Here is a 228,628-nt window from a genome sequence, read left to right as displayed (position 1 = left end):
AAGCAGCTGGTCAGCCTCAATAACCAATTGGTACTATACAGAATAAAATTGGCAGGGAAGTTGACGACCCTTGAAAGAGTTTTCATTGAACAATTTGCATCAGCTTTAGGAAACACTTTTGCAAGATCAAGGAAAAGTTAAGTCTGGGTAAAGGAACAATTTCAAAACAATGATCTTTAAATGGGCCTAGCAGTTCAGTTTTGAGTAAAGGTGGATGCTGGAGAGCCCAATTTTGGCCTGGGGGAACAAGCGTCGAATAGCTCATAATAAAATAATAATCCCATTATTGTCCATGTGTATAATAGGAGGGATCAGCAATGATGGAATCAGGAGAATCACATGTAAATTTTAGATTTTCCTGAATTTTTGGAAGCAGATCTCTCCAATCTGTCGAGATCCAAACAATTCAAGTATTATGATTCTCCCCAAATGGATATACCTGCAAGCCTGGTTTGCAGATTAATTCAATAATTACTGCAGAGGATTATGGGAAAGTTTTCCAAGCAGCAGTCTCAGTGGTTTAGATCTTCTAATTCCAACATGTCAGCAACATCCCTTTACTTGAGAAATTGTCCTAAATTCTATGACATGTTGGTTTATGAGACTATGACATTAAAGGGGTTGTAAATGTTCATTATTTATTTTCTAAATAGGTTCCTTTAAGCTAGTGCATTGTTGGTTCACTTACCTTTTCCTTCGATTTCCCTTCTAAATGTTTTTTTTCTTTGTCTGAATTTCTCACTTCCTGTTCCTCCTCAGTAAGCTTGCCCCCATCATCTGAGCTGTTCTGGCTGGGGGTTAGTCAGCCAGAACAGCTTACTGAGAAAAACAGGTAAGTGAAGGGAAATCGAAGGAAAAGGTACGTGAACCAACAATGCACTAGCTTAAAGGAAAAAAAAAAGAAAATAAAAAACAAACCTTTACAACCCCTTTAAGCAGGGCTGGACTGGGACAAAAATTTGTCCCTGGACTTCATCCAGACTGGCCCACTTTGACAGGTCTCTCCCATGGTGGCCAGACAATTCCCGCACCCCCCGGCCACCCAACCCCCTCTCCCCCTTCACTAGCCACTAACCGTTCTACTTTATTAGAGTAGAACGGCTGGTACTGGTACTCTTATAGCCAGTACCAGTGGGGAAGCTAGACATTATTTCACCCGGGGCAAAGAATCAGTTTGGTGCCTCCCCTTATGGGACAAGATTAGGCAGAAATGAGAAACTCCCAGGCCATAGCTGTTGAGTCAGCTGTCTGTCCCCCTCCCCCCATGCTCCTCTGTCGTCCCCCCTGCTCCTCTGTTCCTCCCCCTGCTTCTTTGTTCCCCCCAGGTGAGCGCTGCGGGGAGAGAGAGGAGGTGAGCACTGCAGGAAGGGAGAGACAGAGGAGCGGAGGGGGGCGGCGGTCGGCTGTCACTGAAGCTGGCCCACTGAGCCATCGGCCCACCGGGAAACTCCCTGTAGTCCCAATGGCCAGTCCATCCCTGCCTTTAAGTTACCAGCAATATAAGGCCTGCTATTGTATCGACTCTGACGGGCCATTAGCCGTCTGGTGTCTCCTGATCCGTACCAGGCCACATGCCCTCAACATGGGCATGAGGACAAGGGCCTCTTCCAAACAACCCTGGCTGTTGGTTGTCGGGGTCTACGGGCGGGGGTATTGGAATCTGGAAGCCCCCTTTAACAATGGGTCCTCCATGTCTCAAACCCCCACCCAATGTGAATGAATATGGGGTACATTGAACACCTACCCGTTCACCTAAATAAGTGTCAAAAATAAAACTCAGTAGGAAGTAAGTAACTCCTTTTAGGCCCCGTACACACGAGAGGATCGATCCGCTGAAATTGATCTGCGGATCGGTTTCAGCGGATAGATCCGCTGGTGTGTACAATCCAGCGGATATTTATCCGCGGATATATTTCGGGCCGACCGATTTCCAGCGGATACAAATTTCCTAACATGCTAAGAAATCTATCCGCTGTAATCGGCTCCAGCGGATCGATCCGGTGGTCTGTACAGACTCACCGGATCGATCCGTCCGAACCCATCCCTCGCATGCGTCGTAATGATTCGACGCATGCGTGGAATTGCTTATATGACAGCGTCGCGCACGTCGCCGCGTCATCATCGCGGCGACGGCGCGACACATCACCGCGGTGTGAATTCGGCGCGGATTTCGATCCGATGGTGAGTACAATCCATCGGATCAAAATCCTCAGAGGATTTATCCGCGGAAACGGTCTGGAGGACCGTATCCGCGGATCAATCCTCTCGTGTGTACCCAGCATTAGAGTTTTTTGCCTGTAGACACAAAAGGAAGTGAGATGGAATCACTTCAATGGGAACAAGTGTCCCCATTGGCATATTTCCTCTATATTCCTGTTTTTGTAACAACTCAAAGTTTGGATTTTGCCATACTTTCAGTCTCAATGGCAAACGGTCATCCAAAAAGAGAGAGTGAATTTCCCAATCGGGGACACAGACAATAATTAAGGCTTGACAGGGTTTCTATATCTTACCTGCTTTACACAAACTTTAAAAAAAGGTTTTGCTTTAGATATACTTTAATGACACTGTAATGTCTTCTGCTGCCTTTGCAGTGACCGTATCAGAAGATTTCTCTAGTATGACGGGATTATAATTCTTCTGACATTGTCTATGCATTTTCCGGTGGAGGTTCAGGTCATGGGAACAAGTAGCACAGAACTGGAGACATGTTATACTTTCACGTCTTTTTCATCCACCTCTGGTAAAAATAACATTTTAATACCCCATATACACGATTGGAATTTCCGATGGAAAAAGTCAGATGGACTTTTTCCATCGGAAATTACGACCGTGTGTATGCCCAATCGGATTATTTCCATCGGAAATTCAGATGAATTCAGTCGAAGTTTAGATAGAGAACATGTTCTCTTTTACTCAGATGGAAATCCTGTCGGAATTCCGATGTGATTTTGGTCGGACAAAGGTCCGACCATGTGTACGGGGCTTAAGAGTTCATGTCCGGTATTCAAAAGTATTGATAAGACATCGTACCCTGTCTATCAATGGTCCAAAGTTCCAGGTTCTGTAGTAAAGTGAGTCTAAACCCAAGTGAGCCTTATCATTAATTTATTTTATTAGTATTAGTTAGGTGGGATGCCTCTTGAAATAGATACAACTTTTCCAGAGCATTGAGGGAATTTTGCTCCTTGTTGTTTTATTACTTAGGCCCCGTACACACGAGGAGACATGTCCGATGAAAACGGTCCGCGGACCGTGTTTCATCGGACATGTCTCCTGGGAGCTTTTGGTCTGATGTGTGTACACACCATCAGACCAAAATCCCCGCGGACAGAGAACGCGGTGACGTAGAAGACACCGACGTTCTCAAACACGGAAGTGCAATGCTTCCACGCATGCGTCAAATCAATTCGACGCATGCGCGGGATTTCGAGACGCTGGTTACACGTCATAACCAGCGGACATGTCCGATTAGGTGTACTAACCATCGGACATGTCCGACGGACATGTTTCCAGCGGACAAGTTTCTTTGCTTGCTAAGAAACTTTTGTCCGCTGGAAACCTGTCCGCTAGACCGTACACACGGTCGGACATGTCCACGGAAACTGGTCCGCGGACCAGTTTCAGCGGACATGTTCGATCGTGTGTACGCGGCCTGACTGTCTCAGTTTGCAGGCAGCCGAGAAGCCAACCACAAGGCAGCAGCAAGGAGAGGAGTTCTTTCATTTGCTTCCTACAAAATGTTAGGATACAGTATATCTTGCACCTTTTTCCAGACACACAGCTCTAACGTATGCGATACAGTGAGACTGTTTTAAAGCACTTATAAAACGTTGGTTATAACTTATTCTTTTTTCATATATATAAAAAAAAAAAATTTCCCTACATTCAGTCATAAAAATGATTTCATCCGCAGTGTAGCTCACCTGTTCATTGCCTGCTAACTGTTATTATGAATAACTTGTACAACTCAACCACACAATAAAATATTTTTTTCAGTAAAACCGGTTATGAAGCTTGTTTTAAGGCTTGTTTTTCGGTTGTGTCATGTCCCTGTGTCATGCTAGCAATCTATAGATATACATATATTGGGAAATAGGACATTGAGTTGCTCACTTTTTTCACTGGGACTCATCAGCATGTGATACAAGTAGGGCAACCTATTTGTTGCAGCGATTTCAACACACCATTAGCACAAGTATTTCAAATATGTATGCTTGTTGGTTTATTGTTTGAATTTTCACATCTATTGCGCAGCTTGTTTTTTTCTATACATATATGCAGGGCTTTTTTTTCACAGAAAATAGGTACAGGAACCACAACCCCCCAACCCCCCCCACCCATTTTACATACACACACACACACACCCTCCAAAGCGCATCAAATTATGGGTGTGCGTCAAATTCCACTAACAGTGGGAGCATAGGTGTGCATAAGGGGTGTACCTGGGCACACCCTAATCCTGGGGTTGGCAACCTGTGACCCTCAGAAACCGGACAGGAAAAGCAGCGGGGGTTGAAATTTGGTGGAACCAATCTGTATTTTTCTCCTGCAGCAGCTGAAAGTAGGCTTCTCCTCCTCTTCCTCTCATCGACATACAGCTTCCACAGGAGGAAAATACAGGGGATCAGTACCAATATATGCCACCCCTCATTTCCCTGTTCCTCTTCTTTCTACTTCATTGATCCCCCTATGTGCTCCCTGGCTCCCCCTTCCTCCCATTGTTTCAGAATGGAGAGTGGAAAAGAGGCCGGTAAATATGTCAACAGCATATGTGTTGGAGCTTTGGGGTGCACACCTTAATGCAATAGGCTGCACACACCTATGAGTGGGAGGGTCTTAAAGAGGCAGGATGCGGGGAGATCATCCAGTGGGGGTGTCAGCATCTGCACTGTACCCTGGGCACCTGCATCTCCCTTGCCCCCATCTTGCACTCAGTGGGAGCCATTGGGAGACAAACTGTCACTTGTAAACACAGAAGCCAGACTTCTGTGTTTAAAAGTGATAGAGGTGAACAGGAAGCAGAGGGCATGAGCAAGAGGTGGTGGAACTGGGTTCCAGCTGAAAAAAAGCCCTGCATATATGTATCTGTATATTAAAGATAAACAAAGACGAGAGTTATAATTTCCCTGAAATATCAATGCCAAATTCTGCTTTTTTGGTGTAATGGAGGAAACAGGAAAGGCAAAATGAAGATGGTTTATGGTGTTTTTTGCTTTTTTTAAATCAGGTTTTGTATACAGGGCCGCCATCAGGCATGGGCCATGAGATGGGCCATGAGAAGCGGGGGGGCATATATATATATATAAAAAAAGGGGGTTGCCATCCGGGCCCCTTACATGTGTACTGCCTGTACCCCCCTGATGGCGGCCCTGTTTGTATAGTAAAACATTTTATAGAACAGAGAGGGGGAGGTGTACTAAAACTGGAGCACTCAGAATCTGGTGCAACTGTGCATGGTAGCCAATCAGCTCGTTCAATTAAGCTTTTGACAATCAGGCCAAGTTCACACTGGTAAGTCAAACGCATTTCCCTATGGTAGATGTCTTAAAGGGTTAGTAAAGGAAAAAATGTTTTTACTTTAAAATAACAAACATGTTATACTTACCTCCACTGTGCAGTTCGTTTTGCACAGAGTGGCCCTGATCCACGAGTTCTGAGGTCCCTCGGCGGCTGTCTCTGGTCCTCCCCGCAAATACTGACCACAGTCATGCGAGAGAGCTCGCATGGTGGTGAGTAATTGCGGGTGCGCTCCTGTGATACAGCGAGCGGCCATAGCCGATCGCTGCATCACTCGGCCCTGCCCCTCGGCGCGCCACGTCACTGGATGTGATTGACAGCAGCGCCAGCCAATGGCTGGGCTGCTCTCAATCCATCTGCCCTAGCCAATCAGCAGCCAGGCTGAGCGGCGAAGAGGATCTCGGGACCGCGCGTGGGACTTTCAACGGGTCAGGTAAGTAAACCGGGGGCTGGGGGGGGGGGGCGGTATACACTGAAGTTTTTTCACCCTAATGCATAGATTGCATTAAGGTGAAAAAACATTTTCCTTTACAACTCCTTTAACTGGTCTGACACAAGTTGGTCCAACTTTGAAAATGCTCCCTGCACTACTTTGGTCCGACTTTGATTCAACTTCAGCCCATTGAATACCACTGAAGTTGCATCAAAGTCGGATCGCCGGTCGTCTTGACTGATCCGACTTCGGCATGCGACTTGTGCTCTGATGATCTTAAAGGGAAACTCCATGCCAAATAAAAAAAAATGGCATTGGTTCCCCCTCCAGGAGCATACCAGGCCCTTTGGTCAGGTATGGATTTTAAGGGGAACCCCATGTCTATTTTTCACAGTTTTTCTGCTATCGTCTCACTCTTTTGCTGAGTCTTCTCCACTGTCTTTCCCCTCTGTTCTTCTTCCAATATTCACTCAACGCTCTCCCGCTCTAATGCCGGGTGCGCGGTATGCCACAAATTATATTGGCATGGGCGGGGTCAACAGAGATCAGCCCCTTATGATGTCACCATCCATCATGCCCGGGTGACAATGTCATAAGAGGTGGGGACTCCGGATGGCATCACACAGTGACTCCGCCCCATGCCAATATAAGTAGTGGCACACCGCGCACCCGGCATTAGAGCAGGAGAGAGCGAGAAGATAGCGGACAGAGGCAGAAGAACCGGAGAAGGCTAGAAGACATCAGTGGAGAGCGGAGAAGAACCGGAGATAGGAGAAGAACCAGCAGAGGCAGAAGACGTCAGTGGAGGAGGCAGAAGAGCCGGAGAGGGGAGAAGAGATCGGAAGAGACGACGGAGCTGCTTAATAAATTACTTTAAAAACCTGTGTAATGTGTTTTATTTTTGACACTTTTTTTTAGGTGAATACAATGTACCCCATACTCATTCACATAGGGTGAGGGGCCAAGATCTGTGGGCCTCCTTGTTAAAGGGGGTTTCCAGATTACGATAAGCCCCCCACCCGCAGACCCCGACAACAACGGCCAGGGTTGTTTCAGGAAGAGGCCCTTGTCCTCATCAACATGGCAACAAGGAGCTTTGGGGAGGGGACCCCCCTGCCCCAAAGAACCCACTCCCCCATGTTGAGGGCATGTGGCCTGATACGGATCAGGAGGGGGCGTTCACTCATCCCCACCCTCTTTCTTGACCTGCCAGGCTGTGTGCTCAGATAAGTGTCTGGTATGGATTTTGGGGGGACGGCGTGGGAGTTCCCCTTAAAATCTATACCAGACCAAAGGGCCTGGTATGCTCCTGGAGGGGGAACCCATGCCGTTTTTTTTTTTTATTTGGCGTGGAGTTCCCCCTAAAGATTCATACCAGACACAGTGCCTGGTATTGTGGAGGATCAAAGTTGGATCCCCATTCATTGAAGTCGAACGCATGTCGGACTTCAAGTCGCAGGGGAAAGTCGGATCCAAAGTGGTACGACTGTCATGTCGTACCAGTGTGAACCCAGCCTTAAACATGGAAGCCGATTGGTTTCTATGCAGAGCTGCACCAGAGTTTTCACTCTTTAGTTTTAGTAAGTCAACCCCAAAGAGACAACCTGTTACACAGGACAGGGAAATAGAGGAAAAGACAACATACAGCTCTTAACTCTGGGATCTTTCATTAGTAAATACAGAATACAATATAGTAGAACATAATATCGTCGGTCAGGCATCTAGTTTTTTTATCCTAGGGAACACATAAGCTCTTAATTTGAGTTCAATTTACGCATTGCTTAAAAGAGTAATCCACTTTTGTTGAGAAAAAAATATTCCCCTCTGGGTGATCTATGTACATTGCAAAGATTTTAACAAACTTTGATGCAGAGAAATAGCTGTTTGTTTGTAGGTGTCCATGTGCCCAGTGAGTCTGTATGGGAGTGGTTTTGTAATTATGTTGCAGGGGATGCACAAAATCAATTTTGTATCTTAGTGCAGACATCTGGTAAAATCAGTGAGCCAATCACACAAGCAGGAAACAACATATCTGTTGGGGGGTTCTGTACACCATCTGTGTACAAATCGCCTCCAGGTAGCCATATTGCATTGCGTTTTACACAGAATTACAGTGCTGCAGTTTAAAAAGGAAAGGTAATTTTTAAAAACAATTGAATAAAAATATGACTCAATTGTATACTCTGTATTATTATTTTTTCTATTTGAAAATGTATTTCCCCAGAAATTTGCATGTTTTTTTTTCTTACATATGTAGCACTACCCCTGGAGGAGCTGCTGGTTTGTTTTGGGTCTACGCTCTGTGATTAACCCCTTAAAGTGGCTCAAAACCCTCCCTTGACACACCTGGTAATATGGGAGTTGTGGACCACAGTAACTTGTGGGAAACAATATCCTGTTACACTACGACAGATTATGCAAATAAAAGGGGTTACCTTAATGGAAGGGATCTTGCAGTAAAGGATAGGCTGCACACAAACTTCAAGATAATCAAATTAATGCTTTACTTAAAGTGGAAACAAAAGAACATGAATAAAACAGTGATAATCTATTTGCAAGCTAGACTACAATGTCATGTAGACCTGTGTAAGCACACAGCAAGAGGGACCCCTTCAACAAAACATACACATTGAAACGCCCTCTTGCCAAGCCTCACCCAGCTCTCTGTCTCTCTACAATACGGTATAAAGTAATAGAATTAATTACTCGATCAACAAGCAGTAAAATTAATATCATCAATATACAACACTAAATAGATAACCCTTGAGTACTATAACTATAGCTAATCAGTATGACCTGGTGTCCCAGGCCAAACTTCAACTCAGTATCCTGCTAATAGTTTGCGCACACTTGTGCGTTGGCATGCGGTGGCGCGCAAAAAAAAACGCAATTTATAATCCAAAGGGGTAATAGTAAACTGTTGAAAGTTTCCTGAATAGTCAAACCGCAAAGATGGGTATCAACAATCCACCCTCCCGCAAGACAAAAAGTACTTTCAGGCAAGTGCCCGTCTCACCCAACTGGTTCGGGCCTTGTCCTTCCATGGCACACCGTCTCCGATCACAGTCCGGTTAGCCAGCAGTCTCCGGTCCTCAGACAGGTCGCAGGGTTACTGGGAACTCCAGCAGAGGCTCCGTCTCTTCTTCTCAAAGCTGTTCCGCCCGGGCGTATGTAGGCCTCAACTGCGGCCTACTCCCCGTGGAGACACTCCTGGCAGTGTCCTCCTGGGTTGAAGAGGCGGTCCGGAGAGAGCGCCAAAAACACGTCCTCTCCCTTAAATGACCTCCCCTCACAGGTGGCGCGGAAGGCTAAGCATCTTGGGGTTGTCCAGCTGCTCTCTGGGTAATGTAGTTTATTACAAGCCAGGGCAAATGGAGTCTTACCTCCTCAACACAATTCCCCAACATTCTCCAGAATGAACCAGAATTTAATCTAAACAGGTGGCTCTAACCCAAATCGGCCACAGGAGGGAGCTGAGATGCTTTGCGATCAGCAATGGTAGTCTTTTATATCACATCAAAAGGGCGATACCCAGCTACACATACATCTATTTCATTCAGATCTCCATTCCTTCCCAAAGGGAGGGATTACTGCTATTAATTTTAATGCTAGCATCCTGTGAGCTACCGTCAGGTTAATACCCAAAGGTCATAAGGAGTTTTACTCATTCCTTCCTCTTTAGTTTGGGGCAAAGAATGTGTATGAAATTGCCTACATCTGCTTCAGGGGATTAGCTCACAAACCAGACCTGAGTAGGAATTTGAGGGTACGATAATACTCTGTGGAGAATGAATAGCTCTGTTCATTTATGTGGAGGTGATAGTGATGTCATCTGTGCAGATTGCAAAATCATATCCCATATATCACCTGAGATTGGCCACAAGTCTACCTCCCAGCTTCTTCTACTATGCAGTGGTACCATATATCATCTTAGATGGGCCCCAAGTCTACCACCCAGCTTCTTCTACTAAGCAGTGGTCTCAAATATCATCTCAGATGGTCCCCAAGTCTACCAGATTTTTCCATTAAGCAATGATCCCATATATATTTGTGGGATGGCCCCCAAGTTTACCTCCCATCTTTTTCTATTACGAAATGACCCCATATATATTTGAGATGGTCCCCAAATCTACCTTGCACCCTCTTCTACAAAGCAATGGTCCCATATATCATCTGAGATAGTCACCAAGTCTGTCACCCATCTTCTTCTACTAAGCAATGGTTCCATTTATCATATGAGAATGTCCCCAAGTCTACCTCCCAGCTTTTACTACTAAGCAATGGTCTCAAATATCATCTGAGATGGCCCCCAAGTCTACATCCCATATTTTTCTATTAAGCATTGATCCTGTATATATATCTAAGATGGTCCCTAGGTCGACCTCCCATCTTCTTCTACTAAGCAATGATCCCATATATCATCTGAGATAGTCCCCGAGTCTGTCATCCATCTTCTTCTACTCAGCAATGATCCCATATATCATCTGAGATAGTCCCTGAGTCTGTCACCCATCTACTTCTACTAAGCAATGGTTCCATTTATCATCTAAAAAGGTCCCCCAGTCTACCTACCAGCTTTTTCTACTAAACAATGGTCCCAAATATCATCTGAGATGGCTCCCAAATCTATCTCCCATTTTTTTCTACTAAGCAATGGTCCCATATATCATCCGAGATGACCCTCAAGTCTACCTCCCATATTTTTCTATTAACCGCTTGCCGACCAGCCGCCGTCATTATACTGGGCAGGTTGGCACGGCTGCGCGAATCGCTGTAGATGTACGTCAGCTGCATTAAGAGTGATAGGGAGAGCGCACGTGATCCCGGAGCGGATACTCATGGCCGGCAGCCCCGATGTCTGCCAGCCAACCGTGATCACTCCACAGAGAGCCAGAACAGTGATCTTTGTATGTAAACAAACAGATCCTCGTTTTGACACTGGAGTAGAGAGAGATCTGCTGTTCCTAGTAATCAGAAACAGCGATCTCTCTCCTCCTCCAGTCAGTACAGTGCCCCCACAGTTAGAAACACATCCCTAGGGAACACTTAACCCCTGCCAGTGACATTTATACAGTAATGGGTGGCTATTTTTAGCTCTGATCGTTATATAAATGTCACTGGTCCCAAACATGTGTCAAAGGTGTCTGATATGTCCACCGCAGTGTCATAGTCGCAGATTTCCGCCATTACTAGTAAAAAAAATTATAATAATAAAAAATAAATAAATCTATCCCCTATTTTTAAGACGCTATTACTTTTGCGCAAACCAATCAATATGTGCTTATTGCATTTTTTTTTTTACCAAAAATATGTAGAAGAATACATATGGGCCTAAACTGATGAAGAAATTTTTTTTCATTTTTTGGGATAATTTTTATAGCAAAAAGGAAAATATTGTCGCCGTTTTTTTCTTTATAGTGCAAAAAAAAAAAAAAAAAATGCAGATGTGATCAAATACCACCAAAAGAAAGCTCTATTTGTGGGGAAAAAAGTTTGGGTACAACATCGCACGACCGCAACATTTTCAGTTAAAGAAACGCAGTGCTGTATCGCAAAAAATGGCCTGTTCATTAAGGGGATAAATCCTTCCAGTCCTTAAGTGGTTAAACAATGCTCCCATATATATCTGAGATGGTCCCCAAGTCTACCTCTCATCCTTATTCTACTAAGCAATGGTCCTATATATATCTGAGATGGTGCCCAAGTCTACCTCTCATCCTTATATATAGGACCATTGCTTAGTAGAATAAGGATGAGAGGTAGACTTGGGGACCATCTCAGATATATATAGGACCATTGCTTAGTAAAATAAGGATGAGAGGTAGACTTGGGGGCCATCTCAAATGATACATGGGACTATTGCCTAGTAGAAAAGATAGGAGGTAAATCTGGGAACCATCTTAGATATATATACAGGTTCATTGCTTAATAGAAAAAGCTGGAAGGTAGACTTGGGGACCTTCTCAGATGATACATGAAAGCATTGCTTAATAGAAGAAGGTGGGTGACAGACTCAAAGACCATATCAGATGATATATAGGACCATTGCTTAGTAGAATAAGGATGAGAGGTAGACTTGGGGACCATCTCAGATATATATAGGACCATTGCTTAGTAGAATATCTGAGATGGTCCCCAAGTCTACCTCTCATCCTTATTCTACTAAGCAATGGTCCTATATATCATCTGATATGGTCTTTGAGTCTGTCACCCACCTTCTTCTATTAAGCAATGCTTTCATGTATCATCTGAGAAGGTCCCCAAGTCTACCTTCCAGCTTTTTCTATTAAGCAATGAACCTGTATATATATCTAAGATGGTTCCCAGATTTACCTCCTATCTTTTCTACTAGGCAATAGTCCCATGTATCATTTGAGATGGCCCCCAAGTCTACCTCCCATCTTTTTCTACAAAGCAATGGTCCCCTATATCATCTGAGATGGCCCCCAAGTCTACCTCCCTTCTTTTTCTATCAAGCAATGGTCCCCTATATCATCTGAGATGGCCCTCAAGTCTACCTCCCTTCTTTTTCTACCAAGCAATGGTCCCATATATCATCTGAGATTACCCCCAAGTCTACTAAGCAATGGATCCATATCTCATCTGAGATGGCCCCCAAGTCTACTAAGCAATGGATCCATATCTCATCTGAGATGGCCCCCAAGTCTACTAAGCAATGGATCCATATATCATCTGAGATGGCCCCCAAGTCTACTAAGTAATGGATCCATATATCATCTGAGATGGCCCCCAAGTCTACTAAGCAATGGATCCATATATCATCTGAGATGGCCCCCAAGTCTACTAAGCAATGGATCCATATCTCATCTGAGATGGGCCCCAAGTCTACTAAGCAATGGATCCATATATCATCTGAGATGGCCCCCAAGTCTACTAAGCAATGGATCCATATATCATCTGAGATGGCCCCCAAGTCTACTAAGCAATGGATCCATATATCATCTGAGATGGCCCCCAAGTCTACTAAGCAATGGATCCATATATCATCTGAGATGGCCCCCAAGTCTACTAAGCAATGGATCCATATATCATCTGAGATGGCCCCCAAGTTTACTAAGCAATGGATCCATATATCATCTGAGATGGCCCCCAGGTCTACTAAGCAATGGATCCATATCTCATCTGAGATGGCCCCCAAGTCTACTAAGCAATGGATCCATATATCATCTGAGATGGGCCCCAAGTCGACCTTCCATAAAGTAAGTGAGTTTTGTAATTGTAGCTGCAAGTATTAATAAAACAATTTCTGATCTGGATCAAATTTTTTGCACAGTTGCTGAAAAGATTTATCAACCATTGACAAGGACTTTGGTAGTTTTAGGGTGCAATGGGCTTGGCCTGGGTGTCAACAAAATTCTTTCAACTGCCCTACACCTATTTGTGTGCAAAAAATGTGCAGTCATCAGCCTCATTATTTTACATTTTACTGCACAGAAGATAAAAAAACAGTGGAAAAAGTTAAATTAAAAACTGATAGTACATAAATAACAATCTAATAAACAAAAATGGGGGACTAGTTAACACAAATACAACTACCTTAAAAAAAAGCCCTCTACACAAAGTAAAAAATAGTTTTTTTTCCTAAGCAGCTCAATTGGGGACAGTCGTTAAAATAACTTCCCCCATTCATAATATATAAAAGGATTATACCTGTACATGAAGTACAAAAATCTTTTTTTCACATTTAAAAGCCTATATGATTTAGCATGTCCAAAAATATTGATTAATTGCCCATTTGCTGTTAGATAACACTGACCATAAAAAGACAGCAAATGTTTCTGAGGCCCAGATTTCCCACTAGAGCAGCCATTCTCAACCAGGGTTCTGCAGAGCTCTAGGGTTCCTCCAAAGGTTGCTAGGGGTTCCTTGAGCTGTGGCTTCCTGTTTAATGGTGCTTACTGTATATTTTTCTGAGGACAGCGCCCCACTGGTGTCAGTAGCATGACACCAATGATCTTTTTTCTACAGTGGTACTTGGGATTACGAGCATAATCCGTTCCAGGAGAATGCTCGTAATCCAAAGCACTTGCATATCAAAGCGAGTTTCCCCATATAAGTCAATGGAAACAAAACTAATTTGTTCCGCTCTGATTTCTATGGAATGCAATACAGCATGTGGCCAGAGTTGGGGGGTATCGGAAAGCCTCGGAAAGGCTCGGGGACAGCTCGGATGAACTTGGAAAACCTCGTAAAGGCTTTTCCGAGTATTTCCGAACGGCTCTGGCGCCCCCGCACCTCTGGACAAATGCAGTTTTACACACCGCTGTGGCTTGAATCCTGCTCGTTTCGCAAGACAACACTCGCAAACCGAGTCAGGATTTTCCCCAAAAAATGCTCGTATTGCGAAACACTCGTTAACCGCGTTACTCGCAATCCGAGATTTCACTGTATTTATAAGAGAGGCATTCGCACCACTACTGTAAGAGGGGCGTTCTTCTCACTGACCAGTGACCATCAATGTAAAGGGCATTTTTTCCCACTGACCTCTATAATAGTTTATTGGTTTTAGCACCTAAAAAATGATTCCAAGGCTAACTCAGGGGTAAAAAGGCTGCAGTAAATAATAGAATAAATGTAACATCTTCTGACAGCAAAAACCTGGCCAATGATCGTAAAATATTTGCTGCTTTGTGCGAGGTCTGGTTGCTTGCTATGCGCACCTCTGCTCTCTGCATTCCCTTGTTAGATCCATTGTGCCCCCTGCTGGCTGAATACTACATAACTTTGCCATCAGGTTCATCAAAACCTGTAAAACTAGTTCTCTGTGTTTATTTATAGCACTAAAGAAGGAAAACCAGCACTGATTTCATCAAAAGACGATGGAACTCCTAATACGCAGGAAATTTGCAGTAACAGAGTAAACTGGTTTAGCAAATCATTGGAAGTCACCATAGGGTGTGCCAGGTGTGCCCAGGCACACCCTAATCACTAAACACCCTAATCACCCTGAGCAGCACAGATTCCCCCATACTGCCCTGCCCCACATCCCCCCCCCCCCCCCCGCAGCGCTGAAAGCTTCCCTCCTCACCTATTGGCTGTTGCTCCTGGGATATTTTAGGAGTGGGGAGGGGGCCAGTAAATATGTAATTTACCGGCCCCTTCTCTTTCTGAATGAATATTGTGAGTGATCGATAGGGTGTGTTTGGGCTTTGGGGTGCACACCCTAATGAATTAGGCTGCGCACACCTATGGAAGTCACTGGGTTGTGTCCTGGGAGGAGGATTTAGCATGCTGTAGAGACCAAGAAGGCTCATCCATTAATGATGATTAATGATAATGATTGTTATGCAATTTTTTTTGCAGGATAAGCATTTTATATTTAATTTGAATGAATTATGACCCATCCCGAGGCACAAAGTGCAATGCTTGTATAAAAGTAGCTCCAATCATTTCTTTAAGACAAAGACACCACCAACCCCATTCTAATTCACTAATGGAAGACATCAGAATATGACAACGCAGTCACAGTGATTTACAAATTCAGAAATAACCCATATTTGAGAAATCATTTCTTAACTGGTTTCCAAATAGGTCCCAGTGCAGAGACTAAAGTGACACTAATACAGTGATCAGTGCTTAAAAATATGCACTGGCAGGGAAGGGGTTAACATTAGGGGCAAAGGGTTAAATGTGTTCCCTGGAAGTGATTACTAACTGTGCGGGATGTGCTTTGACTGGGGGGAAGGTAAAGATCTGTGTTCCTGATTAGCAGGAACACAGGATCAGGGATTTCCCCTCTCACAGAACGAAGATCTGCCTTGTTTACATAGGCAGACCACCGTTCTGCCTTTCTCCTGAATAATCAGCAGGTCCCGGAAGACATCGCTCCCGCTGTGGTCCAATCAGTGGGTCACCAGCGGCGTGCACCCCAGACCCGGACGTGTCAGATCACGTACCAGGTACATGATCTGGCGCAAAGCGGCCGCCCTGCCAAAGTATATGTATGGTGGGCGGTCGCTAAGTGGTTAATCAGTCCCATTCATATCAATCTGAGCAGATTATTTATTTTTTATTAACCACTTGGAGCCCCAGTCATAGACAAAAGACGGCTACAAGGTGGCTCTAAAATCCCGGGAGGATGTCTATTGATGTCCTCTGCTCCTTCGGCCACTGGGGGGCGGGCGAGCGCCGCCGGTGGCGCACGCGTGTGCCCGCCGCGTCACTGAGGTGCCGATGCGTGTGCCTGGCGACTGCGATGTCCGCCAGGTACCCACAATCGCCCGTTACACAGACAAGGACGTGGATCTGTGTGTGTAAACACACAGATCCACGTCCTGTCAGGGAGAGGAGACTGATGCTCTGTCCCTTGTACATAGAGACACAGATTGGTCACCTCCCCCAGTCAGTCCCCTTCCCTCACATTTAACCCCTTCCTCGCACCCTAGTGTTAACCCCTTACCTGCCAGTCACATTTATACAGTAATCAGTGCATATTTATAGCACTAATCGCTGTATAAATGTGAATGGTCCCAAAAATGTGTCAAAAGTGTCCGATGTGTCCGCCATAATGTCGCAGCCCCAATAAAAATCACAGATCGCCGCCATTACTAGTAAAAAAAAAATAATAAAAAAAAAATGACATAATTCTGTCTCCTATTTTGTAGGCGCTATAACTTATGCGCAAAATAGCGATTTTTTTTTTACCAAAAATATGTAGAAGAATATGTATCGGCCTAAAATGAGAAAAAAATTGGGATATTATAGCAAAAAGTAAAAAATATTGTGTTTTTTTTTTTAAATTGTCGCTCTTTTTTTTGTTTATAGCGCAAAAAATAAAAATCGCAGAGGTGATCAAATACCACCAAAAGAAAGCTCTATTTGTGGGGAAAAAGGGACGTCATTTTTGTTTGGGAGCCACGTTGTACGACCGCGCAATTGTCAGTTAAAGCGACGCAGTGCCGAAAGCTGGAAGGGGGTATATGTGCCCAGTAAGCAAGTGGTGTGATCATGAATGACAGATTACCAAAAACACAAGGGGGTAGATCCACGTACAACGGCGCATTATTGCGCCGGGCGTAGCTAAGATACACTATGCCGCTGTAACTTACTTTTTGTTGCTTTGAATCCTCAACGAATTTGCGTCGTAAGTTACGGCGGCGTAGTGTATCTCTTGCGGCGTAAGGGCGCAGAATTCAAATGGATGTAATGGGGGTGTGTTTTATGTAAATACGTTGTGACCCAACGTAAACAACGTTTTTTTTTTAACTGCGCATGCGCCGTCCCTGGGGGTATCCCAGTGCGCATGCTCGAAATTTGACCGGAAGAAGCCAATGCTTACGACGGTGACGTCATTCTACGCAAATTCCTATTCGCGAACGACTTACGCAAACGACGTAAAAAATTCTAAATTGTACGCAGGAACGACGGCCATACTTAACATTGAGTATGCCTCAGAACAGTAGCTTTAACTATACGCCGGAAAAAGCCGAACGAAAACGATGTAAAAAAATGCGCCGGGCCGACGTACGTTCGTGGATCGCCGTAACTAGCTAATTTGCATACTCGACGCGGATTTCGACGGGAACGCCACCTAGTGGCCGCCGAAAAATTGCAGCTCAGATCCGACGGCGTACTAAGACGTACGCCTGTCGGATCGATCCCAGATGCCGTTGTATCTTGTTTTGTGGATACAAAACAAAGATACGACGCGGGAAATTTAAAATTACGCCGGCGTATCAGTAGATACGCCGGCGTAATCCTTTTGTGGATCTGCCCCAAGTTGTATACGTTTTTCTAATTTTTCATAGTACAAGGTAAGTTTCATCTTGTCTTTAATATCTCCAGCCGAGCCGGTCTAGAACAAGCACACTTTTCCTGGTAAAAGAAATACAAAAAAAAAAAAAACAAGAAACACAGAGAACAGGAAATAAAGTCTACATATTATTATTGTGTATGTGAATGCGTAGACTTCCTATCATACACCCCTTTAGTTACACAAAGAGTCTTTTCGTTTAAGAGACTTGACAGGCTGTGAGGCGGGCTGCGGTGGCGATGGGCATTGAGTCGCTAATTGCCGCCATTACTAGTAAAAAATATGTCCCCGGTTTTCATTTTAAAAATCTGGTCACCTTACTAAAGTGGCCTCTCACTAGTGTACACAGCAGCCAGTTAGTCTACATCTGAATGTCCCTCTGTGTTGGTGGAGGTCAGTGATTGGCAATCATTGGATGCAAACCAATGCATGTTTGTCATTTAAAGCGGATCTCAACTTACCATCAATGCAACAGTCCCGTCCCTAGCCGGCATCTTCTCCTGTGTGCCCTCTTTGGCCATCTTCATTGGAAGGCTCGGGGTGACAACATCACTACTATATACACAGGAATCAGTCAACAGAGATAAAACCACGGCACAACCACCTGATTTTACCACCTCCCTGGTCACATGTATAAATCAAACCTTTGTATTCAAAAGTGGTGCCGCGCTCCCAAGTGCTAATGTGCAAGTATCCCTTTAAATCTTGGCATATATTCCCCCCACACGCACACATCTTCATCCCTATGACTAAGCTCCGGTGTGAAACGCGTTGGAAGCGTGGCCTGGCTGAGGTCGTCTCTCTCACACCACCATAGGATTCCGAGGATGTGTGGCACCAGGGATCTTTTCTCTCTTTATCCCTTTAAATCTTATTCTATCTGCATAGTAATTTTCAAAATCAGCATATCATATCAAATCATATATAACATTAACAAAACAAACAAAACAGTGCTTTAGTCCATAAAGTGTCCTTTAACTGACAATTGCGAGGCCGTGCAACGTGTCTCCCAAACAAAGTTGACGTCCTTTTTTTCCCCACAAATAGAGCCTTCTTTTGGTGGTATTTGATCACCTCTGCGATTTTTATTTTTTGCGCTATAAACAAAAATAGAGCGACAATTTTGAAAAAAAGCAATATTTTTTTACTTTTTACTATAATAAATATCCCCAATTTTTTATTTAAAAAAAGCAAATTTTTTTCTCAGTTTAGGTCGGTAAGTATTATTCTACATATTTTGGGAAAAAAAAAAACGCAATAAGCGTTTATTGATTGGTTTGCGCAAAAGTTATAGCGTCTAAAAATAGGGGGTAGTTTTATGTCATTTTTATTATTATTATTTTTCTACTAGTAATGGCGGTGATCTGCGATTTTTATCGTTACTGCGACTTTATGGCGGACACATCGGACACTTCTGACACATTTTTGGGACCATTGTAATTTTTTACAGCGATCAGTGCTATAAAAATGTACTGGCAGTGAAGGGGTTAACCACTAGAGGGGGCACTGAAGGGGTTAAGTGTGTCCTAGGGATGTGTTCTAACTGTAAGGGAGAGGAGCTACCAGAGACACGTCAGCGATCACTGTTCCCGATCACAGGGAACAGTTGATCCCTGACATGTCTGTCACTAGGTAGAACAGGGAAATGCCTTGTTTAAAAAGGGATCTCCCTGTTCTGCCTTTGCCGACCGCAATCGCGGGCCGCCCGGGAACATCGAGTTCCTGGGACCCACTGGCGCACTCAAGAGGCATGCGGCATGGGTGCCCGCTGGCCTGCAAATTTAAAGGGACGTACAAGTACGCCCATTTACCTGCCCGTGCCATTCTGCTGACGTATATTGGCGTGCGGCAGTCTGCAAGTGGTTAATTGGTGTTCACCACTATGTGCTCCAATCATCGGAATACATTAGTGATAATCCCCTCATCTGATGTGCCCTCACCTGGGGGATAACACCAACCAATGGTCTTTATGCGCTTTTGTCCCTCTCTGGGGATCTGTTTTGTGCGATTTCAGGAAAATGTGCTTATAGGCCATTGGGATTGTTTAAGGCTGGTACACAAGGGCCGAATACCGTCCGGTATCTAACGACTGGCTTCTATTGCACGTGCATCCTGGAAAACCAGCATCCGATCAGTGCTGGCAAGCAATGACTGCCAATGCTATGGTTGCCAGCGCTGATCAGTGTGTTCTGGTGGGTGGGCAGACCCCCTGTCAGAACACAAAGGCATAGCAGAGGAGATTGCCGAACTAATATCACTTGTGTTTGTATGTTTTTTTTTATTCAGCCCGCTGGGTTGAACTAAAATAACTTACTGTATAGTGTGTTTGCCACTGTGTTTTTACTGCCCCCCATTAAGCTTCAATAGCAGCAGGCGGGGATGTTCTCCCATGCCATGGTCACAATACTTCCCAGCTGCGGCAAATATCATCCGACACGTTGCACTTGGCAGGCAACAAACCTGCTGAATGTGAACCATTCAAACGAATGAGGAAGCGCCGCAAATGCGGTGCATTTGTGCGTCAATTATTATATTAAAAAGCGGTGGTGAGGAGGCATCGCCGCCTCCACCGCTTGTCAAATTCAAATGTGATGGCTTTTCAGAGGAGCAGCAATTTAGACACAGATCTGAACCTAGCCTAATGCCGCGTACATGCGACCGTTTTTCATGCCATGGAAAAAAACGAAGTTTTTCTCGACGTGATTCCTCTCAAGTCTGCCTTGCATACACACGATCGTGATAAAAAATGCTGTAGCAAAGCGCGGTGACGTACAACGCGTACGACAGCACTATAAAGGGGAAGTTCCAATCGAATGGCGCCACCCTTTGGGCTTGATTATGCAAATTTCCGTTCTCATAACTTGCTTCTGATCCCGGTCGTTAAAGCCTACACACGACCATTTTTCACGACGTGAAAAACGATGAAGTGAGAAACGTCAATCACCGCTGACATCTGTCCATAGAGGTGAATGGAACATGAAAAACGGACAGGCGGACCTGATCGGAAAGCCTGTGTGAAAGGGGCCTAAAAATTCCTCCAGGCTATGTAGCTGAAGCAGGAATGGACTGGCCATTGGGACTACAGGGAGTTTCCCGGTGGGCCGATGGCTCAGTGGGCCGGCTTCAGTGACAGCGGACCGCTGCCCCCCTCCGCTCCTCTGTCTCTCCCTCCCCACAGCGCTCACCTGGGGGGGAACAGAGAAGCAGGGGAAGGACCAGAGGAGCAGGGGGGACGACAGAGGAGCACGGAGGGGACCAGAGGAGCGGGGGGGACAGAGGAGCATGGGGGAGGGGACAGACAGCTGCCTAATCTTGTCCCCTGGGGGGGGGGGGGCACCGAACTGATTATTTTCCTCGGGTGAAATAATGTCTAGCTTCCCCACTGGTACTGCCTATAAGAGGACCAGTACCAGTCGTTCTACTCTAATAAAGTAGAATGGCTAGCGAAGGGGGAGAGGGGGATTGGGTGGCCGGGGGGGTGAGTGAGTTGTCCGGCCGCCATGGGAGAGACCTGTCAAAGTGGGCCTGTCTGGATGAAGTCCAGGGCCAAATTTTTGTCCCAGTCCAGCCTGAGCTGAAGGCTTTACCTTGGTATTGACCTGAGCCAGAGGAATAGTCTACAGGAGCATTAGCATTGCACAAGCGATCCGCTATTGTGGTAAGATATAATTACAGTGCTTGCAAAAAAATTATCAAATTGTGAAATAACCCAAAAGTGTATGATACTGCTAATGAAGTCCCAAAAAAAGTCCTCTTGTGCTCCAATCTTTATAAAAGCGCTCAAGCGCTCGAAATCTTCATTCTGTGATGTGGCACACACCCCTCGTGTCCCAACTCACCAGAAATCATGGACTCCCAGCTCCTCAGTCTGGGGGTCAAGCAGACTTCACTCTGACGTGGCACACACCCCTCGTGTCCCAACTCACCAGAAATCATGGACTCCCAGCTCTTCAGTCTGGGGGTCAAGCAGACTTCACTCTGTGACGTGGCACACACCCCTCGTGTCCCAACTCACCAGAAATCATGGTCTCCCAGCTCTTCAGTCTGGGGGTCAAGCAGACTTCACTCTGTGACGTGGCACACACCCCTCGTGTCCCAACTCACCAGAAATCATGGTCTCCCAGCTCTTCAGTCTGGGGGTCAAGCAGACTTCACTCTGTGACGTGGCACACACCCCTCGTGTCCCAACTCACCAGAAATCATGGTCTCCCAGCTCTTCAGTCTGGGGGTCAAGCAGACTTCACTCTGTGACGTGGCACACACCCCTCGTGTCCCAACTCACCAGAAATCATGGACTCCCAGCTCTTCAGTCTGGGGGTCAAGCAGACTTTAATCTGGTGATGGGCAATAGATGACACAGTCCAGAAGGGATCTCCACCCCAACATGATTCAACAGGACTCAACGTGTTCACCAAAATCAGAACAAGGAAGGGGACCAATAGTGAAGTATTGCAAAAACTGGAAGGCTTATTGCACATAAAAATTGTACTTTCGGGACATCCGGAAAAGAGAGCCATGTAGAGAACAAAATCTCTAATCTGGGAACGCCGTTATTCAACGTACGTTCCACCGCAACCGAAAGTGACACGTTTGGACCGGAAATTACGTCAACACGTTTCGTCCTCCCACAGGGCGTCATCTAGGACATAAGAGTGAAGTTTTTGAGCACTTTTATGAAGATTGGAGTACAAGAGCACTTTATTTGGGACTTTATTTGGGACTTCATTGGCAGTAGCACACACTTTTGGATTATTTCACAATTTGCCAAATTTTTTGTGCTGTAATTATATCTTACTGTTATTTAGGCGATTAGCACTTTGTGTACAGCAGCTGCAATGCACATTTTTTATGTCATTGTATTATATATTCTAGCGCAAGTTATTTATCATTGTTTAACCACTTACGGACCACCTGCCGCAGGAATACGTTGGCTGTTTGAAGAGGAATACCGTTGTTATGGTAGCAGCTAGCTTCTATAATCCCGGCATCCTCTTCCTCAGCGGGCGGTCTGCTACAAGATAAAAGTGGTCTCTGCGGCGGATACGCAGCAAGATCACTTTTATCGGCGGTGGGAGAGGGCCCCTCTCCCGTCGCTTACCGGAGCAGGCGGCAGAGGCAGAGGCGATCACGTATGTTCCCTAGCTGGGTATGGAGATGAGTGAGGGGAAGATGGCCCCCACCCATCTCCATATCACTGAAGGGCGGAAGCGAAGTCAAAACGTCAATTCCTCCCAATGCTCTTAAAGCGGAGCTCCACCCTGAAAAAAAAAAATCCAAAATGCTGCAAAAAAATACATACCTGAAGTGCCTGTTGCTAGGCAGATTGTCCTAATCTGCCACTTTCTGATCCACGGTCCGTCTTCTTTCTTCTCCTCCTCGCGCTGCCTCCTGGGGAATGGGGGAGCGGTGTCTTCTGGGACATTGTGTGTCCCAGGAGACATTGCCCATTCACATAGCGCCGCGCAGCTTGTGCATGCGCAGTAGGGAATCGGGAGGTGAAGCCGCAACGCTTCACTTCCTGATTCCCTCACCGAGGATGGTGGCGGGGCAGCCGAGACCCGAGCAATTGCGCAGCATAGGCTGCCGTAATCGCGGGGCATCCTGGACAGGTAAGTGTCTATATTAAAAGTCAGCAGCTGCAGTGTTAGTAGCTGCTGACTTTAATTTTTTTTTTTAACCGTATACCTCCGCTTAAAAGGGGCATTTTTATTTTATACACTTTTTTTGGATGACAGAAATATTTTTTTATTGCATTTTAGTGTGAATATGAGATCTGAGGTCTTTTTGACCCCAGATCTCATATTTAAGAGGACCTGTCATGCTTTTTTCCTATTACAAAGGATGTTTACATTCCTTGTAATAGAAATAAAAGTGACCCAATTTTTTTTTTTTTAAACAGTGTAAAAATAAAGAAAATAAAGTAAAATAAATAAGAAAAAAAAAGCATTTTTTTTTTAAAGTGCCCCGTCCCGACGAGCTCACGCGCAGAAGTACGCATACGTGAGCAGCGCTCGCATATGAAAACGGTGTTCAAACCACACATGTGAGGTATCGCCGCAATAGTTAGAGCGAGAGAAAAAATTCGAACCCTAGACCTCCTCTGTAACTCAAAACATGCAACCTATAGATTTTTTTAAACATCGCCTATGGAGATTTTTAAGGGTAAAAGTTTGCCGCAATTCCACCAACGGGCGCAACTTTGAAACGTGAAACATGTTGGGTATCAATTTAATTGGCGTACCATTACCTTTCACAATTGAAAAAAAAATTGGGTTAACTTTACTGTTGTCATATTTTTTAATTCGAAAACCGCTGCGCAAATGCGGTGTGACAAAAAAACGACCTCCATTTTATTCTCTAGGGTGTTAGGAAAAAATATAAATAATGTTTGTGGTTCTAAGTAATTTTCTAGCAAAAAAAATGTTTTTAACAACTCTCATGCCGCGTACACATGACGTTTTTAAGGGTCTAGAAAAAACAACGTTTTTTTCAACTCGATCATTAAAACGGCCTTGCCTACACAGGATCGTGAAAAAAAAAATGCTCTAGCAAAGCGCGGTGACGTACAACACGTACGACGCCACTATAAAGGGGAAGTTCCATTCGGATGGCGCCACCCTTTGGGCTGTTTAAGCTGATTTTGTGTTAGTAAAAGACGATTTGCGCTTTTCTGTCTGTTACAGCGTGATGAATGTGCTATCTCCATTACGAACGGTAGTTTTACCAGAACGAGCGCTCCCGTCTCATAACTGGCTTTTGAGCATGCGCATTTGTTTCACGTCGTTAAAGCCCACACACGACCATTTTTTACAACCTTAAAAACAACAACAACGAACAGCATGTTCGAAAAAAATGTTGCCCATTTTTTAGATCGTGAAAAATGCTCTGAAGCCCACACACAATCATTTTTAATGACATTAAAAAAAAACATAATTTTTTAGAACCCGAAAAACGGTCATGTGTACACGGCATGAGAAAAGGCTTGGACCTTAAAGGGGTTGTAAAGGTAAAAAAAAAAATCCTAAATAGCTTCCTTTACCTTAGTGCAGTCCTCCTTCACTTACCTCATCCTTCCATTTTGCTTTTAAATGTCCTTATTTCTTCTGAGAAATCCTCACTTCCTGTTCTTCTGTCTGTAACTCCACACAGTAATGCAAGGCTTTCTCCCTGGTGTGGAGAGTCGTGCTCGCCCCCTAACTTGGACTACAGGAGAGTCAGGACGCCCACTAACACACAGCTCCTTTCTCTATCTGCAACGTAGAGAGCGTCCTGACTCTCCTGTGGTCCAAGGTAGGGGGCGAGCACGACTCTCCACACCAGGGAGAAAGCCTTGCATTACTGTGTGGAGTTACAGACAGAAGAACAGGAAGTGAGAATTTCTCAGAAGAAATAAGGACATTTTAAAGCAAAATGGAAGGATGAGGTAAGTGAAGGAGGACTGCACTAAGGTAAAGGAAGCTATTTAGGAAAAAATAATCATACCTTTACAACCCTTTTAAGTGGTTAATGATCCGCTATTGCAACTCTTTGCCGGCTCAAATGCAAAACAAAAAAAATAAAAATAAATGCACAATTTTTGTTTTTTGCTTATTGCATTTATTAACCGCTTGCCGAACGCTGCACGCCGATGTACGTTGGCAGAATGGCACAGCTGCGCATTTTGGTGTACAGGTGCGTTCCCTTTAATATGTGCAGCCGTGGGTCACGCGCGCGACCCGGTCGGGTACTCTGTGACCGCGATCGGGTCACAGAGCTGAAGAACGGGGAGAAGTAAGTGTAAACAAGCCTCTCCCCGTGCTTCCTAGTGAGACTGTCACTGATCGTCTGTTCCCTGTCATAGGGAATGACGATCAGTGACATCACATGCCAAGCCACGCCCCCACACAGTAAGAATCACTCCCTAGGGCACACTTAACCCCTTCAGCGCCCCCTACAGGTTAACCCCTTCACTGCCAGTGTCATTTTCACAGTAATCAGTGTATTTTTATAGCACTGATCGCTGTAAAAATGACAATGGTCAAAAAATAGTGTCAAAAGTGTCCGATGTGTCCACCATAATGTCACAGTTACGATAAAAATCGCTGATCGCCGCCATTACTAGTAAAAAAAAATAATAATAAAAATGCCATAAAACTATCCCCTATTTTGTAGAAGCTATGGGGCAGATTCAGATAGAGATACGCCGTCGTATCTCTGAGATCCGACGGTCGGATCTATGCGACTGATTCATAGGGCCAGATTCACGTAGCTCAGCGGATCTATAGATCCGCTCGATCTACGTGAATTAAGATCCGCTCCCGCAAGTTTAGGAGGAAGTGGCTAATTCACAAACCACTTACCTCCAAACTTGCGACGGCGGATCCTAAATCCCCCAGCGGAATTCAAATTCCGCGGCTAGGGGAGTGTCATATTTAAATCAGGCGCGTTCCCGCGCCGATTTAAATGCGCATGCGTCGTCCGGGGAATTTCCCGGCGTGCATTGCTCCCACTGACGTCACTAGGACGTCAGTGGTTGCGACGTGAGCGGGACTTGCGACGCGCGTGTTCGTGAATCGGCGTACGCAAACGACGTAGGAAATTTCAAATTCGACGCGGGAACGCCGGGTATACTTAACATTGGCTGCGCCTGATAAAAGAAGGGGTAAGTATACGACGGAAAACCGCTACGGAAACGACGTAAGAACACTGCGACGGGTCCGCGTACGTTCGTGATTTACATATTATTTATCGTAAATCAGCGGGAACGCCCCCGGCGCCATTTTTAAATTTAAAAAAAGATCCGACAGTGTAACACAGTGTAACACTGTCAGATCTTAGTCCTATCTATGCGTATCTGATTCTATGAATCAGGCGCATAGATAGGACCAGTTTACGTCTGAGATACGATGGTGTATCTGTAGATACACCGTCGTATCTCTTTGTGAATCTGGCCCATAGAATCAGTTACGCATAGATCTCCCTAAGATCCGCCAGGTGTAAGTGACTTACACCTTCAGATCTTAGGCTGCAATCTTCCGCTGGCCGCTAGGTGGCGTTTCGTGTTTTACTCGCGACAAATATGCAAATGAGGAGATCCGCCGATTCAGAAACGAACGCCCGCCCGTCGCTTTTTTTTTACGTCGTTTGCGTTCGGCTTTTTCCGGCGGATAGTTACCCCTGCTATATGCGGCGTATCCAATGTTAAGTATGGCCGTCGTTCCCGCGCCGAGTTTTGGATTTTTACGTCGTTTGTGTAAGTTGTTTGCGAATACGGATGGACGTAATTTACGTTCACGCCGAAACAATGACGTCCTAGCGATGTCATTTGGAGCATGCGCACTGGGAAATTTAGCCGGCGGCGCATGCGCAGTTAAATCGGCGCAGGGACGCGCCTGATTTAAATAGTACACTCCCCCTAGCCGCGGAATTTGAATTCTGCCGGGGGGTTTACGATACGCCGCCGCAAGTTTTGAGGTAAGTGCTTTCTGAATACAGCACTAGCCTCTCAAACTTGCGCCGGCGGATCCTAAATCAGATAGATTACGCGGATCTAAAGATCCGCTAATCTATCTGAATCTGCCCCTATAACTTTTGCGCAAACCAATCAATAAACGCTGATTTATTAGTTATTGGTACCATTAACAATTGGTCGTATCCATACAGTGTGCATGTTGCGTTGTGATATACAGCATCATTATTATTATTATTTACATTCACTTCCAGTTATCGCAGAATAAACTGCGGAAATGTAAAAATCGATTTGTCTATTCGGGGTATAGTGTTTCCAGAGCTGAACTGGTTAAGTGAAGTTTTTTGTTATTATACTTCTTGGGGTAGATTCAGAGAGAAGTTACGCTGGCGTATCTATTGATACGCCGCGTAACTTCTAGGGTGCTCCGGCGTATCTTTTTTCTGTATTCAGAAAACAAGATACGCCGGAATTTGGCTAAGATCCGACTGGCGTAAGTCTCTTACGCCGTCGTATCTTAGTTGCATATTTACGCTGGCCGCTAGGTGGCGCTTCCGTCGATTTACGCAAGGAATATGCAAATTAGGTAGATACGCCGATTCAGAAACGTACGTCCACCCGGCGCATTTTTTTACGTTGTTTACGTTAGGCTTTTTCCGGCGTAAAGTTACCCCTGAGGTGTATCCTATGTTAAGTATGGACGTCGGGCCAGCGTTGAATTTTCCGTTGATTACGTCATTTGCGTAAGTCGTTGGCGAATAGGGCTTTTCGTAATTTACGTTCACGTCGAAAGCATTGGCTTTTTGCGGGTTAATTTGGAGCATGCGCACTGGGTTACGTTCACGGACGGCGCATGCGCCGTTAGTCAAAAACTTCATTTACGTGGGGTCATGTTTTATTTCCATTAAAACACGCCCACCTCTTCACAATTTGAATTAGACGCGCTTACGCCGGCAGATTTACGCTACGCCGCCATAACTTAGGGCGCAGGTTCTTAGTGAATACAGAACCTGCCTCACTAAGTTACGGCGGCGTAGCGTATCTGAGATACACTACGCCCGCACAAAGTTACGGCGGGCTATCTGAATCTAGCCCCTTGTCTTTTTTGTGTGCATATCAGCAAAAACAAGAAACACGTGAGTCAGCCTTGTTGGGTGGTAATGAAGTGGTTAAGGATTGCGGTGGAGGAAATACATCATTACATCCTGTATAGAGGATAACATGAAGCATTCTCAGCTGTCCGTCAGCACCAGGGGGCGTGTCCGGCCAGTCTGTTTACTGTTCCCATGGAGACCAGAGTCTGGATGCTGCTTGGAGACACAGCAAGCTGGAGAGTAACTGTGTAAGAGAGTCACCCAGAGACCATGTCCTCCCACCCTGTCCATGGGCTGCCATTCCTGCCTGGGAACACCTACCGAGACCCAACGGTAAGTCACCCCTTTGCCTGTGCCATATGCAGAGGGTCTGCCACACACGGCTCCCTCTTATATACAGCTTGTATATCTCTTCTTATACCACATCTCAATGTCACCCTCTTTCCCGACTATCTCCTATACATTAGATGAGGGTCATATGTAACAAAACTAAAATCAAATATTCCACGCCCTACAAATAGGATCTGTACTAATTATAGACCCAATGATACATTTGTATATAAGTACTTTGCTGTCGCTCGTCTCTTGTACCCGAATTCCTCCGTCTCCGGCTGTCCCTCTTTTCCCATCTGATGGGTCTGTATAAATACCGGTACTCTTTAGCTCTTGGATTGCAGCCGGCACATTGTGCTATTGCCTATTTGTACCCCAAAACATGAAGGAGAGGCGTCTGTGTCACCCACAGTCATGTGTTTCCCTATTGCTCCAGAAGGTGATGGAGTTTGGTCACTATGGGCAACTATAAAAAAAGTTTTTTCTTTTTGTCTTTTTTTTCTTTATTTTTTAATAATGAATTGTTTCTTTTTTTTTTTTTGCTGTTGTTGAAGAATGTAAGTAACTTAATACCTGAAAATCTGCCTTGTACATGAAAATTAGACACTACGTTCATTTTTAGGCCCTATTCACACTTGGTGATTCCAAATTGCATGGCCATCGTGGCACTCCAAACACGGTGCGACTTTTCTGCAACTGCCGCACACAACAGAATCGTGCTGAAATCACGCAAAATGCGCCTTTAAAAAACAGCGTGAAGCTTGTCGCCCAGAGATGAGCAGGGGCTTCTTTTGGGCAACAAATAGGGCAGCCCATTGAAGTGAATCGTACTTAGAATCGCCCACACAAAATAACAAGGGGAAACCTTCACACTAACCCTTCCTATGACCACAACACTTACCCTCTCTAAATCCCCAACACAAATCCTCCTTATATCCCTAACACTAACCCTTCCTTTAACCAGTGGCGTCATCACTAGGGGTGGTGTCACCTGGTGCGGTAAAATATGGTGTCACCCCCCCCCCCCCCCCAATAAAAAAATTCAAATATTTTTTACCCTACTGTTTGCCGTCTGTTCTCCTTTCTTCCCCTTTTCTCTCTCTCCCTATCCATCTTTCTTGTGCATTCTATCCCTTCTTCTTTCTCTCCATTTGTCTTTGTCCCCTCCCCCCACCTCTCTTTCTCCAGGACCGGAATTCACATCTCAGGAGCCTATAGGCCAGGGGCGTACCTAGAGCATTTGGCACCCGGGGCGGATCCAATATCTGGCACCCCCCCACGTTAAAATGTAAAAACACCCCACTGTGCATACCTCTGCATCCTTCAATATCTTTTTGTTACTACTGTGTACCCCCTCTCCACAACTGCACCTCTGGACCCCTTTACATTACACAGCCCCCTACATCAATGGACCCCTTTACATTACACAGCCCCCTGCATCACTGGACCCCTTTACATTACACAGCCCCCTGCATCACTGGACCCCTTTCAAATTACACAGCACCCTGTATCACTGGACCCCTTTACATCTCACAGCCCCCTTCACCTCTGGACCCTTTTACATTACACAGCACCCTGCACCTCTGGACCTCTTTATATTACACAGCCCCCTGCATCACTGGACCCCTTTAAAATTACACAGTACCCTGCATCACTGGACCCCTTTAGAATTACACAGCACCCTGTATCACTGGACCCCTTTACATTACACAGTACCCTGCACCTCTGGACCCCTTTACATTACACAGCACCCTGCATCACTGGACCCCTTTCAAATTACACAGCACCCTGTATCACTGGACCCCTTTACATCTCACAGCCCCCTTCACCTCTGGACCCTTTTACATTACACAGCACCCTGCACCTCTGGACCTCTTTACATTACACAGCCCCCTGCATCACTGGACCCCTTTAAAATTACACAGTACCCTGCATCACTGGACCCCTTTAGAATTACACAGCACCCTGTATCACTGGACCCCTTTACATTACACAGTACCCTGCACCTCTGGACCCCTTTACATTACACAGCACCCTGCATCACTGGACCCCTTTACATTACACAGCACCCTGCCACTCTGGACCTCTTTACATTACACAGCCCCCTGCATCACTGGACCCCTTTAAAATTACACAGTACCCTGCATCACTGGACCCCTTTAGAATTACACAGCACCCTGTATCACTGGACCCCTTTACATTACACAGTACCCTGCACCTCTGGAACCCTTTACATTACACAGCACCCTGCATCACTGGACCCCTTTACATTACACAGCACCCTGCCACTCTGGACCTCTTTACATTACACAGCCCCCTGCATCACTGGACCCCTTTACATTACACAGCCCCCTGCATCACTGGACCCCTTTACATTAAACAGCCCCCTTGCATCACTGGACCCCTTTCAAATTACACAGCACCCTGTATCACTGGACCCCTTTACATCTCACAGCCCCCTTCACCTCTGGACCCTTTTACATTACACAGCACCCTGCACCTCTGGACCTCTTTACATTACACAGCCCCCTGCATCACTGGACCCCTTTAAAATTACACAGTACCCTGCATCACTGGACCCCTTTAGAATTACACAGCACCCTGTATCACTGGACCCCTTTACATTACACAGTACCCTGCACCTCTGGACCCCTTTACATTACACAGCACCCTGCATCACTGGACCCCTTTACATTACACAGCACCCTGCCACTCTGGACCTCTTTACATTACACAGCCCCCTGCATCACTGGACCCCTTTAAAATTACACAGTACCCTGCATCACTGGACCCCTTTAAAATTACACAGGACACTGTATCACTGGACCCCTTTACATCTCACAGCCCCCTTCACCTCTGGACCCTTTTACATTACACAGTACCCTGCATCACTGGACCCCTTTAAAATTACACAGCACCCTGTATCACTGGACCCCTTTACATCTCACAGCCCCCTTCACCTCTGGACCCTTTTACATTACACAGCACCCTGCACCTCTGCACCCCTTTACATTACACAGCACCCTGCATCACAGGACCCCTTTACATTTCATAGCCCCCTGCATCACTGGACCCCTTTACACTTCACAGCCCTCTGCACCCCTTTACATTACACAGCACCCTGCATCACTGCACCCCTTTTACATTACACAGCCACCTGCACCTCTGGACCCCTGCATGTTACACAGACCCCCCTTCAGTGCAGACACCCCCCCCTCAGTGCAACCCCCCCTCAGTGCAAATCCCCCCCTCAGTGCAACCCACCCGGGGCAAACACCCCCCCTTAGTACAAACCCCCCTCAGTGCAAACCCCCCTTAGTGAAAACCCCCTCAGTGCAAACACCCCCTTAGTACATCCCCCCACCCCTTCAGTGAAATCCCTCCAAGTGCAAACACCTCAGATCATCGCAGGCAGCGCCACGGCACATGGACAGAAGGTCCCCTCGGCCCCTCCCCCTCTGTACACACAAACAGAGAGGAGGGGGCTGTGCCTGTGTGCCGACCACCGCTAACAGCCCGTGGCTGTGAGAGGAGGGGATGGATGGTGCTGCGGTGTCACCCCGCAACCCCCCTCCTATTGTACCGCGGCGCTCGGCGCTCCAATTCCGCGGCGCTCATCGCCGATTTTTAAATCGGGATGGTGTCACCCCTCTAGTGGGTGTCACCCGGGGCGGCCCGCACCCCCCTAGCAACGCCTCTGCCTATAACCCCAACACTAACCCTCCTTATATCCCCAACACTAACCCTCCCTATATCCCCAACACTAACCCTCCCTAAATCCCCAACACAAATCCTCCTTATATCCCTAACACTAACCCTTCCTATAACCCCAACACTAACCCTCCCTATAACCCCAACACTAACCCTTCCTATATCCCCAACACAAATCCTCCTTATATCCCTAACACTAACCCTCCCTAAATCCCCAACACAAATCCTCCCTATATCCCCAACACTAACCCTTCCTATAACCCCAACACTAACCCTTCCTATATCCCCAACACTAACCCTCCCTAAATCCCCAACACAAATCCTCCTTATATCCCTAACACTAACCCTTCCTATAACCCCAACACTAACCCTCCCTATATCCCCAACACTAACCCTTCCTATATCCCCAACACTAACCCTCCCTAAATCCCCAACACAAGTCCTCCTTATATCCCTAACACTAACCCTCCCTATATCCCCAACACTAACCCTCCCTAAATCCCCAACACAAATCCTCCTTATATCCCTAACACTAACCCTTCCTACAACCCCAACACTAACCCTCCCTATATCCCTAACACTAACCCTCCCTATATCCCCAACACTAACCCTCCCTAAATCCCCAACACAAATCCTCCTTATATCCCTAACACTAACCCTTCCTACAACCCCAACACTAACCCTCCCTATATCCCCAACACTAACCCTCCCTATATCCCCAACACTAACCCTCCCTATAACACTAACACTAACCCTCCCTATAACACTAACACTAACCCTCCCTATAACACTAACACTAACCCTCCCTATAACCCTAACACTAACCCTTCCTATAACCCTAACACTAACCCTCCCTATAACCCTAACACTAACCCTTCCTATAACCCAAACACTAACCCTCCCTATAACCCTAACACTAACCCTCCCTATAACCCTAACACTAACCCTCCCTATAACCCTAACACTAACCCTCCCTATAACCCTAACACTAACCCTTCCTATAACCCAAACACTAACCCTCCCTATAACCCTAACACTAACCCTCCCTATAACCCTAACACTAACTCTCCCTATAACACTAACACCAACTTTACCTATATCCCAAACACTAGCCCTTCCTATTTCCCAAACACTAGCCCTTCCTATATCCCAAACACTAGCCCTTCCTATATCCCTAACATTAACTCTTCCTATAACACTAACCCTCCCTATATCCCAAACACTAGCCCTTCCTATAACCCTAACACTAACCCTCCCTATAACACTAACACTAACCCTTCCTATAACCCAAACACTAACCCTCCCTATAACCCTAACACTAACCCTCCCTATAACCCTAAAACTAACCTTCCCTATACGCCTCCATGTTAAGCCTTTTTGGAACTGTAACCCTAAGGCTTGGCTCACAGCTACAGGTTCGACCAAGGGCAGGGGCATTTGGAATGGGCTGCTCTATTCACAAGAAATTCCAGAATTGTGGCAAAACACGCTATTTCTTAATGGAACCCCAAATGCAGTGCGATTTTTCTGCAATTGTAGAGTGACACATTGCGCTAAAATCACAGCAAAAATTGCACTGCCAAACGCTGGACTGGAAAGAGAGAGTCTTTGTACTCCTCACCTGGTTGTCCCCACACACGTTTGTCTCCATCTGAAACAAATAAGTTCATCTTGGGCCCCATACTCACGAGCAAACATGTCTGCTGAAACTGGCCCGCAGGCCAGTTTCAGCAGACATGTTTGGTCGTGTGTGGGCGCGAGCGGGCCGAATTCCAGCAAACATTTGCCCGCCGGGCCTTTTCCCAGCAGACAAATATTCCTGGACTTGTTTTAAAACAGTCCGCTGGAATTCTGCCCGCTCGGACATGTACGGTCGTCAGTACAGACCTACCGTACATGTCCAGGCGCCCGCCGTCCCTCGCATGCGTCGAATGACTTCGACGCATGCGTGGAAGCATTTTAAAGGCGGGCCGCCCACGTCGCCGCGTCATTGTCGCGGCGACACCGCGTCATCGACGCGGCGACACCGCGGACACGCCCCGCGTATTGTTTACGCGCGGACTTCTGTACGATGGTGTGTACAACCATCGTACAGAAGCCCTCTGGCAGACATGTATGGTGAAAACGGTCCGACGGACCGCTTTCACCATACATGTTTGGTCGTGAGTACCCGGCCTTGGTCTCATCAGACCACAGGACGTAGTTCCAGTAATCCATGTCCTTAGTCTGCTTGTCTTCAGCAAACTGTTTGCGGGCTTTTCTTGTGCATCATCTTTAGAAGAGGCTTCCTTCTGGGATGACAGCCATGCAGACCAATTTGATGCAGTGTGCGGCGTATGGTCTCGCACTGACAGGCTGACCCCCCTCCCCTTCAACCTCTACAGCTATGCTGGCAGCACTCATACGTCTATTTCCCAAAGACAACCTCTGGATATATGATGCTGAGGACGTGCACTCAACTTCTTTGGTTGACCATGGCGAGGCCTGTTCTGAGTGGAACCTGTCCTGTTAAACCGCTGTATGGTCTTGGTCACCATTCTGCAGCTCAGTTTTAGGGTCTTGGCAATCTTCTTATAGCACAGGCCACCTTCATGTAGAGCAACAATTATTTTTTCAGATTCTCAGAGAGTTCTTTGCCATGAGGTGCCGTGTTAAACTTCCAGTGACCAGTATGAGAGATTGAGAGCGCTAACACCAAATTTAACACACCTGCTCCCAATTCACACCTGAGACTTTGTAACACTAACAAGTCACATGACACCGGGGACGCAAAATGGCTAATTGGACCCAATTTGGACATTTTCACTTAGGGATGTACTCACTTTTGTTGCTAGCGGTTTAGACATTAATGGCTGTATGTTGAGTTATTTTGAGGGGATAGCAAATTTACACTGTTATACAAGCTGTACACTCACTACTTTACATTGTAGCAAAGTGTCATTTCTTCAGTGTTGTCACATGAAAAGATAGAATAAAATATTTACAAAAATGTGAGGGGTGTACTTACTTTTGTGAGATACTGTATATATACTGTATACTTGGCCGTATATTATTTCAGAGTGACAGTCTTTTGTGTATGTTATCTCAAAAAATCTAATATATGTTATTCTTTTGAGTATTTCAGAAATCGGCTTTCCAACGCTCTCAGACGCTGACCTATCGGGATGGATTTAGTCGACCGGTGCTTCCAACAGTGGGGATCGGGCGAGACCCAATCACAGTGAACCAGCTGTCACAGGCTGAACTGGATGAGCTGGCTAATAAGAGACCAACACTGACCTATGGCCAAGCAAAGCAAGCCCCATCGTCTACCTTCATTCCGGCACACGTGGCATTTGACAAGAAGGTAGATATTGGTCTGCTACTATATCATTGACATTCTTTACAGATTTTATGCTCGTAATTATTTATATAATCATTTCCCTACCTGGACAGAACCAGTATTCTTAGGGTTTGCATATATTATAAATGTACAAGTCAGTCTGTATAAACCAGAGCATGACATTGAATATTGAACAGCAAGTACCAAACCATTCTCCATATAAAGACATGGATGAGCGAGTTTGGGGTGGAGGAATTTGACTGGCCTGTACAAAGTCCTGACCTCAACCCGTTAGAACACATTTGAAATGAATTAGAGTGGAGAATGTGAGCCAGGCCTTCTCATTCAACATCAGTGCCTGACCTCACCAATGCGCTTCTGGAAGAATGGTCAAACATTCTCATAGACACACTCCTAAACCTTTTGGACAGCCTTCCCAGAAGAGTTGAAGCAGTTATAGCTGCAAAGAGTGGGCCAAGTCAATATTGAGCGGGAGACGCGGCAGCAGTATAGTGCCGCTAAAAAAAGCGGCGATATACCGTCAGAATTGCTGCGGGATTCGGCCGCTAGTGGTGTGGTATTAACCCCCACTAGCGGCCGATAAAGAGTTAATACCGCCCGCAATGCGCCTCTGCAGAGGTGCATTGCGGGCAGTATTACAGCGGTTTCCCATTGTTTTAAATGGGAAGGAGCGGTATACATACCGCTCCTCTCACCGCTCCAAAGATGCTACTGACAGGAGATTTTTTTCTCTCCCACCAGCGCATCGCCTCAGTGTGAAAGCCCTAGGGCTTTCCCATTGAGAAGGCTGGGCAGGGGTTTTTCAGGCGGTATAGCAGCGCTATTTTTACCGCTGTACCGCCTGAGAAATGCCTCAGTGTGAAAGGGGTCTTAGACTGTGATGCCATTAAAGTTCTTGTGCGTGTAAAGGCAGGTGTCCCAATACTTTTGACAATATAGTGTAGGGAACAGTATAGGGGAGCCAGAAGGGAACAGTATAGAGGAGCCAGGAGGGAACAGTATAGAGGAGCCAGGAGGGAACAGTATAGAGGAGCCAAGAGGGAACAGTATAGAGGAGCCAGGAGGGAACAGTATATTGGAGCCAGGAGGGAACAGTATAGCGGAGCCAGGAGGAAACAGTATAGGGGAGCCAAGAGGGAACAGTATAGGGGAGCCAGGAGGGAACAGTATAGGGGAGCCAGGAGGGAACAGTATAAGGGAGCCAGGAGGGAACAGTATACAGGAGCCAGGAGGGAACAGTATAGGGGAGCCAGGAGGGAACAGTATAGCGGAGCCAGGAGGGAACAGTATAGGGGAGCCAGGCAGGAACAGTATAGAGGAGCCAGGAGGGAACAGTATAGCGGAGCCAGGAGGAAACAGTATAAGGGAGGCAGGAGGGAACAGTATACAGGAGCCAGGAGGGAACAGTATACGGGAGCCAGGAGGGAACAGTATAGGGGAGCCAGGAGGGAACAGTATAGGGGAGCCAGGAGGGAACAGTATAGGGGAGCCAGGAGGGAACAGTATAGGGGAGCCAGGAGGGAACAGTATAGGGGAGCCAGGAGGGAACAGTATAGAGGAGACAGGAGGGAACAGTATAAAGGAGCCAGGAGGGAACAGTATAGCGGAGCTAGGAGGAAACAGTATAGGGGAGCCAGGAGGGAACAGTATAAAGGAGCCAGGAGGGAACAGTATAGCAGAGCCAGGAGGAAACAGTATAAGGGAGCCAGGAGGAAACAGTATAAGGGAGCCATGAGGGAACAGTATAGGGGAGCAAGGAGGGAACAGTATAAAGGAGCCAGGAGGGAACAGTATAAGGGAGCCAGGAGGGAACAGTATAGGGGAGCCAGGAGGGAACAGTATAGGGGAGCCAGGAGGGAACAGTATAGGGGAGCACGGAGGGAACAGTATAGAGGAGCAGGAGGGAACAGTATAAGGGAGCCAGGAGGGAACAGTATAGAGGAGCCAGGAGGGAACAGTATAGGTTAGCCAGGAGGGAACAGTATAAGGGAGCCAGGAGGGAACAGTATACAGGAGCCAGGAGGGAACAGTATAGGGGAGCCAGGAGGGAACAGTATAGCGGAGCCAGGAGGGAACAGTATAGGGGAGCCAGGCAGGAACAGTATAGAGGAGCCAGGAGGGAACAGTATAGCGGAGCCAGGAGGAAACAGTATAAGGGAGGCAGGAGGGAACAGTATACAGGAGCCAGGAGGGAACAGTATACGGGAGCCAGGAGGGAACAGTATAGGGGAGCCAGGAGGGAACAGTATAGGGGAGCCAGGAGGGAACAGTATAGGGGAGCCAGGAGGGAACAGTATAGGGGAGCCAGGAGGGAACAGTATAGAGGAGACAGGAGGGAACAGTATAAAGGAGCCAGGAGGGAACAGTATAGCGGAGCTAGGAGGAAACAGTATAGGGGAGCCAGGAGGGAACAGTATAAAGGAGCCAGGAGGGAACAGTATAGCAGAGCCAGGAGGAAACAGTATAAGGGAGCCAGGAGGAAACAGTATAAGGGAGCCATGAGGGAACAGTATAGGGGAGCAAGGAGGGAACAGTATAAAGGAGCCAGGAGGGAACAGTATAAGGGAGCCAGGAGGGAACAGTATAGGGGAGCCAGGAGGGAACAGTATAGGGGAGCCAGGAGGGAACAGTATAGGGGAGCACGGAGGGAACAGTATAGAGGAGCAGGAGGGAACAGTATAAGGGAGCCAGGAGGGAACAGTATAGAGGAGCCAGGAGGGAACAGTATAGGTTAGCCAGGAGGGAACAGTATAGGGGAGCAGGAGGGAACAGTATAGGGGAGCCAGGAGGAAACAGTATAGGGGAGCCAGGAGGGAACAGTATAGGGGAGCGAGGAGGGAACAGTATAGGGGAGCGAGGAGGGAACAGTATAGAGGAGCCAGGAGGAAACAGTATAGGGGAGCCAGGAGGGAACAGTATAGGGGAGCCAGGAGGTAACAGTATAGGGGAGCCAGGAGGGAACAGTATAGTGGAGTCAGGATGGAACAGTAAAGAGGAGCCAGGAGGGAACAGTATAGGGGAGCCAGGAGGAAACAGTATAGGGGAGCCAGGAGGGAACAGTATAGGGGAGCCAGGAGGGAACAGTATAGGGGAGCCAGGAGGGAACAGTATAGCGGAGCCAGGAGGGAACAGTATAGAGGAGCCAGGAGGGAACAGTATAGTGGAGCCAGGAGGGAACAGTATAGGGGAGCCAGGAGGGAACAGTATAGGGGAGCCAGGAGGGAACAGTATAGGGGAGCCAGGAGGGAACAGTATAGAGGAGCCAGGAGGGAACAGTATAGGGGAGCCAGGAGGGAACAGTATAGAGGAGCCAGGAGGGAACAGTATAGTGGAGCCAGGAGGGAACAGTATAGGGGAGCCAGGAGGGAACAGTATAGGGGAGCAGGAGGGAACAGTATAGGGGAGCCAGGAGGGAACAGTATAGGGGAGCCAGGAGGGAACAGTATAGGGGAGCCAGGAGGGAACAGTATAGGGGAGCCAGGAGGGAACAGTATAGGGGAGCAGGAGGGAACAGTATAGGGGAGCCAGGAGGGAACAGTATAGGGGAGCCAGGAGGGAACAGTATAGAGGAGCCAGGAGGGAACAGTATAGGGGAGCCAGGAGGGAACAGTATAGAGGAGCCAGGAGGGAACAGTATAGTGGAGCCAGGAGGGAACAGTATAGGGGAGCCAGGAGGGAACAGTATAGGGGAGCAGGAGGGAACAGTATAGGGGAGCCAGGAGGGAACAGTATAGGGGAGCCAGGAGGGAACAGTATAGGGGAGCCAGGAGGGAACAGTATAGGGAAGCCAGGAGGGAACAGTATAGGGGAGCAGGAGGGAACAGTATAGGGGAGCCAGGAGGGAACAGTATAGGGGAGCCAGGAGGGAACAGTATAGGGGAGCCAGGAGGGAACAGTATAGGGGAGCCAGGAGGGAACAGTATAGAGGAGCCAGGAGGGAACAGTATAGAGGAGCCAGGAGGGAACAGTATAGGGGAGCCAGGAGGGAACAGTATAGAGGAGCCAGGAGGGAACAGTATAGGGGAGCCAGGAGGGAACAGTATAGGGGAGCAGGAGGGAACAGTATAGGGGAGCCAGAAGGAAACAGTATAGGGGAGCCAGGAGGAAACAGTATAGGGGAGCCAGGAGGGAACAGTATAGTTCAGGGGGGCCAATAGGAAACAGTATAGGGGGGCCAGGAGGAAACTGGTGGGCACAATACTGGCATCTTTAGTAATTTTCCTCATGCAGAGTAGCTCAAGGAAGCTGCTGGAATGTCACTGCAATGCCCGCAATGCCCACAATGCCGCTGGAATGTCTGGAATGCCGCTGGAATGTCACTACAATGCCGATGGAATGTCCGGAATGCCCGATTCCTGCCCGCTCTCCTCTCTCTCCTCCCTCCTGAGTGATGTCACACATTCACATGCAGGTGTTCTGACAAATTGTCAACGCTTGAGAAACGCTGCACTAAGTGGTTGGATACATTTATTATCACAGCATTGTTTGTTTTTTATCTTATAATACTGTTTACATTAAACTAAGAACATTATTCTTTTTTTTTTCTAATTGCAGGTGTTAAAATTTGAGGGCTACTTCCAGGAGACTGTCCCCGTCTCCCAGGATGAGCACTACAGGGTGCGCAGAGTATGTATGTACTACTACCTAGAAGATGACAGCATATCAGTGGTGGAACCCCCAGTTGAGAACTCCGGAATACCTCAGGGAACGTTCATCAAGCGCCAGAGACACCCCAAGAATGACAACGGTGACCCCTATCACTGGAGGGACCTTAACGTGGCCATCAACATCATGTTGTATGGAAGGACCTTTCGTATCATCAGCTGTGACCAATTTACAAAGGTACCCTACAGACCATGCAGAGGAGCGTAAAACATAATGGCACCCAGATCTGGGAAAAGGCCCCATGGGGTACAGGCTAGGATAGCAAAACTCCAGACAGAGATGGGAAAAAATTTTGAAAAAATTATGTAAATGTCCATTTATTATTGTAGGGGACTCCTTGTAGCTCTCCCTGTGGTCCAGACACCCTTCCCACACAACGTAGGCAGGCTGGTGACCTCACTTTATAAGTCAGGCAATATAACCTGGTCACCAACTCCCATTGTGATTGGACGATTAAGAAAAAGCAGCTCACTGATGAGCAGGACCGCCATCAGGGGGGTACAGGCATTACACCTGTAAGGGTGTATTTCATCATTTTATCCCTCCCTTCCCCACCCAGTTTTTTTTCTTTTATTATTTTTTCTTTTGTCTGACCCCCCTCCCACCTTTAGCATCTCGCCACAGGGGCAACCGCCCCCCTCCCCCACGCTTTTTTGTTTTGTTTGTTACCACAATCGCCCCCCCCGCGCTTATCTCCCAGCAGGAGAGAGGAGGGCCTCCCCCGGTTCTCTGCTCCAGGGGGGCCCTGCCTAAAGCTGTGTATGGGGCCCCAACATTTGTGATGGCTGCCCTGCTGATGAGGTCACTGGTCTGCTCTCTCCTCCTGTAAGCACATTTACTGTAAATTGTAGATTGACAACACAGTGCAATGTAATAGAGCTCCAAATTTACTCAGATTGTTGCCTCTGTGCAGGAGTTTATCACAAGAGATTTATAGTACAGTATTTATGCTGGTTCTATATTCACATATATATACACACACACACACATATATACACACACACACACATATATATATATACACACACACACATATATATACACACACACACACACACATATATATACACACACATATATACACACACACACACACACACACATATATACACACACATATATACACACACACACACACACACACACATATATACACACACACACACACACACATATATACACACACACACACACACACACACATATATATATATATATATTACACACACACACACATATATACACAAACACACACACATATATATACACACACACACACATCAGCTGATTCTCTTCTTATACAAATTAATCTTCATACACAGGATTTCTTGGAAAGTGAAGGCATTGAACTGAACCCTATAGAAGGGATCCCTACTGATCCTTACACCGAGCTACGCAAACAGCCTCAACGCACCTACAATACCCCGTCTGATTTTGACAGACTCAAGCAGTTCCTAACAATGGATCGCAAGGTATTTATCTATCTATGTGTTATTTTATCTGTCTGTCTGTCTGTCTATTATACTGTCTGTCTGTCTGTCTGTCTATCTGTCTATCTTTTATACTCTCTCTCTCTCTCTCTATCTATCTTTTATACTCTATCTATCTATCTTTTATACTCTATCTATCTATCTATCTATCTATCTATCTATCTATCTATCTATCTATCTATCTATCTATCTATCTATCGATCTATCTATCTATCTTTTATACTCTCTCTCGCTCTATCTTTTATACTATCTATCTATCTATCTATCTATCTTTTATACTCTCTATCTATCTATCTATGGGCCAGATCCACGTAGCCTGGCGCATTGTTCCGTCCGGCGTTGCATATATCTGATACACTACGCCGCCGTAACTTACAGCGTATTTTCCTTATCCTGAAAGAATTTCCGCCGTAAGTTACAGCGGCGTAAGGGCGCGCAATTCAAATGGATGAGATGGGGGCGTGTTTTATGTCAATACGTCTTGACCCGACGTAAATGACGTTTTTTTTTAACGGCGCATGCGCCGTCCGTGGAGGTATCCCAGTGCGCATGCTCGAAATTAACCCGCAACAAGCCAATGCTTACGACGTGAACGTCATTCTACGCAAAGCCCTAAAAGCGAACGACTTACGCAAACGACGTAAAATTTAAAAAATTCGACGCGGGAACGACGGCCATACTTAACATCGAGTATGCCTCATATAGCAGGGGTAACTATACGCTGAAGAAAGCCTTACGGAAATGACGTAAAAAAATGCGCCAGCCGGACGTACGTTCGTGGATCGCCGTATCTAGCTAATTTGCATACTCGACGCGGAAATCTACGGAAACGCCACCTAGCGGCCAGCGTAAATATGCACCTTAGATCCGACGGCGTACTAGACGTACGCCAGTCGGATCTAGCCCAGCTTCAGGCGTATCTTGTTTTGTGGATACAAAACAAAGATACGCCGGAGCAAACTAGAAGTTACGCGGCGTATCAATAGATACGCCACAGTGTAACTGCTTCGTGGATCTGGCCCTATCTATCTATCTTTTATACTCTCTATCTATCTATCTATCTGCGCTTCCCCTAACTTCCGGAAGTGCAGGAACTACTTTAATGTCACTGTAAATTGAATTTGATAAGTCAGTGTAAAGAAAAAGTATGGATGATAAAAGCACTTGTGGGTTTCGCCAAGTAATTGTGTATTCATTCTTTGTGGTCCGGGATCATGGCAGGGTTGTATCCTTTGCCTACATACTGTGTGTCCCTCCATCGTGTCTCACATTTGGCGATTGGCTGCTACAAGTAACATCCTGCACTCTCAGGCTCTTGACTGTTGTTTACCTTGAAAGGTGCTGCGTTTCTTCTCTCTGTGGGATGACTCGGACAGCATGTTTGGGGAGGCACGCCCGGTCATTATACATTACTACCTGGGGGATGACACGGTGGAGGTCCGAGAGGTCCATGAAAAGAATGATGGAAGAGATCCCTTCCCTGTGCTGATGAAGAGGCAGCACCTACCCAAATCCATTAAAGATTTAAAAGGTGAGAAGGTGCTCAGAAAATAGGATTTTTGTACTCACCGTAAAATCCATTTCTCTGAGTTCATAGACGGACACAGCATCCTTTGACAGTAGGGAAGCGGATATAACCCTACTGTCAAAGGATGCTGTGTCCGTCTATGAACTCAGAGAAATGGATTTTACGGTGAGTACAAAAATCCTATTTTTTCCTGTTCAATGCATGCAAAGTTATACTATATTACGAAAAAGTGTGAAAGGGGCCTTACCAAGGTCACAGTGCTTCCCTGGACAATGCTCGGATTGGCTTTGTTCTCCAGAAGGACAGTTACATTTTTGTTTAGGCATCATCCAAGGTCGCTCGCTACTTCCTTGACTGGTAATGGCCGAGAGATGACACAGATCAGCTTTCTCACCTTGTGACTTGCGACAATGTTACAGTCTTTTCACCTGGGGAGAGGAGACTGAGAATTCTTCCTCCAGCCTGCAGCTGACTGGTGACATCATCTCAACCTAGACAAAGTCAAAAATCTGGAGCTCAAAGATGGCATTTTAATTATAAAAGATTTTGGAGCAGATCCACAAAAGAATTACGCCGGCGTATCTATTGATACGCCACGTAATTTCAAACTTCCCGCGTCGTATCTTTGTTTTGTATCCACAAAACAAGATACGACGGCATCTGGGATCGATCCGACAGGCGTACGTGTTAGTACGCCGTCGGATCATAGGTGCATTTTTTCGGTGGCGTTTCCGTCTAATTCCGCGTCGAGTATGCAAATTAGCTAGTTACGGCGATCCACGAACGTACGTCCGGCGCATTTTTTTTACGTCGTTTGCGTTCGGCTTTTTCTGGCGTATAGTTACCCCTGCTATATGGTGGCGTACTCAATGTTAAGTATGGCCGTCGTTCCCGCCTCGCATTTTGAATTTTTTACGTCGTTTGCGTAAGTCGTTCGCAAATAGGGATTTGCGTAGAATGACGTCACCGTCGTAAGCATTGACTTGTTCCGGTTTAATTTCGAGCATGCGCACTGGGATACTCCCACAGACGGCGCATGCGCCGTTCAAAAAAAACGTTGTTTACGTCGGGTCACAACGTATTTACATAAAACACGCCCCATCACATCGAATTGAATTCCGCGCCCTTACGCCGCCAAAGATACACTACACCGCCATAACTTACGGCGCAAATTCTCTGAGGATTAAAAAAAAAAGTAAGTTACGGCGGCATAGTGTATCCTAGATACGCTACGCCCGGCGGTAATATGTGCCGCTGTACGTGGATCTGCCCCTTTGTTTCTCTGAAAATTGACACTGTGGCCTCATGCACACTAAACGTTTTCACAGCTGGTCTTAGGCTACCTTCACACTGAAGAGCTGGGTGCGCTGGCGGTAAAACACACATTTTGTTTACGATTTTCTGCCACTAGCGTTGCGGTTTTAACCCCCGCTAGCGGCCTGAAAAAAAAAACGCCCGCAAAACGCCTATTTGCGGGCGGGTTGGAGACACTACCCCATTGTTTTTAATGGGGAGGGGCACTATAGGAGCAGTATTTTTACCGCTCCTACCGCGCCTCAAAGATACGGCTGGCAGGACTTTTTTTTAGCGTCCCGCCAGCGCGATGCTCCAGTGTGACATCCCTGTCTCTAAAATCCCCTGCATGTTAGTCCATGCACACATAGGCATTTATAGGAGCTTAGAGGCAGGGGTGTTTGGAGGCAGAAAAAAACCCACTCAATCAAATCTGTAAAAGACTCTATAAAGTGGGAGGGCCATATGAAATGGCCTGGAGGGCCTTGTGTTTGACACATGTGGTGTACACAGTCACCTTACATCCATGTACAATAAATTTATGCTAAAGCGTTGGAGCCTGGGCTTTTTTTCAGGGGGAACTTCGTGGAACCGAGTTCCACCACCTCTGGCTCAGACCCCTTGGTGCCCGCTCTTCACAATCACTTGTAAACACAGAAGTCTGGTTTCTGTGTTTATAAGTGACAGCTCTGCACTCTGTATGTAATGCAATCCTGGTATTTAATGCCCCTTTAAGACCCTCCTACTGTTTTCGTGAAACTTGACTAAACACACCCAATATTTTGTGTGATTTGGGGTTTTGTGGGGCCGTGGTTAAGTTCCAGCACCTATTGTTGGAGAAAAAAGGCCCTGGTTGGAGCTCATGTTTATGGGCAAAACTAGGGTGACCACATTTCCAAACTACACCCCTCTTCCCAAAAACCAGCTTGTGCTGTAACAAATCACAAATTCCCGGCCAGGACAAGTACTGTCATTGAGTAAAGCGGTGATGTGGCGGCCTTTTTTGGGGGGGCATAAGATTGGTCCAGGGGGTGGCTGTGTCAGTTTCATCCCGGGACACTGTATTGTGCTGGAATGAAGGTGCCCGGGACAGACCTGCAAAATGCCACGGGCAATCCAGGACACGTGGTCACCCTAGGCCAAACACAACCGCCTGTAATTATTCCTGAGCCAGGTCTGGTACCCCTTATTGTGAGGTTGGGTCAGGTTTATTTATTTAGGTCTCTTTAGTAATGTCTCTTTTCCCCCGTACAGACACCTTCCCTCAATGTGTCCTGGAGATGTCAGACCAGGAGGTGAGGGAGTGGTACTCGCCCCGAGATTTCATGGTGGGGAGTCACATCACAATCCTGGGCCGGAAGTTCTTCCTGTATGACTGCGATGCTTACACGCGAGACTTCTACCAGAAGAACTTGGCGGTCGCGGACCTGACGCCTGTTAGTGTGGAGAAGAAGGTGAATGAAGAAGTGAAACAGGTAAGGATATAGTAGGAGCTTTGTGTTATGGCATACAGTTTTATTGTACGGAAGTGTCTGGAATTCCCTTACATTATGGACAAGGTGCTCTAATGTCTCACTATGTGTAGGCACTTGTGAAGGCCCTTTTTTCAAGTCAAAAAAATCGTTGGACGTTTTTTCACCTTAATGCATACAATGCAATGCAATGCAAAACATGTACCTTTACAACCCCTTTAACATGGTAGTAAAGCTATTTTTTGGACTTGTACCTACAGGTAAGCCTATAATAGGACTTGCCTGTAGGCACATTGAATATCTTCTAAACTTGAGCTATTCCCACTGGATGCAGGCAGCGACGTTACCGACCCATGTGCTCTGAAGGTCTGGCATACCGTGCCAAACCTTCAGAACTCCATGCCACAGCTGATGGCCCCCACGTGCATGTGCAGGAGTGACTTCATTGAGGCCCCGGCCACTTATACAGCCATAGCCCGCTAACCTGGAAAGAAGACCGAGTGAAGATATAAGCCCTGTCAGTAGTAACAGTGCGCTGCTGGAGGGCTTTGTTTTAAGGTAAGTATTTCATAATGTGCTAGTATGCAATGCAATACATGATCCTGACCTCCCTGGGGCCCTAAGCAAAATTCCATGTCACATTAAAGTAGGAGAAGCGGGGGGGGGGGGGGGGGGGGGGGGCGCTGCCGACAGTGACATATCACATTAAAGTTGAGAAGCGGGGGGAGGGGTTGTTCTGCTGTCGGAAATTACATCTTAAATTACAGTGAGAAGCGGGGAGTGCTGACTTCTTACCTCTTCTCCCATGCAGCCAGCGAGTTGAGAAGCGGGGTGAGGGGCCAAAAATCACTTCTCACCAGGTGGGGCCTCTAGTAATTTGGGGGGCCCTATGCAGCTTTGCGGGGCCCTAAGTGGCTTGCATAGTGAGCCTATAGCAGTGATGGCGAACCTTGGCACCCCAGGTGTTTTGGAACTACATTTCCCATGATGCTCATGCACTCTGCAGTGTAGCTGAGCACCATGGGAAATGTAGTTGCAAAACATCTGGGGTGCCAAGGTTCACCATCACTGGCCTATAGGGTGGATCAGCCCTGATAGGCAAGAAAAGAAAGATAAAGAAGCTGCACACTCAGTAAGTGGTTAAATCAGCCTTCAAAAATGTAATGTTATACACAGATCTTCATGGGATATGATCCCTGTCATAACATAACGAAGAGAAATTGCGCCAGATCCAGAGGGGAGGTGACAGCTTTCACCCGTTCCAATGACAAATATCAGAGCTTGGATTTCTCCTCACTTTAGAAAGACTTTCTCTCACTTCCTGTTGTATCTCCAAGACAAGAGGTGAGGGGAAAAGTCTAACAAAATGGGGATACACCCAACCGAAGTTCTACTGTTTTATGCCCACTGTGTGAAACGCCAATAAACATTTGGGCCAACTGCCAGTATTTTTACTGGCAGATAGTAAAAAATGGGCACTTTTCGTCTGCCAGTAAATTATATGGCTGTGACAGCTCGGAACTGTGCATATGCAGTTATCAATCCATCCAATCAGAACCCAAGACACTGGCTTTTGCTGGTGTTCTCATCCCCGGCGTGAGATAGAGGGGGTAAAGGCAGTGGCGTATCTAGGGTCTGGCAGCCCTGCCAAGTGCCATGGGTGCCATATGAAGGGGGCGCTGTTGAGTGGCTGGGCAGCAAGGCACTTACCAGGGCCTGAGGGTCTCTTCTTCCCTCCTCCCGAGCATAGGCAGGATCTCCTTTTCAGCACCTTTGCTAATTAACAATGGCAGCGCTATCCCTGCTGCGTTCAGCGACAGCCCTCCCTGTTCTCCCAGGCTCTCCTATTCCATCTGGTCGGATTGGCAGCGCACAAAGAAGAAGGAGGAATATCAGTTTCTTCCTCTCCTCTGTGAAAACTGAGGCCTTAAGTGATGAAGATTTCATCACTTCCAGTATTGGTTCTGCATTTACCTGGCCTTGGAGGGCAGAGGAGGGATCAGGGGTCTAATAAACCCCAGATTTCTCCATAAAGAGGATATGTCACTACCCAAGGTATCTCAAGGGATGATAAATATCACTAGTTTTGTTAGCTGTTTTTTTGTTAAGGTTATCTGAAAGATGGGTTTCAAATGTTTCGACAGGGGCACCGTTTCAGTGCTTGCCATAGGCGCTATTTTCACTAGATACGCCTCTATAAATATAATTGAGGTGAAAACCCCTTTAATATCTACCTTAAATAAGATTTCTAATTGCACATTCTACTTTTTTGAAGCCTAAATAATGGAATTCAAACGTATAACTGTAATTTTATAACTTTTGAAACTTCCAGTAAAATTTGTCAGTAAATTTCAATCTGGTAGGTTGGCAACACTGCATTTGGGTTGTTACTAGTCACCTTCCCTAACGTATAAATGAGCAATAGAGGGACCCTTGACAGCCTTTATGTTAGAATAATGACCCAGAATACATCCTTCCAGGAAATACACCATTGTTTTCCTGTAGTATAAATGGTGGTGGTTATACAGGGCGATGGTTCCTCCTGCTATCCTGATATTGTGTGATCTGTATCTCTCTTCCTTTGTGTCACCAGGAGATCCCTCCTTATAATGGTTTCGGCCTGCTGGAAGACTCTCTTCAGAACTGTCTGACTCTGGTTCCCAAGCCGCCCAAGAAAGACGTGATTAAAATGTTAGAGAACGACCACAAAGTCCTGAGATATGCAGCTAGTCTGGTAAGAAGGAATTATCAGTCGAGGTTAACAGACACCAAACCCCACGTGCTGAGTTCATATTCACATTATATTGCCTGACCAGCCGGGCTGCATGCTCGGATAAGGGTCTGGAATGGATTTTGGGGGGGCTCCCCTCAGAATCCATACTAGACCCGAAGGGCCTTGCATGGACCTGGAATAGAACCCCACGCAGTTTTGTCCGCAATTTTCTTTTACATTTAGCTGTCAGCGGGGGACAGCCGACGACTCATGTTAAGGATACTGCAGGCAGCTTCCCCACCACCTCCTTAGCAACCAGCTAAATACAGAGTTTGAAGTTCTGTTCACTCACTTTTGTTTGTGAAAAACAGATGTCAGCGGACATGAAAACAAATGTAAAAATGTACATGCGTATCCGTTTTTGATCCATTTTTTTACAACAAAAAAAGGTGACTGAATTGAACTAAGAAACTGAACACACTGCACATCACCTTGAACACACCATCCCCACTGTGAAACATGGTGGTGGCAGCATTATGTTGTGGGGATGCTTTTTTTCAGCAGAGACAGGGAAGCTGGTCAGAGTTGATGGGAAGATAGATGGAGCCAAATACAGGGCGATCTTAGAAGAAAACCTGTTAGAGTCTGCAAAAGACTTGAGACTGGGGTGGAGGTTCACCTTCCAGCAGGACAACAATTCTAAACATACAGCCAGAGCTACAATGAAATGGTTTAGATCAAAACATATTCATGTGTTATAATGGCCCAGTCAAAGTCCAGACCTAAATCCAATTGAGAATCTGTGGCAGGACTTGAAAATTGCTGTTCACAGACGTTCTCCATCCAATCTGAAAGAGCTTGAGCTATTTTGCAAAGAAGAATGGGCAAAAATTTCACTCTCTAGATGTGCAAAGCTGGTAGAGACATCCCCAAAAAGACTTGCAGCTGTAATTGCAGCGAAAGGTTGTTTTACAAAGTATTGACTCAGGGCGGCGCCATACAAATGCACGCCACACTTTTCATATATTTATTTGTAAAAAAAAAAAAAAAAAAATTTAAAAACATTTTAAATTTTCCTTCAACTTCACAATTATGTGCCACTTTGTGTTGGTCTATCACATAAAATCCCAATAAAATACATTTACGTTTTTGGTTGCAACGTGACAAAAGGTGGAAAATTTAAAGGGGTATGAATACTTTTTCAATGAACTGTATGTGTGAATCGCTTGAGCTGCCAAAATTCATTTTTTTAAATTATGCAATATACAAGTCCAAATTAAAAACTTTACAAATAGCGGGCAGTGAAATATTACTTCCCAAAATACATTTAATAAAAGTAAGTATGGTAATTTTTATTATATATTTAGTTTTTATTATTATTTTAGATCATTTTTTATACTGTTTTTTTTTTTTTTATGGAAGGGGGCCCCAGGGTAGTTTCCCCTTTTGCCCCCTTATAAATCCAGCACTGCCTCCAGCAGCTAAGTGCCGAGAACCCTTGTTGGGGTTCAGGCATGTAATCTGTGTTGGTTCCATTTCTATATGTGAGTGGGGGTCAAAGAGCAGTTGCATTCAACTTACTTGATATAGATAAGTGTAGCCCCTGACATAGCCAAAGGGCCACATACAATATTTAGAGAATGTAAGCTGTTAAAGCCCCAAAACATGCAACAGGAGATGGTCAAAGGCTGTAGACAAGAGATATTAATGGCCAGATTCAGAGAGAGTTACGCCGGCGTATCAGTAGATACGCCGACGTAACTCTGAATCTGCGCCATCGTAAGTTTAAGTGTATGCTCAAACTGAGATACATTTAAACCTAGCTAAGATACGACAGCCTGCGCCGTCGTATCTTAGGGTGCAATATTTAGGCTGGCCGCTAGGTGGCGCTTCTGTTGAGTTCGGCGTAGAATATGTAAATGACTAGATACGCCTATTCATGAACGTACGTGCGCCCGTCGCAGTAAAGATACGTCGTTTACGTAAGGCGTTTTCAGGCATAAAGTTATTCCATCAAATAGTTAGACTAGTCAATGTTAAGTATGGCCGTCGTTCCCGCGTCGAAATTTGAAAATTTTACGTCGTTTACATAAGTCGTCCGTGAATGGGGCTGGACGTAATTTACGTTCACGTCGAAACCAATACGTCCTTGCGGCGTACTTTGGAGCAATGCACACTGGGATATGTACACGAACGGCGCATGCGCCATTCGTAAAAAACGTCAATCACGTCGGGTCACCCTCCATTAACATAAAGCACACCCCCTCATCCTAATTTGAATTAGGCGCGATTACGCCAGCTCCATTTACGCTACGCCGCAAGTTAGGAGGCAAGTACTTTGTGAATACAGTACTTGCCTCTCTGACTTAAGGCGGCGTAGCATAAATACGATACGCTACGCCACCTTAAAGTTGCAGCGCTCTCTCTGAATCCAGCTATAAGTAACTAGGGACAGCGGTAAAACGGCTCATATTGTTTTTCAACATTTTTGTTGGAAATTCACAAAATAACTGTAATTTAATGTTAGCACCCACCTACATTCTTAACAACTAGGAAATAGCTGGTTGTCAAGGAGCCAGCACCCATCGCATCCTTAACAACCAAGACTTGTGTGCTGTCAGCGGGATTTCTGCTGACCGCAGAATGCAAACAAAAATATAGCTTTTTTTTTTTTTTTTTTTAAGGATAGATTTTTTTTAAATGCCATTGGTGTCCACCCCCAATTCATTCCAGACCCGAAGAGCTTGGTGTGGATTGCCGTTCCCCCATACTTTTTCTTTTATTTTTATGCCAACTCCTGTTTTGTGTACATTCTGCTGTCAGCGGGCAATCCTACCGACTGCAGATGAGTCATGGTTGTTAAGGATACAGCAGGTGCCGGCTACTTGACAACAAACTGAAATAAAAATAAAAAATATGTCATGCATTAAAGCGGGGGTTCACCCTAAAACATCTACATACCGTTACATCCAGCATACTGCTGACATCAACAGTATGCTGGATTTTTTTTTTTTTTCGCTGTACTTACGTTTTTTCGTTGTTTTCACCCGGCTTCCGTGTTCTCGCTCCCCCGGGGAGTAGGCGTTCCTAAGACGACGCATAGATGATTGACGTGCGGGTAAAGCGCGACATCGCCTTCTGAAAATATCCAAGGGGGACTCGGCACTTTACGGCGCATGCGCAGTCAGCTCTACACGGCAGGCGCCGTATAGCGCTGTAAAGAGCCGAGTCCCCGTCGGATATTTTTTCGGAAGGCGATGACGCACTTTACCCGCACGTCAATCGTCTCCTGGGAGGATCAACACTCACTCCCAGGAGACATTGCGCAGAGCTCCCCGTCGGGGAAAAGGAGCGACACGCCCACTCCACGCAAGGAAGAAGACCCGGGAAAGTGAGGCTGAAGACAGGTAAGTGTACATATTTTAAAAAAAATGACAACGCTGCAAGCCTTTATTAAGGCTGCAGATAGGTTATCTAAAAAGTTAATTTTGAGGGTGAACCTCCGCTTTAATTTCCTTTACTGAATTGACTTTTTGCAGTATTTTAAATACCATTTTCAGTAAATTTGAGAAAAATGTGTCACACGACCCAAATACCACATGCAATATCCCTTAGTGAATTGAGCACACTGTTACTGGCAGGATCACTAGGTAAAAATAAAAAAGGTAAAAGAACAACTAATGCAGCCACCACATTAAAGGACTGGTATGCTGCAATAAATAGATGCACTTGAATTGTCTGCTTTTTTTTATTTTTTCTAAAAAAAAAATTTCACATCAGAGTTGCTTATAATATATGTATCTAGCCTTCTTCAAGCTTCCCCTGAGCCGTTTTAACTTGCTTGAGCATTCCCATTGACTTGCACAAGGGTGACAAGCCGTTTGGATCTAAACAAATGCCCATGTACTATACACATAAGCCTTTTTCTCCTTAGGACTCAATGAACCCTGAAGATAAAGGAAGACGTTTTATCCTCTCTTACTACCTCTCTCACGACATGATCAGCATCTATGAGCCTCAGATGCGAAATTCCGGGATTATTGGAGGAAAATTTCTAGAAAGGACCAAAGTCCCGAAACCAGGTTCTTCCATCGATAATCCCAGCTACTATGGTCCGTCAGACTTCAAAATTGGCTCCGTGGTGGAAGGTTTGTCACTTACCTTGGGATGCAATGGGTCCCACCTTAATAGGGTTTTCAACCTTATAGGGTTGAATTAGTAGTACTGTGGGCTTTAATAAGCCTTCCTCCCGTGTTGCACTGCAATATAAGGTAGCAGGATGGGTGGATGGGAAGTGGGCAAAGGAATTGGTAGTAGGAATATAGACATTGGGCCGGATTCAGATACATTGCAGTATCTGCCAGCACGGCGTAACATATGTCAGATACGGTACGCCGCCGTAACTTAGGGCGCAAGTTCCGTAAGCAGAAAGAACTTGCGCCCTTAATTACGGCGGCGTAACGTATGTGTGGCGGCGTAAGCCCGCCTAATTCAAATGGGGATGAGGTGGGCGTGTTTTATGGAAATCCACTGTGACCCCGACGTATTTGATGTATTTTATGAACGGCGCATGCGCCGTTCGTGAAAAAAATCCCAGTGCGCATGCTCGAAATTACGCCGCAAGTCGTCATTGCTTTAGACGTGAACGTAACTTACGTACAGCCCTATTCGCGAACGACTTACACAAAATTTTTAAAACTCGGCGTGGGCACGACGTCCATACTTAACATTAGCTACGCCTGATAGCAGGGGTAACTTTACGCGGGAAAAAGCCTAACGTAAATGACGTAAAAAAATGGGGCGGCCAGACATACGTTTCTGAATCGGCGTAAATACCTAATTAGCATATTCCTCGCGTAAATATACGGAAGCGCCACCTAGCGGCCAGCGTAAATATGCAGCCTAAGGTACGACGGTGTAAGACACTTACGCCGGTCGGATCTTAGGGAAATCTATGCGCAACTGATTCTATGAATCAGGCGCATAGATACGACGGCCCGCACTCAGAGATACGCCGTCGTATCTCCGTTCTGAATCCGGGCCATTATGTCACAAAGTTAAACAGTCCATGCATACTTTCTTTTTTTAAATTGCCTTTGATGCGTCTTAGTTTACTCTTGTGTACAAAAAAAAAAGGCTTTGATGAATTAAAAGTGATAGATATCCTCTTCCATCAATTCACCCTGCATTTCCTCTGTATTTTCCAGTGTTCAGGCACAGATTCATCATCACAAATGCAGACGAGTATGTCCTAAATTACATAAAGGCTCACAAAGACCAGTTTCCTAGTGAAGTGCTGAATTCACTGGAGAGTCACTTACATTATCGCCCACTAGAGGGAGACAGAGTACAAAGGTAAGAGAAATGTTTGCAGGAATTCGAATTCTAACTGCATTTAAAGGACATCATTGTCCCATTACAAGATCGTAGCCAACTACTAAACATATATAAAAATGCATCCAAACGTAACTTGCAAGTATTACAGAAAGGGTTAAATAATCCTAAAGCTTTAGTAACCACTTAATTTTCAATATGGAGATTATAAAAAACGGACAATTATTCATCCAATATTCTCATGTATACCAGGCTTTAGATAAACATCGGTCACTCTAAACAACTAAATTTTTGCAAGCTTTTGGGACAAACTGCCTCCTCCCAGGCCTTCAGTTGCTCACCCCCCGACCTCCCATAGTGGCCTACAGTGCCCTTTAAACTCTCATAGTGCCACCAAGCTCTTTGAGAACCCTTAGCCTCCTACAGTGCTCCCAAGCCTGTTATAGAGCCTAGCATACTAGCTCATTATGCAATACTCACCTCCGATCGAAGCCCCCACAGCCGTCCTCGTACAACGCTCGGGCGGCCCGACATCTTGCCCGGGGGTTACTTCCAAGTATTGCAGTTCTGGCGCTGTGATTGGCCGAAGCCGCGATGACATCACTCCCGCACATGTGCGCGGGAGCCACCGTTCACAGCACAGCCTCCATTAGGAACAGCACGCTCGCCGCTGCTAAAGTGAGCCCACGCCGTTGTCTATGGCGCATGCGCTGCAGACATCGGTGCCCGTGATTTTAGTAAACATGAGCTATTTCAAGCACAAATAGGAGATATTTCAATAGGAGATATTTCAATAGGAGATATTTCAAGCACCTACAGGTCAGCCCTAATCTAGGCTTACCTATAGGTTAAAGTGGTTGTAAAGGGTTTACAACCACTTTAATCATACCTGGAATTATAAGCCAACACACAGCTATAGATAAAAAACAGGGCTCAAAATGTCAAGTCCTGAGCTACTAGCCAGGCCTCAAGGGTTACTCGCCACCAGTTGCCCTACCTGACCGCGCCCCTAATCACGCCCTCATAAATTATCTCATGAAATGACACTTAAATGTTATATGCAGAATTACATTACAAAAATAAATATTAGCAACAACTTCATCAGTTCCCACCATTGCAGCGTGACCTGTGCCCACCATTGCAGCGTGACCTGTGCCCACCATTGCAGCGTGACCTGTGCCCATCATTGCAGCGTGACCTGTGCCCATCATTGCAGCGTGACCTGTGCCCCAAGTTGCAGCCTTAACGTGCCCCAAAATCCAGCCTCACCATGCCCCAAGTTGCAGCCTCCCCGTGCCCCAAAATCCAGCCTCACCGTGCCCCCAAAATCCAGCCTCACCGTGCCCCCAAAATCCAGCCTCACCGTGGCCCCCAAAATCCAGCCTCACCGTGCCCCCAAAATCCAGCCTCACCGTGCCCCCAAAATCCAGCCTCACCGTGCCCCCAAAATCCAGCCTCACCGTGCCCCCAAAATCCAGCCTCACCGTGCCCCCAAAATCCAGCCTCACCGTGCCCCCAAAATCCAGCCTCACTGTGCCTTGCCAGGGTGGAGGAAGTGAGAGGGCGGCCAGGACATGACTGGAGAAAGATTAGAGCCACGGGAGACGTTTTCCCAGTGCGATCGCTCCTGTGGAAGAGAGGGTATAGGAAGAGGAAAGCTGCGGGATCACAGAGCGGTAAAACACACTATAACAGCTGACATTGTCTCCGCTCTGCTCACTCTCACACAGCCCGCCTCCTCCTGACCACACATCGAGCTGAAAGAACGTCTCCTGATCAACCCCTTCTCCCTGGCAGCTCAGCTCCTCGCCAGCCCTCATTTTCCACTCGCGAGTAGGCGAGTGGAAAATTTGAGGGCTGTATAAACATACATACATGTTATACTGGCCTTGATCTATCCAACCTTCAATCCAAAATAACCACGTGTAGCTAATGAGGCACAGATGTAAGTGATTAAAGTGGTTGTACAACCATTTTTACCTACAGGTACGACTTGATTAAGGCTTACCTGTAGGTGCTAGAAATATCTCCTAAACCTACACGGTTTAGGAGATATTTACAATAGAGACTTGCGCCAATGTCTATGGCGTGTGCACACTTTAGAAACCGCGATCCAGCCATTTCTAAAGGGGGTCATGCCGTGACTAGCTGCTCCCGAGCACATGACGTCATCGCAGCTCCAGTCAATCACAGTGCCGGACCTGCGATACCCAGGAGTAACTCTGGGACGACATGTCGCCGCTGTGTCGGGCACCACAGCGGGGAGGGTCGATCTCAGGTGAGTGTTACATAATGGGCTAGTATGCTATGCTCATTATGCCTTTGTCTTGCAGGTGTTAGATTATTTTTTTTGTGGGTTTACAACCACTTTAACCATCTTGTTGCACCTCACAGACGCCTCATTTAAATAATCATTTATAAAATAAACTGAAAAACAGGAACAAATGTTACATACCGTATTTATCTGCCTATAGCGTGCACCGGCGTATAGCGCGCACCCCTAATGTAGAAGGAAAATTTCTGGGAAAAAAAAAATGAATTACTTACAGTTTTGGTGTCTTGTCCGGCGTCCATCGGCGGCCTTCTCCGGTCTGCGGCCCTAGTGGTGTCCTCCCCGCTTCTCCCGCGCTGTTGTTGAGCCGATCCCCGCGCTGTGTTTGAACGCCGCCGCCGACATATACCAAGCGCAGTACATTCGGGCACGCTGGGCCACCCTCGGCTCCTCTCGCATAAAGGCTAGGAGGCGGCACAGGGCGTGACCGCGAGCGGACCTGAGCCTGGCCGAGTGTACTGCGCTCGGTATATGTCGGCGGCCGGTTCAAACACAGGGCGGGAAGCGGGTATCGGCGTATATCGCGCACCCACGATTTTCCCCTGATTTTAAGGGGAAAAAAGTGCGCGGCATACGCCGATAAATACGGTATATAAAAACAAAGGGCAAAAAACCTAAGGATTGTTGGTGCTTTTTTTCAGAAAGGCACCACAGTTCATTTAACATGGTTTCCTATGGGACATGTTCACAGCTTTGCTTTTTTCAGCCGCTGCATTCTTGGAAAGGATCAGTGACTTTAAAAAAAAAAAAAAAATGCAAATGCTTTTTTTTGCTTTTTTGGTTCAATAGACTTTAATGGAAAAGCTGCAGAAAAGCAAAAAAGAATGCACATGACAGCAAAACACAAAGCAAAAATGGGAGCCACTGTTCTAAACATAATACTAGCCATTACAAACAATGTAGTTCTAACCAGTAGGAATGTGACATTTCAGGCTAAAGAAAAAGAAAAAAAAAAATTACAAACAAGTATTTGAAACAAAGGTTGTTTCTAGGGCCTGTAACATATCCAAGGACAAGCCTGTAAACGTTGGGGTCGTCACTTGGAGGAAAGGACAGTAGGCATGTATGTCAGGACTGAGGAGGGCGTGCAGCGATACACTTTGGGCCCGCAAGATTTCACTCAATCTACTCCTCCCAGGATTCCCCGTCTCTTCCAGGCAGTAACTGGAGAGGATCCAGGGCCGACGCCGAGCACCATGGAGCAGACGTGGCCTAAATATGTAATAATTCCTGAGCAATGAGTCACAGGGTCCGGATAAAGTAACGCCAACACACAGACAAATTTGGCTTTTCACCGAGAATACTAGGCCTCATTTATTAAAGTGTCCAGAAGATCGGTTCTTGGTGCATGTTAAAGTGGAGTTCCACCCATTTTTTTATGTTTGTCTGTGCTGCATGCCCTAATCTCATAGTGTTCAGAATGGACAATTTTTATTTATTTTGTTGCTTGTAAATACCTTTATTTTGTAGTCCTTCATTACTTCCTCCTCCTTATTAGCCTAGGCTATTAAGTCACAAGGCTATTCGCAAGGGTTTCTGGGATAGGCATCATGTATCCCAGTAGTCCTTGCAAATAGCCTATTTGCATAGAGAAGGGGCAGCAACTTCCTCTGACACTCGCTTGTGCAGCACTGAGCATGTGCGAGATCTGCAAGGCTGAAATCCGGGAAGTCATACAGTCTGGCTTCATGATGCCCACACTTAAGATGGCCACGGTCTATTTCTAGATTATAAACTAACTAAATGCTCTAACAACCTAACAAAACGGACCTTAGTTTACAGACTAACTTTACTAGACTGCATTAAGCTTGTGTATTACAGGGGTATTTATATTTAAAAAGTGAAATTGTGGGTGGAACTCCCCTTTAAGAACAAGGGTCTCCCTTTCATACTCCTAGAAAGCATTGGAAAATGAGAGGGAGAACTTTATTGGCTGCTCCGAGAAATGGGACCAGATCCTTCAGATTCCAAAGACATAAGGTCCCCATGAGGGGTCCACAACACAGAATACTGTGCAGAATATTTTATAGCCTCCTACAGTACTAATCTATGGGAAGTTGTCATCTTATCCGTTATCCTAACACTGGTCTGTCTGTTCCTAGCAGTTCTGATCTCCAAGAGACGCCCAACTGACCAATCACCTGTGAGACGACATCAAGGGCACCAATTCCGAGACATCACAACATAAAGGCCCCATGGATTCTTCTTCATTACCTTCCAGACTCAGAATTGATATTTATTTCATGCTTTTATTGAAAGAATAATAAAAAAAAACGTATTTTGTTCATTGTATCCCTTTGTATTCTTAATGATATACCAGATGGGGGCACATATAGGACAGTGGAGCTGCCAGAACATTTCTAAAGTTTTGATTACCATATTTATCTTGCTATAACGCGCCCCGGCATATAGGGCGCACCCCCGAACTTGAAGGAAAATTCCTTGTCGGTGTCTTGCCTGTCGTCCATCGCGTCCTGCCCATCGGCAGCCTCCTTCTGCGGCCATCGTGGTGTCCTCCCCGCTCGATCCCCGCGCTGTGTTCGAACCACTGCGCCGACATATACCGAGCGCAGTACACTCGGGTATAGTCGGGCAGGCTTGGCTCGTAAAGGACGTACAGGACGTGACCGCGAGAGGAGCCGAGCCTGCCCGACTATACCCGAGTGTACTGCGCTCGGCATATGTTGGCGCAGTGGTTCAAACACAGCGCGGGTATCGGCGTATATCGCACACCCACGATTTTGCCCTGATTTTCAGGGAAAAAAAGTGCGCGGTCTACGCCGATAAATACAGGACTTACTATGGTCAGGACAACCTATTTTAACTAGCCCTATATTAGGGGTCTTCATCTTTTTTTGCTCAATCATCCAAAAGATTTGTAAAGTAATTCACATACCTTTGTACTCACCTTAATCCTTCAGTACAGCACCATAGCTTTGAAGTGAACCCACTGAAACACAAAAGCAGTGCTGAGCTTTTTCTTCTAAAAATTATAGTTGCCTGGTTGTCATAATGACCCCTTTCACTTACATATTGAAAATGTTCTGATCTGCAAGTTTTTTTCCAGGCCAGTGGCTTTATACATAAGCAGCATGGCAAGGCAGGCAATTGTAGTATCTGTGTTACTGCCCCACCTTCTGCCTTCGCTTTGGCGCACCTGCACCACAACCAGCTAGCTCTTTGGTGTAGCCGTGCCAATCTACTGGTGCCACCACCCCACTTCCTGCCAGCTTTATTATAATCAGCCTGTGCCACCGCCCTACCTGCTTGTTCTTTGGTCAACCTGAGCCAGCTCTTTCATCTACCTTGTACCACTGCCCTTCTATAGCTAGATCTTTAAACTACCCTATGCAACGGTTTCTTCACTTTCCATTTTTTTTGGTCTACCCAAGCCACCTCCCCTCTCAAGTACCTCCTACTACCCTTCAAACCAAACACAGCTCTGTGCAAGCCTGACTTCAACTTTCACTTATCATGTAACCCTCACACTCCGTTTTGTAACCAGTGTGTGGAGGAACTCCATTCTGCCACCTCTAGCTCTCAACCTTTGCTGCCGGAGGTGTCACTCTATGCAACACACCCGTGAACCCTGCACTCTCTACGCAACACACCCGTGAACCCTGCACTCTCTACGCAACACACCCGTGAACCCTGCACTCTCTATGCAACACACCCGTGAACCCTGCACTCTCTACGCAACACACCCGTGAACCCTGCACTCTCTACGCAACACACCCGTGAACCCTGCACTCTCTACGCAACACACCCGTGAACCCTGCACTCTCTACGCAACACACCCGTGAACCCTGCACTCTCTACGCAACACACCCGTGAACTCTGCACTCTCTACGCAACACACCCGTGAACCCTGCACTCTCTACGCAACACACCCGTGAACCCTGCACTCTCTACGCAACACACCCGTGAACCCTGCACTCTCTACGCAACACACCCGTGAACCCTGCACTCTCTACGCAACACACCCGTGAACCATGCACTCTCTACGCAACACACCCGTGAACCCTGCACTCTCTACGCAACACACCCGTGAACCCTGCACTCTCTACGCAACACACCCGTGAACCCTGCACTCTCTACGCAACACACCCGTGAACCCTGCACTCTCTACGCAACACACCCGTGAACCATGCACTCTCTACGCAACACACCCGTGAACCATGCACTCTCTACGCAACACACCCGTGAACCATGCACTCTCTACGCAACACACCCGTGAACATGCACTCTCTACGCAACACACCCGTGAACCATGCACTCTCTACGCAACACACCCGTGAACCATGCACTCTCTACGCAACACACCCGTGAACCATGCACTCTCTACGCAACACACCCGTGAACCATGCACTCTCTACGCAACACACCCGTGAACCATGCACTCTCTACGCAACACACCCGTGAACCATGCACTCTCTACGCAACACACCCGTGAACCATGCACTCTCTACGCAACACACCCGTGAACCCTGCACCCTCTACGCAACACACCCGTGAACCCTGCACCCTCTACGCAACACACCCGTGAACCATGCACCCTCTACGCAACACACCCGTGAACCATGCACTCTCTACGCAACACACCCGTGAACCCTGCACGCTCTACGCAACACACCCGTGAACCCTGCACTCTCTACGCAACACACTCTTGAACCCTGCACTCTCTACGCAACACACCCGTGAACCCTGCACTCTCTACGCAACACACCCGTGAACCCTGCACTCTCTACGCAACACACCCGTGAACATGCACTCTCTACGCAACACACCCGTGAACATGCACTCTCTACGCAACACACCCGTGAACCATGCACTCTCTACGCAACACACCCGTGAACCATGCACTCTCTACGCAACACACCCGTGAACCATGCACTCTCTACGCAACACACCCGTGAACCATGCACTCTCTACGCAACACACCCGTGAACCATGCACTCTCTACGCAACACACCCGTGAACCATGCACTCTCTACGCAACACACCCGTGAACCCTGCACTCTCTACGCAACACACCCGTGAACCCTGCACTCTCTACGCAACACACCCGTGAACCCTGCACCCTCTACGCAACACACCCGTGAACCCTGCACCCTCTACGCAACACACCCGTGAACCATGCACCCTCTACGCAACACACCCGTGAACCATGCACTCTCTACGCAACACACCCGTGAACCCTGCACGCTCTACGCAACACACCCGTGAACCCTGCACTCTCTACGCAACACACTCTTGAACCCTGCACTCTCTACGCAACACACCCGTGAGGAACTCCATTCTGCCACCTCCATCTCTCACCCTCCGCTCCCGCAAGTGGCACTCTCTACGCAACACACCCGTGAACCCTGCACTCTCTACGCAACACACCCGGGAACCCTGCACTCTACGCAACACACCCGTGAACCCTGCACTCTCTACGCAACACACCCGTGAACCCTGCACTCTCTATGTAATGCATACAGAGTTCAGGGTTCAGGAGTATGTTAACCCTGCACTCTATGTAACACACTCCCGAACCCTGAACTCTGTAGGTAGTGAACCCCAGATACAACTAGCTCTTTGCGGGAAACCATACAGCTGATGCGACCCGTGGTGAAAGTTTTACCCCTGTTCCAGATAAGAAGAGGACACAAGGCAGACCCAGTGGACCTTAAACCTCCCAGAAGTCTTGTGGCCAGTAGAGGTCCAGGTTGCTCCTCCCAGTTAGCCACCTACTGGAACCAAAGAGGAATAATATTATCCATAACAGAAAATCAACTTCAGACACATCGTGATGCTTCTACATCTTTATTTCTTTTTTTGGGAAAATATCTGTCAGTTTACAAAACAGATTTGCAATTTTATTTCAACAATCATTTGTATAAAATGACCCCCCTCCCCCACCCCACCCCAACAACAGCATAGTAACATGATAGAAGAGATCAAGGCACTTACAAAAATATCTAAGAATATAAGATGGAGGCCAAACACTGAAAATACAAGATTCCCTTGAGCTCGTTTGGTCCATTGAAGAAAGACAGTCAATGCACAGACTGAAGAGAAGCATAGCTGGACAAGGCACGTTCCGACATTGAGAATTAGTCGCTCCAGAAATCTTAGTAAAAAATGCCACGTTATTATGGTATATAGGGGACCTGCAGAGGCGTACATGTCTATAGCGGGATCAGAGCAACTCGAATTTCTGCAGGAGAACCAAGTTAGGTAGGGTGTCCTTGGGCAGTTAAAAAATAAAAAAAGTGCCCCATTCCCGACCCAGAAAGTGAAGGAAAACCTGATGCCAAATAAATGTAACGGATACTACGCTCACTTGTACAATTGTTGCCCTTGCCAGGGTCCCAACAAAGACCCAGATCACTTTGTACTGCAACCAGCTTACGTGGGCGCTGGATCTAACCAACCCCCTTGCATTTCTGCCTTACTACTGACAGGCCAGGCTACGCATCATAGCCATGGGCCAGCCAGTAGTAAGGTGGAACAGGTGGCTAGGGATCAGTCAGGAGCCAATGAGCATGGAACCCCCCAGAAACCTAAAGTCCAGCATAGGACCGATTTGGTTACATCGCCCCCACTGCGCCAAGTGTTGCGTGCTTCAACAGAATACTTTAGGTCCGTGTTTCACAATTCCAGTCCTCAAAGTACACCAACAGGTCATGTTTTCAGGATTTCCCTCAGATAAAACGACTGTGGCAATTATGAAGGCAGTGAAACTGATCAAATCACCTGTGCAAAATAATGGAAAGCCTGAAAACATGACCTGTTGGTGCGCCTTGAGGACTGGAATTGAGGAAGACTGCTTTAGGTTCAGGCGCCAACAACAAATGCATTTAAAAACACTTACAACATTGCAACAAGTTTTATCGCAATTAAAAGGATTTTGCAAAGGATTTAAAAAAATGCTTCTGCGATCATTCCGAATTCATTGACCGGTAAATTAGACTAGTGGCTGACCTCTTTCTGACCCGCTTCATGTGGGTTTTGCATTTCCATAGCTTTTAAGGCAATTCATTAAAGAGGAAACAAACCCTCTGCAATATTTTTTTTTTTTTTAAATACACCTGCAAAAAAAAAACATAATGAGCTAGTATGCACAGCATACTAGCACATTATGTGTCACTTACCTGAGAACGAAGCCCCCGAAGTCCACCTTGGTCCCGTCCACCGCCATGTCCCCTGGAGCTTCTTCCTTGTTTTCGCCGCTCCGTCGCTGTGATTGGCCGGAGCGGCGATGACGTCACTACCGCACTTTCAGTGCGCCGTAGACATCGGCTCCTGTCATTTCTGCAAATATCTCCCAAACCTTTTAGGTTTGGGAGATATTTGTTGCACCTACAAGTAACCCTTAATCTAGGCTTACCTGTAGGTTAAAGGGGTTTACAACCACTTTAAGGGCCCGTTCACATTTGCTTTGGTCTCTGAAGAGCGACCCACTTTAACTCCTTAAACCCTACGCTAGCACGCTGCAAACACGTGCAATGCAGAGCAACCCCATTCACTTAAAATGGGTCGCTCTCAGTGGGTGCTATGCCCACCGAAAGTGACAGAGTGTAAAATTCAGAGTGGACACAGACCGGTCACCCATCTGCTCAGCAGGCAGATCCCCCACTGAGCAGGCGGGTCCGCTTGGATAGATCCGCTCCATCTGAAAGGGGCCCGGGAAAGGTTGGGAGGGCAGTAAAAACATGGCTTAACTACTTAATTTGTACCCCCACAACCACAAGTGTAAACTAAGCATACAAGCAAGAGCTTCCTAAAGGTCTTATAGACCATTTTTAGGGCACCTCATGGCATATGGCCATTGACTTCACTTGAGGCACTTGGCAAACTCTGCAATTCACCAATGTCTGCCAAACATTGCTGGCAGGATCAAACAAGCACAAAGCAAAGAAATACATTCTGAATCATGCGTGCTCACTCACATGGCCGTCCTTTTCAGCCAGTGAGATCACAAAGGTGGACTAAGCCTGCTCCCACTTCCGGCTCAGGTCGGATGTGTCCAAGAAGACTGTGGGAGAAGGGGGGCGCGAACTTCTGAGTCAGATCGCCACACCGAACTGAGCCGGAAGTTCGTGTCCCCCTTTCTTCTGGGACACATCACAGGTCCCAGAAAACTACTGCGCAGTAGCAAACAGGCTATAAAGCCACAAGGTTTCACTTCCTGTTTCCCTTTCTCCAGATGCCGGTGCCTGCACCCAAAGCCGATTGAAGGACATCACAGGATCCCTGGACAGGTAAGTGTTCTTATATTAAAAGTCAGCAGCTACAGTATTTGTAGCTGCCGACTTTAAAAAAATTAAATTAAGTCATAGCTAGATAAAATCTCGACCGGTTCAGCAGGGACCTTTTGAGACTTGATCCATCTATGGCAGGGGTAGGCAACCTCAGCCCTCCAGCTGTGGTGAAACTACAAATCCCAGCATGCCTCTGCCTCTAGGAGTCATGCCTGTGATTGTCGAGGTCTTGCAATGTCTCATGGGACTTGTAGTTTCACCACAGCTGGAGGGCTGTCCTATTTTTTCCCAGATACGTTTACTGCCACCAGCTATAGCCGCTAGCAGTAATCACTGTGTTCTGTCAGCTGGGAAGGCTCCTTCCCAGGAAGAACACAATAGTGCTGCGGGATTTATTCCCATCAACACTGACTGTATTGATGAAGGAATCAAGCAATTTTCTTTCCTTCCACCATTGGTGGAAGGAAAAAACGTGCATAATCCAAAGGCTGCTTTACATGCAATAAAAGATCATTCCTGGAGTGGAGGCTTTACCAAAGCCATCATTTTTGTAGGGTTTTAAGGCACAATGGGAAGATGAGCAGCGCTGGGAAGTTAAAGAGGACATAAACCCTGATGGGTTTTACTTCCGCTTTATTTCCTTGCAAAGGTAAAGCATAATGGGCCACTATGCATCGCATAGTAGCCAATTATGTGTCGCTTACCTGAAATCGAAGCTTGCGATGTCACCGCTGACCCCACTAGCAGCGAGCGTCCATCTTCACCCCTCTTCCTTCCGGAGCCGCAAACTCCACCTCTGTGACTAGCCGGAGTCGTGTGACATCACTCCTGCGAATGTGCGGGAGCCGGCAGTCATGCATGACCGCCTTTAGAAACGGTGATCGTGCCATTTCTAAAGTGCGCCTGCACCGTAGACATTGGCGCACGTCTCGATTGTAAATATCTCCTAAACCGTGGAGGTTTAGGAGATATTTCCAGCACCTACAGGTGAGCCTTAAATCTAGGCTTACCTGTAGGTAAAAGCGGTTGTACAACCACTTTAAGAGATGGAAACTCCTGGTGCCTTCTGGAATGTGGGCATCGCATTTTGTGGTGGTCAAATTACATGCTTGATATATGGCCACACCACCCCCAGCAACTTCTTGAACGAGAACTTGCATTTGGTAGGCATGGTTCATTCAGTTTATTTAAGCTTTGCATAACTTCATTATGTGACCAGGATCATGGCAAAGATTTAGCGCTCTGCAATATTAATTTGTCATGAACAGGGCTTTTTTTCAGCGGGAACGCTGGGGGGAACGCAGTTTCGGCAACTCCTGGACTGACTGTATGTAATGTCAAGGGGTGCTGGGGTGTGCTGCAGGGTATTGATGCTCACTGCTGGCGGATCTATTCTAGCTGGAGGGGATCGGTTTTTGCAGGGAGTCTATTAATGCTGGCAGTGTGGAGATCTGTTGATGCTGCCGGGAGTCTATTGTTGCTGGGGGGGGGGGGGGGATTTTGTTGTGGGTTGTACATTGTTAGGGGGGGGGGGATCTATTGTTGCTGGCTGAAGGGGAAACCAAATTCCATACAAATTACTTAGCACAACAAAATGATACTTGGTTCTGTATTGTCTAAAAGGGGCGGTACTGGGAGGTGGGCAGGGGATGAAACCAAGGGACATTGCTCGGAGGTGGGTAGGGGCGGAGAAAACATGTGACTCGGGAAAAGGGGAGTTCCTGCACCTATTGTTTGAGAAAAAAAAGCCCTGGTCATGAGACATCAGCAGATCATGTCAATATTGAAGGCATCGATAGTAGCACCATGTACAGTATTGGGATTGAGAATATGACTAAAGGAAATAGACACCCCCCCCCCCTATTGGCACGCATTTTAAAAAAAATCCTCCAGGTGAAGTATGATTAGTGATGAAGCATTTGTGCACATTCTATGGTAGCGGCCATTTGTGCACATTCTATGGTAGCAGCCATTTGTGCACATTCTATGGTAGCGGCCCTTTGTGCACATTCAATGGTAGCGGCCCTTTGTGCACATTCAATGGTAGCGGCCCTGTGTGCACATTCAATGGTAGCGGCCCTGTGTGCACATTCAATGGTAGCGGCCATTTGTGCACATTCTATGGTAGCGGCCCTTTTGTGCACATTCTATGGTAGCGGCCCTTTTGTGCACATTCTATGGTAGCGGCCATTTGTGCACATTCTATGGTAGCGGCCATTTGTGCACATTCTATGGTAGCGGCCATTTGTGCACATTCTATGGTAGCGGCCATTTGTGCACATTCTATGGTAGCGGCCATTTGTGCACATTCTATGGTAGCGGCCATTTGTGCACATTTTATGGTAGCGGCCATTTGTGCACATTCAATGGTAGCGGCCATTTGTGCACATTCAATGGTAGCGGCCATTTGTGCACATTCTATGGCAGTGGCCATTTGTGCACATTCTATGGCAGCGGCCATTTGTGCATAATAGTGATCCATCTTGTGCAATTAATTATAACATATATTTGTAACAAGACTGCATGACTCGAAAAACAAAACTTCCCAATGCAGCTTCCTGAGGTCTTGATTGTCCTCTGCAGGAAGCAGGTTTTCCTTGGATTAAAATGGTTCTGACTAGGTAGGTAACGAAAAGGAGGACAAATCGCCACTCAGACAAACACAATTAAATGTTGCGCATATGCACCTGACAGAGACCTTGAGGCACCATAAAAGATCTCTGAACAGAAAGGTGTACTGTAGATCTTCTAAAAATATAATACAGGCTTATGTTAGGTAGACAGAATGGAACTGAAGCAGGTAGATCCAGGGAAATCGTGACACAAAGGACCTGAATCCTGAAAAGCAGAAAAGTTATGTAGACTTAGCTAGCATCCAGTAGATCAAGAAGCCAAGGCAGATGGATTTCCAGGTCCCAAACCATCCTTCTGTAAGTCAAGAGTCTGTCAAAAAGCAGCGACTTAGGAAGCACAAAAGCAGAAATCTATCCAGATCCGGAAACACAAAAAAACACATTTCCTTGACAGGACAACAAAGGCACGGTATTTGTCCCTTCTCCACCCCTGTGGTAGCCATCCCCTGGACTTCCAATGATTTTGGGTCACAGGCGGTTTCAGCCAAACTGTTTAAGGGTATGCCCCCCCCCCTCCCCTAAATTGATTCTTTAGTTCTAGTTGGGTTTGTTGAAGGTCTGAAGGTCTCCAGGACAGGTCCCAGTTCTGTTCCTGTTTTCCCAGCCACAACAGACCTCATTGGGCTTTTGCAGAACTTTGTGTATTCCTATGGAATTTGCAGGCACGAAAAGCCACCACTGCTGCTTTGTATAAAGTGGAGGGGATTCTGTCATTTTTTGGGGGGCTGAGCCTGCACTGCATGGATTAACTGCTCGTTTTTGTCCAGGGGCGCACTGAAAGGCTATACTTACCCGATCCATCAATCCTTAAAAAAAACAGTGCTCCCCCCTTACATCCAGCCATGGACTGTTCCTGCCGTCCTCATGTCCAGAGCAGGTCTATGGGCGTGATGACTTCAGATGCGGGCCACTGCACATGAGCAACAGGGATCGGTCTTTGGAGGATCGGCGGAGTAGGTAAATATATCTCTTCACTTCTAGACAAAATAAATGAGAAGGTAACCCATGCAGTGCAGGCAAATCTCCATTGCTTAGGAACAAAAAAGATTTTTTCTGAAAATCTTTAAAGTGATATTAAGGCAGAGTTTATTTTTTATTTTTTTATAAACAGGTTATACTTACCTAGTCTGTGCAAGGGTTTTGCACAGAGCAGCACCAATCCTCCTCTTCTCGGGTCCCCCTGGGCCCTTCTTCCTGCCCCCATCGCAAGCAGCTTGCCAAGGAGGCTCCTGAGCCACTGCTCTGTCTGTCCATTCAGACACAGTGCGGCTCGGCCCCGTCCCGGCTCCCCCCCGACCAGTGCCCCCAATAACAAGCAGCTTGCTATGGGGGCACTGGTGCATGCTCGCTCCCAAACCCTGCTCTATGCATCCATAAGACACAGAGCCGCGGCTCGGCCATGGCCCCTGCTCTCTCCTCATTGGCTCACTGGCTGCAATTGACAATACACTGCTGTCTCAGCCAATGAGGAGACAGACGCCAGAGAAGCGCTGCTCTTGTGCACAATGCTGGACCAAGATGGGGTACGGGTAGAGTATTGGGGGGCTGCTGCACACAGAAGATTTTTTTACCTTCATGCATAAAATGCATGAAGGTATAAAAAAACTTGAGCCTTCACAAATTCTTCAAAATCTTCCTCACCTTCAAGTGGAACCCCCCCCCCCCCCCAGAAAACACTCTTCCCAACCCTTATGCTGTGGCTAGAGATGACTCCTAAAAATGTTCTGGCCGATTTACACCATGTTGCAGCATGCTGCTCAATTCTGTCACCTGTGTGCCAAATCATTTGGTCACAGCGAAGATCACAATAGTCTCACTTCTGATTCTACAATAACTGTAGTCTGCTTACAGATACAGGATATGAATTATAGATTGGAGCAACAAAGGTGAATTGGTAGAACAGTTTACATTTCCTGGCAGATCACCAATCCATGAGTTACAGATAGCGTTTATCCCCAGTAATGGTCCCCACAGTATCAATGTAACATTTTATGGGACCCCTTTCACACCAGTGGACAGATCGGGTCCATCTGAAAAACAGACCACCGATTGTCCTCCTTGGAGTGGCGGATGTCCGGCATCCGATCCACCAAGAACAGACGGATGGGGAACAGTTCTCGGGCAGATCTGATGACAACTGGATGGAAGCAGACAGGCAGTTTCCACCTGACCACCCATTAGAGAACAGCGGGCTGTGTCCAGGGCCACGGACCGTCATCTGTCTGCTCATTCGGGATCAGCAGAGATGCCTCGCTGAGCAGGCCAAGGAGCTTGACGGATTCTGTCCATCTGAAAGGGGTTTTAAAGCTCAGTTCCAGGTATGATCTTCAGTGCATACTTACATTGGTCCAGCTTGGCACAGTAAGCATGCATATCATTTTTTAGAGGCTGCTGGGAAAGCCAACATTCCATGACAATAGAGCGTTAGGGCTGAACTCCTGGATTGATCTTTATTGCATGCTTACATTGTTTCAGCTTTGACCCATGTAAAATACAACTGATGCCACCTGATAGTGGACTGGGCAAGCGGACAACGTAGTAGTTGGCACTACTACAGTGATCTTTGGGTTCCTGTGCCAATTGGTTAATTCTCTATTATCCACTTGGATGCTGTGGAGATTGCAACATCACCGCCCTTCCTGGTCCAACAGCAAACACCTTTTTTTTTAAGGTGGTTTGTCAATGGTGGCAGTGCCGAGCGAGAGATTGCCTATGGTCAGTGTGCAGAGGGGAAGCCACTTGCATAGTACTCTAGCAGAGCCAGGAAGATTGCAGCTATCATTGTAGTAGTGCCAACTAATACATTGTGAGAAAACTGGATCAAGACATGGCAGACTTTATCTGCACAACATGAGGTAATAATTGGTAAAAATATAGGCCCGGATTCACATACCTTGGCGCATAGTTATGCCGGCGTAGCGCATCGACGTAGCGCGGAGCGGCGAGCACAGTATTCATAAAGCACGTGCCCCCAAATCTACGCTGGGTTCCCTTGGTGCAACTCGCCGTAAGTGGCAGTGGGCGTGAGCCATGCTGAGGCGTGACCCCATGTAAATGATGGGCCGAGCGCCATCAAGATACGAATAACGAACGAACTATGTAAACGACGTAAATAACGACGGCTGTGTTCCCTGGTGCAGCCATTTGCATTGATGCTGCTGACTTACACCTACTTTATGAGACATAACTTTACCCAAGACGTACGACTTGCGTAAATGGCGCATTTTAATGCGCCGGGCGCAAGTACGTTCGTGAATCGGCGTATCTCACTCATTTGCATAATCGAATCGTAAATCAATGGGAGAGCCCCTTTGCGGCCAGCATAAATATGCGCCCACGATACGACGGCGTAGGAAACTTGCGTCAATCAGAAGAAGCCTATCTAGTTCTGTGGGCACGGCGCACAGATACGACGGCGCACATTTACACTTACGCGGCGTATCTCAAGATACGTTGGCGCAAGTGCTACGTGAATCCGGGCCATAAAGTCTTTATCACAAATAAGTAAAATGACATCTGACAGACAAAAACACCCTACTAACTGACAAGGTCAACAGATACCCAATAAAGTAGACATAGGGGTTAGGATCTAAATATAAAATGTATCAAAAATTGTATCAACACTAAGTGTGTAAGGATATCAAGAAGTAGAATTCATAGACTCCTTCATGTCTTCTTGTCAACGCGTTTTGCCATTTTAATAGCTTCCTCAGGACATACTGGGTAGGTTCTGATAATCCCTGAGATCAAGTGAGAGTGACACCACCTAAAACAAACTACGAACCAGAGTCAATCCTTTCTACCGAATGGATAAAAGAAAATGAACCAGGTTTTGTAACCCTCAAGTTCGGGAGGAGAGAATCTCGCCTCCAATGTAACCAAGCACACCAGTGATTCTATAGTAATTCAGTCAAAGTGGACTATGGAATGGAGGGAGTGGCCTCAGATATCAGATCTCTTGTCGTGTATGTTGATATTGATAAGGAAATTTACATAGCCCTTCACAGAACGCAAGGAAATGCAATAGCTATATCCACTCATATGAGCTTCAAGGTATCAGTTTGGTGTATGTACAAGCCTTATTCACAAGTGTAAACAGGTTCCTTGTGTTTAGGGGGGGGGGGGGGCTTTTAAATTAAGCCACAAAAACACATGGGAGACAAAGGGTGCCTCCTGTAGAAAGAATAGCTGGTGCGGGTATCCCCGCCAAACTTGATTGTTACAAAACTGGTTCATTTTCGTTTATCCACTCAGTGGAAAGTATTAACTCTGGTCCATACTTTGTTTTATGTGGCGTTACCCTCACTTGATCTCAGGGATTATCAGAACCTACCCAGTATTGTCCTGAGGAAGCCATTAAAATTGTGAAACACGTTGAAAAGGAGGAGTCAATGGATTCTACTTATTAATATCCCTACACACTTAGGGCTAGATTCAGAAAGTCCGGTGTAACTTTGTGCGGGCGTAGCGCATCTCAGATACGCTACGCCGCCGTAACTTAGTGAGGCAGGTTCTGTATTCAGAAAGAACCTGCGCCCTAAGTTACGGCGGCGTAGCGTAAATGTGCCGGCTTAAGCGCACCCAATTCAAATTGTGAAGAGGGGGGCGTGTTTTATGTAAATAAAACATGACCCCGTGTAAATTAAGTTTCTAACGAACGGCGCATGCGCCATCCGTGAACATATCCCAGTGCGCATGCTCCTAATCACGTCGCAAATAGTCAATGCTTTCGACGTGAACGTAATTTACGCAAAGCCCTATTCGCGAACGACTTACGCAAACGACGTAAAATTCGACGCTGTCCCGACGTCCATACTTAACATTGGCTACGCCTCATATAGCAGGGGTAACTTTACGCCAAGAAAAGCCTTACGTAAACAACGTAAAAAAATCCGCCAGGCGCACGTACGTTTCTGAATCGGCGTATCTAGCTCATTTGCATATTCTACACGGAAATCAACGGAAGCGCCACCTAGCGGCCAGCGTAAATATGCACCCTAATATACGACGGCGTAGGAGACTTACGCCGGTCGTATCTTAGCAACGTTTAAGAGTATCTCAATTTGAGCATGCGCTTAAAGATACGACGGCGCGGATTCGGACTTACGACAGCGTATCTACTGATACGCCCGTCGTAAGTCTTTCTGAATCCAGCCCTTGGTGTTTATACAATTTATGATACATTATATTTAGATTCTAAGCTCTATGTGTACTATATTGAGTATCTGTTGACCTAGTCAGTAGGGCATTTGTTTGTCAAAGTTTTTATTACAAATAATAAAATAATTTTTTTGACAATTATGGTCTCGTGTTGTGCCGATAAAGTCCACCACATTTTGGATTGAGTTTTCAACTCATTCAATCCTTTCAAATAATTATTGGATGTTGGCATAGTGGGGGGTTTCTCCCTTCTACTACATTGTGAGCTTCATCAGTGCCCCCCACCTCAGGTGGTATGAGATATGCATACCTACATTGGTCCAAACTGAACCAATGTAAGCATGCAATAAAGTGTTCAGCTTTACCATTCTATTGTCATGGCATTGACAAAAATACTGCATTTCCAACTGAAGCATTAATGGATGACTACGGTTTAACAATCTTGGGAACAGAAAAGAGATCGTGGGACCCCATTTGCTACACAACCAACCAATGCTACACAATCTATTAAGCCCATATCCACTAACCAGCAAGAATTTTGTGGAAAGAACAATTGACAGCAAAAGCTTGCTGGTTTGTGAACAAAGGTGATTTTTAGCTGTGGTCGGGCAAGGTCTGAGGCACATTCATGGGGAGGAGTTAGGTTGGGTCTCCCGATGCAGCAGTTATTTGAATCTCATCATAGCTGTCCAAGACAAGATTGACGGGTTGGATAATCCCGGTGCAGTGGATCTTGGCGGGTTGGATAATCCCGGTGCAGTGGATCTTGGCGGGTTGGATAATCCCGGTGCAGTGGATCTTGGCGGGTTGGATAATTCCTGGAAAGCTTTATAAAACAGGAGGGTCATCAAAGCCATTATCTTTAAAATGCCTGCAAAACAAAAATGATTTCTTTCCACTCCTCTGCAAATTGCTTACGAAGAACAAAGTTTTTATCCCGGGAGGTCAGAAAATGCCCCATAGGCCAGGAAATTTCTGCACTCAATTTTTCATCTCATTTTTGTTCCTCAACCATTACTCCAACTCCGTAAGATGCAAAGTTCGAATCTTCATTACATTGGAGGAAAAACCAAGCTCTATTTGGCCAACCAAAAAGGTAATTCAGAGGTACGGCAGTAGCCCAGCTTATGCGGTACAGCCAGGGAGGAGGTAGTGCTTCGAGCGGGCAAGTCAAAGGCATTCCGTGGCAACAGTGTAGTCAAAATTTGGAAGCATTTTACCGAGTAACAAACTAAGCCACAAAAAAAAATAAAAAATAGGAATACTGAACAAAGTAATCAAAATGTCCAAGATCCGAGGCTTGACTGTACCAGCTTCTGGCAGAAGTCAAGTTCGGCACGTTGTAAAAATGTTGTGTTTCATTTTAAATATGTAACAAAAAGTAACTAATGAGGCTTCTTAAAGGCACTTTTTTTTGTTGGCCCACAAAGGGCTGTAGCATTGGCAGAAGTCCGGAGTACACTCTTAGTCCTGGTGGTCTTCCGGGTATTCCCAGGCTCTGCTGTAGAGTTTGGCGTTTACGGAGCTTTGATTTTTTTCTGTCGAGGTGTGGAACCATTCTCTGCTTTAAGCAGTCCATTTTCGTGATAACCTAGAAAGAAAAAAGAGCATATGTTGGAAATAAAGACAAAAAAACAACAGATTATATATAGTGTAACAGTGCGAGAGGAGAGCCGGTAAGCGGCATTCCTCAGCGGGGACATCTGCACTGATAATCAGGGCCTTGATCATCATAGTCCTGAATATCAGTGATGACTGTCAGTGCCCACCAAAAATGCCTGTGGTGCCACCTATCAGTGTCCAGAAGTACTCCCCATTAGTGCTGCATTATAAGTGCCCCCTCATCACTGCAGGCTCATCAGCACACATCAATGCAAAAAAAAAAAAAAAAAAAAAAAGGACAGCCAAAACTTGTGCGTATAGATAGAAAAAAATAATAATTAATTATTTTACATATAAATGATAGAGAGGCTTAGGCATGAAAGGGATCTCTCTCTCTCTCTCTCTCTCTCTCTCTCTCTCTCTCTCTCTCTCTCTCTCTCTCTCTCTCTCTCTCTCTCTCTCTCTCTCTCTCTCTCTCTCTCTCTCTCTCTCTCTCTCTCTCTCTCTCTCTCTCTCTCTCTCTCTCTCTCTCTCTCTCTCTCTCTCTCTCTCTCTCTCTCTCTCTCTCTCTCTCTCTCTCTCTCTCTCTCTCTCTCTCTCTCTCTCTCTCTCTCTCTCTCCAAAAATGATAGATCGATTGATCGAACATTTTAATCAGTAACAGCCCTAATATATATATCTATAGAGAGAGAAGGGGAGAGGAGGAGAGGGAGGGGGGAATAATAATAAAAAATATATATATATATATATATATATATATATATACACACACACATACATAGATACACACACACCTTTTATGCCCAAGCCCATTGCTAACATTTGTTGCTTACAAGTTAAAGCAACAAAGTAACTTTGCTAGACAGTTACTTAGAACCCCCCAAACACTATAAAAAATTTTTGGCAGAGAATATAGAGAATAAAATGGCGATTGTTGAAATATTCACAAAGTATTTGTGAAGCGGTCTTTCAAACGCAATTTTTTGTGAAAGTGAAATGTGAAAGAGGATGTTATGCCGAGTAAATAGATACCAGACATGTCACACTTTGAAATTGCGCACACTCGTGGAATGGCGACAAACTGTGGGACGGGAGGCCCGGTAAGAGCGGCGGAAGGCGGCCTGTGCCCTCCCGCTCCTCTGGCATAACTGAGCGCATCGGTGGTTATGCCTGGAAAGCCGATTGTCTGCTCTAAAAGACGGTACTGGGATGATGTCTGTAGCTGCACGCATTATCCCGGTATAACCCCCCTAAAAGCTGAGGCCGCATATATGCATTGCGTATGCTCTGCGCCAAGGGAATTTATATATATATATATATATATATATAATATATATATATACACACACACACACACACACACACACACACACACACATATACATATATATATATATATATATATATATATATATATATATATATATATATATATATATATATATATATATATATATATATATATATATATATATATATATATATATATATATATATATATATATATATATATATATATATACACACACATATATACATACACACACATACATACATACATATACACACACACACTTTTTATTTTTACAAGTGATCACATTCCCTCTGCTCTTAGCTGCATAAGGGGGAGGGGAAACCGCAGCACTCTGGGCTTCCCAGTGTAAGACTTTGTGAGGGGTAAGGGGCAGGACATGCCTAATCATTAAAGAAGAGCAAGCAGAGTTCCCAGTACAGCTAAAGAACGGACCACACTGTTCCCTCCAACTTAGCATGGTCAGTTTTCAATAGGAAAGCAGAGGGACTGGCAGGAACAACAGGGACTTTACACAAAGAAAGCAATACAAAAAGGAACAGGATACTTTCTCATACAAGGACAGTAGTTAATATTGGGTTTACATATTCTTTAAAGCGGAACTTCCTGTAAAAGGCAAAGCTCCTCCTTCCCGGATCCTCTAACATTTGAGACATCATTTTTTTTTGGGGGGGGATACTTGGTTTTGATTGGTACCTGCTCCCTCACTTCCAATCTTGCCTTCTTATTTCACTTACCCGACTCCCTTTTGAGCACCTTCAGCTGTTGTTTGGGTATGACAGGGGCGATGGCGGTCTTCTTCTTGGCAGCCTGCTCCTTACAGGACTCCCGCCAACGGCGCAGCTGGAAGTGAATGAACCGCCACATCATCCACGTCTGTGAAATGCACATCATGAGAAGTACAATCATCCTGCAGAGATAAGGAGACGTTACAGGCAGCAGGGTTATCTTACCATACAGAGAAGGCATGGGGTCTGTAAAGGATTAAAAAGGACAAAAAGAACCAGCTTACCTAAAAAGTAACGTGTTAAAATTTCCCTTGTCTGGGTTAAAGGTGTGAATCTCCGCCCTGGCGAGGCCAAATCCAATGGTCAGAACGGAAAGGGTGAGTGTAAACAGCCTTGAGACCACGAATACCACTGCCCAGGCATTAAATCTAAAAAGCATAAAAACGCCAATAGGTATTCATCACACTGGCCATAGACTATTTATAATTAATAAAAATAGCATTTTTTTAATTTTTATTTCAAGATTTAGTGGTTGTAAACCCAATGAAGTGACTGGACTCGGGTGATACATAGATGAAAACAAATCCTCATATGCGCTACGCCGACGTAACAGAGGCAACACCAGTATTCACAAAGCACTCGCTCCCTAAGTTGCGGCGTAGCGTAAATGGGCCGACGTAAGCCCGCCTAAATCAAATTTGGAAGGTAGTGGGCGTGTTGTATTAAAATTAACCGTGATCCCATATAAATTAATGGGCGAACGAACAGCGCATGCTCAGAATCACGTCGCATATACTCCCTAAGATACGACGGCTCAATGCGTAGGACGTGAACATAACCTACGCACAGCCCCACCCCATTCACGTACGACTTACGCAAACGACGTAAAATCCGACGGCTGTTCGACGTCCATACCCTAACATGACTCACCCCTGCTTTATGGAGGGATAACTTTACGCCGGACATACGCCTTACGTAAACGGCGTAGCTTACTGCGACGGGCGCAAGTACGTTCGTGAATCGGCGTATCTAGGTCATTTACATATTCGACGCGTAAATCAATGCAAGCGCCCCTAGCGGCCAGCGTAAATATGCACCCAAGATACGACGGCGTAGGAGACTTACGTCCGTCGGATGGAGCCAGAATTCAGGCGTATCTGGTTTTAAGAATATGGCGCATAGATACGACGGCGCATCCTAGAACTTACGCGGCGTATAAGAAGATACATCGGCATTAGTCGTTCGTGAATCTGGGCCTATATTACCAAAAGTATTGGGACACCTGCCTTTAGACCCACATGAACTTTAATGGCATTCCAGCCTTAGTCCGTAGGGTTCAATATAGCGTTGGCCCACCCTTTGCAGCTATAACAGTTTTAACTCTTCTGGGAAGGCTGTCCACAGGGTTTAGGAGTGTGTCTATGGGAATGTTCATTGGAACATTGGAGGAGAGCAGTTGCCAGCATAGCCAGAAAACTGACAATGTTGTGCTGTCATGGCTAGTGTGGTCAGTTTTGGATAGGAAAGCAGATGGACTGGCAGGATTGCTGGGGATTTCACACAAAGGACAGGATGCTTTTTCATACAAGTACACGATACAGCAGGTACATATCAAATATGAAATGTTAGCTTTACATATTCTTTAAAAAGCAAAAAACGGTCATTGTCAGTTTTTACTGCGGTTTATGTCCCTGCAAATGAGATCCCCCCCCCCCCCATTACTTACAGCTTCTGATTATTTTCATCGATGAAGTAAAAGAGTCTTGCAATATGGAATAGAAATTCTGATACAGATTGCAATAGCAGCAATATCACCCCCAAGCGGGTCAAACTGCGGAAACAAGATGATAAATAGGTTAGATCCACACAAGGACAGAACACCAAGCCAATGTAATCATATATAGGCTTTGCTGCCTTCTAGGTCAGGACACATCACGACGGTTTGCCCTCTTTTGCTTCCCCCAGTAGTTTAATGTTATACCTGAACTTTTTCTGACCGTGATCCCCTCTGACCAAAGCCTCTTCTTTACTGAAATGCTGCCAGGGGATTCAAGAAGAATCCCACAAACTTAAGCCTTGTGACCAAGTACCAGGATTTAGGGGTGTATGCCCATTGCCAAGACCTTAGAGCCCAACTCTTCATAGTAAAAATACACTGCCCAGACTTTTTTTTTTAGTTTAACAAAGGCAGCTTTCACTGCGATACTTGCCTTCAATCTGGTGCCGTCCCCTGCGGAATGTCCACTTCTCTTCTGGGTTGGACGATGCCCAGCATCATAAAGCACAGGTGGTCAGGGACACACCCTTTTGGGGAGCATCATTATACCAGCCCAGGCTCACAGTATTGATGCACAGAACAGCAATCATGCGTTGTTACTCATGGTAGAACCTAATAGGTCTCATCCTTGCCCATGCATTAGAGGGTGGAGTCAGGCTGCTTAGGAGTCTAAAGAGCATGGCACATTCAGATCACTTTTGAGAGAGCATTCCACAGGTGGCGAGCTCTTCACATCCTGGGTTAGCACTTCTATAAGTTGCACTGAGTAAATACAGCAGATAAAACAAACTGTGTCCGTATTTTAGGCTGCAAAGCAACAAAATGTGATTTTAAAAGGGAAAGGGGGGGGGGATGGGCATTCTTTTCTATAAATCTACTGTACCTTATGTCTAGGGTCATTAGTCACAGCAGGGATTAGGGAACAGATAAAACACCCATAAAAGTGATCGGCCAGCTCCAGAGTCACATAAAAGCGACCACTTTCATCAAAAAGCCGTTCGCCAGCTGTTAGGCCCCATTCACACCTGAGCGTTTTGTGGTTTGAAGCCTGAAGCTACAAAACGCTGGAAAGGGGGGGGGGGGAGAAAAAAAAATGTTTTCTATAGAGATAGTTCACATCTCCACTCCAAAAACGCCTGACGCGCAAACAAGTTCTGGAACTTTTTTAGCAGATTTAGGCGTTTTTCTGCTTTTTACATTGGTGACCCTTTGACCTGTACAAAAATCACATAAAAAATGGCACAACTTTCTGCCTGAAAACGCTATGCTCAGGTGTGAATGGGGCCTCAAAGTCAATACACCAAGGTCACAGCTGCGGTAGCACTTGTCCAACATGCAATTTATATATGTATTAATATACAAGGTTTTAGTACGAAGGTCCTGACCAAAGTAAGATGGTTTTGCGTTGAAGACAATGAGGTCTTGGACTCGCACTTCACTTACTTTAGTAAATAAGCCCCTCCTATATGGAGTAAATATAAAACGATGTACTGCAACTGGCGAGGGATTTCTTCCTGAAAAAAAAAAAGAAACAAACAAAAAAATAATTAAAAAAATATATATATAAAAAACACAACAATAATAATAATAATAATAATAATAATAATAATAATATAAAAAAAAACACAAACACACACACACACAAAACAGAACACATTGGGCCAAATTCCCAAAAACGTAGCCTAACTTAAATTTCAGCAGTTAAGTTACACTGACTTAAAATCTCTACCTAAGTGCCCGATCGTCAAAGCACTTACCTAGAAATTTCAGGCCGTGTAACTTAAGTGCCGCCGTCGTAAGGCGGTCCTCCTCTCCTGGGGGCGTTTAAAATTTAAATGAGGCGCGCTCCCGCGCCGGCCGTACTGCGCATGCGTGTGACGTCATTTTCCCGACGTGCAGCGCGCGAATGTAATTAACGCCGGGCGGCTTTGAGAATTTCGACGGGACACTAAAGTTGCGACGGGTGAAAAAAAAAAAAAAGACGCGCCGGGAAAACAAATAATTATAAAAAAAATATGACAGCGTCGCTCAGCATGCATTCCTGAGAGGGAGAACTCCATGCCAATTTTCAAAGAAAAAACCGGCATGGGTTCCCCCCCCAGGAGCATACCAGGCCCTTAGGTCTGGTATGGGTTGTAAGGAGACCCCCCCACGCCGAAAAATCGACGTAGGGGGTCCCCCTACAATCCATACCAGACCCGTATCCAAAGCACGCTACCCGGCCGGTCAGGAAGGGAGTGGGGACGAGCGAGCGCCCCCCCCCCCCTCCTGAGCCGTGCCAGGCCGCATGCCCTCAACATGGGGGGGTTGGGTGCTCTGGGGCAGGGGGGCGCACTGCGGGCCCCCCCACCCCAGAGCACCCTGTCCCCATGTTGATGAGGACAGGACCTCTTCCCGACAACCCTTGCCGTTGGTTGTCGGGGTCTGCGGGCGGGGGCTTATCGGAATCTGGGAGTCCCCTCAAATAAGGGGGCCCCCAGATACCGGCCCCCCACCCTAAGTGAATGGATATGGGGTACATCGTACCCCTACCCATTCACCTGGAGGCAAAAAGTAAAAGTTAGTAAACACACAACACAAGGGTTTTTAAAATAATTAATTATTCTGCTCCGGATGCCCCCCCTGTCTTCTTTATTAGCTCTATTACCAGGGGGGGCTTCTTCCACTCTCCGGGGGTCTTCCACTCTCCGGGGGTCTTCTTCCACTCTTAGGGGGGGGCTTCTTCTTCCGCTCTCCGGGGGTCTTCTCCGCTCTCCGGGGGGGGTTTCTTCTTCCGCTCTCCGGGGGGGGGCTTCTCCGGACTCCGGGGGTCTTCTTCCATCTTCTCCCCTCTTCCGCTGTTGACTCGGCGAACCCCGGTTCTTCTGCAGATGTCCGGTGCCTTCTTCTTCAGCGTTGGCTGCCTGCTATCTTTGTGTGTTAGCTCAATTTCTAACAGGCAGCCGGCGCGGTCTTCTGTGACGTCAGGTTCTTCTTCTCCCTTCTTCCGATGTTGACTCGTCGCATCTTGTCACTGTAATGATGGAAGCGCGCCTTGCATCCCATTTATATAGGCATCACCGTCCCATCATGCTCCGGTAGGTACCCACGTGGTGGGTGCACGTGGGTAGGCACCCACCACGTGGGTACCTGCCGGAGCATGATGGGACGGTGATGCCTATATAAATGGGATGCAAGGCGCGCTTCCATCATTACAGTGACAAGATGCGACGAGGCAACATCGGAAGAGGGGAGAAGAAGAACCTGACGTCACAGAAGACCGCGCCGGCTGCCTGTTAGAAATTGAGCTAACACACGAAGATAGCAGGCAGCCAGCGCTGAAGAAGAAGGCACCGGACATCTGCAGAAGAACCGGGGTTCGCCGAGTCAACAGCGGAAGAGGGGAGAAGATGGAAGAAGACCCCCGGAGAGCGGAGAAGCCCCCCCCCCGGAGAGCGGAAGAAGAAACCCCCCCCCGGAGAGTGGAAGAAGAAGCCCCCCCTGGTAATAGAGCTAATAAAGAAGACAGGGGGGCATCCGGAGCAGAATAATAAATTATTTTAAAAAGCCTTGTGTTGTGTGTTTACTAACTTTTACTTTTTGCCTCCAGGTGAATGGGTAGGGGTACGATGTACCCCATATCCATTCACTTAGGGTGGGGGGCCGGTATCTGGGGGACCCCTTATTTGAGGGGACTCCCAGATTCCGATAAGCCCCCGCCCGCAGACCCCGACAACCAACGGCAAGGGTTGTCGGGAAGAGGTCCTGTCCTCATCAACATGGGGACAGGGTGCTCTGGGGTGGGGGGGGCCCGCAGTGCGCCCCCCTGCCCCAGAGCACCCAACCCCCCCATGTTGATGCCTGGCACGGCTCAGGAGGGGGGGGGGCGCTCGCTCGTCCCCACTCCCTTCCTGACCGGCCGGGTAGCGTGCTTTGGATACGGGTCTGGTATGGATTGTAGGGGGACCCCCTACGTCGATTTTTCGGCGTAGGGGGGGTCTCCTTACAACCCATACCAGACCTAAGGGCCTGGTATGCTCCTGGGGGGGGAACCCATGCCGGTTTTGAATTTAAAAATTGCCGTGGAGTTCTCCCTCGGGAATGCATACCAAATGCCGTCGCTGGAATGGGCCTTTACAATGTGTGACTAACTTTACACATTATAAAACCAGCCCTAGTTTTGCGCAGGCAAATTCGGAACTTAGGCAGAAATCACAGTGATGAAATGCTTTGAAAATCTGCTTAAAGCGTGGGTTCACCCTATCGACAAAAAAAAAACATTTTTTTTTTCTTTTACCTTAAAATCAGGCATTGTAGCGCGAGCTACAGTATGCCTGTCCCGAATTTTTTACCCCCGTACTCACCTTGTAGTCGTCCATCGAAGATACCGGGGAATGGGCGTGCCTATGGAGACGGAGGATGATTGACGGCCGGCTCTGGCGCGTCCGGAAATAGCCGAAATAGGCTTGGTCTTCACGACGCGTGCGCATAGCCTGTGCGCAGGCGCCGTGAAGAGCCGAGACCTACTCCGGCTGTCTTCGGGGAGAGTGACGTGCCAGGGCCGGCCGTCAATCATCCTCCCTCTCCATAGGCACGCCCATTCCCTGCGGGAGCCGAAATCTACGATGTCCGATTACAAGGCGAGTCCGGGGTTAAAAAAATCGGGACAGGCATACTGTAGCTCGCGCTACAATGCCTGTCTCGATGGTAAAATGTGTTGGGGGGGGTGAACTACCGCTTTAAGTCCTCATTTGCATACGCAAAGCTGCATTTCAATGAGAAATACCCCCAGTGGCGGATGCGGTACTGCATCCTAAGATCTGACCGTGTAAGTGTCTTACACATGTCAGATTTTCTGCCTAACTTTGGAAAAAGCCTTTTGAGAATCGTTTCCAAAGTTAGGCACAGACTGAACAGCAGTTAAGTCTGCGTATCTCTTTTGAGAATCAGGCCCCTTGCTTTTATTACCATCATTACATAACATGGCAAATGTACCGCATAGGTGAATTACAGCCACTTCCCCACATATACACGGTTATGGAGCCCATGTCACTAGACTTTACTTTTTAAATAAAACCTTTGCAGCGGCACCAATAGGTTTGATAACATTTTTGTTTTTGTTTGTTTTGTTTAATCTCTTCTTTATTACATTTATCTTTACCATTTAACATTTATCATGCCTTGACACTTGAAAGGTAGCTCACTACATGCTATATTCCTTTGCTATATGGTGGTTTATCCGAATCCTCCCCTGGGCGGGGAAGAGGTGAGCGCAAAAAGGTGTTTGTGACTATAAAGAATGTGTTAATATATGTGTATTCCTAGTGCTATATTTATTTTATTTCCTCTGTGCCCTTTTATATTTATCTGCGATAAAAAGGGAATATTTTTTAATTTTTTTTTTATATAAAATTGTGTTTGAGATATTATATTTATATGTATGTGTCTTCTCATCATTTTTTTTTTTTTATATATATATATATATAAAATTGTGTTTGAGATATTATATTTATATGTATGTGTCTTCATCGTTTTTTTTTTGTTTTTTTTTTATATATATAAAATTGTGTTTGAGATGTTATATTTATATGCATGTCTTCTCATTTATAATTCTTCCTCCCCCCCCCCCCCCCAACAAGGGAAAAAAGAAAAAAAAGAGGGAGAAAACAAAAAGAAAAAAGAAAAAAAAGGGGGGTGGGTAGAAGAGAGAAAATAAAAAAATTAAAAAAAAAGAGCGAGGAGGGTCGTTGGCCACCTTGACATTCTTCTAGTGTCACAATCTCTACTTAGTCATATTAACAAAACATACATAAAACATACAGATTAAAAATAAAGGCTGTGGATTGTTCCCTATCTTTCTTCTTTTTTTTTGTTCCCATCTCCTTTTCCGAACTTCAGAAGGCTTTTGGTTTTATCCATCTATTTCTTGGTTATGTTTTTCCCAGATTTTTTTTAAATTTCTCCTGTTTTTGCCTGATGTCGTGTATCCATTTTTCTGCTCCCATTATTAGAACTACTTCCCTTTTCCATTCTTGAAGGGTGGGACACGGTACTTGCTTCCAATACCTTGGTATTAATCTTTTGGCTGCATTTAATAAATGCGTTACAATGCTATTTTTATAGCTCTTGTGGTTCCATGGAACAGGAAGTGTAGCGGTGTAAACTCTATTGTTTCCTCAGACATGTTCCTGATCCATGGCGCCACTTCCTCCCAAAAGATTCTGATCCCTGGGCATGCCCACCAGATGTGGGAGGTATGGTCCCTGCTCCCCGCACCCCCTCCAACATCGATCATCTCTTGTTGGGTATATTTGAGCTAATCGTACCGGGGTGCGGAACCATCTTACCAAGAACTTATATGCCATTTCCTGAATGGCAGAGCTTGTGGATGTGGCATGTGTAATTGTGATTATTTTTTTTTGTTGTGATGGGGGAAATCTGCATCCTAGTTCTTTTTCCCATTCTTTGATAAAATAAGGGGTCGTTTTATTCTGTTCACTACATATTATTTTATACATTTGTGACAGTAAGTGGTCCGGTTGTGATATCTTTCTACATGTTTTTTCAAATATAGTTAGAGAATTCAGAGTTCTTACTTGAGGGTCCAATCTTCGAAAAAAAACGTTGCATCTGACTATATCTCCATCCTGCCATTACCATATCTCCTCGATAACTGGCTTTAATTTTTTTTGCATGTTCTGATTAATAAAAGTATAACTGGACAGGTTATGGGGAGGTGGCCCAAAACGATCAAAAAAGTTCCCCACTGCAACAGAATCTGCGATGGACCTGCAGAAACCTGCTGTCTTAACCACTTAACCCCCGGACCATATTGCTGGTCAAAGACCAGAGCACTTTTTGCGAATCGGCACTGCCTTGCTTTAACTGACAATTGCGCGGTCGTGCGACGTGGCTCCCAAACAAAATTGGCGTCCTTTTTGCCCCACAAATAGAGAGCTTCCTTTTGGTGGTATTTGATCACCTCTGCCGTTTTTAGTTTTTGCGCTATAAACAAAAATAGAGCGACAATTTTGAAAAAGATGAATATTTTTTACTTTTTGCTGTAATAAATATTCCCCAAAAATATATAAAAAAAAACATTTTTTTTCCTCAGTTTAGGACGATACGTATTCTACATATTTTTCGTAAAAATAAAAAAAAAGCAATAAGCGTTTATTGGTTGGCGCAAAAGTTATAGCGTTTACACAATGGGGGGTATTTTTGTTGCATTTTTATTAAATATTTTTTTTTACTAGTAATGGCGGCGATCAGCGTTTTTTTTTTTCGGTACTGCGACATTATGGCGGACACTTTTGAATTTTTTGGGGGACCATTGGCATTTTTAGCGATCAGTGCTATAAAAATGCATTGGATTACTATAAAAATGCCACTGGCAGTGAAGGGGTTAACACTAAGGGGGGGGGGTAAGTATGTTCCCTGGGTGTGTTCTAACTGTAGGGGGGGTGGCCTCACTAGGGGAAATGAATGATCTTCTGTTCATACATTGTATGAACAGACAATCAGGCATTTCTCTCCCTGACAGGACCGGGAGCTGTGTGTTTACACACACACAGCTCCCAGGCCTCGCTCTGTAACGAGTGATCGCGTGTGCCCGGTGGCAATCGCGCACACGCCCCTAGTGGCCGCATCGTGAGCCGACGTATAGCTATGGGCTCACGCGCAGGAGAGCCGACGTGCCGCCATAGAACTGCGGCAGCTGGTCGGCAAGCAGTTAAAGTGAACAAACATCTCTCAATCAGCATTGACTAATTTTAATCCTTATGCTGCCAACAATAAAAATAAAAAAAAAAGATAGGAAAGAATATTCGATTTTCTTTTTTTTTTGTTCACATTTTGGTTGCTTCCTGGTTTCTGGTCTAGGCCAAAATGATGTCATAAATCCCAGGAGTCTTCATGGCAATTTTTTTCCCCCTTCATCTGGAGGAGGGGGGGGGGGGGGGGTTTCTCAGCCAAGCACACCTGCTTCCTGCCTGACCCAAGGACAGTTGGATTCCAGGAATGAAATGCTACATGAATCATCTGCCCTTACTGAAGATGGCTGCAGCTAGAATGATTTGTCAACAAAATAAAGCATAGAGATATGGATGGGTTGGGGAGTTTGCTTTGAATATTAATAATGAAATAAATAATGTTTTCCCATTTGTGGTGCCCAAATACAGTTTAGTTCTGCTTTAAGAATGCTTTACTGGTTTAGTAGAAGGCATTCACAAATAAGACTAACTAATAAAGAGCCTATTTACATGTTTATGATGTGTTAGCACAGTGCAATGATATACAGTCAACAGGACCTAAGGGCCAATGTATATCTTTGCATTGAAAATTACCTCCTATAGACTAAGGCAGGGGTCTCCAAACCTTCTAAACAATAGGCCAGTTTAATTTCCCTCAGGTCTTAGGTGGGACAGATTGTGGCCAGTGTGAGTAGAAAATGCTCCGGCATCAGTGGGAGTAAGCACGGTCTCAAGCTTGGTGGTCTGTAGGAGTATAAAAATGACTTTGCATCTGTGGTCCGGGGGAGGAATAGCGCCCCCATCATTTGTATTCGTTAAAATGGAGCCTCATTGTTGGCGTCCGGAGGAATGGAGCCTCATTGTTGGCGTCCGGAGGAATGGAGCCTCATTGTTGGCGTCCGGATGAATGGAGCCTCATTGTTTGGCGTCCGTCGGCGGAATGGAGCCTCATTGTTGGCGTCCGTCGGCGGAATGGAGCCTCATTGCTGGCGTCCGCGGGAGGAATGGCGCCTCATTGCTGGCGTCCGCGGGAGGAATGGCGCCTCATTGCTGGCGTCCGCGGGAGGAATGGCGCCTCATTGCTGGCGTCCGCGGGAGGAATGGCGCCTCATTGCTGGCGTCCGCGGGAGGAATGGCGCCTCATTGCTGGCGTCCGCGGGAGGAATGGCGCCTCATCGCTGGCGTCCGCGGGAGGAATGGCGCCTCATCGCTGGCGTCCGAGGGAGGAATGGCGCCTCATCGCTGGCGTCCGCGGGAGGAATGGCGCCTCATCGCTGGCGTCCGCGGGAGGAATGGCGCCTCATCGTTGGCGTCCGCGGGAGGAATGGCGCCTCATCGTTGGCGTCCGCGGGAGGAATGGCGCCTCATCGTTGGCGTCCGCGGGAGGAATGGCGCCTCATCGTTGGCGTCCGCGGGAGGAATGGCGCCTCATCGTTGGCGTCCGCGGGAGGAATGGCGCCTCATCGTTGGCGTCCGCGGGAGGAATGGCGCCTCATCGTTGGCGTCCGCGGGAGGAATGGCGCCTCATCGTTGGCGTCCGCGGGAGGAATGGCGCCTCATCGTTGGCGTCCGCGGGAGGAATGGCGCCTCATCGTTGGCGTCCGCGGGAGGAATGGCGCCTCATCGTTGGCGTCCGCGGGAGGAATGGCGCCTCATCGTTGGCGTCCGCGGGAGGAATGGCGCCTCATCGTTGGCGTCCGCGGGAGGAATGGCGCCTCATCGTTGGCGTCCGCGGGAGGAATGGCGCCTCATCGTTGGCGTCCGCGGGAGGAATGGCGCCTCATCGTTGGCGTCCGCGGGAGGAATGGCGCCTCATCGTTGGCGTCCGCGGGAGGAATGGCGCCTCATCGTTGGCGTCCGCGGGAGGAATGGCGCCTCATCGTTGGCGTCCGCGGGAGGAATGGCGCCTCATCGTTGGCGTCCGCGGGAGGAATGGCGCCTCATCGTTGGCGTCCGCGGGAGGAATGGCGCCTCATCGTTGGCGTCCGCGGGAGGAATGGCGCCTCATCGTTGGCGTCCGCGGGAGGAATGGCGCCTCATCGTTGGCGTCCGCGGGAGGAATGGCGCCTCATCGTTGGCGTCCGCGGGAGGAATGGCGCCTCATCGTTGGCGTCCGCGGGAGGAATGGCGCCTCATCGTTGGCGTCCGCGGGAGGAATGGCGCCTCATCGTTGGCGTCCGCGGGAGGAATGGCGCCTCATCGTTGGCGTCCGCGGGAGGAATGGCGCCTCATCGTTGGCGTCCGCGGGAGGAATGGCGCCTCATCGTTGGCGTCCGCGGGAGGAATGGCGCCTCATCGTTGGCGTCCGCGGGAGGAATGGCGCCTCATCGTTGGCGTCCGCGGGAGGAATGGCGCCTCATCGTTGGCGTCCGCGGGAGGAATGGCGCCTCATCGTTGGCGTCCGCGGGAGGAATGGCGCCTCATCGTTGGCGTCCGCGGGAGGAATGGCGCCTCATCGTTGGCGTCCGCGGGAGGAATGGCGCCTCATCGTTGGCGTCCGCGGGAGGAATGGCGCCTCATCGTTGGCGTCCGCGGGAGGAATGGCGCCTCATCGTTGGCGTCCGCGGGAGGAATGGCGCCTCATCGTTGGCGTCCGCGGGAGGAATGGCGCCTCATCGTTGGCGTCCGCGGGAGGAATGGCGCCTCATCGTTGGCGTCCGCGGGAGGAATGGCGCCTCATCGTTGGCGTCCGCGGGAGGAATGGCGCCTCATCGTTGGCGTCCGCGGGTGGAATGGTGCCTCATCGTTGGCGTCCGCGGGAGGAATGGCGCCTCATCGTTGTCGTCCACGGGAGGAATGGCGCCTCATTTTTGGCGTCACTGGGAGGAATGGTGTCTGGTACCAATGGGCGTAATAGTGCCTCATATTAGTGGCAGAACATTGCCCTAAGGGTCAGATAAAAGGCAAGCAAAGGGCCACATCCAACCCAAGGCCCACAGTTTGGAGACCACTGCACTAAGGCAATACACATGCTCTGTTTTGGGGCATTAGAAGCCCCAAAACAGATAGCCCGTTCTTTAAAGTGGACTACCTAAAAGGAATGCGTGTTAATGCAAGACATGGGTGTTAACACACTGCATAAAATGTAAAATGGCCCCGTGATGTTTTACATTGCTTTGGGAAAAAATTGATTATGTGAAATGCAAGAGGAGAACTCCAGCTAGACACCAATACAGTTGAATTGTACGTGTTGTGCCATGTACAGCACAGGAACAAAGTATATATTCTGAAAACCTGGAAGCTGCAATATTGGGAAGAACACATCCTCTTCCAGGCTGACACACTGTAATTATGGCCAACATCCAACCACAAGAGGCAGAGACCGACACCGTCATTAGACTGCCAGACAAGTCACCGTGACCTCGTATTGGGTTCACAATGAGCACTGCGAGCCGTGCTGGACTTCTACATACACACAGCTCAAGTTCCACGTCCGTGTAGAATTAACCCCTTCTGTGCCTAGAGGTCACTGTAACCCAGATGTCCAGGACAAGTTTAGTAGTATAGGTCGGTTTACTTTACTAGAACCCTATGGCAAATTTGCCTAAATAGGCATATTTTACATTTTCCTAAAGATAAATTCCAGGTATGGCAATTTTTAAATAGTGACATTGCCCCAGCTTGGACCAATTTGTGTGCCATACCTGTGGGATCCCCCTGGAAGCTGGAAATCACTGTACTGGCACAGCTACTCTAATGATCTACACAGTGGCGGTGCGTCCATAGAGGGCGCAGGAGCACCGCCCCCCCTCTCTCTCTCCTGCACCACCACTGATCAACAATACATAGATTCATGCATTGCATAAATCCATGTATTGTTGCTGCAGTCCACTTTTCAAATGGCCGGCCCCCTGGTGAGCGCCGGCCATCTGAATAACGGCAGCTGGTTGGCTTTGGAAGTGCCTATCAGAGCCAGCGGCTCCGATAGGGCTGTAATCGGCTTCCAAATAGTTAACCAGGGGACACATGGGGGGTGCGTTCCCTGGCTAACACTGACAGGCGTCTCAGCCAATCAGGTTCACCGGTTCTAGTTACCGGTAACCTGATTGGCTGAAGCGTCATCGAGGGCAGGAGAAGACATTGAGGGACCGTGGAAGGAGGTTGGCTGACCCCAGAAAGGTAAGTGCCGGGCGGGGGGGCAATCTGGCAGCATTTTACAGGGCACAGTGGCTGCGTTTGGCATGGCACAGTGGCGATGATTGATGGGCACAGTGGCCACAGTAAGGCTGCACCAGCGGCCACTGGATCTACACTAGTTTCTGGGTCCTGTGCTGAGGCGGCTGCCCTGCTGCTTAAGGAAAACAGGAGGTCGCTTGCTCAGTTATGGTGCCATTCTGAGAACACTATGCATTTTCTCAATTAACGCAAAGAGCTCGGTGATTACATGCGGCAACGATCGTGACATCACTGCTTTGTTTCTCCACCTCACCCAATCAGAAAATGCTTTGCATTCCAACTACATTCTATGACTTTGTATCACTTCTGCTTCATGTCCTCCCCTAATTTTGGCACTTTTTTGGCGGAAGCGGGGGATGGTTTGAACAGGTACCCGCTCCCATTTTTGGTCATATGGCTACAGCGCATGCACATTGGGCAGCCAGCTGTGACGTCCCATGGAGTAACATCTGGATTCCCACACTAAACATGCTGGCACCAGGGACCCGAAGGCTGATGAAGAAACTAGTTCAGGTGAGTACAGTGCTGGACCCCTGGACAGGTAAGTGTCCTTTCTGTTACAGTGTTTGTAGCTGCTGACTTAATTTTTTAAGTCTTGTAAATAGGTTGAAAAACTGCTTTAAGACAACACAATGACTATGTCTGAACTTACTTTCTTCACTTTCTGGAAGTATAACTCTGGAAGAGCGTGGAGCCAGTACGCTAGCTGACCCAGGTAGAAGAATTTCACTTGAAAACTAGAATGAAAAAAAAAAAAAAATACAAATCATAGCGGTGTTAAAACAGGTTCATAGTCCTATAAAGGGACATCACTTCCTACATAACAATAAAGGACCAATAAACCTTAAAGTGGAAGAAAAGCCAAAGTCCAACTTTTCATAAAAATGGTCCCTCCGTCCCTTCTCCTGTACGAAAAAAATCTGTGTTTTTGCCCAATTTTTTTTTAAATTGGCTCCAGTCTGTTCATGTGATCCCACAACTCTGGCTCAGAGAGCATTTGACAGCGACTGGGAATTTCCGTGAGCCATGACGTCACCCATAGGCTCCCATGGCCCGGTCGTTGTTGCGCTCCCAACACTATGCTGCAGGAGACCCCACTGACATGGGGAGCCAGAGCTACGGGATCATAGGACTGGACTGGAGCAGATTAAAATGGCTCAATGAGCATCCGACTCATTTTATGCCAAGTTGAGGTTTAGCCTTAACAGACATATGCTGTATTATGTGCATTTTACAAATACAAAGCGAGAGCTCAACGGATCAAATTTGCATACAATGTTTTAAGTGTCAGACAATAGAATTATAACAAAAGAATATACAATTGAAATATGGGTAATAAACCAATTTGTAATTAGTTGTACATACTGCTTATATAGGGTTACAAAAATAAAAGGATCTAAGAGTCAAGATGTACATTTCTTCCCCTTTTTCCTCCCCCCCGAACCGGCTAAGAGAGGGGAACAAAAAGAAAAGAAAAGAAAAGAAAAGAGAAAAAAAACGCGCGCGCGCGCGCACACACACACACACACACACACACACACACACACACACACACACACCTACCACCTTTCCTCTTTTGCTAGAAAAAAAAAAAAAAACACGTTTGCGCACACAAATCATTTTGTTAAAAAATATTTAAAGCGGTTCTCCACCCTAAAGTGAAGTCGCACTGATCGGCACCCTCCCCCCTCCGGTGTCACATTTGACACCTTTCAGGGGGGAGGGGGTGCAGATACCTGTCTAAAGACAGGTATTTGCACCCACCTCCGGCCCGGCATTCACGGGCAAAAGACGGGCATTGCGTCACATCCCGTCGCCCCCCCCCCCCCCCGTTGTGTGCTGGGAACACTCGGCTCCCAGCACACAGCGGGAGCCAATCGGCGGGCGTGACTCGCGCATGCGCCGTAGGGAACCGGGCAGTGAAGCCGCAGCGCTTCACTTCCTGATTCCCTCAGCGTGGATGGAGGGGGGAGCAGCAGGGTGACGAGCGATCGCTCGTCCTCTGATGCGGACGCCGCTGGACTCCAGGACAGGTAAGTGTCCTAATATTAAAAGTCAGCAGCTGCAGTATTTGTAGCTGCTGGCTTTTAATATTTTTTTGGGGTGGAACATCCGCTTTAAACAATCTATCAAACGTTCGGCACAAGATGACCACTTTGTGGCCAAACTAAAGCGGGGTACACACTATAAGAAAATCGGACAAATGTCCGTCTGATTTCTCACCATGTTCCACAGCAAATCGGAACCAATGAATGAAAATTCTCACCAAAATTCTCGTACGACAAAAGGCTTGTTTCTGATCATGTGCAGTCTCTTTTCTGATTTTTCTTGTACGAAAATGGTACAAAAAATTTTTAAAGTTTCTCCCTTCAGGAATTTTAGTAAAAAGTTGTGTACACGCTATACGAAAATCGTATGAAAATTCTTTGGCTGAAAATGTTCGCCCGATTTTCTTATAGTGTGAATGAGCCTTAACTCCGATTCCTTTCCATCATTTGGCTTTAGGCTCCATTCACATCTAGGCGGACGAAATCGCAGCGTTTTGTCCCGCGAGTTGCGGCGGCAAATAACGGCGTTTTGTACCGCGATTTGCGGCGACAAAACGCCGCGATTGTCCGCCTAGATGTGCCCCTAGGATGTGCCCCTCTATGGAGATGGTTGCCGAACCCCGAAAGCCGCCTGAAAAAAAGGTCCAGGACCTTTTGGCAGGCGACAGGCGTACGGCGTGGAGATGTGAACCATCTCCATAGAGGGCAATGTGTTTACAGCCTTCTGGCGGCAGCGGCGTCACACTACAGGCGACAAAACGCCTAGGTGTGAATGGGGACTTAAACAAATCATGAAAAGGCAGGAGATGGATACATTTCAATGCAATCACTTACGGTAAGTAGACATGGGGGTAACTCTCCCATAGTGTCTTTGGATTGGATAAAAATCCTTCCTGCAAAACATAATAAAGTTATAAGGAAGTGGAACATTACAAACCGGCATGACTAAAATCTGACACATCATAATAAACAGCAACAGTATCATCTGTTAGGCTAATGCCTATTGCATGTCAGGAACGTACGCAAAATTGCATGCTTTCCCAGCATGCACAGAAACGCACTGTCCTTTAACAAGCAATGGCATTGCCATTCGTCTTCTAAAGGCACCCCTACACACCTGCTAACATGTGCGTTTTCTCGTGAGACCAACCGCATGGTGCGGTTAAAGTGGAGTTCCACCCAGGAAAAAAAAATGTAGCCCAAAAAAAAAAAAAAAATTTTACTCACCCGAAATACTTTTGCTATGCGAAAGTCCGTAATCTGCCTCTTCCGTAGCCGCGGTCCGTCTTCTTCTAGTGAATGGGGCGCGCTGCTTTCTGGGAACGGTGTTCTCAGAGCAGCCGCCCATTCACAAGTCGGCGCGAGACTCGTGCATGTGCAGCAGGAATGGCGGCGAGGCATCGGAGGGGGGGGGGGGGGCATCAGCGCAGGCTAGTAGGACAGGGAAGTGTCCTTATTAAAAGTCAGCAGTTACACTGTTAGTAGCTGCTGACTTTAAAAAAAAAAAAGTTTGCGGGTGGAATCCCACTTTAATTACGGTAACATTTTGGAAAGTTTTTCCGGTCCTGAGCTCCGTGACACCCGCGGACTAATCGCCGCCGGTTTCCCGCGATCGGGTCACAGAGCTCAAGAACGGGGAGAAGTGTAAAACAAACCTCTCCCCGTGCTTCCTAGTGAGACGGTCACTGATCGTCTGTTCCCTGTCATAGGGACGACGATCAGTGACGTCACACGCCAAGCCACGCACAGTAAGAATCACACATTAGGTCACACTTAACTCCTTCAGCACCCCCTACAGGTTAACCCCTTCACTGTCTGTCATTTTTACAGTAAAAAGTGCATTTTTATAGCACTGATCGCTGTAAAAATGACAATGGTCCCAAAATAGTGTCAAAAGTGTCCGCCATAATGTCGCAGTCACGATAAAAAATTGCTGATCGCCGCCATTACTAGTAGGACATATATTATATATACTAGCTGAATACCCGGCGTTGCCCGGTCTTCCCATCTTAACCTTTTGGGGAGGAAAATCATAGTAATATAAAATATACCCATCTTTTATATAAGGGTGTAGGTAAGGGTTAATGCAACGGTCATATATTTTTATTTGGCATATAAGTAATATGTGTACCAGGTATTATTGAAATATCTCCAGGCGTACAGAAGTTATGTGGGAACATACATTTCCCATTGATTTGCATGGGACTTTAAACAAAAACCCCGACCCTCACAAATGGGGGTAGTTAAGGGATAAATTAACTATCCTATAGTTTAAGTGGACATATAAGTAACATGTGACCAAGTGTTATCGAAATATCTACAGCCGTTTGGAAGTTATGAAGTAACATGTATTTCCCATAGAGTTGAATGGGACTTTAAAGAAAAACCCCGACCATGGCAAATGGGGGTGGGTAAGGGTTAAACCACCTATCCTATGTTTGTTGCTGACATATAAGTAACATGTGTGCCAAGTTTCATGTTAATATCTTTAGCCGTTTGGACGTGATGCTGGAACATACATACACACACACACATTGAGATATATATATATATATATACACATACATACATACATATATATATACACACACACACACAGGGCTTTTTTTCAGGGGGAACTTGGGGGAACTCAGTTCCACCACCTTTGGCTCAGACCCTTTGGTGCCTGCTCACCACAATCACGTGTAAACACAGAAGTCTGGTTTCTGTGTTTACAAATGACAGCTCTGCACTCTGTGTGTAACCCCCCTGAACTCTGCATGTAATGCAATCCTGGTATTTAATGCCCCTTTAAGAACCTTCTACTGTTTGTGAAATCTGAACAGGGTCGTGGTTGAGTTCCTGCACCTATTTTCTGAGAAAAAAAAAAAATCTCTCATATATATATATATATATAAATAAAATAAAAATGCCATAAAACTATCCCCTATTTTGTAGACGCTATAACTTTTGCTCAAACCAATCAATAAGCGCTTATTGAGATTTTTTTTTTACCAAAAAATATGTAGAAGAATACGTATCTGCCTAAACTGAGGGGGAAAAAAAAATAATAAAAAAAAAAATGTATATATATTTTTTGGGGATATTTATTATAGCAAAAAGTAAAAAAAATTGCATTTTTTTTTTCAAAATTGCCACTCTATGTTTGTTTATAGCGCAAAAATAAAAAACCAGCAGAGGTGATCAAATACCACCAAAAGAAAGCTCTATTTGTGGGGAAAAAAAGGACGCCAATTTTGTTTGGGAGCCATGTCGCACGACCGCAAAATTGTCAGTTAAAGCGACGCAATGCCGAATCGCAAATAGGGGCCTGGTCCTTTAGCAACAAAATGGTCCGGGGCTTAAGTGGTTAAGGGGTAAATACAATTCAGTACATTCACATTTCCATGCATTTTACACATATATATATATAAAATGACATTGATGCTGCCAGAATTCCTGTAAGCTTCGAACTTCCTGCTTGAGCTGACACCACTACCTTTGGTGCATTTAAACCCCATGCAATGTTGTCAGCCTTGCTGATTTTTACCCTGGCTGAAAATGTGATGCTGTCCGACTGACTCCAAATTCTGACTTCTTACTCCAAATCTGCTATGCCATGGATGACATGAAGCTGATTTAAACAAGAATCAGGTACTTATACTATCTGCAGTCAAATATATTTCTAAAAAAAATGTATAGTCTGCATTTTAATCTGCATTACATTTCTTTCATAAAACATCAACTTGGCGTTCAGCTTTAGACTTTGGCCTCATTTCATAAGATACTCACTGTGGCCGCTACATACAGACTCCAAAACATGGAGGCGAGGTGAAACGCAGCTAGCTGCCCGGACTCATTAAAGCGGCTTTGTTTCACCTTGGAGAGGTGGAGCCGCCTGTTTATTTTCTGGGGAGAGAAAAAAAGCAAAATGCTTAGAAATCACTTTTCTAATCGAACATTTACATTTTGCCATTTATGCCTTCTATAGACGCACGTGTAAATGCGCTGAGCTAAAAAGAAAAGTAAAATATTTACAGACTTGGATAAGGTCAAATAAAATACCGTATTTATCGGCGTATACCGCGCACTTTTTTGCCCTGAAAAATCAGGGCAAAATCGTGGGTGCGCAATATACGCCGATACTCGCTTCCCACGCTGTGTTTGAACCACTGTGCCGACATATACCGAGCGCAGTACACTCGGGCAGGCTCGGCTCCACTCGCGGTCACGTCCTGTACGTCCTTTACACGAGGAGCCGAGCCTGTCCGAGTATACCAGAGTGTACTGCGCTCGGTATATGTCGGCGGAGTGGTTCAAACACAGCGCGGGGATTCGACTCGGAGACAGCGCGGGAGGACACCACGGACACCACGATGGCCGCAGAAGGACGCGGGACCAGACAAGGCCGCCGATGGACGCCCTTGCAAGACACCAAAACCAAGTATAAAATATTTTTTTTCCCCAGGAATTTCAGGGCTACATTAGGGGTGCGCGCTATACGCCGAAGCGCGTAATAGGGCGATAAATACGGTAAATGTATTTAGTGTTTGTGTATTGTATGTACACGCGGGCAGCCATCTATATGCACATTACATAGGCAGGCTCTGCTTCCTATATAATGCTGGTGCACAGTGACCTTGCAGTACTTCTCTCTCAATGCAAATCATTTTTCTTGCTGACCTAGTGACTTCCATACTTTGTACCCCAAAACAGCAAAAAGTTATAGCAACCAAAATCATCATCAATAGGCTATGCTTTGAATGCCTTTACAGCTCATCAGTTTACCGTCAACCATAAATTAGGGACCTAGAATGACGCCAGCATATGTAACAATATCCTGTATGTGTTGTGCAATAGTCCTTCACATACACATTCATGCCCTATTTGTGCTCGTACATGTATGCATGGGAAGTGGGAGCTTTTAAAGTGGTAGTAAACTCTGTTTTTTTATCTTGTACCTAGGAGGTAAGCCTATAATAAAAAGGCTGTAGGTAGAAAGAAGATCTTCCTAAACGTGCACCATTTGGGAAATATTTAAAGGGGAGGTTCACCCTAAAAACGACTTTCTCTTATTACACTGGCCCCCCACATTACAATACGATAATGCCTATTAGTTTTTTTTTTTGATGCTGTACATACCTTGGTACAGCCAATTCACCCGTGGCTTCTGGGTTGCGAGTCCGGCGGGAGTGGGCGTTCCTAACATGCTGGCGATTGACGTTTTGACAAAAAACGAGCTCCCCCCCGTCGCGTAAGGCGCGTCACGATTGCCAAAAGGAGCCGAGCGGCGATGCGCAGGCGCAGTATAGCGCCGACTCGCCGTTCGGCTCCTTTCGCCAATCGTGACGCAGCTTACGCGACGGGGGGAGCTCGTTTTTTGTCAAAACGTCAATCACCAGCATGTTAGGAACGCCCACTCCAAGGGACTCGCAACCCGGAAGCCACGGGTGAATTAGCTGTACCAAGGTATGTACAGCATCAAAAAAAAACTAATAGGCATAATTGTATTGTAATGTGGGGAGCCAGTGTAATAAGAGAAAGTCGTTTTTAGGGTGAACCTCCCCTTTAACAGCTGGTGATGCCAATCTATTGAGAGTGCCGTGGCGCGAACGTGGCTCCCAAGCGCAGGAGTGATGTCATCGTGGCTCGGCCATTCAAATGGCCGGAGCCCGCAAATCTGGAAAGACGGCCAAGCAAAGATGGAATCCCGGTCAGTGGTGACATCGTACCGCTGGAGGGATCCGTTTTATAGGTAAGCTTGTCCTACAACGAGTAGTGTCATATTAGCACATTATGACATGAACTTGCAGGGGGACATTTTTATTTCCTCCCGGCAACTTAACTATTGCTTTAAATTGGAGGGGGGGGGGGGGGATAAATAAAAAGATACAGTGGGTAAAATACGCATTGAACACGTCACTATTTTTCTAGGGTGATATTGACATGACAGTTTCACCACGTGTCGGTAACAACCAATGCAATCCATACAAAGAAACCCAAAACAAATAAGTTCAGAAATTGTTTAGTAAAATGGAATGACACAGGGAAAAAAGTATTGAACACAAAGAAAGGGAGGTGCAAAAAGGCATGGAAAGCCAAGACCCCAGCTGAAATCTATCAGTAATTAGAAAGCAATCCTGCCCCTTTTTTTTGTGAAAATTATTATCAGCTGGTTCAGTCTCAACTGGTGGCCTATAAAAAGAGATTTTTAATACAGCTTACCTGTAAAATCTTTTTCTTGGAGTACATCACGGGACACAGAGCGGCATTCATTACTATATGGGTTATATGGAGTACCTTCAGGTGTAGACACTGGCAATCTCAAACAGGAAATGCCCCTCCCTATATAACCCCCTCCCATAGGAGGAGTACCTCAGTTTTGTAGCAAGCAGTATGCCTCCCAAAATGGTCCTCAAAAAAGAGGGGTGGGAGCTCTGTGTCCCGTGATGTACTCCAAGAAAAAGATTTTACAGGTAAGCTGTATTAAAAATCTCTTTTTCTTTATCGTACATCACGGGACACAGAGCGGCATTCATTACTATATGGGATGTCCCAAAGCAATGCTCACAATGAGGGGAGGGAGAACATCTCCAAGACAAAAGGATTTAATTTAGAGATATACTCAAATCATAATAAATCCAACTTAGTTGAGAAAAATAAAATTTTTAAATTTAACTCGAACAAGAGGAGCCCCCGGAATCCGAGGGTCTCAAACTGCAGCCTGCAGCACTGCCTGCCCGAAGGCAGTATCAGTATTCCTTCTTACGTCCAACTTGTAGAATTTTGTAAACGTGTGGACAGAAGACCAGGTTGCCGCCTTGCAAACTTGAGCCATAGAGATCTGGTGGTGTGCTGCCCAGGAGGCGCCCATGGCTCTAGTAGAATGAGCCTTTAATGATACTGGAGGAGGCAACCCTTTCAAGCCGTAGGCCTGAGTGATTAATTGCTTAATCCACCTAGAAATGGTGGACTTTGCAGCTGCCTGCCCCTTCTTGGGCCCATCCGGTAGAATGAACAGCACATCTGTCTTCCGGATCTTCTTTGTAGCTTTAAGATAGGCCTTCATGGCCCTGACAATATCCAAGGTATGCAGCAACCCTTCCTTTCTGGAAGTAGGTTTAGGGAAGAAGGATGGTAATACCAAATCCTGGTTCAAATGAAAACTGGATATGACCTTCGGAAGGAAGGAAGGATGAGGGCGGAGAACGACCCTGTCCTTATGAAAAACAAGATATGGTTCCTTACAGGATAAGGCTGCCAGCTCCGAAACTCTTCTTGCGGAAACTATGGCAACCAAAAATACTAACTTCCTTGTCAGTAGAACCAAAGGAATATCAGCCAACGGCTCAAACGGTTGTTTCTGTAAACTTGACAGAACAAGATTTAAATCCCACGGACAAAGCGGGGATTTAACTGGAGGTCTAATACGTAAGACCCCTTGAAGGAAGGTCTTAACCAGCGAGTGGGTGGCCAGCGGCCGCTGAAACCACACTGACAGAGCAGAAATCTGTCCTTTGATTGTGCTTAATGCCAATCCTTTATCCACTCCTAGCTGGAGAAAACTTAATACTCCATCGATGGTAAATTTGCGAGAAAGCCATCGCTTGGACTCACACCAGCCTACATAGGCCTTCCAGACCCTGTAATAAATCACCCTAGAGACCGGTTTCCTGGCTCTGATTAGGGTAGAGATTACTTTCTGAGACAGACCTCTACCCCTGAGAATCAGGGATTCAGCTTCCAGGCCGTCAAATTTAGATGCCGTAAGGCAGGGTGGAGGATCGGACCTTGCGATAGCAGGTCTGGCCGTAGAGGAAGAGTCCAAGGGTCTCCCACTACCATCCTTAAGATTAGTGAGTACCATGCCCTTCTGGGCCATGCTGGAGCTACCAGGATGACTGGTATGTGCTCCACCCGGATCCTGCGCAGCAGGCGGGGTAGGAACTGGAGCGGGGGAAACGCATAAAGAAGTTTGAACTGATGCCAAGGGCAAACAAACGCATCGGTTCCGCAGGCCATCGGATCCCTTGAGCGGGACATGAACCTGTCTAGTTTCTTGTTGAGTCTCGATGCCATGATATCCACGTCCGGCACTCCCCATCTTTGGCAGAGTGCTTGAAAGACTAGTGGATGCAGAGACCATTCCCCCGGCCATAGAGTCTGGCGGCTTAAGAAGTCCGCCTGAAAGTTGTCCACTCCTGGAATGAATATTGCCGATATGCAGGGCACATGAGCCTCTGCCCATAGAAGAATCAAGCTCACCTCTCTCTGAGCGGCTTGACTCCTGGTTCCCCCTTGGTGATTTATGTATGCCACGGCCGTGGCATTGTCTGATTGAATTCTCACCGGGAACCCCTGCAATTTTGACGTCCAAGCCCTGAGGGCTAGTCGAGCAGCTCTGAGCTCCAAGATGTTGATGGGCAACTGCTTCTCTGGCTTTGCCCAAGTACCTTGGCGAGTGCAACCATCCAAAATTGCTCCCCAGCCCGTCAGGCTGGCGTCTGTGGTCACTATCTTCCAAGCCACTGGGCTGAAAGACCTCCCCTTCAGTAGATTCTGAGGGTCTAACCACCAACACAGACCTTGTCGGACTCTTGATGAGAGCGGCAACGGGATATCCAAGGCCTGTGGCCTTCTGCTCCATGCTGACAGGATGGCTGCCTGTAGGATGCGAGTGTGGCTCTGGGCGTATGGTACCGCCTCGAATGTGGCCACCATCTTGCCTAGTAACCTCATACATAGGCGAATAGTCGGTTCTTTCTTGCTTAGAACCAGTAGGATTAATTCCTTGATGGCTTTTACCTTCCTCAGAGGTAGGAACACTCCTTGTTGTTCTGTGTCTAATCTCATGCCGAGATATTCCAACTGCTTTGTGGGCTGGAAAGCTGACTTTTCTCGATTTAGGACCCAGCCGAACCTCTCGAGGTATTGGACCGTGAGGGCCACTGCTCGCTCCAAGCCGGGAGACGAGTGATCTATGACTAGGAGGTCGTCCAGGTATGCTAGGATCGTGACCCCTTGGATCCTTAGTTTGGCTAGGATTGGAGCTAGGACCTTCGTGAACACCCGGGGGGCCGTAGCCAACCCGAAGGGAAGCGCCACGAATTGGAAGTGACGCGAAGCCACCATGAAGCGTAGATATCTTTGATGTGGCTGATAAATTGGAACATGAAGGTAGGCATCCTTTATGTCTATGGACGCCATGAAGTCGTCCTTCTGGAGTGTGGCAGCTGCTGACCGCATGGATTCCATCCGAAATGAGCGGATCTTTAGATATGCATTTACCATCTTTAGGTCCAAAATTGGCCTGACATCTCCATTGGATTTTGGGATGATGAATAGGTTGGAGTAGAAACCCAGCCCCTGTTCCAGGACTGGTACCTCTACTATTACTTCCTGGGAAAGTAGATGATCTAATGCCGATCTTAATGCGGCTCCCTTTTCCGGATCGTTTGGAATCCTCGACTTCTGGAAATGAGGAGGAGGAAACCTTAGGAAATCTAATTTGTAGCCTGTGGCCACGGAAGACCGTACCCACTCGTCGGGAATGCTGGCTTCCCAAATCTCTGAAAAGAGTCGCAGCCTTCCCCCCACCTTCGTGGGTGGGGGCGCCCCTTCATAAGGTTGGCTTGGGGGCTGGTTTTGCTGGTTTGCGAAACCACTGCCTTTTGCCTCTAACAGCCTGTCCTTGTGATCTGCTGTTGAAGCCGAAGTTTGCTTTTGCAGGAGGCCGTCGATACTGCTTGGCATTAGAGGGCCCCTGCCCAGGGGAATACTGTCGTTTAAACGCAGGTCCCTGAACCTTCTTCTTAGTTGGCAAGAAAGTACTCTTGCCGTTTGAAATGGTCTGAATGTATTTATCTAGGTCTTCTCCGAAGAGTCGTCCTCCATGGAAGGGGAACCCTACCAGGAGCTTCTTGCATGGGGGCTCAGCCTCCCAGCTTTTTAACCATAAGAGTCTTCTCATATGGATAAGGGATAACGATAAACGTGACGCTTGCTGGATAGAATCCTTGATTGCGTCTACCGTAAAACATATGGCCTTAGGGACATCCGAAAATTTTTCTGCCTGCTGGGCCGGAATAAGTTTAAGCATCTGCTTAAATTGATCCGATAATGCTTGAGCGACCCCAATCGCAGCCACAGCTGGCTGTACTACTGCCCCTGCAGTAGTGAAGGAGTTCTTAAGTAGTGCTTCCAAGCGCTTATCAACTGGATCCTTGAACACCTGTATGTTTTCTACAGGGCATGTTAACGATCTGTTAACACATGAGATGGCTGCGTCCACTGCAGGAGTAGCCCATCTTTTGGAAAATTTTTCTTCCATAGGATATAGGACAGAGAACCTTTTAGGTGGTAAGAAGATCTTATCTGGCTTGTTCCAATCTTGGAACAAAATTCCCTCTAATAGAGGATGGATCGGAAACACAGCATTGCTTTGAGGCGCCCTCAGTGAGCCCAAAGCTGAAACCGTCGATACCTGGAGATCTGGTACTGGCAAGTTGAATGTCCTATGGACCAAGTCCGACAATCCTTGAATCCACCAGCTCTCCCTCAGGGAGACTGCCCCAGACTCCTCTGTATCCGGGTCTTCGATCCCTGAACCTACTTGGTCCGTGTCCAAGAGGTCGTCCAATTCCCCTGAGGAAAGGACCTCCTCTTCTGAGGGTCCGCGCTCGGGCGACGGAGATCTATTCCGCTTACTGCCCCGCATAGCTGCGGATATCATTTTTCCCATGCTTTTCTGCATCTCTTTTAAAGAGGTGAGTAATACCTCCTCCGTGACCATCTTAGGGTTGGACTGACCCGCGTCAGCTCCAGCCCCAGATCCCGATGGCCCCAAGGCTCCCTGTAGGGAAAACAGCGGCATACCATGGTACAATACCGAGGTACACCTGCTACCTATTGGTATTTGGAACTATAAAAGTTAATTGTCCAAACACCTGTTTGGGGGATAAAAAAATGCTTCCTCTCCCCTAGATGACTTTTTTTTTTTTTTTTTTTTTTTTCGTTTTTGTTTCAAATCCAGGAAAGAAAAAACATTCTGTCCCCCTGAGTAGTATTGCAAAGAAAAACTATGAGATGGAAAAGAAACAGCCTATTTCTAGGCTTGACAAAACAGTCCTCTGAAGACTGCAATATCCTTTCTGGCCACTGTGTGTCCTCGGCGCCCCGTGCTGCCGCTCTGGTCTTTCTCCTCAGTTCCAAAGTATTGATGGAACAAACAAGGAAGGGCCGCCCCTTCCTTTAAGCCACTGACCCGCCCTTCCCCCCCAGCAACCTCAAACAGGAAATGCCCCTCCCGACAGGGGGAGGGGGAGGGGGGGGGAGGGGGGGGAGGGGGGGGAGGGGGAGGGGGAGGGGGGGGGGGGGGGGGATTTTGGGAGGAAGGGACCTCTCTGTTCCAGCAAACTGCAGCCTGCAGCCTGGAACCACGAGGAGGTCAGCGTTTTGCCTGCTTTGCAGGCTCTGAGGAGGAAGACTGAATGGAGCATCGCCTGGAGGCCTGCAGGTAAGCAAAGCTCTCTGACACACACATATATTTTTATATAACACAGGCCCCACTCAATGCTTTTCCAACACTACAAGGGAGGTCACATCTTATGGGGAATAATACATAGAGAGCCATCCTATCTTTATGATATGTGACTAGTTTGCCAGATGCAGTGCATAACTTTAGGCATGTCCCCTGTGACCCCCCAGAAAAAAACCTGCTAAGAACCAAGTTCCGCAAGTTTTCCCCTCACTTACCTGCTCCATGCCGCAGGACTTTGCCAAGCAAGAGGCCCAATCTTCCCCCATCTCCGTGGGGATGTCTAGACCTTCAGGCCCTGGGTTCCTATGAAGGATCCACTGTCCTGGGCCCATATAGCACCCTGGCAACAGAAAACTTTAGGTACCCAAAGGTTTCTAAGTTCTGGGCCCAGGGTCCAGCTCTCTAAAAAGAAAAGCATTATGGGCTATACCCCAAGGGTTTGGGGTCCGGTTACTGACCACTTTAGCGCTGAGGCTTTTTTGGACAGAACCGGTAGCTCACCTAATCCCAAGGATGCGGAGGCAAGCTAAACCATGACTAACACCTAAGACACTGGCGTAAAAACTGAGGTACTCCTCCTATGGGAGGGGGTTATATAGGGAGGGGCATTTCCTGTTTGAGATTGCCAGTGTCTACACCTGAAGGTACTCCATATAACCCATATAGTAATGAATGCCGCTCTGTGTCCCGTGATGTACGATAAAGAAAAAGGTGTCTCATTACCAAGGTGTCACACAAGAAACATCTCATGATGGGTAAAAGCAAAGAGCTCACTCAAGACCTTCGCAACCTTCTTGCTGCAAAACATACCGATGGCATTGGTTACAAAATTATTTCTAAACGTCTGAATGTTATTTCACCAGTCATCTCTATGCTCATCACGTGACAAAACACTGGTGCCCGGCGATTCTTTCTCCGGGCCCCCCATGGCACGGGAGAGCCCGGAGAAGCACCGGATGGCGGTGGGAGGATTGGGGGGAGGGGGGGGGGGATGTCCCCTCCCGCCGCCTATAAGAACGATCAAGCGGTGGAACTGCCGCTATGATTTTTTTTTTCGTACGCAGAATCGCCGGGAGAAGAGAAGGATATCTAAATGATGCCTCTAGGTGCAGGCATCATTCAGATATCCCCCACAAAGCCCAGGACGTCATATGATGTCCACCCAGGATGGTAGATCCCATCTGTTGACGTCATATTACTATGGCCGGGTATTGAAGTGGTTAAAATGGAAATCAATTTATAAAACTTTTTTGAAGTGCATGTTTCTGGATATTTTTGTTGTTATTCTGTCTCTCACTGTTAAAAATAAACCTACCATTAAAATTATAGGCCTGATCATTTCTGTTTGCCCACTGATCAGGTCATAGTTACATAGTAAACATGGGCAAACGTACAAAATCAGCAGAGGTTCCAATACTTTTTTCCCCCCCTCACTGTATACACTGATATAATCCTGCCCTCGGCTACTTACATCTAGAACGTACTCCTGTACGATGGCATGGAGTATGATTGCTATGATGATGTAAAACAAAATGGTGACCAAATCTTTTGCCCCGTAGTGATAGTACACAATCTCACCATCTGCAATAAAAGGAGAGACACATTAATGAATTAGTAACATCATAGCGACAAAATAAACATACAAAAAGTAGGGATGCACAGATACCGGTATCAGTGCTGATACCGAGTATTTTCACGGTACTCATACTCGTGAAAATGCGCTGAGACCAATACTTTGTGGTGCAATTTGCAGGCCATACAAAATTAATGGGTTCAAATCGCACTTAAACCACTTAACCTCCAGAAGCTTTACTCCCCCCCCCCCCCCCCCCCCGCGCTCCTGACCAGGCCATTTTTTGCGATACTTAAAGCGGGAGTTCACCCATAAGAAAAAAAATTCAAAAAATCCCCTTAGATTCCTGCTCGTTTTGTCTAGGGGAATCGACTAGTTGTGTTAAAATATGAGCTGTACTTACCCGTTTTCGAGATGCATCTTCTCCGTCGCTTCCGGGTATGGGTCTTCGGGAGCGGGCTTTCCTTCTTGATTGACAGTCTTCCGAGAGGCTTCCGACGGTCGCATCCATCGCGTCACTAGTAGCCGAAAGAAGCCGAACGTCGGTGCGGCTCTATACTGCGCCTGCGCACCGACGTTCGGCTTCTTTAGGAAAATCGTGACGCGTTGGATGCGACCGTCGGAAGCCTCTCGGAAGACTGTCAATCAAGAAGGAACGCCCAGTCCCGCAGCCCATACCCGGAAGCGGCGGAGAAGATGCATCGCGTAAACGGTAAGTACGGCTCATATTTTAACACAACTAGCCGATTCCCCTAGACAAAACGAGCATTCATCTAAGGGGAAAATGTGCTCTCTAAGGGTGAACCTCCGCTTTAAAATGTCAATTGCAACACTGTACAGAAATAAAATGTAGGTCCTTTTTTTCCCCAACAAAGAATTTCTTTTGGTGGTATTTGATCACCTTTGTGGTTTTTGCGCTATAAACAAAAAATTACTGACAATTTTTATATATATATGTAATCTCTCTATCCCAAATTTTGTAGATGCTTATGCACAAGCCAATTAATATGTACTGATTGTGTTTTTTTTACCAAATGTAGCAGAATACATATTGGCCTAAATTGATGAAGAAATTTGATTTTTTTTTTTTTTTATTATTATTATTATTATTAGTATATATTTTTTTTATAGCAGAAAGTAAAAAAATAAAAAAATTATATTTATTTATATATATATATATATATATATATATATATATATATATATATATATATATGCCTAAATTGATGAAGAAATTCGATTTTTTTTTTTTTTTTATTTGTATTATTATTATTAGTATATATTTTTTTTATAGCAGAAAGTAAAAAAATAAAAAAATTATATTTATTTATATATATATATATATATATATATATATATATATATATATATCTAAATTGATGAAGAAATTCGATTTTTTTTTTTTTTTTTATTTGTATTATTAGTATATATATTTTTTTATAGCAGAAAGTAAAAAAAAAAAAGAAAATAAATAAATATATATATATATATATATATATATATATTTATTTTCTTTTTTTTTTTTACTTTCTGCTATAAAAAAATATATATACTAATAATACAAATAAAAAAAAAAAAATCGAATTTCTTCATCAATTTAGGCATATATATATATATATATATATATATATATATATATATATATATATATATATATATATATATATATATATATATATATATATATATATATATATATATATGCCTAAATTGATGAAGAAATTCGATTTTTTTTTTTTTTTATTTGTATTATTAGTATATATATTTTTTTATAGCAGAAAGTAAAAAAAAAAAAGAAAATAAATATATATATATATATATATATTTATTTATTTTCTTTTTTTTTTTTACTTTCTGCTATAAAAAAATATATATACTAATAATACAAATAAAAAAAAAAAAAAAATCGAATTTCTTCATCAATTTAGATATATATATATATATATATATATATATATATATATATATCTAAATTGATGAAGAAATTCGATTTTTTTTTTTTTTTTATTTGTATTATTAGTATATATATTTTTTTATAGCAGAAAGTAAAAAAAAAAAAGAAAATAAATAAATATATATATATATATATATATATATATTTATTTTCTTTTTTTTTTTTACTTTCTGCTATAAAAAAATATATATACTAATAATACAAATAAAAAAAAAAAAAAATCGAATTTCTTCATCATTTGTATTATTAGTATATATATTTTTTTATAGCAGAAAGTAAAAAAAAAAAAGAAAATAAATATATATATATATATATATATTTATTTATTTTCTTTTTTTTTTTTACTTTCTGCTATAAAAAAATATATATACTAATAATACAAATAAAAAAAAAAAAAAAATCGAATTTCTTCATCAATTTAGATATATATATATATATATATATATATATATATATATATATATATATATCTAAATTGATGAAGAAATTCGATTTTTTTTTTTTTTTTATTTGTATTATTAGTATATATATTTTTTTATAGCAGAAAGTAAAAAAAAAAAGAAAATAAATAAATATATATATATATATATATATATATATTTATTTTCTTTTTTTTTTTTACTTTCTGCTATAAAAAAATATATATACTAATAATACAAATAAAAAAAAAAAAAAATCGAATTTCTTCATCAATTTAGGCATATATATATATATATATATATATATATATATATATATATATATATATATATATATATATATATATATATATATATATATATATATATATATATATATATATATATGCCTAAATTGATGAAGAAATTCGATTTTTTTTTTTTTTTATTTGTATTATTAGTATATATATTTTTTTATAGCAGAAAGTAAAAAAAAAAAGAAAATAAATATATATATATATATATATATATTTATTTATTTTCTTTTTTTTTTTTACTTTCTGCTATAAAAAAATATATATACTAATAATACAAATAAAAAAAAAAAAAAATCGAATTTCTTCATCAATTTAGATATATATATATATATATATATATATATATATATATATATATATATATATATATATATATATATATATATATATATATATATATATATATATATATATATATATATAAAAAAAATTGTCAGTAATTTTTTGTTTATTAAATCGATTAATCGAAACTAAAATCGGCCAACTAATTGATTATGAAAATAATCGTTAGTTGCAGCCCTACACTGCACAGCAATATCATGATAATGAAGAGTCTTGACTTACCCAGAGACTGGAGGCTGCTGTTATACTGAGGTAAGATGAATATAAAGGCAGTCTTCGCTGTGACCTGTGGGGCACAAAGGAAAAGAGACACTTAAAAGGATAAGTGAAAAGCGTGACCAACTTATATACAAAAAAAAAAACACACACACACACACCATAATCCATACATTTCCACTAATTGAATGGTCCTATAATCGATTTTTCATGAAATCATTTCTTAGGTTTTTCTTTTTCCTTGTAATGTCCTCCGTGAGCTCCCAAACCTCTCCTCCTCCCCCCCCCACTTGTGTATGGAATGAGCAGAAAGCATTAGTTGGGGGTCATGTGCACTGCTCTATGCACACTACAATCCCATAGACTGTGTCAGCTAGTCAACAAACCATGTAGGTCCAAACAAGATGGGCGAGTATCCATCTACCTACAACCACGATTAACAGGGGTCAGTCCCACAGGGCCCTAATCGTCTTTAATCACTTAAGACCCGGACCTTTAGGCAGGTAAAGGACCCGGTCAGTTTTTGCGATTCGGCACTGCGTCGCTTTAACAGACAATTGCGCGGTCGTGCGACGTGGCTCCCAAACAGAATTGGTGTCCTTTTTTTCCCACAAATTGAGCTTTCTTTTGGTGGTATTTGATCACCTCTGCGGTTTTTATTTTTTGCGCTATAAACAAAAATAGAGCGACAATTTTGAAAAAAAATGTAATATTTTTTACTTTTTGCTATCAGAAATATCCCCCAAAAATATATAATTTTTTTTTTCCCCTCAGTTTAGGCCGATACGTATTCTATCTATTTTTGGTAAAAAAAAAAAAAAAAAAAAAAAAACGCAATAAGCGTTTATCGATTGGTTTGCGCAAAATTTGTAGCGTTTACAAAATAAGGGATAGTTTTATTGCATTTTTATTATTTTTTTATTACTAATGGCGGCGATTTTTTTCATGACTGCGACATTATGGCGGACACATCGGACAATTTTGACACATTTTTGGGACCATTGTCATTTTCACAGCAAAAAATGCATTGTTTACTGTGAAAATGACAGTTGCAGCTTGGGAGTTAACCACTAAGGGGCGCTGAAGGGGTTAAGTGTGACCTCATCTGTATTTCTAACTGTAGGGGGGCGGGGCTGGACGTGTGACGTCATTGATCGTGTTTCCCTATAACAGGGAACACACGATCAATGACAGCGCCACAGTGAAGAACGGGGAAGCTGTGTTTACACACACCTATCCCCGTTCTTCAGCTCCGGGGACCGATTGCGGGACTCCATCGGCGATCGGGCCCGGCGGCTGCGGTCACGGAGCTTCGGACCGCCTGCGACCCACGGCTCGGCACTTAAAGGGGACGTACCTGTACGTGCTTGTGCCCAGCCGTGCCATTCTGCCGACGTATATCTGCAGGAGGCGGTCCTTAAGTAGTTAAAGGGTGGTATTAAACCCCCCCCCCCCCAAAAAAAAATGTATAATATAGTGGGGTGTTAGATGCTCTAGCAGATTTAGATCCAGTCAATACTAATACAGTGTTAAATGGTTTGTCTCATCCATGTAACTGCAAAGAGCGCTTTTCTGTTGAAAAACAACAGACTTAAGCCTCATACACATGATCAGATTGTTGGCCAACCGAGCGTCTGATTTTTATCTTCAGGGCGTGTGCCAGGATCTTGTCTTGCATACCAACGGTACACGAACGTAGCGACGTACAACAAGGAATTTCAGCTCTTGAGCGCCACCCTTTGGGCCCCTTTTCCGTGTTTGGAGAGCATCGATTCCGAGGATGCTCGTTTGTACTTTCAACTTGTGTGATGGACTTGTGTACTTGACCATCATAAAAATCTGACAACCAACTGTTGCCTGTCGAAAAATTTACTAGCCTGCCAGCCAACATTTGTTGGCCGAAAGTTGGTTACCAGTGGTCAGATTTTAGGACAACAGTCGGTCAGACAATCCCCTTCCAACAATCTGATTGTGTGTACGAGGCATTCACAGCTGAGAGTAGCATCTTAGCGGGTTTTTCTGGCGTGTTTTATGCACGATTTTGGCACGTTATGTCCACCTTACCCACTCTTCAGCGTCTGCCACCCCTCTCCGTCAACAAGAAAACTGTATAATGTATGGTCAGCTTTAGGGGGAGTAAACGGTTCAAGGATGTGTCTAAAGCCTCACACACACGATCGGATTATCTGACAGGAATTGTGCGATGACAGGCTGTTGTCGGACCGCCTGCGCGCTCCATCGGACAATTGTTGACAAATGTTGGATGGCATGCTTTAACCACTTAAGGACCCGCTCATGTACATATACGTTGGCACTTTAAAGATGGATATCTCGGCAACAGCAGGAGCTGCTGCCACAACCAAGATATCCCTCTTTTCTGTGAGCGGTCCTGTAAATGATAAGGGTGGTCTCCGCGGCGGATTCACCGCAAGATCACCATTATCGCCGGCGGGAGAGGGGGCCCGAAGCCGTTGGCAGCGGCGGAGGCTGCTGTGTGTGGATACGAGTGAGGGCAAGATGGCATAGCAGGGCGGAAGCGACGTCAAAACGTCACTTCCGCCCATGCTTCTTAAAAGAGACATTTTTCTGTTGTCATTTTTTTATAGTGTAAATATGAGATCTGAGGTCTTTTTGATCCCAAATATTATTTAAGGAGGACCTGTCATGCTTTTTTTTCCCATTACAAGGGATGTTTACATTCCTTGTAATAGGAATAAAATGGACCAATTTTATTTTATTTTTTTAAACAGTGTAAAAATGTATAAAATAAAAACAAAAAAAATTATATAATTTTTAAAAAATCGCCCCGACGAGCTTGCATGCAGAAGCGAACGCATATGTGAGTAGCGCCCACATATGAAAACGGTGTTCCAACCACACAAGTGAGGTATCGCCGCAATCGTCAGAGCGAGAGCAATAATTCTAGCCCTAGACCTCCTCTAACTCAAAAGATGCAACCTATAGAATTTTTTAAACTTCGCCTATGGAGGTTTTTAAGGGTAAAAGTTTGACGTTATTCCACGAGCGGGCACAATTTTGAAGCATGACATGTTGGGTATCATTTTACTCGGCGTAACATTATCTTTCACAATCTAAAAATAAAATTGGGCTAACTTTACCGTTGTCTTATTTTTTAATAAAAAAAAAAAGCGGATTTTTCCCCCCCAAAAAAAGTGCGCTTTTAAGACCACTGCGCAAATACGGTGTGACAAAAAGTATTGTAATGACCGCCATTTTATTCTCTAGGGTGTTAGAAATTTTTTTTTTTTATATTATATATATATATATATATATATATATATATATATATATAATGTTTGGGGGTTCCAAGTAATTTTCTAGCAAAAAAAAAAATGTTTTAATCTTGTAAACACCGAGTCTGAAAAACAGGCAAGGTCCTTAAGTGGTTAAAATCGTCTGCCAACAATTGTGTGTTGTCGGATTATCCGATCGTGTGTACCAAAGTCCATCGGACAAAAATCCAAAGTACAAACACGCATGCTCAGAAGCAATGCTAACCATAAACACAACATTAGCAGAAGTTGCCCAAAGGGTGGCGCTAAAGAGCTGAAAAAAACATGTTTTTAGATGCTTGTTGGCCTACAATTCTTTGCCGTTTTTATGCAATACAAGTTCGCGGTCAACGCCCTTCGGACAAAAGTCCTACTCTTTGTCCGATGAAAAACCGATTGTGGGTACGAGGCTTTAGTCTCAGTAAAGCAAGATCTGCAAAAGTGGGAGCAAAGCAAAGTCTCTGTGGCTGATGAGACCCAGGGCCAGAAACTGCACCGGCAGAGGTGCCAGCTGATCTTGGTGTGTGCCATATCGACAGGAGCCAGAACACTCTCCTTTATCTTGGAAATGATGGCAGAAGACAACAACTTCTAAAAAAAGGACACCTCTACCTTTATCAGCAAAGACTTGAGCCACTCAGAATCAAAGTCTCCATGAGCGACGGCTCGGAAGCTGGTAATGCCACTTAGGGCACCAGCAGAAAAAACACCACGAGACATGCTGGGTGGTAGGAAGGTGTAAACCCTGGGCTGACTTAGTTTTTTTTTTGTTTGCCAGTGTCCATTCCTCCTATAAGTGGCAGTATAACCCAAAGGTTAGGACACAGTACTTCCCGTGTCCCTCAATAAAGAAGAAAAATATTTGATAAAACAACAATTAACCACTTGACAACCGGGCCTATTTTGGCACTTCTCTCCGGACACCCTAGGGAATAAAATGGCGGTCATTGCAACTTTTTTTTCCCCATTGCACGGTATTTGCGCAATAATTTTTCAAACACCTTTTTTTGGGGGAAAAAAAGTTTCATGAATTAAAAAACGAAACAGTAATGTTAGCCCAATTTTTTTGTATAATGTGAAAGATTTTACGCCGAGTAAATAGATACCTAACATGTCACGCTTTAAAATTGCGCACACTCATGGAATGGCGCCAAACTTCGGTACTTAAAAATCTCCATTTTTTTTTTACTTAAAGTGGAGGTTCACCCGATTTCACAAGTCAGCCTTAAACACACGGGCTGACTGGCTGTTACAACAGTTCGCTGTCCAAAATCATTAAAAATGCTCCCATACCTTATTGCTGACATCTTCACCAGGCACTTCCTGGTCTCAATCCCGCGGGAGTGGGCGTGTCGCTTCGGCTGTGATCGCCGCAATGATTCCTGGGAGCACAGCGTGACGCTGTCCAGGAGATCATTCTCTATAACCCAGCACACGTAGTCTCACGTGATTTCAGCACGTCACATAACTCTTCCAGCCGGTCATGTGACAAGGGCGGATACAATTCCGCCATTTCAAGTCCTGGAAACCAGGTGAAATTCACCGTATCCCGGAAGCAAATCCAGGAGGGCTTTAGAGTGCCCACAATTAAGATGGAAAGGTTCATCCATCATTTTTATAAAACATCCTTTCCTGGACAATGACGATCCTGGCAGCTAGAACGGCTCACGAGGGTAGCAGATTGAGTAAGGTAAGAGCGCAAGAACATTAAAATAAATAAATAAATAAATCAAAAAAAAAAAAGGACATTCCCGCAGAACCCCTGCTTTAATTTTATTTTTACACTTTTTTTTTTTTGATCACTTTTATTCCTATTACAAGGAATGTAAACATCCCTTGTAATAGGAATCAGTGTGACAGGTCCTCTTTATGGAGAGATGTGGGGTCAATAAGACCCCACATCTCTCCTCCAGGCTTACAAGCATGAAATCGGTGAAAAAAACATTCACCGATCTCACACCGACAGCCGCGATTGTGGCTTTGTTTACTTCCGGGTACCGGGCGTGACGTCATAACGTCGCGCCCGGGCCTCCGACGGTCATAGAGATGACTGGTGACCATCTGGTCACCAGTCATCTCTAGGTTTCACCAGCGAGCGCCGGCCGATTTGCTCTCCGGGCCCCCGATGGCACGGGAGAGCCCGGAGAAGCACCGGATGGCGGCGGGAGGGGGGGGGGTTGTCCCCTCCTGCTACCTATAAGAATGATCAAGCGGCGGAACTGCCGCTTTGATCGTTCTTATTGTGCACGGAATCGGTGGCTAAAGACGGTGATATCTCTATGATGCCTGTAGCTGCAGGCATCATTCAAAAAAAAAAAAAAAAAAAAAGGTAGACACGTAACTTGTACATTCCACATAATACACCTCAGGGCAAGATAAAATAACCTTGTATGAGTAACATCATGTTTTATATACAGTCACATTCATGCAGCTACTAAAATGCTTGTATGTGTGTGTATATATATATATATATATTCTTCACTGCCCGTTTCCTACTGCGCATGTGCGAGCAGCGCAGCGATTTGTGAATGGGCCGGCTGCTTTATGGGAAACACACAGTTCCCAGAATGCAACGCGCCCCATTCACAAGAAGAAACTGAGTGTAGGACGAGGAAAAGAATCCACCGGAGGATGAAGAGGCAGATTCGGGACTTCCGCATAGCAACAGCTATTTCGGGTTTTTATTTTTTATTTTTATTTTTGATTTTTGGGAGGAATTTTTTTTTTCAGGGTGGAACTCCACTTTAATGCATTCTTTACAATAAAGATAAAAAAAAACACACACACTTGTGTGTGCTGCAGCCTCCTTCATACCTGAGCTTCCTCTCGGATCTAGCGATGTTGCATGAGAGACACAAAGTCTGCGGACTCTCCCTCCTGGGCGCGGCTCCGTTTCTGAATGGACACACAGAGCAGCGGCTCGGCTGCCCCTAAAGAAAGCTGCTTGCTGTGGGGAACTCGGCAGGAGGGAGGGGCCAGGAGTGCCGACAAGGCACCTGAGAAGAGGAGGATTGGGGCTGCTCTGTGCAAAACCATTGTACGACGTATTTTTAATATATATACCGTATTTATCGGCATATACCGCGCACTTTTTTGCCCTTAAAATCAGGGCAAAAGCGTGGGTGCGCGATATACGCCGATACCTGCGCTGTGTTTGAACCACTCCGCCGACATATACCGAGCGCAGTACACTCGGATATAGTCAGGTAGGCTCGGCTCGCGGTCATGTCCTGTACACGAGAGGAGCCGAGCCTGCCAGAGTATACTGCGCTCGGTATATGTCGGCGGAGTGGTTCAAACCCAGCTCGGGAATCGGCTGAAAAACACAGCGGGGAGGACACCACGATGGCCGCAGAAGGACGCCGGGCAAGACACCGACGAGGGGCATCCAAATGTCTCTCTCTCTCTCCCTCCACCAATAAATGTGTTATGAGGATATAAATTAATGCACCAAACCACTCCTAGCGCTATATGGACAAAAATGAAATCATATAAATAGTATTTCTGCCACAATAATGATAAATAAAAAACACACAAGACTTTAGTATCACTTTAAAGCGGAGGTTCACCCTAAATTACAACACTATCATGCTGATCATCGCACTACATACATCTACATAAGCCATTTTATTTTATTCTTTTAGGTGTTTACAATACCGTGAATTCGCTGGTTAAAGTTGGACTTCCGGGGTTTTCTCCCGCGGGAGTAGGCGTCACCACTCTTCCCCAGCTCTGCGAGGTCTCCTGGGAGGACGGTGTCATGCTTCCCAGGAGACGATGAGGAACGCCGTCCAGCGAATGGCATCACAACGGGCCGTGTACTTTCAATGATGTCTCCCGTTGTGATAGCAACCAGGAAGTTTACGGCGCAGGTCGCCGCAAACACTGCTCATGCGCAGGAACGAGCCGTGCATTCATCGCTTCTAGGAAGTCAGCGCTTGTGGGCTTCACAATGCCCACAAGCAAAATGGGAAATGCCAGCATCCAGTTTTATAACTTTATCTTATCTAAGAAAACGGACGGGGGATGCTCTTTGTCACTGAACAAGCGAGTACCTACTTGTGATCTAAAAGCGAATTGTATGTACATATCTGGTTAAAGGGTCACTAAAGGAAAACATTTTCTTTTGCTGAAATGACTGTTTACAGGGTATAGAGACATAATAGTTAACTGATTCCTTTTAAAAATAATTAAAAATAGATAAAAAAAATCAATCATATACCGTATTTTCCGGCGTATAAGACGACCCCCTAATTTTCCAGGAAAAATTTTGATTTTGGGATATACTCACTGTATAAGACTACCCCCTTCTTACTGTCTTTCTGGAAGCTGAGGGGGAGCCAGAACCGCTGACAGAAACAGGCTTTTTCAAATCTCACTGTGCCATTACATTACATTCCTCATTGTGTCATTACATTCCATGCCCAGACTGTGCCATTACATTCCTCACTGTGCCATTACATTCCATGCCCAGACTGTGCCATTACATTCCTCACTGTGCCATTACATGCCCAGACTGTGCCATTACATTCCTCACTGTGCCACTGTGCCATTACATGCCCCCACATTGCCATCACTTGCCCCCACTGTGCCTGAACTCGTTGCCCCCATTGTGCAATCACCGCAAACACTCACTTTTTTCTTCCAGTGGTGACAGTCCCCCATGCTGCGAGCGCGAGCGTGAATGATTTCAAAGCCGCGCCTTCACTTCAGAGTGTTCTGTGATAGGAGGAACACAAATCTTCCCAGCAGCGCCTCTGTTATGTTTTCCGCCTATCACGGACGTCTTCTCATCTCGTCCGAGGATGAGAAGGCATCTGTGATAGGAGGAACACTGAAGTGAAGGCGCGGCTTTGAAATCATTCACGCTCGCAGCATGGGGGACTGTCACCGATGGAAGAAAAAAGTGAGTCCTGAGACCGTACCCGGCGTATAAGACGACCCCCGACTTTGGATGCATGTTTTTGCATCCAGAAAGTCGTCTTATACGCCGGAAAATACGGTAATGTACCTCTAGTTTCACTTTAGTTTTTGCAGCTAGCTTAAGTTTTTGCATGTAATTTAATGCCTCTGTGCTGGACAGAGCCATAAAGAGTGATGGTTAGGAAAACCAAACTAGAATCTCCCAGTACTGTGGTGATCAGGAAACAGACAACCAGGAAGTGTCCAGAACAGAGCAGAATTACAGCAACATCAGAGCAAAAACGAACAACGAGGACATGAAACCAGGACTGCAGTAAGGTAAAGGAAGCTATTTAGCTTAAAAAAAAAAAAAAAATTCCTTTAGTGACCCTTTAAATGCAAAATCTGCATAGTGTCCCGGTCCCGCCGATGATAGCAAATCACAACCACTGGAGGTGCTCACAGGGCTGCATCCCGTATGTATAAAACAAAATATGTCCAATCTGCTGCACCTTGTAGAGTTGAAAGCTCATCAAAATTACAACAGTTTTGAATCCATCAAGATGCTTCATCAGATATGACAAGAATATATATTTTTTGCTAAAAAAAAAAAAAAGGAAGAGAGGGGGCACTGTACTTGTTTCCTGAGGTCTTCTCTTTATTTTAAGAGCATTAAAAAAAAAAACCCACTGCAACCTCTTACCTGGATCAGCCAATACTCCTATACCGAGTTGGAGGTCGCTATAAGCCCACCTTGGCAATAGTACCTTTTAAAGTGGTTGTAAAAGGCTGAAGGAGAACCCCTCTGGGGCTGTGGAGAAATATATATCCTCAGCAGGTCTGACTAGATTAACACCTCCAGAGCGAAGGGATTTGGGAAAACCAATTACTCTGGAGGAAGTACAATCAATAATGAAAACAATAAAGCATGGTAAAGCCCCAGGCCCAGATGGGTTCACCATACAATATTATAAAAGCTTTAGTACACTATTAGGGACCCATATGACTAAATTGTTTAATACAGTAGGACAAATAAGAATGTTACCCCCGGAGACGTTACTAGCACATATTACGATTATCCCAAAAGAAGGGAAGGATCCAGGGGCATGCACTAGTTATAGACCAATATCATTAATAAATGTAGATATTAAAATTCTGACAAAGATCTTGGCATCACGTATACAGCCCTATCTATCTAAACTGGTACATTTGGATCAGGTCGGGTTCATCCCAAATAGAGAAGCAAGGGATAGTACTATTAAAGTGTTAAACTTAATAAACCAAGTAAAAGAAAAGAAGATATCGAGTGTTTTCTTGAACTCAGATGCAGAGAAGGCATTCGATCGAGTGAATTGGGAATTTATGTTGGGAACAGTAAAACAAATGGGATTAGGAGAGCGGATGGCTCAGTGGATAGAGGGGGTGTATGCGGGACCCAGAGCTTTGGTAAAAGTGAATGGGGTGTACTCTGAGCCTCTAGCAATCACAAATGGTACTAGGCAGGGCTGCCCCCTGTCGCCTTTATTATTTGCATTGACATTAGAACCATTATTAAACAAGATTCGACAGAACAGAGATATAGTGGGTATTCAATTGGGAGGGAGGGAACATAAAGTATCGGCTTACGCAGATGACATGCTCTTCTCCCTAACAAAACCACAGATATCCCTTCCAAATTTAATGAAAGAAGTAGAACTCTACGGGAGGATGTCAAACTTTAAAATAAATTATAATAAATCTGAAGCAATGGGGGTCGCTCTGCCAGGGTCGATTAAGAATGGTTTGGAATTTAGTTTTAAGTTTAAGTGGACGACGAGGGCATTGAATTACTTGGGCACTCAAATGCCACCAGATTTAAAGGATACTTTTGAACTAAATTTTAAACCATTATTGGGTACAATTAGAACAATGTTAGATGGATGGAGTAGAGGGATGCACTCTTGGTTTGGGAGATCTAATATTTTGAAAATGAGTGTAGTGCCAAAGTTTTTATATCTTTTTCAAGCTCTACCAATTCAGATCCCCATGTCGTACTTCAATCAAATTCGGGCATTATTTACAAAATTTATATGGGGGAGTAAAAGGCCCAGGATCGGTAGGAAATTATTGATCCTACCCAAGAAGGTGGGAGGGATATCAGCACCGGATATGTTAAAGTACTATCACGCAGTCCAGTTGGGAAGGATAGCAGATTGGAGTAGACATGGGGATTATAAATTGTGGATCACTATAGAGCAACAAATGTGCCCAGTACCGTTAGATAGGGCAATATGGTGCTATTCTGCGTTACCCCTTACAGTTAAAACTCACCCAACGATAGGACCAACTTTATGGATTGGAAATAAAATATGTCATAATCCGAATTTCTCAACGAATAATTCCCCCCCTCTACCCAATAATAGGAAATCCAGAATTCCAGCCTGGTTTGGAATCCCATATACTCAAGAAATTAAAAGAAAAGGGTAGATTTCAAGCCTCCCACTTTCTGGGTGAAAGGGGGTGGATGACAATAGGAGAAATAGCACAAAGGGGAGGGAGCGGTGAGATACCGATATGGCAAGCGCGACAGGTACGACACTTTCTGGAGACTCTGGATGGTGCAGAAAAGTATAAACGGGCACTCACAAAGTTTGAGGAGTACTGTGGAGGAAAGGAACCACTAGCCCATATGGTCTCTAAAATGTATATATTATTGACTGCACCACCAGAAGACTTTAGAATGTCGAGCCTAGTAAAATGGGAGTGAGATTTAGGCCAAGTTTTTTCCCCAATACAAAGCCAAAATATTATAAATTTAGCATTAAATTCTTCAAGATGCACGAAAATACAAGAATTAAATTATAAAATATTAACAAGATGGTACTATACGCCAGCGCGTTTAAACACATTTTTTCCTGAAATGTCAGATAGATGTTGGAGAGGCTGTGGGGAGAAAGGGACAATGCTACATACATTTTGGGGATGTCCAATAATACAACAATTCTGGGAAACAGTACGGAGAATTACACAAGAATTTACGGAATATCATATTCCAGATGACCCATCGTTTTTTCTACTACATCATGCTGAAATATATCCGGTGAGATATAAGGGATCAATGATGTGTCATTTGATAAATGCGGCGAAAAGTTGCATTGCAACAAAATGGAAAGACCCCGAGGCACCTCCAATATCTATGTGGCTGAAAAAAGTAAGGAAAATAGGGATAATGGAGAAACTCCTCCCAAAAACAATAGATAAGAAACAGCAAATTAAAATGATATGGGCACCTTGGGAATTATTTTTACAGTCGGAGGAAGGTAAAAAGCTAATAGGAGAATAAGATAAAGGGTAGTAGATGGAAGAAAGAAGGAAAATAGGAGAGAGAACATTTTGCGCACGGTTGGAGGACAGCGGAGGAGGGGTGTATTGTATTGTCTTATTAAGAATTTTTTTTTTCTCTTCTCTTCTCCTAATTCTTCTCTCCGGCCTGAGGATAGACGGCTGGAGGAGGGGAATGGGGGAAGAAGGGGGTCTAGAGGTAGGGATAAGGGGGGAAGGAAAGGGGGGATAAAATGAGGAAGGAAGTGCTGCGGGAATAAGGAGGGAATTAGTACTTTAGATAAAGAATAAATGGATATTTAGTGGGAGATGGAATACTCGGGTAGTCTGAAATTTAGTTTAGAAGTAGAAAGTATTTGGTCTATTATAGAGGAATGGATTGAAACTAGTAGTGATACAGATATTATGAATAGTAAATAGAGTTGAAGAGAGAGAATAAATATAATTTCCATACATATGTTGATGTATAGGACTATGCTTAGTCCTCTTCTTATGTTTCCTGTATCACTTTCTTGCTTTTTTTTCTTGGAAAAGAAACGAAATAAAAAGGAAAATTAAAAAAAAAAAAGTAAAAGGCTGAAGTTTTTTTTTACCTTCCTTAATTATATGCACAAAAGGTAAAAAAAAAAAAATATATATATATATATATATATATATATATATATATATATATATATATATATATATATATATATATAAAAAATACTGTGCGGTCCTTCCCCCACAGCCCCCCTAATGCTCACCTGAGCCTCCTTTCGATCCATCAATGTGCACCAGGTCTCTCTCTCTCCTCACTGGCTGACAGCAACGGGAGCTAATATCCCCCACTGCTGTCAATCACAGCCAGCGAGGCAATGAAGAGAGAGCAGGGGCAGGCCGAGCTGCAGCTCTATGTCTTATGGACGCATAGAGCGGGGCTCAGGAGCGAGCACACACCAGCGCTTCCATAGCAGGCAGCTTGCTTTTGGGCACACTGGTCAAGGGGGAGGAGCCAGGAGCGCCAGAGGAGGCCCAAAGAAAAGGAGGATCGGGGCCACTCTGTGCAAAATCACTGCATACAGCAGGTAAGAATGGCATGGGTTTTTCTTTTTTATCATCATCTGTTCTATTCAGCAGCCGAGTCTCCAGCAACAAGTGTTACATTACAGACACTTCTAATTTAAGATTTAATTACTTAAATACAGCAAATCCCGCCCTTGCTCGAGGCGATTATAAAAATACAAGTTTAATGAAGCTAGATAAAAATAAACTTGGTTTAAGCAGTCCTCAAACTGGCAGATTAACCAAGGGATGCCCGGCTTATTTTAGGTGGGGACACAGACTAGCAGTCTGGCTATTGGGTAGAATTGATTATCGTACTTCCACAGACCACCAAAAGGGTGTCACCCCCACGTATCATAATAATATTTTTTAAAAACATAAAAAAAAAAAAAAAAAAAAAAGTGTTATTTTTAAAGCAGCGTTCCAACCCTTTTTTTATTTTTATTAATCCCAGCATTGAAGTGGATGTAAACCAGAATTTATTTATTTTTGCTGCCACAATGTAGAGTATAAGATTTCCTATCATCCGTGCCCAGTCTTGCCACACAGAGTTAATCCAGCTCTGAGCAATCCTCTTTTATTGTTCAGTGAGACAAATCTTGAAAAACTCTGTCAAATCCTCCCCCTTGCTTTGAGCAACAGGTTATTTACATATCTCATGCACAAGCCTCAACAGGCATTCTATTTTAATTCCCACCCCCACTCCTTTTCTGAAGTCATGTGGTTACTTTTTTGGATTTTGACTGGATGTTAGTGATCATAGCAGAATTTAGTGTAAGGAATACACAGGAGAAAATGCATGTTGACAAGGGGAGTGTAGAGGAGGGCGGGGAGTCTGACATCACAGCTCCACCCTCCGAGCTCCGGACAACAGACCCACCCACAGAATCTGCAGTTTTTCAGTTCTTATAAGAGACAGAGGGGAGACATTTGACAGGTAAGGATACATGCAGGAGACATCTATATCCTTATAGATCAGCACTATGGCAGTAGTTTAGAAAGGATGAGAGTGGCTTTACATCCACTTTAATTATTATTAAAAAATAAATTATACAAGGTTCGTTTTGCCGTTAAAATATAACATTTCACACTCGCCATTGTGTTCCTCCTGTTGTGGCCGTTGCCATCATGATTGTGGGCATCTGAAGCCCAAATCGATAATTCTTCCTGCAAAGGCTTTGGAGAGGCGCATGCTGGGTAACCAGCATGCACCTCTCAATCTCGCGCATGCGCAATTCACCGGCGTCCGTAGTGCCGATTGTTTGTAAAGTTGCCATAACAGGCAGTGCCGATCCTGATCTTCCTGGGGGCCCTAAGCAAAATGACATGTCGCAATAAAGTTGAGAGGGGGGGGGGGGGCTGCCGAAAATGACATGTCACATTAAAGATTAAAGCGGGGGGAGGGGTTGTTCTGCTGTTGGAAATGACATCTTGCATTAAAGTGAGGAGCGGGGGTGCTGACTTCTTCTTACCTCTTCTCCCATGTAGCCAGCGAGTTGAGAAGCGGGGTGAGGGGCTGAAAATTACTTCTCAGCAGGCGGGGCCTCTAGTAATTTGGGGGGCCCTCCGCAGCTTTGCAGGGCCCTAAGCGGCTTGCATAGTGAGCCTATAGGGGGGATCGGCCCTAACAGGCAGCAATGGAGGAAGGTCCTATCCTGTTATGGCAACATAGATAAACCCACCGACGCTGTGATCCGCCCTAAATCGCGTCATTTCCTGTCAGGAATAACGCAATTTTTGATCACAGTACTGCCCACAGACTCCTGGGAAATTATGTGTCATTTCCCAGGAGCACAGGCGAGGGAGGAAATTACCTAGGAGCACCGTGGACCAGGAAGTGGCAGATTAGGACTACAGAGCAACAGGGTGATTCTGGCAAGAAAAAAAAAAAAAAAAAAAAATCCTACAAATGTTTTTTTTTTTTTTTAGGTTTCCAGTAGTCTCATAATGCAAAATAAAAATTCAGGGTGGAACTCCGCTATAAGTCTCTTGCCGCCATGTACACACACACATAACACAACACAGCAGGGTGTGCTTACATATGAAAATGATGATTGCACCACATGTTACATATTGCCAGGAATGGTGGAGCGAGAGCAACGATTCTAGGACCCTCATTCACAACGCCAATTTTGATGCTGCTTCACAGGAATGCGCAATATTCACATTGGGTATCTAGTTAATCACAACCTTATCTTGAGGTTTTAAAAAATAGCTTTTTTTTTTTTAATGCATGTTCAGCAAACTTTAATTTCTCAGTAAAAAAAAAAAAAATAATAATAATAAATAATAATACACTAAAGTAAATTTTAGTATTCACAAACAAACAAATCTTATCGCCTAGGCCATCTTTATGTAGAGCGACAATTTGTTAAACGGCTGTATGGTCTTGGTCACTGTGCTGCAGCTTAGTTTCAGGGTCTTGGCAATCTTCTTATAGCCTAGGCCATCTTTATGTAGCACAGCAATTCTTTTCAGATCCTCAGAGTTCTTTGCCACGAGGTGCCGTGTTGAACTTCCAGTGACCAGTATGAGAGAGTGAGAGCGATAACACCAAATCTAACACACCTGCTCCCCATTCACACCTGAGACCTTGTAACACTAGCTAGTCACATGACACCGGGGAGGAAAAATGGCTAATTGGGCCCAAGTTGGACATTTTCACTTATGGGGTGTACTCACTTTTGTTGCCAGCGGTTTAGACATTAATGGCTGTGTGTTGAGTTATTTTGAGGGGACAGCAAACGTACACTGTTATACAAGCTGTACACTCACTACTTTACATTGTAGCAAATAATGGTCTAATTTCTTCAGTGTTGTCACATGAAAAGATAGAATAAAATATTTACAAAAATCTGAGGGGTGTACTCACTTTGTGAGATACTGTATGTACATGTGATTTTTTTTATAAATTTGCAAAGATTTCAAAACAACTTTTTTTTATGTTGCCATTATGGGGTATTGTTTGTAGACTTTTGAGGAAAATAATGAATTTAATCCATTTTGGAACAAGGCTGTAACCCAACAAAAATGTGGAAAAAGTGAAGCGCTGTGAATACTTTCCGGATGCACTGTACCTCTGTTAACTCACTCCCAGTAATCCAATGGGGTCCCGCCGAACCAGACCTCATGTTTACTCTCACTTAACTCTGTCCTCCCCGTACTATGTGACCAGGCCATGGATATCCGACACGCTAGTCTGTACCCGGTTGCCATGGGAGATGGCCCCGAAAAGGGAGGGAGCCAGAACAACGACCCTTTTGGTACCAGAGAACCTGCCACTTTACCAGGTACCACGCCTAATGACTAGTTGCTTATATCTTGTTCCCTACTTGGTCAACCATAGCAACTGCACCCGGTCTTCTTTTTATACCATGTTAACATTTTGAAGTAGTGTTACTTCATACCCCTCTGTGCGTTACAGATTCAGGTTCTTTCGGCAGAACCAACCGTGCACCCCTTTGAATAACTTCAGGCCAGGCTCAGACGGTTAATGCAACTTTACTGTTAAATTGCTGCATGACGGTACATAACGAATAACGTCCTTGCCCTAATCCTGACTAAGATAACCTAGTGTCCCAAGCATATGTCCATGGAGGCGAAAGGTCACTGGAGGCAAGAGGTCCATGGAGGCAAGAGGTCCATGGAGGCAAGAGGTCCATGGAGGCAAGAGGTCCATGGAGGCAAGAGGTCCATGGAGGCAAGAGGTCCATGGAGGCAAGAGGTCCATGGAGGCAAGAGGTCCATGGAGGCAAGAGGTCCATGGAGGCAAGAGGTCCATGGAGGCAAGAGGTCCATGGAGGCAAGAGGTCCATGGCTTGGATGTTTTTCGGGACTCCTGGTCTCTTCAGTGCAACATTTATGCTCACAAATGCCTCTATGATACACTTATACCCATGTCCCTGATCTTAGCTGCCCCCCTCTTTATAGAACAGGTGGGCCTGCCAAAACCAAAAGCCTGGGGACCGAGTTGAAAATGTTTATCCCTTTCCCCAGGCTTAGCCAGCTGGTGGAAAACCACACACACACACACACACACACACACACATGCTTCCAACCTGCGTTCTGGCAGAATTGACTAATATGTATGCAATTTCAGCACATACGCCAATGTGTGCCAGATTGAGAGTCTTCTCTGCTGGATTTTTCTGCCAGCTCCTGGCAGAAGGAAAGTTTAAATGGTCATATTTCATTACGCCTGCGTGCATGGAGTCTAAAAATGAAGACTCCGTTCCCTTTCAATTATTCCATTCATCACTCGGCTGCGTCAATCCTTCTTTGCGTTCAGCAATCTGATGTAACAATACCAGCGTTGCGGTTCTAGCCGCAGGTGTCATGACAGACTAGTTGGGGATCGCGGTCACGGTAAAGCGGATTGGTGTGATGGATCTCAGAGTTCTCTTTGAAAGATTTCCTAGAAGACACTGTTTGCATTGTTGCCTAGCAACAGAGAAACAGAAGCCCAGACACAGACGGCAATACGCGTCTCCGAGATAGAACCGCTCATATTCTATGTCTGTCATACAATCCCAAATTATACCCGACCAATAGGATCCAAGAAAATGCCTTGTATATTGTTAGAGATAGAGATGCAGCTAGGCCTAGGACAATGGGGTCCAAGCATGGCTACCATTACCCGACAGTGGGCTCATCACCAAATCTCACACTCCACAAATGATGGACAGGAGGCCCGGGAGTGGAGCCAGACTAGAACAGTTCACATGGGGAAGAGGGGGGAACTGGCATGAATAGAGAGTGAGATATTCATTATGCTCAGGAATATAGGATGGTGCTGAGCAGACATGAGAAGTACTATGCAATCCGATACCGAGATACAACAGACACCACTAATCACTACCAGGAGGACAGAAAAGCCACGAAAAATAAGAACACATACTGAGAATACAGGACAGGAGCATACAGAAGTGCTACTGTGCAGAGTCCATACATACACAATAAGAACAGATACCGAGAATTACACCCAGCATACAGGACAAGAGAAGTGCTACTGTGCAGAGTCCATACATACACAATAAGAACAGATACCGAGAATTACACCCAGCATACAGGACAAGAGAATGGGTACTGTGCAGAGTCCATACATACAGAATAAGAACAGATACCAAGAATTACACCCAGCATACAGGACAAGAGAAGTAGTACTGTGCAGAGTCCATACATACACAATAAGAACAGATACCGAGAATTACACCCAGCATACAGGACAAGAGAAGTAGTACTGTGCAGAGTCCATACATACACAATAAGAACAGATACCAGGAATTATACCCAGCATACAGGACAAGAGAAGGGGTGCTGTGCAGAGTCATACATATACACACACACACACACACACACACACACACACACACACACACACATAATATATATATATATATACACCGTATTTTCCGGCGTATAAGATGACTTTTTAACCCCTGAAATTCTTCTTAAAAGTCGGGGGTTGTCTTATACGCCGGTAACCTAACATGCAGACCGCGGCTGACCATTTTTCAAAAGCTGCGCCTCCTTCTGCTGTTTCCGAGGACGAGAGGGCCTCCGTGATAGGCGGAACACTGAACACAGTGTCTCCTGGGAAGCTGAGTGTTCCGCCTATCACGGAACAGCAGAAGGAGGAGGCGCGGCTTTTGAAAAAATGGACGGCTGCGGTCTGACAGAAACTGCATGTCTTAGGATAAGGTAAGGGATCGTCAAGACATGCAGTGACACAGTGAGGCATGTAATGGGGCACAGAGAGTCTGGCATGTAATGGCACAGTGAGGCAAGGCATGACTAGTAGGAAGGGGGGTCATCTTATATGGCGAGTATAGCCCAAAACCAAACATTTTAGCTGGAAAATTAGGGGCTTGTCTTATACGCCGGCAAATACGGATATATATATTTTATAATATATATATATATATATATATATATATATACACACACACACACACACACACACACATATATATACATATACATATACACACACATACACACACATATACACACACACACACACACACATATATACATACATACATACATACACACGCAGAATAAGAACATATACCAAGAATTACACCCGGCATACAGGACAAGAGAAGTAGTACTGTGTAGAGTCCATACATACAGAAGCAGGACAGATACTGAGAATTACACCCAGCATACAGGAGAAGTGGTACTGTGTAGAGTCCATACATACAGAAGCAGGACAGATACTGAGAATTATACCCAGCATACAGGAGAAGTGGTACTGTGTAGAGTCCATACATACAGAAGCAGGACAGATACTGAGAATTATACCCAGCATACAGGAGAAGTGGTACTGTGTAGAGGTCCATACATACAGAAGCAGGACAGATACTGAGAATTATACCCAGCATACAGGAGAAGTGGTACTGTGTAGAGTCCATACATACAGAAGCAGGACAGATACTGAGAATTATACCCAGCATACAGGAGAAGTGGTACTGTGTAGAGTCCATACATACAGAAGCAGGACAGATACTGAGAATTACACCCAGCATACAGGAGAAGTGGTACTGTGTAGAGTCCATACATACAGAAGCAGGACAGATACTGAGAATTACACCCAGCATACAGGAGAAGTGGTACTGTGTAGAGTCCATACATACAGAAGCAGGACAGATACTGAGAATTATACCCAGCATACAGGAGAAGTGGTACTGTGTAGAGTCCATACATACAGAAGCAGGACATACAGGAGAAGAGAAGTGGTACTGTGTAGAGTCCATACATACAGAAGCAGGACAGATACTGAGAATTACACCCAGCATAAAGCAATAATGTACAGGAAAGACTTCCCTATGCAGGTCATTTTCTGGCTGACCTGCTGTAAAAGTTCTAAGTTCTGAAATTGAAAAACAAGCACACCAAGAAAGCAGAAATCATATTGGTTGAACTGGCCAGTTCTGTTAGTGGAGATTTCCAGCATAGACTCGTGTTCCTGGACATTTCATTGGCTCGTCGGTCTGCCTTGGCCTGGAGCCAGTTCTCCATCCCTCGCCGTCTCTCCGGCTGATCCTTACTCAGTTCCTGTTGTGGCTTTCTGGGTCCTGGGTTTGCACCAAGAACAGTCGCTGTGTGAGGAATTCCCTGGTCTTATCAGGCAGCCAGAATATCATGTAACAGACCTTCCTCCCCTACAGAGGAGACGCAAAGTCCAACCGAGGCCTGGAGACAATATTCCAGTGGGCAGTTCTTTCATGTCAGTAAAGTACCTATAGAGACCGCCAACATGTGCCAGGATTCGCCACTATAAAGTGAATTTATAAAAAAAATAAACCTAACAGAGGTATTCATCGTATATTAGTTCTGTGCGAATGCCATCAAAATCAAATGTTAGGCTTTTTTCCCCTTTCTCTAGGTTGAATGTTCTTCATTAACCTCCCTGGCGGTATGATTCTTTCAGAAAAAACATGCTGAAAGCGGTACCATTATTTGCAAGGAAATTTGGCGTTTTATATTGTAGGTCTGTAATTTTTAGAAATAACTCACTTAAATCTGACCAAACAAGATTCTAATAGGCATCCCGGGTATGACATTTTTTTAAAAAGAAAATTATAAATTATAATATAATAAATAATTATAAATAATTATAACAAATAATAATATAATTATAATAAAAATTATTCAATAATGTAATCAAATTAAAATCACTGAAATTTGCTCAGTTGCAGAATTGTCGCTGTCATTACTTTTTTTTTTTTTATGACGAATTTCCCCACAAATCGCTATCGCACAATTCTGCAAGTGATTATAATTTATTATCGCTGTTTTTTAGCTGATCTAAAACTATTTTTGACATAAAGGGACACTTTTGGTTGCTATGGACAATCTACAGTTTGCAGGGAGAAAAAAAGGTTTTTATTATATAAAATGACATGTAGGGCACTGGGCAGACCACTAGGGACAAGGGGGGTGTGTTTTTTTTACATACAGTACTGTAATCTATAAGATTACAGTATACTGTATGTAATGTGTTTGTTTACGTTTTTGAATTTGGCGCCGTTCTCCGTCCCCGTGCGTCGTAACGTCGCAGGGAACGGAGATCGGCGTCACACGGAGGCACTATGTGAATCGAGCGAGGTCCCGCTCGCTCACACAGCGCGGTGGCATCGCTGGATCCAGGGACAAGGTAAGTAAAAAGTGCCTGTGGATTCAGCGAGGCGAGCCGAGACTGACTCGGGGTTACCGATAGTAGCAGGAAAATCTAACCCCGTGTCAGTGTCGGGAAGACCGCCAGGGAGGTTAATAAGAATAGCAGGAGTCAGGAAGATACCACCTTATGTCCACTAGATGGTGCAGAGAGTCATATTGCAAGTGGTTCATGCAGCTGCATGCAGTCAGCCTGTTCAAATCAATGACCGGTGGACCTTTATACACATCCCTAGGTGTACAGCCATGCACAGCTCAGAATGCAGCCCGTCTACTTTCTCAGCCATCCCACACTGATGTACACGCATGGATGATCCGTGAAGATCTGTGCAGCTGCCCACCTGCCATTCATTTGAAGCGGCTGTTTGGACCATATGTGCCTCCTGAACACGCCAACACAGAAACATCAGCTGCCCGGCGACACATGCACTCCATTGTCAAAAGTATTGGGACGCCTGCCTTTACACTTTAATGCAGGGGTTGACAAATTTGCTTGGAATCTAGGAGCCAGCTAAAAAAGTTGGGAGCCAGAAAATGCACCCCGTCCCGACGAGCTTGCGCGCAGAAGCAAATACATATGTGAGCAGCGCCCGCATATGTAAACGGTGTTCAAACGCAATTTTGAAGCGTGACATGTTGAATATGAATTTACTCGGCGTAACATTATCTTTCATAATATAAAAAAAAAATGGGGATAACTTTACTGTTGTCTTATTTTTTAATTAAAAAAAGTGTAATTTTTTCCCAAAAAAGTGCGCTTGTAAGACCGCTGCGCAAATACGGCGAGACAGAAAGTATTGCAACGATCGCCATTTTATTCTCTAGGGTGTTAGGATAAAAAATATATAGAATGTTTGGGGGTTCTAATTAGACGGAAGAAGATGGCAGTGAAAATACTGAAAAATGACATTAGAATTGCTGTTTAACTTGTAATATCAACGGCCACCACCAGATGGCGCCAGCTTACATCTGGTGGTAATAACTTGTAATACCAACGGCTCACCACCAGATGGGCACCAGCTCACAAAAAAATATATATTTTTTTTTTGCCCACCTTCCAAGCCAAGTCGCCAGGACACTATTTCTAGTCGCCAAGGCGACCTGGCGCCCGGGATTTGTCGATCCCTGCTTTAATGGGATCCCAGTCTTCGTCTGTAGGGTTAAATATCGAATTGGCCCATCTTTTGCAGCTATAACAGCTTTATACGCACATTAGCTTTAATGGCATCCCAGTGTTAGTCCATAGGGTTCAATATTGAGTTGGCCCCCACTTTGCAGCTATAACAGCTTCAACTCTTCTGGGAAGGCTATCCACAAGGTTTAGGAGTGTGTCTATGGGAATATTTGACCATTCTTTTAGAAGAACATTTGTGAGGTCAGGCACTGATGTTGGTACAAGGCCTTGCTCACAGTCTCCGCTGTAGTTCATCCCAAAAGGTGTTCCATCGGGTTGAGGTCGGGACTCTGGGCAGGCCAGTCAAGTTCCTCCACCCCAAACTCGCTCATCAAGGTCTTTATGGACCTTGCTTTGTGCACTGGTCCAAATCATTTGGTGGAGGGGGGGGGGGTTATGGTGTGTGGTTGTTCTTCAGGGGTTGGGCTTGGCTTGGCTTGTGAAGGGAACTCTTAAGGCGTCAGTATACCAAGACATTTTGGACAAATTCATGCTCCCAAATTTGTGGGAACAGTTTGGAGATGGTGTCTTGCTGATCCAACATGACTGTGCACCAGTGCACAAAGCAAGGTCCATAAAGACATGGATGAGAGAGTATGGGGTGGAGGAACTTGACTCTCCTGACCTCAACCCGATAAAACACCTTTGGGAAGAATTAGAGCAGAGATTGTGAGCCAGACCTTCTTGTCCACATCAGTGCCTGACCTCACAAATGTTCTTCTGGAAGAAAGGTCAAACGTTCCCATAGACACACTCCTAAACCTTGTGGACAGCCTTCCCAGAAGAGTTGAAGCAGTTATAGCTGCAAAGGGTGGGCCAACTCAATATTCAACCCTACGGACTAAGACTGGGATGCCATTAAAGCTCATGTGCGTGTAAAAGCAGGTGTCCCAATACTTTTGACAATATAGGGTATGTGCAGAGTGTGGGGGCATTAGAGCCCACCTTATTTTGCCGCAGCACAGTGTGGCAACAGGTTAGCAATTCTCAAGATGCACTTTTTAGGAGGGGAAAAAAAAAAAATGAAGTGTGTACACTATTTCAGCCTCTGGAAATGAAGACATTCAGCTGTACAATGATGATTCATTCAAAAAGGACAGAATGGATCAGTGTTTTCCGAAAATGTCAGGGGAGCGGATTTTTCCAAGGGTCATTTTTTCCCATTTCCAGGGTGAAGAGTACGGCTCATACTCATGCGCTGCAGAAACAGACAGAACCTGCAATGCTGGATTCTATGCCTGATGGGTTCTCTACAGGAAGGCTTAAAAACATTTCACTGCCATCCTATAGGCTTCCTAATCACTGGTTCCAACCAGGTCCTCAATTCCAGTTGTTACTACTACCTTCCCCTCCAAACCACTCTTCTTGCAGGTCCCCCACAGGTCTGGTCACCCCCTTAAACCACTTGCCCTCCCAGGCTATTTTTTTCCCTATTCGGCACTGTGCTACTTTAACCACTTCAGCCCCGGGGGATTTGGCTGCCAAATGACCGGGCCACTTTGTAGCTGACAATTGCGCGGGAGCTGCGGTGGCTCAACGCGATTGGCACTGCCCTGACAAGCCATTCACCTCTGCAGCTAGGGGTTCGGATCCCGATCTCAGCTACATGTGAATTGAGTTTGGTGGTCTCAGCTCGGCTCCCGGTGGGTGTGCTATGCGAGGTAAGCCTGCGCTTAGTACACCCAACCCCCTCCCACAAAAACCACCACACTTACACGCACTCGAAATTGGGTCAACATGCACGCACTTTGACCACGCGGTCTCTAAAAAGAGAGGCGAAAGACTAACGGTTGAGCGGGCTAGATCCTCTCACTCCCTCTACCCTGTTGGGCTTCAAAGCGGAGCAGGTAGGACGGGCTGTGTGGGAGGACCCCCTCACACACCCACCATTGCCATCCGGGGCATGGAGAAAGGTGGCAGATTGCCTCTGGGGGAGGCCTGCCTACTCCCAACTCCTGCAGTCCGGCTCCTCTCTCGAGTACACGCACAAAATACACTTAAAAAAAAAACCTGACAATTGCGCGGTCGTGCGACGTGGCTCCCAAACAAAATTGACATCCTTTTTTCCCCCACACAAATCAAGCTTTTAGTGGTATTTGATCACCTCTGCGTTTATTTTTTGCGCCATGAACAAAAATAGAGCGACAATTTTGAAAAATCTTTAAAATATCGCGATTCAACCCCCACACTATCTTAATCCAACATTTCCAGAGCCGTTGCCCTGCTCACAGCTGTCAAAAAAAAAAAGCCATTTGCTCAGAGCTAGGGGTGTAACAGATCGTCACCGATCCGTGATCCGAACGGGCCACCCCGTTCGGATCGGCACACCCCGCGATCCGCGGAGCGCTCCGGAGCCTAGGCCTAGGAAAGTCCCCGGCTTCGGCCTAGCTCCGGAGCGGCGGCCAGTCTGCTTGCCAGAGCCCAGCGTGACACGCCTCCCCGCCTCCCCGGGGAGGCGTGTCACGCTGTGCACTGGGCTCTAGCAAGCTGAATGGGAATGTTAGCAGTGAAGCACTGGTGTGAGAGGAGGGGGGGGAAAGGGGGAAAAAAGAGCACAATAGCAATTCACAGGGGTGGATTAAAGAGGAAGCAGGTGAGGCTGTTTGGGACTTAAAGTACAATCTTGATGTTTTTACAGCAAAAAAAAAAAATATATATATATATATATATATATATATATATATATATTTTGCTGTAAAAACATCAAGATTGTACTTTAAGTCCCAAACAGCCTCACCTGCTTCCTCTTTAATCCACCCCTGTGAATTGCTATTGTGCTATTTTTTCGGATCAGCAAAAAAAAAAAAAAAAAAAAAAGGTTCCTTTTTTTAATTGGTCCAAAAAAAAATATATATTTATTTTATATATATATATAATTTTTTTTTTTTTTTTTTTTTGGACCAATGAAAAAACGGACCCTTTTTTTTTTTTTGCTGATCCGAAAATGATCCGATCCGTGACTCCTGATCCGAGGATCGATCCGATCCGTGAGTTTTTTGATCCGTTGCACCCCTACTCAGAGCTGAAGAAGAGACAGATAAAAAGAAACATTGTATCTTCTTATCTGTTTATTCATTTACAGATCAAAAGGGACTACATCTGCAAAAAGTTATATTGAACAGAGAAAATGCACATCAGCATAGGAATGCATATGGCAAATTTACCAAAATATGGCAGGCATGGCTACAGGTATCAACAGGGCCGCCATCAGGGGGGTACAAGCAGTACACCTGTAAGGGGCCCGGATGGCAACCCCCCTTTTTTTGTAATTTCTTTTTGTAAAAAAAAAAAAAAAAAAGAAAGAAGATTAAAAGGGCCAGAGGTCCCCAGATGGCAACCCCCCCCCTTAATTTTATATATATATATATATATATATATATATATATATATATATATATATATATATATATATATATATATATATATATATATATATATATATATATATATATATATATATATATATATATTACACATTTTTTTTTATTATTTTTATTAGCTACCCCCTTTTTTTATATAGTTTTCTTTATTTTTTCGTAAAGGCCCCCCCCCCCCCCCCCCCCCCCCCCCCCCCCCCCCCCCGTTGGTATTACAAGTTAAGCGTCACAAGTTAAACAGCAATTAAACCGCAATTCTAATGTCATTTTTCACTATTTTCACTGCCATCTTCTTCCCTCTAATTGGAACCCCCAAACATTATATATATATATTTTATCCTAACACCCTAGAGAATAAAATAGCGATCGTTGCAATACTTTGTCAGGCCGTATTTGCGCAGCGGTCTTACAAGCGCACTTTTTTGGGAAAAAAACTACCCTTTTTTTTTTATAAAAAAATAAGACAGTAACAGTAAAGTTATCCCCATTTTTTTTAATATTATGAAAGATAATGTTACGCCGAGTAAATTGATACCCAACATGTCATGCTTCAAAATAGCGTCCGCTAGTGGAATGCCGACAAACTTTTACCCTTTAAAATCTTCATAGGCGACGTTTAAAAAAAATCTACAGGTTGCATGTTTTGAGTTACAGAGGAGGCCTAGGGCTAGAATTATTGCTCTCGCTCTACCAATCGCGGAGATATCTCACATGTGTGGTTTTAACACCGTTTACATATGCGGGCGCTGCTCACGTATGTGTTCGCTTCTGCACGCAAGCTCGTCGGGACGGAGTGCGTTTTCTGGCTCCTAACTTTTTTAGCTGGCTCCTAGATTCCTGCAAAAAAATTCTGTACCTTTCCCCAGATCTGTGCCCCGATACAATGTCTAGGACAGGGATCCTCAAACTATGGCCCTCCAGCTGTTGCAGAACTACACATACCATGAGGCATTGTAACACTCTGACATTCACAGACATGACTAGGCATGATGGGAATTGTAGTTCCTGAACAACTGGAGGGCCGTAGTTTGAAGACCCATGGTCTAGGAGGTCTACAGACAATTCCTTGGACTTTATGGCTTGGTTTGTTCTCCGGCATGAACTGTTAACTGTGGGACCTTATACCTTACCCATGCTTTTGATGAAGGCCTAAGGCTGAAACACGTCAGCATTTTTGGATGGTGTTACTGCTGTAATGCCTCAATAAATATTTTCTATGGAGAAGCTGTTGAGTTGCCGGCCTGTACTTTCTATGGATCACTTGTGAGCTTAATTAGCCAGAGCACCGACTACCCTACACACAAACTATATAGCGGTAGCGCTTGGGCGAGTTTTCCCTCTTGCTACTTTATCTTATATAGCAAGTATATGCAATTAGCGGACCTCCAGCTGTTACAAAACTACAAGTCCCATGAGGCATAGCAAGACTGACAGCCACAAGCATGACACCCAGAGGCACGATGGGACTTGTAGTTGTGCAACAGCTGGGAGGTCCACTAACTTCTTATCACTTTTATATAGACAGGTGTATAGAAATCATGCCCAATCAACTGAAATGACCACAGGTGGAATCAAAATCAAGTTGCAGAAACAATCCAAAGGATGATTCAGTGTAAACAGGAGGCACCCGAGCTCCATTTTGATTGTCATGCAAAGGCTGTGAATATTTATGTACACTGGATTTTTTTATTTATTTTTTATAAATTTGTAAAGATTTCCAACAAACTTTTATTACGTTGTCATTAGGGTTGTCCCGATACCACTTTTTTAGGACTGAGTACGAGTACCGATACTTTTTTTTAAGTAGTCGCGGATACCGAATACCAATACTTTTTTTTAAATGTGTCTCCATATGCAGCCATGTCCCCCCATTGTCTCCCCCCATTATCCAGCCATGTCCCCCATATCCAGCCATTGTCTCCCACCATGCAGCCATTGTCTCCCACCATATCCAGCCATTGTCTCCCACCATATCCAGCCATTGTCTCCCCCCATATCCAGCCATTGTCTCCCCCCATATCCAGCCATTGTCTCCCCCCATATCCAGCCATTGTCTCCCCCCATATCCAGCCATTGTCTCCCCCCATATCCAGCCATTGTCTCCCCCCATATCCAGCCATTGTCTCCCCCCATATCCAGCCATTGTCTCCCCCCATATCCAGCCATTGTCTCTCCCCATATCCAGCCATTGTCTCCCCCCATATCCAGCCATTGTCTCCCCCCATATCCAGCCATTGTCTCCCCCCATATCCAGCCATTGTCTCCCCCCATATCCAGCCATTGTCTCCCCCCATATCCAGCCATTGTCTCCCCCCATATCCAGCCATTGTCTCCCCCCATATCCAGCCATTGTCTCCCCCCATATCCAGCCATTGTCTTCCCCCATATCCAGCCATTGTCTCCCCCCCATATCCCCCTTACCTGCATCCGCGCTGCCGCCGACTGTTTAACACGCGCGGGGAGTGTAATGATTGGCGCCGCGCTGCGTACAGACACTCCCCCTTGCTCGGGATTGGACAGTTCACCCGAGCAAGGGGGAGTGTCTATACGCGGCGCCAATCATTACAGCTGTAATGATTCGTGCCGCGCTGCGTACAGACACTCCCCCTTGCTCGGGATTGGACAGTTCACCCGAGCATGGGGCGTGTCTATACGCGGCGCCAATCATTACACTCCCCGCGCGTGTTAAACAGTCGGCGGCAGCGCGGATGCGACGTAACGGCGGCGGGATGCGGCATAACGGCGGCATGGGGGGGGGGTTGGGAGTATTCTATTTCGGTATCGGGGGTATTTGCGGGAGTACGAGTACTCCCGCAAATACTCGGAATCGGTCCCGATACCGATACTGGTATCGGGACAACCCTAGTTGTCATAATGTGGTATGGTCTGTAGAATTTTGAGGAAAATAATGAATTTAAACAATTTTGGAATAAGGCTGCAACATAACAAAATGTGGAAAAAGTGAAGTGCTGCGAATACTTTTCGGATGCACTGTATATACTTGAGTATAAGCCGAGTTTTTCAGCACTTTTTTGTGTGCTGAAAATGCCCCCCTCGGCTTATACTCTAGTCACCTTTTTGCGCCTGATCTCCCGGACTTTGGGGACCCGGTACAGGCCAGTCGTAGGTCCCCCTGAACTTGGCACACATGTAGCCTCACTCTTCCTCTACAAGTGTGCAAAGTTTGTTGTCTGGGGGACCTACGGTCGGGGAGCATCGATTTTTCAAAGCCGGGCACCCCTTCCATAGACTCCAATGTTAAACGGTCATTTTTCCGGTGACTTTGGGGGCCCGGTACCGGCCGGTCGTAGGTCCCACGGACCCGGAACTTGGCACACACGTAGCCCCATTTCTCCTCTACAAGTGTGCAAAGTTTATTGTCTGGGGGACCTACAGCCAAGGAGCACCGATTTTTCAAAGCCGGGCACCCCTTCCATAGACCTTCATGTTAAACGTCAGTCTAGTCATAGGCACAGTGAGGCATGCAGATGGACACCCTAGGCTTATACTCGAGTCAATAAGTTTTCCCATTTTTTGTGGTAAAATGAGGTGCCTCGGTTTATATTCGGGTCGGCTTATACTCGAGTATATACGGTAAATCAATTGTTGCTTCACAAAAACTAAAAAGCACTCTGTTTTCCTTTCCTCTCATGTATCCGTTACCAGATTGTGTGCTTTGCATATGAATTTCCTCAACACCTGGTGTTTTTCATTAGAAAATTTCAGTGCATTTGCAATAATAATAAAAAAAAAAAAAAAAAGTTGCAGCTCTCGTTTCATTCTTATTTCAAGCATCAGAGAGGACAACCGTCCCACTTACACATTCTGGGAGTGAAAAAAAAGAACGCCTAGCAACAATATCAACTTTTAATTTTGTGCACCCCTTCTTCCTTCCAGTTCCTCTCCTCTGCAATGTGAAAACGTGGCACTCAGCAGTCAGGAGTGAAAAAAAATAAAAAATAAAAAAAATATGCAGGGAGACGAGAAAAATGAAAGCCATTTATAGCGAGGTCTGGTCAGAGAGCGGCAGGTTTTCCCAGGTGTACAAGGCCGAGATTGTCTGAAACAGTGCGCTCACTCAAAGCCACAGCCTCTGAACTGCAGGCGGAGGAAAAAAAAAAAAAAAAAAAGGAATCTCTGAGGAACGGATTCCTCACATACCTTGGCTCAGAGCTGGAGATCCTGCAAACTCGCCTGCAACTTCCTGCAGAGAATGAAAGAAGCCACATTCACAGCTCTCTTCCTTCTGTCAGGTTTTAGGCCTAGTCTGCCGTCTGTGAGGAGCTGCAGGAGGTACCTCACAAACTGCGGCATCAAAAAGGGAAAAAGGCAATTCTTTACATTTGAGCTGGTCCACAAAGTTTCAGCAGTTTTTGTTTAAAAATGATTTTCCAGCAGAAGTCAATGTTTTCACACCCTCAATACGGGTAGAATGCAAAAACATAGTCAAAAGAGAATAAAAAATGTAAAAGGAACGCAGAACACACACGTACAAAAATGTGTTTTCAATATACATGAAAAAGTAAATAAAAAATATAGATACACACACACTATATCTGACACACACACACACACACTATATCTGACAAGAGTACACCCCCTTGCATTTTTGAAAATATTTAAATTCTATCTTTTCTTGCGACAACACTGAAGAAATTACACTTTGTTACAATGTAAAGTAGTGAGTGTACAGCTTGTATAACAGTGTCAATTTGCTGTCCTCTTAAAATAACTCAACACGCAGCCATTAATGTCTAAACCGCTGTCAAGAGTAAGTATACCCCCAAGTGAAAATGTCCAAATTGGGCCCAATTAGCCATTTTCCCTCCCCGTGTCATGTTGCTCAGTGTTACAAGGTCTCAGGTGTGAATGGGGAGCATGTGTGTGTTAAATTTGGTGTTATCGCTCTCATACTGGTCTCTGGAAGTTCAACATGGCACCTCATGGCAAAGAAGGCTCTACATAAACATTGCCTAGGCTATAATAAGATTGCCAAGACCCTGAAACTGAACTGCAGCACAGAGGCTAAGACCATACAGCGGTTTAACAGGACAGGTTCCACTCAGAACAGGCCTCGCCATGGTCGACCAAAGAAGTTGAGTGTACAGGCTCAGCATCACATCCAGAGGTTGTCTTTGGAAACTGAGTGCTGCCAGGATTGCTGCAGAGGTTGAAGGGGTGGGGGGGGCCAGCCTTTCAGACCATATGCCGCACACTGCATTAAATTGGTCTGCATGGCTGTCATCCCAGAAGGAAGCCTCTTCTAAAGATGATGCACAAGAAAGGCCACAAACAGTTTGCTGAAGAAAAGCAGACTAAGGATATGGATTAATGGAACCATGCACTGTGGTCTGATGAAACCAAGATGAACTTATTTGGTTCAGATGGAGTCAAGCGTGTGTGGTGGCAACCAGGTGAGGAGTACAAAGACAAGTGTATCTTGCCTACAGTCAAGCATGGTGGTGGGAGTGTCATGGTCTGAGGCTGCATAAGAACTGCCGGCACTAGGGAGCTATAGTTCATCGAGGGAACCATGAATGCCAACATGTACTGTGACATACTGAAGCAGAGCATGATCCCCCTCCTTTCAAAGGCTGGGTCACAGGGCAGTATTCCAACATAACGACCCCAAACACCGCCAATACGACCACTGCCTTGCTAAAGAAGCTGAGGGTAAAGGTGATGGACTGACCAAGCATGTCTCCAGACCTGAACCCATTGCGCATCTATTGGGCATCCTCAAACGGAAGGTGGATGAGCACAAGGTCTCTAAAATCCACCAGCCCTGTGATGTCATCATGGAGGAATGGAAGAGGACTCCAGTGGAAACCTGTGAAGCTCTGGTGATCTCCATGCCCAAGGGGGTTAAGGCAGTGCTGGAAAATAATGGTGGCCACACAAAATCGTGACACTTTGGGCCCAATTTGGACATTTTCCACTTTTGTTGTCAGCGGTTTAGACCTTAATGGCTGTGTGTTGAGTTATTTGAGGGGACAGAAAATTTACACTGTTATACAAGCTGTACACTCACTACTTTACATTGTAGCAAAGTGTCATTTCTAGTGTTGTCACATGAAAAGATATAAAAAAATATTTACAAAAAAATGTGAGGGGTGTACTCACTTTTGTGAGATACTGTGTGTGTAATATTATATACATACACACACACACTTCCAATGTAGTCCCATGGTACCTGCACTCACTGTCAATCAGAAGGTCCTGGTGCACATACAGATTAGTACATGGCTTCTAATGTTATACACCGATCTGCCATAACATTATGACATTTTAAGATAGTTCAGATAGGATGAGGTCTGGCTAGTAGGCAAGATGTGGACCTAGAAATAGAGGCTCCATCCAAAGCTCTACAAAGCCTTCAGGGGGCCAGGACCCTGGAACAGAACTTACCAAGATTCAGAAAAAAAAAATAAGAGTGTGTTCTCTCAATATCAGTCACAAATCCTGGAGCACCTCACCATGTGTGGATGACAAACCACATACTGTATATAATGGGGGATAACAATAATATATACAATTATGATCTACACACAATACATATTTAACACACACACACAAACTATCTCATAAGCAATTATGTCAATAATTAAAAAACAAACTTTTTTTAACCTTTATCTGCGGGGATTTTCTAAGACTGGACACACATTTTCAAGATTCACTAGGATTGGCTCACGGCATTACCTTGTTGTGCCAAAAAGGAACGTGCTCATAAGAGGAGACGCACCCAGACCGGGGGCGGGACCCCACCCCCCGGAGACGCACCCAAACCAGGGGGCGCAAACCCACCCCCGGAGACGCACCCCCACCGTGTTGGGGCGCGACCCCACCCCCAGGAGACGCACCCAGACTGGGGGGCGCGAACCCACCCCCGGAGATGCGACCCCACCCCCTGGAGATGCACCCACACCGGGGGGGGGGGGGGGGCGCGACCACACCCCCTGGAGACGCACCCACACCAGGGGGGCGCGACCACACCCCCCCTGAGACGCACCCACACTGGGGGCATGACTCTACCGGAAATGGTCAGACTGGGGACTACAAAAGACTGTAGGATATTGTGGACATACTGAAGAGACTAACATTTAACATTGAATATTTTAGACCAGCTTAGTTATGACATGCTGAGAAAGCAACCCTACACAAAAAAAACCAAAAAAAATTATACAAAGAATTTCTGTACAAATGTTCATACGCAGATTCTCATCTGAAAATCTACTACTAAATGGCCAGCATAAGTAGTCCATCGAGTTTGCCAATTTTTTTGTTTACGTTGTGCTTTAAAAAAGGAGTGCTTTTGTGCCAAAAAGGAACGTGCTGATAAGAGGAGACGCACCCAGACCGTGGGCGGGACCCCACCCCCTGGAGACGCACCCAGACCAGGGGCACGACCCCACCCCGTGGAGACGCACCCACAGCGGGGGGGGCACGACCCCACCCCCCGGAGACGCACCCACAGCGGGGGGGGGGGGGGGAACGACCCCACCCCCCGGAGACGCACCCACAGCGGGGGGGGGGGGGGCACGACCCCACCCCCCCCCCCCCGGAGACGCACCCACACACCGGGGACTACAGACTGGGGACTACAAAAAACTGTAGGATATAGTGGACATACTGAAGAGACTAACATTTAACATTGAATATTTTAGACCAGCTTAGTTAGGACATGCTGAGAAAGCAACCCTACACAAAAATAAAAAAACACACAATTTAAATTTGTGATCGGCTATGGAGGATGACTGAAGCAGCTTTCCCCCCTCGAGAAAGGTAATTCATTTAGTCCTTCCATAATATTGGACTTGTCCATCCCACCACTAACATGTGAAGATTAAAATGGTAGAATCGGACAGCTAATTGACTTGGAGACAAGCAATCTTGAGTGTAGGAATGTATGCAAACACAGGAATTCACAGAGAGCCAAATAGGCAACCAATAGATCGGTTACCATTATTTTGATTACACGACTTGCAGATTTCTCTGACAACAATGATCGGAAGACTGATTTGCCCATCCTCTGTACACGGGACTCATCTGGTGGACCAAAGAGGTACAATCTAATACTCGCTTCCACAGACCAACGTCACATGTACAAAACTAAACTGGAAAATGGTCATGAACTACCACCATCATCAACCCCCCCTAAATGTCTTAATCCCTAATCAGGTTTTCAATAGTGGGCCGTATATGGGCACCCTAGGATCCCCAGGCCCACAAGCTTTGGCCAGCCAGCGTTTCCCAGAAAAATTTGCCATCTTCGGATTTAACATTCAGGCAGATATGTCATATAACCAGTTTAGATGCAAACAGTTTGCCTGGAAATTTGTATTTGCATGAAGATCTTAAAATAGAATGTCGGTATGTGTCTTGATATATGCAAACTTTGTGCTAGACTGATAATGAAAAGCAGCACTGACAGAAAGCACGCCAAATACATAATCTATAACTAAAAGGCAAAAAAAAAAACGTAAAGTGGAAGTAAACTTCCATCCCTAGCTTTTACCTATATATAATGTAAAATATCTCTTAAACTTGCGCCATTTGAAAATGAAGGTAAAAGAAAACCCAAATTTTGGACTGTGCCCAGAATAGGAATTGTATTGAATGAATCCCCTCACTTCCTGATTCAGTGGGGACAGGAAGTTAAGGGAAACCCCCTTAATGAAACATATGGCAAAAATAAAATAAAAAAAATTGACAGGGCATCGCCCTTACTCTATCCAAAATGAAAAGAAAAAAAGTTTTGCCTTAGGGCTCTTTCACACGGGCGGCCCGTTCAGGTCCGCCTGCCAGTTTTTTAGGCGGACCTGAACGGGCGCTCCGTGCTCCTCTATGGAGCCACGAATGTTAGCGGTGACATGCCCGCTGACATCCGACCCGCTCCGATCCGCCAAAGTGTGATGGAGGAAAAACCTACTTTTTCATCCGTCAGGCGGATCGGATGAACACAGACAGACAGTCCGTGTTTATCCAATCCCCCCCCCATTGGGGAGAGCGGAAAAAATACAGGACGGTCCCTGCACAGTGTGCGGGGACCGCCCTGTCATCCGCCGGCTCAGTGGGGATCAACGGAGCGATCCCTGCTGAGCAAGCTGAGGTTCACGGGGTGGATCATTACTGATCTGCCCCATGTGAAAGGGGCCTTAAAGTGGTAGTATACACTGTACTACCACTTTAACCTGCAGGTAAGCCTATAATAAGGTTTACCTGTACGGTTTAGGAGATATTCCCCCCGCAATGTACCGCTGACTGCAGCACCGCATGCGCAGCGGAGATCCTCGGCTAAAGGCCCGGCAGTATGCGGTGCATACTAGCTCATTATGGCTTTTGCTTTTCATGTAAAAAAAAAAAAGAAAAAAAAAAAAGAAGGACAGCAGGTTTACTACTGCTTTAAGTTCTACTTTTAAGTACGAAAAGGTATATCTAGTGATGCCACTGGGTTCTGCCAGGTACTGGTTCCATAGGCAACCAATGTGGGGACATATCAATAAAATGTCTCTCATTCTCCCCCCCCCCCCCCAAAGAGCAGCGATTATATTTATGCTTAAAGTGCAACAATAAAAAAAAAAAATATATATATATATATATATATATATATATATATATATATATATATATATATATATATATATATATATATATATATATATATATATATTTAAAATATAGTGTCTGGGGGGGTCCCCTTAATGGTCCTGTAAAGTGGTGCATCTGTAGCATGCATAAAACATGCTGCAGCAAAAATGCAATTTCTAAAGAAAGAAAGAAAGAAAGAAAGAAAAAAAAAAAAAAGAAGGAGACAAATCCCATTTAAAATGACCCGCGGTTACAATTTCCAGCAACCGGCAAAAAAAAAAACGGCATGTGGTATGGATTTTAAGGGGAACCCCATGCCAAAATAATAAAAAAAATCCATACCAAACCCTTATCCAAGCATGCAGCCTGGCAGGTCAGAAAAAAGGGGACGAGCGAGTGCCCCCCCGTACCATACCAGGCCACATGCCCTCAACACCCCCCCAGCCCGACGCATCTTGTCCCCATGTTGATGGGGACAAGGGTCTCTTCCCGACAAATTCGGGTGTTCGGCAAAGAGGCAAATATTCGGCCCGAGCAGAACCGTTCACCCATCACTTTTCTCCCCTTACCTGCAATGGTGGTCATCTTCCTATAGGTGGACTCAAGGACAGCTCCTGACATTGCCAAAAAGCCAAACATAATAGTGAATATATGTAATGCTACATAAGACTGTCAAGAGACTGCAGGTGTGCCGGTGACCTGTCCTCTATGTTCCCCTAACGGGGAAGTTCCTTCAATGACTGCGCAGGCGCAAACTTGCCGACGGAAATCTCAGAACCTCGCCCGGCATCCAGGCTCATTCTTTAACATCCCCGTGGATTGGAGGATGTTAAAAAAAAAAAGCCAGGAGGCCGAGCGAGCGGTCCGAGCGAAGCGAGGACGTGAGGCCGACTGGCCACTTACCTCGAAATCCACGTCGCCCTAGATGCCGGCCGAGGTTTGGAGATTTCTGTCAGCAAGTTTTCGCCTGCGCAGTCCTTGAAGGAACTTTCCCGTTAGCCGGAACCATCTCGGCACATCAGATTGCGCCTGCGCTGGAACTTCCACGATAGCTGTAACCAGCTTGGCAGATCACCGGAAGAAGGGGGAAATCAGAAGATGGGGGGGTGCGGAACCCTGCAGGAGGCCATCAGAAATTGGGGGGTTCATACTACATAAGAGACTGTTGGATATTGGGGACGCACTACAGAGATTTTGGACATAATACAGGAGATAGAGACTGCAGACTTGCTGCAGGAGACAGTCAGAGACTGTGGATATAATACATAGGTTACTTTGAGATGTTAGACATGCTGCCTGAAGCACGAGTACCTGTGGCTCTCCCTATTCATGTCCCCCCCCCCCCCCCCCCCCCCCCCGGGTGTTTTTTGCTCAGCTGTCCATCAATGTGCAGATTCTGAAGAGCCCGTCTACACATGCCCTGCAGATCTCTGCTCCCCCCCAGAAGGCTGCTTGTGGCCAGTGACCAATGACATCACTGGGACGTCAGCCCTATAACATGGAATGCAGAAAAATGTTTAGGTCGAGGTGTGTCAAAAGGAAGGGAAATTAGATTGAGGTCACAAAAGCCTGATGACAGACTTAAGACTGCACATCAGATTTCAGCACAAGACCAACCATAACTAGTCCTCACGATGGGCTTCGCGAACTTCCTTTTTTTTAAATAACCACGCCTAATCAAGTGGCAGCAATAGGTGACAACGATGGGCACCAATTCCTACCCTGGAATTTAATTTTATTTATAACTATATTCAGTTTGTTCGGGGAAACCCCCCAAAAAAAAAAAAAAACACTTTAGTCGTCACTGAACAGGAAGTCAGAGAAACAATTGGGACACCTTTTCCAGCAACAGTTAAAAGGGAACTAAAAAAAAAAAAAAAAAAAAAAAAAGATGATAGATAGATAGATAGATAGATAATTTTAATTAATTATTTATATATCTATCCTCACTTCCTTCCAAGTTGGGGTTCGTTTACTCAACAAAAGAGCAAATTATTAAAAGAAATGGATTATAAAAAGAATATAACTTTGTTTCTTTTTGTCATTTCTCTAAAAAAGAAGTACAATATACTAAAAATACCTATAGCCAGATCCAAATAGTTACGCCGGCGTATCAGTAGATACGCCGACGTAACTCTGAATCAGCGCCGTCGTAAGTTTAAGTGTATTCTCAAACTCAGATACACTTAAACCTAGCCAAGATACGACAGCCTGCGCCGTCGTATCTTAGGGTGCAATATTTAGGCTGGCCGCTAGGTGGCGCTTCCGTTGAGTTCGGCGTAGAATATGTAAATGCCTAGATACGCCGATGAACGTACATGCGCAGTAAAGATACGCCGTTTACGTAAGGCGGTTTCCGGCGTAAAGTTATTCCATCAAATAGCTAAAAGAAAAAAAACGGCATGTGGTATGGATTTTAAGGGGAACCCCACACCAAAATAATAAAAAAAATCCATACCAAACCCTTATCCAAGCATGCAGCCTGGCCGATCAGGAAAGGGGACAAGCGAGTGCCCCCCGTACCATACCAGGCCACATGCACTCAACACCCCCCCACTCCGAAGCACCTTGTCCCCATGTTAAGTATGGCCGCCGTTCCCGCGTCGAAATTTGAAAATTTTACGTCGTTTGCGCAAGTCTTTCGTGAATAGGGCTGGACGTAAATTTTACGTTCATGTCGAAACCAATACGTCCTTGCGGCGTACGTTGGAGCAATGCACACTGGGATATATACACGGACGGCGCATGCGCCGTTCGTAAAAAACCTCAATCACATCGGGTCACCCTCCATTAACATAAAACACGCCCCCTCATCCTCATTTGAATTAGGCGCGCTTACGCCGGCCCCATTTACGCTACGCCACCGCAAGTTAGGAGGCAAGTACTTTGTGAATACAGTACTTGCCTCTCTGACTTAAGGTGGCGTAGCGTAAATACGATACGCTACGCCGCCTTAAAGATACGCGCCCCTACCTGAAACTGGCTACTAGTCTACAATACTGCTCAATTAAAAAAAAAAAAAAAAAAAAAGCAGAGAAAAATAAAATAAATAATAATAAAAAAAAAAAAAGGTAAAAAAAATAAAAAAGCGTGAATGCTTATATATGCAAGCTCGCTTGGTTTGCCTAATAAAAGGTTACAAAATAGGTCTTCAAAAGTGAATTTGAAAATATATTCCATAGCAAATCAAAGTATCCCGAGGAAGAATGTTTCTATTGCTCCAATCTGTGTAAACTCCGTTTTCCTTCCCCTCTCTTCCCACGCAAAACAGAAAAAAGGATTAGCAAACAGATCATCGTCCAGAAGCAGATCTATTAGGTAACCGTCTTCTGTCCCGGATAACGGTCATGACAGGCTTCCAGCAAAGTCTGAAGCAATCCAGCAGTTGCAAAATCATCTGAAGTGATATCCATGAAAAAGTTTACATATCTAATAAAAGGTGATCATTTTTAGGCCTCATGCACACTGGATGTTTTTACAGCTGCTGTTTTTGGCGTCAGGCGTTTTTTTTCTGCAGCATGTTATCCTATGTGTCCAAATACACGTAGGCCATTATCAGCGTTTTTTTGCAGGGGCGTTTTCTGGCTGAAAATAATTAAATAAATCCCAAAACTAGAGGGTTTTGGGGGGAGTTTTTCAGCTGTTAAAAAGCTCTAACTAATAAAAGCTTAAAAGGAACACTAAAGTTACATTTATTTTTTTTGTAAAATAACAAACATGTTATACTTTCCTCCACTGTGCAGCTCGTTTTGCACAGAGTGGCCCCGATCCTCGTCTTCTGGGGTCCCTCGGCGGCTGTCTCGGCTCCTCCTCGCAAGAGCTTTCCACCTTCATGCGAGCGAGCTCGCATGGTGGAAAGCTTTTGCGGGCGCGCTCCCGTGATACAGCGGCGGGCATAGCCGCTGACTGTATCACTCGACCCTGCCCCCCGGCGCGCCGCATCATCGGATGGGATTGACAGCAGCGCCAGCCAATGGCTGCGCTGCTATCAATCCGTCCAGCCTAGCCAATCAATGGCCAGGCTGGGAACTGAAGAGGATCACGTGGATGCGTGCGGGACTTTCGAGGGGTGAGGTAAGTAAAACGGGTGTTCGGGGGGGGGGGGGGTACCGTTGGATGCCGTCTAGCGGGCGCGTGCCCGTGGAATCTGCAAACTCGATGGCCGTCGGGGTGTCCCGCGATCGTGTCACGGAACGGCAGAACGGGGGGATGCCTTGAGAAACAAGGCATCTCCCTGTTCTGCCTAGTGACACAACACTGATTGTCTGTTACCTCTCATCGGGAGCAGCGATCAGTAACGTGTCACAGTAATCCATGCCTCCACACAGTTAGAATCGCTCCCTAGGACACACTTAACCCCTTCCCTACCAGTCACATTCATACAGTAATCAGTGTATTGTTAAAGCACTGATCCCTGTATAAAATGTGAATAATAATATTATTATTATTATTATTATTATTATTATTATTATTATTAATACCATAAAACTACCCCCTATTTTGTAGACGCTATAACTTTTGCACAAAATCAATAAACGCTTATTGCGATTTTTTTTACGAAAAATACGAAGAAGAATATGTATCGGCCTAAACTGAGGAAAAAAATTAGCTTTTGTTTTTAAAAAAAAAAATTGGGGGATATTATAGCAAAAAAGTTCAAAATATTGCTTTTTCTTAAAAATTGTCGCTCTATTTTTGTTTATAGCGCAAAAAATCAAAACCGCAGGAGGTGATCAAATACCACCAAAAGAAAGCTCTATTTGTGGAAAAAATAAAAATAAAAAGGACATTAATTTTGTTTGAAAGCAACGTCGCATGATCACGCAAATGAATTTTCAGTTAAATCGACGTAGTGGCTCAGTCATTTGGCAGCCAAATGGTCCAGGGCTGAAGTGGTTAAAAACGCTGACAACCAGCGTTTTTGAAGCATTAAGCTTTTGTGGAAGTATAGTTTTGAAAAAAAAAAAAAGCAAAAACTCATTTTCGCTTTCTTCGGCCAATGCTACTGCCGTTTTAAAACGTCCAGTGTGCCCGAGGCCTTAAAAACCCAGTTCCCCAATCTACATGGTCACGGGCAGCCAAAAGTTCAATTTGTACACTCTACAATTAAAATACTTACAAGGTATTATTTTCTTGGTACATGACACCATCCCGTTGACACGCTATATACCCATCGGCCTCGGACCGCTGCTGGAAAGGTCTTAGAGATTGGGGCAGTTTACGTCATGTTTACTGGCAATGCCCATCCTTGCAGCCTTATTGGCGCTCAGTCCAGGATCTTCGAGATGGATGTTCCTTCATCTAAATCTTTATCCATTGGGACTTCTCCCTAAATTATCCGGGCCAGCCAAGAAATTGGCACCCAAATCCTAAACGATGGCTAGATGTCCGATAGCCCTTAGGCTGCATTCACACCTGAGCGACAAAACGCCCGACGCCGGATGCTTCTGCCGCTAGAGGGGAGAATTCCCATTGCTGTCTATGGAGATGGTTCACATCTCATAGACGCCGAACGCCTGAAAAAAAGTCCCGGACCCTTTTTTTCAGGCGACATTGGCGTTTGCCCATTGACAGCAATGGGAAGACTTTAAAAAAAAAAAAATTGAAAGTTTCACACCCGCGGCAAAATACGCCGCTACCGCCGAACGCGGCTGTCGCTCAGGTGTGAATGGAGTCTAAATTGGAAAAAAACGGACACCATCAACTTTAACCTCTACACTAGGATTAAGGACCTGGAGGTTATGGAATCCATGACAGGCCGATTAGCCGATAGGGTGGATCACCACAAGATAAAGAAACCCTGGTACCTCAGGATAGATCCCCTATGATTTCCTAAGCCCTCTTCCTGTCAGAAAGGTCCTCTGGCCCATGAGTGACGAGCCTGATTGACCGATCTACTTCCAGCCCCCCACCCCAACCCTTCCTTTTGTTATACTACCTTTTTATTTTATGGTTTCACTGTTATGCTAATACAAGAAGTACATTTTATTGATGGTATGTTTTTAATTGTGGTTCTCACATTTTCTCCAATACAGTGCTATGCAATTATCTTTTGGGTTACACCTCAGACCTGCATATGTTGACTTGACCATTTGTATTTTCTCTTGGTTTATTATTGATAGCTTGCATGCTACCCAGAGAAAAGTTATTTTTGCATTTCTCTTCTCTCTACTTTGTATTGGAAAATATAAAAATCTTAATAAAGATTATAAAAAAAATAAAAACACACACACACACACACAAGCTCCCAGTTAGGTGCCCCTCAACACGCCTGTCTAATCTATCACCAGGTGTCTTTGGGCCCAATTGGGTGATGTCATGGACCCTCATCTTTCGCCAGTGGTGCGTGGCTCATTAATGCTGCAGGTTGTGGATCACCACAACATACACTTTCTGCAGTAAATCCAGAGTGGACCTGTCCCCATAGCCCAGCCACCAGAGCGGCCCCAGTCTCCCTCAGCCCGGGCCCTACCCCCAGAGCGGCCCCAGTCTCCCTCAGCCCGGGCCCTACCCCCAGAGCGGCCCCAGTCTCCCTCAGCCCGGGCCCTACCCCCAGAGCGGCCCCAGTCTCCCTCAGCCCGGGCCCTACCCCCAGTCTCCCTCAGCCCGGGCCCTACCCCCAGAGCGGCCCCAGTCTCCCTCAGCCCGGGCCCTACCCCCAGAGCGCCCCCCCCCCCCCCCCATCTCGCTCAGCCCGGCCCCGTCTCCTTCAGCCGGCCCCCAGAACACTTTATTCATTGTCACATGCTCATATTTTATGCCCATCCATAAAAAAGCTGTAACAATATGGATCCAGTAAGTAGTTACTAAGGCTGGGTTCACACTACGATTTTCCCGTCCGTCAGCCGCATACGATTTATATGAAAAAACATATACGGCTGAAACGGACGTAAACGTATGGAACCGCAATATGTGCGTTTTCCTATTGACATTGTTAAAAAAACGTATGCGTTTGCCATACTGTTTCAAAAACGGCCGCAAAACCGTGGTTGAACACGGTTTTGCGTACGTTTAAAAAACGTTTTGCCAGCAAATCGTACGCACCCGGATGCATCTGAGTGCATACGATTTGCAATGCATTGTCCATCTATACGTTTTCCCGTCCGGGCCCGTACGTTTTCAATACTGAAATCGTATGCGGCTGACGGACGGGAAAATCGTAGTGTGAACCCAGCCTTACAAGACAAGCATACAGCGTCAATGTAGGTTTTATAATAAAATATTGAAGGTTTGCTTGGCGTGTACTTTTACTATATCTATATAAAAATTTAAGGTTGATTTATCAAAACTACAAATCAGTAGTGTCTAAAAACTACAACGTGATCGTTATGTGAATTTAGACGTACCATCACAACCATCTGCAAAAACAGCCATTGTGACCTGGCATGTCCAGAAGAAGATGTACGCCGCTATTGCTGGTTATTAATAGTGAGAATCAAGAGGCAAATATTTGCAAATTTGGGCGACACCACCACTTCTTCACTGGAAAATTTTGTAGGCTCTGTTCTAAATTTACAGGAAACCCCACCTTGCATCCCTCCATTTGGGTAAATTCACACCTGCGGTAAATGCGGGTGCTTACCACACATTCCTGCCATCCACCAGAAAGCTCAGTACACACATTGTATGGATTTGGACTTCAAGCTGAACTCCGGCCTTCCCTTGAGTATTACAACTTTGTACAGGTTCCTCTCCTGTACTGAAACTGCTTACTCCGATTTTACCTCACACTGAGCGTCTCACAATGTGCATTGGAAACAGCAGACAGATAGAACCTCATTTCCTGGATGGGGGAACGTCCAGCATCATCTAGACTTTGCTCCCCAGCCTGACTGTCCCTGGTCCAGCCCTTTCATTCTTTGCATTTCCGTTCTTTCAATCATACAGGCCAAGCATCACGTGAGCCGACCAGATGTCGGACATGACTGTTCAACGCAACACAAATGGGAAAGTCAAGTGTAGAAAAAAAAATATATATATAATTTTTTTTTTTTTTTTTTTCCATGGCAAAAGTAGAGGAAAATAAATAATTTATGAATGAATTGAGTGGTCCATATGCTATATTATATATTGCCTAAAAAAAAAAAATTGGACTTTTCCCAACACATCCAAACGGCTTTCATCTTTGATTGCACAGAAATCAGTCAAACCTGGTAGAAACGATAGTTAAATGACCGATACTTGCTAGATTCAAATCTTGGCGACAACTCCAAAGATTGAAATTTCTCCCATCAGCCCCTGGACCATGACTAAGCGCTGAAGTACAGCGTGAAACGCGTCGGCCTATACTGTACCTGTTGCTTGCGGTGAATGCATGTGCATTTGAAAATAAAGACCAACTTTGTTTTAGTCATTTTGGAGTGCGGCCATCCAGAGTTTTTTTCGTCCATTTGCTACAATCAGCATCGCCAGCACCCTGGTGGTTCAACAACCCTTAATGATATACGAGGCTCACCTGGAGCGGTGAAAGATTTGTCTGTGAGCCCCTGGACCAGTGGTCACCAGTACAGACCAAAAGCGACTCTTCTTAGCAGGGACACCGCCAGCAACACTGGATTTAGATTTAGTAAATATCTTTCCTGCGACCGTGGGAGTAAACCATCTCGATTTCCCCATCGACACAGTCGTGTTGATGGGGGAAACCCTCCTACTGAGCCACTGTGTTCTCCCAGCAGGGGGGCGTGGAAGCCGTCCCCACCGGGAGAACACAGAGGAATATTAATTATTACTAGCGGCTATAACAACTTGGGTACAATCAACCTGCCCATACCATGGTTCAAATCGCCGCCAGCTCCTGCTGAACCAGCTGAGATTTGAACCATTGATGTCTGGCTTAACCACTTGCCTACTGGGCATTTTTACCCCCTTCCTGCCCAGGCCAATTTTCAGCTTTCAGCACGGTCACACTTTAAATAACAATTGCGCGGACATGCAACACTGTACCAAAAAAAAAAAATGTTTATCTTTTTTATTTTTTTTAAACACAAAACAGAGCTTTCTTTTGGTGGTATTTACTCACCACTGGGTTTTTCATATTTTGCTAAATAAACTAAGGCCCCATGCACACGAGACGCTGGTAAACGCGCGTTTAGAGGCATTTGGACAGCTTTTTCAACTGCCCCTGAACACATTCAATGTTATCCTATGTGTCCATGCACACAGTCACGTTTTTCGGCAGTTGCGTTTATGCTAGTTTTTTCAGAAGCAAAAAAATGGGTTCAGACGCAAAATGCCGCTAAAACGCGGCAAGATGCAGTGCCGGCGTTTTGCCACTATTTAGTTTATAGGCGTTTTTAAGGTGACCTATTTTTTTACATTAGAAATCTCAAAAATGATGGAAATGATGAAAAACCATAAACAAAAAAAAAAAAAAAAAAAAAGCATTAAAAAACTGTAATTGCTTGCATTACATTGTGGACAATCCACAACTTGTGGCAGGTGACATGGCCAGGTCATGTGGCAAGTGGACAATTCACAACTTGTGGCAGGTCATGTGGCCAGGCGACATGGCACATAAATAAGTTTTGTTTAGCTTGTTATAACATTTTTGTAAAAAACAGGTAATTTTTCCTCCTTCACTGAAGGGCACTGATGGGCATCGATAGGCTGCACTGATGGGCACCGTTGGAACTGCACTGAAAATCATGACACCGATTATTAGTGTACATGTCTCTTTTAGACCTTTCACACTGGAGGCTTTTTCAGCCGTTTTAGCGCTAGAAATAGCGCCTGAAAAAATGCCTCATGCCACCCCAATGTGAAAGCCTGAGTGCTTACACACTAGGGCGATGCGCTTGCAAGACCTTAAGAAAAAAGTCGTGCAAGCAGTGTCTTTGGGGAGGTGGAGGAGCGGTCTATACACTGCTCCTTCACCGCCCCTGCCCATTGAAACGAATAGGCAGTGCTGCCGAAGCACCTGCAAAGCGCTTCAGCAGTGACACTTAATCCTTTCTTTGGCCGCTAGCAGGGGTTAAAAGCGCCCCACAAGCTGCCGAAAAGCGCTGCTAAAACGATGGTAAAGCGACGCTTTACCGCCAACGCGGCCCGCTATCAGTGTGAAAGGGGTTTTAGATAAGCTGGTAATCAGCTCTCTTCTTCGGTTTAGATGCGCGATTAGACAGCCAAACACGTGGTAAAGAGCCACTGATTGGCTCTTTACCTCAATCTGTGATCAGCAGTATCCTCTAAACACTGCAATCACAGGGCATGCCGCCTGCAGCGGGCATGTGTGATCACAGCACACTGTCATATGCCGGCATCCCAGAACTAGCCGGATGCGCTGCAGCCATCATTCGGATACAGTGAGGTCGGCAAGTGGTTAAAGGTCACTAGACGCCCAATGTTGTTGCCAACGATAGAGATTTGATTTAAAAAATTTATATATATATATATATATATATATATATATATATATATATATATATATATATATATATATATATATATATATATATATATATATATATATATATATATATATATATATATATATAATTCTCAATTTTAAAACGTTTTGTTTTTTTGAACATGTAGCAGAGGACTAGAAGCTCCTCCCACTTATGTTTCCCTGCAGACAGGCTGGGAAAGATCTCAGTCATGTGACAGTTGTATATAGATTAAGAAAAAAGGTAAAGGTTCATTTTATTTTTATTTTTTTTATTACAGGACCATCATCCACATACAGAAATTGAAGGAGCCGTGTAAAGAAAATAGTGTGTGTTTAGTATCACTTTACTTTTTTCTGTTTGGTGCATTTTGTCTTTTTATTATTTTCTACCTTTAATAAATAGCTCTTCCTCAGAGAAATAAAAAACTTATAATAACTTAAACTTAATAATAAAAAAAGGAGAAGAAGGAGGACCTTCACCCTTGAAATGAACTTCCTCTGGACCGCTTCCTCTTTCCAACCCCTTACACGATTGCATTTTTTTGTATAATAATAAATACATGTTTACTTTTTTTACAACCTCTTTTACATGGGCAGCCAGAGGGCAGTAAAAATAGGTGGTTGAGCCCTTTTGCCAACCACATGTTAACATGACCTGTGGGCGTGTTGGTACACGCTGTCGTGGTAACAGTGCAGCCAAATTAAAGCGGGAGTTCACCCTAAACTAAAAAAAAATAAAAAAAATGTTGTCTACCATGTCATCCAGCATACTAGCGTGAGCTACAGTATGCCTTTATTTTTTTTAGCTGTACTCACAGTTTAATCCGTTAGTTAAGTTTCAGACTCCCAGCGGGGAGTAGGCGTTCCTATGAAGAGGGGGAACATGATTGACGGCCGGCTATGGCGCGTCACGCTTCCCGAAAATAGCCGAAATAGGACTTGGCTCTTCACGGCGCCTACGCAGTCAGCTCCTAGTCTGTGCGCAGGCGCCGTATAGCGCAGTGAAGAGCCGAGTCCTACTCCGGCTATTTTCGGGAAGCGTGACGCGCCATAGCCGGCCGTCAATCATGTTCCTCTCTTCTTAGGAACGCCCATTCCCCGCGGGGAGTCTGAAACGAAACTAATGGATTAAACTGTGAGTACAGCGAAAAATAAAAAAATAAAGGCATACTGTAGCTCATGCTAGATGGCATGGTACAAAGTTGTATTTTAGGGTGAACCCCAGCTTTATTATAACAGGATGGGTTTGGCAGACATACTGCCACCAAACATGATCCATTCAAGTGAATATGGCTAGATTGCAACTGGGAGCCCATTCAAAATCCCTGGGTGCAAAAACATGCATTCAGGAAGCCGAGGTATCACCTCCGGAATGCCCGACAGTGGCTGCTCTACTGCTCTCTAAAAAGCAATCCACTGTAAATCCTTTTTTAAGAGGGTATTAAGAGTGAAGTTCCTCTTTCGTGCCAGTTCACACTGGTACGATTTGTGATGCAAATTGAGTTGCACAGAAATCGCATTATTTTGCCAACACACATCAATTTGACTATGTGGTGCAATTTTGGAAAAGGTTCCAGTGCAATTTGCCTCCACGGAATATGCCAACCACATCAAAGTCACACTACATAATCACAGTGAAAAAGCGCATCCCATGCCACTATTTTGCCGCTCCTCTCACCGTCTTCTTTTAGTGCCGATTCACACCAGTGCGATGCGGGAACCAGTGCGATTCTAGTGCTGATTCCTGCATAGTATAGTACTTGCAGGTAGTTCACACTGCCCTAGGCAAACCGATGCGGGTGTCAATAGAACATTAATGACAGCCCCAGATCGGTTCGCATATCACTGTGAATTTGGTTAGGAATCGGATCGTATTGGTTGTGAACACCCACGCAATCCGATTCTGGTGCAGATAAGAAAAAAAAAAAAAGAAAGAAAAAAGGGTCCTGCAGGATTTTGGTTCAAATGCAATGCAAATTCAGCCATACAAACTGTGTGCTACAACAGCCCCCTACAGAACACTGGACTGCTGGGCATGCACATATGTTTTTGTGGGCAACCCAGCTATAGGTGGGAAGAGAGGTTTTTATGAAACCATCAATGAAGAATTTGTGAAGGTAGAACTCTAGTCAGAAAATTAAATCCTGCTAGACTACTTCAGCCTGGCCAATTATGTGGGTATAGCTACGTAAAACATTAAAAAAAAAAAAAAAAAAAAAAAAAAAAGAATTGCCTATACTGTTTAAAATCCAGTAACACACGGTTTCGCCTTGCTCTGCACATGCTCAGTTGCTCGCCATTTTTTTTTTTTTTTTTGGGCACTGCCGAATTTGTAGAGGCCGATTTGCTGACAGCCCTTAAGCGGAATTAAAGGATTTGTAAAGGAAAAAAAAAAAAAAAAATTCCCTAAATTGCTTCCTTTACCTTAGTGAAGTCCTCCTTTCACTTACCTCATCCTTCCATTTTGCTTTTAAATGTCCTTATTTCTTCTGAGAAATCTTCACTTCCTGTTCTTCTGTCTGTAACTCCACACAGTAATGCAAGGCTTTCTCCCTGGTGTGGAGAAAGCCTCTTGAGGGGGGAGGGGGCGAGCAGGCAAGTCAGGACACTCTACTTTTCAGATACAGAAAGGGAGCTGTGTGTTAGTGGGCGTCCTGACACTCCTCATGGGCTCTGGGCTTCAGCAAAATGGCAGCCTCCAGCAAGAAGAAATAGAAACAATGCTGGAGGAAATTTACAGCACACACAAAATTTTAGTAGCATAATTATTAATGTGAAATGTATGTTCCTTGCTAAAGAACATTATTTATCAAGTTGTTATGGGTAAAGTTCCACTTTAAGAGTCTGTACAGAGCAGGACATGGGAGCACTAATCTGTAAAGAGGCAGAAATCTCCAGCAACCTCATATAAGAAGTCCCCAGTTTCTAACTGTAGCATGTGTATAATCTTCAGTAGCACTAGTATTGTGTGGTCCTTTATTTCAATGGCTGTACTTGGGACCCCCTATATATTGCATATATGTTTATTTGTGGTTTAAGGCCTCCTAGACCACCTCTGGCATGAAACACTTGGATGACCGCAGTACTGAGGTCACTCCCACACCTCGGCCTACATGCTTGTTTATCAGAAAACTGACCTCCAGATAATCTCTGCTTCCAGGGAATTGTGAGGTTATAGGTTGTCCAGGAGGACGAGACATGTTCACAAAGTGTGCTGTGAGCCAGTCAGGAAAAAAACATTACCCGCAAGCAAAACAAATGTCTACATTTTTACAAGTACCATCACCATAACATTGCTCTATCCAGGCCTCGTCATTTACCTGCTGACAGAGTAAAGGGTTAGTTCACTGTTACAAAAAAAACTACCTATGCAGGTACGGGGCCTATAGGTTAAAACGAACTGTGCAGCTCTGACTAAAGTTGAATAATGTTTTTGCTACAGGTGTAGGCAGAGCTTTTTTTCTCAGAAAATAGGTGCAGGAACTCAACCACGACCCCGTTCAGATTTCAAAAACAGTAGAAGGGTCTTAAAGGGGCATTAAATACCAGGATTGTATTACATACAGAGTTCAGGGGGTTACACACACAGTGCAGAGATGTCACTTGTAAACACAGAAACCAGACTTCTGTGTTTACAAGTGATTGTGGTGAGCAGGCACCAAAGGGTCGAAGCCAGAGGTGGTGGAATGGAGTTCCCCCTGAAAAAAAAGCCCTGGGTGTAGGCCATTTACATCCAGTACCTCCCGAAGCCTGACTGGAAAGCTCCCAGGACATTGCTAAGCGTGGCTTCCTCACAGGCTCTCTTTCTTTCCTGACGCAGTAGCTCTGAGCTCAGTGTTTGGGGGATCACCTGTGGTGGAGGCAAGCAGCAACGACTAGGCCTCACTTAGCAACTTCCTGGGAATATTCCAGTTGGGCTTTAGGAGGCACATAAATGGCCTACACCTATAGCAAGGGCATTATCTAAGGCCCCTTTCACACTGGGGCGGGAGGTGCGCTGACGGTATAGCGGCACTATTTTTTAGCAGCGCTATACCGTCGGAATTGCTGCATTATTCAGCTGCTAGCGGTGCGGTTTTAACTTCCGCTAGAGGCCGAAAAAGGGTCAATACCGCCGGCAATGCGCCTCTGCATTGCTTTCAATGGGAAGGAGCGGTGGAGGAGCGGTAAACACACAGCGGTGTAAACACAGCTCCTTTAACGCTCCAAAGATGCTGCTAGCAGGACTTTTGGCGCAGTCCCGCTAGTGCACCGCTCCAGTGTGAAAGCCCTCGGGCTTTCACATTGAGACTGCAGGGCAGGAGTTTTTCGGGCGATATTTAGGCGCTATTTTTAACGCTAAAACGCCCGAAAAACTCCTCAGTGTGAAAGGGGTCTAACTTCAGTGAGAGGTACAAGGTTTGTTTTTATCTACAGATACCCCTTATCTGCGTAGGGGTTTTTTTCTTTTGTAAAAAGTGAACTAACCCTTTAAAAGAATAAGTTCACCTTTACAAAAAGAAAAAGAAATGCACATCTTTTTGCAGGTAAAAAAAAAAAAAATAAAAAAAAAAATGTGAAATTATTAATAATGCAGGATTTTTTATATACTGTATTTAATGGAAGCCTGCAAAACATTGCACCCAGGGTCAGATCAGTCACGTGACTTATTTGCATAAATTATTGCATGCGGTAAAAAAAAAAAATGATAGATAGGATATATATATCTATCTATCTATCATTTTTTTTTTTTACCGCATGCAATAATTTATGCAAATAAGTCACGTGACTGATCTGACCCTGGGTGCAATGTTTTGCAGGCTTCCATTAAATACAGTATATAAAAAATCCTGCATTATTAATAATTTCAATTTTTTTTTTTTATATATTTATTTTTTATTGCCGGCATGTTTTCTTCACATTCAGCAGGAAACCCGATGACAGCTGATGAGTCATCTGTTTTTAAAGGGGTTGTATAGGTTCCCTTATTTTTAAATAACAAAAATGTCATACTTGCCTCCACTGTGCAGCTCGTTTTGCACAGAGTGGCCCCGTTCCTCGTCTTCTGGGGTCCCTCAGTGGCCGTCTCATCCCCCCCCCCCCCTGCAAGAGCTAACCCCCCCCCCCCCTTCTGGGAAGCGCTCTCCCAAGGTGGTTAGCTTGCGGGCGCGCTCCCATGATACAGTTGGTGGCCATAGCTGCTGACTGCATCACTCGGCCCCGCCTCCGGCGTCATCGATTTGATTGACAGAAGCAGGAGCCAATGGCTGTGCTGCTATCAATCATCCAATGAATGAGCCAAAAAGAGCCAAGAAGCCAGCGCTTCTCAGGGCAGTAAACGGGGAAGGGGGGCACTAATCGTCAGATGTTTTTTCACCTTAATACATAGAATGCATTAAGGTGAAAAAACATGTACAACCCCTATAAGGACATGGCGGCTTCCCGGCCTGCTCCTTAGCAACCAGTTCAATACGGTAAAGTATCGCATGAAGGTATGCAGTAATTAGCGCATTTTTAAAACTTTACTGCAGTAGTTATTTAAAGCACAATTCTTAGTGAATTGCACTTTCAAAAAGGTATTTAAGGCAAGATCTATTTTACTTGCTGTTATTTAACTCTTCGTGAATTGACCCCAAACTCACAGCTCCTGCGGCCGTGAGCTTGGTAGCGATATTCTCTCTCTCTCTTTTTTTTTTTTTTTTTTTTTACAGCTGGCAATCGTTTTTTAGCCAAGAATGATCCTTTTTTATTTTTTGATGTCACGATGTACAGTATAAGGATTTCCTATCATCTGTGCCCAGTCTTTCCACACAGAGTTAATCCAGCTCTGAGCAATCCTCTTTTATTGTTCCGTGAAATAAAAAACGGACTTGCAGAGAAAAACCTTAGTCCGTTCCGCCCCCTTGCTGTGAGTGACAGGTTATTTACATATCTCATGCACTAGCCTGGAGACAGGCGTTATTTTTTAATTCCCACCCCCACTCCTTTTCTGAAGTCATGTGGTTACTTTTCTGGATTTTGACTGGATGTTCGTGATCATAGCAGAATTTAGTGTAAGGAATACATAGGAAAAAAAAAGCATGTTGACAAGGGGAGTGTAGAGGTGGGTGGGGAGTCTACTGACATCACGACTCCACCCACCGAGCTCCGGATAACAGACCCACCCACAGAATCTGCAGTTTTTCAGTTCTTATAACAGACAAAGGGGAAACATTTGACAGGTAAGGATACATGCAGGAGGCATCTATATCCTTATAGATCAGCACTATGGCAGTAGTTTAGAAAGGATGAGAGTGGGTTTACATCCACTTTAACTGCTTTAGGAGCTTCAGCCGATATCTCTGAAAAGGGGTCCTTAGCATACGCCTCACATATGGCACATGAATACCGACATTGGTCCAGGCTGGACCAACAGAACAAAGCAAAAATCTCCATAACTAAACTTCAGTACATATCAAGTACAACATCACTACGGTAAGGAACTCGCCATAGTCTGCTACACCCAAACAAAGTTGGATGCCTCCAACTTGCTAGGAATGACCCAACATCCTACACCGGACATCTGGTGGTTGTGAGAAGACAATTTTTACAGACAAGGGGGCAGATCCACGAAGAAGCTACGATGGCGTATCTATTGATACGCCGCGTAACTTCTATTTTGCTCCGGCGTATCTTTGTTTTGTATCTACAAAACAAAATACGCCTGAAGCTGGGCTAGATCCGACTGGCGTACGTCTTAGTACGCCGTCGGATCTAAGGTGCATATTTACGCTGGCCGCTAGGTGGCGCTTCTGTCAAATTCTGCGTGGAGTATGCAAATTAGCTAGATACGCGGATCCACAAACGTATGTCCGGCGCATTTTTTTACGTCGTTTCCGTAAGGCTTTTTTCGGCGTAAAGTTACCCCTGCTATATGAGGCATACTCAATGTTAAGTATTGACATCGTTCCCGCGTCTAATTTTGAACATTTTACGTCGTTTGCGTAAGTCGTTCGCGAATAGGGCTTTGCGTAGAATGACGTTCACGTCGTAAGCATTGGTTTGTTGCGGGTTCATTTCGAGCATGCGCACTGGGATACCCCCACGGACGGCGCATGCGCCGCTCAGAAAAAACTTAATTTACGTGGGGTCAAGAAAAATTAACATAAAACACGCCCACATCTTTAACATTTGAATTCCGCTCCCATACGCCGGCAGATTTACGCTACGCCGCCGTAACTTTAGAGGCAAGTGCTTTGTGAATACAGCACTTGCCTCTCAAAGTTGCGGCGGCGAGGCGTTATTATGATACGCTACGCCTGCCGAAAATTCCGATCCGCTACGTGGATCTGGCCCAATGTGTAATATTGGTTCCTTAAACGGTCATCTTTGTTGCACCCTTTCCCCGGCCGTTGATCCAGCAGTACACTCTCCCTTAACTTAACATGATAATGCCTCCTGCTCCATGAATGAAGCCTCTGTGTGCCGAGACGGGTAGACAGCAGACACAAAGAGGCAGAAGCTGACTCATGAACTTCTCTGCAAATCAAGAAATTCCAACCTGCACAAAGCTTGTGTGTCTGCTGCCGGGCAATCACTCCAGTGCCATCTAATGATGTCTGACCTGAAGCGGAGGTGATACAGCTCACATTCACCCAATGCCTAGCCCTTTGTAGAGATGGTCAACAAGGAAAAGTGACACTGTATTTGCAAAGAGCACACCACCTACCTCCCAACCATCCTGGTCAACCCTCCACTCACCTTGCCACTCCTTCCTTCAGATATTAGTCAAGGGAGCCATGATGTCACCTCGCCAGTCATACCAACGTGCTTGGACTTAGTAACTGGCTGCAAGGCCGGAGCACGGTCACAGGGCAGGAGGTCAGAGAATGCAGAACCTCAAATGGCTGTGTATTCCCACACTTTACGCCACATATTCATAATCCCGCTACCTCAGGGTTCGTCAAAATCCAGGCGCAATTGCGACTAGAATTAGCGCCCGGGGAAGGAAGCATAGGCCTGCAGAAGGCCGCAGAGCCGCGGCCTCACTTACCGGCCGGCGTGGCCCGATGCGATCGCACGGTGGGGGCACACGGAGACACAGGATACCCCATCCTGTGTCTGTGTGCCCCCACCTCCCCTGCCGCGCGATCGCGTCGGCCCACGCTGGCCGGTAATTGAGGCTGCGGCTTTGCGGCCTTCTGCAGGTCTATGCTTCCTTCTGTGATCTGGCGCCATCTTGTGGTGGCCGTTGGCATGACAAGTAAACCAGCAATGCTGATGGGGCTTCCCCAGTGTTTTCACTGCCATCTCCTTCCCTCTAATTGGAACCCCCAAACATTATATATTTTTTTTTTTATTCAAACACCCTAGAGAATAAAATGGCGGTTGTTGCAATACTTTCTGTCACGCCGTATTAGCGCAGCGGTCTTACAAGCGCACTTTTTTTGGGGTTAAAATTACACTTTTTTTATATAAAAAAAAATAACAGTAAAGTGATCCCCATTTTTTTTAATATTATGAAAGATAATGTTACGCCGAGTAAATTCATACCCAACATGTCACGCTTCAAAATTGCGTCCGCTCGTGGAATGCCGACAAACTTTTACCCTTTAAAATCTTCATAGGCGACGTTTAAAAAAAAATCTACAGGTTGCATGTTTTGAGTTACAGAGAGGGTCTAGGGCTAGAATTATTGCTCTCGCTCTATCAATCGCGGCGATACCTCACATGTGTGGTTTGAACACCGTTTATATATGCGGGCGCTGCTCACGTATGTGTTCGCTTCTGCGCGCAAGCTCGTCGGGACGGGGCGCGTTTTCTGGCTCCTAACTTTTTTAGCTGGCTCCTAGATTCCAAGCAAATTTGTCAAACCCTGCGCTACTTTAGTCTTGTCCTGACGAGAGGGTTAGAGAACAGCTATGGTCAGAGTGAAGGTTCTGGGAGGCCAAAACATGGGTCTCAAGTAGGTGATCACTGCTATAAAATCTTCCTCATTATTATCATCAAGGAGGAGAGACAGATAGGCAATACAATGTGCTTAAACATTAGACACCTGAAAGCCTTCAAACCAGAGTCCTTTCGGTCAAAGGCAACAAGAGCCCACTCGTCAGAGATACGTATGCCAACCTCAACGCATGATGCAAAGTACGGCAGCACACCATTACACCCCGCTGTGTGCATCGTGGTAGGAGACGTTAAAAAAAAAAAAAAGTGCAAGTCCAGTTTTCAATGTGTTGCTGTGCAGTGACAGCCCATTCAAATAAGCACTGTTCTGAAGACAATAGTCTTTGCAGTTTCCAATGATGTGAAATGTCCACAATGCTCTTGGCATCCACATACCATGCAATGTTCTGGCAAGGCACAGTGTCAAATGACAAAGCTTGGGAACTGCACTCCCCCCCCAGAATCGTAGCAAACAACGTGTGATCCAATTTGCTTTCCAGGGACAAAAAATAAATAAAAACCTCCAAACCACACATAGAATTACTGTTCAGAGCTCCCAATATTCTCACTTCCGGCATGGTTAGAGAACAATACCCTATTGGAAGGTTCCCATCACAACAGCCTGCTACTAATTAAATTCCTGGACCCTATCCCAAACTGGGTGACATTTCTTTTGCATTGTGTATTTAACAATTGCCATGTTTTATGGTAAAAAAAAATAAAAATACTGTTTTTACCCTCTTTATCTCAGTACTATTGATCCATTTCAATTTTTCAGTCGCTTTCTGGATGTTTATCCTCCAAGAGGATTTGTATTTATGTCCATTCAGTTCTGATATTTACACAGCTCTGCCATAGAACACAGAATCCCCACGACTAAGCTCCAGGGGGGCGGAGTGAAACACGATTGGGGGGGTGGCCTGGTTGGAGTGCAGGCTGAGGTTACCACACCAGGACACCTAGATGTGCGACTTTTATGGTCCCCCCCCCCCCCTATTGTTCTTTGAAGTCTTATGGGAACCAGGACGGGTTTCATCCCGTCAGCACTCTGAAGCAGCTTACATAACCCTATACCACCAAGCCTGAGCGACACACACATTTCCTAGGTCACTGCCACAGAACGCAGCGCCGTCAGGCAGAGCAGAAGACCTGATTTTTCTCTGCCATAGTTAGACAATACTTACTGGTCTTGCTCATTAGCGGTTCTTCCATAGAGGGCGCTGGAGCGCCACCCCCTCTGGCTCCGCACTGACTAATAACATAGATTCATTGCATTGCATGAATCTATGTTATTGTCGCGGCTGGTCTAATTCAGATGGCCGGACCTAGAGCGCTGGCCACCTGAATAACTGCAGCTGGTTGGCTGTACGGAAGTGCCTATCAGAGCCAGCAGAAGGCCTTCCGAGTACAGCCCTCAGGCTGTAGTCGGCTTCCGAATGATTATCCTCGGGACGTACCGGCGGTGCGTTCCTTGGATAAGACTGACAGGCGTCTCAGCCAATCAGGTTCACCGGTTCTGACTATCGGTAACCTGATTGGCTGAAGCGTCATCGAGGGCGGGAGAAGACATCAAGGGACGTGGATGGCTGACTCCAGTAAAGGTAAGTGCCGGGGCGGGGGTGAGGGACATTTTACAGGGCACAGTGACATCAATGGGCACAGTGGCGACAATGGGGACAATTGGCACAGCGGCATGAATGGGCACAGTGGCGACATTTGATGGCATGGCACAGTGGCTGCATTTGATGGCATGGCACAGTGGCTGCAATTTTTTTCTTTTTAGTTTGCTCCCCCTCAAAAATTTTGAGCACCAGCCGCCACTGGTCTTGCCCTTTCTTGTTTATGAGCAAACAACAGAACTGATAAAGCTTATCCTTCTGTCACTTTGTAAACCGTTCCAGGGGTTCTTAAGATGTGCACAAAAGAAAAAGATACATTAGTTCTTAGTGCCAGAAGAACATTAGGGAGATAACCTACTCAAAGGCCCCTCTTATGCCGCGGAATTTCTGACAACAAATGTTCGATGGGAGCTTGTTGTTGGAAATTCCAACCGTGTGTAGGCTCCATCGGACATTTGCTGTCGGAATCTCCGACAAGAAAAATTTGAGAGCTGGATCTCAAATTTTCCGACAACAAAATCCATTCTCGTAATTTCCGAGTGTGTGTAAACCATTCCGACACACAATTCCATGCATACTCTGAATCAAGTACGAGACGGAAGCACTCGGTCTGGTAAAACTAGCCTTCGTAATCGAGATAGCACATTCGTCAGACTGCTATTTTTTAAAATCTTTTAATGCAGCACATTCTCTTCTAACGAAGCAGTAACAGACTGAAAAGCGCGAATCGTCTCTCACCAAACTCCTACTAACACGACATTAGCAGAGGGAGCCCAAAAGGGTGGCGCACTTGGTATTGAACTTCCCTTTTATAGTGCCGTCGTACGTGACTGCGTTGTTGGCAATCGGAATTTCCGACAACATTTTGCGACCGTGTGTATGCAAGACAAGTTTGAGCCAACATCCGTCGGAAAAGAAATCCACTGTTTTGTTGTCGAAATGTCCGATCGTGTGTACGCGGCATTACACGATCACTCACCATTAGCCCAACCTGACGCTAACCTTCACCGTAATCTCAGCCCAATTTTATTCCTCTCATTAGCCCCCAATGCCAACCCCGACACCATCCTTCCCCATAATTTCAATGCCAGCAATGACACTATCCTTCCCAGTAACCCCAACCCACTATTCCCACATAACCCCAAACTCTCCCTTCTGGTAACCTCAACACTATCCCCTTCCCCAAGGCTTCAACTCTATCACTCCCCTGCAACTCCATAATATCCATCCCAGTAACCCAACTCTGACACTATCACCACATTACCTCAACACTACCCCCTCCCATAACCCCCTCATTAAGCCTCTCTATAACTCCGACCCAGACACAAACCCTCCCTGCATCCCCAACACTATCCCTCTCTCCAACGCTAACCCAGACACTAATAGCTGGATTCAGGTAGGGGCGTGCATCTTTACGCCGCCGTAAGTCAGAGAGGCAAGTACTGTATTCACAAAGTACTTGCCTCCTAAGTTACGGCGGCGTAGCGTGAATAGGCCGGTGTAAGCGCGCCTAATTCAAACGAGGATGTGGGGTTCGTTTTTAGTGCATATTAACTGTGACCCAACGTGATTGACGTTTTTTACGAACGGCGCATGCGCCGTCCGTGTACATATCCCAGTGTGCATTGCTCCAAAGTAAGCCGCAAGGACGTATTGGTTTCGACGTGGACGTAAATTACGTCCAGCCCTATTCACGTATGACTTACGCAAACGACGTAAAATTTTCAAATTTCGACACGGGAACGACGGCCATACTTAACATTACTAGTCCAGCTATTTGATGGAATAACTTTACGCCTGAAAATGCCTTAGGTAAACGGCGTATCTTTACTGCGACGGGCGCGCGTACGTTCGTGAATAGGCGTATCTAGTTATTTACATATGTTACGCCGAACTCAATGGAAGCGCCACCTAGCGGCCAGCCTAAATATTGCACCCTATGATACGACGGCGCAGGCTGTCGTATCTTAGATAGGTTTAAGTGTATCTCAGTTTGAGAATACACTTAAACTTAGGTCGGCGCAGATTCCGAGTTAAGTCGGCGTATCTACTGATACGCCGGCCTAACTCTTTCTGAATCCACCTATAACCCTTTGTGTAACCTTAACACCTACCTGATAACTATCCCTCTCCATAACCTAAATCCTGGCTTTGTACCCCCCCCCCCCCTAACCTCAACCCTATTCCATCCTGCAATACCAACCCCAACGCTATCCCTCTCCCTGAACCCTCAACTCCGACACTATCCCTCCCCGTTACCCTGGGGTAGTGTTACCCTGACACTACCCATCCCAGAAACCTGCATACCAATCCTACTCCCATGACTAGCAAAGCTGCAATTTACTTTTATAAACAGAGGTCAAGTGCAGAACTTTCTTTTAGCATCCCCATAGGCTCCCTTGGAGTCTGCTGCCCCATGCAGCTGCCTGTTGTGCCACTACCATAATCTGCCGCTGCCTACCTGCAAGCTCCACACCACTTCCCTTCATAACACCAACAACACTCATCTTTCCTGAAACCCCTCCGATTGCATAACCACCTCTCCTGTGCCAAAAAAAAAAAAACAAGCATCAGGGAGTACCGATTTACTGAGAAGTAGATGTAGCCAAAAGGTGTCCAAAATGGTCACATCTTTTTTGCAAACACATTTACACCTGACCTGCTTTACTGTAAATTGTATAAATGTTTGATGACATGCAAAGATAAGCATTCATTCTCGTCAGATTTAGAGGAACTGCAAGGCCCAAAATCACCTCAGAGTTTGCAGTCCTTTCATGAATGACAAGACACAGCTTCTTGCTTGCCTCTGATCTACAGAGTCCAAGATACCATCATGACAGTATGATTGGCATACCTTGCCAATGTCTACTGTGCTGCTGGGGACTAATTTGGGATTGCATAGGGACACAAAACCCTGATAGATGACAGCAGATGAAGGGACCAGAAAGCTCATTACACAGAACCTAAGCCCACTGGAGATGAACCACTTGCTTGTCTTTGATCTACGCTGTCCTGGAGACTCTGCATGCCTACGATGCCAGTATGATTGGCAGCCCTTGCTGTTGTCTGCTGTGCTCGGGTCTATGCTATGGTTGCATGGGAACCCAACACACTGGCCCGGATTCTCAAACGAGTTACGCCGGCGTATCTCCAGATACGCTGTCATATCTATGCGCCTGATTCTTAAAATCAGTTACGCATAGATTTGTATTAGATACGACGGCGTAAGAGATTTACGCCGGTCGGATCTTAACTGCATATTTACGCTGGCCGCTAGGGGCGTGTACGCTGATTACGCCTAGAAATATGTAAATCAGCTAGATACGCCAATTCACAAACGAACGTACGCCCGGCCAACGCAGTACAGATACGCCGTTTACGTTAGGCTTTTCCGGCGTAAAGTTACCCCTGCTATATGAGGCGTAGATGCGGCGTACCAATGTTAAGTATGGACGTCGTTCCCATGTCGAATTTTGAAAATTTTAGGTTGTTTGCGTAAGTCGTTCGCGGATAGGGCTGGGCGTCATTTACGTTCACGTTGAAACCATTGGCTTATTGCGGGTTAATTTGGAGCATGCGCACTGGGATACTTTCACAGACGGCGCATGCGCCGTTCGTAAAAAGCGTCATTTACGTGGAGTCACATAAAATTTACATAACACACGCCCACATCTGCCACATTTGAATTAGGCGGGCTTACGCCAGCCTATTTACGCTACGCCGCCGCAACTTTTGAGAATATGGCACTTGCCTGTAAAAGTTGCGGAGGCGTAACGTAAAAAGGATACGTTACACCCGCACAAAGATACACCATTCTACGTGAATCCGGGCCACTGTCTAGTAGATGCAAGGCCCAGGGTGCCCATCACACAGAGCACTGTAGCCCCTGTGGAGATGGGGACAGACCACTTGCTTGTCTGTGATCTACCCTCTACTGGAAAATCCGTATGCCCAGACTAAAATGTTTATTGGCACACTTTGCTGGTGTCTGCTATACTAGGGTCTATGCTGGGGTTGCATCGGAAAACAATACCCTGTCTGATAGAAAGCAGCAGACACAAAGCCCAGGTTGCCCCTCACTCAGAGCCCTGCAGCCCCCAGGAGATCTACTCCCACATGCCTACAATGACAGATCTCGCTGGTGTCTGCTGTTCTAGGAAAGGCCCAGGGTTGCCATCTCAGTGTTGTAACCCATCTAAAAGGCGACAAGGTGGACTACTTGAAACAAGAAAAGCCGCTCCAGGTGAGCGAGTCTCTGGTTAATCCACACACTAGTGAGGGGCTAGCCAAGCTCGCATGCTGGGTAACATAAGGAAATAATTCCAGGCAGCTGCACTTCCAAAAATCCTTTTATTGAGGCTTCATATGACAAGTAGTTGACAGATGGAGCAGGGGACAAAAAGGCAAACATGTTTTCGCGCAAATGTTAGCACGTATTCATGACCGGAGATGGACCACTTGCTGGCCTCTGATCTACCCTGTTCTAGAGACTTCACATGCCTGCAATGGCATTTTTATTGACAATCCCTGGCGGTGTCTGCTGTACTAGGGCATATACTGGGGTTGCATAGTGACACAATACCCTGTCCGATAGGCTGCCTATCACACTCTTAAAATGAACCACTTGGTTGCCTCTCCATCCTGGAGACTCTGCATGTCTACAAGGGCATTTTGATTGCCAGACATTGCCAGGATCTGCTGCGCTGAAGACTAATCTGGGGTTGCATAGGGATACAATAGCCTGCCCAGTAGAAATCGTCAAACGAAAAAGACCCAGGGTGCCCTTCACTTGGAGCCTTATAGACCCTCTGGAGACGGGTTCCCTGCTATCCTCTGATCCTGCATGCCTATTGTGACAATTGGACTGGCAGACCTTGCCAATGTCCGCTCTGGGGTTGCATAGGGACACAAACCCTGTCCAAGAGAAGCAAGTAGATGAAAGGCCAGTGGTGCCCACACCGAGTGCCGACAATCCCTGCAGACAAAGATATGGACACTTGCTTGCCTCAGATCCTGCATGCCCATTAAGACATGTTGATTGGCAGACCTTGCCGGTGTCTGCTGTACAATGGTCTATGCCGGATTTGCATAGGGACGCAATACCCTGTCTGATAGAAGACAGCAGACAAGGGGCCAGGGGGTCCCACACTTGCAGCCTTGTAGATGGACCCCCTGCTTGCCTTAGATTCTGCATACCTACACTAACATGCGAGACCTTGCCAGTCTCTGCTGGGGTTGCAGAGGCATTGCTAGGGGGGTGCGGTCCACACCGGGTGACACCCGCTAGAGGGGTGACACCATCCCATTTTTTTTTTTTTTTTAGCTGACATGCCCAGCCTGCCCTGTGCCACCCCAGCCTGCCCCGTACCACCCCAAACAGCTCTGTACCACCCCAGCCTGCCCTGTGCCACCCCAGCCTGCCCTATGCCACCCTAACTTGCCCTGTGCCATCCCAACTTTCCCTATGCCACCCTAACTTGCACTATACCACCCCAACCTGCCCTGTACCACCCTAACTTGCCCTATACCACCCCAACCTGCCCTATGCAACTCTAACTTGCCCTATACCACCCCAAACTACCCTATATCACCCCAACATGCCCTATACCACCTTAACCTGTCCTATACCACCCGACTACACCGACCTGCAACTATACCACTCTATACTACCCGAATCTGCCACTATACTGCCCTATACTATCATTTACAGGGGCTGGTTTGGGGTGCGCCCCGTGCGCTGCCTGCTTGGTGCTGGGCAGCCTAGACAGAGGGGGGGGGGGTGTCACCATATTTTACCGCACCGGGTGACACCAACCCTAGTGACACCACTGTGCATAGGGACACAACATCCTGTGTAATAGAAGGCAGCAGAGGGAAAGTCCAGAGTACCACATAGCCCCTCTGGAGACGAAGACACAGACCACTTGCTCTTCTTTGATCCTGCAGCCCACAATGACAAATTGATTGGCTGACCTCTGCTATACTAGGGTCTGTGCTGGGGGTTGCATTGGCTGACCTCTGCTATACCAGGGTCTGTGCTGGGGGTTGCATAGGCTGACCTCTGCTATACCAGGGTCTGTGCTGGGGGTTGCATAGGCTGACCTCTGCTATACCAGGGTCTGTGCTGGGGGTTGCATAGGGAAACAATCTCCTGTCTGATAGAAGGTAGCAGAGAAAATATGCAGAGTGCCACGTAGCCCCTCTGGAGACACATGTTTAGCTTGAATCCTGGAGCCTCTACATGCCCAATATGACATGTTGATTGGCAGACCTTGCCAGTGTTTGCTGTACAATGGTCTGTTCTGGAGTTGCATAGGGACACAATCTCCTGTCCGATAGAAGGCAGCCAGGGGGACCCTCACTTGGAGCCTTCTAGACCCTCTGGAGATAGACCCTGCGCTTTCCTTGGATCCTACAATGACATATTGATTGGCAGGCCCCACCAGTGCCTCCTGTGCCAGAATTAAATCTGGGGTTGCATAGGGACACAATCTCCTGTGTGATAGAAGGCAGCAGACACAAGTGTCAGGGGGGCCCTCACTTGCAGCCTTGTGGACTCTTTGGAGATGGGCCCCTGCTTGCCGCAGAACCTGCATATCTACAATGAAAGTCCAGAGTGCCATGTAGCCCCTCTGGAGACGAAGTGACGGACCACTTCCTGCCTCTGATTCTGGAGTCTACAATGACATATTGACTGGCAGACCCCGTCAGTGCCAGTCCAGTCTGGGGTTGCATAGTGACACAATCCCCTGTGTGATAGAAGGCAGCAGAGGAAAAGTCCACAGTGCCATGTAGCCCCTATGGAGACGAAGTGACGGACCACTTTCTTGCCTCCGATTCTGGAGTCTACAATGACATATTGACTGGCAGACCCCACCAGTGCCTCCTGTGCCAGTCCAGTCTGGGGTTGCATAGGGACACAATCCCCTGTGTGATAGAAGGCAGCAGAGGAAAAGTCCACAGTGCTATGTAGCCCCTCTGGAGACGAACCATTTCCTGCCTCTGATTCTGGAGTCCACAATGACATATTGACTGGCAGACCCCCTCCTGTGCCAGTCTAATCTGGGGTTGCATAGGGACACAATTCCCTGTGTGATAGAAGGCAGCAGAAGAAAAGTCCACAGTGCCATGTAGCCCCTCTGGAGACGAAGTGACGGACCACTTCCTTGCCTCCGATTCTGGAGTCTACAATGACATATTGACTGGCAGACCCCCGCCAGTGCCTCCTGTGCCAGTCTAATCTGGGGGTTGCATAGGGACACAATCCCCTGTGTGATAGAAAGCAGCAGAGGAAAAGTCCACAGTGCCATGTAACCCCTTTGGAGACGAAGACGCAGACCACTTCCTTGCCTCCGATTCTGGAGTCTGCAATGACATATTGACTGGCAGACCCCGCCAGTGCCTCCTGTGCCAGGCCAGACTGGGGTTGCATAGGGACACAATCCCCTGTGTGATAGAAGGCAGCAGAGGAAAAGTCCACAGTGCCATGTAGCCCCTCTGGAGACAAAGGGACGGACCACTTCCTTGCCTCCGATTCTGGAGTCTACAATGACATATTGACTGGCAGACCCCCTCCTGTGCCAGTCTAATCTGGGGTTGCATAGGGACACAATCCCGTGTGATAGAAGGCAGCAGAGGAAAACTCCACAGTGCCATGTAGCCCCTCTGGAGACGAAGTGACGGACCACTTCCGATTCTGGAGTCTACAATGACATATTGACTGGCAGACCCCCGCCAGTGCCTCCTGTGCCAGAGTCTAATCTGGGGTTGCATAGGGACACAATCTCCCGTCTGTTAGAAGGCAGCAGACACACAAACCCACCACCACCCACACCAACCAGCCATCTGAAAGTTTCTCCCGACACACAAGGCACCCAAGGGGGGTGCGAGAACAGTCCTGGGCCTCAGACCGGACGGGGGCCCGGCTCAATGGGGGACATTTACTACTCCAGTCTCAGGTCATTAAGCAAAACCACAAGCAGATGCTTCGTTTTACACGCAGTCGCCTGTCTCAGGGGTATTTCGCATTGTGCACCGCTGTGTTCTGCGAGGTCATTGCTGCCACATTTACAAAGCGTAAAAAACACACACACACACACACACACACACACACTTTTGTATCCTAAAAAGTCAAACCTTTAAATGCAAAAATAACGTAAGAAATACAGCTGATCCCGGACGCGTGTCTGCAGCTGACGTGAACCCTCATTGTAGATGTGGATAGGGAAGAGGTGATCGAGGAGTGATTGGCTGTGATACACACACACAGATTCTGGATCAGATTGGATCTCATAAATAATAGATAAAACGGTGACTTTGTATCAGATTGGATCTCATAGAGAGCTACTAAAGATGACTTTGTATCACCAGTGATGGGTGGACAGAATGGCAATGTTCCTTTGCTGATCTGGCAGATCAAATCTGGCTGTGTGTGCCCAACTTTACAGATCTCTGCTACAAAATATATATAATAAAAAAAAAAAACACACATAATATATGATCTAGAAGGGGGAGTAATGATAGAAGAGCCCAGGGGTGATGTGCAGGGGGAGAAATGATATGAGAAAGCAATGGTGATCGGAGACAGAAGAGCTGACACTCAGTGAGTCCGGTGCTGCCCCATCCAGCAGGGGGCGCTGAGGAGCCTGGAATGCAGAGAGGAGCGGGATGGACACATCAGCAATCTACATACACGCCGCATTGTGCCCGGAGGGGGGCGCCCCGTGCAGGCTGGGGAGGGGGTGCATGGAATTTCTGCAGGAGGGGGGGGGGAGACTCTCCTACCTCAAACATGAGCCCGATGAGGACGCAGATGATGAAGAAGAAGCCGATGTCCGCATGGTTGTGGATGACGAACTCCTGGCTGAAGATGGGGTAAGTTTTCCTCCTTCTGAAAGCCATCTCCGGAGAGCCCGAGCGATCCCCCTCCCTGTCCGCTCCACCGCTCTACCGAGCCTGGCCCCGCCCCTCTTCCCCGGGACACACACGCCTTCCCCGGGAGGGACACGCCCACTTAACACGCTGCTGCCCGCCCCGCTCTGACAGCCAGAGCCGCTGAGAGTCCAATCACCGATCCCCATTCACACTGATCATCATTCTCACTGAGAGTCCAATCACTGATCATCATTCTCACTGAGAGTCCAATCACTGATCATCATTCTCACTGAGAGTCCAATCACTGATCATCATTCTCACTGAGAGTCCAATCACTGATCATCATTCTCACTGATCATCATTCACACTGAGAGTCCAATCACTGATCCCCATTCACACTGATCATCATTCTCACTGATCATCATTCACACTGATCATCATTCACCGAGAGTCCAATCACTGATCATCATTCACTGAGAATCCAATTACTGATCATCACTCACTGATCATCACTCACTGATCATCACGCACTGATCATCAATCACTGATCACCATTCTCACTGATCATCATTCACTGAGAGTCCAATCACTGATCATCATTCACACTGATCATCATTCACCGAGAGTCCAATCACTGATCATCATTCACTGAGAATCCAATTACTGATCATCACTCACTGATCATCACTCACTGATCATCACGCACTGATCATCAATCACTGATCACCATTCTCACTGATCATCATTCACTGAGAGTCCAATCACTGATCATCATTCACACTGATCATCATTCAATGAGAATCCAATTACTGACCAATATTCTCTGATCATCACTCACTGATCATCACGCACTGAGTCCAATCACTCATCAACACTCACTGACAGTTCAATCACTGATCATCATCACTGAACACCGATCATCACTCACTGATCGTCACTCACTGGTCATCACGCACTGACAGTTCAATCACTGATCATCATACTGATTACACTGCACACACTGACTCTGATCACAATACAGACCCTGACTACACTGACACTGATTATACTGACATTGATCACATTACAAGGACTAAACTGACACCAATAACACTGACAGGGATGACCCTGACAACACTCTTCATTACCATCTCCTCTCCTCTCCCATCTCCTCCCCCATCCCATCTCCTCTCCCATCCCCTCTCCTCTCCCATCCCATCTCCTCTCCCATCCCATCTCCTCCCCCATCTCCTCTCCCATCCCATCTCCTCCCCCATCCCATCTCCTCTCCCATCCCCTCTCCTCTCCCATCCCCTCTCCTCCCCCATCTCCTCTCCCATCCCCTCTCCTCTCCCATCCCATCTCCTCTCCCATCCCATCTCCTCCCCCATCCCATCTCCTCTCCCATCCCCTCTCCTCTCCCATCCCATCTCCTCTCCCATCCCATCTCCTCCCCCATCTCCTCTCCCATCCCATCTCCTCTCCCATCCCATCTCCTCTCCCATCCCCTCGCATCTTTCATTTCTCCTCCTTTCCCATCCCCTTTCATCTCACATCTCCTCTCCCATCCCCACTCCTCTCCCATCCCATCTCCTCTCCCATCCCCTCGCATCTTTCATTTCTCCTCCTTTCCCATCCCCTTTTATCTCACATCTCCTCTCCCATCCCCTCTCCTCTCCCATCCCATCTCCTCTCCCATCCCATCTCCTCCCCCATCTCCTCTCCCATCCCATCTCCTCTCCCATCCCCACTCCTCTCCCATCCCATCTCCTCTCCCATCCCCACTCCTCTCCCATCCCATCTCCTCTCCCATCCCCACTCCTCTCCCATCCCCACTCCTCTCCCATCCCATCTCCTCTCCCATCCCCACTCCTCTCCCATCCCATCTCCTCTCCCATCCCCACTCCTCTCCCATCCCCACTCCTCTCCCATCCCCTTGCATCTTTCATTTCTCCTCCTTTCCCATCCCCTCTCATCTCACAACTCCTCTCCCATCCCATCTCATCTCTTCTCTCCCGTGCCATCTCCTCTCTTCTCTCCCATTCCATCTCCTCGCTTCTCTCCCATCCCATCTCCTCTCTTCTCTCCCATCCCATCTCCTCTCTTCTCTCCCATCCCCCTCTCCTCTCCCATCCCCTCTCATCTTTAATTTCTTTGCATCTCCCATCCCCTCTAATCTTCCATCTCCTCTCATCTCCCACCCCCTCTCATCTCCCATCTCCTATTCTTTCCCATCTCACATCTCCTCTTCTCCCTCATTCCTTCTTCTCTCACATCTCCTCACCCATCCTCTCTCATCTCCCATCCCATCTCCTCTCCCATCCCATCCCATCCCCTCTCCTCTCCCACCCCCTCTCATCTTTAATTTCTTTGCATCTCCCATCTCCTCTATTCTTCCATCCACTCTCCTCTCCCATCCCATACCCTTTCATCCCCCATCCCCTCTCATCTCCTATCCACTCTCCTCTCCCATCTCCTCTCATCTCCCACCCCCTCTCATCTCCCATCTCCTATTCTTTCCCATCTCCTCTCATCTCACATCTCCTCTCCCATTCACTCTCCTCTCACATCCCTGTGTTTTTTAATTCTGCAGCTAAATGCCTTATTTCACATCGCAGATGTGCAGTCATGTGACCGCCCAGCTGATGTCAGAGGGGAATCTCAACCCCTCCCACTGTAGTCCTTAGATCAGGGAAGAAGAACAGTGGGTGGTCACGTGACCGCACATCGGCGATCTGAATAAAAGTATTTAGCTGCAGAATTGTAAGAGAACACATACACTGTGTAGTATAGCTTATTATAACAGAGGGGATGGCAGTAACTGAGATCACTCACTACTTTACAACCACTTTAACTGCAACATGTATAATAATACTATAACTAGTCTCGAGTGCACTCTAGAAGCACAGCTAGGATATGGTGCAATGTCCCCTGAGAAATACCTCTTAGCATAAGCAATGGGCGAAGATCTATGTGTAGCAGCTGTAAAGGGCCAGTCTTTAGTTCAAACTCTTCAGCCGTCTACCGTTGGGGCCCAATTGCACTGTTGGCACACATGAGAACTGTCCCAGTCAAGCCTTCAGCAAGTAATAAGGCTACCAAATGGCTGTATGGTGAGTTCCTAAGGGGCTCAGTCTCTCTAGCAGCAGATTGTAAATCTCCACAACAGCAGCTCACCAGTCCTAGTGATATTGCAGCTCACCACATGGTCACATACAGCGATTAGTCCACTCTCTGCTCTGCACTCAGATGACTCAGGCTGTCGGCACATCCAAACTTAGCGCTCCAGATTTCATTCAGGCCGCTGATATGCAGCAGTGATGGTGAACACTGGACAGCAATGTGCACTCTCCAGGCTCCCTCATGGCAAGAGGAAGCTGTATACTGTGCAGCCTGAGAAAATGTAACTCTTTTCTCTCCTGGTAATCCCTCTCTCTGGGAAATGCATTTCAAAAGCTCTAGATTATAATAGAGTCGCTTTCCTCTGGACTACAGTTCCCATCAGTGACAGCACCAACTGGCATCAGTGCTCTGCAACAGGTGAGGCAAACAAGACGTGTCACCCAGAGGTGGCAGGCAGGGACAGTGTCCAGGACAGCCTGCTGGTTACTGTAATATGTGCAGGATGCCATTTCTCTCATAATGAAATATCCAGGTCTGACAAATTAGGTACTAAGGGGGTGTTAGTGACATGGAGGTACCCAGGTGGTGTTGGTGACCTGGTGGTGCCCGGGTGGTGTTAGTGACCTGGTGGTGCCCAGGTGGTGTTGGTGATCTGGAGGTGCCAAGGTGCCAAGGTGGTGTTGGTGACCTGGTGGTGCTTAGGTGGTGTTAGTGACATGGAGGTTCCCAGATGGTGTTGGTGCCCAGGTGGTGTTAGTGAAATGGAGGTTCCCAGGTGGTGTTGGTGACCTGGTGGTGCCCAGGTGTTGACCTGGTGGTGCCCAGGTGTTGTTGGTGATCTGGAAGTGCCAAGGTGGTGTTGGTGACCTGGTGGTGCCAAGGTGGTGATCTGGTGGTGCCCAGGTGGTGTTGGTGATCTGGAAGTGCCAAGGTGGTGTTGGTGACCTGGTGGTGCCCAGGTGGTGTTAGTGACATGGAGGTTCCCAGATGGTGTTGGTGCTCAGGTGGTGTTAGTGACATGGAGTTTCCTAGGTAGTGTTTGGGGCCCAGGTGGTGTTAGTGACATGGATGTTCCCAGGTGGTGTTGGTGATCTGGAGGTGCCAAGATGGTGTTGGTGCCCAGGTGGTGTTAGTGACATGGAGGTTCCCAGGTGGTGTTGGTAGCCTGTTGGTGCCCAGGTGGTGTTAGTGACATGGAGGTTCCCAGGTGGTGTTGGTGACCTGGTGGTGCACAGGTGGTGTTGGTGATATGGAGGTGCCTAGGTGGTGTTGGTGACCTGGTGGTGCCCAGGTGGTGTTGGTGATCTGGTGGTGCCCAGTTGGTGTTGGTGATCTGGAGGTGCCAAGGTGGTGTTGGTGACCTGTTGGTGCCCAGGTGGTGTTAGTGACATGGAGGTGCCCAGGTGGCATTGTTGATCTGGTGGTGCCCAGGTGGTGTTAGTGACATGGAGGTACCCAGGTGGTGTTGGTGATATGGAGGTGCCCAGGTGGTGTTGGTGATATTGAGGTGCCCAAGTGCAATGCAGGGCAGGTGCAGCATAATGCTGTTTAGCCGTGTGGTTTTACCGTCTCCCAACCTCAAAATAATTGAGGTGAGGCTTATACATGTCTGTGAGACTCTTACTTATGACACAGCATTCTACGCATATTTTATAGTAAAAAGAATGTTTTTGTTTTTTAGGCCCCTCCCACTGCAAAAAAAAAAAACATTTTGGCCACACCCATTGTTTACCAGTGGGATTTGGCTTGAAGAAAAGGTGGCAACCCTATAGGTACAGTGTTGCACGACCGTGCAATTGTCAGTTAAAGTTACGCAGTGGCCTGGTCATGAAGGGGGGGGTACATTTTCCGGAGGGCAATACTTTAATGCAGAGTCCCATATCGTTCCTGTCCCAGTCACCTCATTCCATAATGGAACATCACATTGAATTCTCTGCCCATTTCTTCATGGCACCACTCAGAAGCACACAATTTCCCGGGACACCTCTGAAATTCCTGCAGTGGATTTTGGAATGCTTATGGGCATGAGATGTGCTCTCTTGCAGACAGAGGCCTGCTTTGCAGCGTGCAGTAATCTGCAGACATGTCCGTGCCCCTCTCCAGGATTCCAGGCCCTCCACAGCTGGCACAGGACAAACACAGCTGTACACATTGGCAGCACAGCGAAGACTTCTCTCAATCTCTTTGTTAAACAAACTGAACCTGAACTCCGTTACCCTTCCACAGCCCCCCACCCCGGTCCGTGTAAAGTTCCCGTCTGCACATTGTCTGCCCCATGCACACAGGATGGTTTTATCCTCCTCTCGATGCCTATGCTCCAGGGGAGGAAAAAGCAACATAAAAAATGTGCATAAAGCCACACGTGCCAAGCGTTTGGGCGTTCATTCATTCCATTGGACAGAATATTAAGCACTTCAATACTGGGTGCTTTTACCCCCTTCCTGCCCAGGACAATTTTCAGATTTCAGTTTTCCATTTTCACACTTTGAATGACAATTGCGCGGTCATGCAACGCGCAATTACATTTTTATAATTATATTGGCCCGGATCCAGTAAGATTTGCGCATAAATTACGGAGGCACAGGGCAACGATTTTGCCCTGCGCCCCCGCAAATTTGCGCCGCTGCCCTCGATTCACGGAGCAGTAGCTCCGTAAATTTGCGAGGGCGCGCCGCCAAAATTGCCCGGCGTAAGCGCACGCAATTTAAATGATCCCGCAGGGGGCGGGAATCATTTTAATTAGGCGCGTTCCCGCGCCGATCGTAAAGCGCATGCGCCGTCGGGAAACTTTCCCGACGTGCATTGTGGCAAATGACGTCGCAAGGACGTAATTTGCTTCAAAGTGAACGTGAATGGCGTCCAGCCCCTACTATTAGAAGGGGCAGCCTTACGCTAAAGACGCCATACGGAAACTCCGTAACTTGCGTACGCAGGGCCCGCGCAACATTGTGAATCGGTTTTTGTATGCAATTTGCATACTATACACTGAGCACAATGGGAGCGCCCCCTAGCGGTCATCGCAAGAATGCAGCCTAAAATCTGCGTGGCATAAGAGCCTTATGCCACGCAGATTTTAGGCTGCAGTCGGCGTTACGATGTTCCTGAATAAGGAGCATTCGTAACGCCGGAGCAAGTCAGCAATTGCGCTGCGTAACTATGGTTACGCAGGCGCAATTGCTCTCTGAATCCGGGCCATTATAATTATAAATTATATTAAGTTATAATAATATTATAAAATTATATAAAATTAGATTTTTATCATTTTTTTACACAAATAGAGGTTTCTTTTGGTGGTATTTAATCACCATTGGGGTTTTTCATTTTTTGTATAAATAAATAAAGTTTTTTGGCCCAGATTCTCGTAGATGGGCGTAAAACTACAGCCAAGTGCTTTATTCACAAAGAACTTGCCTGTAAAGTTGCGGCGGCGTAGCATAAATCCCCTGGCGCAAGCCCGCCTAATTCAAATGAGCCGGGTAGGGGGCGTGGAGCATTTAAATTAGGCACGTTCCCGCGCCAAACGTAATGCGCATGCGCCCTCCCTAAAATTTCCCGACGTGCATTGCGCTAAATGACGTCGCAAGGACGTCATTGGTTTCGACGTGAACGTAAATGGCGTCCAGCCCCATTCACGGACGACTTACGCAAACGACATAAATTTTTAAATTTCGACGCGGGAACGACGGCCATACTTAACATTGGTTACCCCTCATATAGCAGGGGAACTTTACACGTCGCAAATCTAACGTAAACGTCGTAACTTCACTGCGTCGACCACGCGTACGTTCGGGAATTCGCGTATTTTGCTAATTTGCATACTCGACGGGGAAAACGACGGAGGCGACACCTAGTGGCGAAAAAAAAATGCATTTAAGATCCGACAGCGTAAGAGCCTTACGCCTGTCGGATCTAATGGATATCTCTGCGTAACTGATTCTAAGAATCAGTCGCATAGATACGACGGCCCAGATTAGGACTTACGACGGTGTACATTGCGTTGCGCCGTCGTAAGCCCTTTGAGAATCTGGGCCTTTGAAAATAAAAAAATGGTTTTACTTTGTTATTGTTATAAAAATTTGTAAATACGTTTTCTTCACTGAGGGGCACTGATGAGGTGGCACTAAAATGCAGCACTGATGGGCACTGAGAGGCGGCACTGATAGGCAATGATGGGCAGTGATAGATGGCACTAATAGGCAGCACTGATGAGGATGCACTGACAGGCATTATGGATGGGCACTGGTGGGCATCACTGATGGGGCTGCACTGATTATCAGTGCAGACCCTGGCTGTCAGGAGAGCCGGTTATCGTCTCTCCTCTGCTCACGTTCTGTCAGCAGTAAATAGAGGAATGCTGATAACCAGAACTTCCTAGTAACGCTGTGATCAGCTGTGATTGGCCACAGCCGATCACATGGTACAGAGCCTACATCATAGGCTCTTTACCGTTAAAGGAGATGCGGTGCATCAGAGCGACACACCGCACTAACAATCTCTGCACACGAGTGGCTTGTTCTGCTGGATGTCATATGACGTCCAGTCAGAACTGGAGAACCACAAACAATCAGTGCTTAGTCATGAAACGCGTCAGCGTTTTACCCCACTGCTTGCTGTGCTGTGTTTTGTAGTGCTTTTTATCCTTTTTACACCAATAAAGGCTACCGTTTTAGGTTTATTTTGGTGTGCGGCTGTCCATGAATTATTTTCATCGATTTTTGGCCTTGTGCATTGCCAGCACCCACGGTCTTTGAGGAGGACATTGATTGCTTATTGCATTTGCCTGGAGCGGCGGTCTCTTTCTCACCAAAAGAAAGCTCTATTTATGTGAAAATATGATAAAAATGTAACATGGCCGCGCAATTGTCATTCAAAGTGCGACAGCGCTGAAAGCTGAAAATTGTCCTGGGCAGGAAGGGGGTGAAAGTGGTTAAAGAAGAATCCTAGGTATGGATACTTTTATATTGTTACATTGGTACAAGCATACCAGTGGGATCTCTTTGGGATCTCTTTGGATCCCAGCGCAAGTGACGTAAACAGTTACATAGGGCCAGATTCACAGAAGAAGTACGCCGGAGTATCTCCTGATACTCCGGCGTACTTTCAAATTTGCCGCGTCGTATCTTTAGTTTGAATCCTCAAACCAAGATACGACGGCTTCTGGGTTAGATCCGACAGGTGTACGTCTTCGTATGCCTTGGATCTAAGATGCAATACTTCGGCGTCCACTGGGTGGAGTTTGCGTCGTTTTCCACGTTGGGTATGCAAATTAGCTTTTTCCGGCGATCCACGAAGCTACGCGTGGCCGTCGCATTCTCTTACGTCGTCGCTAGTCGGCTTTTCCCGGCGTATAGTTAAAGCTGCTGTTATGTGGCGTATAGATAGACTTGCCATGTTAAAGTATGGCCGTCGTTCCCGCGTCCAATTTTAATTTTTTTTTTTTTTTTGCATAAGTCGTCCGTGAATAGGAAAGGAAGTAACTCACGTCGGTGCGACGTCATTTCGCGCAAAGCACGGCAGGAAATTTCAAAACGGAGCATGCGCAGGACGTTCGGCGGGAACGCGCCTAATTTAAATGATCCACGCCCCCTACCCGGATCATTTGAATTAGGCGGGCTTGCTTTGTGAATCAAGCACTTGCCCGTTAAAACTTGCGGCGGCGTAACGTAAATGCGAAACGTTACGCCGCCGCAGATCTACCTGAATCTGGCCCATAGAATTTAAAGGGGAGTAGTTTTCATGCACCCCGGAAAAGCGCAGAAAAAGCGCACTTATAATGTGAAAGCAGCCTTAGGCCGCGTACACACGATCAGTCCACCCGATGAGAACGGTCCGAAGGTCAGAACGCGGTGACGTAAAACACACAACGTGCTGAAAAAAATGAAGTTCGATGCTTCCAAGCATGCGTCGACTTGATTCTGAGCATGCGCGGCTTTTTGACCGATCCTTTTGACCTATCGGTTAGGCGTCCATCAGTTCAATTTTAAAGCAAGTTCTCATTTTTTTGACCGAAGGATAACTGACCTATGGGGCCTACACACGATCGGTTTGGACCGATGAAACGGTCCTACAAGTGATCACTTTGCATTTTCTCAATAAATGCAAAGCAGTCTCTGATTGGACAAGGTGGGGAGTGGACATCACTGCCCCATTTCTCTATCCCTACATAGCTAAAATTCCTATTTCTAGTCCCTGGTAATTGTTTCTGTATGTAAATAAAAAAAAATACATACATGCCAGTCCACTGAGAAGTTCTGCGTTGTCCACCTTCCAGTCCATAAATCTTCCCACACCACTATGCTGGACCAATCTCCCATATGTGCACATACCCACTATGGCCCTGATTCACATACATCGGCGCATATTTATGCCGCCGTAGCGTATCTTTTTTACGCTACGCCGGCGCAGCGCAGAGAGGCAAGCACTGGATTCACAAAGCCAGTGCTGCCAAAAAATGTTTCTTAAGTCGTCATAATGGAAGTGGGCGTGAGCCATGCTAATGAGGCGTGACCCCATGCAAATGATGGGCCAAGCGCCAGATAGATACGAATAACGAACGGCGCATGCGCCGTCCCGTGGACGCATCCCAGTGCGCATGCTCACAATCACGTCGGAACGAATGCCTAAGTTACGACGGATCACTGCCTACGGCGTAAACATAACCTACGCCCAGCCATATTTACGTACAACGTAAACGACGTAAAATACGACGGCTTGTGTTTCCTGGTCCATACCTTTGCATGGGTTGCGCCTCATTTATGGGGAATAACTGTACGCCGGATGTATGACTTACGCAAACCGCGTATATTATGTGAATCGGCGTATCTCCCTCATTTGCATATGTGCCTAGAAAATCAATGGGAGCGACAAATGCGCCCAGCCTAAATATGCGCCCACGATACGCCAGCGTAGACAAGTTACGTCGGTCGGATGAAGCCTATTTTCAGGCGTATCTAGTTGTGTGGGCACGGCGCACAGATACGACGGTGCATATTTGCACTTACGCGGCGTATCTTGAGATACGTTGGCGTAAGTGCTTTGTGAATCCGGGCCTATGGGTCTCTGCCAGGTCTATGGATTCTACTCCTGGTCTCCACAATGGACACTGTAGTAGATACCAAGGGACTCAACTAAGGACACTAAGGGCCCCACTAGGTCTCTGTAATGCTGCATACACACGATCAGAAATTCAGACAAGAAAAGTTTGATGTGAGCTTTTGGTCGGAAATTCCGACCGTGTGTAGGCTCCATTGGACTTTTTCTGTCGGAATTTCCGACAGCAAAAATTTGAGAGCGTTTCTGGAAAAATTCTTGTCGGAAATTACGATCGTATGTATGCAATTTCCGATGCACAAAAAACACGCATACTCTGAATCAAGTCGACGCATGCTCGGAAGCATTGAACTTAATTTTTCCCGGCTCGTCGCAGTGTTGTACGTCACCGCGTTCTTGACAGTTGGAATTTTGTGTGACCGTGTGTATGCAACACAAGTTTGAGTCAAAATTCTGTCGTAAAAAAAAATCCACGGTTTTCTTGTTGGAATTTCCAATCGTGTGTACGCAGCATAAGTGTATGGAGAAATTGTTTGAAGCGCCCTATGGACTGTGCAGATTGTTCTGATGGAAAGTAGTGGTATCCCCAGAAACCAGTACCTGGGGATACCTGAAGAATGCAAGTGTGTAGTAATATACAGTAAGTGACTTGTGCTTCAGGACCTTAGGCCGCCTAAAACTGTGGCCAATTGCCCTGTATGGTACCTGCAGGTGAAAAGGATACTCCCTTGGGAACATTGATCTTCCCCGGTTCAATGGTATCATATTGATAATAAGGAAAGAAATACGGCTATCTTCAGTGAAGGAAGTGTTTAGATGGCACGGTTCCTTCAAAGCTAACTACAAGTATATGAAGTATACATTTTAGGAGTGATATAATTATCAGTCTGTGAATTCCTTGACTTCTTAACACAAAAAGTATGAATTTAGGGCTATTGTCCCCCCTTTATGGCACACTGATACCTCATTTGACCACTTGGCAGGCCCTGAGCGTCCTTTGGAACCTTGATCACGTTTGGGTGAGATTGTATAATGGTCCTACAAAAGCGTCAGAAGAAGCCATGATTATGGCGAAACATGTAGAGGCAACCAACTTTTGCATTGTGACCGCATGACTTTTCATGTTCTGGTTTTAAACTTTATTCATTTTTTAACCATGCTTGTTTGAAAAAAAATTATGAAATTTGTAATATCAATTTGAATTGATTTTTTGTACCTCAAAACTCCCAATTTTGTTTCTTGGTATTTTTCTGAATATATTTAGGGAAGGTGGTGCTCGTAGAGAACACTGCGGTCTCTGGTACCAAATTATTATTTTTTGCCGCCTAAAATGGCTAGACCTCGATGACCTTTCAAGATGGAAGCTTATACAAGTATAACACATTTAGAATTTTACAATTTAAAAAAAATGATTCTAAAAGATTTAACGTGATGCATTGCTTGCTGGTTTCTGGAGTCCATTATACCTCCAACAGCCAACATTCACCAAACATATATCACAAACATGACAGGTTCACAACATTGTATAATTTGTTAGTAATGTTAAAGGTTTTTTCACATGTTTCTCAGACACTGCTTCATCAGGAGATGACTGTTTCAACACATTTTGCACAGCCCTTAGAGATGCCACATAGCCAACACCGGAGTGCATGTAGACAAGACATCTCTGCAAAAGATCATCTGCACTGAAATGTAACATAGAATTAATAAAGGGTTAAAACAAGCATTTTTTTTTTTTTACAAAAATGGTCATTGTTATTCCTTTACGTAAAGCTGAACTTTGGGCATTAATCGCCCCATAAATAAAGGTAGTATGGGCACCTACGTAGGGCTCCAAACTCTAGGGGGGCCCATGGTTATCCTTCAAAAAATGTGTACATCAGTAAGGTTTTACACTTATGCAGGCCATACATGGAGCAAATTTCTTTCCTGCCACCATGGGTCAGACAGTGTTGACAGGAGAATCCCTCCCGTAGAGCCGTTGTATTCTTGGGGGGAGAAGCCATCCCCATCAGGAAAACTATGGCTAGCAGCTATACCAGCCATTAACAATAATCGCATGTAAAATCCAGCAGGCTGGTTGTACCCAAGTCCATTGATCGATCAACATCGGTAAATTGAGCCTGCCCATACATGGTTCAAATCTTAGTCAAATTCCATAGAGAGGAGGGTGCTGGCTAGTATTTGGTAAGAAATGGTGATGGCGGTGGGAGACCTTTTTCTTCCAGGGTTGAATCTTCCTCAGTTGTAGGTAAGGCTCTCCCTAAGCTGTCGAAATTCTGATGCCGCTTGGTAGGGATGGAGAGGCACTGATCTGGCAGAAGGCTGGGCTGTGAAAGAAGCTTTGTGGTGTTTGTGCCCCTGGGGTGGAAATCCAGGGGTGCTGTAAGTCTCACAGGTGGGGACCTTTATCTTGATTTTTTCTGGCACCAAGGTCACTGCACCATATACCGTATTTATCGGCGTATACCGCGCACTTTTTTGCCCTGAAAATCAGGGCAAAATCGTGGGTGCGCGATATACGCCGATACCCGCACCAAGTTTGAATACTGCGCTGGCATATACCGAGCGCAGTACACTAGTGTATAGTCGGGCAGTCTCGGCTCCTCTCGCGCTGACGTCCTGGACGTACAGGACGTCAGCGCGAGAGTAGCCGAGCCTGCCCGACTATACACAACTGTACTGCGCTCGGTATATGCCGGCGCAGTATTCAAACTCGGCGCGGGAAAGCGGGAAACGAGCGGGGAGGACGCCGCAGAAGGACGCTGGACCCGACGATGAGGACACCCAAAGCCGCAGACGGACGCCGGACTTGAAGAGGCCGCCAATGGACGCCGCGCAAGACACCAAACTGTAAGTACAAAAATCTTTTTTTCCACAGGAATTTCGGGGCAAATTTAGGGGTGCGCGCTATACGCGGGAGCGCGCTATACCCCAATAAATACGGTACACACTTTTTTCACACCTGCCTCTAGAGGAATTTTTGTTTCCTGGCCGAAGGTTCTGCCATGGTATTGCACTACTGTACTTCTCCACTTCCCTTTGTATGTTTGTGTTTTTGCGTGTTTGTCACTTGCACCATGAACTTTACTCCGATTAGTAGGGTGTCGGTCCTCTGGCTTTCCCTGGAAGTTTTGAGAGGGGATGGACATGGTCTTCTGGTCTGGTTTGCCCTCTCTCATGGGGTCTCCCTTCAGGGGAGCCACACCTAGTACTTAGGGTAGACTGTTTCGGCAAGGTAGGCCAGTAAATACCTCAATCCCTGTCAGGACTCAGGAGCCCTGTGCCCCGGAGGATCAGGGTCCTTCCTCTTCGGAGGAGGACCATGTATACACCCTGTGCACTTTTTTGTGTTCTCACATTTTGTTTGTGCATTTTTTTGTGTTCTCACGTTTTGTGTGTGCACTTTTTTGTGTTCTCACGTTTTGTGTGTGCACTGTTTTGTGTTCTCACATTTTGTTTGTGCATTTTTTTGTGTTCTCACGTTTTGTGTGTGCACTTTTTTGTGTTCTCACGTTTTGTGTGTGCACTGTTTTGTGTTCTCACATTTTGTTTGTGCATTTTTTTGTGTTCTCACATTTTGTGTCTGCACTTTTTTGTGTTCTCACATTTTGTGTGTGCACCTTTTTGTGCTCTCACGTTTTGTTTGTGCATTTTTTTGTGTTCTCACGTTTTGTGTGTTCACTTTTTTGTTGTTGCACCGGGTGTTAGAGTGTTTTTACACACACCACAGGCTTAATGTATGTGAATGTAACGAGTCTGCAGGAGATCATGAAGTCAAAAAAAGTTAAAATGTTATTTTCTAAATGACAAAAAGTGACAATTGTTTATGATACACAAAGCTTTATGTTAACCAGCTAGTGTTTACTTTATAATACAGTGAGTGAAAGCAGTTGTGTCAGCAGCTGTCGGAAAAGGAGAAGGATGTACAATCTTTAAACGATATCAAACTGCCAGCACTTGCCTTGTCTTCTGCCTTTCCATGACTCACGCACAGTGTTATAGATCAGTGGTCCCCAACCTTTTTGGCACCGGGGACCGGCTGCATGGAAGAAAATTTTCCAAGGCCCGGTTGGGGATGGCATGTGGGGGGTAATCGATTTTTCGCGGGCAATTTGTCAGCGCATTATTTCTATTTATTACATTGTAGTAAAAAATAAAGTTAAACCCACCATAATGCAGAATCAGTGGGAGCTTTGAGTGTGTCACTTGCCATGCTGCCTGCCACCAGATGCGGATTGTCACTTGCCATGCTGCCTGCCACCAGATGCGGATTGTCACTTGCCATGCTGCCTGCCACCAGATGCGGATTGTCACTTGCCATGCTGCCTGCCACCAGATGCGGATTGTCACTTGCCATGCTGCCTGCCACCAGATGTGGTAAGGCCCCAACAGATGAAGCTAGTGCCCCCACTAGGCCCTGCTCACACTCACCCTGTCACTGGTAGTGTTGTCCTACTCTGGGCTCCCCCATTAACAGTACTATCATCTGCCCCTATTTATATCATAACCCCACATTACAGTCCTCAGTCCCCCCCACACATTATAGTCCTCAGCCTTCCCCCCCCCCCACACATTACAGTCCTCAGCCTTCCCCCCCCCACACACATTACAGTCCTCAGCCTCCCCCCCCCCACACATTACAGTCCTCAGCCTTTCCCCCCCCCACACATTACAGTCCTCAGCCTTCCCCCCCACACATTACAGTCCTCGGTTCCGTCCCCCACACATTACAGTCCTCGGTTCCGTCCCCCACACATTACAGTCCTTGGTTCCGTCCCCCACACATTACAGTCCTCGGTTCCATCCCCCACACATTACAGTCCTCGGTTCCATCCCCCACACTTAGGGACAGATCAGAGGGAGGCACAGCATGAGGAGAAAAGTTGCAGGGAGGGAGGCGGGACAGTTCTGGATGGAGGGCCGAGGTAACAAACAGGTGATTGGCTGCTAGGATGAAGGACAGTCCTGGCAGCCAATCACCTGTTTGATAACCTCGGGCAGCTCCGCCCTCCACCCAGAATTGTTCCGCCTCCCGCTGTCGGCTCTATGAGCGACGCAGGAGGAAGAAAAGTCTCCTTGCGGTCCGAATGGCAGAGTGCCGCGGTTAGGGTTGCCACCTTTTCTGCAAGCCAAACCCGAACACTTTTGCGGCGCCAATTTTTTTGTAGTACATACTATAGGATTGATAAATACCTAGGACACCTTGTGGGTTAACTCAAAGAGAGTAGTAATCAGAATGGACAGTGTCAGTAGGGCAGTGGACGGTGTCAGTAGGGCAGTGGACGGTGTCAGTAGAGCAGTGGACGGTGTCAGTAGGGCAGAGGCCGGTGTCAGTAGGGCAGAGGACGGTGTCAGTAGGGCAGAGGACGGTGTCAGTAGGGCAGAGGACGGTGTCAGTAGGGCAGAGGACGGTGTCAGTAGGGCAGTGGACGGTGTCAGTAGGGCAGAGGACGGTGTCAGTAGGGCAGAGGACGGTGTCAGTAGGGCAGAGGACGGTGTCAGTAGGGCAGAGGACGGTGTCAGTAGGGCAGAGGACGGTGTCAGTAGAGCAGTGGACGGTGTCAGTAGAGCAGTGGACGGTGTCAGTAGAGCAGTGGACGGTGTCAGTAGAGCAGTGGACGGTGTCAGTAGAGCAGTGGACTGTGTCAGTAGAGCAGAGGGCGGTGTCAGTAGGGCAGAGGGCGGTGTCAGTAGAGCAGTGGATGGTGTCAGTAGGGCAGTGGATGGTGTCAGCAGCATTGTACCTCCATCCAGATCAGACAGTGCCTGTGCCCCCCCCCCCCCCCAATAGAAACCTCCATTAAAGCTGGACAACAAAAAAAAACTTACCTTCCATGAGCCACTGCAAATATGTTTATGTGAACCTGTTAGGGGGCGCAGTCTGTAATATCATGCAAAAGCGTCCCAGTCCAGTGGCCCTCCATTCACTGTCTCTGGTGGCGCCGGCGGCTGGGTGGGAGAGAGAGCACAGACAGTGCTGTATGACCCAGCCGCAGGATATTAGCCCCCCTGGAGCCGGAGGAAGAAGGGGGGTGCATGTTGTTTGGGGGTAGCTGACAGAGGAGGAGTGGGGGGTGACTGAGAGGAGGAGTGGGGGGTGACCGAGAGGAGGAGTGGGGGTGACCGAGAGGAGGAGTGGGGGTGACTGAGAGGGGGAGGGGGGGTGACAGAGAGGAGGAGAGGGGGGTGACAGAGGAGGAGAGGGGGGTGACAGAGGAGGAGAGGGGGGTGACAGAGGAGGAGGGGGGTTACAGAGAGGGGGTGACAGAGGAGGAGGGGGGTGACAGAAAGGAGGGAGGGGGGTGACAGAAAGGAGGAGGGGGGGTGACACAGTAGGAGGGGGTGACGGAGGAGGAGGGGGTGATAGAAGAGGAGGAGGGGGTGACAGAGGAGGAGGAGGGGTTACAGAGAGGAGGAGGGGTTATAGAGAGGGGGGTTACAGAGAGGAGGAGGGGGGTTACAGAGAGGAGGAGGGGGGTGACAGAGGAGGAGGAGGGGGTGACAGAGGAGGAGGAGGGGGGTGACAGAGGAGGAGGAGGAGGGTGACAGAGGAGGAGGAGGGGGGTGGGTGACAGAGGAGGAGGGGGGTTACAGAAAGGGGGGGTGACAGAGGAGGAGGGGTGGCAGAGGAGGAGGGGGGTTACAGAGAGGGGGGGTGACAAAGGAGGAGGGGGGGGGTGACAGAGGAGGAGGGGGGGTTACAGAGAGGGGGGTGACAAAGGAGGGGGGGTGACAGATTAGGAGGGAGGGTTACAGAGAGGGGGGGTGACAGAGGAGGAGGGGGTGACAAAGGAGGAGGGGGGGTTACAGAGGAGGAGGGGGGTTACAGAGAGGGGGGGTGACAGAGGAGGAGGGGGGTTACAGAGAGGGGGGTGACAGAGGAGGAGGGGGGTGACAGAGGAGGAGGGGTGACAAAGGAGGAGGGGGGGTTACAGAGGAGGAGGGGGGTTACAGAGAGGGGGGGTGACAGAGGAGGAGGGGGGTTACAGAGAGGGGGGGTGACAGAGGAGGAGGGGGGTGACAGAGAGGGGGGGGACAGAGGAGGAGGGGTGACAGAGGAGGAGGGGTGACAAAGGAGGAGGGGGGGTTACAGAGGAGGAGGGGGGTTACAGAGAGGGGGGGTGACAGAGGAGGAGGGGGGTTACAGAGAGGGGGGTGACAGAGGAGGAGGGGGGTGACAGAGAGGGGGGTGACAGAGGAGGAGGGGTGACAGAGGAGGAGGGGGGGGGTGATTGATAGGAAGGGGGCTGACTGCCGCTGACAGAGCAGATGAGAGCGACCTTAGGACTGGAGACTCACAGCGTGAGGCAGGACTCGGGAAGGGGTAGCTGACGGGGGTTGTCTGACAGAGGGGGGGGGAGTAGCTGAGTAAGCTGACAGAGAAGGGCAGATGAAAAAGATACCTCAGTGAGGAGACATATCGGAGCACACGCCAGGCAAGGGGCGGGGCTACGGGCGGCCGCGATCAACCACAGTCAAACTCCAGCCCCGCTCCAATCACGGACCCTCGTAATCTCGTGTGCGCCGCCCGCAAGTGACCTATTCAGCCAATCACAGGCTGAATAGGTATGCCTGCCGCTCGCCGCTGAGCCCGGCTCAGATGCGGAGCGCACAGGCATTACTGTGTGTGTGAAGTGACCCTGTAATACTGATGGCGGTCGCGGGAATCGGGTTGCCCCGGTTATATGTGCCCGGGTTTCAGGCGGGTCAAAAATGGACAGGTGGCAACCCTAGCCCGCGGTCCGCATGTGGGGCTCTCTCATGCCGCCTGCTCGCGGCCCGGCTGCAGAAGTGCCGCGGCCCGGTAGTGGGCCGCGGACCGGGGGTTGGGGAACACTGTTATAGATAATGCCTGTATTTCTGCAGTAAAGAATGTGCCGGTCATCACCTTTCACGGATGGTCTTCTCACAAAGTTCACTTCCTGCTTCTTTTTCTCCTGCTTTAAAATTCAATAAAGAGATTTTCCTCCTCTACAGAGAAAGTAAAAATCACACAACAGGCCCCATGATATCCATGGGCATGAAGGGGAAAGGGCCTATAGTAGTGATGGTGAACCTTGGCACTCCAGATGTTTTGGAACTACATTTCCCATGATGCTCATGCGCTCTGCAGTGTAGTTAAGCATCATGGGAAAGGTTCCAAAACATCTGGGGTGCCAAGGTTCGCCATCACTGGTCTATAGTGACCTGCTGACCAGGCATGTGCTGTGGAGCAATTCATCCTCAAAGTTCATAGCAGAAGCACAGATATGGTTCAGGCAGGGCTGGTGCTAGCCTATTTTGCACCCTAGACAAGACTAGCTACTTGCACCCCCTCCATGATGATACCATTATATAAAAAAAAGCATATGATTTGCAGTCCAACCACTGATACTTTTTTTTAACATATCAGCAAATGCAGCCTGTGCACACCTCCTTGCCAACGTTAGCTCCATGTGGAGACTGACTGGGTGCTGGGAGGAATTAATGTCATGCACAGCATGGCTTGCATGGTTCCTTATTGGCTAGATATACTGTATATCCTAAAGCATGGGACTCCAAACTTTCTAAACAAAGGGTCGGTTTACTGTGCTTCGGACTTCAGGAGGGCCGGACTGTGGCCATTTGGAGTAGAAAAGGTCCCGACGTCAGTGGGGGAAAAAGCAATGCCCAATCTTTGGTGTCAGTGAGAGGAATTGTGCCCCATCATTGGTGTCATTGGGAGGAATTGCGTACCATTATTGTGTCCTTGGGCACCATCATTGGTGTCATTTAAAATAATTTTGGCCGATCATTGGGAGAAATTGTGTACCATTATTGGTGTCCTTGAGCACAATCATTGGTGTCATTTGGAAGAATTTTGTCTGATCATTGGTGTCATTGGGAGAAATAGTGCACCATCATTAGTGTCATTGGGAGGTAGTGTGCCCCATCATTGGTGTTGTTGGAAGAAATTGTGCCCCATTATTGTGGTCATAAGATGAATTGTGGCCCACCATTGGTGGAGGGAAATATGCCCCATCACATCATGGCTGTCAGTGGATGAAATAGTGCTCCAAGGGCCAGATAACAGCAAGCAAAGGGCCACATCTGGCCCCCGTGCCGTAGTTTGGAGACCACTGTTCTAAAGCATAGAGAGGAAGGAGCAGTCATCAATCAGATAACCCATCAGAACCCCATAAATTTAAAGTTTAACATATAGGGCTTAAGCAAGGTCATAGAAAAACTAAAGCTAACATTGCATAGCTCACTACTAAATTTTCACAATCTGACAGATGGGCGGCGCCTGCGCCTTGAGCCTAGATCTGCTGTTTACATCGCGGCCGGGGGTTCATGGCACATGTGCATCTAAAGAGGCACATGATGTGAGATGGACGTTTTCGGCTCATTCACTTCCGGTGGGGCCGGATTTTTAAAGGCAGTAAATGATGGGTTTAGCTGCCAGGACGCACATCACGGCGACGGTGAAAAACCAGCCTGCCCTGAGATAGAGGTGCAATTGCACCCTGCTTATTTACTATCTATATGACCCCTCCTTGGCGGATATGCAAGCCACATCTCTTTGCTTGGATTACCTTATCTCTATTTGCTTTTCTTATATTGACACTGAATATATAGGACCTTGGCCATGTATGTTTGTATCGGCAGCCTTACATTTAGTAGGGAGCTACGAAATGTTAGCTTTAGTTTTTTTATGACCTTGCTTTAGCCCTATATGTTAAACTTTTAATTCATGGGGTTTTGAGCGGTTATCTGATTGGTGACCGCTCCTGCCCCTCTAGAGAGAGAGAGAGAGAGAGACTTGTAAAGCGCAACACATAAGAACTGAATCGCCTCTGGGCGCTGTATCCATTTCATGGGTAAGGAACCCCTTGACCTTAGAAGAGATGGGTTTTAATCTTTCTCCTGAAGGCCAAGTGGTCCGGCTCCAGTCTGATGTTGGTTGGTAGTGCATTTCACAGGCGAGGTCCCTGGACTGCAAATCTTCGATCTCCTTTGGACTTGTATCTGGCCTTGGGTATCTGGAGGAGGTTTTGATTGGTGGATCGCAGAATGCGATTGGGGTTATGGGCTTTTATTTTTTCGCATAGATATTGGGGGGCGTTGCCTTGAATACACTTATGTATTAGGCAGAGTGCCTTGAAAGTGATTCTGTCTTTTACTGATCTCAGTGAAGGTGAGATTGATTCCCATGGTTTTTTCCCAGTCACTAGTCGAGCGGCCGTATTTTGAACGACTTGCAGACGAGTGATTTGGTATTTGGGTAGTCCTAGATAGAGGGCATTTGCGTAGTCAAGTCTGGAATTGATGATTGTTCCCACCACGACTGCAATGTCCTCTTTCGGGATAAAGGGCGTGAGTCTGCGTAGTAGGCGCAGCAGATGGTGGGATCCGCTGACTACTGACCCTCTATGCTTTCGAATATATCTTATGTGCCAAGCATCTTATGCCGTGTACATACGGTTGGACTTTTGACCGGGAAAAACTCCATCTGAATTTCCAATGGAAAAATAGAGAACCTGCTCCCTACCCAAGTCCGTCGGAAATTCCGACGGAAAAAGTCCATCGGAAATTCCGACCGTGTGTACGCGGCTTAAGTCTATATGAGACTTAAAAGTGGTTGTAAACTCGTTACAACCACGCTTACCTGTAGGTGCTTGAAATATCTCCCAAACCTCCACGGTTTAGGAGATATTTACAAATGAGACGGGCACCGATGTCTACAGGCCATGCGCACTCTAGAAACCTTTCGAACTGGTCGAGCGTGCATGCACGCACGCGTGAGTGACGTCATCGCGGCTCCGGCCAATCACAGCGCTGGAGCCGCGATACCCGGAAGTACAGTGCTGTGATGATCCTTGCTGGGACCAGTAAACCAGAGGGCTAGGATCTTAATTAGTTTCCTTAGCAATCATATTTCGGAAGCAAGCCTTTGTGGTCTGCCATATCTTTTTCCAGTCATCTTTGCCAAAAGTTATTTAAAGGTCTTCCTTCCACGTTCATGTGTATGACGTAGATCAGGTGTTGAGGACATATTGAGTATTGTATATAGCAAGGAGATCCTTCCTGGGAAATGTGAGTCTGTATGACATTCTTTGTTCAAAAGGTGTAGTAGATAAAGTAGAGGTGGGTGGGTTAAGGATTTCAAAAATAAAATGTTTACCTTGCAATTATCTATAAATTGTTAATTTTGTGGGTTTAACAGAACCTTTCAGCATTTGAAAGTTAGACCCGGAGGAGAAAATGGACGGAGGGGCTGCATGACTAGGGGAGGAACAGGGTCAGGGAACGGTGAGCTAGGTCAGTGTTGAGGGCAGGGGTGGAGACCTTACCTGATTGAAGGCAGGCAAACGAATGGGCAGGGTCAGTGTTGAGGGCAGGGGTAGAGACCTTGCCTGATTGGAGGCAGACAAAAATATGGGCAGGGTCCAGAGGAGAGGGTCTTGCGTAGGGGGCGTATTCTGCCGCATTCCAAGGAGTCAGGAGAAGTGGCAGCTTCCCACCCTCCCGCCCTGGTGTTAGGAGGCTCCGCGAGGGAAAACCCCTCCTAATTGACTGCTGGCAAGAGGCACCTCAGCCTGGACTTCACTGGCACCACCTGTCATCCGGGGTGGCACAGCACCCCGGGAACAACACAATGAGCCCACAGTACAGCCCAGCTGAAGCAGAGACCCAATTTAAACAAATCAACTGGATGAGAGCTAACTAACTCTCTCATCCCCCTTTAAATGTAAAATAGCACCTGTACTGAAAGTACACAGGCGCTACATAAAAAATTAAATACATGAAAAATGTAAACAGTTCTATGGGTATAATGCACTGACTGGTGTATATTGCTCAATTTTGTCACAGCAGTTGGCAGTTCAAGGGGTCTTTGGGGGGTCAGTGAGGAATTACATGGTTACAGGATCAGTGGGGTCCATCTAAGGTATGGCGCTTCCACTTGGTTAGCTGTGGTTCTACCAGGAGCTAGGTCACCTGGGGAGAGGAATGTGGAAGTATGTGTGATGTCGGAACGTCTTTGAGTCGGGTGGGGCACGGCTGAGGACATAGACCATTCCAGTTAAAATTGTGCCTTAAAGAAACCCAAAGGTCTCTTGTTGTTGGGCATTACTTTGTTGAATTTGCACTTACGGGTATGTTTTACGTGATGTTATTTTATTCCTTGGTTAATAAAAATTTGGCTGATGTGGCCATTATAAAATCCATGTCACGCAGTCCGTGTTTTTAATTTAAGGGTAAGGACCAAGGTTGCCGAATCCGCTAGTCAAGGCTTTAACCCTCCTAGCGGTATCCCCGAGTCACGCTCGGGGTAGCTATGCAGAGCCTGCAGCGTGCGCTGGCTTACCTTCTCCTAGATCCAGCGATGTCACCGCGCTGTGTGAGCGAGCGGGACCTCGCTCGATTCACACAGCGTCCTCCTGTGCCGCCGATCTCTGTTCCCTGCGACATTACGACGCACGGGAGCGGAGATCGGCGCCAAATTAAAAAACGTAAACAAACACTATACATACAGTATACTGTAATCTTATGGGAAAAAAACACACCCCCCTTGTCCCTAGTGGTCTGCCCAGTGCCCTACATGTTCTTTTATATAATAAAAACCTTTCTTTCTACCTGCAAACTGGAGATTGTCCATAGCAACCAAAAGTGTCCCTTTATGTCAAAAATGGTTTTAGATCAGCTAGAAAACAGCGATAATAAATTATAATCACTTGCAGAATTGTACGATAGCGATTTGTGGGGAAACTCGTCATAAAAAAATTATGACAGCGACAATTCTGCAACTGAGCAAATTTCAGTGATTTTGATTTGATTACATTATTGAATAATTTTTATTATAATTATATTATTATTTGTTATAATTATTTATAATTATTTATTATATTATAATTTATAATTCTGTTTTTAAAAAAATGTCATACGCGGGATGCCTACTAGACTCTTGTTTGGTCAGATTTAAGTGAGTTATTCCTAAGAATTACAGGCCTACAGTATAAAACGCCAAATTTCCTTGCAAATAATGGTACCGCTTTCAGCACCTTTTTTCTGAAAGAATCATCGCCAGGGAGGTTAACACTGTGTATTTGGTTTTAGGTTTGTAAATCCTAAGGACTTTCATTTTTTTAAAAATGTCCAAAGCAGTCATTACCTGGGGGGTATGCTGGGCTTTTAAAAAAAACAGCAAGAAAAGGTGTGGAGAAAGAAGGCCATCAGAGTATTTATTGCTATCCCGCATACTAATGCCACATACACAGGATCGGACATTCCGACAACAAAATGTTGGCTCAAACTTGTCTTGCATACACACGGTCACACAAATTCTGTCGGAAATTCTGATCGCCAAGAACGCAGTCACGTACAAGACTACAACGAGCCGAGAAAAATGAAGTTCAATGATTCCGAGCAAGCGTCGAATTGATTCCGAGCATGCGTAGGAATTGCATACAGACGATCGGAATTTCCAAACTTTTGTTGTCGGAAAAATTGAGAACCAGCTCTCAAACATTTATTGTCGTAAATTCCGACAGCAAATTTCCGATGGAGCATACACACTGTCAGATTTTCCGACAACAGGCTCACATCGAACATTTGTGGTTGGAAATTCCGACCGTCTGTACGTGGCATAAGAGTGGTAGGTGACTGGATTAAAGATCTGCTTGCTGTGTTTGGTAGTCTCCAAACTGTGGCCCTTTGTTTGCTTTTATACGGTCCTTGGGGCACTATTCCACAATTCCTCCCAATGACGGGGCACAGTTCCTCCCAATTACGCAGCACATTTCCTCCCATTTACACTATTGAGGCACTATTCCTCCCATTGACCCCAATGATGGGCCACTGTTCCTCCCATTGACCCCAATGATGGGCCACTGTTCCTCCCATTGACCCCAATGATGGGGCACTATTCCTCCCATTGACCCCAATGATGGGGCACTTTTCCTCCCATTGACCCCAATGATGGGGCACTGTTCCTCCCAGTGACACCAATGATGGAGCATTGTTTCTCTCCTAATGACACCAGGACATTTTGTACCCCCACTGGCCACAGTCCGGCCCCCTTAAATCTGAAGGACAGTAAACTGGCCCCTTGTTTAGAAAGTTTGAAGACCCCTGGTCTAATCCAAAGACTTATTAATTTGAAGAGGGTGGCAATCCCTTGGTTCAAGACTGACCCGGACTGGTGATTCTTCATGGTATTTGAGAAGTTGAAAAAACTGGGCTGCCAAGTAGTATTATTGGATATTCGGTAGTACCAGGCCACCCTATCACCTGGTATGGTAAAAGATGGATTTTTTGAGTTGGAGTTTTACCTTTCTAGACATATTTGGAGTATTTGTCAGTGGAAAATACGCATGACATGTGGTAGGTCTCCAATTAGCGTCATTTTTACAGTTTATGTACTCTCAAACTAGGAGTGGTGGTATCACTTCCAGGTGTTAAGCATGTCGGTGAGTTTTCTAAGGCGCATAGGGTGTCATAGGTGTTTGGTTTAGATAACATCAAGATTATCACTGTCATTGTCAACAGTTCCCTTCTGAATGAGTTCTGGTTAAGAAGTGAATTTTATGTATTTGTTAGCCAGGGGAGGATACAATTTCTGTAACATTCTTGTAATAATTACTTTATAGTTTAACCACTTGAGCTCAGAAAGGTTTTACCTCCTTCATGACCAGGCCATTTTTTGCTATTTAGCACTGTACTACTTTAAATGCTAATTGCATGGTCATGCAACACTGTACCATAACGACATTTCTATTATTTTCTTCACACAAATAGAGCTTTCTTTTGGTGGTATTTAATCACTACTGTGTTTTTTATTTTTTGCAATATAGATGAAAAAAGACCGAAAATTAAAAAAAAAACAGTGGGCTAGATTCAGGGAGATGCGCCTGATCTTACGGCGGCGCAGCGTATCCTATTTACGCTACGCCGCTGCAACTTACAGGAGCAAGTGCAGTATTCACAAAGCACTTGCTCTGTAAGTTGCGGCGGCGTAGCGTAAATGGGGACGGCGTAAGCGCGCGTTATTCAAATGTGTAAGGGGGGGGCGTGTTTTATGTTAATGTGTGTTGACCTGACGTGATTGACGTTTTGTACGAACGGCGCATGCGCCGTCCGTGTACTTATCCCAGTGTGCATTGCTCCTAATGACGTCGCAAGGACGTCATTGGTTTCGACGTGAACGTAAATTACGTCCAGCCCTATTCGCGAACGACTTACGCAAACGACGTAATAAATTCAAATTTCGAAGCGGGAATGACGTCCATACTTAACATTGGCTGCGCCACCTAATAGCAGGAGCAACATTACGCCGAAAAAGCCTTACGCATACAACGTAAAAAACTACCGCCGGGCGCACGTACGTTCGTGAATCGACGTAACTAGGTAATTTGCATATTCTACGCCGAAAACAACAGAAGTGCCACCTAGCGGCCAGCGTGAGAATGCACCCTAAGATACGACAGCGTAATAGAATTACGCCAGTCGGATCTTAGGCTAATGTCGGCGTATCTAGCTTTCTGAATACAGAAAGTAGATACGCCGGCGCAGCTTTGAATTTACGCGGCGTATCTATGGATACGCCAGCGTAATTCTATGCTGAATCTAGCCCTTACTGTTCTAAAACATATCCAATAAAAAAATGTAAAAAATAAAATGTCTTCAGAAATTTAGGCCAAAATGTATTCTGTTGCATGTCTTTGGTAGAACAAATCCCAATAAGGCTGGGTTCACACTACGGTTTTCCCGTCCGTCAGCCGCATACGATTTCAGTATTGAAAACGTACGGGCCCGGACGGGAAAACGTAGAGATAGACAATGCATTGCAAATCGTATGCACTCGGATGCATCCGGGTGCGTACGATTTGCTGGCAAAACGTTTTTTAAACGTACGCAAAACCGTGTTCAACCACGGTTTTGCGGTCGTTTTTAAAACAGTATGGCAACCGCATACGTTTTCCTTTAACATTAATGTTAATGGAAAACGCACATATGTGCGGTGCCATACGTTCCCGTCCGTTTCAGCCGCATACGTTTTTTCATATAAATCGTATGCGGCTGACGGACGGGAAAACCGTAGTGTGAACCCAGCCTAAGTGTATATTGACTGGTTTGCGTGAAAGTCATAGCGTCTACAAACTATGGCGTATATTAGCCTGACAGAAGGTGAGGGGGTGTGGGTCATATCTGTGAAAGATTTATGGGGTGGAAGGGGATATAAGAAGAGAGGGAGAAAGAGTTGGGACGGGATATGGATGTAGTCGAGTTGGCCAGCAGCCTTCCCAAACAATAAGCGTTGGCTACTAACTGGTTGCTGTTTCCTTGTGCGCCATCCAGGGTCATTATGTCTGATCATTCTACAGTAGACAGGCATGTGGGTGTCATCTATTATTGCATCCATACTGAACGCATGAAGAGGTCATGAGGTTCACATATTCGGAAGTTGTGGAATCAACACCCCCAAATTGTGGTGAACTTATCTAACCTATCCTATGATATGTACAGTAGGTCGTCCATTTCAGCTTTTCATTCCACGATGAATAATTTTCTCCGGAGCCTGAATTATTCACCAATGTACCGGAAGGCATATCCTCGCTGCATGAACCATGTGCAAGATGAAGATTTCACGTACACAATCATTTTTTGTATGTGTATATATTATATTATATATTATTTTTCCCCCTTTTATTTTTTTTCTTAAACCATTTAAAACCTTTTTAAATGCCAAAAGGTTTAAATGCTCTCTCTCCCAGCTAACTTCATTGTGGTTTAGTGGGTTTTATGGCAAACTCTCCTAGAAGCAGGGGTAGCAATGATTACCTGAGCAGGTCTTCCTCATGGCTACTGATGTCAATATTACAGCCTAAGCAAATCACTGCACTGGAAAGCACTGCTGTCTTTCCAATGATAAAGGCTGGAAAGTGGCGGCTGGTGCTCAAAATATTTGGGAACAAACAAAAAACATCAAGCGCAGCCACTGTGCCCATCAAACGCAGCCACCGTGCTATCAAACGCAGCTACTGTACCCGTCAATTGCCGCCACTGTGCCCCATCAATTGCTGCCAGTGTGCCCCCCCGCCCGGCCTTTACCTGTCTCGGCTCTGTCCTCCATGCTCCCGATAGACATCCAATTACAGCGCCTGTCACTTCAGCCAATCAGGTGACAGGATAACCAGACCCGAGCACCTTATTGGCTGAGAGGCGGGTCAGTGTTAGGGAAGCGTTGTATTTGCTTCCCTAACACAACACTGTGTAAACAGCGAAAGCACAGCATTGCGCCCGCTGTTTACCAATTTGGAAGCCTAATAGAGGCGATAGCTCTAATCAGGCGCTTCCAAAAAAAAATGCTGCTGTAAGTCAGATGGCCGGTGACGGACACCTGAGTAGGGGGCGGCAGCGGCGACAATAGATAGATTCAATGCATGAATCTATCTATCTATTGGTGATAGCACTCCTGCGCCCTTTATGGACGCACCGCCACTGAGGCTGGGGCTTTCATTACACTGTTGCGATATATTGTGATCTATGAAAAATGTATTTGTGTACACTTGCTGATGCTGAAAGAATCACTTTAAGCACTTGACATGGAAGGGTTTACCCTCTTCATGACCAGGCCATTTTTTGTCATTCAGCACTGTGCTACTTTAACTGGCAATTGCGGGGTCATACAACATTGTACTCAAATTCTATTTGTATAATTTTTTACGCACAAATAGAACTTTCTTTTGATGGTACTTGATCACCACTGGCTTTTTTATTTTCTATTATATAAAACAAAATAACTAGTATAGTTCTGACCACGACCAGGATACTGATCAGGACAGACACTATACTTGTAATGGCGATGATCAGTGACTTATACTGTGACTGTGATAGTGTGGATGGCAATCAGGGACTGATGCCAACTGACACTGGCTAGGAGGGTCACTAACTGATGCGGGCGGATCCAAGGGGGTAAAATACTACCGACTTCAAGTCTCACATTCAGAAACATCAGTACCGCTGCTGGCCTGGCCTCTATTGCCCGCCGCACTGGTTACTATCTGTCGCCTGCCATCTAGCAACCACTGAGGTCACGTCTGAGGAGAAGAGCGAAGCCCCAGCATTCAGAGCGGAGGAGGATTTAACTTCTTCCTCCTCCGCGCTTAGTGAATGTTGGCTCCACCCACCTCCTCCCTCCATCTTCTCCAGCATGGTCTGAGGGAAGGGAACTTTGCTAGCCAGCCTACCAGGATTAGAGCTCAGCACATCTGAAGACTAAGAGCTGCCTGTCAACCTGCACCTGCCTGAGGTGAGGGTGAGGCGGATTGCGGATGAATTAAAACATAGAAGCATTTTCTTTATTTAGCATATTCTCATTATTTTGTAACAAGGCTCCAATCAAGCAATCACTGACCTCCTTGGCTTTGGGTACTGTGGAGCAATCTACTATAAAAATATCACAGTTGAAGCACAGAAATCGCAGTTCATCACCCATTGATTCCCATGGCCTTAAGGAATGTGAAAATTAATTACATTTTTGTACCTGGCCTGCAGCTACAGGAGGTTAGTGAAGGCTCATTTCAAAGCTTATATACAGCCACTTAAAAATAAGCGAATTCTTGAATAGCTATAGCCTGCCCATGGGTTCTAAGTTAACCTCTTAGTATAGATTGCTCTCCCACGCTGTTAGCATGAGGAAAGAAATGCAGATAAGTGGCTTGGGTTTACATCGTGATCATCTGTGATTGGACACAACTAATCACATGGTAAAGGGCTGCTGTGATTGGCTCTTTACCCCGATCTGTGATCAGCTGTGTCCTTAGAACACAGCGCGGCCGCAATCACTGGAGGACGTCATATGATGCCCTTGCAGAACTGGTTGTCTGCGCTGTAGCCGTCATTCGGCTATAGCGCGGTTGGAAAGTGGTCAACTGTGTGCCTAACTAGTCCAAGAGTGCGTATTTTACTCAGAGATCTGGCTGGCTTTTCTCCCTGATTTTAGTTCTGAACGGTAAGTGAAATAAAAAAAAAAATCTTGGTTCTGTGTTTACCAACACACAGATCTGTCCTGTGGCCACAGCAATCAGCAGGTTCATAGCCAAAATTATCGGCTGTGAGCCTACTGCTGTGTCCAACCATAGCACAAGAGGCAAGGAACGAGTGTAACCCAGGATGTTCAGTATGACGTATGGGTATGTCACGGTGCCCAGGGGATCCGCTGGCCAGCAGTAAAATTCTACTGGCCAGTCACCAAGAGATGAAATCCCATATAATCAAATAGGGCCAGATTCAGAAAGAATCGCCTATCTTTAGGCGGGCGTAGCGCATCTCAGATACACTACGCCGCCGTAACTTAGAGCGACAGGTCCGTATTCAGAAAGAACTTGCGCTCTAAGTTACGGCGGCGTAGTGTAAATGGGCCGGCGTAAGCCCGCCTAATTCAAACTAGGCTGGTAGTGGGTGTGTTGTATGTAAATGATTTGTGACCCCACGTAAATGACGCGCTTTACGAAACGGCGCATGCTCAGTCTCACGTCAAATTTTTTCCGTAAATTACGCCCGCTCAATGCTTAGTCGACGTGAATGTAACCTACACCCAGCCCCATTCACGGACGACTTACGCAAACGACGTAAAACGTGTAAAATTCGACGCTGTTCCGATGTCCATACTTAACATTGGCTGTGCCTCATATAGCAGGGGTAACTTTACGTTGGTCAGACACCTTACGTAAACAACGTATATTGATACGCCGGGCGCAGCTACGTTCGTGAATCAGCGTATCTTACTCATTTGCATATTTTTTTATGGAAACGCTGAATGCGTCCAGCGCAACTATGCGCCCACGATACACCGGTGTAGGCAAGTTACGTCGGATGGCTGAAGCCATGTTTTCAGGCGTATCTAGCTTTGTGAATCGGCGTAAAGATGCGACGGCGTATCTGGAGATGCGCCGCCGTATCTCCTTTCTGAATCTGGCCCTTTGAGTCTAAATACAAGGCACATGCACTTTTATTTGAATCTTGGAGTGCTTTGTGTATTTCTTCCAGATCTGTACAGCAATCCAGTGTGAGACTTTAGCTAAAGACTGGTCTCTCCTTGTGCAGGGTGACTGGTCTTGTCTCTGCCCCCTTCTGTAATTTGCTGTAGTGGGAGAAGCTGCTATGCCCCTCCCACAGCTCTGGCTATATACAGCTCAGTGATAATGTCATTGATACTTAATCTTGTACGTCACCGCGTTCTTGACGTTCGGAATTTCCAACAACATTTGTGTGACCGTGTGTATGCAAGACAAGTTTGAGCCAACGTCCGTCGGAAAAAAAATCCACAGTTTTGTTGTTGGATTGTCCGATCGTGTGTACGCGGAATAACAAGCGTGGCCCTTTAAAAGCACTACAAATTGTAAATTCCCATATAAAGGTTGGTGCTTACTATTTCCTCATGCTTGTTGGATGACCTGTTTATAATGTATGTTCAGAAACGTCATGTACTTCTGGCCACTTTAGTTTAAATATAGACACAATGGTGCTGGGAGTACAGCCAAAGAAGGGAAATGGTCACATTTGTATCAAAGCGGATCAATAGGCCCAAGCTATAAAAGCTGGCGGCAAAGTGGCAACCTTGACCTAGATTTAAAGGCCAACTCCGCCCAAGTCAGCAAAGACATATCTCTGTTGTGGGAGGTGGCTCAAATTACACTTTTCTTTTCCTAAAAACACAAAAGGAAAGGATTTTTTTTCTATTTCTATGGTGTGAATGTAAACTTACATTTGGAACACCTTCCTCTTCCTCTACACTATACCATATGGCAAAATGTTTGTAGACACCTGATCATCACACCTATATGAGTTTGTTGGACGTCCTATTTCAAAACCATGGCCATTGATATAGCGTTGGCTTCCCCTTTTACTGTTGTATAACAGGTTCTACTGTTCAGTAGGGATGAGCCGAACACCCCCCCCCCCCCGATTCGGTTCGCACCAGAACATGCGAACAGGCCAAAAAATGTGTTCGAACACGCAAACACCGTTAAAGTTTATGGGACACGAACATTAAAAATCACAAGTGTTAATTTTAAAAGGTTAATATGCAAGTTATTCTCATAAAAAGTGTTTGGGGACGGGGTCCTGGCCCAGGGGACATGCATCAATGCAAAAATAAAAGTTTTAAAAATGGCAGTACAAGAGGAGGCGGGTTCACCCATCCACATCATAGGGTAAGCCCCTGCTTTCTCTGGCAAGTGGGGGTTACACAATGATGTGGGCGGGTGACCCCATCCCGTGACGTCACGGGGCGGGGTAACCCACCCACATCATTGGGTAAGCATTGTTAAAGAGGGCTCCCAGGTTCCGATAAGCCCGCAGACCCCCCACAACCACCGGGCAAGGGTTGTGGGGATGAGGCCCTTGTCCCCGTCAACATCGGGACATCCTCCCCATGTTAAGGGCATGTGGCCTGGTACGGTTCAGGAGGGGGGGGCACTCTCGTCCCCCCTCTTTTCCTGCGGCCTGCCAGGTTGCATGCTCGGATAAGTCTGGTATGGATTTTTGGGGGGGACCCCACGCCATTTTTTTTATTTTGGTGCGGGGGTTCCCCTTAATATCCATACCAGACCTGAAGGGCTTGATATGGAATTTGGGGGGACCCCCACGCTTTTTTTTTTGGTTCGGGGTTCCCCTTAATATTCATACCAGACCCAAAGGGCCTAGTTTTCAATTACTTTGATCTGTATAGCGGGATCGACAATTCATGAATAGCCGTGAGTAGTTTTAAATTACCCTTTTTTCCCTTTAGAAATTACATTTTGTGCAGAGAAAGTTCTAAACACGGGAAACATGTGCTACTTTACAGCCATACTATAGACACGCCCCAGGTACGAAATTTAAAGGAATATTTCACTTTTATTGTGTCACTTTAAGCATTATTAAAATCACTTCTCCCGAAAAAACTGCAGTTTTTAAAACTTTTTTTTGCATTGATACATGTCCCCTGGGACAGGATCCAGGTCTCCAAACACTTTTAAAGACAATAACTTGCATATTATCCTTTAAAATTAGCACTTTAGATTTTTTCTATAGACTTTTAAAGGGTGTTCCGCGGCTTTTCGAATTTTTTTCGCGAACACCTCAAATTGTTCGCTGTTCGCCGAACAGGGCGAACAGCCAATGTTCGACTCGAACATAAAGCTCATCCCTACTGTTCAGTAGGGTTAAAGTCAGAGCTCTATACGCTCCATTTAAATTCTTCCAGATCAAACTCGTCAAACCAGGGGGTACATTTAAATTCCATGTAAATAGATAATGGTCTCATAAAAAAATGAGGCCGGACCGCTACATACAATAAGACCCCAACGAGTTTCAGAATAATGATTCCTTCTTCAGGGCGTTAGTAGGAGTGAGGTAAGTACCCGTTATGTCCTTATGAGGCAGAAGGCATCTATACAGCAGCCAAGGAGATAAAAAAAAACAACAGCGGCATCCATCACAGCAGCAGGAAGGCAATTTTTCCCAAACATGTGAACGGGGGAAGCTCAAAATAAGAACCAAGCAGGATGGCATCAAGCCTAGCCAGCAAGGGGGCAGAGAAGTCTCTACCCAGGGATGATAGCCCACCTCCTTTCAACCATACCCTCTTTTCCCTATTAAACACAGTTCCATCCAGTGGCTATAGGGTGGTATTTCCCTATTGACACTTTTTTTTTCTTCCAATAAATGACATTCAATTTGCACAGACTATAGAAATGTTGCCAAATTTACACAGAATTTATTTGCATGCAATTTTCTTAAAAATACACCCAATGTTTTTATGGATCTGGCTTTGTACACAGGGGAACAGTCAAGCTGGAAAAGAAAAGAGCCTTCACCAGACTGGTGCCACAAGCTTGGAAGTGCGCAAATCAAGATCTTTGTATGATGTATTATCAGTGGAAACACCTGAACTCAATCATTTTGGTGGGGTGTCCACATACCTTTGGTCTACACTCTAAAAGAACAATTGACAATTCCTGTTTTGCTTCAGGGGCTCATTTTATAACCACTTAAAATGTAACTAATATTTTTACAGTGTCTGGAGTGAAGGATTAGAACCTTTCGGGTTTTTAGGTTTACCTTCTGGTAGAATTCATCCAATTTGTTCTGATGACCATTGTTACAGGGATAGAAAACGATGGGAAATCCCAAAATGTCATAATTGTCGTAACAGGATTGAAGGAGAAATCTTGCAATAGAAACCCTGTTCTGGTGACCAATTAAAGCCTCATACACACAATTGGATTTGCATCGGACAAATTCGTGGAATTTTGTCCGAAGTGCGTTGCCCGTGAACTTTTTCTGCATACAGACGGCAGAACTTTTTCAGCCAACATACATGAAACGATGTGATTTTTCCGCTCTTTAATCGCCACCCTTTGGGCAACTTCTGCCAATGTTGTCCTATGGTTAGTGTAGCGCCTGTGTAATTTCAGTACAGGTGCTATGTTAAATTTAGAGGGGTATGAGAGAGTTACTCTGCTCTCATCCATGTTGATTTGTGTAAATTGGGTTTTTGCCAGGCTGGGCTGCCTTGTGGTTTCATTCTGTGTTCCGGAGATACCTCTCCATCTCTGGGTGACAGGTGGCGCCAGAGGAGTCCAGGCGGTGGCGCCTTTCTGCCAGCAGCCAAACAGAGAATTATTTCCCTCGCGGGGCATGCTGGGGGAGGGTACTTCTAGGGCAGACGCCATGTTCTAGGCGTTTTCGCCCGTTCCTGGTTCGGCACCCACCTTCAGGGTGTGCGTACATCACGGGCCCTGGCGATATGGCCTACCAGGCCGGGGCACACGTGCTACGCGGAGTTCCTGACTCTGGGCCCTCGTGGCCCAGAGCAACTAAAGCTGCAAAGGGGTCCCAGTGACTTACTGGGTCCCCACCTTTCATGAGGAAGATCCCAAGCGAGTTATGCTGTTCGGTGGGGAGTCGGTCTGAGGTGAGCCCGGAGGCAGGTGATCCAACAGGGCTTAGACGACCCATCTGGGATCTGGGTGGCCGGACACTGAGACGTTGTATGCTGCAACTTGTCAGTCGGTGACCCCAAAATCAAGAAGTCTACCTGAGGGAGAGAAGTATTTCATAATGTGCAATGTATACTAGCACATTATACAATTGTTTGCTTTACAAGTGTTTTTTTTTTTTACTTTGCCACGGTTCTTCCACCGATTTAAATAATCAGTAATGCTAAGCGGTAAATAATATCCATTACACATCCCACTACTAATCATAGTCTCTCCACTCCACAGGAGATAGCTAATGCCCTTAGCAGGGCCGCCATCAGGGGGTTACAGTCATTACACCTGTAAAGGGCCTGATGGTCCCCAGGGGCACGGCTGGCCCCCTTCCATTTTTTTTTGTATTACACCTGTAAGGGGCCCGATGGTCCCCAGGGCCCCTTACAGGCCCGGCTGTCTCCCCTCCCTTTTTATTTCTTTATTTTTTGCATTACACCTGTAAGAGGTCCACTGGCCCAGCCGGCCCCCCTCCCCTGCTTATTATCTTGTGTCAAGAGAGAAGAGATTAAACTTTTTTTTTTTTTCCCCATCAGCACCCCCCCCCCCCCCTCTGGTTCTCTGCTCCAGGGGGCCCTGCCTAAAGCTGTGTAAGGGACCCCAAAATTTGTGATGGCTGCCCTGGCCCTTAGTAACTACGATCAATATCTTTATGACCTGCAGAATGATACTTCCACACCTCACCCTACTATACCCATATATTCACCAAAAAACCGCGCTATCACAACACAATAAATTCAGGCAGCGGCTAGCGTGTGATGACAAGAAAAATAAAACAATATAAAAAGCCGCGCCAGATAACAACAACAAAAAATGAATATAATAGTTCAACAGTCCACAAATGGTATGAGTAAATGGATTTTAGATTGGTTCTCAAACAAAGGCAGAATCGCTGTTTTGATCAGAGGCTGATTTGCATGTAGAGATGTTCAGCTTTTCAATGCACCAGGTGACATGCATACAATGTGTGAGATCCCACCACCGGAATTGTATATCAGCTTACCAGATAGCAAGCCTTTAGTGCAGTTGGCTATAGCCCAGCCACGGCCTTTGAATCCCCTGGGCTAAGATGTTTCAAAATTCCCAATCAAATGGCAGCCTTGAAGTTGAAAGTGGTGCGTGTTTGCGATTTAGAACACCCCGCACCTCATCAGTTATCACAGTAACACGACAAGCGTAACCCAATCCGGTTCACATGCAGACAGGAAGATAGAAAGGGACGCAATAGCGTGATATCGTAGGTAACAGATTTATTAAAAAAAGTAATGTACTTACACTTAGACAGTATAAACACAGCATGTAAACAGGTAAAAAAGCCGGCCGGCTTACGGAGCCCTCCTCCTAGGCGTGGTGACGTCACTGACGCTGCCTCCAGACACGTTTCGTCCTATTGGACATTCTCAATGGGGGTAGGGCTAGCAGCAGTGTGTCACCTTATATAATAACCACTCAATGCAAAGGGAGGTCCATAGAAACTGACCCCGCCATCTTTGTTGAGGGAAAGATTTCCCATACAACCGCGCGCAATCTCGCGGCCAGGGAAGGGAGTGTAAAGCATTCACCAACGTTCTGTAACGGGGATGAGGATACTCTCTCTACGGATTGATAATATAAATATAAAAATAAAATTAAAAGTGTAGTCTTAATACCTACAGCATAAAGAGGACAGAGAAACCGAGGGAAAAACTATATGTCCGGCACAAGACAAGAATCCCTTGGCTCACTGTGGCCATCTTGTGGACAAAGTTAAAAACTCTTTTTAGAAAGAGATAAATTCATTCCTGACCATACATGGTTTAAGAGGAATCAAGCCTCTAAACTAACATGAGGTTATAATGGGTTTTATTGGTTATGTTAATAGGAGATTCTCTGAGAATCTCCTATTAACATAACCAATAAAACCCATTATAACTTATAATGGGTTTTATTGGTTATGTTAATAGGAGATTCTCAGAGAATCTCCTATTAACATAACCAATAAAACCCATTATAACCTCATGTTAGTTTAGAGGCTTGATTCCTCTTAAACCATGTATGGTCAGGAATGAATTTATCTCTTTCTAAAAAGAGTTTTTAACTTTGTCCACAAGATGGCCACAGTGAGCCAAGGGATTCTTGTCTTGTGCCGGACATATAGTTTTTCCCTCGGTTTCTCTGTCCTCTTTATGCTGTAGGTATTAAGACTACACTTTTAATTTTATTTTTATATTTATATTATCAATCCGTAGAGAGAGTATCCTCATCCCCGTTACAGAACGTTGGTGAATGCTTTACACTCCCTTCCCTGGCCGCGAGATTGCGCGCGGTTGTATGGGAAATCTTTCCCTCAACAAAGATGGCGGGGTCAGTTTCTATGGACCTCCCTTTGCATTGAGTGGTTATTATATAAGGTGACACACTGCTGCTAGCCCTACCCCCATTGAGAATGTCCAATAGGACGAAACGCGTCTGGAGGCAGCGTCAGTGACGTCACCACGCCTAGGAGGAGGGCTCCGTAAGCCGGCCGGCTTTTTTACCTGTTTACATGCTGTGTTTATACTGTCTAAGTGTAAGTACATTACTTTTTTTAATAAATCTGTTACCTACGATATCACGCTATTGCGTCCCTTTCTATCTTCCTGTCTGCATGTGAACCGGATTGGGTTACGCTTGTCGTGTTACTGTGATAACTGATGAGGTGCGGGGTGTTCTAAATCGCAAACACGCACCACTTTCAACTTCAAGGCTGCCATTTGATTGGGAATTTTGAAACATCTTAGCCCAGGGGATTCAAAGGCCGTGGCTGGGCTATAGCCAACTGCACTAAAGGCTTGCTATCTGGTAAGCTGATATACAATTCCGGTGGTGGGATCTCACACATTGTATGCATGTCACCTGGTGCATTGAAAAGCTGAACATCTCTACATGCAAATCAGCCTCTGATCAAAACAGCGATTCTGCCTTTGTTTGAGAACCAATCTAAAATCCATTTACTCATACCATTTGTGGACTGTTGAACTATTATATTCATTTTTTGTTGTTTTTATCTGGCGCGGCTTTTTATATTGTTTTATACCCATATATTGCACCATATCTGCAGGCTTCTAACCTTCCTGCATTATCTGCAGAACAACTAAATACTATTTCCCAGCTTCTTAACCTTCAGGAGATATCTTCTATTATCTAAAACTCTGCCTAATCATAAATCCCCTGGCATTGATGGCTTCTCCAATGAATATTACAAACAAACAATTGAATGACCTTGTCTCTCCCCATTTACTAAATGTCTAATCTGGCTGCATCCTCCTGTTCTTTTAACGGTTACTATTCCCAAACCTAACAAAAGATCCCACTGTAGCCAAGTATAGACCCATTTCACTTTGTAATTCCGATGGAAACCTTTTTTGCCAAATTACTTACGCTTCGTACATTAAAAAGGAGAAGTACGGCCAACGTTTGTTTGGCTGTATTTCTCCTGTGGATGACCGGAGTGCAGATCATTTTTCGTGTGACCTGTTTTCAGCAGACAGCGGGCTGAAATCCGCTGTCTGCTGACGTCACGGAGCTGGTCCAGGCTTTGGCAAGATCGCGAAAATAAAGTTGTGTTCCGCCCCATGCCTTAAATTGCAACCGGCCCAGCCTCTCAGCAAGCCGCTGAGAGCCTAAGCTGGCCGCTCCCACCCCCTCCACAGCCCAGAACTCCTTAGAGCGGGGGGTGGAGAACTAAGCGATGAGGAGTGTTTGATAGCTAGGCTCCAACACGGAGCAAAGTATGATATAAAGCCCATACACACAATCAGACTTTTTGACAACAAACTTCAAAATGACCAGGTTTTCCAGAAAATCCGACCGTGTACGCTCCATCGGACAAACTTTTTCGGTTTTCATCGGACAAACTTTTTCGGTTTTCATCGGACAAATGTTCGCTCTGCAAACAGACAAACTTTCCGGCAATAAAAGTCTGATCGTGTGTACAGAAGTCCATCAGACTTAAGTTTAACTACTTAAGACCCGGACCAAAATGCAGCTAAAGGACCTTGCCCCTTTTTGCACTTCGGCACTGCGTCGCTTTAACTGACAATTGCGCGGTCGCGCGACGTGGTTCCCAAACAAAATTGGCGTCCTTTTTTTCCCACAAATAGAGCTTTCTTTTGGTGGTATTTGATCACCTCTGCGGTTTTTATTTTTTGCGCTATAAACAAAAATAGAGCGACAATTTTGAAAAAAAAAAAAACAATATTTTTTACTCTTTGCTATAATAAATATCCCCCAAAAATATATAAAAACATTTTTTTTCCTCAGTTTAGGCCGATACGTATTCTTCTACCTATCTTTGGTAAAAAAAAAAAAATCGCAATAAGCATTTATCAGTTGGTTTGCGCAAAATTTATAGCGTTTACAAAATAGGGGATAGTTTTATTGCATTTTTATTATTTTTTTTATTTTTTACTACTAATGGCGGCGATCAGCGATTTTTTTGGTGACTGCGACATTATGGTGGACACTTCGGAAAAATGTTGACACATTTTTGGGACCATTGTCATTTAAACAGCAAAAAACGAATTTAAAATGCATTGTTTATTGTGAAAATGACAATTGCAGTTTGGGAGTTAACCACAGGGGGCGCTGATGGGGTTATGTGTTCCCTGAAGTGTGTTTACAACTGTAGGGGGGTGTGGCTGTAGGTGTGACATCATCGATTGTGTCTCCCCTATAAAAGGGATGACACGATCGATGCAGCCGCCACAGTGAAGAACGGGGAAGCTGTGTTTACACACGGCTCTCCCCGTTCTTCAGCTCCGGGGACCGATCGTGGGACTCCAGCGGCGATCGGACTCCAGCGGTCCACGGAGCTCCGGGTCGCGCGCACCCACGACCCACAGGTGGGTACTAGTACAGGACGTACATGTGCCCAGCCGTGCCATTCTGCCGACGTATATGTGCAGGAGGCGGTCCTTAAGTGGTTAAAGTACAAACACGCATGCTCAGAACCAATGCAAAAGATCAACCAGCAATAGCAGAAGTTGCCCAAAGGGTGGCACTAAAGAACAGAAAAACCATGTGGTACGTCAATTACGTCACTACGTTTATGTTTGTTGGCTGAAAAAGTCCTGCCGTGTGTATGCATACCAAGTTCACGTCCAATACCCTTCGAACAAAAATCCACGGAAAAATTAGTTTGAAGTCCGATTGTGTGTAAGAGGCTGGCTATGAATAAAAACACACACAAATCCCATACTCTTAATTACTATCCTTGATACACCCTGGTCAGGTGGGTTTTGTTTCTGAAAGACAGGTTTCTCTGCTCCTTTTCTTTAACCACTTAAGCCCCGGACCATTTTGCAGCTAAATGCCCAGGCCAGGTTTTGCGATTCGGCACTGCGTCGCTTTAACAGACAATTGCGCGGTCGTGCGACGTGGCTCCCAAACAAAATTGGCGTCCTTTTTTCCCCACAAATAGAGCTTTCTTTTGGTGGTATTTGATCACCTCTGCGGGTTTTATTTTTTGCGCTATAAACAAAGATAGAGCGACAATTTTGAAAAAAAATCAATATTTTTTACTTTTTGCTATAATAAACATCCCCCAAAAACATATATAAAAAAAAAATGTCCTCAGTTTAGGCCGATACGTATTCTTCTACCTATTTTTGGTAAAAAAAACGCAATAAGCGTTTATCGATTGGTTTGCGCAAAATTTATAGCGTTTACAAAATAGGGGATAGTTTTATTGCATTTTTATTATTTTTTTTTTTTTTTACTACTAATGGCGGCGATCAGCGATTTTTTTCGTGACTGCGACATTATGGCGGACACATCGGACAATTTTGACACATTTTTGGGACCATTGTCATTTTCACAGCAAAAAATGCATTTAAATTGCATTCTTTATTGTAAAAATGACAGTTGCAGTTTGGGAGTTAACCACAGGGGTTAGTGTTCACTTAGTGTGTGTTTACACCTGTAGGGGGGTGTGGCTGTAGGACTGACGTCATTGATCGAGTCTCCCTTATACAAGGGATCACTTGATCGATACGCCGCCACAGTGAAGCACGGGGAAGCCGTGTTTACATACGGCTCTCCCCGTGCTTCAGCCTCGGGGAGCGATCGCGACGGAGCGGCTATAAACGAATAGCCGCGCCGTCGTCCCGGATCGCTCCCCGAGGGAACCCGCCCGCCACGGAGGGGGTCCCGATCGGACCCCCCACCCGCTAGAAGGCAAGGACGTATATATACACGTCCTTCTGCCTGTCCGTGCCATTCTGCGGACGTAAATAGTCGTGCGGCGGGCGTTAAGGGGATAAATGCAGTGAAGGCATTTGATCAAGTCCACTGGGGATTTTTAAAAGTAGTCCTTTACAAATTTGGTATTACAGGGGAACAAACCTTATGAGCATAATCCGTTCCAGGAGAATGCTCGTAATCCAAAACACTCGCATATCAAAGCGAGTTTGACCATAGAAGTCAATGGAAACGAAAAAAAATTGTCCTGCATGGACTTCTATGGCATGCAATACCGCATCTGGCCAGAGGTGTGGGGGGCGCCGGAGAGCCTCGGAAATACTCAGAAAGGCACAGCTCGGCTGAACTCGGAAAGGCTCGGGAACAGAGTATTTCTCAGTTTTTCCGATCGGCTCTGCTTGGCTCCGGTGCCCCCACACCTCTGGTCAAATGCAGTATTGCACAACGCTGTGGCTTGAATTCTGCTAGTTTTGCGAGACAACACTCGCAAACCGAGTCAGGATTAAAAAAAAAAAAAAACAATTACAATTACGTGTGTTGCGAAAAGCTCGTTATCCACGTTACTCACAATACGAGGTTTCACTGTAGTGGTTTCCTGCAAACGGCGATACTCTCTTCATTCCAATCCCTCAGAGAGGGTACCTAACTCAGGCATGCCGTCTAAAACAATCTTATTTTTGTTGAAGTTGTCCAGTTTCTTATTATAAACTGAATACATCTAAATCTTAAAATTCTTGGGTTACATATGATCCCCTCTTCTTAAAGCTCAACTTCTCGCACAATTCCCATGGGCCCTTGAGTAATAGTTTACTTCGGAATTAAGATTTCCACCTCTACCTCCAATTATATGATCTAAATTATAATCATACCTCAAACTGGCACCTTCAGACTGAATTATTCAAAGCGGGGAGGATAGCAACTCTGAAAATGATACAGATTCCAAAAATACATTACTTATTCAAAACAGTCATCATCTGCATCCCACCTTCCTACCACTCCTCCATACAGTGATATTTCACTAAATATTTCTGCAGACCTAAACCCCTCCAGATGTTCCCTTCCTATTATGTCAACAGGGGTATGAGCCTCCTAATATCTCACCATTATAAAGCCTGTGTCCTAGACAGGGGGTCAAGTCCTGGGGGGAAAAAGTGTGGGAACTCCCACAAAAGATCCACTCCCCCACCAAAAAATAAATAAAAAATATGATACCCTCATATGCATAATTACTAAACCGCATGTTTTTTTGGAAAAAAAAAAAGAAGTGGAAAATGAGGGGTTCTGTTGAAACCAAACTACGGACAGATAGACCAACTAAAATTTCAGCCACAACTGCCAGGAAAATTGTTCGGGATGCAAAGAAAAACCCACAAATAACTTCAGATGAAATACAGGACTCTCTGAAAACATGTGGTGTGGCCGTTTCAAGATGCACAATAAGGAGGCACTTGAAGAAAGATGGGCTGTTTGGTCGAGGCGCCAGAGGAAAGCCATTACTACGCAAAGTCCACAAAGTATCCCGCTTACAATACGTCAAACAGCACAGAGACTAGCCTCAAACTTTCTGGCGCAAAGTCATTTGGAGTGATGAGACCAAAATTTAGATTTTTGCCCACAACCATAAACACTACATTTGGAGAGGAGTCACCAAGGCCTATGATGAAAGGTACACCATTCCTACTGTGAAACACGGAGGTGGATCGCTGATGTTTTGGGGATGTGTGAGCTACAAAAGGCACTGGAAATTTGGTCAAAATTGATGGCAAGATGAATGCAGTATGTTATCAAAAAATACTGGAGGAACATTTGCATTTATCAGCCAGGAAGCTGCGCATGGGACGTACTTGGACATTCCAACATGACAATGATCCAAAACACAAGGCCAAGTCGACCTGTCATTGGCTACAGCAGAATAAAGTGAAGGGTCTGAAGTGGCCATCTCAGTCTCCTGACCTCATTATCATTGAGCCACTCTGGAGAGATCTCAAAAGGTGCAGTCCATGCAAGACAGCCCAAGAGTTTTTTTGCCAACAGGAATGGGCAGCTTTACCATCTGAGAAGATAAAGAGCCTCATCCACAAATACCACAAAAGACTTCAAGCTGTCATTGATATTAAAGGGGGCAATACACGGTATTAAGAACTGGGGTAAACTTTTGATCAGGGTCATTTAAAAAGAGTAAACATAGTTGTTTGATAATAAATGGCTTTAGCCAAACACTAACCAAGAGTGAAAGAAAAGTGTTTGTGTTATCATTCATATTCTCAGAAAAAAGGCCAAGAAATCATAAATTCTGCCAGGGTATGTAAACTTATGAGCACAAACTGTAGATATTGATGGATCCCTTCCCAACACAAAATTTGGTCTTTGATTGAAGCTGCCAATTCTCAAACACAAAGAACCTATTGCAAGACTTTTAGCACTTAAAGTGGATGTAAACCCTCTCCTATACCTAGTGAAGTAAGCCTCAGATGATACACAGAGATGAAACAAATCTCCCTACATACGTTTTACTTGTGCATCTACTTTCTTTTTTATATTCTTTAACAAGTGCAAATGATGCTAGAAATCTTTGCTCATTCAGCAGTAGGTGGGGAGTCTGGGCATACACTGTATGCGAGCCAATTGGAGGAAAGGCACACATCCCCTCCACATATGCAAAGGAACATTCGGAGCTGTACTGCGAATAGACAAGCTCTCTGCTTATTTACCTCTGAGCACCCTCCCCAACACACATTTTCAGCTGCTGTTATCTCATGTGCCGGAGAACTTGTCAGACGTGACTCTGCTGATACCAGAGGAACAGAGCAGCAGAAAGACCACACTCAGAGCTTTGAAGAGAGATAAGTAAACACTGCAGATATATGTGCCCAAGTCAGAATTCATGAATGGGGTTGGGATGGGGAGAGTGTCCTGTTTTGAAGAAGTGGTTAAAGTAGCACTTCCTTGTCTGGAATCCGATTACCCCTTTCTTAACGTAACCCTTCAAAATTGGTTGAGAACGTTAATAACCCCACAAACTGCAGAAGAATCTTATAAAATCTCTGTACCCCATGCAACAGTATTGCAACATTTTGTACCGGATCTTAAAGCGGGGGTTCACCCTAAAAAAAAACTAACATTACATTGAGCTCACTTCCGACATTGACAGTATGCTGATCTTTTTCTTGGCGTACATACCGTTGTATCATTATTTCCCCCCCCTGGCTTCCGGGTAGTGAATCCCACGGGAGTGGGCGTTCCTATGCACAGGCTAAGTGATTGATGTATGACAAAAGCTTCCCCCGGCGCATACGGCCGCGTCACGAGTTGCAGAAAGAAGCCGAACGTCAGTGCGCAGGCGCCGTATAGAGCCGACTTGCAGTCCGGCTTCTTTCGGCAACTCGTGACGCGGCCGTATGCGCCGGGGGGAAGCTTTTGTCATACGTCAATCACTTAGCCTGTGCATAGGAACGCCCACTACCCGGAAGCCGGGGGGGGGGGAATAACGATACAACGGTATGTACGGCAAAAAAATAAAAATAAGAAAAAGATCAGCATACTGTCAATGTCGGAAGTGAGCTCAATGTAATGTTACAATATTTTTTTAGGGTGAACCCCCGCTTTAACCTTTATCCTTGGAAATCTAAAAGGTATTACTATCCTCTCTGACCCATATTCAAACAACATGCCTCGGCCCTTTAAATCTCTCAGTGCCAAACATGAATTAACATACTCTGACTTCTATCTATATCTACAGGTGCAACACTTTTATTTTTATATGAAAAGTCTATAATTTCTATACATCAACATTTCTTTATTGTATGAGGGGGAGATCTACTGGCCGGACTCGTTTTCATCGGTCCCAGTACCAGTCACCCAGGTCAGGGATTTGGGTATCATCTTGGACGAGAGATTAACGCTACGACCACAGGTAAACCAGGTGGTGAGTTCTTGTCACTTCCACTTGAAACTCCTGAGGTCGACTTTTCACTTCATTGAAGAATCGCATAAAATCTCCATGGTCAATGCCATTATCGGAAGTCGATTAGATTATTGTAACGCTTTGTACCTGGGTTTACCTAATAACATCATGCACAAATTACAGCTTATTCAGAATGCCGCTGCGAGGCTACTCACGGGTGTTGGTCGTCGTGACCACATCACGCCATCGCTGAGAGCCCTGCATTGGCTACCCGTGAAGGAACGGGTTCTGTTTAAAACTGGTTGCATGGTGCACAGGGCTACCCATGGCAAGGGGCCAGTGTACCTGCAGGAAAAATTCACCAAGTATGTTCCCAACCGTACCTTAAGGTCGACTAATTTGGAAACTTTGGTGATTCCTAAATTTCGTAAGAAAAAATGCGGAGGGAGGACGAGTGCGGTCCAGGGAGCACAGTTTTGGAACTCCCTGCCTCTAAAATTAAGGCTTGAGAATGATCTTTTTAAGTTCAGGAAGCTTTTAAAAACTGAGCTTTTCAGTCTAGCCTATGGAACATAGGTTTTTATAGTTCTTTGATCTGCTAACTATTTTAAATTTCATCTATTCCGCTGCCTGTGTGTTTTTCTTTGGTTGTTGCTGTATTGTTGTTTTCGGCGCATCGAGGACTACGGGTAACTGACTGCGTTTTGTACTTTTTAGAATTGTAATAAATAAATAAATAATAAATACTGTATGTTTTAAAAAAAAATTAAATGGTACCAATGGCTTTTCTAAAAACAAACAAGTGGGACTTGGAATGAAATGTGTTTTCCTGAGGCTTCTTGGAACAAAGAATTCACCACCACTTACAAAGCTTCTCAATGTACAAATCATTGGAACTACATCAGAACATAGTCAGTCATTGGCACCTCATCCCTTATAAATGTAACCCTTTACAGCCCTCTCGGTTATGTAGGGAAATTGAGTCCCTACTTCGCCTCCTCTGGCACTGCAAGAAGGTCTTTGATTTCTGTTTTTCTAGGCTTTAAACACAACACCTGATCCATCTCCTGCCTTGCTCCATATTGGTCTTGATAGCTACCCCCCTCCCAAGTACTAGAGTAATATTAGTCCACCTACTCTTTGGCGCCAACATTAATATCACATCATTGATGTTCCCAGCCTTGGAGATACCTTATCTACATGAAGTGGAAAGACCGGAGTTAGGCTTACCGGTAACTCTGTTTCTAGGAGTCTTCCAGGACAGCCTCTTGAGACCTTGGGCTCCTCCCTCCGGGACAGGAAACACGTACACCCTTTTCTTTAAAGGGCGGTCCTCTAGATCTCCTCCTCAGTTTGCCCGAGAAATACCAGAAGATCCTGAAAGACATAGTCTACTAACACATCGTTAGATCATTTTATATCTTCACCACAATTACAGTTCCTTAACAGACACCGGGTGGGAAAAACTCCGGCTGTCCTGGAAGACTCCTAGAAACAGAGTTACCAGTAAGCCTAACTCCGGTCTTTCTCTAGTCGTCTTCCAGGACAGCCTCTTGAGATGACAAGCAAGAACTTACTGGTTTTTAGGGTGGGACTACTGTCTGGAGGACCCTTCGTCCGAAGGCCTGATCCTTGTCTGACAGCAGGTCCAACCGGTAGTGTCTTGCAAAGGTTGAGTAAGATGTCCAGGCTGCCGCCTTACAGATCTCTTCCGGGGACGCTCCTGCTCTTTCTGCCCAGGAAACCGCCACTGCCCGAGTAGAATGTGCTTTAACTGTAGGTGGTTCCCTACCCCCTAACGTATATGCTTCTACAATCAACATCCTGAGCCATCTGGCAATAGAGGATTTTGATGTTCTGTGACCCTTGCGGGCACCTGAGAAGTTAACAAAAAGTGAGTCACATAATCTAAATTCCTTTGTGACTTCTAAGTAAAATAAAAGACTTCTTTTAACATCCAATAAGGACAAAAATTCCCCTTCATCATCTTCTGAAGAGGAAAGCAGGGTTGGTAGGACAATGTCCTGAGTCCTATGAAAAGTAGAGGCTACCTTGGGTAGGAAGCTAGGATCCGTCCTAAGAACTATCCTATCGTCAAATACAGATAGGAAGGGCTCCCTAATAGAGAGGGCCTGAAGATCGCTGACTCTCCTGGCTGAGGCTATGGCCACTAGAAAGACTGTTTTAAGGGTAACATGTTTCAGAGAAGACTCTTCCAGCGGTTCAAATGGTTTGTTAGTAAGAGCCTTTAGTACCAAGGACAGACTCTAATCCTAGTTGGATTAGATCTTGTCAGACTTTTGAAAACGTTTTTGACGAAGCGATCCTGTTGAAGAGGTACATCCAAAAAAAATACTTAAGGCAGCCGCCTGTACTTTGAGAGTGCTGACTGATAAGCCTAAGTCCGCACCTGCCTGCAAAAATTCTAGCACTACTGGGATGCCAGAATGATTCATTCCTTGCTGTCTCTTCCAGGAATTGAATGTTTTCCACACCTTAGAGTATATTGCTCTAGTTACAGGTTTGCGACACCCTAAGAGAGTCGTGACCACTTTATCCGAAAAACCCCGTGCTTTCAATAGTTGCTCTTCAGAAACCAGGCAGTTAGTTTCAGGTTCTTTATCTGAGGATGAAGGACTGGACCTATAGACAGTAGATCTACTTTTTCTGGAAGTGTCCAAGGTGGATACAGGGCCAGCCTCCACAGGCTGGCGAACCATGGCCTCTTGGGCCAGAAAGGCGTGATCAGAATCAGATCCGCTGGTTCCCTGAGAAATTTTTGAATTACCCTGGGAATCAACCTCACTGGAGGGAATGCGTATGCCAGGCTGAAATGCCAAGGATGTGAGAAGGCATCTATCCCCTTCGCTCTGTCTTGTGGGTGAATGGAAAAATATGTTGTAACCTTCCTGTTCTCCTCTGCTGCGAACAGGTCCACCTCTGGTAGTCCCCAGAGTGAGACTATCTGGTAGAAAGTCTCCTGGTCTAGAGACCACTCGTCCTGACATACTACCTGTCTGCTGAGGAAATCTGCCAGGGTATTCAGTGAGCCCTTTAAGTGGACAGCTGAAAGGTGTACCAGATTTTTCTCTGCCCAGATCAAGATCTGTGTAGCTGTTGCCTGGAGGGCTGGGCTCCTTGTGCCTCCTTGCTTGTTTATATAAGCTACTGTGGCAGCGTTGTCCGTCCTGATTTGTAGATGCTGACCCACTAGATAGCCGTTCTAAAAGCCATTCAGGGCTTCAAGTGCTAACAGTTCTTTTTGGTTTGATGACCGAAGAACCTCCGAGGACGACCACTGACCCTGGGTCCAAACTTCTCCCAGGTGGGCTCCCCAACCCCCCCTGCTGGCATCGGTGGTCATTACCAGAGCCACTGGCGGATCCCAGAGAAGACCCTTGTCCAGGTTTTCTCTGGCTCTCCACCACCATAGGTTTCTTTGAATGCTCTTTGGGATAGGTATTGTGAGGTCCAAATCCTCCTTCCTGCCACTCCAAAGTTTGAGCATATGTGCCTGGAGAGGACGCGAATGAAATCTGGCCCAGGGTACCGCCGGAAAACAGGCCGACATCAGACCCAGAACTCGCATAACTTGCCTTATGCTGATCTCCTGATTCGTCTGGAGGAGAGCAACCGCCTGATCCAGTTTGAGAATTTTTTCCTGGGGAAGGAAAATCTTCTTTTCTACTGAGGATATTCTGTATCCCAGATACATCACCTCCTGTGATGGTATCATCTGCGATTTTTCTTCGTTGACCAGCCAACCCAGGGAACGCAGGAAAGACAGGGCTACCTTCAGGTCGCTCTCTAACTGATGACCAGACGGGGCTATGAACAACAGATCGTCTAGGTAAGGCACTATTGTTACTCCTTGGAGTCTTAGTGGTGCCAGGGCTTCTGCTAGGACTTTGGTAAAAATCCTTGGCGAGGAAGACAGGCCAAAGGGGAGGGCCCTGAATTGCAGATGTTTGGTAGCAGAACCCAGTCTCACCGCTAGACGCAGGAATTTTTGGCATTCCTGACGGATCGGAATGTGTAAATATGCGTCCCGTAAGTCCACGGTGGCCATATAACACTTTGGGAAGATCAGACTGGTGACTGAAAATATCGATTCCATTCTGAACCGTTTGTACCGGACCCACTTGTTGAGGGGACGAAGGTTTAAAATCAGTCTGTACTTTCCTGAGGGCTTTTTCACCACGAAGACATGTGAATACACCCCCTGACCTTCCTCCTCCTGGGGAACTTCCGACAGAACCCTCTGATCCAACAGGTCCCCTAAAAGGAGACCCAGGGCCTCTGCTTTCTCCCGGTCTCTGGGAGGTTGAGTGACCAAAAATATTGGGGGAGGGGAGCTGAAAATTCCAGCCTGTAGCCGTTTTCTATGAGGTCGTGTACAAACGGACTGACTGTTAATTCTGTCCATTGTGAGAGGAACTCCCCCAATCTTCCTCCCACAGGGACCCGAGTGTCACTGGGTTTTGGGGGGAACCTGAGGAGGGTTAAACAAGATTCCTCCTCTTCCACGTCCCTTTTGGCCCGACCAATGTTTTTTAGGATGTGAATCCCGGTCTTTCTGGTTTTGCCTAAACCCTCGAAAAAAGCGTTTATTTCCTTCTTTCTTTTTTCTTTCCGGGAAGGCTTTCTTTTTATCTTGTGTCCTTTCTAGTGCCTCCTGGAGACCCGGACCAAATAAGTGATCACCAGAAAAGGGTAAGCCGCAGAGTTTTAACTTTGATGCGGCGTCACCAGTCCATGTCTTTAACCAGACCGACCTTCTGGCTGCGTTGACTAACGCCTCGGATATGGCTGCAAGCTTCACCGATTCTGAGGAAGCATCGGCTAGGAAGCCAGCCGCCTTCAAGAGCAACGGGAAAGATTTTAAGATCTGCTGCCTGGATGTACCAGCAGTGATATGCGCTTGGAGTTGATTGAGCCAACACTCCAAGTTCCTGGCTACGCAGGTAGCCGCCAACGCTGGTTTAAGTGCAATAGTGGAAGCATCCCATGCCCTTTTTAAAATGATGTCACCCCTTTTATCCATCGGATCTTTAAGTGATCCGAGGTCATCGAAGGCCAGGTCAGTTCTTTTTGATACCCTGGCCAGAGGTGCATCTAGCTTTGGAACTTTGTTCCATGGGAGCGTTGTATCTTCCTCAAAAGGAAATCTACGCTTTAGGTTCCCTGCAAAAAAAGGTCTTTTTTCTGGTTGCTCCCACTCCAACAAGATCGTTTCCACCAACGACTTATGAACAGGAAAACACCTGGTCTTTACAGCACTACCTTGATAAAGTTGGTCGTGCTTAGATAGCTGGACCTGTTCCTCTCGGATCTCTAGGGTTTCATATATTGCTTTAAGCAAGTCTCCCACATCTTCTAGAGACAGTCTATATCTAGTCCCCCTGGAAGAGTCTTCTTCTTCTAGCTCAGAGCCAGAAGCTGAATCTACCTGAGAGGAAGCCTGGGACCGAGTGGACCCTCCTGCTTCCTCCTCCTCATGCTCATCCCCTTCGACCGGAGTTGCCAAGGACGGGGCACTAGGGGTCCTATATACCGGGGACGGCATCTGCATCCTATCCATCATTCCCCGGAAAGATTTGAAAGTGGATGCAAGCTCATCTTTTACAGATAAGACTTTTTGGCATTCTGCCACAGAGTCATCTTTGACCAGACTGGAGATGCACTCTACACATAGAGGCTTTTTCCAGCTGGAACCCAATTTTTCCCCACATACAGCGCACTTTCTTTTAGGGGCTTGTGCTGGCGTTTTGTCCTGAGTTTTGACCTAAAATCAAACACAAACACCAAAAGAGTTGTTTAGTATAAAAGACAATGCCCCCTGACAATACCGTGTGCCAGAAAAGATAAGTGCTGGGGAGCCCTCCACCACAGGCCCTGCCCAGGGAGGGAGAAAAGGTCCTGAGATAAATTTAGACCATGTCCCCCAAGGTAAGTGAAGAGTCAGCCTAGCCCCCCTTACCTGGGAGACGCCGGAGCCGGTGGACCCGGAGTCTGTGGCCTGCCTCGCTTCCTCCATCGGTCCTGTGTCCTTAAACAGCCCGGCTGCGTTTGGAACACACCGCTCCTTGTGCCTTCCTTCCACTGCCGCGCCTAAGTCGAATGGGACTAGGTTTCGACGGCGCCCCTTGATGACGCCGTTCCGGTGACGCACTTCCGCCTTGTGGAACGCATCCGTCCCGCCCCTCAGCGCCGCTCCGGAAGGGGATCTGCAGTGCAGAGCGGCATGGCACAGCCAGCGTCTCTCGCCGCCGCCATAGCTGATGTACCGCGCTGTGCTCTGAGAAGAAGACCAACGCAACAGGTACTGGGTACTGCGGGGGGGATGCCGACATCAAGGGTTCCCACTCTCTCTGAGCTTTAGACAGCGGTGAAATCGGTGACCTTTCTCTTCCTAGCAGGAGCAGAGGGGTACCAGGCAGAGAGGGAATCCAGCATTTTTAAAAGTCCCTTAAAAAACGTGCTCCTTCCCTTCTGGCAGGAAACACAATAACTGAGGAGGAGATCTAGAGGACCGCCCTTTAAAGAAAAGGGTGTACATGTTTCCTGTCCCGGAGGGAGGAGCCCAAGGTCTCAAGAGGCTGTCCTGGAAGACGACTAGAGAAAGAATATTAGCCGTTAAAAACTTGTCAGCATTAACCAGTTCCCGACCACCGCATGTACATATACGTCCACAATATGGCACGTACAGGCACATGGGCGTATAGGTACGTCCCCGCCTTACCTCGGTTCGGGGGTCCGATCGGGACCCCCTCCGGTACATGCGGCGGCCGGGAACGGTGTACGGGAGGTCCGGGAGGAGGGGGCGGCTATTGGTTTCCAGCCGTCCCCTCTCGATCTCCCTCAGCGAATGAGAATGCAGCAGAGCCCTCCCTGCCTGTGTAACTGTAAACACAGGCAGGGAGGAAGTGACGTTTTCTCCCCTCTGGCGGTCTTTTCGTTTGATTCCAGAGGAGAGAAGACGTCAGTACTGTGAGTTGCACCAACAGCACACTGACACAGCACACATAGGCACATAACCCCCCCCCGATCACCCCCCCAGCACCCCCAGATCACCCCCTGTCACAGTGTCACTGATTGCAGTGATCATTTATTTTCTGATCACTGCTTTTAGTGTCAGTGTGACAGAAAAAAGTGTCAGGGCAGTTAGGTTTAGGCCCCTTTAGGTCCAGGGTAGCCCCCTACCCCCCCCCCAATAAAGGTTTAACCCCTGATTGCCCCTAAAGTTAACCCTTTCACCCCTATTGCCAGTGTCACTAAGCGATCGGTTTCTGATCGCTGCATTAGTGTCACTGTTGCCGCTAGGCAGTTAGTTTTTTTTGAGGTTCGCCGCCAGGTTTATATAGCGTTAGGTACCCCCATAAATAAAGGTTTTAACCCCTGATTGCCCCTAGAGTTAACCCTTTCACCCCTATTGCCAGTGTCACTAAGCGATCGGTTTCTGATCGCTGTATTAGTGTCACTGTTGCCGCTAGGCAGTTAGTTTTTTTTGAGGTTCGCCGCCAGGTTTATATAGCGTTAGGTACCCCCATAAATAAAGGTTTTAACCCCTGATTGCCCCTAGAGTTAACCCTTTCACCCCTATTGCCAGTGTCACTAAGCGATCGGTTTCTGATCGCTGTATTAGTGTCACTGTTGCCGCTAGGCAGTTAGTTTTTTTTGAGGTTCGCCGCCAGGTTTATATAGCGTTAGGTACCCCCATAAATAAAGGTTTTAACCCCTGATTGCCCCTAGAGTTAACCCTTTCACCACTGATCACTGTATAAGTGTCACTGGTGACGTGGTTAGCCAGTTAGTTATTTAGTTATTTTAGGTTCGCCACCAGGTTTTTAGAAAGCGTTAGGTACCCCCATATATTACCGAATAAAGGTTTTAACCCCCTGATTGCCCCCTAGTTAACCCTTTCACCAGTGATCACCGTATAAGTGTTACGGTTGACGCTGGTTGGTTAGTTTGCTGTTTATAGCATCAGAGCACCCGCCGTATATAACCCAATAGGTTTAACCCCCTGATCACCCGGCGGGTGATATAAATTTAATTTTAGCGCCAGTCAGGGTCTGCGTCACCCCAGGCAGCGTTAGGTTAGAGCCAGTACCGCTTACACCCACTCGCTAAGCATACACCCCCCTTAGTGGTATAGGATCTGAACGGATCGATACCTGATCTGATCAGATCTATACTAGCGTACCCAGCAGTTTAGGGTACCCAAAAACGCATTGTTAGCGGAATCAGCCCAGATACCCGCTAGCACCTGCGTTTTCCCCCTCTGCCCAGCCCAACCCACCCAAGTGCAGTATCGATCGATCACTGTCACTTACAAAACACAAGACACATAACTGCAGCGTTCGCAGAGACAGGCCTGATCCCTGCGATCGCTTACAGTTTTTTTTGAAGCGTTTTCTACATTTGCTTTTCTATAGTCAGGTGCTTTTTTTACCTGTGAATCCTTACCATTGTACCACTAAATTTAGAGTCCAAAATGGCAAACCGAAGGTACAATGATAAGCAGGCCTTTGAGTTCATGTGCATGTCAGATAGTGAAGAGGAGGAGGTCACGCATCTGACAGATTCTGGCTCAGAATATGAACCCATTTACGACAGCGGCTCCATGTCAGATAGCTCGCACGACGAAGTTGAGGTCCCTGCTAAGGCCAGGCGTACCCGATCCCATTCTGATGTTGTTGAGCAGCAAGAACCGCAGGACCCTCGTATGGAGCAGAGATCCAGTACTAGCGCCGCTATTCCTTCTGGTGAATTGGCAAGCACCAGCGGCCTAGTACACCCTGGTCGTTTATCCAGCACTGCAGTAACACTTGGTGACGTGGCGAGTCCCATAAGTGCAGTTGAAGCTGGCGATGTGGCAAGCACAAGTAGTGTCCCGCTGCCACCAAGAAAAAGACAGAGACAGGCCCGTCGTGCCCATAGTGCCCTTCCTGTAGAATTTGCCTATCCTGATTGGGTCCCCACCACTTCTACAGCACCTGTACTTCCCCCATTCACTGGCCAACCCGGTATTCAGGTGGATACAGCGAACTTTATGTCACTTGATTTTTATTCGCTGTATTTCACGGAAGATCTCTATAGATCTATTGTGGACCAGACCAATTTATATGCTGGTACTTACATCGCCGCTAACCCCCAGTCTCGCCTTGCCAAAGAATGGAAACCTCTCGAGGTTTCCGAATTTAAGACCTTTCTGGGCCTTACCCTCAACATGGGCATACACAAATTTCCGTCATTGCGGATGTATTGGTCCACACATCCCATTGACCATATGTACATTTTCTCTGCTCACATGGCCAGGAGACGATACGAGGCGATCCTGCGGTTCCTGCATTTCAGTGACAATGCACTTTGTCGTCCACGTGGAGACCCTGAATTTGACCGGCTCTACAAAATTCGGCCCCTCGTAAACCATTTCAACGAACGTTTTGCAGCCTTGTTTAATCCCCAGCAGGTTGTATGCGTTGATGAGTCCCTGATTAAATTTGCTGGCCGCTTGTCTTTCAAACAGTACCTTCCCAGCAAGCGTGCCAGATACGGGGTCAAGCTCTATAAGCTCTGTGACAGGGCCACAGGCTACACATGGAGCTTTAGGGTTTACGAGGGAAAAGATAGTCAGGTAGAGCCGGAAGGATGCCCAGATTACATGGGGAGCGCTGGCAAGATTGTTTGGGACTTGGTGTCACCCTTATTCGGAAAGGGGTACCATTTGTATGTGGACAATTTTTACAGCAGCGTGCCACTTTTTAGCCACTTATTTGATCAACAGATTGGAGCATGTGGCACCGTGCGACCTAATCGCCGGGGCTTCCCCCAGCGGCTTGTAGATGCCCGTGTTAGGCCGGGGGCGAGAGCCTGCTGCAGATGTAAAAATTTGCTCGCTGTGAAGTGGCGGGACAATAGGAATGTTTTCGTTCTTACCACCCTTCACGCAGACACGACAGTCCAAATTCGTACGGCGACTGGTGTTGTGGAGAAACCCCTCTGTGTCCACGAATATAACCTTAATATGGGAGGGGTGGACCTCAACGACCAGTTGATGGCGCCGTATCATATTGCCCGTAAGACGAGACGCTGGTACAAAAAAGTGTCTCTACATTTATTTCAATTGGCTCTACTGAATGCTCATGTCGTATACAGAGCTTCAGGACGGAATGAATCCTTCCTTCAATTCCAGAGGGATATCATCACAGAACTCCTGTATCCAGGCGGTATTGTACCTCACCATCTCCTACCAAATGCAGTAAGCCGACTGCATGAGAGGCATTTTTCTTATGTCCTCCCGAGTACCCCTACCCAACGAGCCCCCCAAAGAAAATGTCGTGTCTGTACCAAGCGCGGATTTAGGCGTGACACCCGTTATTTTTGTCCCAAATGTCCTGGCAATCCTGGTCTTTGTATTGGTGAATGTTTTGAACGCTTCCACACACACGTTAATTATTAGTGTAGGGTGAAACATTTCACAGGCTAGGCACACTCACACAGGGTCTCCCAAGATGCCATCGCATTTTGAGAGACCCAAACCTGGAACCGAAAAGTTGAAGTTACAGTTCACAGTTACAAAAAAAAGTGTTAAAAAAAAAAAAAAAAAAATAAAAAATAAAAACACACAAAAAAATATAAAATAAAAAAACCAAAAATAGTTGTCGTTTTATTGTTCTCTCCCTCTCTATTCTCTCTCTATTGTTCTGCTCTTTTTTACTGTATTCTATTCTGCAAAGTTTTATTGTTGTTATGTTTTTTCATGCTTGCTTTTCAGGTATGTAATTTATTTTACTGTTTTCAGGTACGCCATTCAGCTGTTGCGCGGACTTATTTATCTTGACAGCAACAGCGTTTGCTCCCACGATATATAAAGCCGCGACTCCAGTGCTGTAGGAGGTGATTTCACCACCACAGTTAAAAAAAAGAGCATATATGCCGAAGCATGCGGGCAGCAGGGGCGGAGGAGCGATTTTGCTCCTAATGCCGCGTACATACGGTTGACATTCCTACGGAGGCTTTCCCGTGGAAAAGTCTGACCATGTGTACACGGCATAGAAAAGTCCGACCGTGTGTACGCGGCATAGAAAAGTCCGACCGTACGCGGCATAACTTTTTTGCGGGAGGATGCCCCCATGCTTTGGCATATATATATATTTTAGGCACAGGTTGCGTTAAAAAATGTTTTATTTTTTACTATGTTTTTTTATAGGTATTTGCTTTGCAGGTATGGTATGATCTTACTGTTATACTGGAATGTTACTTTGTTTTAATGTTAACCATCATTTGCTTAGCAGGTACGCCATTCAGTTGCAGTGCGGATTTATTTAGCGTGACAGCAACAGCGTTTGCTCCCACGATATATAAAGCCGCGACTCCAATGCTGTAGGAGGTGATTTCACCACTACAGTTCAAAAAAGAGCATATATGCCGGAGCATGGGGGCATTAGGGGCGGAGGAGCGATTTTGCTC

The 228,628-nt window shown here is 45.9% G+C and overlaps 2 protein-coding genes across 2 annotated transcripts; one reads left to right on the top strand and one right to left on the bottom strand.

Moving 5' to 3' along the window:
- The first annotated feature begins 28,456 nt into the window (after positions 1-28,456).
- EFHC1 (EF-hand domain containing 1) lies at positions 28,457-58,774 on the top strand. Its single transcript, XM_040348343.1, has 10 exons — positions 28,457-28,601; positions 35,437-35,658; positions 40,210-40,497; positions 41,643-41,792; positions 43,149-43,341; positions 45,886-46,106; positions 48,697-48,837; positions 52,751-52,964; positions 54,024-54,171; positions 58,585-58,774. Exons 1-10 carry the CDS (start codon positions 28,539-28,541, stop codon positions 58,613-58,615), a joined length of 1,671 nt encoding a protein of 556 aa, XP_040204277.1. The 5' UTR covers positions 28,457-28,538; the 3' UTR covers positions 58,616-58,774.
- Positions 58,775-72,447: 13,673 nt separating this feature from the next.
- On the bottom strand, positions 72,448-172,982 carry TRAM2 (translocation associated membrane protein 2). The gene is made up of 11 exons (XM_040348342.1): positions 172,787-172,982; positions 108,222-108,285; positions 104,887-104,996; positions 95,669-95,785; positions 92,732-92,790; positions 90,502-90,586; positions 79,387-79,457; positions 77,893-77,997; positions 76,451-76,594; positions 76,176-76,348; positions 72,448-74,115 (listed from the first exon to the last, which is right to left on the bottom strand). Exons 1-11 carry the CDS (start codon positions 172,901-172,903, stop codon positions 74,042-74,044), a joined length of 1,119 nt encoding a protein of 372 aa, XP_040204276.1. The 5' UTR covers positions 172,904-172,982; the 3' UTR covers positions 72,448-74,041.
- Positions 172,983-228,628: the final 55,646 nt, after the last annotated feature.

This window comes from Rana temporaria, chromosome 4 (genome assembly GCF_905171775.1).
Source record: "Rana temporaria chromosome 4, aRanTem1.1, whole genome shotgun sequence".
Lineage (NCBI taxonomy): Eukaryota > Metazoa > Chordata > Amphibia > Anura > Ranidae > Rana > Rana temporaria.
This window is presented reverse-complemented; position numbering and strand designations above follow the sequence as displayed.

Coding starts and splice junctions, on each gene's coding strand:
- EFHC1 (XM_040348343.1), top strand. CDS start 28,539: ATGTCCTCCCACCCTGTCCATGGGCTGCCATTCCTGCCTGGGAACACC. Junction 40,498..41,642: donor GCTGTGACCAATTTACAAAG/GTACCCTACAGA, acceptor CTTCATACACAG/GATTTCTTGGAAAGTGAAGG. Junction 54,172..58,584: donor GAGGGAGACAGAGTACAAAG/GTAAGAGAAATG, acceptor GTCTGTTCCTAG/CAGTTCTGATCTCCAAGAGA.
- TRAM2 (XM_040348342.1), bottom strand. CDS start 172,903: ATGGCTTTCAGAAGGAGGAAAACTTACCCCATCTTCAGCCAGGAGTTC. Junction 92,791..95,668: donor GTCTGTATGTAGCGGCCACA/GTGAGTATCTTA, acceptor TATGTTTTGCAG/GAAGGATTTTTATCCAATCC. Junction 76,349..76,450: donor TTTAACACGTTACTTTTTAG/GTAAGCTGGTTC, acceptor TTATCTCTGCAG/GATGATTGTACTTCTCATGA.